This window comes from Podarcis bocagei (assembly GCF_964188305.1).
Source record: "Podarcis bocagei genome assembly, chromosome: 7".
Classification (NCBI taxonomy): Eukaryota; Metazoa; Chordata; class Lepidosauria; order Squamata; family Lacertidae; genus Podarcis; species Podarcis bocagei.
Genome location: NC_138132.1, coordinates 77,474,412 through 77,718,204, shown reverse-complemented (window position 1 = coordinate 77,718,204; position 243,793 = coordinate 77,474,412). Strand labels below are relative to the sequence as shown.

At 45.8% G+C, this 243,793-nt stretch overlaps 4 protein-coding genes and 4 long non-coding RNA genes across 14 annotated transcripts in view; 4 read left to right on the top strand and 4 right to left on the bottom strand.

Moving 5' to 3' along the window:
- Positions 1 to 249: 249 nt before the first annotated feature.
- On the top strand, positions 250 to 63,487 carry CLSTN1 (calsyntenin 1). 3 transcript variants are annotated; one of them, XM_081201465.1, is made up of 19 exons: positions 250 to 662; positions 23,225 to 23,347; positions 33,936 to 33,965; positions 35,586 to 35,781; positions 39,662 to 39,870; positions 41,180 to 41,329; positions 42,473 to 42,658; positions 44,548 to 44,796; positions 47,143 to 47,264; positions 47,535 to 47,697; positions 49,694 to 49,744; positions 51,353 to 51,510; positions 53,278 to 53,426; positions 55,315 to 55,541; positions 56,191 to 56,361; positions 57,851 to 57,996; positions 58,778 to 58,916; positions 59,981 to 60,165; positions 61,869 to 63,487. In XM_081201465.1, exons 1-19 carry the CDS (start codon positions 587 to 589, stop codon positions 62,064 to 62,066), a joined length of 2,928 nt encoding a protein of 975 aa, XP_081057591.1. In that variant the 5' UTR covers positions 250 to 586; the 3' UTR covers positions 62,067 to 63,487. The 3 variants fall into 3 exon arrangements, with proteins under 3 accessions (XP_081057591.1, XP_081057593.1, XP_081057592.1); XM_081201467.1 differs by lacking the exon at positions 49,694 to 49,744; XM_081201466.1 differs by lacking the exon at positions 33,936 to 33,965 and having other exon boundaries at positions 251 to 662.
- Positions 63,488 to 65,646: 2,159 nt separating this feature from the next.
- Positions 65,647 to 107,840, bottom strand: PIK3CD (phosphatidylinositol-4,5-bisphosphate 3-kinase catalytic subunit delta). Of its 2 annotated transcripts, none has more exons than XM_081201437.1 (23): positions 107,370 to 107,840; positions 101,317 to 101,480; positions 96,121 to 96,349; positions 94,527 to 94,759; positions 93,566 to 93,745; positions 90,404 to 90,553; positions 89,500 to 89,589; positions 87,731 to 87,952; positions 82,639 to 82,735; positions 81,781 to 81,911; positions 81,337 to 81,396; positions 79,543 to 79,710; positions 78,531 to 78,652; positions 76,376 to 76,519; positions 75,589 to 75,688; positions 74,573 to 74,751; positions 72,978 to 73,090; positions 71,665 to 71,743; positions 70,753 to 70,920; positions 69,275 to 69,398; positions 68,524 to 68,669; positions 67,341 to 67,473; positions 65,647 to 66,894 (listed from the first exon to the last, which is right to left on the bottom strand). In XM_081201437.1, exons 2-23 carry the CDS (start codon positions 101,455 to 101,457, stop codon positions 66,757 to 66,759), a joined length of 3,147 nt encoding a protein of 1,048 aa, XP_081057563.1. In that variant the 5' UTR covers positions 101,458 to 101,480; positions 107,370 to 107,840; the 3' UTR covers positions 65,647 to 66,756. The 2 variants fall into 2 exon arrangements, with proteins under 2 accessions (XP_081057563.1, XP_081057564.1); XM_081201438.1 differs by lacking the exon at positions 107,370 to 107,840 and adding an exon at positions 106,292 to 106,313.
- A 192-nt stretch (positions 107,841 to 108,032) lies between these two features.
- On the bottom strand, positions 108,033 to 108,936 carry LOC308591195. Its single transcript, XR_014010048.1, has 2 exons — positions 108,790 to 108,936; positions 108,033 to 108,316 (listed from the first exon to the last, which is right to left on the bottom strand). It is a non-coding gene; the product is annotated as an uncharacterized lncRNA (long non-coding RNA).
- LOC308591202 lies at positions 108,282 to 116,247 on the top strand. The gene is made up of 2 exons (XR_014010055.1): positions 108,282 to 108,366; positions 116,094 to 116,247. It is a non-coding gene; the product is annotated as an uncharacterized lncRNA (long non-coding RNA).
- Positions 116,248 to 118,734: 2,487 nt separating this feature from the next.
- LOC308591197 lies at positions 118,735 to 124,880 on the top strand. The gene is made up of 3 exons (XR_014010050.1): positions 118,735 to 118,889; positions 122,629 to 122,811; positions 124,715 to 124,880. It is a non-coding gene; the product is annotated as an uncharacterized lncRNA (long non-coding RNA).
- Positions 124,881 to 137,060: 12,180 nt separating this feature from the next.
- Positions 137,061 to 187,535, bottom strand: TMEM201 (transmembrane protein 201). 3 transcript variants are annotated; one of them, XM_081201532.1, is made up of 11 exons: positions 186,570 to 187,535; positions 175,423 to 175,543; positions 171,110 to 171,304; positions 165,128 to 165,304; positions 163,477 to 163,877; positions 161,500 to 161,703; positions 147,495 to 147,718; positions 144,589 to 144,660; positions 143,012 to 143,290; positions 140,839 to 140,970; positions 137,061 to 140,088 (listed from the first exon to the last, which is right to left on the bottom strand). In XM_081201532.1, exons 1-11 carry the CDS (start codon positions 186,683 to 186,685, stop codon positions 139,991 to 139,993), a joined length of 2,019 nt encoding a protein of 672 aa, XP_081057658.1. In that variant the 5' UTR covers positions 186,686 to 187,535; the 3' UTR covers positions 137,061 to 139,990. The 3 variants fall into 3 exon arrangements, with proteins under 3 accessions (XP_081057658.1, XP_081057659.1, XP_081057660.1); XM_081201533.1 differs by lacking the exon at positions 186,570 to 187,535 and adding an exon at positions 179,936 to 180,226; XM_081201534.1 differs by lacking the exons at positions 175,423 to 175,543; positions 186,570 to 187,535 and adding an exon at positions 173,991 to 174,126.
- A 3,096-nt stretch (positions 187,536 to 190,631) lies between these two features.
- Positions 190,632 to 216,859, bottom strand: SLC25A33 (solute carrier family 25 member 33). Of its 2 annotated transcripts, none has more exons than XM_081201651.1 (7): positions 216,605 to 216,859; positions 200,399 to 200,578; positions 200,151 to 200,228; positions 196,795 to 196,895; positions 193,150 to 193,216; positions 192,017 to 192,300; positions 190,632 to 191,016 (listed from the first exon to the last, which is right to left on the bottom strand). In XM_081201651.1, the coding sequence occupies exons 1-7, from the start codon at positions 216,655 to 216,657 to the stop codon at positions 190,814 to 190,816; spliced, it is 966 nt and encodes a 321-aa protein (XP_081057777.1). In that variant the 5' UTR covers positions 216,658 to 216,859; the 3' UTR covers positions 190,632 to 190,813. The 2 variants fall into 2 exon arrangements, with proteins under 2 accessions (XP_081057777.1, XP_081057776.1); XM_081201650.1 differs by lacking the exon at positions 216,605 to 216,859 and adding an exon at positions 205,792 to 205,928.
- A 25,284-nt stretch (positions 216,860 to 242,143) lies between these two features.
- LOC308591210 overlaps positions 242,144 to 243,793 on the top strand; it is a 1,879-nt gene continuing 229 nt past the window's right edge. The window contains exons 1-2 of the long non-coding RNA XR_014010063.1: positions 242,144 to 242,265; positions 242,808 to 243,793. The exon at positions 242,808 to 243,793 is cut by the window's right edge and continues 229 nt beyond it. This is a non-coding gene — a long non-coding RNA (uncharacterized lncRNA). The remainder of the gene's footprint in view (positions 242,266 to 242,807) is intronic.

Genomic DNA, 243,793 nt, shown 5'->3' with positions numbered 1-243,793 from the left:
CCAACGCTACAAACCCACGATTCTATTTTCCTCCTCCAGCGCGCGTGTGTGTGTTGAATCACGGTTTCTCCTACCATTCCCCTCTCCCCGGCTTAGGCTCCTTCGGCCTCTGCCTTTCCTCCCCCCCCCCACTCCGCCCGATGGTATCTCCTCCCCCTCCGCCTCACCACCCTCCTTTCCCCTCCCAGTTGGTTCCTTCCCCCGCTCCGTCGCCTGGCAACCGGTGCGGGAGGGAGCGGCGAAAGGGAGCGGAGCGGGCCGCCATCTTAGTTCGCAAGCCAGCGGAGCCAGCGCCGGGCTGAGGAGGAGGAAGAGAAGACGCGGCGGCTAGGCTGGGCTGAGAGGAACGGCTGCCTCTCCTCCCTTCCCTTTTATTTTCCGCCCCCGGACGCCCCCCTTTTTATTTATTACTACCGTTGCTATTATTTATTAATGTGTCGTTATTAGTATCGCTAATACCCGCCCGCCCCGTTTCCTTTAGCCCTTTTTTTTTGCCCTCCCCCTCAACAGGGGGTCGGTCGGGGGGCGCCGGGGAGGAGAAGGAGGAGGAGGCGAGGCGGAGAAGCGCCTTCCCGGCCTAGCAGAGATGCTGCCCTCCCGGCTGGTGCCCGCCTGCCTCCTCCTGGCTGCGCTGCTCTGCGGACGGGTCCGCGCTGCCCGAGGTGAGCCAGGAGGCGAAGGGGAGGGTGGGGGAGGAAAACAACAATTAATATTGTGTGTGTGTGTGTGTGTGTGTGTGTGTGTGAGATAAATTTTTAAAAAATAGGTTGGGGTGTCCAGGTCTCCAGCCACCCCACCCCACCCGGTTAGTGCAGTAGGAGGATAACCCCTTAGCGTTGCACTTAACTGATAGCACCTTAGGCACGCCAAGGAGACCTTCGTAACAGTGCTTGCGTTTTCCCTTTTTATTGCAGAAATGTCTATCCATACGCATATGTAGATAGACTCGTATGTGTGTTTGTGCGCGCGTTTTCTGTATACGGATAGATACAGGTATGCGTGCTTTTATGCACGCATGTATATGTGCATATAAAGATTTGCATTGCCCTAATATAGACAGCTGTGACATTGCAATGATGATGATGATGATAATAACGTAGCATTGGTATGGAAAGGATCAATAAGGACGACGAAGGTGATGCTGCTGCTTCGTTTGTTGTGCCTGCGCTGCGATTGCATTGCTCTTTAGAACCTACTGTGGGGTCACTTACCGCGCTGTGCAATATCGTGATTTGTTGGCTTGTTTGTTTTATTGGTGGTGGTGGTTTATTCACGTGTTGTGTTTTGCTGTATTTGCGTTAGGAGAGCCGCCTTGAAACAGTACTGGGCCCCTTTTTGTGCACATGCGATATTGTAATTATTTGTTAGCCTCATTTTGTATTCCTAATGGGAAGATGTCTGTTTAACCGTGTTGGGATGCTTATTGCAGCGCACAATATGATAATAGCGGGTGGCATTTCACATTAGTCCGACTTGGAGTAGACCCGTTGAAGTTAGTGAACATGGGCAATTTAGGTTCATTAATTTCTCCTAAGAGTGTACCCTCTGTGAATATCACCCAGTGTTCTTATTTATTAGTTCTTGCTGCATTTGTATTAGGAGATATTTTTTAAGGGTCCTTTTCTGTAAAGTGCAGTTGTCTGACAGTGCATAGTATAAATATTGCATGATTTGATAATGTTATATATTTTTATTATTGTAGTATGCTTTCATAGGTGTGTATGCGTTTAAGATGGATATTCATCCTAAGCCCCAAGGAAGTCAGTGCAATGTTCTTCTGAGTGGATATGTATAGGATTAGGTGTGTAATATATAATATCTGATGTAATACTGTATGTATAAATACAATGGTTGTATGTATGTATGTATGTATGTATATGAATGTACAAGTTAATATTGCAGCCATTAATATAAGGATATTTTAATATTGCTTTGTTTAGTAGTGATATAGGCACTATTGCATATTCATACTTTTATATGTAATCTTCCACAGCTGTTTAATAATAGAAATATATTAATAAAATGAATAATTTATAAAGTATATATTTAAAGTACTTAGGTTCCACTCTTCAGCCAGAAAACTATTAATACCTAATAGAGTATAGTGCTTAATATTGCATTGTTTGATAATGCAATATTTTATCCTTGTACTTATATTGTCCATTATAATACAGTGCATCATTAATAGTCCCTGATTAACAAGGATATTATAACATTCCATTATTTAATAAATGATGTAACCCTACTGTACTACATCCCTCCTTATATGAAGAATATAGCATTGTTGTTTCATAATACACCTAATACTCTCTTTTCCATACATGCACTCACTTTCTTGTATTTTTTGGGGGTGTGTGTGGATTTGATTCCCTTTCCACTTCATCCCATCTTCCCCACCTCATAGCAACACCTCCTCCCCTCTATGCAGAATACCTCCCCTCTTTTTAACATAGCACTTACATAGGAAACACCAACATGCCATTAGCAGTAAATCTCTCCACCCCAATATTTGTCTATTTCACTCCCTTAAGCACGCATAGATACACAAACTTCCTAAACCCACAAATACCTTTTTCATACAGACACTTGCCAGTTTCTTTTACTCTTCCCCTTTCTAAAGCACTCTCCCAGACCCCCAAACCAGCACCTTCCTACGCACAGGATACTTACCTTATACTGCCCACCCCACTTCAGGGATCTAAGTATGGCTTGGCAAACATGCATTTGTCAGCCTGTCCTTTTGAAGCTGTTTCCTGTAGCTTTCCTCTTAGGGGGCCTGTACTTCCTGCATCTCTGCCCCCCCAATGTTTGCCTCCCCACTGTGCTTATTAATTATTAGTATTCTGTCCACCACCCTACGCTCTTACATTCAAATGTACTTTCTGGACCACCATTGGCCTTTCCACATTCTGTATAAAAGCTATTCTCTGCCTTCTCTATTCTTCCTTCCTCTCCCTTGGTTTTAAACCATCTCAGAAAGGCACATGTGTTTGAAGGATTCAGATTCCGGACCCTGCCAAAGGAATTGTTTCCCTCCATATATCTGACTTTGGAGGTGTGGAGTCCTTCATGCAAGGGCATCTTTTGATAAGAGGTGGGGGGCTTAAGAAGATCGCTCCTCCTACCTTTTCACTCTTTTAAGAGGATACATCTTTCTAGTGTGTGGGGGCACTATTTCCCCCCTCAGGAAAGGGGATGATGGATAGCATTCCTCACTCTGTAGTTTTACAATTTAATCGCCTGTGCCCATGAATCTATCTCTGAGGTTAAGTCCATCTATCACTCTTTTCTCCAGTGATGCCTCTTTTATACCACCCTATGCCATTCCCCCTCCTGCATTCCTGTATGTTGAGCTCCTTTCCCCTATAGGGATTTAACAAGGCTTAATCACGTCCCCAAATCATATGCTCTGTGTATCTGGATCAGAGTGCAAATGGGGAAGGAAATAGCAGTGTCCTTGGTGGTGATGGGCTTCTTATCCCTTCAAGTCTATATGGTGCCGTATGGAACAGATGGAGGAAGCTTATGTATCGGTTCTAGAAGGTGACAGAAAGGTGCCCCCTATATATGCTGTCCTACAGGGTCGGGGAGAATGTTTACACATTGCCCGCAGTGCCCCCCTCCCTCTTGCTTTGTTTTGCTTTGGTATAATCCCCTCCCTCCTTTTTCCGGCAGTGAGGAAAAAATTCCATAGGGCAACCTGATCATGTTGGAGATGGAAAGAAAACCTGCTTACTCCCCAGATAGAGAGACTGCCAGTGTTTTTATCTGGCGGGTGATTCTGGCTGCCCAGGCTGTGTCCTCCGCTGCCCACTTTGGCTCATAATCTGGGTTAGCAGGGAGGAATGGAATGTGGGGGCTATAATGGCACTGCTTGTGAGTGGGGGGAGGGAGTCCGCAGCAGCTCTCTGCGGGCACACACTTTCTTTGTTTTTGTCATGCAAATCATTTCTCTCACACTCTGTAAATTATTTCCCAACTAGACTTCTGTTTGTCCCTTTGATGATAAGAGACAGCGTTGTTGCTTGTGGCAAGGCAAGGTTAAACTGGACCAATCTGATGAGATTAACAATGGTGTAAATACTGTCTGTCTCTAGGCTTGCAAAAAGCTCTTTTTCTGTTGAGAGTATGACCCCCCCCATTCCAAGCAGCGATGGTATTTTAGATGGTGGAATTGGTTTTTTGACCGTCAGCTGTGAATAGATGCAGAGAATTGGACACCTTACTGAATCTCTGGGAACCTTAAACCGCTGCAATTTCATTGAGAGTGCTTTCTGTCATTTACAGCAAACACAATCCCTTCTCACACCTTTCTAGCTGTTTAACCTTTTGCAGCTCTTCTGTTATCGCTGGGCCTTGAGCTGGGAAGTAAGGACGCATTGCAGATTGTGTTTCTGGGGTTGCAAATGTTTCTTTCCCTAAATGTGGAGCCGGAGCTCCCCCCAATCATATTGTGAGATGGCTTAATTGCTGTTTAAAACATGTGCCGTTTAAAATGTTTTTATAGACATCTATTTCACTAAGTCCTACTCAGAGTAGACCCATTGAAGTTTAACTTAGTCATGTCTAAATTTCAATGGGTCTACACTGAGTAGGACTAACATGGGACACAACCCATTTGACTTCAAACTGATTTATTTTTAAGGTGGTACAGGTGATGTTGGGGTATTTTGCTAATAAAAACTGAACCTTTCAATCATCTGTGGAAATGTTTAGTTTTCATCCCAATGGATTCACAACTGTGCTTGTCTCTTCAATTTCATTCACTGTAGCTATTTCCAGAGGGTTGGTGTGTTGCAACGTAACAACAACACAGTAAAGTCTTCCGACTTCTTGAAGACATAACATGTTTATTACCATGCAAGTTTTCTATTGGATCAGTGGACTCCAGTCCACAAAAGTTTATGGCACAATAAACATGTTGGTCTTTATGGTGCTTCCTGTTCTTCATATTTAAGAACATAGGAAGCTGACTAATACTGAACAGGACCACTGGTCCATCTAGCTCAGTCTCCTCTATTCCAGGCTTCCTCAAACTCGGCCCTCCAGATGTTTTGAGACTACAATTCCCATCATCCCTGACCACTGGTCCTTTTAACTAGGGAATTGTAGGCCAAAAACATCTGGAGGGCCAAGTTTGAGGAAGCCTGCTCTATTCTGACTGGCAGCAGCTTTTCACGGTTTCAGACAAGGGCACATTTCCAGCCCTACCTGAAGTTGCTGCAGATTGAACCTGAGGCCTTCTGCATGCAAAGAAGTTGCTACACTAGTGAGCTATGCCTCCTTCCTTAAAAAGCAAGATTTTAGTCCCCATAGTTTTGAATTAAAGGGCTTATTTTAAAAAGGCACGCAAGAAGCTGCCTAATACTGAGTCAGATCATTGGTCCTTCTAGCTCAGTAATGTCTACTCCGCACTGACTGGCAGCCACTCTCTGCAGTGTTTTTGGACAAGGGGAGTTTCCCAGTCCTGTCTGGAGATGCCATTGAGGAGCGAACCTGGGACTTTCTGCATGCAAAGCTCTGTCACTGAACTATGGTACTCTATTCAACGGGCAACACTTCCTCCTGTGACAGTCTTCTGAATGTTTAATTAATGATGCTTTGGAATTATGGTGCTGGAGGAGACTCTTGAGAGTCCCATGGACTGCAAGAAGATCAAACCTATCCATTCTGAAGGAAATCAGCCCTGAGTGCTCACTGGAAGGACAGATCCTGAAGCTGAGGCTCCAATACTTTGGCCACCTCATGAGAAGAGAAGACTCCCTGGAAAAGACCCTGATGTTGGGAAAGATTGAGGGCACAAGGAGAAGGGGACGACAGAGGATGAGATGATTGGACAGTGTTCTCGAAGCTACTAACATGAGTTTGACCAAACTGCAGGAGGCAGTGGAAGACAGGAGTGCCTGTCGTGCTCTGCTCTTTGGGGTCATGAAGAGTTGGACACAACTAAATGACTAAACAACAACATCATCTTTTGTGCAGCTGCACTAGAACCCTGTCTTGCTTTAAAGGTTATTGCTAGAATAAATATGAAGACAAATTCCAGAAAAGCAGTTATGTTAGAGTATGTGCACGTGCATGCGTGTATGTGACAGCGAGAAGACAAAAAAGCCTGGGACTGATGAGAAATGACCTTAGGTTGAGCATCCTTATGCCAGAAGGACTCTCTCTAATAATGTTATATGCGCATGATCACTCATACCGTGTTAATTTGGAATAACATGGACAAGTAAACAGCCACTGGAAATCACCAACAATTTCCTACTGATAACTAGGTGGGAAAGCTTTAGTAAGGGAGTGGGGAAGTTTAGTACTGCCCCATTGCATATTGATTTATGCAATGGGTTGCCAACACAGCGCTTAAAGGTAAAGGTACCCCTGCCCGTACGGGCCAGTCTCGACAGACTCTAGGGTTGTGCGCTCATCTCACTCTATAGGAGCGCACCCCGCCGCGGGGATTCGAACCGCCGACCATGCAATCGGCAAGTCCTAGGCGCTGAGGTTTTACCCACAGCACCACCCGCGTCCACAACACAGCGCTTATGGGTGCATAATTGCCCAGAAAGGCCTTCCTTGGCACCCATGGGCTCTTGTCCTCTCATACCTCCCCTCTCTGAAATTAAACTTGAAAGGAGCGTTCCATAGTAGCCAATGGAAAACTGCATCAAGCCTATTTTCTTTGCTAGTATGGGTTTATTGTGGACCAGTAAACTTCTTGGATTTATTTGCAACTCTGGGACAACCGCTGTCCCCTTGCTATATTCTTAAAACAATTTTACAGCTCAGTTCTGTGCAAGTTTTCACCCCTAGCAATATGCTTAGACAAATATGTAAAGATGAATGTCCTGTGATTTGCTATTAGTGTTGTATTCTGTATAGGAGAGTTGATTGAGATGAACAGTGTATCACAAATGACTAGCAATAGGTATATGTGGGCAACAGTGCTAGGATTGTGTGATCTTTTTGCCAGCCTTATTGCTCATCTGTAGATAATGTACCTTGAAGCTACATTGTCCTATATCTGGCTTTTTTTTGCTTGTTTGGTTCAAATTTCCAAAAATGTGATTTGGGAGTTATTTTGCTGTTAAAATGTAAATGTTTCTTTTCCTATGGCTGATTTTATATATACTTGAAATAGGGCACAGTTGCTGAGTTTTTATAGCCTGACTTTAAATGTGGCCAGATGGCAGTTGCCTTTCTCAATTGGCTGTGCTATTTATTGCGAACCCGGAAGTGATGGAAGCGCTATTGCTGCAAAGAGATTCAAGGCTGTGCAAGGATTTTCTTTGGTGACAGTCTCTGGTTTCCCATTTAGCATAGTGTGGTTTATCACTGTTTTCATATGGCTGCCATCATCTGGAAAGGCTCTTAATATTTCAGAAGGATATTTTGGAAGGGCTGTAGCTCAGTGGTAGAGCAGAAGATCCCACATTCAATCCTTGGCATCTCCCAAGTTGCGCAGGGAGAGAACACTGCCTGAAACCCTGGAGAGCCACTGCCTGTCAGTGTAGGCAATACTGAGCCAGATGGACCAAGGCTGTGACTCGGTAGAAGGCAGCTACTTATGCTTTTCCTAGATGTCTGGTTTTGGAGGTTTACTTGGCTTATTTAAAGCCGAACAGATTAATTCATATTCTTGTATGAATGCAGGCCTTTGTTTCTATGGTCAGAGGCAATGATGCTTCTGAATATCAGTTTCTGGTAACCACAAGAGGGGAGAGGGCTCTTGTGTTCAGGTCCTGCTTGCGGGTTTCCAAAAGGGCATCTTATTGGCCTCTGTAAGAACAGGCTGATGAACTAGATGGGCCCTTGGCCTGACCCAGCAGTGGTATCCACATATATTTATAGCTATGTCCAGGATGCAATGGAGAGCTGGAGGCTTGGAAATGTGTGTGTTGCTTTTCAATCCTAGGAACTAACTTACCGTATTTTTCGCACCATAGGACGCACTTTTTCCCTCCTAAAAAGCAAGGGAAAATGTGTGTGCGTCCTATGGAGCGAATGCAGGGGGGAGGCAGGCGGGAAAAGCCCTCAAGAGCCGCACGCAAGCTTCGTGCGCTCTTGCGGGCTTTTCTCTAGGAGGGAGAAGGGAGTGACTGGCTGCAGCAGTCCCTTCTCCCTCCTGGGGGAAAAGCCCCCAAGAGCGGCACCCTCTTTAAAGGCTGCGCGGCTCCTGCAGGCTTTTCTACGAGGTGGGGGAATCCCCCCACCTCCCAGAAAAGCCAGGAGAAGCCGCGCAGCCCCTTTAAAGCAGATTCCCTCCTCCCGGGCTCCCTTTGAAGCGGCAATGTGGGAGGGGAGCAGCTTACACTCGTGTAAGCAGCTCCTCTCCCACTTTCCTGCTTCAAAGCAACCACGGAGGAGGGAAAGAGGGGACCCATGGATCCTCTTCGCTGCTCGAGGCTGCAGCAGATTCCCTCCTCCCGGGCTCCCTTTGAAGCAGCAAAGTGGGAGGGGAGCAGCTTACACTCGTGTAAGCAGCTCCTCTCCCACTTTCGGATTCCTCCTCCGTAATTGCTTTGAAGCAGGAAAGTGGGAGGGGGGCAGTTTACACTCGTGTAAGCAGCTCCTCTCCCACTTTCCTGCTTCAAAACAACCACGGAGGAAGGAAAGAGGGGACCCATGGATCCTCTTCGCTGCTGGAGGCTGCAGCAGATTCCCTCCTCCCGGGCTCCCTTTGAAGGAGCAAAGTGGGAGGGGAGCAGCTTACACTCGTGTAAGCAGCTCCTCTCCCACTTTCCTGCTTCAAAGCAACCACGGAGGAGGGAAAGAGGGGACCCATGGATCCTCTTCGCTGCTCGAGGCTGCAGCAGATTCCCTCCTCCCGGGCTCCCTTTGAAGCAGCAAAGTGGGAGGGGAGCAGCTTACACTCGTGTAAGCAGCTCCTCTCCCACTTTCGGATTCCTCCTCCGTAATTGCTTTGAAGCAGGAAAGTGGGAGGGGGGCAGTTTACACTCGTGTAAGCAGCTCCTCTCCCACTTTCCTGCTTCAAAACAACCACGGAGGAAGGAAAGAGGGGACCCATGGATCCTCTTCGCTGCTGGAGGCTGCAGCAGATTCCCTCCTCCCGGGCTCCCTTTGAAGGAGCAAAGTGGGAGGGGAGCAGCTTACACTCGTGTAAGCAGCTCCTCTCCCACTTTCCTCCTTCAAAGCAACCACGGAGGAGGGAAGGAAGGGGACCATGGATCCTCCCCTGCTGGAGGCTTCAGCGGATTCCCTCCTCCGTGATTGCTTTGAAGCAGCAAAGTGGGAGGGGAGCAGCTTACACTCGTGTAAGCAGCTCCTCTCCCACTTTCCTCCTTCAGAGCAAACACGGAGGAGGGAAGGAAGGGGACCATGGATCCTCCCCTGCTGGAGGCTTCAGCGGATTCCCTCCTCCGTGATTGCTTTGAAGCAGCAAAGTGGGAGGGGAGCAGCTTACACTCGTGTAAGCAGCTCCTCTCCCACTTTCCTCCTTCAAAGCAACTACGGAGGAGAGAAGGAAGGGGACCATGGATCCTCCCCTGCTGGAGGCTTCAGCGGATTCCCTCCTCCGTGATTGCTTTGAAGCGGCAATGTGGGAGGGGAGCAGCTTACACTCGTGTAAGCAGCTCCTCTCCCACTTTCCTGCTTCAAAGCAACTACGGAGGAGAGAAGGAAGGGGACCATGGATCCTCCGCTGCTCACGGCTTCAGCGGATTCCTCCTCCTTGATTGCTGGGAGTTTCTCTGGGCAGGAATTCCCTCAGCTTAAGTGGGGTGGGGGAAGTGTGGCAGGTAGGGGGGTACTGAGAGACATGTCTCTCAGATGAAAATTGGGAGTGGGCATTGTGTGAAGTGGCTGTGGATCTCCTGCCGCAGAACTGTAGGACTGTATAGAGTTGGGAGGGCCACCCAAGGGTCATCTAGCCCAGCCCCCTCACAATGTAGGAATCACAGCTAAAGAACGCCAGACAGATGGTCCCCCAACCGCTGCTTAAAAGCCTCCAGTGGTGGAGACCCCAAACACCTTCCAAGGTCATAGAATTGCAGGGTTGGAAGGGAACCCCAGGAGTCATCTAGTCCAGCCCCGGTGGACAGCGGGCGCAATCCATCCCATTGCGCAAGACTAAAGATGCTGTGCAAGGCTAAAGAAGAAGCCAAGGCAATGAGCGGGATGGATCACGCTTGCTGCCTTGTCTTCTTTAGCTGCACTGGAGAGGTTTAGCTCCTGGCTGGAGAGGTTGCGCGGCCATGGATCCCGTGCGCTGTCTTGGCTTCTTTGCTCTTTGGGGCTGGGGGGGGGGAAACCCGGGCTTCCCCCGCAGCCCCGAGAAGCTCTGGGAGAAGTGGACAGGCTGCATGCAGCCTGTCCGTTGCTCTTTGGGGCTGGGGGGGGGATAATATTTTTTTCCTTGATTTCCCCCTCTAAAAACTAGGTGCGTCCTGTGGTCCGGTGCGTCCAATAGAGCGAAAAATACGGTACACAGAACTAGCAAAGAGTTCATGGCTTCCAATCCGACAAGGAGGGGTTTTTATATTACTTTTCTTTTTTACATTTTATATTAGCCTTCACTAACTCGGTGCCCTCTAGATGTTTTAGACTACCAGCCAGAAGCTGCTGAATTGTCGCCCAAAATATCTGGAGAGCACCAAGTTGGAGGAGGGCTGTACATCTACCTGAGAGCTTCCATTTTCAGAATCAGTAACACTTTCCCCCTGTCTGTTGCATTGTTGAAGAATGTTGCGAAGCTGCTGGATCTAAATTATTGGCAAGGCCCTTCGTGCTTTTAAAATGGACAATGCTTCTCACTGTTAGCTGCTTTGTGGTGATGAAAGCAGCTCTACTCAGGTTTGCTTCTTTTTGTTTCTGCTCTTTCAGTCCTCCATTTGTTAGCACAGCATGAATACGGTAGGAGAATGCTTTTGTTTGGCCTGGGAAACTTCTTTCAAACTGCACGTTAAAGGGGACAATCTGGAGGGATATATATGCGCAGAAATCTGTCCCCATGAGACATACAATAAAGCCAAAGCCGATGCAAAAATAATTTTTTCAACTCACTTGTGTCATATGGGGGTAGGAAAAATGAAGGAGACAACACTCCTCAAGCAATCACTGCCTGGTTGCCTGGCAGGGACTCTTTATTTGCTATGGGTGACTAAGCGAACAGGTCTTGGATTATTTCCATGGCTGTGTAATGAGCTTCATTTAATACCTTTGCATTAAATGATTTTTGTCTTTCAGTTACAGACATTGCAATATGAAGCATTATGGTGTGTAAAATTATAGAGTTGGAAGGGACCTTGAGGATCCTATAGTTCAGGGTTTCCCAAACTTGGGGGGTAGCTTTTTTTGGGCTACAATTCCCATCATCCCTGACCACTGGTCCTACTAGCTAGGGATGATGGGTGTTGTAGTCAGAAATCAACTGGAGACTCAAGATTCGGAGGACCTGATCTAGTCCAACCTCCTGCAGTGTAGGAACTTTTTGCCCAATGTGGCTGAGTATCCAATGCTAGTCCTGCTCTGAGTAGTCCAATTGAAATTAATATATAAAATTTAGATCCATTAATTTCCATGGACCTGCTCCAAGTAAAAACATAGTTGCATATAATCCCAAGCTTCACCGATAACATTCATACAAAAGCAGAAGAAAGAGGGATCAGATAGAGGTGCTTGGGATAGGATGCTTACCGGGAAAGAAGAAAATATATATCAAAATTACACCACAGGCTCATCTTACTTTCAATGGAAGGAAAATGCAGGCAAGAAAAGGAGATAAAAAGAAAAGTATTTCAAGGCCCTCAACAACATTCTTATGCAAATATTTCTGAATAGGCTGCAAGGGTGTAGCCAAGGGGAGGGCAGGTGCCCCTCCAATCAAGTAAATCAATAAAAATACTTAACTGAGATTCTGCCCCCCCCCCAGCATAAAGCCTGCACCACTGACATAAATCCTGGCTAAGCCCATGGTAGGCTGATCAAATGTTTCAAGTGTGTGTTTATTCATGTGTTGGGGGGGGGAGAACTTTGCACAGGGACCAATTTTATCCATACCGTTCCAATTTTAGAACTTAGGTGTTCAGCTGTGTTTTTCTTTAAACATTAAGTTTTTGAGATGCATTTTTTAGAAGTTTGTTGATGGGGTGGGAGCCCAGTTTCAACCTTCAGGTGCTTTAATGGACAGTGCAAAACTTTAAAAAGTGAGTGTCACTTTATAATTCACTTCATGTTGAAATGGCTCAGCAGTGATTTAATAGATTAGGTAGGGCACTGGAACTGTTTGCTGATTTAGCTGAATGGCCATCAGTTTCTACTTTTTAGGCTCTCTCCATCACAGACTGGGGCCAAAAGCTAGTCTGTTAGTCATGCCCAGGAAGTCATTGTGGACTATGAACAACTCATGTGGTTTCCGCTGGTGGCTGGTTTCTTAATCTTAATCACAAACACTTTTTACCACTTGTTTGACAGGATGGGGGGGGGTGAGTACAAAAGCCACTAAGGTGAGTACTGCATCCATTTGCCACACCCACTACTAGTATGTGGCTCTTGGAAAGTTGCCCTTGAAGGAAGGTTGCCCTTGAATTTGAAAAGATTCCCCACCACTGACCCATATGGGTCTTAGAAGAGCCCTTACTTTCAGCCAATAGACTAGCTTATATAATCTGCATAATTTTTGATTGCTCCCTAAGGCTGACAGACAATGGAGTTTAGAACCAGTGCCCCATCTATTCCAGCCCCCTGTTCTCACAGTGGCCAACTGGGTGTACATCATTGGAAGACAACAAACAGAACCTGCAAAGCTTGGAAAGGCATATGGGCACCCATTGTGATGAACTAGATCAGGCAGTGCTTCTGCCTGTCCAGTAACGTTGCATGGGATGCTCAGAATAGCTGCGACAGCAGAAGAAAATGCAGAGAGGTAATAATCAGTAACTCTTAGCCGGGTGGGTGTAAGCTGGTCTCTTATCCATGCCCTTGTTCTCAGAGCCAAGTGTTAATAGTAGTAGGAGTCGCTTTTTAACCCACTTGGGCAGTGGCCTAATCCTGTGTGCGTGGAGTCAGTGGTTTGATGGGTGAGTCCTTGTTCCCATAAAGCTGAAGTGTTTTTGCCCTGGCAGCTAACTGCATTAAGATGTTTTGGGGCAATTTTAAGCTGGTTGGGCAAAATTGGACTGTCCTTGCTTTCCTTGACTTGAGTTAGCTGCTTGTGCTAATCAAAATCTAAAATAAAAGGGTAAAGGTAAAGGTACCCCTGCCCGTACGGGCCAGTCGTAACCGACTTTAGGGTTGCACGCTCATCTCGCTCAAGAGGCCGGGAGCCGGCACCGTCTGAAGACACTTCCGGGTCACGTGGCCAGCGTGACGAAGCTGCTCTGGTGAATCGGCACCAGCGCAACACACGGAAACGCCGTTTACCTTCCCACTATAAAGCGGTACCTATTTATCTACTTGCACCCGGGGGTGCTTTTGAACTGCTAAGTGGGCAGGAGCTGGGACCGAAAGACGGGAGCTCACCCTGCTGCGGGGATTCGAACCGCCGACCATACGATTGGCAAGTCCTAGGCACTGAGGTTTTACCCACAGCGCCACCCGCGTCCCTAAAAATAAAAGGGTAGAATTGTGTTTAAGGGGAAAGCAAGTGGGCAGGATTTTTAAAAATGGGGCGGATTGTGTGTGTGTACCACACCCCACTTTTCAATTTAGACTGGTTCTCAGCTGATAACTAAAATCCATAATAAAAAGTTAAAATGCTAAACAAAAAGTTAAGTTATAACAGGGATACGTTGGGGTGGGGGCGGTATGTATAGCAGCCTCCCAGTCACCGAAGCAGGGGTAGCCAATGTGGAGTCTCCAATTGTTGTAGGACTCCAACATCTATTAGCCCCAGTCGGCATGGTCAGTTAGCCGGGATGAGGGGAGTTGTAGTCCTAGGGACACCTGGGGGATGCTGCATTGGAGGGCACCCTAGAAGATGATAAGACAGTTTGGCATAGTAGTTAGTATGCTGCTCTAGTACTGAGGTGGAGTCTCTAAGGTGGTTGGATGGCACCATGTACTCCTCCTTCCAGGAGCTCCTGCAGCCAAGCTGGTGTCAAATGTATTGCTATGCTTTCCTTTGGACCACATCAGCGAGGCCGTGGACAGCCCTGACCCTCCAGACATACTGCCCCAGGGAGGTCACGTGCTGCTAATGCACCCCTGGAGGCATACTACATTCAAGACAGAAGGATGCCAACAATAACTAAGGAGACCCATGTTCAAATCTCCCTTCTGTAATGAATCTCACTAGATGACATTGAGCCAGTTCCACGCACATAGCCTAACTCATCTCACTGTGTTACTGGTAAGAATAAAATGGTGGCTGGGAGAAGAGCCATGTATACTTTCCCCAGAGCCCCAGACTATTCTCCCCCTCCAACAAAATAGTGTGGGTGGGGGAGACTTCTCTCTCCTGGCCAGTGGTGGGAAAAGGCCAGCTTCCTTGGGAGCAAGGAGTGCAGGTAGCTGTGGAGCAGGGCTGGGTGGAAAGCTTGCCTCCTCAAGTGATGGTTTCCAGCTGCTTTTGCTTCCAAAAGAAAAAAAAAAATCAGACCTCCAGGAGGAGCTGCATGTGGATTTGGGTAGATGGGAAGGAAGGTTGACCAGCCAGTGGTAAAGGTTCTCCACAAAAAGCAGGTACCCTGCCTTTGATCTGCTAAGCAAAGTGTTAACCCAGGAATAAGGGTCCAGGAATATTTGACCTTCTAAAGGAGGCATTGGCGGAGGAAGAATGTGATAGCTTGACAGAGCAGGATCCAATTCCCGAAGCAGGATTTGCAAGCTGCTGGAGGATTATCCCTTGCATATTGACAAAAACAACCACAAGGGAGTGAAATAACATACCTTGATTGCCAGTAAAAACCAGAGAGCCATCCAGTATTTAACCTAATCAATAAGGGTTTCACCTTTCCAGAGGAGCTGCATTAACCTTTTAAAAGAAAAAAGGGGAATAGACAAAGGCTAGTGTTGTTTTCAGTGTGCTGAGAAAAAGTTGTCATTGGATCTTAATTACAGAACATTTCTGCCGGGCATGAGATGGCTTTTTTCCCCTTTTTTCTTTTTTCTTTTAATCTCAGGACTACTTTGCTAACAAAAGCTGCAGTATTTCAGCTGACATGTCATATTAAAGTTGTATTTTTTATCCCTCCTGAAAAGAAACCTGTGCTGGCTACTGGAGCTGATTACTCTAAAATGCTTTGTATCTGAAAACATTGCGGGGGGGGGGCATCATCATCAAGTCCTCTCAAAGTGTATAGAAATATTTCATCTTCTGTAACGTGGTGGTGTCTAAGTGCCCCATATTGAAAAACCTGTACCATCTTTTGACCTCTGCTAGAGCCTTTTCTTCACTGGTCCTGGTTGCTGTAGCATCATGTTACATTTCTTTGCAACAAGGAAAGCTCATTGGTAGAACACCTGTTTTGCATGTAGAAGGTTCCAGGTTCCATTCCTAGCATCTCCTGGTAAGGTTGGGAAAGACTGCTTCATTGAAATCTCAGAGAGCAATTGCCAGTCAGTGTATTGAACTGGCAGGGCCAAATTGTCTTTCTTTGCTTCCTGTGCCTTATAGGAAAGGCCATAGTTCAGTAGCTGAGCATTTGCTTTGTTTGTAGAAGACCCCCAGTTCAATCCCCAACCTCTCCAGGCATGGCAGAGAATGTCCCCTATTAGCAATTCTGGCAAGCTGCTGCCAGCCAATGTGGACGGTATGGAGTCAGGTGGACTAATGCCCTGATTTACTATTCTCTGCCATGGGAGTTTTTCAAGAGCTCAAGCCATTTCTGAAAATGTTCAAAGATGCTTGTATTAGTGGGGTTGAGAGTTTATGACCAGCTTCTGTGAATCCTGGCTTTATAGCCTTAATAGTTTCTTAATAATCATCATCTCTGCTCTTTACAGAGCACCCAGTAAAAATATAATTGTTCTTTTAAAAAATACCTGCAAACTAATATAAATATAATTTTGAGAATTAAAATTATAAATTATATTTCTTGTAGCTGCTAGACTTTCTATTACACAAAAAGGAGGAATTTAAATAATCTGTCTCTTGAGCTGTGATATAAAACCTTACGAAGCCTCACAATTGCTGGAAAGATAACCTGTAACATTTTCATGATGAAAGGCAAAGAACCAGTAGAGTAATTTTATGCAAGTTAGTGGGGCTTTTTATCTTACATTTCAAGTAACAGTCTGCATGACCATTACCTGCACCTAAAAAAGAACTATGGTGCACCTAAATTATGTGTAGGTTTAATATACCTATATAGAATTGTACATACCATTATTGTGTATAAGTATCTCTCTGATGACTTGCTGTGTTTTTGTATTGAAATTTTAGCAATCAAATTAAAACTAAATTTAGCTGGCAATCAACTTAAAAATAAATTTAGCTAGCAATCAAATTAAAAATAAATTTAAAAGATCAGTAGGAATTACATGTTAATAACCAGTTGAAGGGCACATTTTCAGCCTGACAAATCTTCAGCAAGAGTTGAGAAATTATAGTGATAAAAATTGTAGAAGGATCAAAAACTAGAAGGCATGTAAAACACAGGGTTATATCCAATCAAGTTATACTTAAGGTAGACGCATTGAAATTAATGAACCTATGTGATCCATTTCCATTCATTTCAGTGGATCTACTCTGAGTAGGACTGATATTGGATACAACCCCACTATTCCTTCCAAGCTTATCTAATGAGGCTGGTTCCGAAGATTCTCTGGCATTACAGTGGTGCCTTGCAAGACGAAAATAATCCGTTCCGCGAGTCTCTTCGTCTAGCGGTTTTTTCGTCTTGCGAAGCAACCCTATTAGCGGATTAGCACTATTAGCGGATTAGCGGCTATTAAAGGCTTAGTGGCTAAAAGGCTATTAGCGGTTTAGCGGATTAGCGGCTATTAAAGGCTTAGCGGATTAGCACCTAAAAGGCTATTAGCGGCTTAGCGGCTTAGAAAAAGGGGGGAGCGGGGGGGGAAACGGAACACTCGCAAGACGTTTTCGTCTTGCGAAGCAAGCCCATAGGGAAATTCGTCTTGCGAAGCAGCTCAAAAACGGAAAACCCTTTCGTCTAGTGGGTTTTTCGTCTTGCGAGGCATTCATCTTGCGGGGCACCACTGTAACATCTTTCTTAATATTTCTGTATTTCTTTCTCCACGAGTCATTTTGGTGGAACACCAGGTATTCTGTAAGACAGATCTGACACAAAATATAAGTAACTGTAAAACATTTTTTTAAAAGCAATAAAAATGGCAAGAACAGCCATTTTTAAATGACTTTGGCCCTGTATACCTGAAGGAGCATCTCTATCCCTATCATTCAGCCCAGACACTGAAGTTCAGCTCCAAGGGTCATCTTGTGGTTCCCTCACTAAGAGAAGTGAGGGAACTAGGCAGAGGGCCTTCTTGGCAGTAGTGCCCTCCCTGTGGAATGCCCTCCCATCTAAAAGAACCACACAACTTTTGGAAGATATCTGAAGGCAACCCTGTATTGGGAAGTTTTTTATGTCTTACTATGTTTTTATATGTACTTGTAGCTACTCAAAGGCCAGATGGGCAGGGTATAAATAATAAAATCATTACTATTATTATTGAGAACAACAAATCATGGCAACAAATGGATTAAACAACAACAACTAGGCAGTTGTCCCAAAGTTTCTACGTTTAAGGGCACTGTTTCCTGAACAGGGTTGATTGACTGGGCCACTGTGTAGTGAATTTTCAAGTTTGGCAAATGCCATGTGATCAAGAAACATCTCCCCCCCCCAAAAAAATTCACAAATATCTAGGCATGAGGAGCAGCCTGCAATGTAAAGTTTGTACATTGCATCTTGAATGTTAGTTGGTCCTAAATAAGAATCTGTGTCCAGCATAACTAGAAGAGCATCATCTCCCATACAAACTAACTTTGAACCTTGACCTCTGTGGGAAAGTCATTTCTCTGGATCCCCCATCTTTGGTGAATTAGATATTCTGTGAGGGCCTCTTTGATTTTGGAATGGGACGACTGATCTCTGCTGCTGCCTTTAATTGTCAATTTCTCCAAGTGTTTTTGCTGTTACATGCTTGTCAGACGCACTAGCCTACTTCTTCATCAGTATGTACCTTAGCCTTTATGTGACTCTGTTAGCCAGAACAGGGAAGAATGATCATCTACCAATTCACAAAAATCTTTGTTTCCTTGGTGCTTGATGGTGATCCTCACTCATCCCAGGAGGCTTTCTAAGTAGTTGGTTTGTCAGCCTGCTGTACACAGTCCTCATTCTTTTTTAAGAGGTGGTGAGTGCGTTTTAAAATAACCAGAACAAGGAAAGGGTACATTTTTATCTTGCTCTTTTCTTGAAGTCATGTGTTCTCCCCTTTCAAATACTTATTTAAGAAGAAAGCCAGGCTTTTCATCAATTAGGGTTTTGAATCTACTTTCAATATTGTCAGCTCCAATTGAAAAGTCAATTTCAGGCTGCAGGCAGCTCATGTGTCAAGGACAATTCTTTTCTTCAGATGGATTAAATGTGAGCTTGGGTGTAACGCTGTCATAGCTTATCAGGGCACATGCAGCAGATTCTGGCAGGTCTCACGTAGGTAGGGCAGAATATTGTATTTCAAGCAAACCAACACAACTTATCCTTGCTTATGTGACGGGAGATTAGCAGTGACTTGGCTAAGTGACTTGGTTGATGCCTTTTGAGAAAGAGATTGCTTTTAGCTCTACGTTCTTGTTAAATGTTTCAACAACCTTCGTATATGCCAGAGGACGCTTGGGGTGGAATCCGAACAGGGAAATTCTTAAGCATATTACCAATTCAAATTTCTGTTGGGTTGCATCCAACCAAATCCTGCTCATAGTAAACCTATTGAAAGTAATTGGTCTAAGTTACTCACGTCCATTAATTTAAATAGTTCTGTACCAAATAGCAACCTGCTGTCCTTATTTGGTTTTTCTTTCTAGATAGCCCAGTTATCGATACTCTTGGAATGATGTGTAGACATAAAAGCATTGAATTTTGGAAATTTGGTTAGTTTGTCTCATTTTCAATGACTCAGGGCACAACTTTTTCCCCCTTGCAGAAAGAGACCTGTGTAAGGCCTAGTAGAATCCTCTTACATTTCTGCTCATCCCTAGCTGGCCTTTGGAACCTGTATGCATTCATACAAATCCAGTGGATTCAAATTCTTTAGCTGTGGTTCCTGCATTGCAGGAGGTTGGACTAGTTGACGCTTGGGGTCCTTCCAACCCTTCATTTCTGTGATTCCTATGCTGTAGCAACCTGCTCATTGCAGGAATGAGGGTCCCCATGCATGCATGCTTCACTTACGCAGTCTTGCTAGTTACATGAACATGATGAAATGCAAGAAAATGTGTCAACATCCCGGGCTCTGAATTGGCCAGTGCACTGCATGCACCATGTGCCCATGCGCAGACCAAAGGCCAGCAAGGGAGAGAAATAAGAGGACTTCATTGGGCCCTTCCCACTCAGAATGTTTGACATTCAAATCAGCTAAGGACATCTAGTTTTAGTTTTAAGAATTTTGCAAAATTTTGTTACGGTCTGCCACAGCTGCTCTTGCAGAACCTCAGTCTGCTTAAAGGGCCTTTAAACATCCAGAAACAAGAGTTACTATTGTACTGTTAGATGGTTAGTTCCCACCCTGAACCCAGTGGGCAGATGGGATTAGAATTTAATAACCCTGACCTCCAGATGTAAAACTGCCCTCCTGCTAATTTCTTGTGCAAGAAGGTATGTTCATCTGAAGTTTGAAATTTGGCACCCTTACCCTTTTAAATACAGGAATAAGTTATAATTAACCTACTCTGTATTAATATCCAGATTGCATTTTAACAGGCTTTCTGTTGAAAACATCAAGAGATTAAATAATAATAATCCAATTCCAATAACACCAAAAAATCTGGTTCTTTTAAATACATTATCTGTCCTGAAAAGCACTTAATCATATTAACCTTTCTAAAAGATGATTTATTAATCAAATTGTAAGACCAAGATAAGAGTTTCTGCATAATAGAGAATTGTTCTAGTGTTCTCCTGTAGGTCACGTCAACTAGATAATCTGTTCTGTGGGGTGGGAGTGGGGAACCCTGCCACCTACAAATTTATGCAATAATGACAAAAATAATATAATTATTTACACATGAAAGACTTGACTCCTCTTAAATGCTTGGCTCCTGCTGTTCATGATGGGTGAAAGGGGAAATGGCATTTTTATTTCGCACTTTCAAGAGTGGCTGTTGCTGTGACTCATTTCATTCATTGTGTCAGACCTTGGCTTGAGCTGATTAGGGTTCAGATAAAACCCACTCTGTGGCTGGAGTTTTCAAAAGTACAATGAGGAAGCCACGGATTAGAGTTGCTTGCATGGTCGGTCCTTTCAGCTTCATAAATTAATCCCTTTCTCCATAGTACAGGGGCTTCTGTAATGATGCCTGTGACTGTTTGTTCAGACATTGTGCCAACTGTTTTTTAAATCCATGTCATACCACAGCATCTGATTCTTCCATAACCATGGTTAAGCAGGATGTCTGAATTGAGCCTAAGTTGCAAGTGGCAGCTTGGATGCCAGACATGATAGTGGTACAGTGCAGAGCTTGTAGACCACCTGACCTGTAGTCAGGCCTACAGTTTTGTATGGCACAACACCATAACTTTCATATAACTGGTAGGTGGGTGCGTATAGATTCCATATCTGTCACACTCCAAGAGCTCATTCAAATCCCAGAAATTTCAACTTCTCACCAAAATACTTACAAGCACCAACAGGGTTTCTGGTGCAGCACAGTCCAAACAAACCAAGGCCATACACAGGGAATTCAGAAGCAAGGCCAAGGAAAAAAGATCCAAGGTCAATATCAGTGCAATTCAGCCAGGAGGCATAACTAGAGTTGGGTACCAGGAGCCAGAGACTGGAAGGTTCAAGAAGGAAGCCTTATATACTTGGGTATCCTAAACCACACCCTAACCACAGCTGATGGCCCTGAAGGAGTATCATGGATTACTTATGCATGAGTAACCTGCAGATTCCTGTAGATGCTTGCTGTGCTGTTGTAGGGACCTAAACCTTGTGGTGCTGTTGTGGACTGGGGTGTGGCTCCACCGCCTCATTTGATGTCATGAGGCTCTTGTTCAGGTGTTAACCCAGAGGGCCCCTCAAGGGGATCTTCAGCATTGGAGTTACGGGTCCCTGCCTGTTTCTCAGTGGTGTCAAGTTCATCCTCTGAGGCCTTCATGCCTAGCACAATGTCATGGCTAGGCATGGCAGTATTCAACATAATGCAAATAAAACTTGTTTCAAAATTGCATTTAAATATTCTTTTTTGGTAACTCTATAGTAGGAGTTGAAGATGCTAAGATGTAGTAGAAGAGGCAGTATATGGCATGTTATTGGAGGTTTAAATGTAGAACGGTAGACTTCATGTTTGGTATATGGAGCATTGCATTGATGTTAAGCAGTGATAGGGAACTTTTGTGGACCTCCAATATTTGCTGGACTTCATTTCCCATCAGCTCCAGCCAGTGTGACCAGCTATCAAAGATGGTGGGAGTTGTGGTCCAATCACACATGGAAAGCCACAGCTTCCACAAGGCCTGCTTTTAAGGCTGTAAGGCCACACATACATGCTTTGGAAGAAATCTCACTGAGCTTCTCCTTAGTTTTTAGTCTTCACCTGCAAGTTTAGGAGTTTTTATATGCTGCAGTTAGATTAGAAGAAATACTGAAAGCACATCGCTGTGGAGTTTGGAGTCATTGTGCAGGGTTGCCTCTGTAGCATTAACATTCTGTTCATGTCCAAAAACAAGCCATATTAGGGACAGTTTGTGCATTACTTAACTTGATGAAATTCCTGGTTGGCTGCTGTAATCTACAGTGGTACCTCGCAAGACGAATGCCTCACAAGACAAAAAACTCGCAAGACGAAAGGGTTTTTGTTTTTTTGAGTTGCTTCACAAGACGATTTTCCCTATGGGTTTGCTTCGCAAGACGGAAACGTCTTGCAAGTTTGTTTCCTTTTTCTTAACACCGTTAATACAGTTGCGACTTGACTTCGAGGAGCAACTCATAGAACGCGGTGTGGTAGCCTTTTTTGAGGTTTTTAAAGACTTTGGTGATTTTTGAAGCTTTTCCAAAACTTTCCCGACACCGTGCTTCGCAAGACGAAAAAAATCGCAAGACAACAAAACTCGCGGAATGAATTAATTTTGTCTTGCGAGGCACCACTGTACATAAAAACTGAGCAATAGGACATATCTTGTCCTGCTATCTGTGACTGAGTGTCTAGGTTTACAGCAGCAACAGGGAACCAGGCCTCTCTCGTCAGTTGGAGCTATTCCCCAGTCCACATACCTCACTGGCCCTGCTTTGCATCCCGAGTGCTTTTGCCTGACTGGAATGTGTCCTTCAGCTCCAATAATAACCTCTTTCTTGGCAGGAAAGAGGACAGAGAGCTGGGTAAATGTGTGTAGAAAATAGTCCACGAGACAAAGGTAGCATTTGCATTCATTGTTAAGCCACTTTTGCCACTGGCCCCATCCACCACTGGCCACTAGCATGTGGCCCTCAGAAGGGATTGTGGCCTTGGTTTAAATGAATGATGTAGGACAGGGCTCAGCAAACATAACATGTAACAACATTCCACTAGGTGAGCAGATATTTGAGAGGGCATGTGAAGGGCCATCTTTCCCATGGGTTCCTGGGGGGCATTCCTGCAGCTGGAGGGATGTGAGGAGGGAGACCTACTGCATCTCCTTTTCTTGTGGCCAGAATCACAGGCCTGCTTCTTCCCTTGCCAAGCTTCAGGAATGCTCTCCATAGAGGTTTATGGTAAGAATTTCCATTTTTCTCACAAAGCTTGGGCCAGATTAGCTTTGATGCATGGCTTCACACTACCAGTGTGAAAATTACTGCTGTTGGCATAATCTGGTCATTCTTGAATGCTGGAAGAAGACACTCTGTAAACTACTGCAAAATGAATCATCTTTGTTGTCAAATTGCTGCTTCATGGGGGCCTTTTGGTGAACATGGTGTCCCCAAATGGACGTATAGCATCAAAACATTACATTGTATCTAACGTAGAGCCATTGAAATAATGGAAATGGCTAATTTGGGTTGAATCTGTGTAGGTAGGACTTAACTGGGTACAATCTGTTACACTTTTAAATAAATACAATTTTTTTCTTGATACATTCTTCACCTTGCTTTTCTCTCTCTGTCTTAGTTAACAAGCACAAACCGTGGATTGAAACAACTTACCATGGCATAGTTACAGAAAACGACAACACAGTACTGTTGGACCCCCCATTGATAGCACTGGATAAGGATGCACCTCTCCGTTTTGCAGGTACGGGCATCTTGGTATTTTATTACTAACTGTTGCGTGTCTTTTGAAAGTGTGAGAAATTTGGGCCAGAAATCACTCATGTAAGGTGGCAATGCACTCATGTGCTGTTATGCCAAACCAGTGATTCCAAATGATTAGACAGAGCTGGGGAGATAACCAATACAGTCTTTGACAGGGACAAGTACAAAAATCCACACCCAGGAATGAGGGAACACACAAGGTTGTATCTGACTTAAGTTGTACTCAGAGTAGACACACTGAAAGTAACAGACCCAAATTAGACTGTTAAATTCATTGGGGCTACTTTGAGTAGAACTAGCATTACCGTATTTTTCGCCCTATAAAACGCACTTTTCCCCCTCCAAAAATGAAGGGGAAATGTGGGTGCGTCTTATGGGGCGAATGCAGGCTTTCACTGAAGCCTGGAGAGCGAGAGGGGTTGGTGTGCACCGACCCCTCTCGCTCTCCAGGCTTCAGGAGAGCCCCAGCGCCAGCCCCACAAGGTCGGGGGACAGAGGGAGGCGGAACGCCGCCATCCCGCTGTCTCCCGAAGTGGTTTGGAGGCTGACGGCGGGGAGAAGAGCGCTTCTCCCCGCTGCCTGCCCCACCACTCCGGGGACAGCAGGGAGACGCAGCGCGTCTCCCTGCTGTCCCCGGACCTGATCGCAAGGCGGGCGGCGGGGAGAAGAGCGCTTCTCCCCGCTGCCTGCCCCACAAGCGCCTGGGGGGGGGAAATAAATTTTTTTTCTTTATTTCCCCCCAAAAAACTTGATGCGTCCTATGGGCCGGTGCGTCCTATGGGGCGAAAAATACGGTAGATACAAACCACAGTTTGCCTGTGCAAGGTAGGACAACCTGGTTAATAAGTAGCACTTCTGAGAAGAACATCTAAACTAGATTTGAGACAGTTATGTCTATGGTCTACTGCAGAAGTGTTGGATTTAATAGATTCAGGATTGCATTAATTGAAATGAAAGATTCTCTGGGTGCATATTTCAGAATAGTTCCACTTTATTTAAACAAGATTCAACATGTAGCTAAAATTACAAGAGGCGTCTGGCATTTTGAAGACCTAACAGGTCTATTATGGCATAAGCTTTTCTCAGTTTGAGTCCACATCCTAAAACAAGTCTGATGTTGCCTCTGTTCCATGACGGCATATGCCATAATAAAACCCTTCAATCTTTAAAGGTGCCACAGGGTTCTGTGCTGTTTTGGATGTGATATCCAGTGATTATTTGTTAACAAGTCAGGATCTGTGCCAGTGAAGTCTGTTGCAGCTAAAGCAGCAAATGTGGTTTCCCTTCTGGAACTGTGCAGCTACTTCCAGTGTGCTAATGCAAGAAGAAACACACCAATCATGCAGAGAGAAAGAGCTGACACTAATTGTGTAGAGGGGAGCAGTGCTAGAAATTAGCCAGACGTGTTTTATGACTGGAGTGGGTCCGATTGCAACCATGTGGAGATCTCTGGATGCCAGGTTGGCAACTGACATCTCCATCTGGCTGGCCCCTCTAGCTTCCTTTAAGCAGGTAAGCAAAAGAGTGTATTTATTGCATTTATATCCCACCTTTTCCTCCAAGGAGCACATGGCTTGCACCCTCCTCAATCCCTACAACGACCTTGTGAGGTAGGTTAAGGGGCTGTGACAGGCCCAAGGTCACCCAGTCAGCTTCATGACTGAGTGGAGATTTGAACCCTGATCTCCTAGGTCCTAGTCTGACATTCTTAACCATCTACCACACTGGCTTTCTAGAGTACTTCTGCTGTGGAGCAACTATGTAAATTAAGTAGGTAAATATATATGGGGAAAGCAAAATGGCACCTAGAGGAGGATCTGAAATATTTTCCTTGAAGCTTGAATTTGTTTTATTCTGTATTGTTTGATTTGATGTGTTGTAAACCACTGAGATTTTTTTCTTACAATATAAAGCCGTATAGAAATGAAATTAATAATAACAACAAACACCATACTCCGGGGAGGGGGGAATGATGCCAAATATACCATTGTGGTGACTGTAGCCCAGGCTTAAGGTGCCATTTGGCGATTAGCTTATATATCGGTGAGTTTCTAACACTGGAGAGGAGAAGAACATTCACCATAATTGTTGTGGGAACTTGAAGAGCATTTTGACAATGGATGAAGCAGCTGTTGGGAGTTCTTTTTGAAAAGAAAAGCTGGATATGCACCATTATGTACAGGGAAGGGGGCTGTACTGTGTTGGGGTTAAGCAGCTGGACTGGATAACTACCAAATATCTGCAGGACCTCCTTCTTCCCAACAGACCCTCTTGGTAATTCCACTGCAGGGGGGGGGGGGCTCTTGGTAATTCCACTGCCCTCAGAAAATTGTGGTGGATGCCCAGGAGAGGGCATTCCCTGTGGCAGATCCTAGGTTGTGGAATTCGCTCTCCATGGAGGGGCATCTAGCACCATTATATAGTTTTCATCAAATGCTGAAGACGCATCTCTTTACCCTGGACACCTGAGATATATACATTTACAAGACCCACCCTATTCCCTTGACTAATTTGTTTTAAACTGTTTTTAATACTGAATTTTAAATGGTTGTAGCCTGCCCTGGGACCTCATGGTGAAGGGCAACTTAGAAATCGAACAGTTCTAACCTGTGGACAATTTCTTCTGCTACTACTTTGTTTTGCTAGGTTGTTACCATCAGCAGCAACTTGCTTTAAAGTCTACTTTAGTCAATAAAGGGATTAAAAAACACATCCCACAGGTTGCCCCTTGATTGATCAGACATAAGGAGATTATGTGCAGGAGACCATTTGGTGTCAAGTCTATTCCTTGCTATTAACGTGAGCTTTTAATTAGTGGTTTGTCTGAATAAACCTTTTGCTAAGTAAAATCTTTTACAGGACCAAGTCCCTGATTGGGAAACCAGTCTGGCAATATTCACAACCAGCCAAAATGTTAAGATAGCAAGTTCATTGCATTTATTATGTCTATATTTCATTCTGACCCATACAAACCTGCCACACTTTGGTTTTCAAACACACACCAGTCTGTTCTATTGAGAGCATGGGCTTTATTGTAGAGATTAAAGGGGTGGGGGTGGGATTGTTTTGATTAGTTTGTTCAGCACCAGGAATAGTTTGCAGTCCAATTTTCCTTATTGTTTCAACGTTTTCTATGCTTCTTGCTTCAGAAGGAGAGCTAAGGGTTGGGCATAGCTGCCCTGTCCAAGACCCTTTTATCTGTAGTTACAAATAACTGAATCTGAGACTTAGGCAGACAAATCATGTCCTTATTGTAGCTTAGCAGTAGAGCACCTGCTTTGCATGTAGAAGGTCCTGGGTTCAATCTCTGGCATCTCCAGGTAGGGCTGGGAGAGAACCCAGTCTGAAACCCCAGAAAACCACTACCAGTTATTGTGTACCATACTGAGCTAGGTGAACCAGTGGGCCTGATTCAGTATAAGGCAGCTTCCTTTGTTCTTAGGACATGAGGGTGTAAGACAGGCCTGCTGGACCAGGCTAGTGGACCATCTAGTCCATCATCCTGTACTTATAGTGGCCAACAAGATGCCTGTGGGAAGCCTGCAAGCTGAATATGCATGCAGCAGCAGCACTCCTATCCACCTTTGATTCCCATCAACTGGTATTCTGGGGCATGATTCTCCTGTATAATGCACTGAACTACTGAGTACATAAGGGGTACAGTGATCTCTCAAGTAAACTTGGAAGTTGTTGGACTCCAACTCCCATCAGCCCCAGCCAGCATGGCCCAGTGATCAGGGATGATGGGAGTGGTAGTCAAGGAACATCTCGAAGCTCACATGTTCCTCTACCTATATCCCACAGTTAAAAAAAAAATGTTCCCATGGGTGCGGTGAACATAAGAACAGCCCTGTGGCTCTGGGTCAGACCAAAGTCGCATCTAGTCCAGCGTCCTGTTCTCACAGTGGCCATGCATAAGAAGTCCAAACAACAGCACTCTCCTCACTTCCGATTCTCAGCAACCGTAATGAGATAAGCTGTCTCAAATCTGAAAGAGAGATAAAAACTCTGGAGTTAAACAGAAGCTTTAATATAGTGTGTGTGCATAGCTTGCTTACTTCCAAGAAGAAGTAAATACTTTGGGTTGTGTCCCATTTAAATGAATGGATCTAAAGTTCACCATGTCCATTAAATACATTGGATCTGCTCTTGAGTAGGACTAGCATTGCCTGTAACCTTTTCCCCCAGCTATTTTTCCACACTGTCCTATATTAATAGTGGTGTGTTAAAAGTAGGAATTTGCCATTGTGCATGATTTTAGTCTCCATTTTAACGGACGTGCTTGCATACAGGATATAAAAGTCCGCATGCAGCATGTCTAAGCATTGTGGATTCGTCTTTTAAAAAATAACCCACAAAATTTAAGCCTTCTGTCAGTATTCCTTCCTCTCTCCCCACTTGCAGTTTATAGGAAGCTCATGTTCCGGTGAGTGATTGCTGATGTCTGCGTCTCTCCTGGCTGTGCTGCCAGCCCTTGTTTGTTTAGAGCAGTGAGCAGTGCTGCCATCCGGGCTGCAGCTGGCGAAATGTGTAGTATGGGAGTTTAATTGATAGGCAAAGAGGGGAAGCAAACAGCCCTGCTTGAGTCAGTGATCAGAGAGGGGCGTTGGCCTTGTCAGTTCCAATTAACAGATAGGAATGGATAATTTCCTGTAACTAGGTTTGCTGGCTAATTTGTAAATTGGTAATATTGGGCTTAGGGCAGGGCAGGGAGAGCTTTTGACATCACTCAAGCAGGAATGTTAGCAGGAATCTGCCTTAGTATAAAGGTTTGGTATACGTGTTTCTCATATATTGTGGCATTTTATGTATTGTAATTTTGCTGTTATTTTCATTGATTATAATAAATGATTCATTGCAATTGTTGAGAGTGAATTTCTGTTTAATACTATTTGCTGATATTTTGAGAGTTAATTTTAAAGTACAGTATACAGTAGTTATATTCTAATGGATTATTGAATATTACTTGGTAGAAGTCATTTATTTTAAGTCATATATTTTATTATGGCTTATTTCTACTGAATTGCAGTGTTATAAGATGTGTGATCTTTGTTGTATGTTTTGTTATTTCTTCAGCTGGTAAACCGCCTTGTAAACCTAGAAAGGTGGTACAGTATACAAATTAAAAGTGAAATGAAAATTAAATGAAACAAAAACTTGAATTATCGGGCCTGTGGCTTCAAATTGGGTTTTTCTTTCCAGCTGTCATTTGTTTTCATCTGTGTACAGATGAGGTTGGAGTGCAGATGGAACAGACTAGTTTTTGAAGACTAGACAGTTATTTGTGTCCATCCCAGAACCTTGGAACTGTCACGTTTAGGATAGATAGGTGTGGGGCTGTCCTCTGCCACTACTAAACAGTGGGGGGGTGGTCCATTAAGATGAATATGGCACTGCCCTCAGCCAGCCCCTGCCTGTCTTCTTGCTTACAATCAGCCTAGGGATTGGTCCTGCCTGTCAGCTTCCTCTACCTTGGCCTCAGTGTTGCTCTTTGGTAGAATTCAGCAGGGAGGAGGATGGGGGGAAATATAGAATTATTTGCCGTTGCCTGGCTGCTTTCTGGCCTACCAGTCCCGTGGGTGCCACTGTTGAGCAGACAAATAATGGTCAGCAAGCTTCCTTAAAGGGCATTTTCTCCATCTCTGAAGGTAGAAAGAACTATAGTGTAGAATGCCGCTACCATAGGAGGGTATCACTTACCTCTGAGAAGGGGAAGAAGGACCATAGCTCTGTGGTACATCACCCTGCTTTGCAAGAGAAGGTTCCAGGTCCAGCCTCCACAGCATCTCCAATTCATTGGATCAGGTCAATTAGAGTGGATAATTAGGGACCAGATTGGCCAGTAGTCTTATCTGGTATTAAGTACCTTTGTTTGAGTGGGAAGGCACTACAGAGGTGCAAAACTAGAGCACTCTGTGGAAGACCTTTGCTTGAGGTCACATCACTTCCAATTATGTGTACCTGCGAGGAATATACCTGCATGACTGCAGTTCATCAAAAGTGTAGCTGTTTCTAATGGAGGGCACTGTCCATTGGTTAGAGAACCCAGAATCTGCTCCAATCTTGACCTTCCAATTTTCTTGATTGTAGGTAAATCCAATGCTGACTGCTGTATTTCAGCATTGTTTTAAGAAGCTGTATTTTCTGGTTCCCTGCTTGTTGTTGTTTTTAAACAGTGTCTTGACTGTGCAACTCTGGCAGAAACATTATACCCATTAATTGTGCCCTGGAAATCTGGAGCACATATTGAAACTGTGACCTCTTGTCTGTTCAATTATTAGAATATGCAGAGCAGTCCCAAAAACACTCCTTTTGGCCAGATTATGGGTGTTGTTTTTTAAGACTCCCTAATGTGCTCAGAAATGTTTGTTTGGGTGAAATTCCTGGCCTTTCTGTAGAACAGCGAGTGGCCAAATGAGTGCCATACTTCAAAGCCCAATTAGTGACATGCTTGGAATTTGTCTGGCTAAATGCTTGTTTCTGTCCTCCCTCTCCCCAGGGTCGATGTAGAACAGGGTAACTGAGTTGAATTCAAAGAAATATTTCTATTTCAAATACTCCAGGCCGTAAATTTCAAATATTTGCCTGTTAATTTTGCTTTGCTCATGTGCTTCACATGAAAGTGAAGATTGGCCAGTGTGGAAAAAGGGGGGAAAAGAGTTTCTCAGTGCATCTTGAGCACCGCAGTCAATGTTTGGAGAATCAAGGAGTGTTCCTGGATAGATTAGTTCTGACAGAGGGATGCCAAGAAGGGTGATGCTCGCCTCGCCTCATGGCAAAGGTTGGCATTGACTGGCATTGACAAAGGAGTTTAAGAGACCAATTAAAGTGGCCAAGAGCTGTGCAGTCTTTTTATTTTCAAAAGCCAGCCCAGGCAACTGTGTCACATTAACACACTTCTTTCTTGTCTGTCTCTCCCCCCTCCTCCTCCCCACCCCGCTTCGCTGTTAGGCTTCTTGCCATCATGCCGTCCTGCAGCCATAGACTAGGCTCTTAATGTTTTCATGGGAATGTTTGCTTCAAGAAAGCATAGTGTTTTTGAAGCAAAAGCAACAGAGTGTATTGTGGCACCTTTTAAAAGGCGTAACAAAATTTTATTATGACATAATCTTTTCATTGGACCTATTACAGAAGAAAATCATTCAGGTAGGAGTTGAGCGGCAAGGAGATGTAAAAATTGCAAACAGCAATCAATAAGAACTTTAAATGTAAATTAAATAGTGAAATCCGTTACAGTAGCAGATTGGTGATAATACGATCCTCTCACCAGTGCTGAGTAAATTAACATTTTTAGTGGAACAGGAAACTATTCACAAGCAGTTATTGATAAAGAAGAATACAATGTGAAATAGCTGAACTGCAGTTCATCAAGAAGTTCAGTGCCATCCCCTGTGAGTTAAATTGAGATAACTGCTTGAGTTAATCAGCTTACCAGTGCCAAATATCTGTGCTGTCTAGTACTGTTTCTCGTTGATGGTGATAATGCAGTCATCTCTGCAATACTCAATAAAATGTCACCAGTCTGCCATTTCATGAGTAGTCATGAAAGTTTATGCCATAACACAGCTTGTCCTTAAGATAGCAAAAGACAGTTGATTTTTGCTGTAAGAAGCTAAGACAGCTACCATTCCCTCTGGAAATTGTTCTTGAAACTCATTCCTGTGCCAGAACTACCGTATTTTTCGCCCTGTAGGGCGCACCGGCCCATAGGGCACACCTAGTTTTTTTTGGGGGGGGGGAATAAAGAAAAAAATATTCTATTCCCCCCCCCAGGTGCAGGGCTGGGGCGGGGGGAGGCCGAGCTTCCCCCAGCCCCCAGAACAGGCTGCTATCCACAAGCCTTGGGAGCCTGGCGGGAGCTCCCGCGGGCTCCCAAGGCTTGCGGACATCTGCCCGAAGCCGGGGTGCACTGCGGAGCGCTCCCCGGGTTTTGGGCTGCAGGCTGCTATCCGCAAGCCTAGGGAGCCCGGCGGGAATTCCCGCCGGGCTCCCCAGGCTTGCGGATATCTCCCTGAAGCCCAGGGCACGCTGCTTAGCACACCCAGGCTTCGGGATGCAGGCTGCTATCCGCAAGCCTAGGGAGCCCGGCGGGAACTTTCACCGGGCTCCCCAGGCTTGCGGACAGCTTCCTGAAGCCTGGAGAGCGAGAGGGGTCGGTGCACACCGACCCCTCTCGCTCTCCAGGCTTCAGCGAAAGCCTGCATTCGCCCCATAGGATGCACACACATTTCTTCTTCATTTTTGGAGGGGGAAAAGTGTGTTCTGTAGGGCGAAAAATACAGTATTGGTACTCCAGCATTTTCATGAGCTTTTTGTATTCAGCCCTCTGGTTGGGGAACTTGTCTGAAGTCTACTTGCAGGGGTGCAACAAGAGGTTTTGTACCCTCAGTGACCCATTGACTTCCCAAATATACTGTCTTGAGTTCCTTTCCCAGGAGGGCAATATTTGCTGTGCCTGGCCGATGAGGGCCTTAATTGAAAATCAATACTTTTTTTAAAAAAAAAGTCATGTGTTTCGGCATTGATTTGGGTCCAGTTAATTTTAATAGGACATTCCTATTTCATGCATTTCTTTTGAGAGTCATTTTTATTGGAAGAGGTAGTTGTAGTGCCTCATGCAAGCATCCATTTAGAAGTAGCATGTGTCACCTTTCAAGTCTTTTCCACATTTAACAGAGACAGCATATAATGGCTGCCAGCCTGGATGGCTTTAAGATAGACTCATGGGACATCAGTGGTTGCTAGCCACAGCGATATGTTCTACCTCCACTGTCAGAGGCAGTGTGCCTCTTAATACTAGTTGCCGAGATTCACAAGTGAGGAAAGCTGCTCTTTTGCTCAGGTCCTGCTTGCAGGCTTCCCATTGGAGCATCTGTTGGTACCCACACAACCTTTAGATAACAGGCATGTATAACTTCTCAAATGAGCGAACGTTTTTAAAAGTGAAGTGCATTGCTACTTCTGCTGCACAGACTCACTTGCATTTGGAAAGCAGAAGGCTTAATGGGTTGGTGGAGCTGCGACAAGCGCATGGGTACCGCTCATCTTTCCACAACCCTTTCTGGCAGCAGCAGTTGCACAGCCTGGTGGCCAGCTGAGCTAGAGATGCAGGCTGCCATGGTTCAACATTCAGCAAACGCTTTGTCAGCCCACTTTGCACCCTGCTGAGCTTTCTCTGCAGCCGTGCCTTCCTAATGCTTGTTGGGCAAGACCTGACACATTTGTTCCCCATGGTGTGGTTTGCTGTCCTGTAGCATAACAGACAGCAAGAGATGACTGCATAGTGTGTCTGACTAGATAGACCAGGAGTACATAACTCACAAGGGTAGAGCATCTGCTTTGCATGCAAAAGACCCAGGTTAAATTCTTTGGCTGGGAGAGACCCCTTCTTAAAATCCGGGAAAGATGCTGCCTGTCTGCAGACAACAAAGAGCCACAATAGACAAACCAACTCAGTATAATAATAATAATTTATAATAACTTATTATTTATACCCTGCCCATCTGGCTGGACTTCCCTAGCCACTCTGGGCGGCATCCAACTAAATATTAAAATACAGTAATACATCAAACATTAAAAGCTTCCTTAAACAGGGCTGCCTTCAGATGTCTTCTAAAAGTTGGGTAGTTGTTGTTCTCTTTGACATCTGGTGGGACGGCGTTCCACAGGGCGGGCACCACTACCGAGAAAGCCCTCTGCCTGGTTCCCTGTAATTTGGTTGCTCGCAGTGAGGGAACTGCCAGAAGGCCCTCGGCACTGGACCTCAGTGTCTGGGTAGAACAATGGGGGTGGCAGCTCCCTTTGTTTCTATGAGGTTATGTTTCTAATCTCCAGCCTGTGGGCCAACCTTTACCTACCATGCTGTTCCTGGAAAATCACACCCATTTCCTCTGCCCTTCAAGCCTCATTCCCTACCTACACACCTCCAGTTTTTCTTTCTTAGTCTGCTGGTGTTGGATGCCCTGCCTTTGTACCTTCCCTGTGTCCCAGAATTGCTTTCAGAGTCCTCCATCTGCCCCCTTGTGGGATCCCCTCCCCTGTGGAATTCTTAATCCCAGGCAAACTGACAGCTTCACCTTCCCTCACAGAAGTCTAACTGCAGAATGTTTAGCACCTGGGCTGCTGCACATCCTGCACTGCCACATCAGCTCAACCAGTCAAGTATTGAAGGCTTCCCTGCTACAAGTAAATATGATATTGATACAATAGGCAATGTATTGGGGTGGCTGTGGGACTTGGTCCTAGGTAAGTTGGCATAGGATGGCAACCCAGATCTCTTTTAAATATAGATATAGTTCAGAACAAGTATGTAAACTGCAAAGTACTGGAAGAAGGAAATGAGTGATGTTGAAAATGTGTTAACGTGAAATGGCATCTTTGGTGTCTCTGTACTTGAAAGAAAGGAGTAAGGTGAAGACCTGGTTCTGACCATTTGATTGTGATTTTTTTAAAAGAGAAATGTTCGAAGGTTTTCTGTGTAAATGTCTACATCTTTGACCTTTTCCTTATTTGCTCCCTTTTCAGTCTTTCCTGTATTACTGACTTGGGTTTATCTTTTCTCCCTTTAGAGAGTTTTGAGGTGACAGTCACCAAAGAAGGTGATAAAGGGTTCTTTCTATCCCCCTTTTATGAATATTAACCCACTAACTTTGGTTATGAAATGGGGAATCAGCACTTAAACAGAAGATCCTGTCATGCTCTTTGACCCCATTTTATTATCCCAGTTTTTTCCTCCCCGACCCCACCACCCTCAAAATATATTGATAGAAAAATGTTATGTAACCAACCCTTGGCTAGAAATATCGGTAAATCAGACATCCATTTGAACTGTGCAGTTTAATACCTAGGCTGTGTATAGTTCTGGTAAATGTGTTTTCTGAGCGTTTTCTCTAATAGTTTCCCTTTCTGGGGGGTGTTCTAGTCATATATTGAAACAAAACTTTTGCCAACTGAAGCAATGAATTGTATACTGCATACCAGCAATTCATGGTATAGATTGTTGGTCACTTTGTATACAACTAAGCTGGATACAACTAAGCTGGACTTAGTTGTAGCCCATGCAGGTATAATAGTTGTAATCTTGGAGATGGAGATACCCACAAACATGTTTATTCTTTCAGCCTCCCTTGCCTTCCAGCTTTCCTTCCCTTTTCAGAGCTAACCATGGTGCTTGGTTACATCTGTACTGAAGCAACAATGGTTAGTTTCAAAGTGGTATAACCACTGTAGGCTTGCACACTCTAGTTTGAAACTTAACTGCGCTTGTAGTATTAGTGGAGATGTAACTCTGTGCTATGGTTAGCTCTGAAAAGGAGAGAGAGACGGCAATTATGTGCAAGAAGGAAGTCGAGGAGAAAGAGAGTGTGAGCAGGTGGGGGGTATCCTGAATCTCACAACCGTAGGCACAACAGTAGAAATAGTTTGTCCTTGCACTGGGCCTATATCACTCTCTCCTATTTATGTTATGGTTTAGGGCTGAACCACAAAGTAAGAGTATAGAGGACAGTTCTAAGTTAGTAGGTTGAAATGGATGCCTGAAAAAGTTGGTATTTCTACCTTTTCTCATTCAGTAGTTCATTCTGATTCCCTGACTTTTTTTTTTTTAAACACCAGGTACATTGCACAGGAAGACTTTGTCCTTTTGATCAATTGACAGAATTTATGTTAATTGTGGTGCTGAATCTTCTATATATCTTGAAGCTTTTCTTTCCATCTTTTCCCCCTGTTCCCTCTCCTGACTTTGTAACGGCGCATTATAACCTCTTGCTCTGGTCAATATCCAGCAAAGCTGCCCAGCTATTTCCCAGTAGCTTGGCATAGAAGATACCTCCCCCAACCTGTGGCCTTGGCTGTTCGCTCCCCTAAGATCTCTTACTCTTTTGCCCTAGAGTGCATCTCAAGTACTCCTGTGAAATGCCTGTCTACATCTCTCTTTCTCTCTCTTTTTGTATTCCTGCATGAATGGATGCAAAGTAAAAAAACCAGTTGCTTGGAAAGCAAAATGTATGCCTTTTTATTTTTATTTTAAAAACAAAGTTCCCGGAACTCACCCATCTTTAAAAGCACAGTTGCCTCTTTGCTTTGTCCACAGACCCTCACAAACCCCTGGCTGCACACACATACAATTGCATTTAAAAAGCAAAACAAAAAAAACCCACCCCGCTGTTTCATGCTTTGTTACCTGGAAATGCTAACTGGAGTTACTTTGAATCTCATAGGTGAGATTTGTGGGTTTAAAATCCATGGCCAAAATGTCCCTTTTGAAGCGGTGGTGGTGGATAAATCCACTGGGGAGGGGATGATCCGATCCAAAGAGAAACTGGACTGTGAGCTGCAGAAGGACTACACGTTCACCATCCAGGCCTATGATTGTGGGAAGGGCCCAGACGGAGCAAATATGAAGAAATCCCACAAGTAAGTACAGCGTGGGAGAGAGGGAGGTGGGAGGCTCTGATTTAGGGATCTTTTTTCCCTCCTGACAGGATGCGGTTACTTCTTCTTTGCAGTCTGCAAACACTGGCGACAGTGATAGATGCTCAATGGGTGGTCTTGGTACCAGAAGTGTTCCCAGCTGCACCCAGTCCCTAAATTGCATTGATCTGCCCATACATTACCTGCTTGATTAAAATCATTCTGCCACATTCATAAGCTGCCTGTTTGCCAGTGCATTCAAGGCCGTTTGCAGTCGTAAACAATGATTTGGGTTTTAATAATAAACGTGGGGTAGGAGGGAAAGAGGTAAATAAAGGTATGTTCAGTGGTAGAGTATCTGCTTTGCATGCAGAAGGTCCCGCCCCAGCATCTCCTGATAGGGCTTAGGTAGAGACACTCTGTCTGAAACCCTAGAGAGCTGCTGCCAGTCAGTATGGACTATACCAGGCTTCCTCAACCTCGGCCCTCCAGATGTTTTGAGACTACAATTCCCATCATCCCTGACCACTTGTCCTGCTAGCTGGGGATCATGGGAGTTGTAAGCCAAAAGCATCTGGAGATTGAGGAAGCCTGGACTATACTATACCCCCCAACATTCCTCAGATGAAAATAGGGACAGTCTATTCTGCATTGTTATCACTGCTTGAGCATTGACAAAAGTTATTAGAGATTCTCTTTTTCCCTCAGGCTTCCCTAAATGCAATGCATAAATTCTAAGATTTCTGTGCTTAAAATACAGCAGTTCTGTGTGTTTCCTCTAATAGATGAAACCAGTTGTTCCATCTAGCTCAGTATTGTCTACACTGACTGGCAGAGGCTCTCACGGGTTTCAGGCAAGGGAGTCTTTTCCAGCACTATCTGGAAATTCCAGGGATTGATCCTTCCTTCGGGCCTTCTGTATGCAAAGTGGGATCTCTATCACTAGGCTATGGCCCTTTCCCAAATGCCTTCCCATACCTTGGGTTGCGCGTTTTCCGGTTACGGACATGCCGAAACCCGGAAGTACCGAAACAGGTTATTTCTGGGTTTCGGCGCATGCGCAGAAGCACCGAGTTGCGTCACGCGCGTGCGCAGACGTGGCGCTACGGGTTGCGAACGTGCCTCCCGCACGGATCACGTTCGCAACCCGAGGTTCCACTGTATTTCATCACTTTGCTTTCATTTTTTAAAAATACAACTTTTATTGAGTTTCAGGACAAACACAGAAAATATACAGAATAAAAACTGTGCTGTATTCAGAACTCAAAAACATTGGTTCCCCTTCCCACCCAGGATCCACTGACTCTCTTCCCTAGAGAGCTTAATGTCATCAGCACACCCAAAGCCTCTTCATAGTACTTGGTTACAGCAGGACCAGACAGATTAAAGGGATTCAGTACATACACCTGTCATGCCTAAAAGAGCCAGATGCGTATTGGGTTGGAACAAGGTTTAGATCTCTAAATCCGTAGTCACATCCCATTCTCTAAGATGTACCTCTTGGATTTGCTCCTGTGCATATCTTGTACAGCTTGGGCAGGGTGCTGCTGCTGACACCCAGCTGCTCTCCAGCCTCTTAACATGGTCCAGAAGGCTTTGGTTGATGGGCAGCCTAAGAATGGAATGGATGAATGAAAGCATCAGTGCTCTTCTCCAATACACAGAAGTGGGCCATGATACTGTAGACCCTTTAATATGTTGTATGGAACAGGCCCGTCCTGGATGTGCAGTATACATAATCCATTTTTTCCCGGCATGCAAAAATTCCCCCCTCTCCAGCACACAGCAGTCTTTATACACACTGTTCTCTTTCACATGTCCGCAAAGCTGGCCAAAAGCATTTGTTCATTGATGGGAAACAAAACAGTGGGTTCAAGGAATCTAAAATATGTAGTGGACCTTTTTGTACACCTACTTAGGCTCCCGCTGAAAAGAAAACTCTTGTGTGAATGAGGCTGATGCTCTGTATATCATAACTTCAGTGGCTAGAATACTTTATGCAAAGGCGTGGGGTGGAAGCCTAATAAACTATATCTAATAAAGCATGGGAGCAGGTAAATATTGGTAAGCTAACAGATATGTTATGGGGGTAGAGAAGTTGAGAGAGAGAATAATCCATGGAACCAAGTAACTTAATATCTCAAAAGAGAGATGGGAATTTCAGGACAGGGAATTGATTACATGTGTTTATGAGGACATAAAATTAATACAAATGAGGAAAAGTCAAAAGCTTTAAACAAAATGAAGAACAAGTCAGACATCAGCCCCAAGTATCCTTTTTTAACTCTTATATTTATTCTAGCTCTGTAATAGTAAAATTATTTAATTCTATGCAAGTTTTGAAATTAAAGGCTTTAAATATTGCTGTTCGATTGTATGAAATAATAATGTTTATTTATTTTTTAAATGAAACTGGTGCTCCAGACAGCGTTTGCATTTCCAAAGCTCAATTCCCCATTGATTTATTCTGTGTTTTGCTTACTGATAAGGGTTACACGTTTTTGTAATAACTTTTGAGTACAAGAGGCAGTCTCAGGTATTCTTTATAGGTTTTCCTATTAAATATAAGCTATTGTAGTCATCTTTATGGTGGCAAATTTTCATGCCTTTAAGAAATGAGCTCACTTGGCCTTTACTTCAATAAATCTTGAGTTGTAATAAAAGCTATCAAATCTGGCTGACCAGGCCAATTGCCCTGTCTTTATTCAGTTCCCGTGATTCATTAGATGCCATTTATAGTAGGGAAAATAAATGACCGGCACCACATTTGCAAAGCCTGAGACATGAGAGTAGCTTTGGATGTTCCATGGAGGGACAGCGAGTGCCTTTCAAACCCTATTCTTCTTTATCTCTGTTTAATGTGCATTAGAGATGCAAGGCATTACTTGTTCCTTTGCCCCATTGTGCCTTCTTGAAACTGCTCCGTTGCTTGCTGCCAGGCATGTAACTCCTAGGTGCTTGAAGCTGAAAACTCCAGACAGCTGTGTTGCTCGTCCTCTGACGGGGAAACGATAGCACTCCCATCTGTGTCTTCCTCCCTAGTACAGAGGTAGTCCAACATTGTGTCCTCCAGATGTTGCATTGCAGCAAGACTCTTAGCAACTTGGCTCTGCAAGGAACCCACAGTGCATACTTATACTATGCAGCCCCCTGCCACAGGGGGCAGTGATGGCCACCAGCTTGAATGGAGGGCAGCATGTTGTCTGCCTTTGCCCAAGTAGATAGAAGAGCCCTGGGGAGTGTGGGATCAGTGGATGATTTCCTGTGGGTTGATCTAAAAAAACAAACAAGCTGCATTTTGATTACTCTCCCGTGTACTGGAACAGCTAGAAAGATAAAGTAGGCAGTTGGTTGAAATCACGTCTCGGACTTGGACTCCTTATCTACCCACACATTAGTAGCCTCCGTGTTTCAATAATAATAATAATAATAATAATAATAATAATAATAATAATAATAAACAGCTGTTGTTTTAATGTATTTATATTCTACCTTTCTCCTAGTTCAGAATTCAAGGTGGCTTATAACATTTAAAAACATCACTATAAAATACAGAGTAATAAAAGTGAGCTAGTTGAAAAGCAATAGTTAAAATACATTAAAGCACATTTAAAACCAGCATTGAAATACGGTTTGCCCTGACAGCGGCCCAGTGGTCAGCATCTTCTGCATCTTAGTTTTCTAAGGGCTATCTGAATAATGGGAATAATGGTGGTCTTGCAGGGGTGAAAGGCAAACATGCAGGTTCGGAGTTGCAGAATCTTTTTAGAACACTAATACTATTCTGTAAGCCATAACTGGTTGATTGCTAGAGAATGTAGTTGGCTCACTTTTTGTTTTGACTCTGCTGAATGCCAATAATTGGCTGCTACTCTGTCTCCAGAGCAACGGTGCATATCCAGGTGAATGATGTCAATGAGTATGCCCCGGTGTTTAAAGAGAAGTCCTACAAAGCCGCCGTTATTGAGGGCAAGAGGTACGACAACATCCTGAAAGTGGAAGCAGTGGATGCCGACTGCTCTCCCCAGTTCAGCCAGATTTGCAGCTATGAAATCGTCACACCAGATGTTCCCTTTGCTATTGACAAGGATGGTAAGTAGGACTATTGACTATGTGTGTGTTTATACAGGGGTAGTGTCCATTTCACCCTGCTCCATAAAAGCATTTAAATCTGGCATTTTTTATTTTTTGAGATTTTGGAAGGGGGGGAAAAAAGCTCAACAACTGTCTGGAAATGTGGCAACCCTATACTAGGACTAACATTAGATACAAACGAGAGATGAGGAATCTGTTGCCCTCTACGAGCTCCCATCAGACTCAGCCAGTGTGGCCAGTGATCAGGGATGATAGAAATTGTAGTCCAACATCTGGAGGACCCACACCTTCCTCATCCCTGATGCAACAGAACAAAATACCTCTTTTCATTGGTGCTTCAAATTTTCAGCCTACAAAACAGGAGTATTTCAAACTTTGTTCTCGAAAGCTTTGGAACTGGTCGTGTGCTTGTCATAGGCTACTATAGGAGATCAGGTGTGTGTCTAAGGAAAGTTGGAAAAAGACTTAATGTCTCTCTGCTGCCCATCCTGCCCTGTGATGAAAAGTCACAGGGGAGGGATGGACACATTCCACAGCAGAGGTTCTCAAACCGCTGAAGAGGCTAAAGAGGCCTAGTGCCCGCAATTTTCTCAGCGGTTTTATTGTGACACAGGAGCTGTAGACTGAAAAACATTGTTAAAACACACACATCCTTTGATTTATGGAACAAAAAAAGTGCATTAAGTTATCTATTGAGGTTCCCGGTGAGCGGTCTGCAGCAACTTTTGAGAACCGTCATTCTAGAGTACCCTGGACTCTTTAAGTTCACTTCATGCAAGAGGCACAACTGCTTGGTTAGTGTCTTGTTTATTTAGTGCATTTATATCCCACCTTTTCCTCCCAAAGAGCTCTAAGTGGTATACATGGTTCTCCCCCTCCTCATTTAATTCCCTCAACAATCCTGTGAGGCAAGTTAGGCTGAGATACACTGACACGCTCCAAGGGTCACCTGGTGAGCTTCATAGCTGAGCTGGGATTTGAACCCTGGTCTCCCAAGTCCTAGTCCAGCACTCTTAAGCACTACAGCACACTGTAGGCTGAGCACTGCAAAACACTCTTTAGCACAGAAGATTTGATGGCAAAATAAATACTGGATTATCTACGTGCATTTTTTGTTTGCTTTCTGTTGCTTCTCTACGCGTTCCCACTGCTTCTCGAACCCATTCACCAAGAAAATTCTCCTATAACTTGGCATAGGCATCCCAAGTAAATTTTTATTCACAACTTCTCCACCCCCTCAACCTTTTCAGTGCACCAGCTTGTTTGTTTTTGAAAAAAAACACAAACGCTTTCCTCCCGCTGTCAGGTTACATTAAGAACACAGAGAAGCTGAACTACGGCAAGGAGCACCAGTATAAGCTCACCGTGACAGCCTATGACTGCGGGAAGAAGAGAGCTGCTGAGGACGTGCTGGTGAAGATCACCATTAAACCTACATGCAAGCCAGGCTGGCAAGGTTAGTGCTGTTCCCCACCCACCCAATGCAGCGTTACAGCAGTGAAATGCTTTCCAGTGCATATTACCAGTACCCTTTTTTGGGAGAAAGGTGGTGTTGAGAGTGTTGGCAGAGCAGCTGTAGGTGTCCCTGGAAGACACTTCCTACTTGGATCCGCTTCAATCTGGGTTTAGGCCTGGTGGATCCAGGGTCTAGTCAACCCATGCAGAGGGGAGTGGGGTTCTGGCCATCCTGAATGAGGCAGTGATCTAACCCACTCCTGAAAATAGTAACGGTACCGCTCTGTTCTGTCTTGTTCAGTCCCCACCTGGAGTTTCATGTCCAGTTCTGGGCACCACAATTTAAGAGCAATATTGACAAGTTGGGACTGTGTGCACAGGAGGGCAACAAAGATGATAAAGGGTCTGGAAACCAAACCTTGTGAGGAACAACTGAGGGAGTTGGGTATGTTTAGTCTGGAGAGGAAGAGATTAAGAGGTGATATGATAGCCACCTTCAGATATCTGAAGGGCTGGCAGTGTCACATGGAAGACAGTGCAAGCTTGTTTTCTGCTGCTCCAGAGGGTGGGGCCCGAACCAAAGGATTCAAATGACAATGCAGGAGATTCCGACTAAACATTAGGAAGAACTTTTTGAGGGTAGGAGCTGTTAATCGGTGGAATGTATTTCCTGGGAAAGTGGTGGACTCTCCTTCATTGGAGGTTTTTAAACCGAGGTTGGATGGTCATCTGTCAGAGATTCTTTAGCTGTGATTCCTGCATTACAGGGGGTTGGACTTAGATGACCCTTAGGGTCCCTTCCTACTCTAGAAAAGCCTGTTGGTTTGTGACAACTACCACCCAGTTCCCAATACTACCCATCCCTCCCTTTAGGAAAGGTGTTTGAGAGGGTTGTGGCAAGTAATTGCAGTTACTCTTGGAAGAAAAAGATCATTTGGACCCATTTCAGTTCTCAGTTCAGGCCCGGTTGTAATAGGAAGTAAAATATTTTTAGTTCCTAACTCATCACCTTTGTCCTTCTGAGGCTGTGGTTTTGTACTTCTTTATATTCTCTGCTTTCTTTTAAAATTGGATTGATTGAGGTACGAGGGTTTGCTAATGGATCTTTACTGTTCTCCCCTACCCCCTCTATTTATGACTTCAGGCTGGAGCAAAAGAATGGAGTACGAACCTGGAACTGGCTCTCTCGCTCTCTTTCCCAACATCCATCTGGAGACATGTGATGAGCCCATCACCTCCGTGCAGGCCACAGTTGAGCTGGAGACCAACCATATCGGGAAGGGCTGTGACCGAGATACTTACTCTGAGAAATCCCTTCACAGGCTCTGTGGTAAGTTCCTTTGGTCTGACTTAGGCCTATCAAAAATCCATGCCTTCCTTTTATTTTTATCTCATTTCAAATAGTTAGTGCAAAATCTGCATAACCAAACCCCCACAAATCAGTATTTTTAAAATCTTAAAACTTTATAAAATTAAACTATTTTGCTGTTGTTGTTGTCATCTGTCTGTCTCGAGAGACAACAGAGTGCATTTCCAGGAGTAAAGTCAGACTGCTGAGTCAGCAGCACCAAAGGTGGTGCAAGCCTGGGAGACCTGGGATGCCCAGAAAACAAGACCCCCCTCTTGGTCTTGCTGGTGTGATCCAAAGGAAAGCAGAGCAATACATTTGGCACCAGCTTAGCTGCAGGACTTGCCAGAAGTACAAGGCGCTATTCAACCATCTTAGGGACTTCACTTCTGATTTCTGTAGAGTTTACTCCATAGTCTTTTCTTCTCCTGAAGATATTCCGCAAGGCAACAGAGGTATAGGATCAGAGTTTTATTTCTAAGGTTTATTTCTTCCCAGGTTGACGAGCCCCATCTGCCCCTATAATACAACTAGAATAAATATTATGGATGGAAGTAACTATTCTTAATAAAAGGAGCAGATACTTCATCTGGTGTCTGTAACTTCGTTTTGTTTGAAGCCCTCAGCTTTTCTTTTAAGTGCATTTATTTCATTTACTTTGTACAGTAGGCTATTTTCTAAACACACAAATGCATACTTCTCTGTCCTCCTTCCATGCAAGCAAAGAGTCAAAAGACACATTTCCAGCCAGGCAAAAACACTGAGTGAGTGTGTGAAGCAAAACCAGTGAGACAGATAGCCTGGAGAGGGTCCTATGGGTCAGATAGAGAACCCTGGAGGGCTGCATTTGGCCCCCCGGGTCTGAGGTTCCCCATCCCTGTTGTAAGCATTGACAGACCAGAGGTGGAGGAAGGTGGGCGCTTCCCTTTAGCATGTGGCCTTTAAAACAAAGAGGATAACTCATTTATTTGTGTTACTGGTTTATAACCCTCCCTTTTTTGTTGGTGTGCTGGAAGTGGCGAATGCACATCACCACTGGCACGAAATATCAGTGTGAAATTATAGTAGTCTTTATCTGTTGCGTGTGAGTTGGTCTTTTCATCATCAGCTAGCCCACAAGTCTTTATTCACAGCTTCTGCTGTCTGCCTCCTCTGGGAAAGACCAGAACTAGGCCATAAACAGTGCAGAAGGCCAGAAGAGGCAGGTGCAAACCTGCACCTATATCCCTAATAGTGTTGTATTATTCTCTCTTAACTGTAAGCTCCTTTGGGAGCCAATCTTGGCTGCATAGCATGGTGTCAGTATCTTTACAAACAATTCCCAGTGCAAGCTCTTGAGAGATGGCTTTGGTCTTCCTCCATGGCTCCTGTCAGCTGAACATTTCTCCAAGGGAACAAGCAACAATGGCAATTGTTAGGGCAGGGTTTGGTCCCTTCCCTTGCTCCTGAGAATTAAATAGCAGTGATGGCTCATGGAAGGCTGAGCTTGAGGAATTGGATGACAGAAGCCATATGAGAGGAGGGAGCTGTAAGTAGTGATGGAGCCTTCTTCAATTTGAAACAAGAACTCAACAAGAGAAGTGCCATTAGAGCGTAATGCAGTTCTCAACACAAAGTGCAGAGATGCTGAAGGCAGTGGAACCTGGTTATTTGCAAGTGGGTTAAATGGGGGGGGGGGCATTTTTAAAGCGGTGGGGGTCTGTCTAGCTCCACTACAGTGGACGTTCAGGAAACAATGCTGACTGAATTCTTGCTGCTAATTCTGTGAAAGCCTAGCATTTTTTCCTAACAACAGATATCACACACACAAAAATAAATGTGTTTCCTTTGTTGGCAGTCTGCTGTGACATAGTTGATGGTTTTAATTGCAGGTGCTTCCTCTGGAACAGCTGAGCTCCTTCCTCCTCCGAGCAGCACGGCAAACTGGACAATTGGCCTTCCGACTGACAACGGCCATGACAGCGACCAGGTCTTCGAGTTCAATGGCACCCAAGCCGTGAAGGTCCCAGACAACGTTGTCACCGTCAACATGAAAGAGCCTTTTGTGATTTCAGTGTGGATGAGGCATGGGCCTGGGGCCAGGGAGAAGGAGACCATCATCTGCAACTCAGACAAGACAGGTTGGAACGGATGGGGAAGGGAACCCTTGGGCTAAAAAATGGGGGCTTTTAGGACTGGCTGAACCATTGCAACGCCACAGAACATTAGCAAACATTCCAGGTTCTGTGAGTTGGAGGGAGGGAGAACCGGATTGCATCTGTGTAAGAATAGTTGCCCAGTGCTCACCATTGCTATTCCATTGTAATGTGGCAAAGGATGCTGCAGTCTGTTCTGATTTTGTGTGTTTGGTGTGGGTGAGGGGCAGGGTTGGTGGTGGTGGGTAAATGTATCTGATTCTTCATGTTAGTGGCAGTCAGAAGTGTGGAAGTTGCTGCATTCCAGTTTTCTCCAGCAGGTGTTGCAATATGATCCCTCAGTATGCTCATAAAAAATGAACTGTGTGCACAAAAGTCTTGATTGACATTTTCTGGGAAAACATGTTTTTCTCTTCTGTCCTGCGTTTCCCCTCCCTAATTTCTTTGTCGATAGCATCAGTCTTTGAATGATACCAACAGTACTCTGGAAGGTGGTATTGTGACGAAAGAGATGCGATCATTTGGGTTTTGTACATTGCACCTCAACAGTGCAGTAAGGAATTGCGTGTCTTGTCATCTTGAGGCTGAAGCAGCCATTTTGAGCACCTAAAACTTTGATCTCCCAAAACTTAACCTAGCCTTCCCTGAGACGTAGTTGAACTACAGCTCCCATCAGCCGCAGGCAGTCTAGCAAACAACATCTGGAGGACACCTTGGGAAAGGGCCTCTTCCTCCTTTTTGATCAGTCTCCACTTAATAAGAGGGAAAGATCAAGGCATATCAGTCAAAAGCTGGCTGTGTTCAAAAGTGCTCTCTTCAAGCAGAAGCTTCCATGCTTTCACTTAAAAGAATTGGGGTAAGGCCAACTTAAGACGCTTCCCTTAATTAAAAAGAGATCATCTGGGATCCTGAAAATAATTAGGTTGGAGATGAAGCTTTTAAAACATGGGTGAATTATTCCATTCATTCTTGGATGTGGTTCTGCAGAAGGATGCTCTCGGCCACAGAGAATTTGATTCCTGAGTACAGCAGATTTACATGACAGTTTTCTCTTATCTTGGTGGTAGTGGCTTAAAGATGGATTCATGTGAACGCATCCCTCAGTGTGTGTTGGTATTGGGGGCGTTGTGAATCTTTTCTGCCCCTTCCTCCCAGAGGGCTCCAAAAACCCCTGAACTCCGTGGCCAACTATTGTTGAGCAATCTGGATTTTTTTGCAGCTTGTCAAGCAAGTCTGTGCTCTTGAAATCCATTGTAATTCAGACCCTTTCCCAGAAACTAATTCCATGCTTTTCAGCACAGGGGAACTGTCATTAAATCCATGCACCCTTATCAGCAAAGTTGCTTTTCTGGGTCCCTTTCACACTGAATGGGGAAGCAGGGGTGCTCTTGTGTGAAAAGCCACCCCGGCTCCGAATTCCAGGCTGAAGGCTGTCACAAGACTAGCAAACCAGAATACTGCCATTTATTCTTTCACTTCAATGCTGGCCTATTTCTTCTTATTGCACCTCTGTGCAAAATTTGGCTGAGCCATTAGTTGAGAAGCGGACATTTTCCTGAAATGTCTTGGACTGTCAAAGAGCAATTACTATGGAACTGCCCTAAGGGGAGGCATTTCTGCCATGGAAATGGTCTCCCTTTGATTAGGCCTCCTGCTTCCTTTTTTGCTAAGCACCTCCCTTTACTGCAGGGGTAGGGAACCCTCGACCTGAAGGGTGCAGAGTTGGCCTGCCAGGCCATGGTATTTTGGGGCAAGCCACGCCTATCCATCCTACACCTTGCCGTCATACTGGACGTCAGGTGTGGGGCAGGTAAGGGCAAAGCGTCAAAGATAAACTTGAGAGCTTAAAGTGAGTTTCTGATTGTTCCTTTGCTGGAGTAAGGCAGCAGTGTTCTCCCTCCTGGCACTGCTGCTTAACCATCTGAAAAGCAGAGTGCAGGGCTGTTTAAAAGCCCTCATGCAAGCAACCCTGCCCCACTCTTGACCCTGCAGTTTTCTGTAATTTAAACAGCAGCATGGGGCTTCTTGCAAAAGGGTTTTCAGGCAGCTTTGAAGTCCTGACAATCGGCGCTTCAAAGCACAGCATTGCTGGATGTCTCTGTGACATCAGGTGATTGACAGATGGGGGCCCCACCCACCCATCAGATTTATCCCAGAAGGGGTGTGGAGCTGAGGATCTAGCCCACCTGCTGGAAAGGTTCCCCACCTCATGCTTATGCTGTGACAGGAATGTGCTGGATTGTAACATGTATAACAGGATCCAAACGTTCACTAGCTTTACAACTGGAGGAAAGGGAAATGGTAACACATGCCTGATCTTTCTTGGGACAGATATGAACCGGCACCACTATTCCCTGTATGTGCACAATTGTCGTCTCGGGTTCCTCTTTCGTCAAGATCCTTCGGAGGGGCAGAGTTACAAACCAGCAGAATTCCACTGGAAGCTGAACCAGGTGGGTCTATAAGAGGAGGCAAACCCTGGGTGTAATATTAGACGGATCAATAGCCAGTCTTTGTATGTCAGTTTGCAGTAGGAAAAGCCCAGCCCTCTGTGAAGTGTTCGTTATGGAAGCGTAATGGGGTAGCGATACAGTAACACTCCTGCTTTCGGTATCTTTGACAAAATTTAGTTTTTATTATCAAGAACTGGATGTGAAAGGAAGTTATCCGGTGCAAAGTGGAGGTTCCCTCCCTCCATTTAAAAACTCTTGTACCTTTTACAGGTGTGCGACAAGGAATGGCATCACTATGTCCTCAATGTCGAATTTCCAGCAGTAACCCTGTACGTGGATGGAGTTTCGTTTGACCCGCTATCAGTGACGGAAGACTACCCGCTCCATCCCTCCAAAATAGAATCCCAGCTGGTGGTCGGAGCCTGCTGGCAAGGTAGCTTACCTTTTTTTAGCTATAGGCTTCTCAAAGATGGCAGAATAGTTGTAGGTCATTTGTCCAGAACTCTTGTTGTTCTAGTTTGTGGGCAAACTCCACTGAGCTTGCATCTCTGCAGTGAGACTGTGCAAGAGAACAGATGGAGATTGAAAATAGCAATGCATTTTCAACGGGGAATGCATAGGAGCTAATTGTGCAGCCTGTTCTCTCTCTTCCTAATTATATTGGGATGTCTGTGAAGCCCAGGTGATTGGCATGCTCGCAGTCTGTTGGCAGAGTTAAATAAAAGCAAAACATTTGCTGCAAATCTTGAGAACATCAGTGGAGAAAACCTCACCTTGGAATGAAGAAGTGCTTTTGAACTTGGTTAGAATTTGCATGAATGCTAAATTTATTGTGTTTTCCTCCCTCTGGGGCCACACGCTTGGTTTTGAGGATTTTGACGGAGTAATTTACCCTCTGTGTCTGTGTGTTGGAGGATTTTGCTGCTTATGTCTATAAAAAGAAACACAGCAGTAGCTGTAGGTTTTAACATGCAAAGCAGGTTTAAACGGCCGTTCCCTCGAGGATGCATATTGCTGAATCACAGCCTTCAAGGCCACTGACGCTCTCCCTCGTCAGCATCTTGAGAAAATGGATTCCGGGATTCATCCCAAGAGCAGAGGAAGGGATGTAGATCACCAAATGAAGACACCTGCTGTATCTAGGCTAAAAGTGGGGCGGGGGGGGGGAGGGAGTTAGCACCATAAATGGCATATTTATTCGTAGGATTAGTATCCAGCTAAGTCCTACTCAGAGTAGGACCCATTAAAATAAATAAATCTAAGTTAGTCATGGCCATTAGTTTCAGTGGATTTACTCTGAACAGGGTAAGCTTCAGAATACAATCCCTAACTATATTGTATCCTGCAAGACTATTTCCTGGCATATATTTAAAGCTTTTGAAATGTAATTTTAAATGTGAAAATTATATAAAGAACAGAGGAATCTTCCTGAATGCCTAGAAGCACTCTCGCTGCAATGTCGGCATGTGCTGATGGTTTTCAGAATGGTTTCTCTGTGCTTCCTGATTTGGAAGGTCAAAATGGCACTTGGGTGTCCCTAAGAGGCAATTATTTGTTCCCCTTGGGTGTGTTAAGCGATTGCACTTTCATCTTATGCAGTGAGGCTTAGCAGGCCTGGCGGGTCATGCCCCAGCCAGCTGTGGCTCAGGCTTACGCCTGTAGTGGAATGAGGAAGGTAGTAAGATCAAATGCACCACCTTATACTGCGTTATGGGGGAGAACAGAGATTTGTATGCTTCCCTGTGTGTAAACTTCTGTTCAGCGGGAAAGAGCCGTAGCTCAGTGGTGGAACTGCTTTTCATGCAGAAGCTCCCAGGTTCATCAGTCCTTGGCATCTCTGTCATAGGGCTGGGAATGTCCCCGTCTGAAATCCTGGAGAGCTGCAGCTGGTCTGCATAGGCAATACAGAACTAGACTGTGTAAGACAGCTTGCTGTGTTCCTGTGTCTCAAGGGAAGAGTCCTAGTGCAGATGTAGAGCACCTGCCTTGCATGCAGGAGGTTCCCAAGTTCAGCCCCCTGCAGCATCTCCTGGTAGGTCTGGGAAAGGTTTCCACCTGAAACCTGCAGTCGAATTTGTCCCTTTCCTTTCTGTCCCCTTTGAGTTCCTTCACATCATCCCTGCTACACTCTGCCACACATGAAGATCCATCTCCAAGTGTGCTCTCTGGAAAGTGTCCTTCTGCAGTGTTCTTGGGGTTCCCTGATACAAGGCTAAGGGTTTCCTTGGCAGGAGGACCAATATAGGAAGGGGAGAGAATTTAAGAATATATATATATAGTACTGAATGCAGAGAGGGAGATGGGCATCTGGTAAACAAAGCACGTCCTCCAAGGCATGTGCACTGCGTCAGAGAAACCTCCAGGTCCTAACCACCCGGTTCCTTTTTCTCTTCTCCTTGTTCCTATCCTTTCGTCTTGCTTTTCTGCAGAATATACAGGAAATGAGAATGACACAGAAAAAGCGACCGAGACCCCTGCAGGTTGCTGGTGTTCTTACTTATTCCCCCTGTTTCACTTCTAAGCTGAGATATCGCTTCATCTCACACATAGCATGACATGCCAGCATTGCATTATGGCCATCGAAGCTACATTATTATTGTGTTGCTGGGCTTGTTTTCTTCCATTGTGCTTTTTTTTTCCTTTTTATTGCTTGGTTGTTTCTTGAATGTTCACTTCTTTTCTTTTTATCTCCCATTGGTGATAATTGCAAGATTAAAAGCAGTTTAAAAGGCTGCTTTGAAATGAGACAGTTTGTCAATTGCTTTGATGGTTCAGCCCTCGCTGCATGCAAAGTGAGGGCAGGTTGTTGCGGTCACTTGGAGTGCTCATTGGGCAGCAAATTGCTCCCTTGAATCAAATGGTCAATCAGAAGAGCTGCCTCTTCTATAAATTTCCATGTCCCATAACAAGAGGATGGAGGAAGCGCTGGAATGACTTGCCAGTCGATATGTTTGGGGAGGGTCTATTACATACACAGCTGTGACTTGCAGCTGATACTTCCAGGTCTGTTGGAAACGGTTCGGTGGATTTAACATCTCTGCTTGAGACAATTAAACCAAGACTTTCGTTAATTTTAAATGGCACCTTTTATATGAAGTGCTGTACAGGGTAGAAGAATACCTTCTAATTATTCTCATCTTGAACGGTGAAGTTAAAAACTAGCTTTTGAGAACTGTTAAATAATAGAACTAATACTTAATTTTGAAGAAGGCTGTCATCCAATTAAAGAAATCTTAGATTAATTTCTGTGGATCTTGATAGGTTAACTCTGTGTATGTGCATATGAAAGCAATAGTTCCAAAAGGTAAAAAGCGTCCTATTTTTATTTTATTTTTTAGACTGTAGAAGTGTGTCATGGTTAACATCATATTAGAAGAGGTGTGTTGGAATAGCCCATGCAAAGATTGGTCTTCCTAGCTTCATCTTCTCCTCATAGCTTCAGGAAAGGACAGTAGCTCAGTGGTAGAGTATTTACTTTGCATGGAGAAGGCCCCAGGTTCAATCTGTTGTATTGCCAAATGGGGTTGGAAAAGACCCCTGGAGAGTTGCTGCTAGTCAATGCAGAGCTGGAAGGTCCAGTTTTCCAAGCCAGTATGAGGCAGCTTCTCACGTTCAGTAGAAGGAAACTGCTTCCAAATGAGATAGCTTCCTGCATCTGGTGTCTAATTGAGTGGCAATTGTTACTTGGATGGACTGTTGTGTAAATATTTTATTTAAGTGCAGTTTCCATACTGCAGCTACGAAGGTAGCCTTGGCCTTTTGAAGAGACTGCTTCTAAGGGAGAAAATCCTGTTTGTGATGACCAAAGGATTGTACCCCTTTCCTTCAGCACTGAGTAGGGTCATTCCATCCTCGCCTCAAAAGCCATATTTATTGCATGAGTGGACGTCTTTCGTTCTTTTTGAGTTCTCTACCCCACCCCCCTTGTGCTTGAATATACCTGCAAGGTTAACACAAGAATGGGCACTAAACTAACCCGCATGCCAGTTTTAAGAACAAAAGCACAGTTGGCACTTTAAACAAACGCACGCGCACCCCCCCGAGCAAACTTGTATGATGCTCAAGATGTCTTCCTTTGCTCCATAAAGGTGGAGAGCTCCGCATGGCCCAGTTCTTCCGAGGCAACTTGGCCGGCTTAATGATCCGCTCTGGTAAACTGGAGAACAAGAAGGTGATTGACTGCCTTTACACCTGCAAGGAAGGACTGGATTTACAGACCTCAGACGGCGTCGGCAAAGGCCTGAAGGTAAACTTGTGCAGCAGAGGGACCCTTGATCCATTGGCAGAACAGAGAACAATTAGGATGACAGGTTATGTGTCTCTCTCTCACACACACACACCCCCTCTCCTTTCTCTAATGAGAGCAGGAATGACGTCTCTCCCGGCACCGCCTGGTGTCTCTAAAGCAGGGGTGCCTAAAAGGAGGAAATCAAGGCCAGGGAGCAGATAGCATGAGCTCCCAGCAGAGCTGATCTGCTAGGGCAACCACTCCTCCATCTTCCCTGGGGCTACTTAAAACTTGCATGCCCTGCAGGAAGCCAGGATCCAGGATGCTCAGAGTGGCATTGGGAGGGTGTGGGTGGGCTTTTGCCACCAATCAGCCTGAGAGGACCTGATTGCTCTGTATTGTAAACCGTCTATTTATTTTAGCATTTTAATTTGGCCTTGGATGCCTTGGCAGAAAGACAGTATACAAAAGCAATGACGTAAACTATTGGACCAGGAACTGCGTTCAAGCCTTGGGCATGGTTAGGAAGGATGTGTTCAGTGCATACATGGGTACACACTTGCCACTCACACACAGCACATGCACTGCACGCGTTTGTTTTTAACTTGTATTGTGTATTACTGTAAAGTTTGTTGCCGCTTCAGTTTTCTGTACACCACTTAGAGGCACTTCTTATATATTAAGCAGTGTAAAAATGTTCTAAATAAATATGGAAGATGCATTCGGATTATTTATGTTTTACCGTATTTTTCGCTCTATAACACGCACCCGACCATAACACGCACGTAGTTTTTAGAGGAGGAAAATCCGTAGGCATGCCACCCGTAGGCATTTCCTCCATAACACGCACAGACATTTCCCCTTACTTTCTAGGAGGAAAAAAGTGAGTTTAATGGTGCAAAAAATACGGTAATTGCCATAATATTGGGGAGCTGCTGCCAGTCAGTGTATACAGAGTTAGATGAAATGGCTCCCTACGTGCCTGGGATTAATAATCATCCCATAAATTTGCTTGGAATTCTCTTGTATTGGGAGAAGCAAATTGAGGGAGAAGAATTCTCCCCCGCCCCCATACACCTTCCTTCTCTTTACTTGCTGAGGCATGGAGAACTGCGACCTTGCAGTGATAAGGGGGTTGCGGCAGCATGGAAAATATGCATGCAGAAATAGATGGATTACTGCAGATTTAGGAACCTGCCCGGTCCTGAAGATGTTTTCTTGGATGGTGAAATACACCCACAGTTACTGTGTTGCTACCTTTTCAAGCTAATTGGGGGCAGGCAGGCAAATCCCAGTTAATAAATTACTCTTTAAGCAGTAACTGTTGAAGAAACATAGAGAGGAAGCTGCCTTATACAGAGTCTGACCATCAGTCCCATTTAGCTCAGTAATGTCCACACAGGTTGGCAGCAGCTCTCCAGGATTTCAGACGGGGACATTCCCAGTCCTACCTGGAGAATCAGGTTCTGTGATCCCTGACTTTTGGCCCTTCCCCTAAAGACCTAGGGACACAGTCAGTGTGGACCATACTGAGCTAGATGAACCAGCTCTCCAGGATTTCAGGCAGGAGTCTTTCCCAGCCCTACCTGGAGATGTTTAGGATTGAAACGGGACCATCTGCATTCAAAGCAGATGCTCTACTACTGAGCTACTGTCCTTCCCCTTCCTGTTTCTGCATAGGGGAGTCTTGGGCACAGAATTGCATTATTTTAGCACTTCCTGGGTCTGATCTCTTTCCTGCCCCTGCTGCCCCTTCTCACTTCTTCTCTCTGCCTGATCTTCCAGATCCACATGAACCCGAGCCAGTCAGTGTTGAGCTTGGAAGGAGACGACATTGACCGGTTTGACAAGGCCATGCAGCACATCGCCTACCTAAACTCCCGCCAGTTCCCCACACCTGGGATCCGGAGGATCAAGATCACAAGCACCGTGAAGTGAGTTTCCCTTTGGGAGCAAGGCATATGAGACTCGGGGTCGTGGGTTTGAGCCCCACATTGGGCAAAAGATTCCTGCATTGCAGGGGGTTGTTGTTGTTGTTATTTATTCAGCTTATACACTGCCCTATACCCGGAGGTCTCAGGGCATTTCACAACAAGACCACAACATCAAACCAAAAGCAGTAACCCAGTAACCTCTCCCCGCCCCCCGCCCCCCCGCCAGCCACATTCTAAAAGGGTGTTGGATGTCAATAAGATCAACCAAAGGCCTGGTTAAAAAGGAACGTTTTTGCCTGGCGCTTAAAGGTGTAGAATGAAGGCGCCAGGCGAACTTCCCTGGGGAGAGCATTCCATAGACGGGGTTGGACTAGATTACCCTCGTGGTCCCAACTCTACTCGGTTGTCTTGAAGATGCCTCCACATCTCAGGGGTAAGATTATTATGGTTATCAAAAGAAATGCCATGTTGCATCTGCAGCAGCACAACCAGATGCCTTCATCTGCCCTAGCTGCAACAAAACATGTCCCTCCCGTATCGGTCTCTACAGCCACAGCAGGCACTGCAACCTTCCAACAGTTTGACTTCTCCCCCAAAGGAACACTCTTCCATTGTCTTCCAAGACAGACGGATGCCAACCAGTTTTTCAGAAAAGTGACTCGAGGTGTCTTGTGGAAGCAAATAAAAACAACCCAAATTACTCGCTAGCAGCATGCATAAAAGGCAGACCCAACTCTGCCTGCCCTATTGAAAAGATGAGGCGAAGAAGAGGGTCCCCCAAACATACGCCACCCTCCTAAACTGAGGTCCGGGGCGGGGGGGATAAAAATATATTTGCCAAGCAACTGAAAGCACATAAGGGATGGTACCAGGCGTGTCTTCCTGGGGTCAGCGTTCCACAGGTGAGGAGCCACCACTGAGCAGAGAATGAAGGAGTTCCATAATGGAGGATGCTGTTGACTATATGGAACTGGCAGAAATGACTGGCAGAATCCGAGACCAGGGAGAAGAGTCGGTGGAAGAAGATTGGAAAAAGTTTAAAGATTATTTACAGAAACACTGTAAAATTAATGAATGTTAGAATGATATTGGATAGAAACTAAGTGGTCTTTTGCTGTAATGCTATAAGGGAATATGAGAAAATGGTTATTAATAGGTAAAAAAATAATGTTATAATATTTAAAATTTGAAGATTAAGATGAATGAAGAGGGGAGGGATTTGCTGAATTAACAATTGGAACTGGAATACAGAAAAGGAAGGCGTGAGGAGGTCCGGGAAATAAGCAAATGAAAAATATGTGATAGAAAGATTGAACTGTTTTTTAACTAATTTTATTTTGTATTTTTCTTTTTTCTTTTTTCTTTTTATTCTGTAATATTTTTTTTTAAATCTTAATAAATATCTTATTAAAAAAAAACATAATGGAGGATGCTGCACTCTTGTTCTTTGGGCCTGGCACACACACCCTGTCCTTAAGAGGAGAACCCTCTGAATGTGCCCACGTGTTTTATCTTTATTTAGAGCATTTGTGCCCCACTCTTTATCCAAACCGTGGCTTACCTACAATTAATTAAAACAAGATAGTCCTTGCCTGCAGGCTTCCAATCTGCAGAGCATGACACAAAAGGGACAGGGAGGGAGGAGAGGAAAAAGCCAACTCAGGCACCAATTCTTAAATAGTAGTTATAACCGCCATCTGGCATAGAGACAGCTCAGGGGCAGAGGCAGAGCTGATGTGTGGCTTCTAAGATGATCACTGCCCACATTTCAGACAGGCCCTCTTTCTTACAGTTAGTCCTGTGCTGTGTGTCTTGTCCTCCTGGGATACCTACCCCTCTGGCATTGATGGCAACCAGCTCCTGTCACCTTTCCCCCTTTTTTTGGCAGGTGTTCCAACGATGAAGCCTGCATCGCCATCCCCTTTGTGGATGGCTACATCATGGTCCTGCAGCCTGAAGAGCCCAAGATCAGCCTGAGTGGCATCAACCACTTTGCCCGCTCGGCTTCGGAGTTTGAGAGCCCCGAAGGGGTCTCCCTCTTCCCTGAGCTTCGCATCATCAGCACCATCACGCGGGAGGTTGAGCCGGAGGGGGAGGGAGATGAAGACCCCACAGGTAAAGCCCACTCACCTAGCTTGTGCAACACATACATGGGCTAGTGGCCTGGGGGCAGGGTCTGATACAGCCCCTGTTTCGAGGGATTATCAGAAAAACTTGGATTTGGGGGAGAGGCTGGGATGGGGGTGGGCAGAGAGTAGAAGAGACAGGGTGGGGAAAACAGTCAACGTTGGGGGGAAGGGGCAGTGGCTTTTCCAGGTAGGACTGGGAAAGATTCCTTGACTTTGAAACCCTGGGAAGCTGCTGCTGGTCAGTGCAGGCAGAACTGAGCTAGATGGACCAATGGTCTGATTAAGTGTAAGGCACCTCCTGTGTCTTAAAGGAAGGGCCGTGGCTCAGTGGTAGAGCATCTGCTTTGCATACGGAAGATCTTGTGTTCCTTTACTAGCATCTCCAGGAAGGGCTAGTAGAGACTGAAGTCCTAGAGAGCCAGTGTCAGTCATACAGGCAGTACTAAGCTTGATGGGGCCAATGGCTTGACTCAGTCTAAGGCAGCTTCCTAATGTAGAAAACATTCAAGAGTCTAGTCCTGAAGCAAACCCTTAGGCAAATGGGTGAGCCCTGTGTCAGCAAAAGCTTGGAAGCAAAGAAGACTCTCTTTGTCCTGCCTTCCTGATCTCCTCCTCCTCCCTTCTCTCCTTTGCAGTCCAAGAATCACTGGTGTCTGAGGAGATCATGCACAACTTGGATACCTGTGAGGTTACGGTGGTTGGTGATGAGCTCAGCCAGGAGCAAGAGAGCTTGGAGGTCGACATGGTCCGGCTGCAGCAGAAGGGGATGGAGATGAGCACTTCCAACTTGGGCATGATCATTACCGGTATTGCACTTTCTTCCTCTGTACCTGAATGTGCTTGAAGTCCTAACTGCATTAATAAGGCAAAGACCCCAGAGATACCAAGAGATGACTTAAAGTCTTAAATATATTTCAGTTTAGTCACAGTGAAAAACCATTTTCTGAGCTGGCTTGTATTTACAAAACTGAAAGCAAGCCTTTTTAAAATGTTACTTAAATTTCCCCGGAGGTCCCCTCAAAAATACATTATGAAAACCTGCATTCCTGTACATAAACGTTTAACAATATAGATCTGCAAAACACATTCTTATTAAGTGATACACAAGTTTGCATAAACCTTTGGAACTGGTCTTTGGTTTTCAGGAGAATTTGTAGGCAAAATTAAGCTCCTCCATTCTCTTACAAAGGTGTCTTTGTGCTTTGTTCGTCTTGTGTGAAAGCAAGAATAAGGCATCCATGCTTCCTCTTAAAGGTGGCTTGATCTCTCATCAGAGAAACAGTGGGCTGTATCCAGTGTCGGTGCTGCTTAGAGTGGACCCATTGAAATCAATGAACACAACTCACTTGGCTCCATTAATTTCAAGGGGTCTAGACTTAGTTGGAGATATAATGCATAGTGTCTCACTTGTTCATCAGCCAAGACTGCTCTGCCTTAATGGCAGCATTCAAGTGCCACAAGAATCGCCACAGAATAAGCGCAGGGGGCATTTTTGTTAAGCCAGACATGGACTGTCTGTCCCCTCTTCCTCTCTACTTAGCTGGGATGTTGAAAGCATTGGTACTGGTTAGATAGGCATATGATTCTGATATGTCAAAGGGCAGTTCTGTTGACCCCTTTCGCACCAGGGATGGAGAAGCCTGTGAACCTCCAGATGTTGTTGGACTCCCAGCTCCCATCAGCCCCTGCCAGCATGGCCGGGAATCAGGGTCCAAGTCCAGTAACATCTAGAGAGCCACAGGTTCCCCAACCCTGCTGCAAACAAGCCAGGAAGCATGCTATTCTCTGTAGTTCCCCTTTTCATTTGATCCGGAACACTGTGGTTCAACAGCTTTGGAACATGCAACGTCAAACCACAGCTTACTGTCTTGGCTTGTTTTCAACCTATTAACCATAATTTGCTATACTTTCCCAGTTCGGGTTAAACAGGAAACTATGCTTAATGGAATACTTCCTCGTTTATTCCATTAATTTATTAAAAATATTTCTTAAACCATAATTTATTAAAGACAATGATGTAAATCCTTCATCTCAATTAACATGCTATATGGAATGTTTAAGGCACCTTATGTAGCTGAAGGTTTTATATTGGCATTTTTACCTCCTCCGAATTTTGATATTTTTCATATTCTTGACAGATTTCTGCTGTAACCGGTATCGGGGGCTACATTTCAGGTGGGGTGGGGGTACTTAGGTAGCAGTTTGGATGTTTTGTATAAAAATGCAACTTTCATATATATGAGAGACAGCTCCCCCCCCCCCAGTGCCCTCACCAGCATTTTGTGTTACCTCTAGGGGTTGATACTATGGCCAGCTATGAGGAGGTTTTGCACTTGATTCGCTACCGCAATTGGCACGCAGTGTCTCTGTTTGACCGCAAGTTCAAGCTGGTATGTTCGGAGCTGAATGGGCGCTACGTCAGCAATGAATTTAAAGTGGAGGTACGTCAGCAAATGTTGGCTTCAGGAGGTCTACAGGGACTCCTAGGGGTGTTTTGAGGAACTGGGCCCATTAGCTGAAACACCAGCTAATGCCACACAGAGAGCTAATGTGCATCGCGAGTTGAAATATAAAGCTGCCTCACGCAGAGTCCAACTGCTAGTCCATCTGCAAGGAGAGGGTGTCCCTTAACATGGCATTTTGTCAGTCATGGTTTTTATCCTTTTTTAAAAAAAGAAGCTGCTAACTGATTCAGAAACACCTTTTTTAGTCAATTGAAACAGCAGTTGTCACAGTCCTGGTGATGCTCATTTTATGAAGCATCTAGCTGCCGTACAGAAAATTATAGTGGATCCTCTCTGTAGGATTACAGCAGAACATGAAAAGAGCCTTGCTGATGGGTCTGGTCAAAGGCCCACTCGCTCTACGATCCTGGTCCCATGGTAGCCTACCACAGGCCTATAATGGCAGTGCTTTCCCCACTTGCGATTTCCAAAAACTGGCCTTAAGGGGCATCCTCCTTCCAATAATGGGTCATGGTCATTGTGGCTCATAGCCATTGAAATCCTTCTTTGTGAGTTGGTCAGATCCACAAAGCCCTTCCTTTGGTCCTGAATTTTCCACCATTCTTCTTCATTGGGTGACCCTACTGGGTCCTACTATTATGAGTCGTGTGTATGTAGAAAATTGGGTGCGGAAATGAGGGGGCTAGTTCTCACTCAGCTAATCCCAAATTTAATTTTCCCTTTTCTCTTCCCACTTGCCTGTCTTTTGTTTCACCAGGTAAACGTGATCCACACCGCCAACCCTGTGGACCATGCCAGCCACATTGCAGCACAGCCTCAGTTTGTCCAGCCCGTCCACCATTCCTTTGTCGACCTCTCTGGCCACAACCTGGCTAGCCCTCACCCAGGATTTTCAGGTAAGGGCTCTTCCTGCCTTGGATGAACCTCCTTTGACGACTGCTCTGCCCCCTCTAACCCACTCAGATACAATCCTCTTCAGAGAGGCTCTTTTGCCACTTAGGAGAGGCAGATCTCTGGCTCTCTTCCCAGAGGTGGCTGATATATCAGTCTAATTGCATCCGAGCAGCACTTAATGTCTTGGGGGATATGAAATTCAAGTCTCCCTATGAGGCACAGATAGCCTGCTAGATTTCTTTAAAAGTAGCCTTCGTTTATTTTAAAAAAGCAAAAAGGAATTACAGCCTGTTTCTACTTGAGCTCTCGGGAAAGAGGGAGCTTTTCCTTTCCTTTTTTAAATGATTGCCAAGCCTGATGTTGGGATTTCACTGAAAGGTTACACTGTGTGGAGTTACTTATGGGCATTCCTTGGCCCCAACACACTTAGCACAGCCTTCATCAGCCCCAGGGGTGGGGGAAGCTGATGGGAATTGTAGTCCAAAAGATCCAGAGGGCATCAGATTAGCTGAACTAAGCTTTCTCTGCCATTTGTGAACAAGAGCACAATTTGTTTGGCAGTTTCAATAATGGAGAATCAGGAAGAGGCTGGCAGAATAATTCACAAACCAATGAAGGGAGCCCAGGATGGGCATTCATAACCAGAGACTGTGGGTTCCAGTCACTTTTTGACCTCTGCCCCTTAGCAGCCTTGTCATGAGGCTGGGCCTCAATGAGAACCATTAGCCTTCGAAGTTGGAGTGAAGCGGTTAGGAGCAGCTTATGCTTCAGAAATGTAGAGGAGCTGACTGTACAGTTGCTTGGGAACTAGTATACCTTTTTGTAACTACATGTGATAAACACGCAAACTGAGCAAGCATCATTTTTAGGGGGTGGTTTCCCGTATCACACACATAGTGTGATTCTCTAGTGCTTCCTTCTCAAAAAACCTGAGCAGTCCTAGAAAGATTCCCCTGATCTCCTCACCACTCTGGGTAAGGAAGCACATGGCATGTGCTGCCTGCTTCTTCCTCTTCTGTGACCATCTAACTGTGCAATCTGCCTCCGTCTTCCAACCCTCTCCTAGTGGTCCCCAGCACTGCCACTGTTGTGATTGTGGTCTGCGTCAGCTTCCTTGTATTCATGATCATCCTGGGCGTGTTCCGGATCAGAGCTGCCCACCAGCAGACAATGCGGGACCAGGATTCTGGGAAGGAGAACGAGATGGACTGGGACGACTCAGCCTTGACCATTACTGTCAACCCCATGGAGGTAAGGCTTGTGCGGTGTTGTGGGTTTCTCTGTGTGGGTTCCCTCCCCTCCTCTTCCCCCTCCTTTAGCTCTTGCACTTTATCCAAGAGGGCAGGGTACAGATTCCTCTGGGGCTTTGTTCTTCAATAGGTGGTCCAAAGTTTGCATCGTGCCTGCTGAGCTTCTACAGCCAGCCCTCCAAGGGGGCCCACCCTTATCTCACCATCATTGGCATTCCTCTGCCACCAGCGCTGTAGCATCTTCCTCTGGCTTTTCTTTAAAGGCCTTGTATGTGAGAGGCGGGCCTGATGCTATGAAGCATTTCACCCTTCACTAATTGATTTGAAAAAGGGTGGTGGTGGTAGGGACATCATTTGGACCTCCAGACCTCTCTGGCTGATCCTCAGGACTCTTCCCAAGCCACACCTCTCACTGGCTCTCCCTGAGTGCCTTTATCCCTGAATGGAATGCAATCTAAAGGGAGCCAGCTCTTGGAAGCTGTACAGGCAAACACACCAGCAATTGACGTCTCTCAAACACAAGACATCCATTAAACTGCTGTATCCTGAGCCAACTGAATTTTCCAAAAGTGCCCCTCAGCTCGTTCTCTCCCTGAACATTCCTGGCTTCTGGCCAGCATGAAACATCTACTTGGGCTGACCAGACTCTGGAACTCAACTGCTCTCTCCTTCCCCTGGACAAGAGATTGCCTGTTGCTGAACTCTGTAGGAGAGGTGCATCACCCTGCCTGCATTTGGAGCTGCGTTGGTCTTCGGCTGGAGTCATGGGCTTGTATTTTCTGCCTGTGTGGGGAAGAGCAAGCCAGAGGAGACTGGTAGAAGAAAGGACTTGGGTAGAAAGCCTCAGAAGTGAAAAAACAACAACATCACAATGGGTCATTGCTTGTGGGCTTCACATTTGTGAGAACAGCATGACCCTTCTTACCCATTTATAAAGTATTTACCACTCTTTCAGTAAAAAAAATATTTATCAAAGTGGTTTGCAACAAAAATGCGTGAAATCAGTAAAACAAAAGTTTAAAACAGGCATCAGTTAACTATTGTGGAAATATGGATTCTTCATTGCCTGCCTAAGCCTGGCAGAATAGAAAAGTTTTCAGTAGGCATTTAAAAGTTGCAACACAAGGTGCCTTGCATTATTATGTCGTATTCGACTAAACATCTACTCCGAATATACCCCTTGGATCTAATTGAACTAAGCACAGTGGTACCTCTGGATATAAACGGGATCCGTTCCAGAGCCCCGTTCGCATCCAGAAGCGAACGCAACCCGTGTCTGCGTGTGTGGTCGCGATTCACCATGCATGCGCGAGACGTCATTTTGACCGTCTGCACGTGCGCAAGCGGCGAAACCCGGAAGTAACACATTTTTTTATTATTACTGTACTTATTTATCTCCTGCCTTTCCTCCCTGACTGGGACTAAAGGCAGCATTCACAAACTGAAACAACTCAGATAAAATTCAAAAAGCTAGAATCATATAAAAGGCAGTAAGTTGAAAAGTAATCATTCTCTGATAGGATTCAAATGGTATAAAAGGTAAATCTGTTAAAATACAGATAGCAAACAAGCAGAGCACTGTTCCTTAAAAAACAACCCCTGCCCAGTGGCCTCTCTGAATGTCAGCGGGGGCTGCTCCAAGTAGAACTAGCATTGGTTGCAATGCCATTCATCCTTTTTTGTGTCTTTGTTTTCCTTGCACAGACATACGAGGACCAGCACAGCAGCGAGGAGGAGGAGGAAGAGGAGGAGGAGGAGAGCGAGGATGGGGAGGAGGAGGACGACATCACCAGCGCTGAGTCCGAGAGCAGTGACGAAGAGGAGGGGGAGCGGGAAGAGGACCAGCAGAACGTGAACAGGCAGCAGCAGCTAGAATGGGATGACTCCACGCTCACCTATTGATCCCAGCTCCCTCCGCTGTTGTATGTCTCTCTCTGTCTGTCTCTCTGTCTCTCTCCTTTGTTCTTCTGCCCTAGAAGACTCCGCGGCAAAACCACTCCATCGCTCCTGAGAATCCATGGCGTGAACAGAGTCGCTTAGGCCCCCAGAGCTGACCAACCCCCCCCCCCCGACCCCCTGTCCTGGTGTCCTGTCTCTTCTTTCCTGGCTAATCTTGCCAATCAAAATCTCACACCTCTAGAAATTTATTTAGTACCTATTTCTCCCTCGCCTCACAATGACTGGATTATTTTTATTTCTACTCTGCAAGGAACTGCCTTGTGCTATCTGTCTCTCTCGCTCACACACTCCTTGTGTCATCTCATTTAAGGGACGTGACCAGCCCTCTAGTCATTGCACACGCTAGACCATGATTTTGAGGTTTTTTTAATCTTATTTTTGGTCCGGCACTAGGCTTCTGGCGTCGTTTCTCATGCTTTCTTGTTGGGGTGGTTGAGTGTAAAATAATAATAATAATAATGCCAGGATCCTTCTCTCACAAAAAGATTAACTTTTTTAAAACTTTTGGGTCGGATTTATTATTATTTTTATTATTATTATTTTGTGGCTTGTTACATCCCTGTGATTCTTCTTCTTCTTTTTCTTTTTAAATGCATTTCTATTCCTCCTCCTGAACTCTAGTGCATGTGTAAAGTGGCAGAATGAGGTTAACTATGTTAGAAGATTTAACAGACTTTTTAATATTTTGTAAATAATCTTGGAATTATGTAATTACGTCATTTGTGGTAGTGAAAACGGGGAAAGGGGGGAGGGGGGGACACAAGCCATGCTAGGGTTTTAAAATCAAAAATCATGCCGCATGATGTAATAATAAGGTTTTGGGTTTTCCTCCCCCCAAAAAATTCCTGCAGCAGCAGCAGGGGGCAAGTTTAATTAGCGTAGAGGAAAAGCTAACGATGATCCAATGGCATTGGATTAGACTGCCATCTTCTCTCTGGCACAACTCTACTGATGGGTTTCTCCCCTTTTTATTTTATTTTTTTATATTTCATTGTGGGGGGGTGTGGCAAAAAAATGATTTGACCATGAAGGCATCTTCATGGACCCCCCCCCCTTTTCTTTCTGGGTCCAACTGTCCTGCCTCTTGCATTCTGGGTCCTGGTCTGTTTCAGTTTTAGGGACAGTAAGGTGGGCTGGCCAGATCACACCATTTCTTTTGCACAAAGGGAGACAGCCCAGTTGGACCACTTGGGCCTGATGCTCTCTCTGGGTTGCACACTACTAGTCACGCAGGTGGCTCGGTTGATTGTAAGGAAGGGTGCTTCTGTTTTGGCTGCCTGTCTTAAGTCGTGAACTTGAATATACATTTTGGAGAGGAGGAGGTCAGGTCGACTTTCCTTGCTGGCATCATTCCTGGTGTTTTTTTTTTAAACAAACAAACACTCCTGTCCATTCCCTGTAGCTCCTTTGGTACAATTAACGTGGGGATGTTGGGTCTCTTTTTATTAAGCTTCCGTTCTCTTCTTTTGGTCGTTGTTTACACTGAACATATGCGCTACCTTTCTGTCAAAACTAGGGCATAAGCTATTCCCAGTGGTGACCTTGTGAATACTCTTTAATTAAGCAGTTTAGTCCACAAGGTTTGGAGACGGGGCAGGGGGTTGTCGGTGGGAAGACCATGCCCAGTAAAATGTTTCGCCCCAATTTGGAAGGGACCGGAGTGGTTTTCCGAAAAGCAAGTTATGACCCCGATGGCAGTGGTGAGTGCTGGGCTTTTCATTAGGCGTGTGGTCCTCCCTCCTCTGGTTTAACTTTTTAGAAATCACTATTCCTTGAGAGAGCCTCGAGTTTATTGCTTTTACAGTTGATTTATTCCCCTGAAGGGGTGTTCTGCTGAAGCTTTTCTTTGTTGTGTGGGTTGCCTGCTGAGGTGAGCCAAGTTCTGACCGGCTGCTTTGCATGAGGGGAAAAAAATCTGGCTGCGTTGCAGTTTTAGGAGTTTGAGCATTGGATTCAGCAGGGCTGGGGGAGAATGTTGGCTGCTGGGATGTCCGTTTGTGGGGAGGTGGAGGGCTTGATCCAGGTGGTTGGAGACAGCAGTGAGGAAATAGAGTGAGACCTCCCCTCATTGGTAGAGTGTCTGCTTTGAATGCAGAAGGGCTGCAGCTTCAATCCCCTGTGGCATCTCCAGGTAGAGCTAGGGATGTCCCTCCTGAAAGTCCTGGGAAGGCACTGCCAGTCAGTGCAGATATTACTGAGCTAGATGGCTGGCTTGGTATAAGGCAGCTTCCTGCAAGATGCTTCTGGACCTGGCATTTTTAATCTCTTACTGCCTAGCAGCAGGGTTTGTTTTTGCATAGGGATGAGGACTTGGCAGCACTCCTGATGTTGCTGGGCTCCTGCCCCACAGCCAGCATGACCAGTGGTCAGGGATGATGGGAGCTGTGTCTGCAGGGGCAGAGTCCCCATCCCTCAGTTAGAGGAAAGTCTCTCTGGAGTGCCTTTTACAATAGGGTGGACCTGACGATAGGGAAAGAAAGGCTAAGCCCTGAACAACTTGGCTCATTCCTGCTCCCTTGGGGGGGGGGGATTGTTTAATTGCAAAATGTTAAGGGGCAAGGAAGCTGGTTTTGACCACTTGTTACAAGTGCTAGTTTGAAGTAAAACAAAACAAAACAAAACGGGAAAACTTTTAACTTATGTCCAAGTTGCCCTGTGCTTTAAATGTCACTGTGTAGAGAAGACTCCTTAACCCTCTTTTTCATGATACCATCACTGTAGCAGCTGTATTTTAGAGACTGTAAACCTGATCATGACTCTTTCTCTCTCTTTTAAATGCTAATGCTGAAAGGTTGTACACTTTTTCTGATGCAGTATGTAGCCATCATGGATCTAACATTTCAGATGTGTATATTGGTAAATAGGTCAAGTTTGGGGTGGGTGGGGAGTCTGAGCTACAATAAATTTCTGGTTCTAAATTTTTCTATTGTTATTGTCTAACTTTCTGCCTCTTTGTTAGGCCTCTAAGCTGATTTCTTTCTGCCTAGCAACTGAATACATTTTTTTTTATCCTATACTGTTTAGGAAACAAAATGTGGAAGCGTTTTTCTGACAGGGCTTATGGAGGCTATAAACATAGATTTGGAAGCAGGATCTGATGACGGTATCCTCTTAAGTTCTTTTGTGCTTGTACAGATAAGGGCCGTAGCTCAGTTGTAGAGCATCTGCCTTGCAAGCAGAAGGCATGGCCAGGTATGGTTGGGAGAGACACCTGCCTGAAACCCTGGAGAGCAGCTTCCAGACTGTGTTGACAATACTGAGCTAGATGGCCCCCTGCTCTGACTTATTATAAAGCAAGGTAGGTCTTTGAAAAGTTTTGGGCCCAGGAAAAGAAATTTAAGTATATAAAAAGTCTTCAGTTTTGCAAAAAGGCAGTTTGGAACCTGAGTGTTGAGGCATCCTTGCTCATTCTGCCTTTTGCAAATATCTGTAAGCTGGTCACATGATGAACATTATTATTAGTGGCCCTTGCAGCGTACCAACAAGACAGTCCAACTGCTAATAAGAAATGACAAGGACACACTTTAACAAAAACAGCTGTATTTCAGTCCCCAAACCAAGCACCTGAAATCACATGTAAACCTTTATAAATGCAAATCTTTGGCTTAAGCCCCACATAGGAACAAAAAACAGTTCAGAATCGGCTTGTACATAGTACCTCAAGGCTGTTTTCTTTACAGTTATTGGCTAAGTATAGGTGAAACAAAAAAATTACTTAGCACAGTGACTATCCACTACTCTTAAGTGTAAGAGTTTTGATCTTTACTACAACCATGCAAGTAAAGCATTGCAGGAGACACTGTCACCTGTAGCATTTCTTTCTTTTTTTATAGAGGTGAGGGCGCATGTGTTACACAAAAGAATCCAGAAAAGAAAGGCATCAAATCCTCCTCCTAGAGAGCCCAGCTCTTCTTCCGGTTTTGGAGGTTTTCACACTACAAATATCTCTGTTCAACCAGTGAACAAGTAAAGTATATCTAGCACACGCCTTATCAGTATAAAATACACAACACACAAAACCACACATACCCCTTTCAAAGCCATCCTTTTAAAATGCATGTGCTGGAAGGATGCTGCTAACTGCTTTGCCCAAAGGCCCAGTCCTCACTCTGCTGAGAGGCCAAAGCAATCTTGAAGTTACAGAATGCCTGTACAAGGACCTCTTGTAATCCATGAATGGAATCACAAACACACACATAAACAAAGATGTGCAGGAGGAGTAGCTTTCCAGCAAGAAAAGAAAAGACTCAAGCAGTCGCATAAATAGCCAAGAAGTGGGAAACCTTTTCTTGGAGGGTCCATTTCAAAGGATGGGCAGGTGCTGGGGGCTTCAGCCGCCCCCAAATAATATTGAGAGGGGGTGCCACTACTGGGCCCCAACTCCCTGCCCTACAGCGAGGGTGAACATCACAAGTTGCAGCCCAGTTGTGGAGAGGGGCAGCAGCTCTCTGCCGCCAACTCTTCACTCCAAGGAAGCTGCCTTGGCAGCTCCCTCACAGGCCGAAGCCAGGCTCAGATGGGAGCCTGTTGAGGGGAGGGGGCTGGTCACGTGTATGATGTGATGCCGCCCCCCCCCCCCAATGTTGGACACAACTCGGTGCGCCTGGCAGGTAGATAAAAGAGGCTTAGAGAACTATTGCCTGTTGTCCTTGGACACATTGTGAGCCAGCCAGTTGACTTTGGTTTTCCAGCTCTCCCGCAGGGCTTCGTTAAACTTGAGCTGGAAGTGTTTCCTCGCCTCTTCATCCGTCTTCCCTAATGCCAACGAGTCCTAAGGAAGGAGGAAAAAAGGAACTAAATTTATTGTTTTATTTTTAGTTCAGTTTCTTACCCGCCCTTCACCGTAAGGTCCCAGCAACTAAAAACACAGTATTAAAAACAATTTAAGACAGGGGTTCTCAAACTGGTCAAGTAGACCACAGCATTGTCCACGCTCCATATCCACATTGATTTTTAACTCTGTTTTTATTGCTGCTTTCATTTCTTACATATTATAGTTGTGTTCTGTGGAATTTTAAACGCAGGACAACGTGTAAGAAATGAAGCTACAAAAACATGATTGAAAATCGTGCAACACCTAACAATTGCTGTGACAGGCAGAAATATTCAGTGGTCTGTGGGGGCGGAATTTTGGGGGCAATGGGGTCAGCCTGCTGTAAAGGTGGGTCCTTGCCTGACCTTAAGGTTCCCTTGGAACCTGCATGATCTCTCTCTCACCTTGAGATACTGGATGTCTTTGGAGCAGCTTAGCTCCGGCAGCCCCGCTGCTTTCATCAGTGCAAACAGGTGTAGAAAGAGGAGGCCGTGGCATCGGAGGATCATGTAGGCTCTTTCGCAGTACTCTCTGAATCTGGAAGGACAAAGGTATGAAATGGAAGGGAGGACAATGCTTCCCTCCCAGATAAATAAATAAATCACACAACTTAATTTCACTAGGATTTGCACTAGATACAATTGTACACAGCAACATATACATAGAGCAACTCATGGGCTTTGTGGACTGCTTAGTACAGCCCATTGCCAGAACCCAACTCTACACACACTGTCTATAAAAACAAGCAAATGTATAATTAGTTAGATAATTTGTAATACCTCTTACACCACTGATTTATTAATTGCCTTCTAAGCCATAGTCTCAAGGTGTATTACATTCAAGATAATTAAAAGCATTTTAACACACAAAAACAATGAATAAATTTAAAACAAGACTAAAACCCTAGCAAGTGGCCTTAACACGCGTTACAGACCATTCATCAAGCGGGGGGGGGGGGGTGTCTTCAACTGTTTCCGAAAGTGCACATAGTGGGCTCCTGCCGTATCTCGAAATGCTATTCCACAGAAGGGGCATCCACAATAAATGCCCTGCTCTGAGTTACTGCAGAGTGCACTTCAGAAGTCTTTGAAACTTGCAAAAGAAACCCTCCCGCAGACTACAGCAATCTACTGGGTGTGTAAGGCACAAGGCGGCCTCTCGAGTATCCTGGTTCTGAGCTGTATACGGACTTACGTGTTAGCACCATATGTGGGTGTATTTTTGCCTTTTTTAATATACAGGTGGTGTACAATGTTAGGCCCATTAACTTCAGTGGGTCTGCTCTGAGTAGGACTCACATTGGGTGCAGCCCATAAATTTCCTCCCGTGTGCAGGTGTTAATACACAGAGAGATTTTACACACAGACACTCACTGTGCGTGCGCATATGCCTTTTACACACAACATCCATTGTATATAATCCATCTCTCTGCCTTTGTTTCTCAGTTACCAGCCGCTCCCAGCCCTGGACACAAAATAAAGCCCTTGATTCCACCCTAAGCCCCAGGCAAGTTGGGGAGGGGAGGGGAGAGCCCAGCCAGAGCAAATTGGGGGCAACTTTCAAAGCGACACAGAGCTCATCCTTTACCGTTCAAACTTCTCGCTGTTGCTGGTTTTGCCCTGCTGGATCACGTGGACAAAGTCGTAGGTCAAGATGAAAGGGACCCGCTCGCGATTGATCCCGAACTTGGTCTTGAAATTTCCCAGGAAGTGGCCAAAATCAATGTGAAACAGCTGGAAACAAATGGGGGGGGGGAGAGCAGGTTAGGGCTTCTAATTGCAAGCCTGGCAGCATCGTCCCAACGGCCTAGAATTTCCTAACACTGAAGACAGACCCTACTTGCACCATTCTAAAAACCAACAAATTCTGCACTAAGAAATTACACACTAGGTAGTGCAAACCTTAAGCAAATCTGCCGTTTACAGCAACTGGTATTCAGAAGCATTACTGCCTCCGACAGTGGAGGCAGAGAATAGCCTTCATGGCTAGTGGCCATTAGCAGCCCCCTCCATGAATTTGTCCAATCCTCTTTTAAAGCCATCCAAGTTGGTGGCCATCACTACCTACTGCGGAAGCAAATTCTATTGGGGGAGGGGATTTTATCTAGCCGCTGTCTTCATGCCATGCATAAATTTACAAGCTGCTAATGTGTAGCCTCTTCATTGCCTTTTTGATGTCCCTAATGCTGCAACCTCCTTCTGGGAGAGTTTGAAAGCCACTGCAGAAGCCTTCCTTATCGGTATAAAACTATTTCACTGGTGTTGAGAGGATTCAAAAAGAGGTGGGAAGAAATTAACCAGCTGCATCGCCCCTTGAAGGCGTATCAGATTGCCGATACCTGGCCGTTCTCTCGGATCATGATGTTGTCACTGTGGCGGTCTCCAATGCCAAGCACGTAGGTGGCCACGCAGTATCCAGCACAGGAGAGCGTGAATTCCTCAATGGCTCGGTCCAGCGTGTCGCTACACAAAAGGCAGGGAACAAAAACCCACTGAAGATAAGCTGGAGCTCATCCTTGCAAGGCAACGTAACCTTGCAGCCGGTGTGGTATAGTGGTTAAAGTGCTGGACTAGGACCTGGGAGACCAGGGTTCAAATCCCCGGTCCGTCATGAAGTTCGCTGGATGCATACCAAATCTACCTCTCAGGGTTGTTGGTGGGTAAAATGGGGAGGTGGTGAAACCGTGTATGCTGTCGCCTCGAGTTCCTTGGTGGGACGTAAATCAAATAATTGAAAATAATATTGGAGTGAGCTAGGTCAGAGAACATGGCCAACGTCTCCATGGCTTCACATACAACCATATGCATTTAAAGAGCACAACTTCCTCCAAAGAATCCCAGGAACTAGTTTGTTATGGGTACTGGGAATTATGGGGGTAAAAACTACAGTTCCTAGGATTCTTTGGGAGATGGAACCATGTGCTTTAAATGTATGGTGTGTATGCCCCATACATTTGTTACAACCACAAATAGGATGTAGGTGCTGGGGGGGGGGGTTGCCTTCTCCCATATATACCAGGTAAAACACCTTAACCCAGCCCCAAACAGCAAACATACTGTGTCAATGCGGGAAGGGATGTTCTCAGTTGCAGCACTCATTACACAACAGCCTCCCCTTCACAGATCTGGCAGGTGCCAACCCTAATGGGTTTAAGCCATCTTTTAAAAGACATTTCTATTTATCCAGGTATTTAGATGATCTGTTGCTGGGGCTGCTAGTGTGATGCGCACAACTTCCCACACTCACGAGGTGCTGAGGGTGGTTATTTTTTTCCCTTGGAAAGTAGATAGGACTGGAGGAGGAAGTTGGGTAAGTGACTTTCTTTCCCACTTCCTCTTTCAGCTTTATGTACTTTTTAAAGCTCCCAATGAACTCAAGGCACCAGCTTAAAAATTCTGCATGTGCCCAGTAAGCCTATCAAAGGTTGGTGACCCTTCATCTATTTGGGAAGTCGTGGGGTTTTTTTTTTAACCCTCACTGAACCATTTTGCAATTTGATTTATATTTGTGGGCTTGTATCCACAGCAGCACTAAGCTCCTCATTCCATTCATGCAAGCATATATGTCAGCACAACACAATCTCCCTTCCTATGGAGAAGATCTGGGGGTGGAGTGGAGTGGAGGGCGGAGAGAGAAGTTCCCATGTGTGAACTCAAATCCTTGCACTAATGGAACAAGAGGCCTTAGATACAACCTACTGTTCTTACTTGCTCTAACAATAATTAAAAAATAACAGTAGTCATAGTAAGGAAAAAGAATTGTAGAGTTAGAAGGGGGTCATCTATTCCAACCCCCTGCAATAATACAAAAACTTACCCTGGGTTCTTGGACTTCAGCCAGTTCAACAAGGCGTCCTTGTTGAAGGCGGCAGTGGCCGCCATATTGCTCTTGTTGAGCTGAATGTTGGCAATCGTGTCCGAGTCCATGACCACTTCTATCAGCCCTGTCTTGTCTCCCGTGGAAAGGCAGCCATAAGGAGTCATCCTTAAAGAAGGTAAGAGTGAGGGGAAGATGTCAGGACCCTTTTTAAAAAATTCTGGGTGTTTTGCAGGGAAGCCACTGCCAGCCCAAGTGGGCAAGAGGCAGGTACATGGCCTAAAAGACCCAAAACCAGACCCAGGCATGGGTCCCAAGTTCTTAAAAGGCCTGGAAGGAAGGTGTGTCGCCCAAGCCATGGTCACTGTTGGGGGAAGAGAGCAGGGACTCAAGGCTGCCCTGATGCCAGAGAGGTATTTTGAAGACTCTGGAGCAAGCCCTGAGGCAAGGGCTTTTATATACCCTGGAATACCGGGATTGGCTGTTGGGCAGTCAGCTGACAGAATGCTTGGACAGTGTAGAGTTTGTGCCTTAAAAGTGCCATTTTATGCTGGGCTACCAGTCTGCTCTGATTGCAGCAGCCGCAGAGGTAGCGCACCATTAACAGCCTAGTTTGAGACTTCCACTCCATTGCCCTACACACATAAACACACACCCCAACACCCAGGGTTAATTTGCAAATATCAAGAGAGACAGGAGTGAGAGACCCAAACCAGCCTCGATGGCTTGCTCTTTTGTGGACCAGTAGCTAAATGGATCTCTCAGCCCTAATCAACCTCAGAGGGTTGTTGTGAAGGTAAAATTTGTGGGCGGGGGGAGAGAAGAGAAGAAAGAACTATGTATGCAGCCTTAAGGACCTTGGATGAGAGGGGGGGGCGTATAAACATCATAATTATTTATTTTGGAACTCACCTGAGATCTAGCCCTTCTTTCTTCCACAGGATATCCATCAGCTGGATCATCTGCAGGGTCAACATATCCTGACGGAGATCTGAAAAATTAAGAAACATTTCTCTTTTTTTCTCTATTCATCCCATGATTTCTCCCATTTCATCAGTGGTTATGATGATGGGAACATTTGCCTTTGTGTGTTCTTCATTTGGCCACAATGGGGCACTAACAACATGCAGATTTGTGCATTCCCGTGTTTTAGGGTGCTCTGATGATTAAAACTGGGAAAGTTGGGGTAGCATTGTGACTAAGAGACTAAGGGTTGTAGCCAGCATTAGTCCTACTCAGAGTAGACTCTGTGCAACTGATTGGCACGGCTAACTTAGCAAAACATAGCCTGATGAGACCTAGGGAGGAGTCTCCTAAGTTGTACATCTTGCCTCTGTCAACACGAACTCACTTAGCAGTAGGAAAACTGATGCCTGTTCATTGGGCATCATAATATGGACCTACTTTACAAGGTTGTTGTAAAAAGATTACCAGCATAATGCACAATCTTTGTGCTAGGAAACTAGCATGCCAACTTAAGATATGTACCTTCTTTAGGAAAACGGTTTTTTGTATGTTAGCCGGCATGTTGTTTACTTAATCTACACCCTACAGTGTCAACAGTGGAAATAAAATTCCAGGGTTGCTTTAAAAAATCCACATTAAAAGCAAATACCCATATCAAGAGTTAAATATATAATACCCTGCAAACCGTCACAAATGTGGATGTAGATAGATATGTGCATGCCCCAGAACAGCCTCTATGCAACCACACCTCTTAATTCCCTTGTCAAAACTCATTAGTTTTAATCAATAAAAAGCCAGAGCAGGCACTCATGCAGAGACACTGCAGGCAGCCTCTTTCCTGAAAGGTGGTCCCAGGAGCCTTAAGTCCAGGAATGGGCAACCTGCAGCCTTCCAGATGTTGCTGGACAACAAACGCCTTATTCCTACTTTATTGTAACAAAGCCAGAGTAAACGTAGTTGAAATAATCACATACTCTTCTAATTTCCCACATCCTTTGCTCTTTCCCAGTGTCTATTTTAAACTGTAAGCTGCTTGGGGCAAGGACCTGCCATATCGTTTGTAAAAACACTACACACAGACGGCATCAAACAGAGAAGTGATAGCCAGCTGCATAGTTTAACTACGTGCTTCTTAGTTAACACGACCACTGTTACTGGCTACCTATCTACTACTGTTACTGGGAGAGGCATCTCCCTGGGACAAAGAGGCTCCTCCTATATCCCCAACCCAGCCAGAAGCTGTTGTGTGGCTTCCTTACCGTCTCCATTTTTGAAGATGATCCCCACATTGCTAGTGCCGCCTATCTCTTCATTGTTAAACACGATCCACAGAGGCTTCATCTTTGAGTCCATGAAAGTGCAAAGCTCCACACTAGAAAAATTGCGCGCACACACACACACACACACACACACACACACATATATATATATATATGAAAACCATCTGAAAACCTCCACCCACTTGCAGAAGCTTGGAGGTAAGAAGGGGTGAAAATAATAAAACTTTTAAATGGTGCAAGATAGACTCTTTCCACATAGCCATGCTGTGTTGTCAAGCTGCTCTGCTGGATCCCTGGCAGAAGGAGGGAGATCTTCCCCCCAACACCTGCTGCCAGGTCCTTCAAAATCAGGGTGTCCTAAACTTGGGTCACCAGTTGCTTTTGGACTACAACTCCCATCATCCCTAGCTAGCAGGACCAGTGATCAGGGATGATGGGAACTGTGGTCCAAAAGCAGCTGGGGACCGAAGTGTGGGAAGCCCTGCTTTAAAAGGAGAGGCTAGGGATCAAACCCAGGCCCTTCTACATGCAAGGCATGTGCTCTACTAGTGACCTACAGCCCTTCCCTTGAGGCGTTAAGAACAAAAGGAAGCTGTTTTATACAGGGTCAAACCATTAGGTCCATCTAGTTCAGTAATGCCTGCAATGACTGGCAGTGACTCTTCAGGGTTTCAGGCAGGGAATCTTTCCCAGCCCTGCCTGGAAACACCAATGGGTCATTCTGCTTGCAAAGAAGATGCTCTACAGCTGAGCTCAGAGCCCACCTGGATCCACACCATCCTAGGCCCAGATTGTGCAAAATGCTACAGCCAAACAGTTGGTGGGGGCAGATGACTGCCAGCACTTAACTCTGGTGCTTAAAAGCTTGCATTGGCTGCACGATTGCTCAAATTTGAGGTTCTTGTACTAATTTATAAGGCCCTTCACAACTTGGGTCCAAGGGGCTGCTTATACCCCTTGTATCCCTGCCTGATTACTGAGCCCTTCAGGGAAATCACTGTCAATGGTCCCCCGCAAGGCTCAAGATGAATGGCTCATATCTGTGTGTTTGGTTTTGGGGAAACACTTCTGAGGAGCAACCTCCCAGCAGAGAACACACAGACCCCCTCTCCCTGTTGAACTTCTGACTCCTGATAAAGAACCCTATTATTCCAACAGGCCTTGTGAGTTCCCTGACTTGATGTTTTAAAACAGCATCTTGGGCTGTTTAAAAAGGTGTTTTTCATCTTTGTCGGGTCCTGGGCAGTACAAACTGCTGAAATCGATAAGATGAAATCGGCCCACTCTGAGCGACCGCAAGCTCTGGTGTGATCCAAAGTACCCCCTTGTGTCAGCAACGGGAAATCCTTTTCAGCCCAGGGGCCAAGTGGGGCGGAGCCACATGTGGTAAATTTACTCTATCCTTGCTCCAGGCAAGCGATATCAGCATTTAGCAACACATTCTAGCTGGGAGGATGCAAGGCAGAGCTGCTGAGGGGTGTGGCCTGAGAAGGGGTGTGGCCTAGGGAGAGTTCCGAGGGGGTCTGGAGGGCCACATCCAGCCCCGTGCCTGAGCACCGCCAGCCCTGCCTTACCTGACTTTTGCCAGGATGACACTGGGGTTCAAGGGAGACTGAAGGTTGGAGAGAGCTTCCAGGTAGGTCTCTTGCCGCAAACAGGTGTGCATGAACTCCTTAGTTTGAGGCTTGGGGTTCTTTAGGGCACTTAATTTGACAATGCCATTCAAGGCCTTCATCTTGTTGAGGGCTTCACTCTGCATCAAGAAGCAGAATGAAAAATTACATAATGTAAAACACAACCAGAGCCAAGTCAGCTCATTTCGTTCTATTCAAAATATTTAAGGCGTCCAAATAAGATCCTGCTGACAGTCCATTTGGCCTCTGTACGTGAAGTAAACATGCTATTTAATCCCCCGGTGCTGTATTCAGACCTTTAGAGACCCTAAACACCTATAAGATTCTGGTGCCTCCATATATAATTCAAACTATAAACAACCCGTAAAATAAAATTTTATTTTTCAAAATGAAACAAAACCTACAGTAAGAAGGAAAATTATATTTGATTCCCCCCCCTACTTCTTCTAATCACAATGGAAAATTTCTGTGGTGCCCCTTTTCCCCTTGATGCCCTAAGCCATGGGTAGGCAAACTAAGGCCCGGGGGCCAGATCTGGCCCAATTGCCTTCTCAATTCGGTCCGTAGACAGTCCGGGAATCAGCGTGTTTATACATGAGTGGAATGTGTGCTTTTATTTAAAATGCATCTCTGGGTTATTTGTGGGGCATAGGAATTCATTCATTCCCCCCCCCCCAAAATATAGTTCGCCCCCCCCACAAGGTCTGAGAAACAGTGGACTGAAAAAGTTTGCTGACCCCTGCACCTAAGCACCATAACTGTCAACTTTTCCCTTTTCTTGCAAGGAATCCTATTCGGAATAAGGGAATTTCCCTTTTAAAAGGGGGAAAGTTGACAGCTATGCTAAGCACATGCTTATTTTGCTTAATGGTTAATCCAGCCCTGGGCCCTGCCCTGTACCAACCTGCTGGTTTGAAAAAGTGCAAGCATCCCCTTTGGACAAGCCAGCTGCTTACCTGCCTCATCAGAGATTTCATGTGGTGGGTGCTCCCTCGGCAATAAGCTTCCAGGATCAGGCCAAACCTTAAGGCCACAGATGGGACATGCATTTCAGATCTAAGCGGGGATGGTGAGAGGAGGAAATTGACATTTTAGGATGATGGTGATCTTTTTAAAAAATAATAATAATCCTTCACCCAAAATGAGTTTCAGGGCAAACTGTACAACAACAAAATATAATAAAAGCAAAATATCAGAAGACAATTAAAAAAACAACCTAAGAAAACAAACACAAAGCAAGCCACAGACAAAGGTAATCCCTTATTAACTTGTTGCCAAAAATGATAAGAATGTTGGTGCCAGTGATTATGGGGATGGATACATTCTAAAGACGGGTGGGAGCCACCACAGAAAAAGGCCCTGCCCATTTGTTCAAGCATATAAACACGCCTCAGCAAGTGAGAGCCCTCAGAGAAAGGCCTCTGTTGAAAATGCTGGTTAAAAGGCCCACAAAATTACTTCTTGGTTAATTACAATTTATTGATGATTTTATCCATCCTTCACCAGAAAGTCCCAAAGTGGGTTACAGCCACATTAAAAATACAATATTAAAATCAGTTGACACAGCTTGGGTCTTTAGCAACAGCAACAACAACAAGCAGGTGGGGAGGAGATTTTCATTGGGATCACAGCTGGCCGGGGAGGGGGGTGTGGAATAAGGAAATAATTAAACTCTGTATTCCTTCCCTGCCACAGCCCATGTCATGCAGTTAGCTTTTAACTGTACACAAAGTACTTCCTTACCTGAGGTGCCAGAACAGGAAGTGCCCTATTTTGCGATTGGATAAGGCCCTGTCCAACAGGAATGTGGTCAATTTGCAGTCTAAATAAGATTCATACTTCAGCACTTGAACCAGCTGGAGGAGGTACTGGAACAATTCAGCATCTCTGCAGAAGGAGAGGCGGCAGCAGAGGAGTCATTTCCACACCACAAGTGCAGAGGCATCAGTTGACACGCAGCACAGGGCTAATGTAAACCAGAAAACCCACCTCTTCCTCCCCATTGTTCTTATTCCCTTCATCTATTTATTTTTATTTCGGGGGGGGGGTGAGGGAGACAGACTGCTGGGGCAGAAGGCACGGAGCCCGACAGCAGGAGGAGCCAGAGCCAGTGACAGGAAAGGGTATAGCTGGCTGGTGTGCCTCGGACAGAATCGTTCCATGCTGCAACCTTCAGTTACAGCTCTCACAGGTTTCAACTTTCATTCCAGCAACTTTGTGGGCACGGCAGAGAGTTATGCAGACAGTTCCATAGCCACTCATGACTCCACCCTGGGGTAGGCGTGGGTTAGATTTCTGCCCTCTTGTTTGCTTGGCCCAACCCCTTTGCTGGTTCCCATTGGGACTGGTAGGGCAGAAAAATGAGGCAAAGCAAGAATGAGGGCCAGCAGGAACCCACTCATTCTAGTTTTATCCCCACACACCTCCCTGCTGAGTTCTACAAGGGCAACACTGAGATTGAGGAGGAGCAGGGAGATGAACTGGATGTAAGCAAGAAGGCAAGCAGGTGGGGGGCTGGCTGATGATACTGAGATTGATGGGGCAGCACCCCATTTGCCTTAACAGACCATGCTCTGATGTTTTCACACACACACACACCCTGACACCAGGCAACACGTTATTGCAAAAACGAAGGTGCAGAATGTAACAAATTGGTTTTACTGATATTACTCCTCATGCTTTTATCCTATCCTTCCACCAAGGAGTTCAAGGGGGTGCACAACGTTTCCTTGCCTGCCACCCCCAATTTTTTGTGGGTGTGGTTCAGAGACTTTCACTGTACTGTTTTTGACGCCTGCTAAAAGCTTCCTTGTTTAGGCAAGCCTACCTAGCCCTGTTAAGTTCATTATGTGCTTTTGTTTATAAATACCGTGGGAAGGGTGGAATTGCTGAATATTGATTACATACTGCATAACTGAATATTGAATAAATGAATATTAATTACATACTGTATAAATAAATATTGAATAAATGAATATTGATTACATACTGTATAAATAAATATTGAATAAATGAATACTGATTACACACTGCATGAATAAGTGGAAACAATAAAATGGTGTTCAGGGGGGAAATAAAAAAAATTAATTCAATTGATTTTATCTATATTTTGGTCATTTTATTGCATCCACTGTTTTTTAAAGTCTGTTGGTCTTTCTGCTATTTTTTTAAAAATGAGCACTTTGTACCATTTTTTGCAAAATAGGGTCTGTGGCTGCTGCTTGTGTTGCTCACCTGCCCCCACTTTCCAAACATCTATTGGCAGCTATGCAAACTGCAGCATGACGACACCTTAAGTTTTTATGTATATAAGAAGAAAGCCAGTACTAATGGGCCTAACTTAGTCATCCCGGTTAATTTTCAGCAGGTCTACTCCATTAGGCAAACTCTCCCCTCAACCATCATCTAGGGGAAGCCATTACAGAAATGGGAGAGGTGGAAAGCAGAACTCGCTCCATTGGCTCTGCTGTGGCAGGCCAGCCACTTAAAGCATCCCCTGTCATCTCAGGGCAGCCATTCCACCAAGCTGTCTCAGTGGGAGAGATAGGAAACAGAAGACTCATTTCATCCGCTTTGCTGGAGGCCTAGCTCCATCAGGCACCTCCTGTGCCCCCTCAACTGTGCCAACTGCTTAGAAACTGGTGCCTGAGTTTTGATTTTGATTTCGCCTCCCTCTCTCTTTTGCCTTGCGTGTCGCCTTTTTCCAGATTGTAAGCCTGAGGGTAGGAACTGTCTTGTTTTGATTGTACGTAAGCCACTGTAGGAGCATTTTTGGCTGAGGAGCAGGGTACAAATGCTGTCAATAAATAAATAAATATAAGTGGGCATTGGCTACATTCCACCTTTTGTGGTATCAAATGGCATATAAATCTAGCCAAATGAGTTTTGCTTTACTCACGTCAACTTTTTCAGTGAGTTGACTGTGAAGGAACCCACGTAGCGATCGGGGAAGTTGAAATCCAGCAGCTCTAAGGCGTTGAGAACGGGCAGCTCCGGCCAAGACTGTAACAAGTGGATCATCTGCAAAGTGGACATTTTTTTTTAAAGACAGACTGAAAACAATAAAATACTTGCGGTGGGAGGGAAAGAAGAAAGACTGACAAACTGGAACACGTCCAGAGGTTGTTGGAGGGTCCAGAACCTCTTTCTGCCCGAGGGCCGCATTCTATTTTGGGCAACCTCCCAGGGGCCACATGCCAGCAGTGGGCAGAGCCAGCGGAAGTGGGTGGAGCAAAAATCGAAACTTTTGCCTTTGTACGTTAGTTTGATTGCCACACCAGCTCACAAACCCCTCTTTCCTCTCTCTAGACAAGCAATAGGCATTGCTAGACACATTCCAGTCAGGCACAAAAAAAGTCCTGTGAGGACCATGTCTTACGAACAACGGTTGAAAGAGATGAGAAAGGAGTAAGGCCTTCTGGGCGGCTGAAAAGGCTTAAGCTGAAGTATCCTTCTAGCTACTGCAGTAGAGCATACCAGCTCAAGCACTCTGCTGGCTACCTTGTGCAGAAGGGATCACCTTTGTCCCTTTCTCAGAGCTTGGAGGAGGTTGTGGGGAGAGGAAGTTGGTGTCAAAAACTCCACTGCCACAAACAGGAAGGTGGGGGATGCAATGGGGGGGGGGAGGCAGCTGATCAAAGAGGATGGAGGGAGTAACAGAGTTGCCACCCACCCTTGTGCGAAGGATGGATTCTTTTTAACTTGTTGGCTTTGAAGAAAAAAAACTGTTTTTCCCAGCATGGTTTCACATATTCTGCCATTCTGTACAATTCTGCATTTAAAAAACATATACACGTGCATAGATAGATAGAGGTTCTAGAACCCGTGTTTGGCTTGAACATCTGCATGCAACACCTGAACGTTCACTCTCTGCCAACGGCTGCCCTGGCTCCCAAGCAAGAACTTCTCACCTGAGCAACATCTTCGTGCTTGTTCCATTTGGTTACAACCAGCAGCTTCGCCAGGGCACCTGGGTACTGGTCCCGCACCTGATGCCTCATCTTCCACACAAGGTCTTTCTCATGCTCGTAGAGTTCGGTGTGAGATCGGCGCTCCAGAATCTCTTTCAGCTGTTGCTTCTGAACCATGGGGATTGATACAATATCGACTTAGCACATTTATACCCTACTTTTCCCTCAGGGAGGCTCCTCCTCCCTCCCCGTCTTATCCTCGCGGCAACCCCATGAGGCAGGTTAGGCTGAGAGTGAATGGTCACACCCAGTGAGCTTTGTGGCTGATTGGGGGATTCGAACCCTGGTCTCCAGGGTCCTAGGCCGACACTCTCTAACCGCTACACCACACTGCCTTCACCTCCATGAATTTGACTAATCCTCTTTTAAAGCCATTTATAATAATAATAATAATAATAATAATTGGTTGATTCCCCCCCTACTTATCTATACTCCGCCCATCTGGCTGGGCTTCCCCAGCCACTCTGGGTGGGCGGCTTCCCAAAAAATATTAAAATACTGTGATACATGAAACATTAAAAGCTTCCCTAAACAGGGCTGCCTTCAGATGTCTTCTAAAAGTCTGGTAGTTGTTGTTCTCTTTGACATCTGGTGGGAGGGCATTCCACAGGGAGGGCACCACTACCGAGAAGGCCCATTTGTGAGGAGGTAGCACAGTGTTGCACAAGCTGGCAACTGAAAATGCACTGTTATTGAGACTGAGGTCTGGGCTCTATTAGTTGGGAACCTACCGTATTTTTCGCTCTATAGGACGCACTTTTTCCCTTCTAAAAAGTAAGGGGAAATGTGTGTGCGTCTTATGGAGCAAATGCAGGCTGCGCGGCTAAGCCTAAAGCCAGAACAGGAAGATGGAGTGCTGCGCAGCGCTCCGTCTCACTGCGCAGCACTCCATCTCAATGTTCTAGCTTGGGGATGGCTGCGCAAAGCCTCCACAAGGCAGTGGGGTGAAGGCACCCCGCTGCCCTGCGGAGGCTTCACAGGCTGTCCCCAAAGACAGAACAGCAAGAGGCTATCCCAGAAGCCAGATCCCTTTTGCTGTTCTGGCTTCTGGGGTTCAGATTTTTTTTTCTTCTTGTTTCCTCCCCCCCCCCAACTACTTATTGTCTTATCGTCCGGTGCGTCCTATAGAGTGAAAAATATGGTACTTGTTTTTTCACACTCCAACACCCTAACCGAGACACCATCCAGTTTTTAGAAATAATATTGAAGATAATGTCTATCTTCAGGTTTCTGGGGTGCATCCAAGCTAGTTCTACTCAGGGCAGACCCACAGAAATTAGTGGACCTAAGTTAGTCATGTCCATTCACTTCAATGGGTCTACTCTGAGTAAGACAAGCAGTGCCTACAAACTTTGTTTTGTCTTTTGATGGCATCGGGTCTAGCTGGGCCTCACTTGACGTGGCCTCACTCAGCCTCATTGGATAGCATTGAGCAAGTCTCCCTCTTTCACCCTAACCTACCTCACAGGGCTCTTGGGAAGATCAAACAGAATAATCCCAATGGACACACTTGCCACAACGGAGCTCATTGAAGGAAGGGGATGTGCTGACATCTCATTAATAAATCAGCAAAACACCAGCTAAACTGTATCCTGCACCCCAGATGATCCCAAGCGATTGAGATTCAAACTGGCTCCTATTTGCCTAGCCCCAGCTCCTGTTCCTTGGTCACGCTGGGGTGTGATGGAATGTTGAACTGGTTTTGAAAATGGATGCGTGGGAAGATGTCCTCACCTCTTCTGGGTCCTCCGACATGTACCGGGGGCACTGCCCATTCCTTCCATGCTCCATGATCTGAAACGCAAAGATAAAACAGAACGTGTTCGATGACATTTAAACACCGTCGTGATTAATTATTGCTGTAAAGGCTCCATCATCATCATTATTTGCACATATTGGTCCTTTTCTCCCTATGAAAAGTAAACGCAACATGATTTATAATAATGTATGGAACTGCTATGTGCAAAGGTTCATATGAATAATATATATATATATATGTGTGTGTGTGTGTGTGTGTGTGTGTGTGTGTGTGTGTATATATATTTGTACTGTTACATTCCACCCCAATCTCCAAGCGACGAGAGAATCCAGGGGTCCCAGATGCTTAAATTGGAATTTAGGTCAGCAGAGACTGTGCAAACTGGCCAGGAGCAGGGGTGCAAACCGCCACCTTCTTACCTGTTCAAAGGATGGATAGTTGACCGGGTACAGCGAAATGCCAGGGAAGCGGATGACCAAGGCCGCAGCACTTTCCGTATTGGGGTTGGTCCGGACGGTGCCCATTGGGTTCAGTAGCTCTCCTTTCTCATCTGGAAAGAAAGGATGAGGCTCCCTAAGAAACATGGCACCACCTAGCAGCCAATGATTTGGCAAGAACGGAACATGAATGCCATACATTGTGATATTTGGCTAAGTCACAGTCAGAGGAACATAGGAAGCTGCCTCATTTTATTTTTTTAAAGTGTGGCAGCACCTACACTTTGGAACTCCCTGCTTATTGATATCAGGCAGAAGTACCTCTTTTCAGAGTCAGCTAAAAACGTTTTTTTAATTCTGTTTTTAGCTTACTGTTATTTTAGCTTTTCAGAGATCTTAAAAGTATTGCTGTTAATTTTTCATATGAGCAATTTCGTCGCTTTATCCTTTTTCGTAAACCGCTTTCAGGTGGCAGTTGCCTTTTTACAATCATGCGGTGTGTAAGTTTTATGAAATAAAGTAAATAATTTTCAGCCCAACAGGTCCACTGAGCTAAGCACTGTCTGCACTGATTAGCAGCAGCTCTCCAGGGTTTCCCCCGCCCCTGCGCTCTCTCTCTCTCTCTGTCTCTCTCTCTCTCTCTCTCTCTCTCTCTCTCTCTCTCTCTCACACACACACACACACACAGAAAGAGAGAGGGAGAAAGAGCTGCCATTGGGGATTGAATTTGGGGGCTTCTGCATTCCAAGCTGATGTTCTATCTTTGAGTTACGTCCTTTCCCATATATTCTATCACCCAGGATGAAAACAACAGTAATATTAGGGAGCTGCCTTATGTACCTGGAAACGATGACCACATTGGCAGGCAGCACTCTCCAGTTTTCAACTGGTCTTGGTAGTCAAACAGCATGATGTTCACCCAGGCAATTGGGCAGTCCTGCAGGGAGGGTGATGAAGATTTAGCGGGTCAGGTCCACACAGCAGGAGTAACATTCAGTGACTGTGATCATCCATTGGCCATATACCCTTGCAGGGCACAGCATGACCATAGCTATTTGTAAAGGACCAAAGATCAGCTCATCTTCAGCGCTTGCAAAAATCTGTCTGCAGTGCTTTAGAGACATTAGGTGACCTGCTTTAAAGGTGGCGCTGTGGTCTAAACCACTGAGCCTCTTGGGCTTGCTGATCAGAAGGTTGGCGATTCAAATTTGTGCGATGGGGTGAGCTCCTGTTGCTCTGTCCCAGTTTCTGCAAACCTAGTAGTTCGAAAGCATACCAGTGCAAGTAGATAAATAAGTACCACTGCGGCGGAAAGGTGAGCGGCATTTCCATGCACTCTGGCACTCGTCACGGTGTCCCGTTGCGCCAGAAGCAGTCTAGTCATGCTAGCCACATGACCCAGAAGGCTGCCTGTGGGCAAATGCTGGCTCCCTTGACCTGAAGCGAGATGAGTGCCACACCCCATAGTCACCTTTTACTGGACTTAACTGTCCAGGGGTCCTTTACCTTTTACCTTTATTAGGCGACATATTTTCCCAGTGCAATGCTGCTTTGAAGGCCTGGCAATCAGCTGATAGTCGGGCCTTCAAAGCAGCGTGCACCAGGAAAACATGTCACCTGATGCCACCATGACATCAGGTGATGGACAGATGGGTGGTCCTGCCCACCCATCAAACATGGCCTGAAGAGGGGGAGAAAAGGATTGGGCCCACTGATCAGATCCAATTACCCACTCCACCCTTTTTTAAAGCTGCTTTTTTGGCTCTGGTATGCTACTGGGTCTTGAACTTGTCTGCTTTCTTTAAAAAAACACAGAGAAAAAATTCAAAACCCAGTAGCACACCAGAGCCCAAAGTGGCTTTTTAAAAAATGAAAACAAACAAGTTCAAGAGTCAGTAGGAGGCCAAAGCAGCTTTTAAAAACCCTGAAGGGCTAGGGACAAAGGTGAGAACTGTTTCCTAGTTCTGCTGGATCTCTCAGCAGTGTTTGATACCATCGACCACAACATCCTTCTGGACCATCTAGAGGGGCTGGGAGCTGGGGGCACTGTTATGCAGTGGTTCCGCTACTTCCTCCTGGGCCGTGTTCAGAAAGTGGTGGTGGGGGATGAGTGTTCAGACCCCTGGGCTCTCACTTGTGGGGTGCCTCAGGGTTCTGTCCTCTCCCCTATGCTTTTCAACATTTACATGCAGCTGCTGGGAGAGATCATCAGGGGGTTTGGGCTGGGTGTCCATCAATATGCGGATGATACCCAGCTCTACCTCTTTCAAATCAGAACCAGTGAAGGTGGTGAAGGTCCTGCGTGAGTGTCTGGAGACGGTTGGAGGATGGATGGCAGCTAACAGATTGAGGTTGAATCCTGACAAGACAGAAGTACTGTTTTGGGGGGACAGGAGATGGGCGGGTATGGAGGACTCCCTGGTCCTGAATGGGGTAACTGTGTCCCTGAAGGACCAGGTGTGCAGCCTGGGAGTCAATTTGGACTCACAGCTGTCCATGGAGGTGCAGGTCAATTCTGTGTCCAGGGCAGCTGTTTATCAGCTCTATCTGGTATGCAGGCTGAGACTCTATCTGGCCACGGACTGCCTCGCCATAGTGGTGCATGCTCTGGTTATCTCTCGCTTGGACTACTGCAATGCGCTCTATGTGGGGCTACCTTTGAAGGTGACCCGGAAACTACAACTAATCCAGAATGCGGCAGCTAGACTGGTGACTGGGAGCAGCCGAGACCACATAACACCGGTCTTGAAAGACCTACATTGGCTCCCAGTACATTTCCAAGCACAATTCAAAGTGTTGGTGCTGATCTTTAAAGCCCTAAACGGCCTCGGTCCAGTATATCTGAAGGAGCGTCTCCACCCCCATCGTTCAGTCCGGACACTGAGGTCCAGTGCCGAGGGCCTTCTGGCGGTTCCCTCACTGCGAGAAGCCAAGTTACAGGGAACCAGGCAGAGGGCCTTCTCGGTAGTGGCACCCACCCTGTGGAATGCCCTCCTACCAGATGTCAAAGAGAACGACAACTACCAGACTTTTAGAAGACATCTGAAGGCAGCCCTGTTTAGGGAAGCTTTTAATGTTTGATGCATTACTGTATTTTAATATTTTGTTGGAAGCCGCCCAGAGTGGCTGGGGAAGCCCAGCCAGATGGGCGGGGTACAAATAATAAATTACTATTATTATTATTATTATTATTATTATTATTATTATTATTATGAAGAAGAAGAAGAAGAAGAAGAAGAAGAAAAACAAAGGCACTTTACAGATAGGTAGCCGTGTTGGTCTGCCATAGTCAAAATAAAAAATTCCTTCTAGTAGCACCTTAAAGACCAACTAAGTTAGTTCTTGGTATGAGTTTTTGTGTGCATCTGAAGAAGTGTGCATGCACACGAAAGCTCATACCAAGAACTAACTTAGTTGGTCTTTAAGGTGCTACTAGAAGGAATTTTTTATTTTGACTATGGCAGACCAACACAGCTACCTATCTGTAACTGGAACTATGGAAGGCACCACATTGAGCCGCATGAAATGGAAGTCCATCAACCTCACCAAGAAACTGTGTATCTGAAGAAATGTGCATGCACACGAAAGCTCATACCAAGAACTAACTTAGTTGGTCTTTAAGGTGCTACTAGAAGGAATTTTTTATTTTGACAAAGGCACTTTAGCTACTGATTTATTTTATTAGTTGTAATGTGTTCTATATATTTTCCATATTTTATGCTCTAGAAGACTCACTTTTTCCCTTCTAAAAAGGGGAAATGTGTGTGCGTCTTATGGAGTGAATGCAGGCTGCGCAGCTATCACAGAAGCCAGAACAGCAAGAGGGATTGCTGCTTTCACTGCACAGCGATCCCACTTGCTGTTCTGGCTTCTGAAATTCATAATATTTTTTTTCTTGTTTTCCTCCTCCAAAAACTAGGTGCGTCTTGTGGTCTAGTGTGTCTTATAGAGCGAAAAATACGGTGCATTTTCTTCAAGGGTGGGGTTGGCTTTTGTAGGAGTTGGTAAGCTGCCCATACAAAGCATTCATTGAAAAGCAGGGCCCACATTTTCACATCCACTCAGAACTGCTACTGGGACTTCAACTTGTTTGTTTAGATTCCCTCTGACTCCTGTGTGCTTCTGTCATTAGAAATTTGCAGCTCAGTCCCTTAGCCTTGGAAGGGGGACAGTTAGAACTGGTTCAACTGGTCTTTTTAAAAAACAAAACAAGCAAGCAAACAAACATTTGCAGAGTAAACAGGGCCGAGGGATTAATCTGGCTGCAAACACCCTCCTCCGTTTTCTTTCACAATGCTCACTTCCAGCACATATCCAAGAAAAGAAATACCCAGAAAGAATGCCTCACCTCTCTACTTCTAACTGCCTCCCTTCTTCCAATTTCTAAACCTTCTGAAGAGTCACTCAGCGAAAACAGCAGAAGGCCTGGCTCCTGACCAAGCCCTAAATGATGAGATCTTTGGTGGAGATGGTCCAAGAAGTGAATGACTCAGCATCTTCCAAGGAAGCAACGGAGAATAGCTGCAGCATGACTCAGCAGAGCACGATGCAGTCCAAGGGCTCAAGCCGCCTGCCCAGTTCCTACAACCTTGTTCTTGCTGGATTTTTGTTTGTAAGGAATTTGCAACTCTCAAAAAACCTACACACCTTTTCATTTAAGGCTGTGTACACAGTTCTGCTCACTTTCCATCCAGCGTTGCTTCCGCTGGTTTGTAAATGCCCTGATCCACATCTGTCCTGTTAGTTACTGGACTTTGAAAATTGTTAGTTACTGGTCTTTGAAAATTGAAGTCATATGAAAACATCCACGCTCCCTCTCCAACCACTGGTGTGGATGGGAAGTGGCAACTTGGAAAGATATTCGCTGCACTGATGTGTATAACAGAATGAAAGTGTGATTTGAAGCAGTGGGGGCGAGGACTGATTTTGTTGCATTTTAAGCCTGTATTGTGAACCTAGATATCAAAAAGATCAGTGGCACCAATAAGGCTACCTATCTTATCTACCTTGCTAGCTAACATGCTAACTTTCTATCTATCTGCTAACTAGCTAGTTTTCCACCTAGGTAGTTAACTTTCTATATTGCTTCCTAGCTATATTGTTCTCTATCTTTCTTGCTACCTAACTATCCAACCTTCTAGCTATCTTGCTAGATAAGATAACTAACTTTCTATCTATTATCTAGCTAGCTATCTAACTTCCTAGCTATCTTGCTATCTAGCTAAGTATATATCTTGCTAACTACCTATGGGCAATCATTTAGATCAAGGATATAGAACCTATGATCCTACAAACGTTAGACCAGGATTTCAGACAAGGCTTGTAGGCCCATGTTTTAAAGATGGAGATAGAGGAGTGCAGAGAGAGAAGCAGGAGGGGGGGGACTCAGTGAAGGGCAACAACAAACATCCACTGAATCACCCCTTGCCCATCTACAGCTACTCAGCCCCACCCACCCACATCCTTTGGGGGATGCTATCACACTTTAAAGTGATCACTGTGTCCTAACATAGATAACAGACCCGGGTTGTAAACAACCCGAGCCACACTTTGGAGAAATTGACCTGCTTCACCCCCATCTTCCTCATCCACATGGTTTACGGCTCCCCAATTCTAAGACCTCCACAGGATGGAAGTGGAAAGAATCTTGAAGACTTAGAATTAACAGTTTCAGACAGTGCCTGAAGGAAGAAATACACCATTTTGGGAAGGTTCTTACATAGAAAAAAAAAATCTCTTGCAAGAAGAAAGCAAACGCATCAGGGAAACAGGTTTCAGCTCTCTCCCCTGCTGGTCTAGATTTCTATTTGCAGGGTGTTTTTAAGAGGAGGAAACTCTCTCACACACAACCAGCAGTGAAGTGGTACATTCCACCCTGCCACTGCAAGACTGCACCACCAGGCCAATGCAGTGAACCCTAGGAGGGACTTACAGCTTTCTTTGACTTCTTCTTGGTAGACCTTGCCTTCTTGGCTTTCTCCACCACGGCGTAGAGCGCCAGGCACAGCCGGGCCATGCGAGGTAGGTCGCAGACGTTAATCTCGAATTCAAGCCTCTGTCCCCACACGGGCTCAGAACAGACATTGACTTCAGAGCTGGACACCATCTTGCAGAGCATCTCATGGCCGTGGTACAGGCCCGCCTGAACCACCAGCTGAGAAAGGGAGATGCAGGACAAGGGTGAGCAAAGCCATCCAACCTCACAGCTCTGTGCATGCGTGCGCCATGTGCTCAACCCATGTGCACTTCAAAAGGTAACAGGTAGAGAAAAGAGGGGACAAAGGAAAACGACACAAATCGGTCTCTGTTGCTTAGTAAACAAGGCAGAGGGAGACACCTGCATTTCAGCTGAGCTGCTGCTGGCAAAACCCAACGAACATATTGCTCTATAGTGGTGCTGACTGCCTGTCAATGGCATGAGGTCGGGCTCCCAGAAGAAATACAAAGCACCCCAAGGGTCATGTAGTCCAACACGCTGAACGTAGGAATCACTGCTGTTATATGATTATGTTTTGGTTGTTAATAACTTCAATATGGGGACAGACCATGGTAGCTCAGTGGGTAGAGCATCTGCTTACATGCAGAAGGTCCCAGGTTCAATCCCCAGCATCTCCAAGTAGGGCTGGGAGAGACCTCCTGCCTGAAACCCTGGAGAGCTGCTGCCAGCCAGTGTAGACAGCACTGAGCTAGATGAACTAATGACCTGATTCCGGACAAGGCAGCTGCCTATGTTTTATAGAAATGGAAATAAATAAGTAACAACCGGTTGTGTCCAGTGCTCATCCTACTCAAAGAAGATCCAATGACGTTAATGGCCATGGCTAACTTCGGCACAGTCAATCCAATGGGTCTAATCTAACTTAAGCTGAACAAAACCCTACATAAATAAACAATAGTACTTGAGGTTGCAGGTTCCTATTCAGGCAGGCCTTTGTAAAGTAAGGTGCAGGCAATGCTAATCAATGGGCAAACAGGGTTTTAACTGCTGGTTTTAGATGTGTTCTGATGTATTTTAATTAATGCTTTCAGCTAGCTAGTTTGGTTTTATTCCTTTGTATTGTAGAATGTCGTTTTAAACGTTGGTAGCCACTTTGAATCCCAGCCTTGGAGGAAGATGGGATATAAATACATTATATCATCATCATCATCATAATGTCATTTCTGACTACTCTTCAAACCTAATAAAAAGAACTACAACCCTCCCAGCTAGCAGAAAGGTGGCACCTTCAAGAAGCAAAGTTCCAGCCTTGCCTACACTTTGCAGAGCCAATTTTCTACATCTATGAAGGTATCAGCTTTTGTGGGTTACTGTCTTTGGTCTTTCTTTCTTTTTCTTTCTTTCTTTCTTTTTTTTGGGGCTTTGTATCATGCAGGAGCACATTGTTTTTTATAAAAAACCCAAAAACCAGTGATCTCCCACGCAGCCAGAAATTTCTAAGAACTCTCCTTCTGCAGAATGCTGATCAACAACCCTCCCCTTTCCTGTAGTGTGAAGCCACTGACAGCGACTTAAGAGCTGAATGAAAACGTCTCATGTAGGCTGGTGGTGGTTGGGAGGAGAAGTCAGCACATGACTTCTGCCTTTTGATCTCAGCATTTTTTAAACAACAAGCAGTAAACAACAAGGCAGGAAGAGGAAAAGCAGCCACAGAAAGTCCAGCAGAAAGAAATAAAGAAAGGGGGTGGGGGTGGGGAGAGTACCTTCATCCGTTCATCAGCATTCACCTTACTGCCCTGCACCAAGTCGATATAGTAAGGCTGCTCAAGTGACCACAGAGAGATGGAGTTGGGCTAGCATGTGGGGTTGGGGTGCGGGGAGAAAAGGGAGAGAGGTAAATATCACCACTAAAGCATAGGAGGCAACCATCAGCCAATTTAGTTAGCTAAGCTAGAAAAACTTTACACCAAGCATTGAGATATATTTAATTTCTGTTATTCTGTCCAGACTTAATTATTATTCAGATCGCTACCCCAACCCTTCCATCCGAGCTATCACGGGAGGGCTTACAGGAGGCGGTGGGAAAACTTTTGTCGTCCAGGGGCCATTTTCTCCTGGGCAAGTTTCTGGGGGCCACACCCCAGTGGTGGGACAGGGCCAGAGGCAAAAGTGGGTCAAGCAACAACTGTGAATTTTACTTTTGTGGAGTCGGCTAGTTTCTGCCCACACCCCACTCTGGCCTCCCATCAAGGCAAGAAAGAGGCATTGTCAGAGTTCAAGAACTGACTCCAGGTATACCCAAGAGAGATGCGGGCAAGGAGGGAGGTGCGGCCTGGGAAGAGGTCTGAGGGCCACATGCTGAGGCATGGAGGGCCGCATTCAGTACCCAGGACTGAACTTCCGCCACTCCTAGCTTACAATGATTTTCTTTAACCTAATAACTACCCTGTGAGGCAGGTCGAAGCTTCAAAACTTCCTGCAAACGCTGTATCATTTCTACAAGTGAGGGTGGGAGGGAGACGTACACAAAAATTAAACCCAGGTACTCCAGGCCAGGGAAAACATCATATGGACTACAAACTTTGCACATTCCGTTTCAAAGACTGGGGAAAACCACAGTGTCTGGACATGCCTTTCTCATTTGTTTATTTATTTATCACAGCTTACCTTTTTCTTGGGGACAGGAGGAGGTTTGGGGGACGCTTTTGAGGGGTGAGTGATCCCATTGGTTTGTTCTTCCCACAGAGCCATGATGGAAGTGGAGTGCACCATTGTGAGATGTGGCAGGAGGCCGCGGTGCAAACAGTCACGGATGTACTGCGGGAATGGATCAAAGGACATTAGCACATATAGCAGGAGCTCAAAACGCGAAAGGTATGAGAGGAGAAAAGGAGTGCAAGGCTACAGGAATTGGGAACGGGGGCCAAGTCAGGGTGGGAGGCCCAGATTGCCGGTATGTTCTCAGAGAAAAGATATAGTAAGTATAAAATCCTGAGAATATATATATATATATATATATATATATATATATATATATGTAGGTTTTGGTGTCTTCGGGTGTCTTCCCGTGTAAGAGTTGGGGTGTCTAGGCGACGTTTCGACGAGGTCTCACTCGTCATCTTCAGGCTGGTGCTTTCGGCTTCTTGTTACTAGAACAGAGCAGGATCTCAGTGTTTGAGTTCCTATAAATACTGTTGAGGGGGTGTGGTGTATAGCCTCCAACGTTCTGGGCAGAGAGGAAGTTCCTAGGTTAATGTGCCTTTTCTTCTTTTGTTCATTAATTACTTGAGGGATATCTTGAGTGATTACTTGAGTGATATTCTGAGTACCACTTAGGAGGGTCATTAGGTGTGGATTAGTGGTAAAGCTTTCGTGTCTTGACCTCTTGACCTTGTGAAGAGTTTTTCTGAGAAGATGGCTGTACTGCACTTAGTTGTGCTCTGGCTTGGCTTCGTGTATAGGGGCGAGCTGTGGTTTTGTGCCCTGTGCCAGCCAGATCTGTGTAGGGATTGCAGGGGGGTGCAGCATCCGGAGGTGCCACTATGGTTTGGCTACTGGATGGTGTCTGTAATTTATCTGTGGAGAGGGTCTGGGTTTGGGTCTGGTGTGGTTGATTGGAGATGGCGTTCTGTGTGCCTCTGGTTCTGGTGTCGGTTTTTGTGGGGAGGGCTAATTTCCAGATGTCTGGCAGGCGGGACGTGTCGTCACGCTTGTTCATGTTGTGAGGGTGTTTCTCTATCTCGATGGCTTCCATGATTATTCTCTTGTGGTGATGTTCCATGTTAAAGAGCAATTTGGAATCTGCAAAATTAATTTCGTGTCCTGTTTCTTTCATGTGTTGGTAAAGAGAGGAAGTTTTTTCTTCTTTTTTGACGGCATTCTTGTGTTCTGCGATACGTGCATTTATTCGTCTGTTTGTTTGTCCAATGTACGTGGCTGGGCAGACTTTGCAGGGTATTTCATAGACCCCTTGGTTTTCTAACTGGATTTTATCTTTTGGGTTTCTGAGGATATTGGCTATTTTTTGGTTGGTGCAAAAGGCTGTTTTGATATTGTGTTTATGGAGGATTTTGCTAATTTTATCTGTAGTGCCCTTGATATAAGGAAGGAGGGCCATGCCATTGTTTTCTTCTGTGTCTTGGTTTTTGGGGGGTGTTTCTTTTTGGATTAGCTTCGTAACCCTGTTTTGCTGGCACAGGGCACAAAACCACAGCTCGCCCCTATACACGAAGCCAAGCCAGAGCACAACTAAGTGCAGTACAGCCATCTTCTCAGAAAAACTCTTCACAAGGTCAAGAGGTCAAGACACGAAAGCTTTACCACTAATCCACACCTAATGACCCTCCTAAGTGGTACTCAGAATATCACTCAAGTAATCACTCAAGATATCCCTCAAGTAATTAATGAACAAAAGAAGAAAAGGCACATTAACCTAGGAACTTCCTCTCTGCCCAGAACGTTGGAGGCTATACACCACACCCCCTCAACAGTATTTATAGGAACTCAAACACTGAGATCCTGCTCTGTTCTAGTAACAAGAAGCCGAAAGCACCAGCCTGAAGATGACGAGTGAGACCTCGTCGAAACGTCGCCTAGACACCCCAACTCTTACACGGGAAGACACCCGAAGACACCAAAACCTACATTCCTGTACCCGTGAAAATCTACGAAAGCATATATATATATATATACACACACACACACACACACACACACACACACAGTGGTGCCTCGCAAGACGAATCCATTCTGTGATTCTCTTCGTCTAGCAGTTTTTTCGTCTTGCGAAGCAAGCCCATTGACAGATTAGCGGATTAGCGCTATTAGCGGCTTTTAGCAGTTTATCAGCTTATCGGATCAGCTGATAAGCGGCTTAGAAAAAGGGGGGAGGGGGAAAAACCCACAGGAACTCGCAAGACATTTTTGTCTTGCGAAGCAAGCCCATAGGAGATTCGTTTTGCGAAGCACCTCCAAAATGGAAAACTCTTTCGTCTAGCGAGTTTTCCGTCTTGCGAGGCATTCGTCTTGCGGGGCACCACTGTATATGAGAGAATATATGAATATATATATATATATATACCACCACATTTCTAGCCCATATGAGAAAAACGCTGAATTCCAATCCACTACCCCACTCCTGAAATGACAGAATGATGGAGAATGATGGGTGCGTGTGCATTGGTATCCATAGCACAGAAAGAGCTTGCACTCCTCTCTATGGTCTCCTTCCTGGTGTCCCCCAGTGAACTAAATGGTTCTCCTTGTGATCACTTTGGCATGCAATTTTTAAGTTGTGCGAAGGGCAAAGCAGCATGTACATGTCAAAATAAATTTTAAAAATAAATAGACTATAGGAATAAATCGGAGGCTTGCCTTGCTATAAAAATAAAATAAACTGGACATGTATATTTTTAAAGGCAGGCCAAGTGGGGCTGGGAAAGTTTCCTATATTAAATCCTAGAGAGCTGCTGCCAGTCTGTGTAAACTGCACTGAGCTCAATGGACTAGTGGTCTGAGTCAGTAAAAGGCAGCTTCCTATGTTCCTAGGTCTTAAGGGAGGGGTTGTAGCTCAGTGATACAGCATCTGCCTTGTGGGCAAGATGTCCTCGGTTCGATCCCTGGCATTGCCAGATAGGGCTGGGAAAGTATGCGGAGTCTCTGTACACAGTACAGAGCTAAATAGACCACTGGTCTGGCCCAGTGGCTTCCCAAACAGGGTCCTCCCAGAAAGCGAAAAGCCCATTCTACTCAGGGAACGAATATCCTTTGCCTTCTCTGTCCTTTCCCAGCTAGTCAGTAAGACAAAAGGTAGGAGAGGGGAGCACACACCTGGAACTGGCACAGAGGGTAGTTCCCGTACAGATATTCACATTTCCCGTTAACCTGCAGGGCGTATTCCTCCGGGCTATTCATTCTTTGGTGCCGAAAAATTGTGGCTTGCTTCTTGACAGCATAGCTCATCAATGTCACGGGGAATTCCTTGGGAGAGATCTGGAAGGTGAAACTTTCCTGCAGGGAAGGAAATATAATGAGCAAAACACAGGGAGCTGCTCTCCCAGGGAATTATGGCCTATTCCCCTGCAAAAAAAATTTAAGACTCTAGTCCTCATGGTTTTCAGTAAAACGCCAGGGCTATATTAGTAGTAATATTAATTAATTTGTATACTGCCCTTCATCCATAGATCTCAAGGCAGTTCACAACATAAAATTACAATATTAAAAACACTAAACACATAATAAAAATAAGTACAAAATGAAAACAAGAATCTTATGATTATCTTATAGACAGCCCTATCTACCCATATTTTATACATTGTTTTATATTTTTTGATTTTAATTGTTATTTACTGTTGCTTTTTATCATGCTAAGTTGCTCTGAGAGGCTTTTCTTTCTTTGTAAAGCTACTAACAAATAAATATGATAATAATAAAACTGACTTATGCCATTATGCAAGACAGACTCCATCTAGGTCAGTGTTATCTATGCTAATCTATAGATTCCATACAGGGAGTCTCTCCCAGCCCAACCTGGAGATGCTAGGGATTGAACCTGGGACCTTCTGCATGCAAAAGCAGGTGCCTGACCACTTATGGCATAGGAAGCACATTTTCCTCACTGTTTATGCCCTGCTTCCCTCCTCTCTCTGTTTCCTCTTATGCCAAATCTTATACTGTAAGCTCTTTGAGGGCAGAGATCTGTCCTCGAGCAAACTGCAAAAGCTGCATGCATACGAGTATTTTTTTTTAAGTAAAAAAAAGTTGCTCAGATTGAAAAGGCTTGTGGATTTACCCCTCCAGACTCGAATTTGACATTGACAAAGATGTTCTTGTTGGGGACTTGGAGGGGGCTCTTTCTTCCGAGACTGCTGGACGAGGGTTCCAGTTGCACCGGGAAGCTGTACTCCATCCAGGCTTTCCAACTCAGCTGCTGCCGCCTGGCCACTCTCTCCTCACAGAACTGGTGCATTTTGGTGCGGAAGTCATTCACTTCCGGGTCAGACAAGGCGTCAAACTCGTGCAGGCCTGACAATAGTAAATCCCAAGATTTTTTTAAAAAAATAAAAACAATAATAATAGTTTTTTGAGTGTGGGGGGTGCCATCTGTGATGTAGAACCAGGCAACACCACCACTCTAATATAAGAATGGCATCTTTTAAATATTTCTCAACTTTAAGTTTCCAGTCCTTATGAAAGCATTGGGGGGGGGGGTTGCTTAAAAATGGATGGCCAGCACCCATAGAAGAGTCATAAACTGAAATGATTTTGGAATTGGAATTCTTAGAGTTCTAAGTTGTTGTTCTTGTAAATATTTTTTATTTCATTTCATAATGTATATAAAACGAAGACCAATTATAACAACAGATGAAAAATAAATGAGGAAAACAAACTACAAAGCAGGCATGCAGAATGAGTTAATATGTTGTTTTTAAGCTTTACAGGGGTTCTGCTTCCACTGCCCTAACCCCTGTTTTCAGACAAATCATAGAATTGGAAAAAAGGTTCAGAAAGGGGCAACCAAAACAACGGATGGGATTGAGCAACTTTTGAAAGTGCTCTCAAATCAGTGTCTCCTAACACTCAGTCATACAGCTCACTGGGGGGGGGGGGGTCACCTTCTCTTGGCCTGAACTCCCTCACAGGGTTGTTGTGAAGATTAAACTATATACAGTGATACCTCGGGTTACAGACGCTTTAGGCTACAGACTCCACTAACCCAGAAATAGTACCTCGGGTTAAGAACTTTGCTTCAGGATGAGAACAGAAATCACGCGGCAGCAACAGGAGGCCCCATTAGCTAAAGTGGTACTTCAGGTTAAGAACCGTTTCAGGTTAAGAACAGACCCCCAGAACGAATTAAATTCTTAACCCGAGGCACCACTGTACTGGAGTTCCTTAGAGGAAAGGTGGGATATAAGTACAGTGGTACCTCAGGTTAAGTACTTAATTCGTTCCGGAGGTCTGTACCTAACCTGAAACTGTTCTTAACCTGAAGCACCACTTTAGCTAATGGGGCTTCCTGCTGCTGCCACGCCACCTGCCCCCGATTTCTGTTCTTATCCTGAAGCAAAGTTCTTAACCTGAAGCACTATTTCTGGGTTAGCGGAGTCTGTAACCTGAAGCGTATGTAACCTGAAGCGTATGTAACCTGAGGTACCACTATATAACAACAATAATATAATTATTACTACTATCCAGCTGACGAGAGTCCAAAACACCAGGGGCTGATGGGATTTGAATGCCCTGGTACCAGGGGCTGATGGGATTTGAAGGCCCTGGCACCAGGGGCTGATGGGAGTCATTGTCCAAACCACCTGGAAGGCAGCAGGCAGAGCAAGGCTGGGTTAATCCAACCCCAGTTACCATCCCTCAAGGTTGCACCTCACCTTTGCCGATGAGGAGGCTGATCTGAGAGTTGATCAGCTTCTTAGCTCGGTCGCCTTCACGGGCCACAAGCCGCAGGACCGGCAGGAAGGGCTGGACATCACAGAGCCTCCGCTGCTCGTCCTCCAACTCCTGCTGCTCGGCTGTCTGGTTGACACAGGTGAAGACGTAGGACTCTGGGCCGCTGAGCATGTGGAAGAGGGGCTCAAACTGAGCATGGTGCCAGACCATCTGAAACACAGGGAGAGAAGGAGATGATGTTTTATTCTGGGATCAGAATATCTGGCCCTCTAGAGCCCACACCAACCTGCTGCCCTCAAGGGTTGTTTTGGGTTGCAACTCCCCACCAGCCACAGTCAGCACATGTTGTTGGAATCCAACAACATCTGGAGGGCAACAGATACTCTATTCCTGCTTTACAAACTTTTTTAAAAAAGAAAATAGTCCCCATTTCTTTGCACTGGGTTGTATTGAACATTAGTCCTACTCAGAGGAGTTAGCATGACTAACTTAATCTCAACAGGCTTGCTCTGAATAGGACAAACACTGGATCCAACCCTTTGTTTCCATTTTTTTTTCCTTTTTTAAAAAAATAAAAAAATAGCAATTGTTAGGCTGCCTCTGGCACACATAAACACACATAAAACGAATAATCAGCAGGTTTAATATTAATGCTAATCACAAAAAATAGATCATTTTTTTGTACCTCTAAGGAAGGAAATGCTTTTAAAATACTAATGTGACTGAACAATTAAACAACAAGTCTCTGGGTGAAAAGAAATCTGTTCTCAGCCGTTAAAATAGATCAAATCACTTCCAGCCTCACTTCTTTCTATCATGACCACAATCTAACCTAATTAGAGCTGTCATCCAATTTTTATTTTTATTTTTTAAAAAACTTAGTCACGTTTGTAGCATATTTGTGCGTCTCTGTATAAATCAGATGCTGTGTTTCATTGTTTGCTCTTCATTTTTGGATTGCAAAGACCTTTGGATCTGAGCCGTACAGTTTGTATGGTGAAGCAGCTGGCAATTTGTACTCAGATCCTTGGTATTCAAAGTCCACTGAAGTTAGTATTCTTTTGACATTACGGTGCTTTTTTCTGGGGGGACACAGGGGTACGCATACCCCTGTGAATCTTAGATTTTGTGAATCTAAGTTTGGCCTCATTGAAGGGCAGTATTTCAATATGAGTAGGAAAATGAGAGTACCCCTAAAAATATTTTAAGAAAAAAAGCACTGTATACACCTTATCCCCCCCCTCCCTTGCTCCCATCTGCTCTATACATTTAAAGCACTATGACACCACTTTAAACACTCATGGCTTCCCCAAAGAATACTGGGAGCTGTAGTTTGTTAAGGGTGCTGAGAGTTGGCCAGAGAGACCCCCCCCCATTCCCCTCAGAGTGGCTTAACAACCAATACCCCTTTCCCAGGGAACTCTGGGAACTGTAGTTCTATGAGGGGAATGGGACCTCCTAACAAATCTCAGCACCCTTAACAAACTACAGTTCCCAGGATTCTTTGTGGAGGAAGCCATGGCTGTTTGGAGTGGTATGATGCTGCTTCAAATGTATAGTGCAGATGAGGCCCTCGTTTGAGTTGCCCCATCAACATCTGAACAGGTGCCTTCCCTAAGACGGGAGTCCATTCAAGACAGCTAGCCGAGTTCAAGTTTGTTCACAGGGTGAATTCTGGGGAAAGGGATGGGAAACACTTAAATGCTGAACTAGGAATCCTCTGTGTTTAAAGCAAGTGTTTTACCGCTGAGACTTTCCCTTATGATATACGAAGTTGCCTTATATTGAGCCAACAGTTAAGACCCACAGATAGAAACATACTTGAAACGTGCTTCAAAAAACCCCCATAAAAATAAGGCAATGAAGAATTATACTACAGAACAACTACTTATACGTTGTTCGTATTCTGAAGTACATTACAGATCACAGAATCATAGGATTGTAAGGTTGGAAGAGATCCCCAAGGGTCATCTAGTGCACCCCCCTGCAATGCAAGAATCTTTTGCCCAGCGTGGGGTTCAAACCCACAACCCTGTGATTAAGAGTCTCATGCTCTACCAGCTCATTCATCTATCTATCATCTATCTATCTATCTATCATCTATCTATCTATCTATCTATCTATCTATCTATCTATCTCTATCACTATACATTATATACATTATAAATATATTGATATTTTTATATAATTTATATTTCTGTGGGTCTTATTCCTGGTTGTGTTTGTTACATAAGGAACATGACGACACATATTGTACATTATACCAAGTAGGACCATTTATCCGTCTAGTTCACTACCGTCTACACTGGCTGCTCTCTGGGGTTTCAGGTAGGAGACATTCCCAGATGCCAGGGATTGAACCTTCTATGTGCAAAGTAGATGCACTGACACTGAGCTGAAACCTTTCCCTTAAGACATAGAAAGCTGTCTTATACTGAGTTAGACAACTGGTCCCTTGAGCTCAATATTACCCACACTGGGTGGCAGCAGTTCTCCAGGATTTCAGGCACAAGGACCTTCCCAGCCCCACTTAGAGATGCTGGTGAATTTAACCTGGGGCCTTTTACGTACTACATACTCATCCAGACTGCTCCATCCCATTACTCTACATGCACACACACGGCAGTGTTTAAAACATCCTAGCATTTTCACTGTTGCAAAATAAATGCATTGCTTTCCATTTCTCTGGCGTGCCTGTAATCTGCTTTGATTGTGTGTGGTTGGGTCAGATATGCAGATGACACAACCTTGATGGCAAAAAGTGAGGAGGAATTAAAGAACCTTTTAATGAGGGTGAAAGAGGAGAGCGCAAAATATGGTCTGAAGCTCAGTATCAAAAAAACTAAGATCATGGCCACTGGTCCCATCACCTCCTGGCAAATACAAGGGGAAGAAACGGAGGCAGTGAGAGATTTTACTTTCTTGGGCTCCATGATCACTGCAGATGGTGACAGCAGTCACAAAATTAAAAGACGCCTGCTTCTTGGGAGAAAAGCGATGACAAACCTAGACAGCATCTTAAAAAGCAAAGACATCACCTTGCCGACAAAGGTTGGTATAGTTTAAAGCTATGGTTTTCCCAGTAGTGATGTATAGAAGTGAGAGCTGGACCATAAAGAAGGCTGATCACTGAAGAATTGATACTTTTGAATTATGGTGCTGAGGAGACTGTTGAGAGTCTCATGGACTGCAAGAAGATCAAACCTATCCATTCTGAAGGAAATCAGCCCTGAGTGCTCACTGGAAGAACAGATCGTGAAGCTGAGGCTCCAAGACTTTGGCCACGTCATGAGAAGAGAAGACTCCCAGGAAAAGACCCTGATGTTGGGAAAGATTGAGGGCACAAGGAGAAGGGGACGACAGAGGACGAGATGGTTTGACAGTGTTCTCGAAGCTACGAACATGAGTTTGACCAAGCTGCAGGAGGCAGTGGAAGACAGGAGTGCCTGGAGTGCTCTGGTCCATAGGGTCACGAAGAGTCGGACACGACTAAACAACAAAATTGCGTAAAACCGGTGGCACGAGGAAAGAAAGAATTCCTCTCCATTCAAACAATGCCAAGTGTTCTTTCTCCTGCACAGAACATTGTTCACGAAACATACCTTTGGACAATGCCCAGATTCTGGGAAAGAACTGCCTATGTTGTTTTGTTTGCAGGCGCTTCTGAAAACAACAGATGTATAAACATAGGAAGCCTTATGACTTCCAGAGCTTTGTGTCATGTGACAGTGGACCTTTGCTGTGGTTTTAATTTTGTTAGCTTAACCAATAATGTCGGGGGAACTTCAGGCCAGGGGGTGGGGAGCCAGCCCTCAAAGCCTCTCTTATCTGGCCCTCAGAACTCTCTCCAAACCACACCACCTCTCTTGAGGCCACACCTTCTCTGGTCCTTCTTTATTGCACTCTGAGCATCTTGCCTGCCTGGAATGTGTCCTTGGAATACGGTAAAGTTAAGCCAAATCGCCACCAAGTTGCTTTAATTTGTCCCCCGAGTAAGTTGTAGTTTTGTGGTAATTTTTCACCATGGCAACATGACACATTTCATGATAACAACGCTCAATGAATCCCACCCCATGAATCTTTCTGGTGCCTCGCCATAGCTAGCCAGGCCACTGGTACCCGAAATCAGGACCATACTCCTGAAATTTTTGCCCTGTCCTGTAAACTAATTCAAATGCACTAACTGAGGTATCACAGCAAGTTTTTGACATAAAAATCCTGGGGGTGAGGGAATCAAATAAACTGCTTGGATTTTTTTTTTTATCAGCAGAGAAACAGGTAGGTAAGTAAAACTAAATGTGGGCATTTCCTGGAATAGATGAGGTCTTAGACGCACCTGCCAAGATGCAATCTTGGATCTTTTAAGAAGGGGAAGTGCAACCTCACCTCGAACAGGTCAACTGCCACTTCCTTTATTTGATAAACAGAGAGTGACTTTCTGCTTTACCCAGGTTGCACTTCAGCTCCTGTAACAAAACGGCAGGCTGCTGAGCTCCAAGGCTAGGGAAATACAAGGATTTCTGCCTTTGATGCCGGCTGCTGGGAGGGTCTGAAAGGTGCATACAGTTCTCTGCAAGGGCCAGAAGGTGGACAGGGAACCATTCTCAAATAAGAGCACTGCATTCCCTTCTGGGCAGCTTTCCAGGGGCCGCATTCCAATGTTGGGAGGGGCCAGAGGGGAAAGTAGGTGGGGCAATGAATGCAAATTTCATGTCTGTATAGTAGACTGCACAGAGAGAGAGATCTGTCTCTGTCCTCCGTCCAGGAAAGCAAGCAAGAGGCATGCTCAGAGTTCAATGACCTATCCTAGCTGGGCATAATAATAATAATAATAATTGCAGTAGTAGTAGTAGTAGCAGCAGCAGCAGTAGTAGTACCCTGCCCATCTGACTAGGTGAGGAGGGAGCAGGGCAGGGCTGTTGAGAGGTGTGTCTTGGGAGAGAGTCCAGGGGGCCAAACGGAGAAGCTTGGAGGGCCACATTTGACCCTTGGGTGAATATGTTGTTAGTTCTTTTCACTAACAACATTTTAGCTTCATGGAATTTTTCCAGCCCTGGCTTGGGATGCATGAGAGAACCTTGGGACCTTGCACAATCTCTTGCTTACAGAAAACATGTGGAATGAGTTTGGCAACTCCGTCGTGATGGAGAAAGATAAAAAGAGTAAGAGCTGAGTACCTGTTTGATGGTGTTAAGACTTGCATTGCAGGAAATGGAGAGGGTCAAGTAAATGCCAGTGGGTAAGAGGAAGTCGACTTGAATGCTCTGGTTCGCTTCTTTGGACCAAAATTCTACGGGGCAAGCAATCCCAGGGGGCATCCTGCTCCGGTCTCAGCTACAGCCTGCCACCAAGGAGAAGCAGAGAGGACAAGTTAAACTTATGTATCTGTAAGGTCTCAAGACAGATAGATATGCAATGGTTTTCAGTTTTGCCCCCAAACAGGCTGAAACTAGCTAGGGGTTTATAAACAAAGAATTTAGCACCTGGATCGTCTTTCCTGAAAAGCAAGTTTGCTGTCCTTATGAGAAGGAACGCAATCCTAAGGACTAGAAACTTAACCAAAAAAAGAGAGAGCAAAATAATACCAAGAAGTTTGGGAGGCTGGATTCGCCACCTGATCATTAGCCGGAAATTAATGCTAATAAAAATATCACCAGGATTGTGGCAGTTGTCGGGAGATATCCTATTTTTTCTGGACCCATAAGTAGTAAAGGGAAGTCATTGGTTGCCTAGAACACACAAAAGCAAACTTCCACCTCCACCCCACCATAATTATTGGAAAGAGGTCTCCCTTTCAGTTGGAATGGGATGGATGCAATAATAGTTATGCCTCTCTGCAAGTTTCCAATGCTTAATTCTGAAAGGTAATAATATAAAGGTACCATGTCTCAAAAAGATTAGCCAACTTGCACCCTTTCCCAAGAGAGCTACACGAGAGGCAGAGATTCAACAGGTGAGGTTTCTTCCCAGTGCAGTACCTCCATGTAAATCCTGACGGTGCCAGGTGCTGACTTTCTTACCACAATACACCTGATAAAGGACTAGGAGGTGCCAGAACCTTCTGGGAAAGAGCAGGATGTGTGTGTGTGTGAAGCAACATCCCACCCCACCCCAAATAATGCAGCTTGCAGGACCCTCGGGTGCTATTTGTCAGTCTTCACCACTTTTGCATGCCAGCCCCTCAGAGCGTATGTGCCATTTCCTCATCTGTTGCTAAGCTGGGTGCAAAAATTCCCAGAAATGCAGACTGTGGTTCTTGCTTTTTTAAAAAAAATAAAAAAGTATTATCTGTTGAGTCCTTTTGGCCAAGATGCAGCCACCACAAACCACACATTCAACTTCCTAGGAAGGGAAGGAAATATAAGCATGGGGGGTGGGGGTCTGAGTGGTGGGGCGGGGTGGGGGGGCTCAGTAGAGGAAATAGAGAAGAGTCTTCACTGACACTCTCCCTGCCCTCTGCAGCCGGGACACACACACATCAAACCCCAGACATGTTTACAAGATGAGCTTTGGCATGCCAGAAGCATTTATGACTGTTGCTTGTTTTGAGTTACAGATGCATAAGCTCAGCCAGGGATGACTCGGCGGGGGTGAGCGGCCGGGGGGGGGGGGGAGGACAGGACAAAAACACATTTGATGCCACCCCAGGAGACTCCAGCTGTATTTGAAATACATTAGTGCAGGGTGAGAGGTGGGGTGAGAGTTAGCAGTTCCTGCTCACATCACATCACCTGAAATGACACATTTAAGGCACATGATACTCCCCCAACAAAGAAGAATCCTGGGAACTGTCGTTTACTCCCACACAGAGCTGCAATTCCCAGCCCTTTTAGTAAATTGTGGTTCCCAGGATTCTTTGGAAACTACTTTACCCCCCCCCCCACACACACAAAGCTACAATTCTGAGAGCCTTAAACAAACGAAGGTGGCCAGGATTCTTTGGGAGAACCGTTCTTGGGAACGGTAGCTTACTTCTATGGAACTACAATTCCCAGCACCCTTAGCAAACTGCAGTTCCCAGGATTATTTTGAGGGATGCCATGTGCTTTCAATGTGCATTGAATGTGTTTTTAAATGTGGATGCCAACTAAGCATGACCACTGATCTATCTACCCTGGATTCGCCTGCTCTGACTGGCAGCAAATTTCCAGAGTCTCAGACAGAGAGGATTTTTCCCCGTCACCTGTCAACAAAACAATGCTTTTATTTTTCACATTTTCTATCCCATTTTCTCAAGGCTCCCAGATGAAGTACCTGGTTCTTTTCCTCTCTTCCACCTCTACCCCGCCCATCCACTGCATTTCATAATTTTTACAACAGCCTTGTGAGGTAGGTAAGAAGCCCGAGAGACAGCCGAGCGGTAGATTTTGAACTTGGAAGTTCTCTTATCGTTCTTTCACCACTGCACTACACTTCTAAGCAGAGATGGCAGGCTGGGGAGGCTTTGCTGAACTCCAGCTCCCATCAGCCCTAGCAGGGCCAGTGGTCAGAGATGGTGGGATTGCAGTCCAGCAACATTTAGAGGAAGGCAGTGTTGAGGCTGGATAGCTCAGTCGGTAGAGCATGAGACTCAAACTCGGGATTGTGGGTTCGAGCCCCACATTGGGTGAAAGATTCCTGCATTGCAGGGGGTTGGAGTAGATGACCACTGTGCTCCTTTCCAACTCTCCGATTCTATGATTCAAACTCAGGGCAGTGAAGGCAAGTGATGAAGGCAGGTAGGGTTAGTAAGTGGCAGTCTAGTTCCAGGATGGGGAACCTGCGGCTCTCTAGGCATAGTTGGGCTCCCAACTCCCACCAGCCAATGGTTAGAGATGATTAGAGCAAACTGAAAACAGCTAGAGGACCACTGGGTCCTCACCCCTTTGATAAGGACTGAATTTAGGACTTCCCACATGCTCCCCAAACATGTCCATCACTGAACTCAGGTGGAACAACACTAGACGTAGGTGGAACAACGGGAAGGCAGCTTCCTATATTCCTAACTCAGAATATTATTTATCTTACAAATGTTACAGCTCGCCTTTCCAATGCTGACAAAACATCCAAAGGCAGCCAATGAAACTGAAAAGACACTGCTCAATGAAAATTGAAAATAGCTCTGCTTCGGAGCATGTCGTCCAAATGATGGGGCGGGGGGGCGGGGGGGTCAGACTGGTGCGGAATCAGATGTTCCTTCCTGAGAGTAGCGTTTGTGCCGAACACTGAGTAACAAGCAGAATGTAATGCTGTTTGGAGTCACTTGAGATTTTTTAAATAAAAAAAACAGACCAGGTCGTTTCCAAGCAGAGTCCACAGCCATCAATAAAATCAGTCCAGACAGTGCCTGTTCTCAGTTAAGTTCCAGTTTCCCAGCACAGGCAAGATTGCCAACAACAGTTGCTGAGAAACAGGAGTTCTTGACACAGCAAGCAAATACTTTCCTTGTCCTGCCCCCCCCCCCGCAGGGAGAGATGTTTTGTTCTGGCAGCGCATGGAGCTAAAGGCCAGTGCTGGTGACGTTGTAGCTGTGACATCATGAGCCCATGGCTGCTGACCTCCCATTCCATTTCTGGAATCTTATGCCACATTCCTGCATTTTTCTCTTCAATCTTCAGAGGGGGTGAATCCAGTTCCCCCCCCCCCCCACACACACACACCAGACCTCAGGAGCAAAGCTAGTTTACCAGCCAGCCCTGTCCATCTACAGGTCACAGAGGCAGAAATATTACTCTGCTAGCTAAGAGAGCAAATTATCATTCCCCTTGATAACACAGTAGCCCTACACTAAGTGCTTTGTTATTACAAATCTGACTTGCCAAGCACTTACAATGCCAGGCAAACTTGCACTTAGGATAGAAAACAACAACAACACATGAAACAAAAACCTCTACAGGCCACACTGGGGGGTGGGGGTGGGGGGAGACATCTGCAAAGATGAGGCATTTATTTGCCAGGGGTATTTTCAGAGCATAACAGGAAGAGGATGACTTAATAAAGCTGGGAGGAGACCAATATAATGCATGTTTGTATATACTGATACATAATTCAAAGGAAAATGAAACATTTTCCAACAGCCAAACACTGCCCATGTTTCACAAGCTTTCCCCAACCCCTGTAACAATGAGGACTTGAACGTTAGAAATGTAAGCCCTCTTATAAATAAATACATACAGTGGTACCTCAGGTTAGGAATTTAATTCATTCTGGAGGTTTGTTCTTAACCTGAAACTGTTCTTAATCTGAGCTCCCACTTTAGCTAATGGGGCCTCCCACCGCTGCGCGATTTCTGTTCTCACCCTGAAGCAAAGTTCTTAACCTGAGGTACTATTTCTGGGTTAGAGGAGTCTGTAACCTGAAGCATCTGTACCCCAAGGTACCACGGTACTGAAATTCTCAGAATACCGAATCTTGCACAGGAGTGCGGATTAGGTTTGTCAAGCTTCTCTCTATAGCAATGAGGACTAAAGTCTTATAAATGCATGCCCCCTTAAAATAAATGAGAAGATTCGCAGAATACCAGATCTTGCACCAAAATAGGGATTAGCTTCAAGGCTGAGATAAACAAACCAGTACGGACCCGACCCGTGGTGTTATTTATTTCTTGTCTGGGTTAAAACTGAATAGCATGGCATATAATACTTCTGCCCCCCCCCCTTGTAAAAATCAAAGTAAAACTATTTTCAGAACATATCATACTTCAAAAGGTTGAGGAGAAAGAAGCAAACAGTTGGCCCCACAATGAAGATTAACCACCCCATAGCTCTTGAGCTTCAGAGAGCTCAGCATCCTTAAAAAAATATCAGGTCTGCTCCATACAAAGACATACACACCCCGGCAGTAAGACCACTCCTCCCCTCTCCCCATAACACTAAAGCAACAATATCTACCACCCCAACTGCAAAACTGACATCCTTTATTTCAGACCTCTAAGCCCCAATTTTAACATTTTATATGCCGGTACTTTGCAACAGTCCTCCAGCTTTTCAGATCAAGGCTAAATGTTTAGCCAAACATGATTTCGGGGACCCACTTTTTAATCCGATAAGTGTGCCTGCTGAGGTGATCCACCTAAGGTCAGGATGCTGAGATGCAGGCAAATGTTATTATCATTATTTTAATTTGTTTTTATTGAAAGTTTTTCATGGATAACAAAGGTACCTATAACGTCACAACGTTCTGACACAGAGCCCTTGCATCTCTCATGGCCAAATCTGAAATGTTGAATGGCTCACAGAAACAGAAGGTCCCCCGGCATCTCCAGTTAAAATAAATCAGGCAGCAATATAAAACTGTATGAAAAAAACAACAGTATAAACAGTACAATGAGAATGATTGGAAGACTCAGTTTGTCAGAAGCCTTTTTAGTTAAGTGTTTATTTAAGTATTAATTAGGAAGATTAAGGTTTTTTATGCACGTAAATCTGCTTTTTCTTCTTTCTTCTTTCTGTATTTTCTTCTTTCCTTAATTGTTTTTTCTTTAATTTTCTTTTTGTAGTATGAGATTGTAAATTCTTTGTAAATTCTTTGTATATGTGTGTAATTTAAAATAAAATAAAATAAATCCAGCAGCATCTGCTGGGAAAATCCTCTACCAGAACACCAGGCTGAATAAACAGTTTGAGTTGGTAGAAGACAGTGTTCTAAGGGCACTCTGGACATGCTCAGAGGCATTGAGCTCAAGGTCCTATACGTGCACATAGCAACCGTTAGAAACTAATCTAGATTTCCATTCACCTCCATTTTATATTTACCCCTCTGGGTAACAGGACACACAATTCCCAAGGGCTGAAATTCAGTCCAGAAAAGTCTCCACCTCTTCAAAAAAGGAAAAGAAAGAGCATCACAGAGAAAAACAAGCATCATGTGCTTCTAAATTGGGAGGACTGGAATGGGGTGGAATTCAAAGTCAGGATAAAAGTCAGAGGGTTGCATCCCTGCTAGGTTTTACTTATGAGTACACCCATTCAAAAGTATTGCGCCTGGGCTAGCCTTGCCCATTAATCTCAAAGGGTCTACTCTGAGTAAGGGCTGGATACAACCCAGAATAAACCAAGCGTTGCCGCCTGCTACGATCCATCTCAGAGTATGGAAATTCATGAGCCTAAAACGAGCCGAGCCCATTAACTTCAATGGGTCTACTCCGAGTAGGACCAGCTGCTGGAGAAGACTCTGGATTCCTGGGAGGGCAGAGGCTGACATACAGTGTCAAATCTTTATTCATGATGCGCCCACCACCCCTTCTACTGACCTGAGGATAGCATCCATGATCCCTTCCCCGGCAGGAAAGCAAGCGGATCTCTTGACCGGCGCCGACCGAAAATATAAATAAAAATGAACTGAACTGAACTGAAAAAAATAAAATAAAATAAACCTTGCCAGAGAGAATCTGGAGAACGCCGGCCTAGGAAGTCTTCGGCACCCCCCTCCTTCCCGAAGGCTGGGCTTGGCGCTTTCCAAGGGACCGTTTGCAAAGTCTCTGCGGCAACAGGAAGCGTTTGCCGACAACTTTTTCTCGCAGGCAACACGCACAAAAGCAACAGGGTCAGCCTTCCTCAACCGGCTACCTTCCAGATGGTTCTGGACTACAACTCCCATCAGCCCTCAAGCCCAGGCAACCACCCCGGCCTGAACAGCCTCCAAGGGCAGCCCCACACAGGACGCCCTGCGGCATTGCCATCGCTTCTTGAATTTGCACCCTGCATTCCCTCCTCAAGGAGCGCAGGGCGGCAAAGAGATGCAACATCTGAAAACGGAAGCAAAGTCCTAAAGCGGTTAAAACATTAGGAAAACCATTACGTATTACACTTAAGAAACGTCTTTCACTTAAAAACATTCTTCCATATTACTGCTGCTGTTTTATCCAGAGTTCTGAGTGATTCAGGATTTCTGAAGAGTCGATTTAAACATATGGTTTTTCTCTGCCAATATTTTTTTTTTTAAAAAAAAAACCTTTATGCACAATTCTAGCTATTAAACATGTTCAATGCAGCACACTGAGCATCAGTGGCCTTTTAGATATATCTAGTAGGGCCTTTAACAAAATATTACAATGTGGAGTCCTCTTGTTGATGGTGCCAGCCGGACAACACCCCCTTTTTCAGAATACTCCATTCCATCCCCCTATACGAAGGGTTGCCAGTCCAGTGCCTGTTACCACCATGGAGCCCACAAGGTGTCCCGGACTCTCAGATTTAACTGGAAAACAAAAAAGATCCATAATCATGAGCAGTAGAACATACCCTCAGGTATCTCTAATTTTTTGTTATGCCATGCTTCCCATGTCCGCCATTATTATTATTATTTTAGTATTTTTTTTAATGTAATTATATATAAAACAGAGTGAACAATTATAACAGACGGAAAATAAAAGGTGAAAAGCCAAACTATGAAAACAGGCATGTAGAATCAGTGGTTGCAGACGTGTTAAAATTGAAGTCAAGACGATCACCTTTAACAAATCACGAAGTATTTAGTTCCAGATTTGCTAGGCTTCTGACGAAGGTTGTCCTAATAATGGTGGTTTCACTGTATGTCATACAGGATTGCCAAATCATATTTGAAAGTGTCTGGCGGTTGTAGTCCTTGTCGAAATCTCAAAATGTGCATAATTTTCTCTGTGGTGTCATCAGTATTATTATTTTTATTATTATTATCATTATCATCATTACCTGCCATTTACTAACCACCTCCTCCATGGCAGCCATTTTGTGACAGGCACTCCTAGAACTCTCACAAAATTCAAAATATGCCCACTAGGCCAGAAAAATTGGTGACCCCTGCCCTCCACACAAAGAGTTTTCAGCATTCCATGCCCAGGGAGCATGCTCAGTCTCAACGGACCTGTTTGGGGACCTCTCCCCTCCCACCTTTTGGGTCCCCCCCCCACTATTTTTGGTACTTCCACAAATCTTGTCCCCTGCCCCAGTTCTGCAGCAGTTTCTTAAAGTGATAAGCTATTCATTTTGAGGCCCTTGGGGCCCCACCCACACTACTGCAACTGCTGCACACCCTTCAACATTTCTCAGATGAAAATGGGGACACTTCTCACTCCCCTTCTCTACCACCCATTTTTGGTCAACCCCCCCCCCCCAAGCATTTGGGATCAAATCAGAAGCTGGGATGGCTTTTGTAGTTCCAGGACTGTCTCTGTAAAATAGGGACACTAGGAGGGTATTCTACTGATACCTCCCCACTCTCCTTGGCACAACATGGAAGAGTCCCACACTGAAAATGACCTCGCTGTAAGAATGCAGAACTGAAAAAAGGTGTAAGGCAGTGTTTAAGAAATGAAAGAATCTATTCCTTGTCAGGAGGAAATACCATTTCTGCTAGCAGGTTTCTCTTTCAGTTGGGGTGGCACTGCATATGTCTGAACGAAAATAACCTCCATTTTTATTTTTATTTCAAATGAAACACTGTGCAATTTCCGCATTTTTCGCTCCATAAGATGCACCTGACCATAAGGCGCACCTAGTTTTTAGAGGGGGAATGAAAGAAAAAAAAAATTTAAAGGGAGTGCTGAGCAGAGCCTGTATGCATCCCAGGCTCTGCTCAGCGCTCCCTTTCACGAGCTGCGTGGAGCATGTGTGCGGCGCTTTCAGGCTTTTCCCCGAGGAGGGAGAAGGGCAGCCCGTGCTGCCCTTCTCCCTCCTCAGGGAAAAGTCCCCAAGAGCCACACACACACTCCACACGGCTCTTTAAAGGGAGCTCGGCTCTTGGGGGCTTTTTTGGGAGGTGGGGGAAGGGACAGAGCCGTGCTCTGTCTCTTCCCCACCTCCCGCAAAAGCCAGGGATAGCCACGCAAAGCCTCCACAGGGCAGCGGGATGAAGGCTCCCCGTGCCCTGCGGAGGCTTCGCGCCACTAAGGCAGAAGCTGGAACAGCTAGAGGGAGCGCTGCGGATTCTGTGGTAGCCCGTGAGCTGCTCAGGAGCGCAGGACATCTGCACACAGCCTGCCCGCTGCTCCCAGGGCTGGAGGGGGAAGCCCAGGTTCCCCTTCCAGCCCCGGGGACCACACATTCGCTCCATAAGATGCACAGACATTTCCCCTTACTTTTTAAGAGGAAAAAAGTGTGTCTTATGGAGCGAAAAATACGGTAGCTCTTTGCCAACCAGTCCAACTTTTGCTGCCCCTCCAGGTGTTTTGGACTTGGTGAGGCTGACAGAAGTTCCATACACCTGGTGCACACTACATTGGCAGATGCCATGCTAATCTACAGCTATAGCTGATGCATCCACTGATTAGACCAACATAAGCTTTCAGCTCTAATTCGATCAACAGTGTACAGTGGTACCTCGGTTTTTTAACGTAATCCGTTCTGAAATGTTCAAAAACCGAAACCTCAATAGCCGACACCTACGCCTCCAGAGCATTTATTTCTGGGTTTTCGGCATTCAAAAACAGAAACGTTCAACTTCCAGGACATTTGAAAACCACTGTATAAAAATCTAACAAATCACTACATATGTATCCATGAAGAACACATTGGACTGTAAAAAATAATATGTAATTATATTCAAGGCAACAGGCTTTCCTTCAGGGTTCTCTGTGCCCCTCCTACAATCCCCTTTCATGGTTTTATTGTCTATGATGTTTTTAAGATTGCACTTGCAATCTGCTTTACTGCTCCATATTCCCTTCAATCTTTGGAAGCTGTAGACAAGCAGAAAATGCCTTTAATAAGGGAATAATTATTAGCCATCGCAAACCTCTCTACAGAGCTTCTCTGAGGTGGTGGTTGTGGTGGTGGTTGTTTAATCCTTCAACCCTGCCTTGCTATATGTGGAGATATTTCTGTAAGTCACTTTTTACCGGAAGACAACTTCTGCTTATTTGAAGAAGTGTCTTGGTTCAATTACTTTTGAACGTCTGACCAGGAAGTTGCTGTGCGCTAATTGTTAAATGTGTGGTTGCTAACTTTTCAGCTGCCCATTGTAGCTTTGGCACCTCAAATAATAATTTTATTATGATGCCCCCGCTATCTCTCCACGCGTACACACACACACACACACACACACACACACACATACATATACAGTGATTTCTGCATCTCACGCTGCCCATAAAGGCATAAGAACAGACCCAGCTTTCCCCCCTTGCTCAGTTGGCAACCTCACTTGGCAGCCTCAAATGAGGCACCTTCTGCTATCACACCCCACATTTTATTTGAGTAACATTTTGGCCTATCTCAGTCGGTCGAGCATGAGACTCTTCTCATTAATTACAGTAAATAAAATAAACCATGAGGACTAGAATATTCGCTTTACTTTTAAGAGGGAGTTTCCACACCTGAGTGGTAGAGCCTCTGCCTTATATGCAAAAGATCCCTGGTTCAATCACCAATGGCATCAATGGTAGGGTTGGGGAAATCCTGGCAAGCCATTGCCTCCTAGAGATATTTTAGAATACAACTTGCATCTGTCCCAGGGCAGCAGAGCTATAGCCCAAAGCATACTGAGGGCACCAGGCTGGTGAAGGATGGGATAGAGATGATACCAAGATCCCAAAGGCTGCCGCTTTTTCTTTTTTAGAAAAAGCTCTGTGACAATTATGGCCAATTAGGCAACTTAAAAAGCTCATTGTACATCACCCATTCCTCGCCTTTTCAACACCCTAATAGGCGAACGGGACAAAGTAAAATGTTTTTGAAGACTGCCTGCTTAATTGCCACCACAAGACAAACAGGAAGGCTGCTTAGTCTTTGGAGACTACCATCTTCCACAGCTGGACAGCTGTTTTCAGCACCACCTGCAACTCCTGCCTTTGTGCCACAGTTTATTAAAGGACCCAGTCAGGTGTACATGGGTGCATGGGTGCAGAACCAGGCTCAGTCCGCCTTTCTTAAATGCTCGGCCCCATGAACTATATATAACAAGCTTATATCCCATTAAAAAAGCAAAAGCAAAACGAACACGTTAAACTAATGAAAACAACACGCCCATCCATGCAAATAGCAAACAATTAGCAATGCATTTAACAACCCTCCAAAATTACTGAGTTTAATGAAAAATTCATGGAAAGCCATACAAATAGCAAACAATTAGCAATGCCCCCAATAGACCTGGGATTAAAATAAAATCTGCGTCCACGTCTTGTTAGCAGTGCCTGCCTTGATCACTCGTAATCTTAGGAACAGCTTCCCATTACACCAAAACACATCACTGTAATAAAGGCAGTGGTGGTGGCTGGTGACTATTGAGACTCAGCCAAATTAGGAAAGAAACGACAATTTGAATGCGCTATAAACATGCAACACCAATGACGCTAGAAAGCAGTTAAGTTCTTCTACGCATTTTTCCAAAGGGGTTTAAATTTTTTTGTTATAACAACCTAATTTCTGACTTATTTATAGCGTGTTTTTTCCGGTGTGTAGATCCACCTTTGCAGTTGGCAGGGCAGAAGGCAGCTAAGAAGATGTAGAATGGGGCACTACTAGGTGGCGCTAAAAGTAGAACACTTCAAGGCTGCACAGCGACATGAGCACACACTGGCTGTGTACACACCATCCATTTAAAACACATGGCTTAAAAAATTAACAATCCTGAGAACTGTAGCTTGTTAACAGTGCTGGGAATCATAGCTCTGTGAGAAGTAAACTACAGTTTCTAAGATTCTTTGTGCTTTAAACATGTTGGGATATGTTATGTAGTCTTTTTGCTAAGTAAAATGCATAGGATTGTTTCAGTAAAAGCACAGAGGAAATATTTATATGCTTAAGGACAAACTGGGCAATTCACTTCTCCTTGTAATTGAATTTTTATCTTCAGCGTTTTAATTAAATTTACTTCAAGCCTGATTAAAATGTTACCAGTCTTCAGCCACCACCTGGGCTGTGGAGGAGAGGAAACATTTAACTGCAGCTATTTTTTTCCTGCAATCTAACACATTTTATCTTTGCAGAGACACTCAAACCTCCTTCTAGAAGATGACTCATTTTATTCATTGCCCTTTCCCCCAGCTTAGCCTAAATGTCTTTTGCATGTTTCAGTGAAGCCACAGAAATTATCAGGGTTGTTGTTTTTTTTGCAACCAAGGTGTAATTTGTAGAGCCTTGTGCAGCGTAATCCAACCCTAGGAATGTCTACTCACATGGGATTTACTCCTGGGTTAGTGAGCATCCCTGGGAGCAATCATCAATCAATAAACTGGGATTTACTTCTGCATAAAGTTGTGCAGAATTCTGCTGTTAGATAATAGATAAAAATGCAATCCGAATTTTAACTAGTAGATTAAACAGCTGATCCCGGTACTGTGTTGATTAATCAACTAACTACTGTACTGGATTATTGCTCTTGAACTGGTAGAGGCTGGTAGACTCTTCCAGCTCTGCATTTAGGGCAGGGCAGGTGGTTCCCCAAGAGGGCGGAAAATTGAGAAGATCGGTTTGGGGGAGCCAAATTTTGGCCTCACAGAGGGCGTCGTATTATGAAAGATTACCAAAGTCTACCCCTGACTCTGCTCGCCATCCCCACTAAATAGCTTTCCTGGCCGCCACGCTCGCTTCAACTGGAGTTGATGTGGCCATCTGTTGGCAGCCATGCAAACTACAGCGTGACAACAGTCTTGCATTTTTATGTAAATAGAAATATTTTCCATTCTGTTTTTTTTTATATATAAAATTTTTATTGGTTTTACAACATTTTTTAAACAATACAAACAGATAAAAAGACAAACAAACATGTATAATTTCATGACCTTTTTTCCATAACCCTCATTTCTCGGACTTCCCCATACCTCCCCTTTCTGCATCCCAATTTACTAAATTTTTCAGCAACTTCTAAACAGTTTTTATCAAATGCGTGTTCTCTTAATCTTTTCCTTGACTTAATCTTATGTCACTGTATCCCTTTTTCTCTCAACACCTTGACATTTTAACATTCATCAATTTTATAATAGTTCTTAAGATAAACTTTAAATTTCTTCCAGTCCTCTTCCACCGTCTCTTTCCTCTGATCGCGGATTCTGCCAGTCATCTCAGCCAGTGTCATATAGTCCATCACTTTCATCTGCCACTCTTCCACGGTGGGTAGATCTTGTGTCTTCCAATACTTTGCGATGAGTATTCTTGCTGCTGTCGTCGCATACATAAAGAAAATTCTATCTTTCTTTGACACCAATTGGCCGACAATGCCCAAGAGAAAGGCCTCTGGTTTCTTAGGAAAAGTACATTTAAGTACCCTTTTCATTTCATTATATATCATTTCCCAGAAAGCCTTAATCTTCGGGCACGTCCACCAAAGGTGGTAAAAGGTACCTTCGGTTTCTTTACATTTCCAACACTTATTGTCAGGCACATGGTAAATTTTTGCTAGCTTGACTGGGGTCATGTACCACCTGTAGATCATTTTCATAATATTTTCCTTTAAGGCATTACATGCCGTAAATTTTATACCGGTGTTCCACAACCATTCCCAGTCAGCAAACATGATGTTATGACCAATGTCCTGTGCCCACTTAATCATAGCCGATTTAACTGTTTCATCTTGTGTATTCCACTTCAGCAGCAAATTATACATTCTTGATAGATTCTTAGTATTGGGTTCTAACAATTCAGTTTCTAATTTTGATTTCTCCACCTGGAAGCCGATTTTCCTGTCTTGTTTGAACACCTCCATTATTTGATAATACAGTGGTGCCTCGCAAGACGAAATTAATTCGTTCCGCAAGTCTCTTCGTCTTGCGAGTTTTTCGTCTTGCGATGCACAGTTTCCCATAGGAATGCATTGAAAATCAATTAATGCGTTCCTAGGGAAACCGCCTTCAGACCAGGTCCGGGGACAGTCTGTCCCCGGACCTCTTCTGAAGGCTGGGGGGGGGCAAGGGCTTTTCTTCCCACCCCCAGCATTTTAAAAAACCCCGGGACAGCGGAGGACTTCTCCGCTGTCCGGGGCAATTTAAAAGCCCCTGGGAAGGCAGGCAGGGGGGACAAAGACTTTCGCCCCCTGCCCGCCTTCAGAAGGTGTTCCCGCCCCCCCGCCCCGCTTCGGAACAGCGTTCCGAAGCGGGGCGGCTGGGGCAGGTGTCCCCGCCCCCCTCCCCGCTTCGGAACAGCGTTCCGAAGTGGGGCGGCTGGGGCAGGTGTTCCCGCCCCCCCGCTTTGGAACAGCGTTTTAAAATGCTGGGGGTCGGCAGCGAACGCTTCGCTCCCGACCCCCAGCATTTTAAAATCTCCCCGGGACAGGGGGAGATTTTAAAATGCTCCCGACCCCCAGCATTTTAAAATCTCCCCGGGACAGCAGAGACTTCTCTGCTGTCCCGGGGAGATTTTAAAATGCTGGGGGTCGGCAGCGAACGCTTCGCTCCCGCCCGCCAGCATTTTAAGATCGCCCGGGGCAGGCGGGGGGAAGGCAGGGGGGGAGCAAAGACTTTTGCCCCCCGCCGGCCTTCAGAAGAGGTCCTCTTCTGAAGGCCGGCTGTGGGCGAAAGTCTTTGCTCCCGACCGCCAGCATTTCCCTATGGGCTTTCGTCTTGCGATGCAAGCCCATAGGGAAATTGGTCTTGCGAAGCGCCTCCAAAACAGAAAACCCTTTCGTCTTGCGGGTTTTCCGTCTTGCGAGGCATTCGTCTTGCGGGGTACCACTGTAATGGAGCCAGTCTCGTACTTTAGGTTTCAATTTCTCATGACTCTGTAACTTCAATTTATCTCCTTCTTGTTCCAAGATTTCCCAATACTTTGGCCACTCGGCCTCCATATTGAGCTTTTTTAATGCCTTAGCCTCCAAGGGTGACAACCATCTAGGGGTTTTGTTTTCCAGCAAGTCTTTGTATCTTATCCAAACATTATACAATGCTTTTCTGACAATATGGTTTTTAAAGGCCCTATGCACTTTGATTTTGTCATACCATAGATATGCATGCCAACCAAACAATATTTTCCATTCTGATGCCGATGGCATTACTTGCATGCACTATAAGCAGTGTTACTTTTCAAGAAAAAGAGGTGCCAGAGCTCACCATGAACCTCTCTCTTAGAATGGCAATGGTGTCCACCTGAGAGGTGCTGGAGCTGAGCTCTGGTGAGTTCCAGCAGAAGAAAAGCCCTGGTTATAAGCTACTCTGAGGGCCTCATATGCATCAGAAAAATTGAATGCAATCACCATAAATAAATAAAATTAAGTTGTATTGATTTATTTTAAACCTTTCTACACTGCCCTCCAGTTAAAAACTTCCAGAGTGATTTACAATAACTCATAAAACAAAATAGCAATAATCAATAAAATAGTTAAAAGGTAGCACCAAAACCAACAAATCAGCAGCAGCAGCAGCATAATATAGGCTGCTGTTATGCAAAAGTAAGTCCAGTTTGGTTTCCCATCCCAATTAAAATGTGCATTGTAATGTGATGCTTTCTTATAAGAGTTTGAAAAATAAATAAGTAAATGAATAAATACACAGGAGTTGGCTGACTTAGCTCTATAGTCCTAAAAGTTATAACAACACTTGGTATTAGTGCATCCTGTGTTGATATGCTTTATAATTTATACTATGGGTCACAGGTCCAGGTTCTGACATTTCCCATTGGCTGGGGCACATAGCAGAGCTACCCATGGTATCTCCTGCTTGTTGCCCTGGCCATGGAACCTGGCCACGGAGCTTTGGCACTGAAAGCAGATGATGATAAAAGGTTTTGAATTATTTGGAAAAACCCATCTTATCAATATTTTGCAGACGATGCTGCGCTATTCCTTTCTGATCCTGAAACTTCATTACCTGCTGTTATGCACCAGCTTGCTATATATGGCACGATATATGGGTTAACAGTTAAATTCACCTAATCTGAGCTGGTGTGTACACACCCTGCCAGACCTACAACTGCATTGGCACAAAACAACTGTCCTGAAACTCTGTAATATACCTAAGAATCTATCTAAACTAAAACAACTGAAATTTACTCCCTTGCAAAAGATTTAACAACTAAGCTCAAAAATTGGTTAAAATTGGTTGGGGGCAGAGTTTCTATAACAAAAATGATGCTATTACCGTGCTTTCCTTTTACTTATTCTGAGTCTTATCAATAAACATACCTAATTTTCATGTTAATAGTTGGCAAAAAATATATATTAACAAGAGACCACGGCTACCTTTATAGGATCAAGAACAGAGATATAGCAATACCTATACTAAAATGATATAAAGACTCCGCTCACTTATACAATATCCTTTTGATTTTACAAGGCTCAGACCAGGTCACATGGTTAAAAATGGAGGATAATGGGGGCCGAGACTTCATGTGTTCACTCTCTTATTGGAAAATGGACAAGAAGACATTGTTAACCTCTTTCTAAAATCTGATTTGATTGAAACATTTATCTTTTGATTCCACTTTAGTCCCAATAACTCAACACTCCTCCTTTTGCGCAGCAGCCAAATCAGGCTCATTAATCAAATGATGGGACAATAATTACGACCAGACCCAAAATTAGCCCTACTCAGGAGTAGCATTTGTGGGTGCCAAGGGGCCAAAGCCCCCCCCCAATTTTCAAGGAGGGTGCTGGGCCCCCTCAATATTCTGCAGCCTGCCCTAGGGGGCCTTCTTGTGGCTGCAAAAGGTCCCATCAGGTATCGGTATGTTTTGTTACTTGAAATTAAAAACCAGTTTTAAAAAGTTACAACACCAGTGGCGTTCTGAAAAGCTAGAGTTTTGAAATAATCCACAGCAAAACAGATAACTAACAAACAAGAGGTTTGCTCCGGAAAACAAGAATGTAAATCTACAAAGGGGGGGGGGGACCACATTAGCTTTACAAAAATGCTGGATTTCCCTACAGGTCGAGAAACATTAACCTCAAACAATTTCCTTACCAAAAACCAGACGTCCAGACAGACTAGTCACAATATTGCAGCTCAGGTAGTTTAGATGCGGCTGCTGTTGCTGACTAAAAAGCAGAAGATTCTGCTACTATATTTCTACTACATTACTATGTATTTTGGAAAGTGGTTTGTCTGTTTCCTATGCATTTTGTCACCTCTTATCACAGCCCAATTTTGCACGATGGTTGCTGAGATGAAGGAGCCGGTTTTTGTCTATGTTTAGATCAGTTGGACGCCATTTTGAACAAAGATGGCGGACTACCCCCTTCAAACGCACTGATTTTTACCAAATTTTGGTAACATTTTTTACCAAACTTTTAATCAAATTTTGCAGAATGGTTCCTGAGATCAAGGATAAGCTTTTCACAGTGGACCAACATGTTAAAATTGCACTGATTTTAACCACTACAGTGGTATCTTGGGTTAAGTACTTAATTCGTTCCGGAGGTCCGTTCTTAACCTGAAACTGTTCTTAACCTGAAGCACCACTTTAGCTAATGGGGCCTCCCGCTGCTGCCGTGCCGCCGGAGCACGATTTCTGTTCTCATCCTGAAGCAAAGTTCTTAACCCAAGGTAATATTTTTGGGTTAGCGGAGTCTGTATCCTGAAGCGTATGTAACCTGAAGCGTATGTAACCCGAGGTACCATTGTATTTAAAAACTGCCTTTTGATTTTTGTTTGCTTCATTTTTTATAATAATCAATGCCTGGTGTGAGGTTAGTGCTTTACAAATGAATAAAGCTCTCAGTTACAAGTTTAGGGTGCAGCAATATCCCTACTTACCTGGGGCCGGAGTAAGCCTCACTGAATTCAGCAGCACTTGCTTCTGAGTAGACACAATCAGGAATGCACCATTAAGTGAGATTTCCAATGATCCAGAATTTTAACCAAACTCATTTTTTTCAGTTATATTTCCAATGGTTGTAAGGGATGACCAAGGAAAGAGGCTAATCCAAAGTGAGTATAGACTATGGTCAACAGGGCCGGCCTTCTCATTAGCCAGGGTGAGGCAGCCACCTCAGGCAGCTGATTTGGGATGTCGTGAGAGGGCAGCAAAAGATTTAGTTCATTATTATTGCACTTTTATAGCCAGGGAGAGATTCTTGTGGGGTTTTCTATGCACTTGTCAGGGTTTGTTGGCCTCAGGCAACAGAATATATTGACCTGCCAGTTGTTGAGCTATTCACACCTGCATGCTGGGATTCTTCTAAAGTGATTTTTAAAGCACACCCTTCTCTCTCTCTAAGAATTTTGGGCAATGTAGTTTGACCCAGTGTTATTTTTATAGAAAAAGAGGTGCCAGGGATCACTAGGAACACCTTCCTTGTTCTCTTAGAATGGCAATGGCGCCCACCTGAGAGGTTCCGGCAAGTTCCGTCTGAGAAAGAGTTCCAATTTCACGTTACCCATAAACTACAGTTCCCAGAATTCTTTGAGGGAAAGAATGTGCTCCAAATATCATCTAAAGTTAACAGTGTGCGTACAGCCTAAAAGTGGGCCGGGGGGGGGGACCTTTTTCTTCCATCCAAGAGCCACATTCCCTCACATTCAAAAGTGGCTGGTGCAAATGATGTGATCTTTAGGTCAGTGCAGTAGGGGTCAGACCTGCAACTATCAGAGGGTTGCATTTGTTTGTTTTTATGCACATCCACCTAGGAAAGCAAGAGGTGTTACTATTGTTCAAAAGGGCACCTGCCAGCCACTCAAAAGCATGCAAGCAAGGGTCCTGAGAGGAGAGGTGAGAGAACCACAGGAAGGTTTACCAGAGGCCTAGGGGGTCACAATTACACTCCCTCCAAGTGTCCCTATTTTCCAGGGACAGTCCCGTAATTATAGAAGCCATCGCAGTTTCTGATTTGACGCTGGAATGTCCCACTTTTCCTTAGGACGTCCCTATTTTCATCGGAAAAATATTAGACAGTATGGAGTTAGGTGACGCCGAAACCAAGCAAATAAATAACAATATAACCTTTAGAAGACATCTGAATGTAGCCCTGTATAGTTTTATTATGTTTTCATATGTGTTGGAAGCCACTCAGAGCGGCTGGGGGAACCCAGTCGGATGGGTGGGGTATAAATAAATAAATAAATAAATAAATAAATAATAATAATAATACAGTGGTACCTCGGGTTAAGTACTTAATTCGTTCCGGAGGTCTGTACTTAACCTGAAACTGTTCTTAACCTGAAGCATCACTTTAGCTAATGGGGCCTCCTGCTGCCGCCGCACCGCCAGAACACGATTTCTGTTCTCATCCTGAAGCAAAGTTCTTAACCTGAAGCAATATTTATGGGTTAGCGGAGTCTGTAACCTGAAGCGTATGTAACCTGAAGCGTATGTAACCCGAGGTACTATTGTAATAATAATAAATTTATTATTATGGAGTAGGACATCCCTATTTTCACTGGAGAAAAGTTGGAAGGTTTGGAATTAGGACCTGCCTGAGCTTCCTCACCAAAGGTCGCTGGAACCCCTGCCCACCCACCCCCCACCCCCACCACAGACAATTTTCTCAACCTGGTGCACAGCTGACCAGAGAAGAATCTGCCCCTTCCCACCCTCCATCCAGGCCAGCAAGAGACAATCTTGGACATATTCCAGCCAGGCAAAGAAAAGTCAGTGACGAGTGTGGCCTGAGGACAGCAGGTGTGTGGCTATCCCTATGGAGCAGACGCTTTACCAGGTGAACCTCTGCCTGCTACAAGGTAGTGGCACGCTTTTCTGTCAAGGAGGAAATTGAAGTTAAGAAGCGAAGAGGCAAATAAGGAACCTTGGCTAAGTGGATGCAAAATAACCAGTTGAGCCGGGGGGGGGGGGCACTTGAATCCTGATGCGCAAGGGGAAATGTTCAGACGCAAATTCTCCTGCAGGCCTGGTGAGAGGAAGACATCTTCGCCCACCCACTTCCTTTGCAACTGATCAGCCTGGGTATAGCGGAGAGAGCTGCCTTTATCTCTGCTTTGCTCTGCCTTCTTGTCGATTTGGAGAGACAGAGCTGATGAGTCCGCCCCCCCCTCCTTTTTAGAAGTATAAAATAAAACTAAAAGGAAGTCAGACAAGTGAGGAAGAGAGAGAAAAAATAGCATCTCCCCCTCCCCACATATTACCGCAAGCCTCTGGGGGCCGGTGGAGAGAGAAATTAACCAGCCCTGCTGGGAAACAGTCCGCCAAAGAAACCCCAAAAGAGAGGGAAACCAGCAGCTTGAGAGGAAACGAGGTTTCAGGGTTTTGTTCTGAGTTTTCAGCATGATAAACAAGTCAAAGCGGGTGCCACAGGGCCTTTGAGGTCAGGGCTACATGGTGTGCATGTACCTCCCCACACTCCTCATATCATGCTATGCAATCACCCAGCAATCGCAACGCTCTGAGAATCTCAGCCATTTCTTACAAAGAGAAAAGGTTGCTAGTCCTCAAGGCATTAAAAAAAAACATTAAAAAAATAAATTGCAAGTCCTCAGGGCTGAAAATGCACTACTTAAAGAAAGTAGTCCCCAACCTTTTTTTGTGGGCAGGGGACATATCTGGAATCATAGAATTGTAGAGTAGGCAAGGGACCACCCAGGTCATATAGTCCAACCCCCATCAATGCAGGAATCCTTTGCCGAACGTGCGGCTCAAACTCACAACCATGAGATTAAGAGACTCCTGCTCTACCAAATGAGCTACCCAGCAACTAACCTAATAAACTTTTGCTTCATGGGCTATTTTATTTCATTTTTTATTATCACACTTACCATATTTTTCGTCCCATAGGATGCACCAGCCCATAGGACGCACCTAGTTTTTTTGGGGGGAAATAAAGTAAAATTCCCCCCCCCTTTATTTCCCCCCCCCAAAAAAAAACCAAGTTGGGGGATCCAAACCAGGTCGGGGAACAGCGGGATGGCGGTGCTGCATCTCCCCGCTTTCCCCCGAGCATGTGGGGCTGCCCAATGTCTGCCCGAAGCACGGGACGCTCTGCTTCAGGGTGACAGGGCGCCGGGTGACAGGCTGCTATCCGCAGCCTAGGGAGCCCTGCGGGAACTCCCGCGGGCTCCCCAGGCTTGCTGATAGCTTCCTGAAGCCTGGAGAGCGAGAGGGGTGGGTGCGCACCGACCCCTCTCGCTCTCCAAGCTTCAGCGAAAGCCTGCATTCGCCCCATAGGACGCACCCAGATTTCCCCTTCATTTTGGGAGGGGGGAAAGTGCGTCCTATAGGGCGAAAAATATGGTATATCCCAACTTTCCCCCAAAGAATTCAAGGTGGCAAACACACTTCTCTCCCTCTCCAATTTATCCTGACAACAACCTTGTGAGGTAGGTTAGGCTGAGATACGGTGACTGGGACAAAGTCACCCAGCGAGTTTCATGGCTGAGTGGTGATTTGAACCCAGGACTCCCGAGGTCTTAGTCTACGACTCAAACCATTACTCCACACTGGCTCCCTATGTACGCATTAGCGGCTTGGAATGCAGTGAGGTGTTATGCTACTTATCAGCTGGCAATCACAATGGTGTGAGAATCTCAGCTTTTAAAAATATAAGAAACTTTTTTTTAAAAGGTTGCTAGTCCGCAAATTAAAAAAAAAATAATGAAAACAATTGCTAGACGTAAAGGCTGAAAACACACGGGAAATTGAGTGAAAATAAGGCATAGACCAGGAGTCCCCAACCTCTTGGGATTCATTTGCAAATCTAAGAAACTTTCATTTCTTAAGCTATGGACCACTTTGTGACTGTATGAGCAGTGAAGTCATTTCACGCCACACTGCGTTCCAAATCACATTTGTTCACCTGATGCGCATTTCCCTGGTGCTGAACAACCTATTGTGTGACAAACAGCAACATTTATCAAGATGCTGCAGGAGACCTACGGATTGTGACCAGCATCACATGTAAAGGTAAAAGGAAAGGTAAAGGGACCCCTGACCATTAGGTCCAGTTGTCGCCGACTCTGGAGTTGCGGTGCTCATCTCGCTTTATTGGCCGAGGGAGCTGGCGTACAGCTTCCGGGTCATGTGGTCAGCATGACTGAGCCGCTTCTGGCGAACCAGAGCAGAGCATGGAAACGCCGTTTACCTTCTCGCCAGAGTGGTACTTATTTATCTACTTGCACTTTGACGTGCTTTCGAACTGCTAGGTTGGCAGGAGCAGGGACTGAGCAACGGGAGCTCATCCCATCGCGGGGATTCGAACTGCTGACCTTCTGATCAGCAAGTCCTAGGCTCTGTGGTTTAACCCACAGCACCACTCGGCTTCAAACCTTCAAACCGGTGGGAGTGCAAAGGATGAGGAGTCAATGCAATTGTATACTTGATGCTATCCATGTCCCCAACATTAGTCCATTTTTCTTCCTCTAACACCATGCCTGATGAAGACTTTTGAAGAACGCCAAAACTTGCCCACTACTTGTAAAAATTGGGTTGGCCAATCAATGTATTTCTTTAATATAGAATTACAGTGGTACCTTGGGTTAAGTACTTAATTTGTTCCGGAGGTCCGTTCTTAACCTGAAACTGTTCTTAACCTGATGCACCACTTTAGCTAATGGGGCCTCCTGCTGCCGCCGCGCCACCGGAGCACAATTTCTGTTCTCATCCTGAAGCAAAGTTCTTAACCTGAGGTACTATTTCTGGGTTAGCAGAGTCTGTAACCTGTAGCATATGTAACCTGAAGTGTATGTAACCCGAGGTACCACTGTATAGAGTTGGAAGGGATCCAAGGGTCATCTAGTCCAACCCCCTGCAATGTAGGAATCTCTGCTAAAGAACTCCTGACAGATGGCCATCCAGAATCTCCTAAACTCTTATTCAAATCCTACCCTCTGGAGCAGCAGAAAACATCTTTGCACCATTTCCCATGTGACAGCCCTTCTTATATTTAATTTCCTTACATTTAATTTAACCTTGGTTAAATAAGTACATGCACATCATACATTTAAAGCACACGCACACCAGGATCTTGGGAACTGTAGTTTGCTAAGGATGCTGGGAACACAAATGCTTTGAAGGGCACGCTATATAGTTCCTATGACTCATTGGAGGAGGGGAAATGTGCTTTAATGCACAAGTTCTCTGGCACTGGAAGCAAATTGCACTTGGAATGGAGAGAATAATAGAACTGTAGATTTGGAAGGGACCCAAAGGGTCATCTATGCAATGAAAGAATATGTGGTGCAACTATTGTGATTTAAAGGCCTTTGCAAAAGTGTTCATGTGAGCTGATCCACACACGCACAAATTCATTGCCCAAGAACTACAACTTGAGTGTAGTGAAATAGCTTGATCTCAGATCAGACACACACTGGGATTTTTTCCCTCTCCAAAGGCGCATGCAAAGACAGGCTGCAATGGATTGAGTAGATGAGACCAATAGTGGGTCCAACGGTCAAGAAGGTGATTTCTGCAATTGAGGGGCAGGTGGGGCTTGTCAACCTAGGAAGGCAGCCAGGAGGGAAAACTCTTGATCCCAAAGTTCCGCTGCCTTGCAGGGTATAGCTTCCAGGAGCTATTGGGGGGGCCGGCGTGGCACGGATGTGACAATTTCCAAGTGGCCAATGTTTCACGGGAGACTGACCACAAGGAGGAATAAATGGCTTTGATTTAGGAATCCAACCCTGGGTGATTCGTTGGCGCCACCCGGTGGCGACAGAAGGCAAAATGAGCAAAGATACATTAATGTAGGGGTTCTCAAAGGGGGTAGCGTTCCTAACAGTGAACTGATATCTTTTTCAGAACCCACCCTAATCCGTGTGACAATGATTTGCTTTAAATATTTTAAATATTGAATTTTAATTCGTTGTAGAGTAGTCTCGGACTAGGACCTGGAATACCATGGCTCAGACCCCACTCACATCCAGAAAACTCACTAAATGACCTTGGGGGAGACACTGCCTCTCAGCTGAACCTACCTCCCAGGGTTGTTGTGAGGATTACATGAGGAGAACCATGTACGCTACCTTGAATACCTTGCAGAAATCAGTCAATGGGGAAGGGCAGGTAATTACTTGATTTATAATAATAATAATAATAATAATGTTGTTGTTTAGTCATGTCCGACTCTTCGTGATGCCATGGACCAGAGCACGCCAGGCACTTCTGTCTTCCACTGCCTCCCGCAGTTTGGTCAGACTCATGTTTGTAGCTTCGAGAACACTGTCCAACCATCTCGTCCTCTGTCGTCCCCTTCTCCTTGTGCCCTCCATCTTTCCCAACATCAGGGTCTTTTCCAGGGAGTCTTCTCTTCTCATGAGGTGGCCAAAGTGTTGGAGCCTCAGCTTCAGGATCTGTCCTTCCAGTGAGCACTCAGGGCTGATTTCCTACAGAATGGATAGGTTTGATCTTCTTGCAGTCCATGGGACTCTCAAGAGTCTCCTCCAACACCATAATTCAAAAGCATCAATTCTTTGGCAATCAGCCTTCTTTATGGTCCAGCTCTCACTTCCATACATCACTACTGGGAAAACCATAGCTTTAACTACATGGAGCTTTGTTGGCAAGGTGATGTCTCTGCTTTTTAAGATGCTTACAATTCCATGAATCTATGCTAAATGGGTAGAGAATGCTAACAGAGGGGAAGGACAAGGGGGAACTCAGGAATGGAATGGAGAATCCAGGAAGATGGTTCTACTTGCTATTCCCAGTTGCTCAGTACATGGGCTCTTTGATACCAGAAATGGGAACCAGTTTCAAAGCTGTCTCAATTAAGAGTAAGCCCATCAAAACCCAGTGCGGGAGTTCTGATCTGAGGTGGCAATGGTGAAAACTGAAGCAGCTTAATATTTGTTCCCGGTTGGTTAACTCAGTGCAATCAGGCTCCACCCCCCTACTGGCAAGTGGCCCTCAAGTAATTTCCTCCGATGGAATGTGGCCCTCAGACAGAAAAATAGCAGCCCAGCCCTGCATTAAAAGGACATCACTTGCTATAAAAAACATTTATTGTCCAGTAACCATTAAAAAACCAATAGTTCCAGTGAAACCAAACCAGAAAACTTAAACACAAAAGGGAGGTCCATTCACATCCCTACTCCAACAAACACTTAATTCTTCCCAGGAAAATATTATTTACAACACTTGTTGCATTTCAAATACTGTTTTAAACACAGGAAGTGACATAAAACAACTTTTTTAACTTTTGCACAATTTAGTTTTACAGGCAGAATTAATTCAACAATCTGAGCTGCAGAAATAAGCAAAGGGGGCCTTTTTATAACAGGATGGAGATTATCATGATCCCACCAAGACAATGTTTGCAGGTTCAACCTTTTGTTAAAGGTAGAGGAGCAGGAGCCAGCACAAGATGTTGGCAACCCCTTTTTCAAAAGCAAATTAGTCTCCCTTGCCTTGCAATTTTCAGACATGTCCAGACTGGAGAAATCAGTTCTTTAGGCTCTGTCCTTCACTTTCCAACATTGCAGCAAGGATCAGTAAGTCCTAAATGTAACCAGGTGAAATGCTTTCTACTCACCAATGACCCAGGAACCCCGGCACAAAATGGGGGAGGGGGAGAGAAGACACTTCAATCATCCCTCAAAGCCACAAATGACACATGCCTTATAATAAAATAATAATAATAATAATAATAATAATAATAATAATAATAATAATAATCCCTTTCAAACTAAGAATCTAAACTTCCAAATGCTGGTCCCCGCCACACCTAAAATAAGTGAATACTCTTGGCAGATTTTAGGTGCTACTCAGAGTAAACATATTGAAATTAATTTCAATGGCTCTACTCTGAGTAGATTAAACATTTGCTAGAAATCAGTTATTTTAGGGGGGAATGTGGTTACCATTCTTTGTGGAAGTAAAGAGAGCCAATGTTAGGATATAGGAACCACAGACACTTTTTAATCCAATTTTTTTTTTTTACTCTAAAGTAATTTTATTCAAGTTAACAGAACTTCCCTGGAGTGGGTGTGTGTAACGAACTAAATCTGGAGTATCCTACTTGAAAAGTGACCAAGGGAGGAGTTTCACTATTTCTCCTCCCAAACATTTCAAACACGTGCAATATCTTGTCAATTTCCACTGCCAGGCTATTTACGCTGCCTTTGGAAACAGCTAATTCGAACACTTGAAATCATTACACAACTCCCAACCAGAAACAAAAAAACAAGACCCCTCTTCTGTTTCACAGCTAAAAATCTCCACACTTTAGTCAAACTGGGTGGTACTTTGGCCCCGAGCACCGAGCAGTGCTTGACACCAATTTTAAATGCAACATTTCACCTGTAACAACTTCCAGCTGATTACCAATGACAATGACCATGTCTAGGTGAGCCACTTACTTAGGAAGCAAGTCCCAAAACGCTAAATGGAACTTACTTCCAAACTATACTTAATATAATGGCCATTTCTGCCTGCCTGCCACACTTGTAGCTCGCTTGCATCTAAGGAGCAATTAAAAAAGCTGTAAGTCAACAGGTGAACTTACAAAGTTGCAGCTCTGCAACAGGCACTTTACAGACCATCTATCTGTTGGGCAGCTTTTTTTTTTTAAAAGAAAACAATCACTGTAATGGAAACATCAATTTTGTTACTTTCAATTCGACAGGGGAGATTTTTAACCTCCTCTAGACAAGAGTTGCCAACTTTTCAGCCTGTCCCCAGTGCTGTGCCTTGAAGAGCAGCCTGATTGCCAGGTACTGGCAAATGAGTTTGTTCATAGAGGAGGAAAAAAGCACCCTGCATCTTCTAATCCCTGCAGATCAGACCATTCTTTGAGGCACAAGCAGCAGGGACTGGTTGAAAAGTTGGCAACTGCCTTGGGAACTCCTCCCAACCTCCCTCAAAACCCAGCCAATAAAATAAAAATAAAAATGGCTGGGTTTTCCCCGGGGGTGGTTGTGGAGGGGAAGGGACCTGATATTTCTCACCAAGGCTTTCTTCTAAAAGAAGATTGCCCAGTTCCTCATCAAAATATCCTTTCCAGGTTTGGCAAACTGAGTCCAAGCACAGTTGCCAGCTGACCAGTTACCTGCTCCTGCGCTTTCAACAAAACATTCAGCTGCAGAAATCAGTAACTACGTCCCCGCCCCGCATTACACCAGGTGTGGTTGAAAACCACTGAAGCAGACCTGGTGTAAATATGTCGGCAGCTCTCTTCTCAGATTTGAAATAATCGTGCCCCGTTGCTTCTCCACCCCTAATCCTGCCCGTCCCCCCCAAGAGCTGAGACCTTAAGAGGTAGCGAGTAGTTTCCTTAAGCAGGACTAGAACCTTGAGTCACAACCGAGGCTGTCCATTAGGTGCTGCTCCGAATCAAGTCGTCCTCTCTTTAGAAGTTCGTGCGGGCGCAGGAGATCCTCTCTTGCCAATTCCAACCGCGCAAAAGGGACAGATCCGGGGGCGACTGGAAAGGAGCGACGGGCCCCCCTGCAACCGGGCTCGGCGGCTGCTGGGCCGCCCCGCCGGGAAGCAGGAATCTGGGGTAGGGTCCGTAGCCGCCGACGGGCCCCATAGCCGGGAGGCAGCCGCTCACCGGGTAAGGCTGGGAGGGCTGCGCCACACCTGATCCGGCCAAAAGATAGGCAGGAGGTGGAAGCGGACTCTGAGGATATGGGTGATAAGAGCAGTAAGCGGGCGCAGGCGTCTCCGGGCAGGTGAAACAAGGCGCCGTCGGCGGAGGCGCAGGGGCGGGATCCCGCGAGCGCCTCCGGGTGCGCCTCCGGCGCAGGTAATTCCCCCGCTCGAACATGCCTTCGAAGGCCGGATCCAGCATCCAGTCGTTGCCCTTGCGCCCGGTTCCCTCCCGGGACACCTTCAGGAAACACTCGTTGAGGCTGAGGTTGTGCCGGATGCTGTTCTGCCAGCTCTTCTGGCTCAAATTGTAGTAAGGGAACCGCTGGGAGATGTACCGGTAAATGTCGCGCAGGGGCAAACGCTGTCCGGGGCTGTCTCGGATGGCCATGGTGATCAGAGCGATGTAGGAATACGGGGGCTTTTGGAGAGGCGCAGACGGCGCGGCAGCGTTACGCTCTCCGTCTGCAAGCTGCTCCTTCTTCGTCCCCGAGGTCGCCTCGACGGCTCCTGCGCTCGCAGCTTCCTCCATGGAGCTTTTGCCTGAAGGACAGAGGTTGTGGCGGTGGATTGAGCCCTTTCGAAAGTCCCATTCCCCCACCCCCGGTTGCCACCCCCAATCCACCAAGCGCTGAATGCGCTCCGCTCCTCCCTTTCTCCAGGTTGCCGGTGCGCTTTCTTTACCTCTCCAAAAGCGTGCCTGGAGCTCCGTGCGTAATTCTCTCCTTCTCCGTCTCCCTCGGAAAACCAAAATTGCGCCCAAGTTTAGCGGGCAAGAAACAAACCGGAGTTTCGCCAACAGTTTTGTAAGACCAAATGTTTGAGTTCATTCTCTTTTTGTTTTGATTGGAGACGGGAGTTGGATCTTTGAAATGTGCTACAATTTTTTGTGACCTGCGTGTGAACCCCGAAGAGGGAGGTCACCGCTGCCCTGAACTTGGGTGCACCTTGGCGCTGTGCCAGTTTTGGCGAACAGACCCATTTTCTTGCGCGGAGCCAAAAATCCAAGAGTCAAGAGGAGCGAGGGGGAGGAAATAATTCCAATACTGTACTCCCATGAATTGTGATTTGCTGATGAGAGACTGCGGAGAAGCAAGAATCGCTCTCCAATTAGGATCATTTCAATTAAACTCTTGCTTTTTTAAATGGATTTCTTCTTTTTATGACGTTGCTTTGCCCCAAAGTGCCAAGGATCCTGACTCTCCGTCCAAAAGAAGTTTTTACCCATTACTTCTATGGCTTGGATACTAATTTATTTCCCTGCTCCGCTGGCAATTCACTTTGTGGGAAAGCTTTTAAACTTTTGCCCCAGCGCACGCGAAACAAAGGCAAAACGGCAGAACTTGATTAGAACCCGGAGCTGAGCCTAGGGTTGTTTCCATCCAAGCTCTACTCAGAGTAGAGCCCTTGAAGTGAGTGGAGCTAAGTTAGCCATGCCCATTCATTTCAATGGGTCTGCTGCTGTTCTGAGTAGGATGAATGTTGGGCTGCAGCTATTTGCTTCAGGCTCTCTGCCCCCTGAGCAGCGGTTCCAGCCTGAGGCATGCAAAGCAATAACCAAGAGAACATGTGCAGAGAATGTGTTCCCTTTCACCTAGTCCAGCCCCCTGCATTTCAGGAATCTCAACTAGATCATACATGTCAGATGGCCAGCCAACCTCTGCTCAACAATCTTTGATTAATAATAATAGTAATAATTCTATTTATACCCCACCCTCCCTGGCAGCTAACAACAGTAAAAGATTACAGTAGAAACATAATGGGTGGGAGGGGGGGACCAATTTAAAATACAGGTTAAAATGCAATTTAAAATGCAGCCTCATCAAAACCATAAGGGGAGGGAAACATAAGGGTCAGACTGAGTCCAAACCAAAGGCCAGGCGGAACAGCTCTGTCTTGCAGGCCCTGCGGAAAGATGTCAAGTCCCACGGGGCCCTAGGCTCTTGTGACAGAGCGTTCCACCAAGTCGGGGCCAGTACTGAAAAGGCCCTGGTCCTAGTTGCGACCAATCTAACCACCTTGCGACCGGGGACCTCCAAAATGTTGTCATTTGCGGACCTTAAGGTCCTCCGTGGGGCATACCAGGAGAGGCGGTCCCATAGGTACGTGGGTCCTAGGCCGCATAGGGCTTTAAAGGAGAACCCACCACATTTCATAGGAGACCATTCCACAGTCAACGGCTCTTACTGTCAGAAAGTTATTCCTGATGTTAATTAGAATCTCCTTTCTTGTAACTTGAAGGCACTGGTTCAAATCCTACCCTCTGGAGTGGGAGAAAACAAGCTTGCTCCGTCTTCTGTGTGACAGCCCTTTCAGTGAACAGAACTGCCATTAATAAAAACATGGAACAAAAAAAAAATGCGGCTTCATCCTTTTCTGTTATAATTACTTGCGTTTAAAAATAAATAAATGCATCTCCATTTGTACAAAGAGGACCAACACACGGCATACAATTTGACCCAAGTAACTCAAAACAGGCAGGTGCATTCATTTGCAGTTGTGCTTGCAGCCTAGCAGTCAGGCTGAGCTGGCATCAGAAAATGCTATGGGGAAGGGCCATAGTTCAGTGGGAGAGCACCTGCTTGGCATGCAGAAGGTCCTAGGTTCAACCCCCAGAATCTCCAGGTAGGGCTGGGAGAGACTTCCTACCTGTTGTCTTGGAGAGCTGCTGCCAGTCAGTGCAGACAATACTAAGCTAGATGGACCAGTGGTCTGACTTAGCATAAGGCAGCAGCCTATGTCTCTATATCTGGCTGGGGGAGACAGAAGACAATGAAAGGGGCAAAGTTCAGATTAGAGGGAGTGCAAACTTTGGTCAAAATATTAAAGATTCACATTAATTCCCCTGCCCTAGGCTTGGGCAGGCTCTTCAGAACAGCAGGCTTTTTTTCATTGCCATTTTCATTACTATATTTTGTATGTGAATAATGCCTTTCTGTCATCTACCACTGAGGGCCAGAGATGGTTTCGTGTGTTGGAGGTAGTGGGGTGGGGGGGAGAAATTGCTCCCCCTGCCCCTGTATCCTGAAGGAATGTGATGCTAGGGGCATAAGGGAGCTTTGTGAACCTCTGCTTTTAAATTTGGAGATTTTAAAAAAAACCACCCTCCAATTTCTTAGCCCTTATGATTTCCACAATATGAGTAAATGCTCACCTTTAACATCAAAGAACCAGTGTAGAGCAGTGGTTAGAGTGCTGGACCTGGGAGACCCATATTTGAGTCCCCACTCAGCCGTGAAGCCCCCTGGGTGACTTTCGGCCAGTCACCATCTCTCAGCCTAAACTACCTCAAAGGGTTGTTGTGAGGATGCAAATGGAGAGATGTTTGCACGTGGCCACCTTGAGCGCTGGATAAAAGGATATACAGTGGTACCTTGGGTTACAGACGCTTCAGGTTACAGACTCCGCTTACCCAGAAATAGTACCGCAGGTTAAGAACTTTGCTTCAGGATGAGAACAGAAATCGTGCTCTGGCGGTGTGGCGGCAGCAGGAGGCCCCATTAGCTAAAGTGGTGCTTCAGGTTAAGAACGGACCTCCAGAACAAATTAAGTTCTTAACCCGAGGTACCACTGTAACCAAAACAATTGAATAAATCAGATAGCTATACCTGCGCCTAGCAGAATTAAACTAAAAAAAGTTATAAAGTATGTAAAACAAGCAAGCAAGCAGGATCACTTTACAAATGCAAGCTGCATGCAGATGACAATTCAGCTTTTATTTTTTTTGGCATAGATTACGGAGAGCTTTTATTTGTTGGGAGCACAGAGTACGTACAAGCTTTGCCTACCACACAAAATATCTCTTTCAAGCACTGGCAGGATTAGGCCACTAGCAAAATGGGTATTAGTTCAAATGGGTAATTAAGGGCACGTAGAACGGTGGGAGGAGGCTGTCCAACAAGTTTGCCTCTCCTAAGCACCTTTTCTGCTTGGTACATTTCTGGAGGCGATCTGAAAAGCCAAGAGTGCTGTTTGTTAGCAGATATTACAGCAGCGGGAATAGGGAACTTGTGCCCCTGCCTCCAAATACTGCTGGGACCACAAGCCCCATTATCCATGACCGAGGCTGATGGGAGGGTCAAAGGTTCTCCCACCCGTTTCCAATCTGTCTTAAGAAAAGCCAGAGCAGCCACTCATTCAGAGTTGCAACAGGGAGCCTCCTTCCTGGATGGGGCTTCTGGTTCCCAGGGTTGGGGAACATGTGTCATGCTCAGCATGGCCCTGACCGAAGGCATCTTATTTTGCTTCTATACTCTGTTCAAGCACTTGATATGTGGCCCTGCAGGTCACAGTTGAGAGTAAAGATTTTCTCGCTTCAGACTCTGGAGAACTGCTGCCGGTCAGAGTAGACAATATTGGCCTGTATACACAATTTGGTCTAAGGTAGCTTGTGTTCCAGCTCCATGCAGATTCCATTTTCACCCTTTGAGCCACATTTTTAAATTTTAAAAAATTACACAATAGGAGGGGTTAGAACAGCAATAAACATCAACAAACATCACCATGAGCTTACCTGGCAAGGATGATCAAAAGAGCTTGGGCAACTGCACTCTCAACACACCTTATGGAACATTAAACAAATTGTTATCTGTGGCATCTATCAAAAGAACGGAGGTCTGACACAACCACACAACCCAAGAAGCAGAACCTGTATGGATGTGTAGAAGTTGAAGGTGGATCTTGCAAAGCTTGCTTGCGTCACCCTGGCCGACACAAAATGAGACTAACGTGCCAGGCCAAAGGATTCTCGGCGCCAAAACCAGAGCTGGTTTAGTTCAGGCTGAACATCCACAAAGGTGGTAAATCTGTGACAAGGTGCAGGTAGGGTCCCATGACCTGTTAAAGCAATACTCTTCAACACAGTATGTCGAGAAATCTTTTTGCACAGATGCTAGTTGGAACATAACATCAAACCATGGTTTATTAAGCTAGGGATTTTTTGGCCAAGGCACAGCCTGACCCCCTTCTTCGGTAATCCTCACAGAACTCTAGCCCAATGGTTGCCATTAATTTGATTTTGAATTGATTTTAGAATGAATTGGTTTTAGAATGCATTTCAATCAATTGATTGTGATTTTATGCAAACGGTGTTACTTTTATTGTGGTTAGCCGCTCTGAGCCCGGCTTTGGCTGGGGAGGGCGGGATATAAATAAATTAATAATAATAATAATAATAATAATAATAATAATAATAATAATAATAATAATTATTATTATTATTATTATTATTATTATTAAAATTAAACCATAGTTCAGCATTCCAGTAGCTTAACAATGGACATATTAACAATGGTGAAAGGCTACTTGTTAACCAAGGTTTGTAGTTGGTTTACAAACCAACTTAACATTGACCGTAGCTTAGCATTGTGTGCAAACCAGGCCTACAATAAGTTTATGCAGAAAGAAGTATTTTGTCAAGGGAGTCCCCCAGATGCTGCTGGCTTAAATGGCACACAGCCTGGACACAGGTTTAAAGCCCCCTAAGTATGGACACCAGGTAGGCAGGTGCCTTGATTGTATTCTTTTTGACATCTACTGAAAACATTTTTATTTTAGGCAACCTAACCAGAAACATAGATGGCAATGTGTTTTAACCTCTTTCTAGGCTTAAGTTTTATTATTTTTAAATATATTTTTAATTACATGCCTTTACATGTTTTTTGTTGATACTTTTAATATTGCTTGTAAACAGTGAGGTGTGCCAGTCTTCCATCCTAATTAATCTTCAGGAGGAATTGGAAAACTTACCTGTTTACCCTGCCATTTGGTGGCGGAAGAATCCTGTTCCTGGCAACCCTGAGATCATTGGATGGAATGATTTTTTTTAATTGCAGCTGCTTTTGCAATGCTTTTTTTAAAAAAAAACTGAAACTGCTTTTGCAAAGTTTTCTTTCTTTTTTTAAAAATGATATTTATTAGAAGTTTAAGAATTACAGAAAAAAGAAAACAAAAAAATTGACAAAACATACACTACATAAAAGGAAAAGCATAAAAAACAATACAACAATACAGCAAAAAACAAACAAACAATAACATTAAAACACACATCTAATGTTCCATAACTTTATCTTTCATTTACTTGTTTCATCAACCTCCTCACACCTCCCTTTTTGTATTCTAATTTAATTAATTGTTTCGGCAAATTCTTTCCATCTTTCTCAATTTTTGTTATAGATAGGTAGCCGTGTTGGTCTGCCATAGTCAAAATAAAAAAATTCCTTCCAGTAGCACCTTAAAGACCAACTAAGTTAGTTCTTGGTATGAGCTTTCGTATGCATGCACACTTCTTCAGATTTATCTGAAGAAGTGTGCATGCACATGAAAGCTCATACCAAGAACTAACTTAGTTGGTCTTTAAGGTGCTACTGGAAGGAATTTTTTAAATTTTTGTTATATAATTTATCTTGACGATCTAGCCTATTAATTAACTCAGCAAATCCTTTCCTTCTTTCACTATATTCTGTCATTCAATTTACCTTAATTTATTTAACCTTATCTTACCATAAAAAAACCTTGAAACTTAATACTTATTTGTACATGACTCCTTATATAATTTCTACTAAAGCCCAATAGTTTCATTCCAACATTTTTCCTAATACTCATTAATTTTACACTAATTCTCAAAATAAATTTTTAAAATCTTTCTTCCAATCTTCATCCAACGTCTCTTCTTCCTGGTCTCGGGTTTTGTCAGTCCTTCTTATCCATTCCATCTAGTCCATCAACATGGTGATCTTATGTCCAAGGCTCTTAAGTCTTTTCCATGTCCCTTCTGCAGATCTTCTTCTTGTTTATACCTGCACTTTACTTTGTCTTTTGTTGATCTTTTTCTTAATTTCTTTCCTTTCTCATTGGGGGTAGGTCTCGGGAGGACTCCAATCCAAAAGTATCTCCATCTCCCCTCAGCAGATCAGCCCATTCCCCACAGTCCCATTCCCCACAGTCCACACTGTAATCCAGAAAGTATTTAAAAGCATGTTTCAAAGTCCTTCCAAAATTATGAGCCCTCACAACTCCAGACCCCCCCCCCCGGTCCACTCCAGATTCAAACTTCAAGAACAGTGGCTTATGCTCCTGCAAGGCCTCGAGTCTCTCCATTTGTGTTACTTGAGGTTCAACAGCAACCTCCTCCATTATCTTCTGCACTTGCACTTGCCCTGTCAAAACAGGTTCCTGGGTTGGTTCCTGAATGATTTCTATATGGGTATTCGCCGTTTGTCCAAAGTTTTTAACTGCAACAGTCATCAAATCCATCTTCTCATGCATCTGCTCCAGCAAAGCGCTTGTCTTGCAAAAAGCAAGCACCAAAACTTCTTCTAAACACATTTTTATTCAAGGTCAGAGTCTGGTCTCACGATCCTAATCTTCACAGCTGTGAAATCCCCAGCTCGACTCCAGCAACAATTTAACAAGCTCCCTCTAGAGGAGACAATTTCTATTTGTATCCATCTTTTCAAAGCAGGACCAACAAAAGAAAATTAGTTTCATTTTTCAAATGCAAAAGGCAACATTGGAATCAATTTGTTTCTCTTTTTTTAACTATCTGTCAAAAGACGTTTCATTCACAGTCAATGAACTTCCCCATAAATTTCTGACATCCTGTTCCCAGGTTTGAGACGGTGGAAATTTATCTTTCTTTACTCTCTCTCCTGCAGGCTTGAACAGTCAAAGATTCCCCTCCTTTTCTCCTGCTTCCAAGAGGGGTTTTGGTGGTAATAACTGAAGGAAATTTAGACCTTTATATACGACTTTCCAGACTTTAGCTTGCAGAATTTTTGCTTCAATCTATTTACAAAAACGGGAGGCGGACTTCCTGTTTAGAACCTTCCCGCTTCAGTGCCAAATTAAAATGTTTCTTAATCCAATTTTCCGTTCTACTCGCGGGTACTTGTTTAGAGTCCAATTGTCCACAGGAAAAAGTCAGCGCTCTCCGGCAACGGCTGTGCGGCTTCACTCCGTAAAAGTAGCGGTTGATTCAAAACACTGCGCCACTCATCCCACGTCGCTTCGGGTCCCCGAAAAAGGGTTTCCCTGCGAGTAGGGGAGGCGCTCCTGGTGTCAGCCGAATCCCACGTTCCCAGGCTTCCTCCGCCTGGGATTTTTAAAGGGCCTCGGCCTTCGCCGCGGCGGCAAGACCTGATTTTCACGGAGCGGGTTCCTTTCGGTCAGAGGAACTCCGCCATTACCGATGGCGCTAACCCGGAAGTTCCGCAAAGTTTTCAGTTGTAATTGTTTTTAGGCTTCAGTCTGTTTTAGAATGCTTTTGCTTTTAAATTGTACAGGTGTTTGTCGCCCTGTTTGCCTTGGGGGATAAAGGGTGGGATATAAATTCAATAAACAATAAATAAAATTATATCTCGAACTTGCATCAAACATTAGCCTGGGACAAGAAAGATCTGGGTTCAAATGTGAGGATTAAGTGTTGACCATGAGCTACTTGGACAGGATAGAATATAATTTCCTCCCTTGCCTACCTGTCTAAGTTATGAAAGGAATAGAAAGCCTTGTTTTGACCTATGCTGTCTGCAAAATGATCAGAGGGGTGAGTCGGTTTGAAATTGAACGTAAAAGCCACACTGCTTTTGCAATTTCCCCTCCCCATTTAGGAAAGTGATGGGACAAGATGCTCAAGATTCAATTTCATTTTTATTCTCCACTTTTATAATGAAAAATAATCTCTCAAACACAGAACATAAACTCCCTGGAGGAATGGCAGGGGTAGGGGGCAAGAAGAGGGAAAAGAACAAAACCCCTTGCGTCCAAACTAAAGACACAAATTTCTAACCAAACTGTACAAAGTTAACCCCACCCCACAGTCATATTAAGTACAAAATGTACAACTTTTCCCAGTGCAGGAACATCAAAACCAGGACTCTGCCATTTTTCTTCTCTTAAGACTCCCACCCACCAAATCCCCACCCAACCCCCAAAATTCAAGCCTCTCAGGAACACAGTGTATTTCGATAGTAAGAGTTAACTCCTGAAGGCAGTTGTTTTTACATTCGTCAGGGAACTAGTCCTCATGAGGCTTCTGGACAAGCTGCTCAAAGGATGCATTCTATATGTACAGAACAATCACCACGTGCCTGTAACCCCATCAGAAAAAGAGTGTCAGCAGCCAATCCCCCCTTTCTCTGTTGCGAACAGTGTACATGTGTGTTTTTAAATGTTTTCTTGGACACGGAAGGCTGATGGGCAAACAATTGGTATTCCCCACCCTTTGCTCCCATAAAGGAATTGGCCACTTAAACCCAGGTTCTTAGTTGAGAATTGATAGTTATTTAAACGCAGGTGGCTGTGCTGCATTCAAGTTCAAGAAGAGAGTAAAATGGTGGGTTGTTGTTGTTTGCTTCCAAATGACAGGGCAATATATATACATAAATAAATAAAAATTGGCATCATCAAGCTGTTTCCCCACACACTTTGTGCGAGGGGAAAGGACAATAGCAAGACAAAAGAAACACATCAATTGCATAAAGGCGGAAAGGAATTAAGACACAGACGTGGCGCTTTCAAGACACCTTTACCCCATTTTACTTGGGCGCGCTGTGATTTGAAGAATCTGCACCAGAGTGATTGCGACCGAGTGTGTTTTAGCACCATATGCAAAGGATTCTGTCTCCCTCCGCCCTTCTTGGGCAGAGAGAGCAGAGTGATCGCTCCCCACCTGCCCCACAGAGAGCCAAAGGTGGTTTGAAAAATGGAAATATATTTACAGTGTGGTGGGTAAGCTGTGGCCTTCCCTTCAGATGTTGCTGGAATAGAGGACTACAAAGGAATACCGCCTGCTTACAAACAAACCTCCCCACCAGGTAAGGTGTAAAATCACAGGCTTAATTTCACTGCTGGTGAGCAATCACGTCGCGGCACGGAATTACACACCTCAAGTCTGAAAAAATTTCTGTATGTGCAACAAAAAAAGCTGAGCTATTTGGCAATGGGCACATTTTCCTGGGCGGCAGCGGCAGCATTTAACTTTTGGGAATACCCCGAAGAAAGAGGAGCAATTTCTTGGGAGGAATTAAAATTTGAGTTTCTGCCCATGTTAACTGGCGCTGATTGGATGCCCACCAAAAAATACAGCATGTAGAATGTAGGACTGGAAGCCTGTGAAGCGAGACGTTTTGGAATTACTTTTAGGAGAGGGGTAAGTTTTTGGACCTAGCACCTGTGATCTGGTTCTCTAAAACAGAAGACGAGCAGGAGGTGGTTGACACGTGTCTAGACTCTACCACCAGATAGCAGGTGGCAACATAATACCTGATTGATTGATATATATAAAATAAAAATAAAATAAAATCCCTGCACACAGATAACTAGAGTGTCAGTTCAAACTCCCCCAACTTGCTAGCTTTTTAAGTGCAGGGATTTACTTATTTGTTGCTCAGAGTACAGTCACGTAACCCGTTCCACCTAACGGGTTGGATTGTATGCGTACAATCCAAACACAGTCCAAGTGATATAGCAAGCACCAATTTCATTTTTGAGTTTTGTAGCACAAGGCAGAATTTCTTAACCTGACCTACTTCAGAATTTGGCTATATATAGAAGTTTTGAAGGAAGATATCCACACGTCACAGATGCAGCGGGAGACAGACCTCTGAAGCTGCAAACAGTGGCCTGTTTCTACACCCCCTTGCCCCCCAATTCTGGCATTTGTAGTACACCACGTTGAGAGCAAATTTCTCAAAAATCCAACCCAGCGAACACCTTGGCTGTCGAGACCCAGAGTGTGTATCAGTGACATCAGAACGTCTTGTTACAGTAGAAGTGGTGCCTGTACGTGAGGCAAAAATGGAGTTACGATACTGGATACTGACTTTAAAAAAACAAACCCCCCACAATCCACCAATCCGCAAAACATTGCAAACAAGTACAAACAGATACGATGGCAGCACCATTAAACGAACTGCAGCAGAGTGGCAAGTGGTTAAGGAACCAGGGTGAAAAAGAACGCCACAGAGCAACTGAGTTTATGTGCTGGTCCTCCCTCTCCTTCTCTCACTAGAGAGAGGGGAAAACTGAGAGAAAGTCTTGTTAGGGATAACGAGGCCAACGAAGCAACGAAACGGCATGGAACTACCGGAGACCAAAACGGCATGTTTCTCGGTCCTTTTGCAAACAAGACGTCAGCAACGCTAACGTTTCATCATTAAACAAGGGGAGGAAGAAAGTCCCTTGGCCAGCATCTCTGAGCTCATCCCGATAAACCGGTTCAAAAAAAGGTTCAAAGTAAGTGGAGAAGCCCAGCACTGGCTGAAACAGCCCCACCATCGCCCAGCATGGGTCACAAAAGTTCCCTAAAAAGAGAAAGTGTTCTGTTTCTAGGCGAGGTCAGTGGCGATGGATGGGGGGTATGTGTGTTCTCTTGCGGTCAGCAGTTTGTGGCTGGCGAAGAGGCAGACATGACGAAGGAAGGGCTGCACAGTGGTTGGGTCCTTCTCGTCCTAGAATCACCCCCCCTTCTCTCTCTTTGGAAGGAGTGTGGCGACACTTTGGGAGAGGACAAAGAGGAAGCGGCGGTGGTGGTTTGGCCATCAGTCCCCAGCAACGTGGCTCAGCGCAGGTTTTGGTAGAGGTAGGCTGACGTGAAGATGGCGTTGACGGTCAGGCTCACGGCAAGGAGACCTCGGAGCGCCGAGTTGCCAAAACGGCCTGATTGGAAAAAGAAAGGAGACAGGAGAGGATTAGCAGCGTGAACCAACCAGTCTGCTCATAATTATCTGTGACAGGCCCTTCTTCCAGGTGCGCCCCCTCCACAGGAGAGCGGCAACAAAAGAGCGGGGATTTTTCGGTGGTGGCACCCTGCTTGTGGAATGTTTTCCCCAGGGATGCTCGCCTGGCACCATTGTTACATTAATGAGGTGCCAGGCAAAAAGGTTCCTTTCTAACCAGGTCTTGACTTTTAACGATGGCTTTTAATATATTTTTTTTGGGGGGGGGAGGGATGTCTTAATGTAGTTTATTTTTTAAAATAAAATATGTTTCTTTTTATGCTGGGTTTTTTGCATGTCTGTTTTTGTTTTTATCTATTATCTAGGTAATTTTTTTTTTGCCATTGTGTCTTTTATTAATGAAATTCATTAATGTCATTACAGATTTAACTTCACTCATACACATACATTATATATATATATATATATATATATATATATATATATATACATACATACACATATATATATATATATATATATATTCATATTCATATTCTTAAATTAGTTTAACTTAGAATGTAAATTTGACCTTCTGATATCTAAGCGGAATTAGAAGGTCAAATCTAGGTAATGTTTTTCAATTGCTTTCATTTTTTAATTATTATTAATTATATTTATTATTTCTTGCCATGGGGAACCATGTTTTAAGCAAAAATAACCCACAACCCAAACCCTGCGCAACACTCACCCCTCCAGCCTGTTAGTTCCTCCCCTTTCGTCGTGGTGTCCACCACACAGCTCGATGAGTGTGATGAGTTCTCCCCTTTCTTGACAGTGCCGTCGCTGCAGATGCTCCCGGCTTCCGTTATGGCTCTCATATCTTAAAAAAGGAGGACAAGACAGAGAGATAAGGGTTTGCAGAAAACGCTTCTTCTGGTCACTGTGTGGCCTTTGACTTTCCTCCCTCTCGCAGAACACTAGAAGTGAAAAGGCGTCAAGTGAAGGTGGTAGATTCAGGGCAGATAAACAGAATGGGCTTCTTTACATGGCACATGATTAGACAATGGAACTCACTCCCACAGGAGGCAGAGATGGTCACCAAGCTAGACGGCTTTAAAAAGAGGATTAAGATAATTCATGGAGGAGATGGCTCTCAAGGGCTACTAGTTGTGATGGCTATGCTCTAAATAATAATAATAATATTTATATGCATCCCATCTTGTTGCCCCAGCCACACTGGGCAGCTCCTAACAGAATATTAAAAAAACAATGAAACATCAAACATTAAAAACTTCCCTATACAGGGCTGCCTTCAGATGTCTTCTAAAAGAGAATTGTTTATTTCCTTGACGTCTGATGGGAGGGCGTTCCACAGGGTGGGCACCACTACCGAGAAGGCCCTCTGCCTGGTTTCTCTGTAACTTCACTTCCCGCAGTGAGGGAACCACCAGGAGGCCCTAGGATCTGGACCTCAGTGTCTGGGCTGAACGATGCGGGTGGAGACACTCCTTCAGGTATGCAGGGCCAAGGCTGTTTAGGACCTCTTTTTCTACATAAGAGTGGCCTGCTGGATCACACCAGATCAGAAACATTGTGGAGGCAGAGCCAGCAGCGGAGGAAGGCTCTTGGGTACCTGGGGCGACATGCCCAGGGGAGGGGAGGGGCGAAACACCCATAGGGGTGGGGCACACAGTGCCAAGAGGGATAGCACAGGGCATGCCATGGCACCCATAGGGACAGGCGTGCAGTGGGGCCTCAGCCACCCTACAGCTGGGGGGAGGAGGCAGTGGGCAGACAGCACAGAGCTTACGGGCGCTGGGACGTGTGGCTCATGCGTGCTGCAGGCCCCACGGTGATGAGTGCCGCCCGCCATTTTGTCACCTCCTGTCAGGATGAAACCCAGGGCGAATTGCACCCCCGCACCCCCCTTCGTACATCCTTGGGCAGAGCACAGCCACCCTGATAGCCTTTTCCTCCAGGCATTTGCCTAATCCTCTTTTAAAGCTGACCATGGGCTGAGGGATTAGCATTTCTGAATGCCAGTGGCTGGAAACCTCTTGTGCTCAGGGCCTGCTTGTGGGATCTGGGTGGCCGCTGTGAGCACAGGGTGCTGGACTTAGATGGAACCCCCCGGCCTGATCCAGCAGGCTCTTCCTCTGCTGAAAAACAGAGTTGGCTGGAACCAGCGGCACTTTGCCAATAGCTCCAGGGAGTTTTACTCTACGCTAGCTTGACCCAAGGCACTAGGGGACTGTTGTGCTCAGGCCCTGCCTGCACCTGGTTGGCCACTGAGTGGACAGGATGGTAGACTAGGCGGGACTTTGTCCTGATTTGGCACTGCCAGCCCCTCACAGCAGCCACTCTTGAACTCTAGCCCAATGGCTCCCATTACTTTGACTCTGAATTGATTTTAGAATCAATTGGTTTTATTTCAATTAAATGATTATGATTTTATGTAAACTGTGTTATTTTTACTGTTGTTAGCCATTCTGAGCCCAGCTTTGGCTGGGGAGGGCGGGATATAAATAAATTTACAGTGGTACCTCGGGTTACATATGCTTCAGGTTACATACGCTTCAGGTTACTCACTCTGCTAACCCAGAAATAGTGCTTCAGGTTAAGAACTTTGCTTCAGGATGAGAACAGAAATCGTGCTCCAGCGGTGCGGCGGTAGCAGGAGGCCCTATTAGCTAAAATGGTGCTTCAGGTTAAGAACAGTTTCAGGTTAAGAACAGACCTCCAGAACGAATTAAGTACTTAACCCGAGGTACCACAGTATTATTATTATTATTATTATTATTATTATTATTATTATTATTAGACTGCTCGGGTTTTCAGGCACAGCCACCGGAGCCTTAACTAGGATAAACTGCAACCTTGGCACAGACGATTCAAGTCCCACCTCCCGGATGGGTACGTACCATGCAGTCCCCGCTCACTTAGGTTCCTTTTCGGAAAGGAGGGCAGCTCCGTGGCGAAAACGTTGCTCTCTGAGTGGGCCAGGTCCTCCTGCTGCTGGGCCTCGCTGTGGGCCGAGAACAGCATCAGCCGCTGGCCCTTCAGGTTGAGCCGGGCAGGGCTGATGAGGGGCCGACGGTAACGCAGGGAGCCAGAGCTGGAAGCCACAGAGCCGGCCACGGATGGTGCCGGCGAAGGCACAGGGGAGGAGACGCAGCTCCCCGAGAGGAGGGAAAAATATTCTGAGAGGGAAAATGGGAGAGGGAGGGAGGAACAGCGTTTCAGTATACGTAGAAATCAGGAATTGGGGATTTTGGTGGGTATGCGCCAAACTGTTTTTTTAAAAAATATGTTTATATATAGTGAAGTCAAAAAAATATATATTGAAGTGGTTTACATTAAAAAGATGAAAACCATGCATGAAGCAATTAAAAGCAAATTCGAGAGCAAAGAAGTTAAGAGCAAGCAGCGATAAACCACTGTGGAAGGACACCTGAAGAAGGTTCCCTTCACCTGAAAAGAAAGAAACCCTGGGAACTGCAGTTTGTTAAACGGCGCTGGGAATTGTAGCTCTGCAAGGAGTAAACCACAGTTCCCAGGTTTCATTAGGTGAAGCTGTGTGCTTTGAATGTAATGGTGTGTATGCAGCCTTTATTTATGATATTATTATTATTATTAGTAGTAGTAGTAGTAGTAGTAGTAGTAGCAGTAGTAGTGGTAGTAGTAAATCTAGATAGATGCCCTTTAATTATTATTCCCTGTGTGGCTTACAACAAAATAGTATCAAGGGTAATGTAATATATCATAAATTGGAATCAGCAACAGACATAAAGGACAGATCAAAAAGGAACTTCTTTGTTGTAACCCACCCTGGGACCCTGCTGCTATAATTTTTAAAGAGTTTTTACTTCTTAATTTTAAAATGGTTGCAACCTGTGTTAGGATTTGCTAGTGAAACGGGGGTAATAAATTTAATCATAAATGATAATAATACATGATAAGCTGATGTAAAGCGCATTAAAGTGTAATTCTGGTCACATCTACACTGCACCTTGAAAGCACATGACTTCCCCCAAAGAATCTTGGGAACTGTAGTTTGTTAAGGGTGCTAACCCTGCAAGGGGGAAGTGTGGTTCCCAGGATTTTTCGGGGTGGGGTGGATATGGTGCTGCTAGTAATAGAAGTCTTGGCACCCTTCAGCCACGCTGCTCAGAATGTTTTTCTGTGTGTGTTATCTGAAGATGCGATTGCAAAACCGGTTTAGAACCAGTGCAGATCTGTTCCTTGGGTGACACCTGCATGGATTACTTTGTATCCAACGTGGTGAAGAGAACCAGACAGGGTTCAGAAGGGTGACAGACAGGTCACTGGTGTGAGCAAGCTACTGTGACCTGCCTAATTTGGAAACACTGGTGCAATTTAGGACCACAAAGGTGTTTCTCTCTCTTTTGTGCGTGTGATTTTTTCAAAAAAGAGGAGTTCTTTTTGGAACCTCCTGGCAAGTTCAAGCACCCCAGAACAATGCCTGGGCTCTTCTAACCTGATGTAGGAGACTCTTTGGAGTGAGAAGTCTGGGATGGTGGCCGGCTTCCGCTGAAGAGGTAGCCAGAATCTAAATAAATAAAAATAAAATGAAATTACATGCAGCTACAGCAACCACCAAAGACATAGGAGAATGCTAAATGAATGTTAAGTCTCAAATAATGCATTTCTGAGGGTCTGGAGGCCCAAGGCTGTCGTGAGAATTATGTTGTTGTTGTTTAGTCGTTTAGTCGTGTCCGACTCTTCGTGACCCCATGGACCAGAGCACGCCAGGCACTCCTGTCTTCCACTGCCTCCCGCAGTTTGGTCAGACTCATGTTTGTAGCTTCGAGAACACTGTCCAACCATCTCGTCCTCTGTCGTCCCCTTCTCCTTGTGCCCTCCATCTTTCCCAACATCAGGGTCTTTTCCAGGGAGTCTTCTCTTCTCATGAGGTGGGCAAAGTCTTGGAGCCTCAGCTTCAGGATCTGTCCTTCCAGTGAGCACTCAGGGCTGATTTCCTTCAGAATGGAAAGGTTTGATCTTCTTGCAGTCCATGGGACTCTCAAGAGTCTCCTCCAACACCATAATTCAAAAGCATCAATTCTTCGGCGATCAGCCTTCTTTATGGTCCAGCTCTCACTTGCATACATCACTACTGGGAAAACCTTAGCTTTAACTATACGGACCTTTGTTGGCAAGGTGATGTCTCTGCTTTTTAAGATGCTGTCTAGGTGAGAATTATACCCTATGCTAAAATAATAAGGAAGCTGCTTTGTAATTCAAGTTACTTCCATGGTCCACCTTGCTCAATATTGTCTACACCAACGGGCAGCAGCTCTCTGGGGTTTCACAAATGTTCTCTCCAGGTCCAAGTGCAGATGCCAGGGATTGAACCTGCAGCCTTTTGCAAGCAAAGCAGATGCCCTTCCCACTGGCCTATGCCCTTAGCTGTCAACTTTTCCCTTTTCTTGCGAGGAATCCTATTCGGAATAAGGGAATTTCCCTTTTAAAAAGGGAAACGTTGACAGCTATGCCATTGCCCCTTCCCACTATAGGAAAGTAAGAGTCCTGATAGGGCTGGCTCAAAAGCCCATCTAAGTCTAGGATCCCATCTCCCGCATGGCCAGAAAGCCCCAAATCAGGGTAGGAAGGCACCTGACACCTTTGTCTCCCCAGTTCCTAGTACTGAGGTAGACTGCGCCTGAAAACAGAAGTTCAACTTAGATGACATTGCTGTTCTGCAGACCCCACCCAAAGAAGTTGGGGCTTTCCAAACAGGGATGAGATGACCATATCCATTTTCTCCAGAGAAGGTGGTTGTGCAGTTTAAATATATATACATATTGAGAGATGTCGCGTCAAGCCAGGAGGAAGAAAGTTAAACAGAGCAGCCACGAAAAGGAATCCCATCAAGTCACCGTTTTCCAAAAAGCATTGGGAGCGCCTCTCATTCCGTATCCCTCTTGCATTTCTCCCTCGGTCCACCCCCAGCTCCCTCCTACCATCTTTCTCCTAAATCCCTTTTGCTCAAAGGATCCTTCTGTTTCCCTTCTCCAATTCGCAGCCCCGAAGCTTGTCCCAAGCTGCCAGGAAAATGTCACAGAATTATAGAATGTTAAAAGTTGGAAAGGACCATGTGGATCATCTTGGTCCAACCCCTTGCAAGGCAGGAACCGCAGCTAAAGAGCATGTCGAAGGTGCTCATCCCTTTATGGATCTGCATCTATACTGTCTTGCACCAAGCAGATGTCTTCTGACACATGTCTGCAGCTGGATCAGTCCTGTGGCAACAAGGCCTCTGTAGTCAGTGGCCTAACTGGCCTTACAAAGCCAGTTAGCTAGCAGGGCAAGTTCAAGGTGCTGGTGCACAAACCCCTTATACAGTGGTGCCTTGGAAGACGAAATTAATTCGTTCCGCGAGTTTTTTCGTCTAGCGATTCTTTTGTCTTGCGAAGCACGGTGTTGGAAAAGTTTTGGAAAAGCTTCAAAAATCACCAAAAACCTCAAAAAAGGCTACCACACCGCGTTCTATGAGTTGCTCCTCGAAGTCAAGTCGCAACTGTATTAACGGTGTTAAGAAAAAGGAAACAAACTTGAAAAAAACGCAAGACGTTTTCGTCTTGCGAAGCAAGCCCATAGGGAAATTCGTCTTGCGAAGCAGCTCAAAAACCGCAAAACCCTTTCGTCTAGCGAGTTTTTCGTCTTGTGAGGCATTCGTCTTGCGGGGCACCACTGTACAGCTCAGGACAAGGATACCCGAAAGATCCTCTCACTCCTTTACAGTGGTACCTTGGGTTAAGACCTTAATTCGTTCTGGAGGTCCATTCTTAACCTGAAACTGTTCTTAACCTGAAGCACCACTTTAGCTAATGGGGCCTCCTGCTGCCGCTGCGCCACTGGAGCATGATTTCTGTTCTCATCCTGAAGCAAAGTTCTTAACCTGAAGCACTATTTTTGGGTTAGCAGAGTTTGTAACCTGAAGCGTATGTAACCCGAGGTACTGCTGTATATGCCTAGCCGATGAGAGAACTCTGCAGGCGAGGGCGTCCTGAAGATACCACCTTATGAGGAGTCCTGTTCTGCACAAAGCAGGAAGCAGGCCTTTAGTGTGGAGGCTGCTGCCGTCTGGAATCCTCTCCCCTTGAATATTAGGCAGGTGCCTTCTCTTGGCCCCTATGAAAAACCTTCCTCTTCTTCCAGCAAGGTTTTTAAGGTGGAAGATCTTTCCCGGTTTGCATCTGTCTTGGAACTGCTTTCAAAGATTTTTTTTGCAATGTTTTACTCATTTTTGAAGCTGTTAATGATCTGCGAGGGCCGCCTTGGGCTCGACTTCCATCGCTGGAAAAGTGGGGTGCAAGTGCAAAATCAAATAAAAAAATGCTTTGGCTTGTGGCTATTGCCTTGCCTCTTTTATGATCTTACCGGTTCGGGCCAGAGAAGGGATCGTGCCCAGGGAGAGGGCCCGGTTCAGCCTTCCAGGGAGAGAGGAAGAGGAAGTCCGGCGCGGTGAGCGGAACAGTGTCTGGCTGGTCAGTGGAAGCATGCTGGGAGGAGTCGGGATGAAGATGGAGGGAGAAGAAGGAGGCGATGGAAAGCCAAGATCAACGCCGTACGGAAACGGAGAGAAACCATCCCCAGAGAGGTACCTGCGGACGAGAGACCCGAAAGGGCAATTCACTTGGTAGGCTCAGCCCACTGCAACACCATTTTCACAGAGCAGTTTATTTATTTTTCTTTTTTTTCTTTTTATATTAATATTTTATTAGGTTTTATCAATAGAAAAGTTCAGAAAAATACAAAAACAGAAAAATACAAAATTACAAAATACAAACATTAAACACAAAAAAGAAGAAAAAAACCACATATAAAAGAAAACAAAACTCCCTCTTTCTTGATTTCTCATCTGTAGTTAACTTATTTTCCTGACTTCCTCACGTCTCCCTTTTTTGTATCCCTTTTAAAAATTGGTTCAGCAAATTCATGTCCTATTAGTTTATCTATTGTCAATCCCATCTTACATTTTACCTTGTTGCTAGAACCCCTTCAATTCATTTCAATGTCATCAGCATTCAAAAATTTTACAATATTTCTGTAAATACTGTAAGTTTTAAATTTCCTCCAATCTTCTTCCACCAACTCTTCTCCCTGGTCTCGGATTCTGCCAGTCATTTCCGCCATTTCTATATAGCATTTTCACAGAGCAGTTTAGCACACAGTTGAAATTATTGCCATTTCAGTGCATTATCAGCCCACAGAGACAGTATTCTGAAGAACTAGGGCCATAATCCAACAAAGGTATCCTCGGCGCAGGTTCAATGAAACTGATGAACTGAAGTCAGCTATGCCTATTGACTTCATTGGGCCTACTCTTGAGTAGGGACACACTCACAGCATACTATTTAAAGCTGTGTGGCACCACTTTAAGCAGCAGTGGCTTCCCCCAAAAGAATCCTGGGAGCTGTAGTTTGTTATAGGTGCTGAGAGGTGTTAGGATATATTGCAATTCCCCACCCAGAGTTACAGTTCCCAGAGCTCCCTGGGATTAAGTGTGAAGCCACTCTGTGGTGGGGGAATAGGGGGTCTCACTTATCAACTCTCAGCACACATAACTAATGGTAGCTCCCAGAATTCTTTGGGAGAAGCCAGGACTCTTTAAAGTGGTAACATGATGCTTAAATGTATGGTTTGAACACAGTATAGGTGGAGCATAGCCTACAAGTCCGTCAGCGACAATGGAAGCTTCAGGATACAACCTTCGTTACTGTAGTTCTACAGAGTAATAGAAGTCAGATCAGACACTCATGCAGAGACACAACAGGGAGCCTCCTTTCTGAGTGGACCCTTTAATCCAAGGGTGGAGAGCCTGTGACGCTGGGGCTGATGTCCTTTAGATGGTTTTCACCACAATCATTAAGTCTTTTAATCGCAAAGGGTTTCAAAAGCTCGTCAGAGTGACCTTTCATAAATTGTTATGACAATGCTGGGTGGTAGGTCTGATGAGAAGCTGAGATGATTAACGGCTTGCCCAAGACCACCTTGTTAATTCTAACAAGAGATTTCCTGATTCACAACTCAAGCATTTAGAAACACCAGACCACAAAGAATCATGAGAGCTGGAAGGGACCATGAGCATCATCTAGGAATCTTTCACCAAACGTGGCTCAAACCCGCAACCCTGAGATTAGAGTCTCATTTTCTTACCAACAGCTATTCCGCTGTGCTGTCATACATTTATGAAAATGGTTTGTAAAGGTGTAGAAGACAATGTTCCCAATACTGGGATCTGGAAATTTCATTTAAAGAAACCAAATCAACACACTTAGAGGGTAAAACCTATTGGGATATTTACCTGTGTTGCACCATGCATGCCCTACTCCTATGTTAAGATCAACGCCCCTGTTAAGACCTGTCCCAGCTGCATTGAATGGTTTGGCAACAATTAGAGACTGGGAGAAAGAGGTCTAAATGTCAACACTCTCCACGCTGCTGAAAATATCAACAGAAAAGCTGCCTGATTCTAGTCTGAGATGACTCAAAAATCTCTATCTTGCATTCTTTCAAAAGAGAGGAACATGTTGCATGTTTTTCCTAATATAGATTTATTATAGAGGTCCTAACTTCCAGAAGGCTAAATTATTAAAATGCACATGCATTCTAGTCCTCGTTATTTTGCTTTTCAAAGCTTTTAAAGTTCTTGCCCCTACACACATACATCCCCACAGTGAACGCAAGGACACGTCGTCCTCCTCCTCCTGCCCTGATCAAAAAGTGGTTAAATAACTGGGAGAGCAGCTACTTGCAACCCTGGGGGTGGGGTGGGGTATAATGGTTGCTCCACAACAGGATTGGAAGAGAAAATGATCCCTATTGATTTCAAGAGGCCAACAGCACCTGAGACAAAGTTCTAGCTGGGGTGGAAAGGGAAAAGTTGCCATAGCGGGGTTGAAATTCAGCAAAACCACACTGAGGAGGCATTGTTGCAGGTGAGATTATTTGCCTATTAATATTTTGGGAACTGAGCCTGTGCCAACGAATCTAAGAATGTCCCCCCCCCCCCAATTCTACAGAGGACAGTCAACAAAAGTATAAAAAGTAGAAACAATGGCTACTGCCCTGCCTCCAATGTCAGTGTGCCCCTGGATATCAGTTGCTGGGAATCACAAGTGGGGAAGATATCCTGTTGCACTCAGGACCTGCTTTCAGGCTTCCTATTTGGGCCATTGGCCTGATCCAGCAACCAGGCTCCTCTTATCTTCTCAAAGTACCCTGTTATCTCTATATGGGGCTCTGCAAGTGCAGCACATGCAATGGGCTCCGGGTTCAATTTCTGGCAAACTTTGCCTGGGAGAGATGCTCTGCCTGAAACCCTGGAGAGCTACTTCCAGTCTGTGAGGACAATGTTGAGCTAGATGGTATCAAAATAAGGCGATTTCCTGTGTCCCTACACCTTCAGGGAAGGTCCACAGCTCAGTGGTAGAAAACCTGCTTTGCCTTCAGAAGGTACTAGGTTCAGTCTCCTGCACAAACTCCTGCCTAAAACCCTGGAGAGTAGATAGCGGTCCATGAAGACGTTACTGAGATAGCAATGGACTGATGCTCTGACTTAGTATAAGGCAGCTTCTTATGTTCTTATACATGTGCATGCAGTATAAAAACAAGCTACATCATTTGCAAAGGGTTGATACAGGTAACTGAAAGCCCTCCATCACCTACCTTGTCTTTGGGGATCTCAATCATCCATCCATCCATCTATCCAAATCCCAGAAGAGAACTACACCCATGTCCTGCAGTGTGTACATTTCTCATGCCACAGTTCCTCCTAAAATCCTGGTGGGTCGTGGCCACTCATCGTAAGATTCCCCCTTCCCATTAATTAAAGCTTTGTGGTTACAAGGCAAAATGGCTATGACGACAAGGCATTTTTCTTGTGCTCTTCAGCTGAAAAAGGCTCCCAAATACCCATGACAAGACAGCCCTTGTGCCCCTCAGGCTCACAATCTAAGAGACATGGCACAAAAGGAAAAGCGACCTAGGTGTGAAGCGGAAAAAAGGGAGCCTAGGCACTGATTTTGTCTCAGTTGTGTCAGCAGCAGCTAAAAATGTCTTGAAACCTAGTCAAAAATCCCAGAGCTGAACAAAGACATCGAGCAAAAGTTTTAGGACATAAAGAACTGCTCTGGATACTCTGCAGGAGAAGGTTATTGGCCAGAAACGTTGCAAACGTTGGAAGCCAAAAACCAGGAAAAACTCCACTTTGCCATGAAGCTCACTGGGTGATCTTAGGCTCGTTGCATCCTTCCCACTTCACAGAGTTGTTGGGAAGATAAAATAGAGAGGTGGGGCAGAAGAACCACCATTTATAGGGCTGAACCATGGGGAATTTCATCAGAATGGCTTCAAAAATAAAACCATTACCTGCTGCTACATATCAAAAGGATGTGTGCCAAAGAGGACTTAAAGTAATTTTACTTATTTCCCCCCCAAACCAAAACCCAAGGGTTCTTTTCATAAATGAAAATCATTTGACTTCACATACGTGGCTTATAGATGGGTGCACCTCTGCAAATAGACGGTGACAGTAAAGTTAACATACTGTTGAAAACTGCAAGCAAATGCCCATTTACTTTGAAGTAACGCTGAATTCAATAGGATTTGCTTACCAGAAAACCTAAACAGAACTGGGCTGCCTCTGTTTGTGCTTACTTGACATCAGCTCCAGTGCGGATGGTAGCTCGATCTTATCAGGACTTTAAAGAGAGAGGAGAGCTGCCTTGTGTATTTTGAACAAATGCACTTTTAAATGCTGCAAAATGCTCTCCTTCTCCCCCTCCCTTGCAAGACTCTTATGACCTGCTTTGCATTCCAATTCCGGCATCATGGATAGGCCAGTTATCAGGGCTCATCTGCATGCCTCGCAGCCATTGGCTAAGAAGAGCCTGGAAGGGAGGGTGGGGGGGGCGCCATTCAAAGCTTTAGAACACAGAAAGCAGTCCCAGACTGTCTCCTGCTGCTGGATGCAGAACAGAAACTTTTATGGCAATAATAGAGGTGGATTCCCCCCCCCCCTTCAGAAAGAATGCAGAAGAGACCTTATTAATCTTGAGGCATGGAGAACCATGGTTGTGGAATTTCACAGGAGAGAATTTGGATCATGGAGGCTGGGAAAAAGTAAATTAAGTGTGCAGAAGATTTTCTCTCTCTCTCTGGCCTTGAAAGAACTACAAAAAACACCCCAAGATTCTCAGATTCTGTGAGTCCCTCATTCAAAGAAGGCGAAAGTGAAGTGTTTGTTAATGCCAGCCATGGATATTGGGCTGTGGGAGGATGCTTTAGTTGGGATTCTTCCGGCATTGCAGGGGGTTGGACTAGATGACCCTTGGGGTCCCTTCCAACTCTTCAATTCTATGATTTGGTTGGAAGGATCATGGCCCTTCTCTTGGACACAAAAACACTCACCCTCTGCCAGACCTAGGTTTTGCAATGAGAGCTCCTATTTCTGTGTCTCATCCATGAGGCGCTGTGGAACAGCCTCTGCAATCCAGGGGTCCTCCAGATGTTTGGGTACTACAGCTCCCATCAGCCACAGGTGGCTGATGGGAGTTGTAGTCCAAAGCATCCAGAAGGCACCAGGTAGGCGAAGGATTGCAGCAGAACCACAGTCCTCCTTGTTTAGCATGCTGTGTGCAGGATGCTTTGAAGGGCAGAGAAGACAGTATACGAACATTTTTAAAGATGCAAGCATTGCCCTGAGTCAGCTCTTCCACCAGCCAGGAATCTGTAACAGCAACTGAGCTTGGGAGGGGTGCTTGAGAAGGCAGAATACCACAAGAAGGGCAAGGTGGGTGGAATAAGAGGCAAGGACTAGCCAAAGCACATGTTGCAGCGACCCACAGAAGGCCGTGGACTCAGCGACAGAGCTACAGACATTTGGTTGAAGCAGGTCTCAGATTCATTGCTAGGTAAACAGATCTCTCGGGGGAATCTTGAGCTTTTGGGCCTGGGAGGTTGTTTCTGGATACAACAGTTTGTTCTTTTAAAGGGTGGAATATCTAGTACCAAGAAAAGACTTTTAACAAAACGTTAAGTTTTAAGGAGCAAATTGAAGTATGCCACTAAAAAGGGGGGGAAAGTAAGTCAAATCATCAGTAATGCAGATGCTAATTCTTGTCTGAAGGATGGAGCTGGATAGCTCAGCTGGTTAGAGCATGGTGCTGATAATGCCAAGGTTGCAGTTTCGATTCCCGTATGGCACAACTGCATATTCCTACATTGCAGGGGGTTGGACAAGATAATCCTCAGGGTCCCTTAAAACTTCACAATTCTACGGCTCTATGAATATACAAAAAGGAGGTGGTCTTGGGCAGCCTCTGATGGGGTTGAGGGATCCCTCAGGCTTCTTGGTCAAAAAAGACTCCTTTCAAATTCCAACTTTGGAACAAGTTGGGGAGACATTCAAACCCGAGATCAGATGGAATGAGCAGAGATGGAAAGAGGCAGATCTTTGCCTTCACTGGCCTTAAGTCCTCTATCCTAGGACAGCTGGGGCAAATCCAAGAGACTGATGTTTTGTGGAAGTGGAAGTTGTACCCGTTCCAAACTCCCTTCAGCTCAGTCATGTGACCTAGCAACACAGAAGTTACACCAGGACAAAAAAGGTGGAAGTCGTCAAACTTTGTTTTAATAGCTTCCCCCCACCCTTCTGCTAGGCTTGGGCCAGCTTGGCTGCCAGTAGCTCCACTCCTGAACAGAATTTGGAACAGGCATAAAATAGACCAGCATAATTTACCTTGATGCAGATTACACTGGCTTCCTATTGTTTGGCTTGCTCTCTGTTACTAGTCCTCAAGGTGCACTTGGGGCCAGGTTTCAAGATTTATTGATTTTGTACTACAATTTCTCTGTTGGCGATTAGAACAAATTGCCCCACCTGCAGTACTGGCAGCCAAGAAAAATGGGGAAAAAACCCTTTAAAGCATGCTTGAATTCAGCAACGCAAAACTGCCAAGGAGTAGGAGCAGTGAAAGTAAGTCAACAAACAAAAAAAGAAGGATGTGGAGTCAAAAGCGCTTTTTGAAAAGGTGTATGGCTAAGGAGCCCTTTATTTTTCAAAACTTGGCAGTTCAAGTAGTGTTTACAACAATGATAAGTGTGTGACTAAACAACGAGGCACAGTTATGCTACATAAAATGAGATTTTTAAAAAGCTTAGTAGTAGTAATAATAATAATAATAATAATAATAATAATAATAATAATAATAATAATAAATAAAGACACATCAAGTTGATCATGGGACAGTGTACAGTGCAGAGGTATATGCTATGTGCTCACATATCTTCTGGGTTTGCAGAGGAAGGGGAGAAAAGGACAGCTAAACTCACACCGAAGCGGATGCATGCACCTTGAGGCACAAATCAGTGTGGGCAGCAGAATTGCACCTTTTTCGCCCAAAGGGAATCCGGACCAAATTGAGAAAAGGGAAGGAAGAAGAGAAAGACCACCCCCAGCACCTGACCGAGGTGTGGAAACTTTGGATGAATGTAAGTATTGTGAGTTTATCTCCCCATTCCAAATCATGCAAAAAATGTCTCTGGATCACAGGTGACGCAGGAACACTCCAATACCACTCATCCGGAGTCTTCATTAAGTCACTGGTGTAACACGGAGAGTGTCCATTTTACATTTTCTCATGTGCAAGCCTGCTCACTCTTCCCTTTGTGCAAGCCACAATTTGATCAGTCAGGTGTGCAGAACCTTTGGTCCTCCAAATATTGTTGTGACTATAGATGTAGTTAGGAACTACAACTCCCCATTCTTCAGGCCACTGACCATACTTGCTGGTCCAGCTGATGGGGAGTTGGGAGTCCAGCTACATCTGGAGGGCCTAAGGAGAAAACCCCACACCTGACCTTTGCCCATAGTTATCTGGGCGAGATAACTATGTACCTTTGAAGCAAACCGAGCTGTGAAAAACAACTTCAAGCCATGGCTTAAAATATCCTTGGCTTGTGTTGAAGTGGGTAACCATGGTTTCCCGGTTCAAAAGGAAAAAGAAAACTAGGAAACTATGGCTAGTAAGAGGCTTCCAACTGTGGTTTTGCAGCAAAAGAGAGGAGTGAAGGGGAAGAGAGCCTGGTCAAAAAGCTTTGGCATATCTTGACTTAATAAGCTGAGATATGGAGTGTTTGACCGCTGCCACCTTCTCGGTCAGGACCACCATGCAGCAGGTTGCCATGCCCTTCCCAGCAGCCACCAGGAAATCAGAACCTTCCAGTGCGATGGCTCAGGTCCACTTGGCGAGTATAACGCAAGGAAGCCTGTTTTTCAGTTGTTTTCCTGCAACATCCACAATATATTAAAGAGCAACTTTTAATGCGCGCGCACACGCACACGCACACACACACACACAGGTTTTAGGGATGGGGAACCTGTGGCCCTCTTGATGTTGTTAGACTCCAACTCCCATCAGCCCCAGCAAGCACAGCCAATGGTTGAAAGCGATGTGAGCTGAAGTCCAACAACATCTGGTAGGTCTACAGCTTTCCCATAACCTCTTTTAGGGTCAAACACCACATTGCAGCAGAGGTTCATGGATGCATTCTTATTTTTAAAAAGAGAATCTGATCACAGCAGTGAAGGGCTCCAATCCAGAATCATGTGGCACAGGAGGAGGAGAGTATTAATTCTTTCTCCTTGTGCTGTTCTCCTGATGAAACTGTCTGCTGCCCCCTCCCCAGCTGCTGCTTGCCCTGGTAACAAAGGCACATTTATGTCTTTGCTACTGCAGAATGTCTTTCTTTGGTGTGGGGTAAGGCTGAGGGACAGATAAATAGCTCCCTCACTCCGTGCCACAGTCCCAAGTCCATATCAGAACCCCACTCGCCTACCGGAAAGGAATTTCGAAAGAGGCTGAGATGCATTCACACATACAGTGGTGCCCCGCAAGACGAATGCCTTGCAAGACGGAAAACCCGCTAGACGAAAGGGTTTTCCATTTTTGAGCTGCTTCGCAAGACGATTTTCCCTATGGGCTTGCTTTGCAAGACGAAAACATCTTGCGAGTGTTCCGATTTTTTTCCGCTTCCCCCCCCTTTTTCTAAGCCGCTAATAGCCTTTTAGCCGCTAATAGCCTTTTAGCCACTAATCCGCTAAGCCTTTAATAGCCGCTAAACCGCTAATAGCGCTAATCCGCTAAGAGGGTTGCTTCGCAAGACGAAAAAACCGCTAGACGAAGAGACTCGCGGAACGGATTATTTTCGTCTTGCGAGGCACCACTGTATCCACCACAAGGTGTCATTTGGTATTGCTTTGATAGTGTTCCTAGTGATAGGGCTAGCACTCCTCCAAACCAGGCAGAGCCATTTTTCTGAATGCATACGCTCCTGTAAATATATCCTCAAAATACAAGGGTGACAGGTGCCTTCTGTCACTCAGCCTGCACTGGGGAGCCAGGCAGGAAGGAGCTGGAGTGATGTTGCTGTCCTACGTGAGGGGATGACACCTAATTTGCATAAGGACCTGCCCAGTGGAGCAAGTGGGAGAGGCAACCCATTCAAGGATCCCCTCCTCTCTTTAGGCAAAGTGACAGAATTGTAGAGTTGGGAGGAATCCCCAAGGGTCATCTAGTCCAACCCCCCGCAATGCATGTTCAGCAGCAAGAACACATTAAGACCACACAGAGCATGTGGCTAGCATGCCCTTTTCAGCCTTAGGTCTTCTCATCTTAGTGATGGATTGCAGGGTGCTCTTTGTAGGATCTGTTTGGGCACTGTGCCAGTCATAGGCCAGGGAGCTTGATGATGGTTTAGCGGGACTCTGAATAGACACTTTGCAATGTCCTGGCAGCCCAGAACTGAAAACCCATGATTTGCCATAGCTCAGTGGTAGAGAATCTGCTTTGCATGCAGAAGGTCCCATGTTCAATCCCTGGCATTCTCAGGCAGGGCTGGGAAGATTCTCTGTCTGAAACCCTGGAGAGCTGCTGCCAGTCAGTGTAGACAAAACCAAGCTAGATGGACTATGGGATTGCGTGCTCATCTTGCTTTACTGGCCGAGGGAGCCGGCATACAGCTTCTGGGTCATGTGGCCAGCATGACTAAGCCACTTCTGGCGAACCAGAGCAGTACACAGAAACACTGTTTACCTTCCTGCCAGAGCAGAACCTATTTATCTACTTGCACTTTGATGTGCTTTTGAACTGCTAGGTTGGCAGGAGCAGGGACCGAGCAACGGGAGCACACGTTGTGGGGATTCGAACCGCCAACCTTCTGATCAGCAAGTCCTAGGCTCTGTGGTTTAGACTATAGCACCACCCGCATCCATCATAGAACCTAGCAAATTTCACAGAAGACAGACTGATATTCACACATATACACCCTTCAGAACTAGACACTGTTCCTTCAAAGGAAGGTTTTATCAAACATTATTTTTTTCAGGGAGAACAAGGCAATAATGGCTACACTTTTCCTTACCGTAAGTAGTACGTACAGAAGGAAAAACTCTTTATATGACACGCCCCCCCATTCCCCTTTAACCTACTTTCTATTTTTGTGACTTTAAAAAAGAGCTTTTAAAAGGAAGGAAGCTATTTGCCTCTGTTAAATACGCTTTTAATATAATAATATTAGAGAATAAATAATCACGTTGGCTAATGAGGCTAAATTCAATCGCCAGCCTTCATGCAATGGCAAAAGAAATAAAAAAATGTTTAGTGTTTGCAAAAGCAGGCTATTAAAAAAAAACACCAACAACAACCAAAGTTAAAGCAGTTTTTAAAAAGCAAAAAGCAAAGGGAAGCACCATCAGTCCATTGAGCCACACACACACACTTTTGGAAAGAAGGGAGAGAAAGAGGGTAGAGATAGAGGATAACGTGTTTAGGGTAAAGTATAATAGCAGCCCCCTACCCCAACCACACACATGGAAAAAAAAGGAACATGCAAAGGTTTAGTGAACAGCAATAAAGAATAAAATTCATCATGCTAGGGATAATAGCTTGAGCTATTCAGGCTACCTGAAAGATCTATTTCCCTATACAAACCTGCCCAGTGCTAAGATACTCAGGTGAGCGCCTTCTCTCAGACCCATCAGCATCAGAAGGGGGGGGGGGGAGCCTTTTCTGTGGCTGCTTCCACAATGCGGAATTCCCTCCCAAGAGAGGTTAGCCTGGTTCCTTCTTTGTTATCCTTCTGCTGTCAGGCTAAGACCTTCCTGTTCAAACAGGCCTTTGGAAGCTAAGTGCAGAGGATGCTGACCTCTATGCTGCTGTCAGGGCAAACTAGATTTTAGTGCATGGTTCTAAGAGTGTTCTGATGTATTTTGATTAATGTTTTTCAATAGTGAAAGACAAGCTTCCCTCTAGGATGGCCACTCCAACCTATTACCCCTTCTTCCCTTGCAACATGAAGCCAAGGAGAATGGTGTTAGGTCTCATGCAATCACAGCACAGCTGGCGTGAAGAAGCCCTAACCGTCTCCTGCCTCAATGAATTGTGTGCGTATATCACAGAATATTTTCTATAATCCCCCGCAGCCAGCCACAGACAAACAAGATTGCTCAGAAGACAAATTTCAGATTCGGAACAAGTCTGGAAATCTCTGCCTTAAGCGTGTTCTTGTGGCAGGTAAACAACACAGCTGAGTTCTGTGGCAGATAAAAAGGGGAAAGCTGCGTGAGTGTTCCTTCAAGGGAGAAAGCTAAAATATTATAAACAGAAAGACTATAAAAGGTGTGCAGAGCCTTCCCACTCAAGCTGTGAACCAATCTGGTAATAAACAATCACGAATACGACATTAAAGGTCATCAGTCTATCGAGGGCGTGGGAAAAGGCAACAGCCGGTCCACAATTAAAAATAAGAACCCTGGAAGGTCTTCGGAACAAGCACTGCAGCAACTTCATACAGAGTTGCAATGGGCACCTTCCTAGCTTTCAACATAGGCTGACGATGCACCTCTTCACCCTGGCCTCTGACATCAGATACTATTTAGAAGAAATATAGCAATTGAAGCATCAAATGGGACTTCAGACAAGTTTGTCCTGGTGGGATGCAGCTGAAACTACGCATCTATTATAGTGACAGAGCAAACCAGAAACCTTGCATTCTAATAGCAAATGAAGGCCTTCTGAGCATTCTATCCTCAAAGCTCTGTAGCCACTACCTTTAGGAATAGCATCACTTATCAGAGCAACTGATGGGAAGGAGGAAGCTGAAGTAGTCTGCTGTAAGAATTTAAAACTTCTGTTCTGTAAGTTGCTGCAACAAATATATATTTAGGGTCCACACTATCTTTCCAACTGTAAATTATTTCAACCAACTTCAATCTCTTTTTTTTTTAAACTGTTTTAACTTCACCTGGGACCTTACGGTGAAGAAATCAAAAAACAATGATAATAAACAGTGATCCTTCTTCGTTGTCTTACAGGATTAGGAACATCACTACTTTAGCAGGAAAAGCTGCCAAGAGACAATTCAGAGGGTCACAGGAGTGCTTGATGATGTAGCTTTGCTAAAGGCAAACAGCAGAGGGCTGATCGAGCCCTTGGATTGGGTGGGTGCCACAGAGACTCTGCCCCGGGTGTTTGATGTGTGCTGCAAAGTATAGTTTTTTAAAAGCAAGGTTATGTTTAAAAATGCCAGTGCAGAACTGGCACTGCTCCAGGTCCCACATAATACCTGTTCTGTATTTGCAAGAAACTCATCTTTTAGTGTAGCAGCACCCACTTTGGAATTCCTTGCCTACTGACACCAAAGAAATGCCTTCGCTGCAGTCTTTTCGGCACCTGTTAAACACGTTTCTGTTTAGAGAAGCCTACCTAGACATGTAGATTGCTGACAGGTGTTTAATCTGTTTTTAGCTTATCACTGATTATTTCGTAGGAGGTTTTAAATAGTTTTAACTCTTTTTACCTTTTTGTAAACTGTTTTGAGCCTTTTTAATTTTTTTACAATCAAGGGGTGTATAAATGTTATGAAATAAAAATATATATATTTTAAAAAAGAATGACGTTCAACTCCATACCAGCAAATAAGGCAAAGATATGTTCAATAAAGAGACGCAGGGGGAGAGCTGAGACTGATAGGGCTTCCAGTGAATGGAAGAGACTCGGCCAGGCGCCCTATTGTTTGAGCACTGAATTCTTGGCAGACATCATTATAGACGGGACTGAGAAGCAGAAAGGAAGGGTTCTTGGCTCATTTTGGCTGGCTCAGTGTAGAGGAAGCTGCCAACATCACTGCGCCCTTTCCCCTTTTAAAAATCAGCATCAGAGTGTGGCTGATGCCACTATCTTTGACGGAACGACAATCATCCTGATCCACTTTGGATCCCAGGATGGCTGGAACTAAGGCTTAAGGGCGGGGATTGGGGGGGGGAGACCGGGGGGGGGGGGAAGGCTAAAGTGGCCATACATTAAACAAAGGTTAGCACAACACAACTTGAGCTGAAATCAAGTGAGGGTGTTTTTTGCTGTTGCTAATTAAGTCACCCCCCCCCCCATTATTTCAGAAATTTAAAAGACACAAGCAGCAACATGCTGTTAACAGAGGATAAACTGAGAATAAGGAAGTTAGGGGGAGTCCAGCTTAGAGCCACTTCAAGTCCACTCCACTATTTATGTAGTATTGTTATAAAAAAATGTACGTCAGTATAAAAATTAGAAACTCCAGAACACACACACACACACAAAATGTAAGCAGACCTAATCCCTTAAAGCACTCCTACACTATACATTTAAACTAGTTTCAATCAAGTTGGAACCATCACAGCTCCCAACTAAAGAAGGAATCCTGGGAAATACAGTTCAGTTCTAAAAGGTCGCCAACTACTGATTCTCAACACTCGCAAAATCTTTAAAAAGAAAATGCATGTGCACACAAAATTCTTGGGAGTACTGAGGGAAGAAGCGACAGCAAAACCCATTTCAAACTGGTTTAGAGTCTGCAGCATCGATGGCAAGTTGAGATAACACACGGGGATTCTCACTGTGAATAACTGGTGGTACACACACCACAAAAAAGGAAAAAAAGAAAGAGCCTTCCCATCGCCAAACGAAAACAAAAACCAAGATGGACGACATGTTATGGGACAATTCACAGAGAGCGGGGCAATTCACGGAGTGTGATTTGTTTTGGAAGATGCAGCTTTAGCGTCTGGGGTTTAGATGGAGGAGGATGAAGGAGTACTGGAGCAACTGGGAGAGGTCTGCAATTGTGCTACAGCCAGCTAGGAGAAGGAAGATGCTTCACAGTTTCTTAAAGGTATAATAAGAAAGGAGGGAAGAAAGTGTGTGGGGGAGGGGAGCAACCTAAAACAAAATTAAAAGGGGTCAGGGAGGAAGAGGGAGAGAAAAGAGAAGCGCCAGCGAATTTGAAGGCTTGGATTTTTCAGGGTATTTGTCCCACCCCCGACAGTCACTGTTCTGGCTCTGACCTTCGGGGCCGGGGTCTCCGCTGGCCCGTTGGTTTCCGGGTGGCCACAGCAGCCGCAAAGCCCACCAGGCAGCACAGCGAGGTGGTGCCGAACTTGGCTGTGTCGAGCCAGCTGGGGGTGTCTGCCTGCAGGTAGCGCTCCACCAAGTGGAAGCCCATCACCAGGAGCCACAGGACAGAGGCGAAGGCGTCAATCCGGCGAAGCCTGAAACATGGGGGGGGGGGGGGAGTTAAAAACCAGCCTCTGTTGGCTACACTGTGCAGTAAGAAGGAGGGGGAAGAGACCATTCAGGCCTGCTCCACAGCAACTCACAGCAGGACCTTCTGGGTGGCTGCCCCAATCTGTAGAACAGCACCTCTTTTGAGATACAGCAGGCACCCCCTTATTTGTACTTCCCAGAAACAATAACACTTCTGTTTCAACAAGCCTTTCCAGCTGCACGCAGTGTTCAAAATTAGCCAAGAGCCAAGCACATTTTGCACCTGGCTTTTGACCACTTGAAGATGATTGGGTGCCAGGATGGCACCTGAAATCTCCACTATCTGGAGGTGCATGTCTGGGGATCATTGGATCTGGACTGTTTTCACACATTAATGCCCCATCCGGTAGAATTCTATCAGTTACATTTTATCTGTACAATCAGAATGAATTTCTGGAACCAAAATGCATTTTCTGTGCAGCCTGAGCAGGAGCAGTCACCATTAAGAAAGAGGTTGGAACAGGCCAATATATACGTGGGCTGTCCCTGGATCAAGTGACTTCTATTTATGTTCTCAAAGCTCCTAATCTAGCTCAAGGTTGCCATCTGAACCAGCCAGATGTTTAACTGAGAAACAATCACAGTCAGTTCATTGTTTGAAAAATAAGACCTCAGAGCCGTCTTGCCCCAAAATGGAAATAGACATTCCGTTTTGGCGACTGTAACTATGGTTTAAAGAGCTATTTGGCGCCTAGCTTATATATCTTAGTTTCGTACCCAAGCTGTTTTTTTTAGCTGTTCCTTTAGCTGTTTTTGGTTTAAGTCAACTTGAAACATATGTGAAAGGCAGCACGTAAATTAATACATCCTATAATACATACATATATTGAACAGAAACACTCACAGGGAGGTGCTGGGATGTATCCAACACTAGTCCTACTCAAAGACCCACTGAAATCAACGGCTGTGGCTAAGTTCAATGGGTCCAAATGCAGTTCAATGGGTCCACTCTGAGTCGGTATAGTGCTGGCCACAATCCTAAGACTCCACCATCCTATTAGAAGTGGGGTGGGAAACCTGTGCCCCCTAGATGTTGCTGGTCTCCCAATTCCCACAGTGGGGGAAGGATGGGTGAAGGGTTCCTTTAACCAGCAGCCCCCTTTCTTTCGCTTTCTAAATCCCCAGTGTTTGATTTACAGATACGTTTCCTTTTTTGAACGTAAGTAACATGCCAACGGACTTTGCAAAAGTCAGTTTTGACTGCAGCTGCAAAGACACACAGCCAGGTAGAAAATCTAGTAAAAAAAAGACTGCACAAGCTGCAATGCAGAGAAGAAAACAAAACCTGTTTCCATTTTAAAAAGTTAACAAGGAACTTCAGGTATGTGACTGTCTGACTCCAGCAGGGATTTTAAAAGGTGAGCATTTTATGGTTTTACGGTGATTTTGTTATTGCTGCTTTCTTCTCTGTATGGCTTCTACATACAATGCTTAGAAACGTTAATAATTTATTTATTTCATAAAGTTTAAACACATGGCTTACAAAACCGTCAAAGTGGTTTACGAAGAGAATAAAGCAGTAAAATTATCAATAAAGACAACAATTTGAAAATATTAAATAGATAAAAACTGGCAATAAACTTTAAAAAAAGATTAAAACACACATCAACATTCTACATGTCTGGGAACCTTATTTCATAAAATGTATAATTTATAATTAAGTAGTACATAGATGCCATGAATAAAATAATTAACACCCACCCAAAAATCCCCCATACCTAATTCGTCCCGCCAGCAGCATGGCTAAGGAGCACGTCAGAAGACCAAGGACGACCACCGCAATCTGGTGGTTCTTCCCGTAAGACCAAGCCACTCTCAGAGTCTCCACGACTTGCTCTGGCAACAGCCGGATCACTTCCTGCCAGCTGAGGACTTCCAGGAGAGTGCCATTGCCTGGTGGTGGCACTGCTGGTGGCGATGAGCCTGTGTCGTTCCTCGCTGGCCCAGGGCTTGCCGGAGAAGGAGGAGTTGCATGCTCAGGGGAGAACGGGTTGCCCGACCCGTACAAGGCCATCGTGACGAGAACAACGCAGCTGAGGAAGGCCAGGAACCGGAGAGCAATCACTTGGGCTGGTGTGGTTGTGGCTGTGGTGGTGGACGAAGCCGCAGCATAAAAACTCTGCAGGGGAAGAGAAGAACCTTCAGAATCACAAGATTACAGCGCGGGCTGTGTGAGTCGTCTTTATACCTACATGGAAGGGAACACAACTGTGCGGGATCAAGCTGGTTCTCTTGGCAACTTCTGAGCCAACAGGCAAGAAATGCTTGCATTCTAGGTAGGCTTCTAAACCACTGGAAAGGTTACGTGGCCCACAAGTCGCATGTAATGCTAAACTGTGATGTAATAATAATAAATAATAATAAATTTTATTTATAACCCGCCCTCCCCAGCCAAGACCGGGCTCAGGGCGGCTAACACCAAGTATAAAAACAAATGATTAAAATACAACTTAAAAACAAGCTTAAAGTACAACATTAAAATGCAGCCTCATTTCAGTAGAAACTCAAATCAAAAACTTTTTGGGGATGAAAACATCAAATCTTCACCAAGGCCAACTATCCAGACTGTTCCTACGTGGGCCAGAAAAAAGCCAGGAAAGTCACCATCACAGAAGGAGAAAGGAAAAAGGAAAGGCCAGGCGGAACAACTCTGTCTTACAGGCCCTGCGGAAAGAAATCAGATCCTGCAGGGCCCTGGTCTCATGAAATAGAGCGTTCCACCAGGCCGGAGCCCGTGTTGAAAAGGTGCCGGCTCTGGTTGAGGCTAATCTGACTTCCTTAGGGCCCAGGACCTCTAGGGTGTTGCAATTTACGGATAAGGTTCTCTGCGGGGCATACCAGGAGAGGAGGTCCCATAGGTACGAGGGTCCTAGGCCATGAAGGGCTTATGTAGCATATGACCCAGATCCCATGTAACACTAAACTGTGGCATAGCATAGGAAACAGGTCACATATGGTACTAAACTGTGATGCAGCGTAATGGATGGCAACTTGCAGCCTCACACCTAATTTCATGCAGCCCTAGGTCCAATTTTCACATGGGTGGCAAAATAAGCACAAGAGAAAATTCAGTGGCAGAAAAACGGGGAGAAGAGAGAAGGCCTGGTGTAAAGAAACAGAGAATGAGAGAAGCGTGCTGGATGGGAAAGCCCTACTTAAGAGAAAATATATGGCAATTTAAAAATAAATGCATGATTCAGATTCCACCATCGCTGTGTGTCCATCCTCTTCTGGGTTCAGCACTTGTTGCTCCCACAGCCCATCCAAACATGATGCCCTGCCCAATGAACAGCTGTCACTTCCTGCCCAAGTGCTATGCCCCGCCCACCCCCAATCAACAGCCGTTCCTTCCTGTTCCTTCTCCCTCACCTGCATGTAGGTCTTGTCTGTCTTCCGGTGGCTGAAGTGGTGCCGAAGCAGCAGGGCACGGAGCTGCCGGTTCTGGTGCTTGATGTAGTACTCCACTGCGGCCTGGCAAGGGCGGCAGAGCTTGTAGGTCTGCTCCAGGTGATGCTTGTACACCTCAATCTCCTCGTCGTACTTGCCCTGCCCGGAAGAAGGAGCAGAAGTTTGGCCGGGAGAGGAGGAGTTCTGCATGCAGAGACACTTCTGGCTTCAATCCCCACCAGAAAAAGAGCACCAGACACATGCTCCCATTTCATGAGTATCTCTGCTACTTCATTGTTAGAGACAAAGCAGAAGAGAGGAACATCGGTACCAGGCAGAAAACATCCTCACCAGTGCTATTTTTCTAGAACAAGGTGCCAGAACTCACCATGAATGCATCCCTTGTTCTCTTATAATGGCAATGGCGCCCACCTGGGAGGTGCTGGAACTGAGTTCTGGTGAGTTCCGACTGGAAAATAAAGCCTTGATCCTCACCCTCTCAGGCTTTTTAAACTCCTAGGCCAGTGGTTCTCAAAAGGTGTGGCACACCACATTGGTGTGGCAGAGAGATTCAAAGACACTCAAGGAAACATTTGAATATTTCAGTGTAGTGAAGTATGGTATAGTATAAAAATATTATTTTCTTGCAGAAAAGGGACAGCTATCTTTTCAAGAAGAAAGCAAGAGTATCAAGTGAAACTTGAGGACATTCCTAGTTGTGATCCAGAACATGACTAAATAAGTATGAATTTCATGTATACATTATTATGATACATACGTGTCAGAGCTGCTCCAAGATCCTAGCTCACAGAGGATCACGCTAGCCAGCGGTCATTAAGTAAAAGTCTTTATTGAATTACAGTTTCCATTCTCACGCTGCTGTCTGCAACTCTACGTCTACTAGCTAGATCGGCGAGGCTCCGTCTGAGTCTCCGCCCCGTGCGCACCAACTTAATATCCTAGCCTTGCTCCACCTTTTCCTCCTGACTGTCCTCCTCTGGGTCCCTCTACCCCCCGGGGCTTCTTCCTTCCGGGATTCTTCTGACGCTGACCCGGACCCTTCTGCCTCCTTGCGCCGGGCTTTAGGACCTGGTTCCCTTTCGGGGCTGCTCACTGCGCCGCCTTCCTCGGCATTTGAACTTGGCGCGCGCGCCCAACCTTCCACTTTCCTCTTAACCGTTTCTTCGCTCTCCGATGGAGGTGTGGCCACTCCTGACTCCTGCCCTCCCTCCTGTGGTGAGCTGCCAGCGCTTCCCCCCTGGCTCCTTTCCTCTTCCCTGCTTCCTGGCGGTGACGCTGGTCCCGATTTCCAGCTGCTCCCCCCTGAGTCTCCTCTGGCTCTATCTTCCTGGGGTGCCTCCCTAGACTCCCCCCTTGCCCTGGCCACTGGTGCTCCTTTCTGTGAATCCTCTGATTCACTGGAAAGACTGGGAGATCTCGGGTCGTCGTCATCACTCATCCTTTCCTCTGTCTCCTCTCCTTCGCTCTCTGTTTCCTCCCTTGCCCGTGCCTCTGCACCTAAACCCCTGACAATACGTAAGAGGCTCGTTTATAATTATATTCTGGGAATAATCTATATTCTTATGTAGCTGCATTGATTTATATTTTCTGGATGTCCTATAGTCATTTTATGAAGTAGTTGTGTTCCATGTTATAAATCAATCAGGGCTAGGAGTTGTTTCTTTTTGTTTTCCAATGTATTTCTTATCAATAAAAAAATTCAGGGTGGTACGAGCAAATTTTTATTCTGAAAGTGTGGCCCAGAGAAAATGTTTGTGAACCACTGTCCTGGGCCATTTTAAATTTCACTGACGGATCAATATTCTTCTGCTGGGTCTTATTGTATACAACACAGGGAGCAACATTCTACCAAGTTACAAGCATGACCCCATTCAGACCACACATTTAAAGCACTATGATACCACTTGAAACAGCCATGGTTTCTCCCAAAGAATTATGGGAGCTGTTACTTGTTAAAGAGTTCTAAGTCCTGTTAAGAGGCTCCTATTCCCCTCCCAGAGGGACAATTCCCAGAATGGCTTAACCATAAAACCCTCTTCCCGAGGAACTCTGGGAATTTTTGCTCTGTGAGGGGAACGGGGGTCTCCTAACAACTCTCAACTCCCTTAACAAATAGATCCTTGGGGGGAAGCTACAGCTGTTTAAAGCAGTAGTGGCGCCTGCCCTGTGGAACGCCCTCCCAGCAGATGTCAAGGAAATAAACAACTATTTTACTTTTAAAATACAACTGAAGGCGGCCCTGTTTAGGGAAGTTTTTAATGTCTGATGCTGTACAGTGGTGCCTCGCAAGACGAAATTAATTTGTTCCGCAAGTCTCTTCGTCTTGCGGTTTTTTCGTCTTGCGATGCACGGTTTCCCATAGGAATGCATTGAAAATCAATTAATGCGTTCCTAGGGAAACCGACTTCAGACCAGGTCCGGGGACAGTCTGTCCCCCGACCTCTTCTGAAGGCTGGGGGGGGGGGGACACAAGGGCTTTTCTTCCCACCCCCAGCATTTTAAAAAACCCTGGGACAGCGGAGGACTTCTCCGCTGTCCGGGGCGATCTTAAAATGCTGGCGGGCGGCATTTTAAAATCGCCCCGGACAGCGGAGGACTTCTCCGCTGTCCGGGGCGATTTAAAAGCCCCTGGGAAGGCAGGCAGGGGGGACAAAGACTTTCGCCCCCTGCCCGCCTTCAGAAGGTGTTCCCGCCCCCCGCCCCGCTTCGGAACAGCTTTCCGAAGTGGGGCAGCTGGGGCAGGTGTCCCCGCCCCCCCTCCCCGCTTCGGAACAGCTTTCCGAAGTGGGGCGGCTGGGGCAGGTGTCCCCGCCCCCCCTCCCCGCTTCGGAACAGCTTTCCGAAGTGGGGCGGCTGGGGCAGGTGTCCCCGCCCCCCTCCCCCCTTCGGAACAGCTTTCCGAAGTGGGGCGGCTGGGGCAGGTGTCCCCGCCCCCCCTCCCCGCTTCGGAACAGCTTTCCGAAGTGGGGCGGCTGGGGCAGGTGTCCCCGCCCCCCCTCCCCGCTTCGGAACAGCTTTCCGAAGTGGGGCGGCTGGGGCAGGTGTCCCCGCCCCCCCTCCCCGCTTCGGAACAGCTTTCCGAAGTGGGGCGGCTGGGGCAGGTGTCCCCGCCCCCCCTCCCCGCTTCGGAACAACGTTCTGAAGTGGGGCGGCTGGGGAAGGTGTCCCCGCCCCCCCTCCCCGCTTCGGAACAGCTTTCCGAAGTGGGGCGGCTGGGGCAGGTGTCCCCGCCCCCCCGCCCCGCTTCGGAACAGCTTTCCGAAGTGGGGCGGCTGGGGCAGGTGTCCCCGCCCCCCCTCCCCACTTCGGAACAACGTTCTGAAGTGGGGCGGCTGGGGCAGGTGTCCCCGCCCCCCCTGCCCGCTTCGGAACAGCTTTCCGAAGTGGGGCGGCTGGGGAAGGTGTCCCCGCCCCCCCTCCCCACTTCGGAACAACGTTCTGAAGTGGGGCGGCTGGGGCAGGTGTCCCCGCCCCCCCTCGGAACAACGTTCTGAAGTGGGGCGGCTGGGGCAGGTGTCCCCGCCCCCTCCCCACTTCGGAACAGCTTTCCGAAGTGGGGCGGCTGGGGCAGGTGTCCCCGCCCCCCGCCCCACTTCGGAACAGCTTTCCGAAGTGGGGCGGCTGGGGCAGGTGTCCCCGCCCCCCCTCCCCACTTCGGAACAACGTTCCGAAGTGGGGCGGCTGGGGCAGGTGTCCCCTCCCCCCCTCCCCACTTCGGAACAACGTTCTGAAGTGGGGCGGCTGGGGCAGGTGTCCCCGCCCCCCCTCCCCACTTCGGAACAACGTTCTGAAGTGGGGCGGCTGGGGCAGGTGTCCCCGCCCCCCCTCCCCGCTTCGGAACAGCTTTCCGAAGTGGGGCGGCTGGGGCAGGTGTCCCCGCCCCCCCTCCCCGCTTCGGAACAGCTTTCCGAAGTGGGGCGGCTGGGGCAGGTGTCCCCGCCCCCCCCCGCCCCGCTTCGGAACAGCTTTCCGAAGTGGGGCGGCTGGGGCAGGTGTCCCCGCCCCCCCTCGCAACAGCGTTTTAAAATGCCGGGGGTCGGGAGCGAAGCGCTGCCGACCCCCAGCATTTTAAAATCTCCCCGTGTCCCGGGAAGATTTTAAAATGCTGGCGGTCGGGCTGCCGACCCCCAGCATTTTAAAACCTTCCCGGGACACGGGGAGATTTTAAAATGCTGGGGTTCGGCAGCGCTTCGCTCCCGACCCCCAGCATTTTAAAACCTTCCCGGGACACGGGGAGACTTTAAAATGCTGGGGGTCGGCAGCGAACGCTTCGCTCCCGACCCCCAGCATTTTAAAATCTCCCCGGGACAGAGACTTCTCTGCTGTCCCTTGGAGATTTCAAAATGCTGGGGGTCAGCAGCGAACGCTTCGCTCCCGCCCGCCAGCATTTTAAGATCGCCCGGGGCAGGGGGGAAAGGCAGGCGGGGGGGAGCAAAGACTTTTGCCCCCCGCCGGCCTTCAGAAGAGGTCCTCTTCTGAAGGCCGGCTGTGGGCGAAAGTCTTTGCTCCCGACCGCCAGCATTTCCCTATGGGCTTTCGTCTTGCGAAGCAAGCCCATAGGGAAATTCGTCTTGCGAAGCGCCTCCAAAACAGAAAACCCTTTCGTCTTGCGGGTTTTCCGTCTTGCGAGGCATTCGTCTTGCGGGGTACCACTGTATTGTTTTTATTATTCGGTTGGAAGCCGCCCAGAGTGGCTGGGGAAACCCAGCCAGATGGGCGGGGTATAAATAATATATTATATTATTATTATTATCATCATAGTGCTTTAAAATGTGTTGTGTGAACGTGGCCTAAGAACTACCAGCATTAGATTCAGTTCCCTCTCAATCATACGTCCCCCAGAAACTCAACTAAGGGGGAAAAGATTCCCCATGTGCTTAGCCATGCAAGCTCACTTTTCCCTCAAGGCACCCTCCAACCAGACAAAAAGCTTCTTGTGTTAAGTCATGGATGGGGAAAGCCGGCCTGTGTCTTGCCATTGCTATCCTGGTTGCCATGACACCTGAAATAAGTGGGGCAGGCATTTTCAAAGATGTCACCACCTGGAGTGGGGAAGGCAGTAACACATGAAAAAGCAGGGGGGGGGGGAGGTAATAGAGACCAAGGGGGTAGGACGACAAGGCAGCAGCAGAAGACACTTGCAGGGCATTGCAAATTCAGACTGTGGCTGTATACACATCATGCATTTAAAGAACATGGCTTTCTCCCTCCCCAAGAGTCCTGGGAACTGTAGTTCAAGTGTGCGGAGAATTGCAGCGCTGACAGGAAGAACACATTCCCTAAGATTTTTTTATTTTATTTTTTTGGTAGGGGGAGCTCAAAATGTATGGTGCAGATGTATGCAGTCAGAGTTTAGATTCATAAACTAAAATTCATTTTAGACAAAATGATAACAATATTCAAAAGCCTCCTGTGAAATGCGCTACTCTTTGTGGAGTTCTTAGAAACTTTTCAACTGTAAGACATTGAGGAAGAACTTCTTGATAAGTTATTAACAAAGCAAATATTTAGGAAAAAAAAAAAGCAAGGAAAGGTCATGTTGCTACCTCCACCCCAATATCAATAATAATTATTTTTCCGAGGGAGTGTGAATGCAGCAATGTAAAGCTGCACCCTTTTGTGTGTAATTTTAATGCAATTGTGTTGTTTCCTCTTTATTTTAATCGGTCTCTGAATTATAAGTTTTCCATGAAAGTAATCACACACAAACTACAGCTCCCACAATTTTTGGCGGGGACGTTAAATGTATACATTTAAAAGTATGGTGTGTACATGAAATAGAACGATGTAAACAACCACAAAAGGTTCGTTTCCTAAGATCCAGAGGGTCGCATTTGCCTCCTGGGTCGAGCTTCCCCTTCTGTGGGTTTATGGCCCTAGGGAAGGTTAAGTACCAGAACCTTAAAATGAAGGGCTGCTCTGAGTCCCGAGATCAGTTCATACCTCCTCCCGGGGAGTGAAGGACGCCAGCTGCTTAATCTTCGTGGTCTGATGGTTGTTGCACTTCCTACAGAGAAGGACCTGGCTGCTCACCCACTGCTGGGGCTTGGTGGGGTCGTAGAAGGCGCCGGCCCCAGAGACAACGTGGTTCAGATGCTCCATGTACTGAGCTGGGATTGGCTTGTTGTAATCTCCATTCTGCCAAGAGGGATCAAAAGGGGAGGCATTGGTTACTCCAGTCTCCTTCCTGCTGCTCTACATTTTAATTTTATTTATTCATAAAAATATCTATACACTGCTAATCATTTTTTTTTTAATTGGAGCAGTTCACAACAATTGTACACTGCTTAAATTTTTATTACCTGCAGCCTGTGGTCCCAGGGCAGGTTACATTAACACACAACATTAGAGCACAATATTACAAACACTTTAAAACTACAGTTACAGAAATAAGGACGGTCCTAAAAATTTACACCTCAAATGTCAAAAGCTGTATAATGAAGGTGACAGATGCACCTCTGTGGGGAGGGAGCTCCACAGTTTAGGGGCTGCCACAGAGAAGGCCCTTTTGTGGGCCACCATACAATAAAAAAACACATTAAAGAGTTAAAATCAGAAATCAGCTACCTAAAATGAAAAGATGGATTCTTAACTGCCTGCATAAGCCTAATAGAATATAAGTTTTCGGCAGGCATTTAAAAGTTGTGACAGAAGGCACCTGCTGAATCTCTACCGGCAGAGCATTCCACAATACTGAGATGAAGATACTGTTTCTTGCTGTTGTCAAATGGAACTCCAGCCCCAACAACATCTGGAGGGCCAGAGTTTTCCCCTGGTCCTATGGTTAGGGACCTTCCCATGGGCACCAAGCTCTTAAGAAGACCCAGAAATCTGTATAATTGGGTTAAAAATTGGAAAATCAATAAAAATAATTGGGGGGGGGGGATAAAAAAAATACAAAATATTATGAATGCAAAACAAAGCTGTATTTCATTGGGACTTGTCATTCCCGTGATTGGCCAGCCACGAAAGTAACAAATGGCGGCAAAATCCATAGATTTATCTGCACCCTGAGATACTCTTCATTTTTAATGGCCAACAAAAGCAACCTTGGGAAGTTATTTATTACCATTTCAAATTATTGTTTTAAGTTTATAACCCGCCCTTCTTCTTTGCTCCTCTTGCTATTGTGAGCCAAGAAACAGTTGGGTTTAGCATCACGGCCAAACCCAGGCTCGTGGTTTGGAAAACCCACAAGTGGTATGCCACAAAACAAACCTTAATTAAAGTCCTAGCAACTCTCACTGCTAGGGTTATTGGTGGTTACTTGCCATGACAGCTGTGTACTACCCTCCAGGGCTAGAGGCGGTAAACTTCTGAAAACCAGTTGCTGTGGTTCTCAAGTGGGGAGTGCACCACTGCACTGCTTATGGGCTTTCCATAGGCACCTGGTTGGCCACTTTGAGGATGCTGGACTAGATGGGCCTTCTGATCTGATGATCCAGTAGGGATCTTTCAAAGTCAATTCATAAGAGTAACTGGGGCATTTGGTTTCATGAGTCTCGCCAACCGGACGACCTACGGGAAAACTGGCGAGATCCAATTAAGGCAGAACCGAGTGAGAGGGCAACAGTCCGCTTCTCTTGTATGGAAGATGGATAAAAATTGTACCAGAGATTATTTGAGGAACCAATTCACAGTAATGTGTGAAGTACAGATGGATTTAACTTCATAAAATGTATACAGTATTATACCTCTTGATTGTAAAAAAACACCCAGAGAGATTCAAAGTGGTTTACAAAATGAATTAACACAATGAAATGATCCATCAAAAGCAACTATTTAAAATCTTCAAAAATAATTATCTTGTGCCTCCTCCTTGAGAGGTCCGGAGCGTGGCAACAAGAGAACGGGCCTTCTCTGCAGTGGCTCCCCGTCTGTGGAATGCTCTCCCCAGGGAAGTTTGCCTGGCGCCTTCATTATACACCTTTAGGCACCAGGCAAAAACATTCCTTTTTAACCAGGCCTTTGGTTGATCTGATTTACACCCTATGCCCTTTTAAAATGTGCTGTTGTTGTTTTGTGGGGAGGGGCTATTGGGTTGTTGTTTTTATTTTTATTATGTATTTTGTGGTTTTAGATCTTGATTTTGTTCTGCAAACCGCTCTGAGACCCCCAGGTATAAGGAGGTATGTAAATTAAATAAAGAATAATGATTAAAATCAATGATAACCTAAAATCCAGATTTTAGGAAGGTAAAATCATGTATGGGTAGGCTGGCCTAAACAAAAACAAAAAGAGTGCAGTGAAGGCGCCTCCCTGGTTTCAATAGGCAGGGAGTTCCAAAGTGTGGGTGTTGCCACGCTAAAGGATGGATTCCTTATAAATGCAGAATGACTATTACGTGGCGCCTTGTAACATTCTGCAGAATGAAGAGGCGGAGCGAGCATATACGGATGGGGTCAGGTGAACTCACAGGTAAACTGATCTGAAGCTGTTAAGTTACCTACTACGCCCACTGCCATCTGATTCTCATTCAATGCTCACTCCAAATGTACCCCACTTACCTTAACATTCCACACCCCAAAACTATCCCCTCCCTTCAATCCCAAAGGTGGTTCACTCGTTACACCAACTTTTGCTTTTAAGCTGCCACCCTCGACCTCTGCCAGTAAATTCTACCAACGGGGACATACACCCAAAAAATCAGAAGCCCACACCATAACAACTCGGAAGCAGGGCCTTTGTTGTGGTTGCCCCTGTTTCTGTGGAACAGCAGCCCTGCTGCAATACAGCAGGCACCCACAATCTGTACTTCCCAGAAACAACCCAATTACATTTTTGCTTTGACAAGCTTTTGCAGCTGGGTGAAAAGGTCTCTTGCCTTAAGGTGTTCAAACTGTACTGCGTATCTTCAGTGCCAGTCGCTACCCGCCAGCCTTGCCTATCTCACAGGGATGCTGTGAGGATGAAACGGAGATGGGGAGAAGTGTGTGTGCACTATCTTGAGCTCCTCTCGGGAGAAAAAAGGTGGGATATAAATGTAATGAAATTAATGGAAATGTAAAGAGACTGAAGGTACCTTCTATCACCTTTGGTGGACATGCCCGAAGATTAAGGCCTTCTGGGAAATGATTTATAATGAAATAAAAAAGGTACTTAAATGTACTTTCCTTAAAAAACCAGAGGCCTTTCTCTTGGGCATTGTCGGCCAATTGGTGCCAAAGAAGGACAGAACTTTCTTTATGTATGCTACAACAGCAGCAAGAATACTCATCGCAAAGTATTGGAAGACACAAGATCTACCCACTCTGGAAGAATGGCAGATGAAGGTGATGGACTATATGACATTGGCTGAGATGACAGGCAGAATCCGTGATCAGGGAAAAGAGATGGCGGAAGAAGAATGGAGAAAATTTAAAAGCTATCTTAAGGACTATTATAAACTTGATGAATGCTAGAATGTTGAGGTTTTCCGGAAAAAAGGGATACAGCGATATAAGACCAGATTATAGAAAAGATTAAGACGACAGAGGTTGGAAAGGAACATTTAGAAGTTGCTAAAAAATTATGGACATTGGGATGCAGAAAGGGGGGGTATGGGGGAGTCCCGGAAAAGAGGTTTATGAAAAAATGTTATGAAACTATACGTGTTTGTATGTCTTTTTAGGTGTTTGTCTTTAAAAAATTCTGTAAAACCAATAAAAATTAAAAAAAAAAGAAATTAAGATCGATAGATAGATAGATAGATAGATGTAAAAGGGGATTCATAAATTAATGCACACCAATATCGAACAGACAGACGCACATGAGTTGGCACCAGGTTTGTACCCAAGGCTAGCCCCACTCAAGAGCACACCCACTGAAAGCAATGACCATGACTAACTTACGGACATTAATTTCCATGGGTCTACTCTGGAGCAAAACTTAAGCCACATTCACACCATATATTTAAAGCGCTATTACTGCACTTTAACAGTCATGCCCCCCTAGGCAAAAAATCCTGGGAACTGTAGTTTGTTAAGGGTAAAGGGTGCTTAAGAGACCCTTTTTTCTCACAGTTATAATTCCCAGAATGCTGGGAATTGTAGCTCCATGAGGGGAACAGGAGACCTCCCAACAGCTCTCAGCACATTTAACAAACTATATAAAAAAATTGGGGGTGGGAAACCATGACGGTTTAAAGTGGTATCATAGCGCTTTGAACACATGATGTGAATGTGGCCTCAGTTGGAGGCAACCCAGCTGGCTTTGGCCCTTGACCGCCATTTCATCTCGTCATAGAGGCTTTACGAGGTGCCACTCTTGAAACATACCTCTTGGAAACCATTGTACTGCTCGCAGTTGGGGCAATCCCAGCAGTTCCGGTTCCCGTACGGAACCACGGTGTCCTGGTTGCAGAACCAGCAATTCACGGTCATGTGGGTGGGTTTCTTCCTGTGGGGAACAGCATAAAAAAAAAGTATACATCACACTGGGCCCTGGGAGGAGGAGGCCCAATGTGACACATTTCAGTCAGGCAAAAACATAGCAAGGAAGTTATGAAGCAGGGCCGGGGAAGGTTCTGGAGAGATTTCCGAGGGCCAGACAAGAGCAGCCTCGAGGGCCACATTAGTCTCATTTGCCTGAGATTCCCCACCCTTGGCTTAGAGAATCATATAATAATACCCACAGTTTGATATACTCTTTTTATACGCTTGTTTATATGCAAATTAGGCCAAACCCAACTACATTCTCCTCAAACGGACCTAATGTTACTCATGGCCATTAACCAAAAGCTAGTCCTCCTCAGAGTAGACCCATCTTAAAGTTAACAGGCATGACTAACTTGGGTTCCTTATTTTCAAATGGGCCTACTCTGAGTAGGACCTAGTTAAGATACAAACTTTTAATTCCTGCTCAAAGGTATGCTGTTGATGTTTTGCTTTTTTGACAGCGGGAATTGCTTTAGGCCCACCTAGTGGGGGAAGAAAATGAGATTAAAGATTTTATTATTAATAATAATAATAATAGTTGTTGTCTAGCAACCACAAGACACTGCCTTCTAATCACTTCCTGCAGGCTTTCAAAGGTCATGTCCTGTGGTTGCTAGGCAACCTCAATTTGCTTCAACCTCCACCGTGGTACACAGCAAACACAGGGCATCCCTTTGAGCATCAGCAAGCAGTTAGAAGACCTCAACTTCTAGGGTTACCGAAGCAAGCACCTTGCGGTTGCTTGGCATACCCCCAGAAACGCTTGCAGGTTGACCTGGAAGCAATTCGGGACAGTACTGCAACCACAAGATCCTCCCACCTCTCTTTACCAGGCAACAGACCAAATTTCCCCCTTTCCCGCCAAAAAAGAAAAGATGGAGACCCTGAAAATGGAAAAGCCGGAGATGTCCAATCCAGGGAGGCCTGGGCCCATGGCTGGGATTTCCCCATCATATTTTTCTGGGAAGGGAAGAATTTGCTGCCCAAAGCCAGAGAGCTTAACGGGGCAGCTGTAAACATTAAATGTGCAGAGCCACAAGTGAAAAGCAGAACTTCAATAGAAAAGGATTGCCTGTCTATGCACTGGAATGAAACACTTGCCATCAAAATGAGCAGCTGTTTGGGCTTAACCCTTTTGGACAGAGGGAGAGTCATTTGCTTTGTTTTTTTTTAAAAAAAGATAAGCAAAAGTCTAAGAACAGGCTTTTGAAGACAGACTTGTTCACACAGACATCCCCTTGCTCACTCAACCTGTTTTAATTGCTGTGTTGTTTCAAAATGACTTTTCTACTGCATAATTTTACCTTGGATTGTTATATATTATAATGGATTTTTTAAATTGCATATCTTAACTGTGAGTGTTTATATTTTCGATGGGACTGTTTTAGTGTTCGTTTTAATTAGGTGCATTTATATTTTCATGTTTTAATGGGATTTCTTTTATTAAACTTTGGGCCATGGTGCCATGGTGCTTGAAAAGTGCGCTTAGAAGCCTAGCTTGTGTGTGTATATAATAATGATAAAGGTCTTTTATTTCACAGCAGCTACAGAAGTGGGTGACTTGTTCATGTGAACAAGCCATCTCAGACAGGAGCACAAGAAATTGTATTACATTGAATTAGACAAGCTCTGTACTGTCTGCACTGACTGGCAGCAACTCCCAAGGATTTCACCATGCCTACCTGAAGACGCCAAGGTATGAACCTGGGGACTTTTTGCATGCAAAGGAGATACTCTACCACTGACGACCAACTAACCATCAAAGACCTGACCTGGAATGAAAGCTACCTCCCCCCCCCCATTTAAGTAGGGGGCATGTGTTTTGTATTTGGGTCTGTGCATATGCAGAGACAAGCTGTGCAAAATAAAAATAAAAATTATGGGTGACCCAAATGCCAGTTAAGTTATTCCATGAGCACAGCTTTCCTCTCTATAAACGCAAAGTGCTGCTCATGACTTATAAAGCCCAACACAGTTTAGGCCCAGTCTATTAGGACGGCCATATTCTCCCATATGAACCTGCCTGGGCTGTGTGATCTTCAGTGCCACCACCCTTATGTGCAGACTTGGTGTTGATGTGAAAAAGGGCCTTCTCGGTGGCTGCTCCCAGACTCTGGAACTCCCTTCCTAAAGAAGCTTGACTGGCTCCCTCCTTGTTGTCCTTCGACTGGCAGGTGAAGACTGTCTCATTCCGAAAGGCCTTTGGGAATTGACTGGTTTTTAAGGAAAGGGCTTTTAATAGTGCTGTGCTGTTTTAATTGTACTTTAATAGATTTGTTTTCTTTATATATTTTTAAAATTTTATTAGAGATCAATTACTTTTATCTTTTATATGCTTCTAGCTTTCTATTTTGACCTCTCATGAGGAGGAGCTTCAGATTATAATTGCAAGGTCCAGGTCAGTTCATAATCTTGTGTTTAAAGTGTATTACATTTTCTAAAAAGCTGCCATCTAGTTGCTCCCACCCAAAGTGTGTCAGCGGCCAAGGTATTCCCCAAGGCATCTTTGCTACGTTTCTTTAGCCGCCAGGCAAAAACATTCCTTTTTCTCCTAGGCCTTTGGCTAATTAAACAGTCTATGGCCTTTTAAACTGTGTGTGCAGGATGGGATGGTATTGTTTGTTACTACGTTATATATTTTTGTGTTTTTACATTGTAAAGCACCCTGTGATCCTCAGATGAAGGGCGGTGCAGAATTAATTAATTAATTAATTAATTAATTATTATTATTATTATCATCATCATCATCATCAGCTCCATGTTGTTTTATTCTGTGTTAGTCACCTTGAGTCCCGATCTGGGTGGAAAGCAGGATATAAATAAATACAACAACAGTAGTAGCAATAATATAGTGCCAGGTATTGCTCCAGGCAAAACAAGACTTCAAATTCCGCCATGCACAGCTGCCCAAGATGGGAATTCCGCTCCCCTTACCCAACACACCTCTCCACCATCTGTTTCCACATGACTTCAGCACAAGGGCTCCTTTGAACTACAGCTGTCGGAAGCACCACAGAGCACAAAGGCCCAGCTGATGCAAACAGGGGCCAAAGGAACGCTTGGGACATCCATCTGCTGCAATGCAAGCCAAGCATACCTCCTGCCTGGTCTCATGTCCTCAACCAGCAGGCTTGGAGGTCACACAGACCCTTCTTTCTTGGAATTAATTAACAAACTATTTTCATTAGGGCGCACAGAATTGTGGAGTTGGGAGGGATCCCAAGGGTCATCTAGTCCCAACTCCCAGCATTGCAGGAATCACAAATAACAGATCCCTTTTTGCCACAGGCGACATTGTTTTAGAAGAGGTATTCTTCCTCCTCTCCCTGAGACTCAAAGGAGAGAACACCTGTGTGTGTGGGGGGGGCACACTCGCTCTCTTAACTTTTCTTTAAAACCTGACAACCAATCTATCAGAAGGGGGCACATTTTAGCATCAGTAACAATAATCAACTTAATTTACTTGAACTATTTTAAAAACTTATTTTAAGAAGGGCTAAACAGTGTATGTATATGTGTATAAATTCACACCTCTTAACCCTGAGCTTTTGACACTCGTGATGTCCACTTTTAGGACCCACCTTATTTTTGCAATAGCAGGTTGTTTTTAACTGTTTTTAACACTGTGTTTAAATTGGGACCTTAGGGCACTTAATGAATATTATATATTCATGGTACCTCGGGTTATAGATGCTTCAGGTTACAGACTCCGCTAACTCAGAAACAGTACCTCGGGTTAAGAACTTTGCTTCAGGATGAGAACAGAAATCGTGCGGCGGCAGCAGGAGGTCCCATTAGCTAAAGTGGTACCTCAGGTTAAGAACAATTTCAGGTTAAGAACGGACCTCCAGAACGAATTAAGTTCTTAACCCGAGGTACCACTATATACTGCTGGACTCCAATGCTCATCAGCTCCAGCCAGAATGGATAATGGTCAGGGCCGGCAATCTAAATTCACCCAGCACACTTTGCACCTGGCTACCAGGTGCCCGGGTGCCAGGATGGAACTTGATGTCTCCCCCACCTGGAGGTACATGCCTGGGGATCCTTGCAGCATGACCATTTTCAGACACATCCTGTGGAATTCTAGCCATTATATTTTATCTGCACAGTCAGAATGAATTTCAGGAACCCCAAAGTCGCATGGGGAAAAAATGACCTTTGAGCAGTCTAGCCCAAAAAGGACAACTAGGTGTTCCATTTTGGTTGACTGTAACCCTGGTTTAAGAAGCCACTTGGTGCCTAGCTTATATATCTGAGTTTCTAACACTGCTCAGGGCTGATGCAAAGGAGTCTGACAACATCTAGAAGGCACCACAACAGCAAAATCCAGGACAGCGGTAGCCAATCTTACTGGATTCTACATGAAAGCTGTCCGGGAGATGGCTTTTCTTCCTCATAAATAGCAGAAAGCAACAAACAGGCCCAATCAAGAGTTTCCACGGAGGTCAAGCCTTATCAGCCATTCTGGCTCCAGATGCCCCTACTCAGCTCTCTTGTGCCTTCTGCTTCCTCAAATGAAGGGTGTATGGCAATCCTTTCATTTCAGGCAAACTGGGAGAAGCGTGGAGATTTCATCAGCTTGTGCCTTTCTCAGACGAAGAAGCGATAATCTCGTGGCACCATTTCCGTGATCCTACTCTATCTGGGGCCACAGACGCATTAAGAACAAAAACAATGCTGTTTTAGATCAAGAAAACGCAGAAGGGGGTGGCTGGTCTGAACAAGATGGAGATTATCAGGCAAATCACAGGCCCTGCAAATCTGTCTGCTCAAGCATGGTGTCCAGGAGAGGGCAAGAAATTCAGGAGCACTGCATAACGTTTGCTACGCTCCTGCATCTGTTACCAGCACATGGGGTTCTGAGGTATGCTGCCTTTGTATATGGAGGATCTGTTTCATCAATATAAGCAATAGCCATTGATAGACAGATGCCTCACATTATTATTCTTTGAAGCTGAAGTCAGCACCCCCTCCCCACGTGCAATGAACCCCCAGCGAACCACATATCTTAGAACAAGGAAGGGGGAACTTTTTTCCAGCCTGAGGGCCACATTCCCTTGTTAGTAACCTTCTGGGGGCCACATGCCAGAGGCAGAGGTGAGCAGTTAAGGGATGCGACTCTTCCCGTTGCAAAGTAAGCTTATATTCCAGTCATGCAAAAGCCAGAGAGCTACACCCATTTTTATAACCAGAAAAGCAATGAGTTTTATCACAATTCAAGGACACTCTGCAGAAAGGCAAAGGCGCTGATAAAAGACACATTAAACTCTTATCTGGGGAAAGCTGCTTGCCCCACAAACGGCATTCCAAAGTTACTCAAAACTACGAAGGTTGGGCCTGATTCCTGGGCCACAAAGCTCAAGCAGGGAGCCAAACTTTAAGGGCCAGAACACAGAAGCTCAACGAAAACCCTACTAACTTGCAGGCAGCGTAGATGATGAGTAACAAGGTCAGACATATCCTGGATAAGGGAAATACACTGCACAGCCATGAAGCTCAATGGGGGTCCTTGGACAAATCAGGCTGTCACTTAGCCTATCTGAAAAGGCTGTTAGGAGGGTAACCTTTCCTTGCCAGAATCAGCTACACTCAGCGGAGAGCATCCACTGCACCTCTGCGTGTCCAAAATAACGATTCATGGAGAAATACACGGAAACCTATTTTTCCAGATTTAATCCAAGACCAGGGAGAAGAGTCGGTGGAAGAAGACTGGAAGAAATTTAAAGACTATCTACAGAAATATTGTAAAATTAATGAATGTTAGAATGATGTTGGATAGAAATTAAGTGGTTTCCAGCTGTAATGCTTTAAGGGAATATGAAAAATGGGTTGTTAATAGGGAAAAATCTAATGTTATTATTTTTAAGACCAAAGATTAGGATAAACAAAGAGGGTAAGGATTTGCTGAGCCAACAAATTGAACTGGAATACAAAAAAGGGAGGTATGAGGAGGTCCGGGAAACAAGCTAAGGAAAATAAGTAACAGAAAAATGGAGTGGTTTTTAATCATTTTTATTTTGTATTTTTTTTTCATTTTGTAATGTAATATTTTTTTTAAAATCTTAATAAATATCTTATATAAAAAAAATATTTTCCCAGATTTAAGAGGCAACAGTAACATGATTCCAGAAGTGGTGTTTTTTTAAAAAAAAAAAACGGGGGTGGGGTGCATTTTAAGAATTAAAACTTTGGGGGCCACTGTTGCAGTGCAAGAAAGCAGTCATTAACTTGCCACAAAAAAGGGGCAGTGGACATTTTAAAATGTTCTTCCTAAATTCTGCTCAGGCCGTGTCCGGTCATCATGACCCCTGGAGGAAGATGGAGAAAAGCGGCTGTACAAGACCTCCTCCCCAAACGAAAGGCATTCCTCACATTCCACCAGAGAGACATTCTCAAGGCTGATCCTTTGCCTGCAATTGATGAAAAAAACCATTCACTTGTGTGTTTTTTGCCTGCCTCCTCTAATCATTCTCCTAGTCAACCAACAGGAATGTTAATGCTCACCTGCAGCATCTGCTTCAGACTGAAAACAAAATAAGCTCTGCTTTGCTAGAATTTTTTGAAATTTCCATTCTGAGCCCAGGTTGGTGGCTAGTCCAGCATCATGTTCTCACAGCGGCCTACCAGATGCCTGTGAGAAACCAGCAAAAGCAGGACCCTAGCACAAAAGCCCTCTCCCCTCCAGTTTCCAGCAGCTGGCATTCAAAAACATTATTACCCCGACTGTGGAGGCACAGCCCAGCCATCATGACTAACAATCAATGGACCTCCTTTTGAGTAGACAGAAGGGGAACCTCATTCAAAGTCACCGCTCTCCCTTTCAGCCTCCAACCTACCTATGCTACCATCCCACCTTACAGGGCTGTTGTAAAGCTTGTAATCTATCATGTATGCAAAGGGTGGCCCTCTAGGTGGCATGATCTGGTCCTCAGAACCCCCCTCTCCAAAGTCAAGAATCCTCATGAGCCTTGCTCTGCACCCTCCTTGAGCGTTCTTGCCTGGCTGGAATGTGGCCTTGAACTCTGATTTTGCCTGCCTGGATGGAGGATCGGGAAAGGTGTGTTTAGAGAAACAAGCCCACTGGATGAAACGGGAGGAAACTACATCAGCTGCCCTGCCCACTTTTGCCTCTAGCCCCACCCATACTAGGATGCGGCCCTCAGAAGGGAATATGGCCCTTGGGAACGTGAGGAAATAATTATTATCTTATGATTGACTAGCTTCCTCGAGTCCTGACACCTCCACCATGGGAAGCAATGACAGCTGAATTAGCACAGGACCAACACAGGTTCGCAACAATAAAATTTTTAAAATGCACAGACCCAAACTGTTCTCAGGGGGCACTTTATTCAATTAGAAATGAAGGGAGAGGGAAGGGTTGCTTTCTATACCTTGTACCTTGTACCTAAGAAGGATCTTCTATATTCTCTGTACCTTGAATCTAAGTCAATTTCTGAGCTAGAAATAGCCAGACCTGCAGAAAGGGCCCCTCGCTTTCCTACTTTAGGAATGCAAGGTAAGAAAGACACATATGAAGGAGACTGTAAGCTAGAAATAGCCAGACCTGCAGAAAGGGCCCCTCGCTTTCCTACTTTAGGAATGCAAGATAAGAAAGACACATACGAAGGAGACGGGAGGAGGGGATGCAGGACGCTAAGAAAGACACGTATAGGGAAAGTAGGGAGGGCTGCTTAGTAGCAATATAGACATGCCATGCTATTTTAAAAAATAAGTTGAAAACTTTCCAGTTGATTGGGGAAGTTTCTGGAGGGCGTTTGGGGGAGGAGGGAGAGAGCTTTCTCAAGGTATAAGAAAGTCTGCAGAGGCGTATTTCTGGGCAGCCAGTCTTCCAGAAATTATTCTGCTGGCTGTCTCTGAGCTCAGAGAATAAACTGCTTTTCTCCAAAGAAGGATCTTTCCTGGTGCTTTCTTTTGCTCTCTCTCTGGATCTGAGGACGCGGGCCAACGATTCCCTGGCATGGACTAGGCTCAGCCTACAGAAACATGCAACAGCAGAGGACGTAGCTTTCAATAATGTGTTTCCACACAGAGAGAGAAGGGACGCGGGTGGCACTGTGGGTTAAACCACAGAGCCTAGGACTTGCTGATCAGAAGGTTGGCGGTTCGAATCCCCGCAACGGGGTGAGCTCCCGTTGCTCGGTCCCTGCTCCTGCCAACCTAGCAGTTCAAAAGCACGTCAAAGTGCAAGTAGATAAATAGGTACCGCTCCGGCGGGAAGGTAAACGGCGTTTCCGTGCACTGTTCTGGTTCGCCAGAAGCGGCTCAGTCATGCTGGCCACATGACCCGGAAGCTGTACGCCGGCTCCCTCGGCCAATAAAGCAAGATGAGCACCGCAACCCCAGAGTCGGCCACGACTGGACCTAATGGTCAGGGGTCCCTTTGCCTTTACACAGAGAGAATGCAAACCAGTGGAAGAGACTCCCTTGGAACGTGGTGGACTCTCCTTCAATGGAGGCTTTTAAACAGGGGTTGGATAGATTCTTTAGCTGTGATTTTTGCATTGCTAGGGGCTGACCTAGATGAACCTTGGGGTACACCTTCCAACTCTACAATCTATAAAAACCAAACCTGACTTCCATTGAGAACATCTTACTCTTCCTAAACCTCTGGCAACAAAGGAACTATTATAACTGGAAAGCACATTTCAATCTTACACCACATCTTTATTACGGGTGTGTGTGAGAGAAAGTGTTCTACAGTGGTACCTCAGGTTAAGTACTTAATTCGTTCTGGAGGTCCGTACTTAACCTGAAACTGTTCTTAACCTGAAGCACCACTTTAGCTAATGGGGCCTCCTGCTGCTGCCGCGCCGTCGGAGCACAATTTCTGTTCTCATCCTGAAGCAAAGTTCTTAACCTGAAGCAGTATTTCTGGGTTAGCGGAGTCTGTAACCTGAAGCGTATGTAACCTGAGGTACCACTGTACTTTCCTCCTACCACCCCATGCTTCTGTATACATTGCTCACCTTGGGATTCTAGGACTGGAAGGAGGCAAGCCCAGAACAGCAACTCATACAGAAACACAACCCTTGACAGCAAGGTCACTTTGCCATGGCTCTGCAACTGGGAGTGACTGACTGACGCCTACCTAGTTCAGAAACAGCAGAATTACCAAGTCAGCTTTCACTGGAGTTCAAAGCAGGCCACTCTCTAGACTGTTTTATTTATTTACAACATTTGTATGTCACCCCATAACATGAAGTTCTTTAGGAAACTTTCAAGGGCATATTACTCATTTCAGACTCATCAACTTCTTTCTCAAGGCACACAGTTTGAGAATCAAAGTCCTTATGGGATAAGCAAGCTTGTGTCCACCTGGGTAGTCTTATGTCCACAGTGATCCACAGAAGCAAAATGTTACCCAAAGCATCCAATGGTTGGGCCGGGCTTTCGCCAACCCGACACCCTCCAGTGTTAGAAATCAACCCTGTGAGGTAGGTTAAGAGCCTATGACTGGCCCAAGGTCACCCAGCGAGCTTCATGACTGAGGAGGGATTTGAACCTGATCTCCCAGGTCCTAGTCTGACACTCTAACCACTACACCACACTGGCTTCCTAGAGTCCTGCTGCTATGCAACAGCTCTAAAAATTATGTAGGTAAGTAAATATGGGGAAAGCAAAATGTCACCTGGAGAAGGATCTGAAATATTTTCCTTAAAGCTTGAATTTGTTTTAGTTTGGATTGTTTGATTTGATGTTTTAATGTGTTGTAATCCACCTTGAGATTTTTTTAAAGATATAAAGTGGCATAGAAATGAAATTAATAAATAATAACAATTCACTTGAAAAAGATGCCCAGACATTCCATTGTGGTGACCACAACCCAAGTTTAAGGTGCTATTTGGCGATTAGCTTATATATCTGAGTTTCCACAACTGCCTCCAGCCTCAGCCAGCATTGCCAACAGGCTGGGATGATGTGAGTTGTAGTCCCAAGCATCGCAAGGACCACAGACGGCTGGATTAGACCCAACTTTTAAGCAGGCTTTCAAGATGCACATCCAAGCTTGTATATGAGAGTTTCTAACACTGTACTGGATATGGAACAAAGCTGAGAGAACAGGGATACTGTAAGGTCACTTCTTGTGCACAACCACCAATATTTGGGCAGGATTCCCTATATCACAACCTCAGTAACAAAACCGCTCCTTATATGCTTATCCGTTCATAACTCCGGTTCAAATCCACTGAGCAACACGGGTCCGTGTAAATTTTAATATACAGTACAATCAGTATGGCTAGGAAGGGCTGAAACCCTAGAAAGCTGCTCGGAATCACAGTAGAAGAATACTGAGCGAGACGGACAAAAGGTCTGACTCAAGGCAGCTTTTATGCAGCTCCATGAAGACTAGAATCTGCCTTGCACGCAGAAGATCCCACGTTAAATCCCCAACGGAGCCTCCAGGTAGGGCGTGGAGAAGCACCCGCCAGTCCGTGCTGACAACACTGAGATAGGTAGGTTGTCAGTTCCGCCTCAATTAAAAGACAGCTTTCGCCTTTCATCCCTGTAAAACTTTTGTCGTCGTTTTTTTAATAAAGCTAACTCGACATTCATTGAAACCCGTTCGGATGGCACGCTTCTCTACAAGCGGTTCCTGACTCCGGAAGGGGGCGGGACTTCACCCCCGCTCCCCGAAAAAAGCCCGGACATTTAAAAAAATATTCCTCTCTCCCAAAAAGAAACAAGAGAAGCAAAGAGGCGGGAGGAAAAACTCGCCCTCCCGCAGGAAGATCCCGGCAGTTCAAATCGAAGGGAGGCGAGTCTCAAGCATGGTCGCTCCCCTTCCGAAGGCTTAAGGCGGCAACCCCGCCCAGTTTGCCTGGCTGGGCCTCCCAAAGCATGCTCGCCTCCTGGAGGCAGCTTAATCCGCGCGGCGGATCTTTTATATTACATTATCATTTGTATTACTGCCTCGATCGCAATTCCATGGGATATGTAGGCATTTAAAATAAAGCACGGCTTACCTCCGGGCGATTTTGTACAGCAGGACTCCGCCGGCAGCGGCGCACACAGTCACCCCCAGGCCCCCGGCCAGGCCGGCGGTGGGGCAGCCGGCCAGCAGCGCGCCGACTCCCTCCATGGCCGCTGGGCTCTGCGGAAGAAAAGGCTCAGGGGGGGAGGAGGAGGAGGAGGGAAGGGGAACTGAAAAGGGAGCGGGGGGGGGGGAGTAAACGGAATTGCAACGACCGCTGCTCGGATTCCTCGTGCGAGGGGGCGGTGGCGAAAAGAGAAGGGGGAAAAAAATAATAAAAGGCTGTTTCCACCGCGCGCTCAGCAAAGAAAGAACGGCGCCTCCTCTTAGAACGCGTCGAGGTGGAGCGTTCTTAGAACGTTCAGTTGCAGCTTTCGGAGCGCGAGGAGGAGGAGAGAAGCGCCGGATGCGGATTGGAATGCTCGGCCGAGCCTTTCGGAACGCTGAGTAACGAGCAGCCTCTTTAGAACGCGGAGTGTCCAATCGCGCGCCCGGCTCCCTTTCTCACCTCCACGCCTCACTCCCCCGCCCCCCGCGGCGCCCTCTGCTCCAACGCTTTGAAGAATTAGAAGAAAGCGCGCCCGCGCGTGGCAGTGCAAATCCAGAAAAAGCGCCAAAGGCGGAACGGGTTGATCAAGAGCGTTACCCCCCGCCCGGTTCAGTAGAAACAGCGGGTAATTGGAGCGGTTCCTTTTCTCCTCCCCTCTTTCTATAAAGCGGTATGACCTTCCCTCCACTGCCGCACAGCTCCTCCTCTTCCAGGAGGCACCGATCCGCCCCCTTCTCGCATATACCCGCTGCTGGCTGCCTCGCCTTCCAATCACCGGCACGAGGCGTGGGTAAGCATGGCTGGAGGCGGCGCGGGGAAGGAAAAAAGAATCCGAGGCGGCGATCCTTTTACGCACGCTTTCCACCTTTGGGAGTAAGCGCTGCTGAACGCAGCACGTGGCTGTGGAAGTGGGAGCTTTGCACACGCGCACACCCAAACGATTCAGGGTACGGAGCGCCGTGCATACTGAAGCACTGTTCACCCCATTGTGGAATAATGACGAAAATAAGCGATCCTTTTATGTGTGTTCACGCAGAGTGGCGTCAAAAATCAAGCGGATCGCCCTTTATTTATCTTAAAAAAAGAAAAAAGCTTGAGCGGCTCAGTCTAATAAATTTTAAAAGGAAGCAAGAGACTTCCACGCCCCCGGCTGGCAAATCGAAAATATCCGTCACGACTCACGCCTTTGAAATGCTTGATCCGTGCTTGTGGCAGGACCTTGGAGGAAGCGAGACCCCGTTTTTAAAGCTGGCTTTTCGTGCTTGGAAAAACCCCTCCTCTCAAAAGCTGATTCACGCGCGCAGGCTGGCACGATGCTGGCCTTTCACGCGGCGGCGGCGAGCACGAACACCCCCCCCCCCAAGTCGCCCACCTTTTCAGTCCACGACTCCCTCGCTGTAACGCGGAGTGGAGGCAACCGGGAAGGAGAGAAAAAAGTAGATCGTGGGAATGACTCATAGGGGTTGTAGGCTCCCCGCACACTCAGAAGTTAGGAAGTGGTGTGGGCTGCATCCATCCAACTCCTACTCAGATGAGACCCATTGAAATGAACGGACCCAAGTTAGTCATGTGCATTAACTTTAGTGGGTCTACTTCCGAGTAGGACTAGCATTGGCTTATAAGGCTTCGCTGAAAGGTTCCTAGGACAAGACTAACCTGTCAAATTAACAAATTTCATTGGGTCTACTTTGAGAAAAAGTTAGCTGGGCCGTTTTGTATACATATTTACTTTATTTTCCCTGCTTATAATGAACTGAAACGGGGCTGGATTTCCACATGGGGAAGCTTTCAAGGGCTGGCACACCAGGCATGAGGTAGAGCAACTGCACAGAGGGAGGGAGGGTGGGTCAAGAAAAATTAGATGCCCTTGCCACAACCAGACCCCCACACAATTGACTAATTCATTCAGATTGTGTGTCTAGGACCTGGACTAGTGGATTCAAATAACAAGAAAAGAGATTCTGACTGGACATCACAGTAAGAGCTGTTTGACAGTGGAACAGACTCCCATAAGATGTGGTGGACTCTCCTTCCTTGGATGTTTTTAAGCAGAGATTGGATGGTCATCTGTCATGTATGATCTAGTTGAGATTTCTGCATTGAAGGGCGCTGGACTAGAATGATTCTTAGGATGTACACTTGTTCACCCACCCAGAGACCCATCTTGTCTAGCACCTTGTTCCCAATGGCACACATCTGGGTGGCCACTGGGAGAAGCCCCGCAAGCAGGACCTCACCCCATCTAGCAGCTCTTCCCACCTGTGGTTCTCAGCCACTGGTATTCAGAAGCATTTACTGCCTCTGGCAAAGGAGGTGAAACATAGCTACCAGGGTGAGTAGCCATTGAGATCTTCCCTGAATTCATTCAATCTTCTTTCAAAGCCGTCCAAGTGAGGCATCTAGAAAACCCATAAGAAGGGGATGGAGGCAACAATCTGCTGTATGCTCTTAGGCAAGGTTTTATGCATTCTCCCCAACCCCAAACAGAATATATACCGTATTTTTTGCTCCATAAGGCGCATCTAGTTTTTTTCTTGATTCCCCCCCCCCAGCCCCAAAGAGCAAAGAAGCCAAGACAGTGAGCGGGATCCATCCCGCTGGCTGTCTTGGCTTCCTCTTTAGCCACGCGCAACATCTCCAGCCGGGAGAGGCTGCGCGCGGTCTTGGCTTCGTTTTTAGCTGCGGGGCTGGGGAAGCCCAAGCTTCCCCAGACCCCAGAACAGGTCCAGGAGCGGCGGCAAGGTTGCGAAGCCTTTGGAGCGCAGCGCGAGGTCCCGCTGTACTCCAAAGGCTTCAGACGGCTATCCCTGAAGCCTGGAGAGCGAGAGGGGTCGGTGTGCACCGACCCCTCTCGCTCTCCAGGCTTCAGCGAAAGCAATGTGTAGCCTCCGGAGCGCCGAGGCTTCGCGTTGCTATCGCTGAAGCCAAGGACCCTGCATTTGCTCCATAGGACACACACACATTTCCCCTTAATTTTTGGAGGGTGGAAAAGTGTGTCCTATAGAGCGAAAAATACGGTATTCCATGCAGTTTGGAATAACTGAATAAAAACTTAGTTGCGGGGAACCTTTGGCTCTTCCAGAGTTGCTGAGCGACAACTCCCATCAACCCTGGCCAGCAAGGATGATGGGATTTTCAGTTCTGCGACACCCAGAGGGGTATATATTCTACCTGTTAAGTGATTGGTGGGCCACTGAGCTCGCTCAGTCGTCGGTGAGCCATTTCTCTACGCTTTTGAGTCCTCCACCTCCATTTTTTTTTTGGACTTTTGCAAACTAATGTCTTGTTTCCCAGCCAGCCCTGTTTTGACTATAATCCAGTCCAGCTGAATTTGCTATTAGATGGGAGTGATGATGAGAATAACCCTGAACATGGGAGGGTTCCATCTAGCCATTACAAACACTATGGTGTGATAAAACATTTCCTCCAGATGTTTCAAGGATTCCAGATCCCATCAATCCTCAGATAGCAAAGCCAATGGTCAGGGATGATGGGAATTGTATTCCAGCAACACTCACAGATTCCCCATCTCTGCTCAAAATGTTGGACTACAATGGCCAGAGATGACCTGGAGTTCCTGGTCTAGGCCAGCAATATCTGGAGGGCCCCAGGGTCCCCATATTGGCTTAAAGCTAATTTTATTAATCATCGGGTCTAGAGACTTGATTTTTGTTTTTAAAAAGCAAAACCAAGAATCACCGTGTGAAATCATACTAGGCACCAATTTCTATGTTTGTGAAGCCTCGTATCTTCTGAGATTACAAAATACTATTCTTCCAAACATCCCATCCAACGGTTTTTGCTTCATTGGGTTGGGGGTAATAGATGAAAGACCCAAGGTGTGTTATGTAAATTAAATAGTGATTTTAATTTAGTTTTGTCGTTTTTAATTTCTGAACCTCGTCTCTTTCAAGTTAAAAAAAGGTAATAATTAACTATTAACATTTAAACATCAACACCTTTCAGAAAGCATGAATCCCCTAAGGAAGTAAATAACGAAAAAGAGAGCAGAAAATAAACTTTTTAAAAGAGAGCGCGTTATCAAGCAAAATGATCCATGATTTTTCCAACTCTCCAGTCCTGTCCGACTGTTTGAAACGGCTCTTTGCGAAGAAACTGGCCTGTGGAAGTTTTAACAGTTTTTTGTTTGTTTGTCTGAGTGCGTTTTTGATTCAAGTCTTGGTTGGCTACTTAACTCGGTCTTCTAACAGGTACACTATTAACTCGTAGGTAGACAGGACAATAGCCGTGTTTGGGATCTGCCGCATGAGCTGGGCAAAGAGTCCTCTGTAGAAGGCCAAGTAGCCCTCTTCCCGAAACACCAGCCGCGCCGTCTGGACAAACGTCTTGTACTTGGTGCCTTCCTCCCGTAGTCTTGTCCGTATAACCTCTAGGGTAGGAAAAAGAGACAAATTAAAGGTGTTGGAATAATAGATCTGTAGAGTTGGAAGGGACCTCTAGGGTCATCTAGACCAAACCCCTGCAACACCCATTTTAAGTTTTCCTCAGCGAGTTAGCTGGCGGCATAGTGTAGTGGCAAACTGTTTTGCTTGCAAGAAAGAATTTTAGAACATGAAGTTTCTGTATTTGCATAGGCTGCTGTTTTGCTGAATTCTGGTTTGCAAGAGGGGACAAGGGCACACCTGCCAAACAACCAGGTACCACCCATCCTCTTTTCAAGCATACCTCCCAGCAGGGGCTGGGAACCATTTTAGCTCCACGGGCTAGATCCTTATCAAAACTGGCAATTCCACAATGACATCAGGTGCAAGGTGCTTTCAAGTCCTGAACACGGGTCTTCAAAGCACCTTTCAAGGCAATGCTAAAACCGAGTTGGCCCCCATTGCTTTTAGGAGGGGGTTCCATGCAAACCACTTCCCAAATCAGGAAGGGTTTGCAAGAAATTCAGCCGAACCAGAAAGGATTTAAGGCCCACCCCCCAATCAGTAAATAAGTGTGTGTGTGGGGGGGTGTTAAATCCCACTCCGTTTTGTCAGCATGTCCCTGTTCCCTGCTGCGGTTTAAATCCTGCTTAAATCGTAAGGTTAAATCCTGCTCAGTTGGATGCCAGCCCACCCACTCTCTGGGTGTTCACAGCAAATGCAGGATTCAACCCTGCCCGCCCTCCCACCCACCAGATGTCACGAGAAACATCAGATGACAGGCAGATGGGCGTGGTTTGGGGGAAATGGCCCTGCAGTCAGATTTGGACCCCCTGGCAGGCACCAGATTTCTCATCCCTGTTGTACAACCAACCATGAGGGCTAGCAACTTGATTATGAATGAATGAATGAGAATAAATAAATAGCTAAGGGAATCTCAGGAAGATGAACTGAAGGAGGTCAGTGCCTGGACGGAAGCCAGTCCAGCAAAGGGTGTAGCTCACGTACCATGTGGGTAAGCAATGCATGACGCACAGCCTTTAGAAATGGCAGCAGCGACCATCAATCCGAAGAAACTTGTGGAGTTCCGCTCTGTCCCGCCAGCGGGAGAAGGGGCCAACCGGACCTCGCTCACGTGCTTCTTCAGGCTCTCATAAATAGCAAAGCAGATAATGGTCTCAGAGATCCCAGCATAGGAGGCAGTCAGCCCCCGATAGAAGCCGCGGACTCCTTCTGTCTGGTAGACATAGCGAGCACATTGCAGCGCGTTCATCTGCTTCGAACCTCTGACTCTGGAATGCAAAAAGGCGGGTGGGGGTGGAGAGAGACAGCGATCAGTACCTTACTTGAATCAAGATACGTGACCGGTGGTCTATAGCTGTTCTAGTCCTACTCCAGGAGTAGATCTACTGAAGCCAGCCATGAATTTACTATTGTAGAACTAGCATTAGCTGCAACCCAGAATTTCTCCCACCACCCTCCATCCCCAAAAATGAATAACCATCCATTTATTCCAATTTTTAAAGGCACTTTATATTTCTTTATTTATTTAGAGGATTTGCACCCTACTCTTTGGTCAAAACGGTTCCCAGGGTGGCTGATGCACCGTTGAAACAAGACAGTCCCCTTACTTGCAGGTTTACAAACTTAAGAAACACACACACACACACAGCACACAAGGGAGAGTGGACAGGGAGGGAAGAGGAAAACCAAAATCAAAGCACACACCATTTTCTAAACCAGGCTTCCCCAAACTCGACCCTCCAGATGCTTTGGGACTACAACTCCCATCACCCCTGACCACTGGTCCTGCTAGCTAGGGATCATGGGAGTTGTAGGCCAAAAAACATCTGGAGGGCCAAGTTTGAGGAAGCCTGTTCTAAAGAGTTGTTCCCATAAAGACCAGCTGACACCGTTCAAAGGCAAGGAGGTAATGAAAGAAGCCATCTCCTGCCTATCTCTCCTGCTGAGGCAGCTTGGTGGAGGTGACACAGCTGAGGGAGACAGTGGCCCAGAATAGGATGCAGCCCCCAAGCGGAAGAGCTACCCCCCCCCCGTTACAGCCCCCTCTAGAGCATCCTTTGCAAATACACCTTCCTTTCCCTTAGGTGCTGTTTCACCAGCTCAGCCCCTGGGATTACCTCCTTTCCAGCTGCATCCTGGTTTTCACCATCCATATGGGGTTCATCAGCGAGTTTGTGATAAAGGCTGCGAAACAGATGAGGGAGAAGGAAATTGGTTAGCTTGTCAAAGCACTGAGAAAAGGAAAGGACAGCCGGGAAAAAGGCAGCCTGGTGACAGGGCACATTTGGGCGCTTGCAGAAGGTCCCGGGCACATTGTCAGTTAAAGCAGATTGGTTAGCAATGATTGGAAAGATCTCTCCCTGTCCTTTAGGTGCCCGTTGAAAATGTTCCTCTTTGATCTGATTGACATCCGATGCCCTTTTAAATGTGTCGTGGGAGGAGGGATTATTGGTTTGTTTTTGTTCTTAATTTTATTATGCATTTTGTGTGTTTTATCTACAAATAAAGGGAAGTATACAAATTTTAACAACACCACCTGCAAGAAGTTTGCAAATGGATAAGAAGCATCAAGGAAAAGAGATCCTTGTTTTGGTTTTCAAGATGTGTGCACCCCCCTCCTGTATTTCATGTATTTATTAAATATGGATACTGCCCTTCAAAGATCTCAGGGTGGTTCACAGCATAAAAATATAAGATAAAAACACAAAATACATAGTAAGAACAAAGCAAACCAATAAGCCCCACTCTCACAAAGATTTAGAAAGGTTTTTATTCTGCTTAATCACAAAGCACTCTATGCAGTGCCCGTAATAAAATTGTAGATAATATACAGCTATAAACTTGAGAAGAAGCATCTCTTGCACATCCCATGGAACATCACTTACAAGTAGCTCAGTGGCAGAGCCCTGACATCTCCAGGTAGGGCTCGGAAAGACTCCCTGCCTGAAGCCCTGGAGAGGTGCTGCAAGCCAGTGTAGACAGCACTGAGTTAGATGGAGCAAGAGCTTGACAGCAGCTTCCATTTTTCAAAGACAAAGAACCTCCGGCAGCCCTCATATGGAAAATAGTTTAATGTTTCTTTCATCTCTGCTGGGGACAGTTTGACTGAAAAGCTTTTTTGAAAACCAGTCTAAAAGTAGGTATCCAAATGTCTTTGTGCGTGTGTGCTCAGCACTAAACACAAATCTAAATCCACCCTTCCACTTTTTTAAAGAGCCCATTGGCATTTCCTGCAGTTGTGTCCAGGACAGGTGGAACATCTCAAGCTGCCCTTACAAATTCAGTAAACGTCTATGCATGAAAGTGTGTGTACCACCTATGCAGGAGCTCTAGGTGGCATTGTTGAGTCATCTGTCCACTTCTGGATATGATCAACAGAGGTGGCTTGGGGGCAGAGGAAAAAGGGTGGGCAATACTACCTTAGATCACCTCTGTCCATTGGCCCACCTGGTATAACATTATCAACATTGACTTTAGTGTTTTTCTACAGTCTTATACAAGTGATCTCTCCCATCACCTGTTACCTGAACTTTTTTTTGGGGGGGGGGAACAGATCCCAGGGATTGACAGGAAGGTGCCTTACACCAAATCAGGCCCTTAATTCCATCTAGCTCAGTACTGTTTACACGGGCTGGCAGCTGCTCTGTGGACTTGTACCCCAGCCTTTATCTGGAGATGCTGGGAGTTGGAAATGGGACCTTCTGCATGCAATGCAGGTGTTCCACAGCGGAGCTAAAGGCCCTCCTGCTAAAAAGTAAATAAGATTCTAGTCCTCATGGTTCTGCATAAAGGACTGATTTGAATGGGAAGCTGCCTTATACAGAGTCAGACCACTGGGTCCCTAAAGTTCAGTGTTGTCTACACTGACTGGCAGTGGCTCTCCAGGGTCGCAGGTAAAAAGTCCTTTCTGACCTGGAGATGCCAGGGATTGAACCTGGGACCTCCTGCATGTACAACAAGTGCTCCCCCTCTGAGCCGCAGCCCTCAGCTGTTAACAGGAAGGCAGGCAATTATTTGCATTAGCCACTGCAAATTTGCATACACATGGTAGAAACATGTAAAAACCAACTGAGCAGGTAAAATGGCCAGATCAAATTAATGGAGACGCATAGCCACATTTCCCGGTAGCTTTCTGCAGAAAGGCACACGTCTCCAAAGTTATGTAAGCGGCCCATGTAACACTTGGTTTATTTCAAGCTCTGCTCTGGCTCGAGCTGGATAGCAGCTTGTGTAACTGGAGAGCAGCTGCAATACACACACAGCTGCTCTGTGCCTGGAGATCGGCACTTCTGATCCAATGCAAAAAAAAAAGGGGAAGACAAAAAGAAAGGAAATGCACACAGGTGAGCTGGTCTCAGAAGGGAGGCAGCTCCCTTATTTGAGAGACGGAAGGAAACTGAGCAGTCCTCCTTGTTTGATTCTTGTTGCTCCCTTTGTCACACACTGTTGTTTTCGCAAAGAGGAAGTCAGTAGCTGGGAATCACATGTGGGGAGAACCCTGCTGTTGCACTCAGTTCCTGCTTCCTGGCTTCCCACAGACATCTAGTTGGGAACAGGATGCTGGAATAGATGGGCCACTGGACTGATCATGCAACGTTCAAACATACATACAATGTTCAAACAAGACTTCACTTGTTACATATAATGTTCAAACAAGACTTCACTTCTCTTAAGTCACTCTCACACCAGGCAAAATTAAGGAAATGTGGCTTCAATTAGGCAAAGACAAACGTGGTGCAATATTTAATGTACACTGCTTAGAGATTTATTTTTTTAAGCAGTTTGTTTAAAATCCTTAAATAAATAAACCTGGATGTGATAACTAGGGAAATTAACCTCATTCGTTTCAGCACGCCTTTCCTGTTTGGAAAGGCCGATCCAGACACATGACTTGGTTACATCTGTTCATAAATGTTTCAAAAGTTTTAACCCTTTTTTTAAATACACTTTTATTTTTAATTGCATTTTTTCATTACGCAAGTGTCTACCATCCTGGGCTCCTTTGGGAGGACGGGCGGGATATAAATTTAAGAAATGAAATACACAGCCACCAACACCAAGCATGATCTCATGGCTCCATGTGGCAGAGCGTGAGACTCGTGTTGATCTCAGGGTTGTGGGTTCGAGCCCCGTGTTAGGCAAAAGATTCCTGCATTGTAGTGGGATAGACTAGATGACCCTTGCGGTCCCTTCCAACTCTACAATTGTATCTTGAATTTGGCCTTGTGTTTATTCACTCCTGGTTTAAAGGTGTGCCTGGCTTCACTCCTGTACAGCGTCCAGCGAATGCTGAAGATCCACCTCTTTACCCTGGCTTTTGACACCCGAGACACGAGTTTTCAGAGCCCACCTTGTACCGGTGATTTGTCGTCTATTTTAACTGTTTTAAATGTTAAATCAGTGTAATCTGCCCTGGGATCTGCTGGTGAAGAGTGAGTAATAAATTTAATGATAACAATGGACTTGCAGCCAGGCTGCTTGCCAGTCAAGTCTACCTGCCTCGGCTAGCATTCTGACGTCAGATGATTGCAAGGTGGATGGTCCCACCCACTTGTCAAAGTTAGCCTGTTGCGGGGAGGGGGAGGAGATTAAGATCCAGCCTGTTGGGCCAAAAAAGGTCTTCCCACCCACACCGGAGGCTGCCAGGCTGCCAACCCCTTAGGCTTGTTGGCCCCAATAGAGGCACAGTTACTTTTGCTCAATGCATCTTCATAAAAAGCACTAGCTGGTAAACTACATTCCCTTCGATTAGGGTTACAAACCTGCAGAACCTGCTGAGCAGACATGGACGATGTTGCTGTTCGGCACAAAGATGTTATTGAACTGCTGCTTGGCCTTGGAGTAGCAGGCAAAATAGACGGCCCTGTGGGAGAGGTAAGAGGAGGGGTGGGGGAAAGGGCTCTGAGTTCTAATCATGAATTGAAGAGGCAAAGTCAGGTTGACTGAGAGTGGGTGTCCTTGTAAAGCGATGGCCTCTGACCTTTAAAACCCCATTAAAAACAAAAACCTTGTGCAGCCTCTTAATAATGATGATGATGATGATGATGATGATGATGCAAACAAAAATAGGCAGAATGTTAGAATGATCATTTTTATTCAAACACTTTCCACTTGTCTGATCATCTGAGCACAGACTTCGCTTTGTGGTTTGGGACTACAACTCCCAACAGCCCCACAGGATGCATTTTCCACAACAGCTCAGAAAAATAAAACAAGTCAGCTGTAGCTTCGAGAAACGCTGTACATTGTGGAGAAAAGAGGCTTTAAACCCACAGCCAGAGATGTTCTGGACTCGCCAGATCTGGAAGATGGCTTGCACTGCTCTGATTACTTGCTGTGCCCTTCTTAGTTAAAAAAAGTAGCAATATATGCCCCCCCCCCCGCTTTTTTCTTATACAGCACACACATGAAAAATCCAAACTAAGCTAATACTTTATGTATTTTATTAACATCTCATTTTTCCTTCAAGGAGCTCTAGGGCTCTTAGCATAGAGTTCTTAGCCTCCAATCCCATTTTGTGCTCACAACCACCCTGCAAAGTAGGCAGGGGTGGAATGTCTCATTTCACCACTTAGGGCAAAACAGGAAATTCCGCCTTACCCTGCGGCCCGTCCCGCTGGTGGTGGAGAAGTGGCGTTGGAACTGGTGCCGATTTCCGGCAAGATGTTGCAGAAATCTCGTGAGATCCCGCATGCATCTCAAGATCTTGCGAGATTTCAGTGTTGGCGCTGGAGGCAGCGGGGAGCCTGTGGGTACACCTTGGCCTTGAGGACTTCTGCCACCTGAGGCAATGGCTTCACCCCACCTCATGAGTGGGCTGGGCCTGGAAGTAGTTTAAAAACTAGACCATTAGGTCCAGTTGTGACCGACTCTGGGGTTGCAGCGCTCATCTCCCTTTATTGTCCGAGGGAGCCAGCGTACAGCTTCTAGGTCATGTGGCTAGCATGACTAAGCCGCTTCTGGCGAACCAGAGCAGCGCATGGAAACGATGTTTACCTTCCTGCTGGAGCGGTACCTATTTATCTACTTGCACTTTGACATGCTTTCGAACTGCTAGGTTGGCAGGAACAGGGACCGAGCAATGGGAGCTCACCCAGTCACAGGGATTCGAACCACCGACCTTCTGATCGGCAAGCCCTAGGCTCTATGGTTTAGACCACAGCGCCACCCGCGTCCCGGAGGTAGTTTAGGCCTAGATAAATAGTGACTGGATATCAATAGTGCCTTAGGGCCTTGCAAGCAAACAGAAGGTCAGCGTTTTATTTCTGCGGAGGGACAGACACCTCTCCTATCCTTTCTCCCCAGTTCTGGCCCCAAAGAAGGATCCCAGAGCCAGAGCCATTAGCAAAGCGCTCCAGCTTTAGAACAAGGCTGCTATTCTCGTCCGAAAGGCTTTTTTTAAAAAATGAAACAAAACCTACAAATGTATCTTTCAGCTGGGATCTCAGTATTGTTGTCAAGGAGAAAGGCTCCTTTGGCCAGGGCTAAGCCGTCGGCCTTTGCAGGAGAAGGGGAGAAATTCCCTTTCCCAATTAAATCATTACCCTAGACTGGAGAATAAAAGAGTGTGCAAGCTTGTCCAGCGAGCTGGAAGACAACAAGATGTTGCCAGAGTGGGGCATGTACAAGGAGGAGAAAAATGAGAAACTGGGAAGTCGTTTTTAAGACACTGAGAAGCCACTGCAAATGCACACATATTATGCAAAATCTCGCCTGCTTCAGGAGCTGTGAAGGATTCTAAAGCAGTACCTCAGCCAACCCTGACTGCTGATAATCCTGTTCAGGGCTCCCTTCCGGCTGAGATGTTAACCACACATTCCATGTACACTTTTCAAGCCTACCTTGGCAACCTTGAGGACTAGAAACCTTGCTTTTATTTTTTTAAAAAAGGAAAAGAGCTGAGACTATGCAGATACAGTGGTACCTCGGGTTACAGACACTTCAGGTTACAAACTCCGCTAACCCAGAAATAGTACCTCAGGTTAAGAACTTTGCTTCAGGATGAGAACAGAAATCGCGCGGCAGCAGCACAGCGGCAGCAGGAGGCCCCATTAGCTAAAGCGGTACCTCAGGCTAAGAATAGTTTCAGGTTAGGAACAGACCTCCGGAACGAATTAAGTTCTTAACCCGAGGTACCACTGTACTGAATTTCATATCTAGGATCAACACGATCTGGAGACATGTATATCACTGGTCTGGGTCTGGTTTGTGCCTGGGAACCCCACGAATGGTGGGGTTCCATGGTGGAATGAAGGCAGGATATACATCTAAGAAAATAAATATAAAACCCTGGGAAAGGGCATGGACTCAGAAGGTTTTTCCAAATTTATGCCTTCAATATGCACAGAACCTCTCCAAGATTCCCTGTGCACATATACCACTTCAGAGGTTGTGCCCGACATTAACCCTACTCACAGTAGACCCCTTAGAATTTACAGACCTAACTTTGTAATTTTCCTTAATTTCAATGGATCTCTCTGAGCAACGTGAATGTTGGTTACGTCTCTGTCTTGAATACGATTTCCAACACACACACCCCGCAAAGACTGAGCAGATGAAATAATCCACTGCATATTTTTTAAAGCCCTGGTTTTGGCTCCTGGCAACCTTGAGCAGGTGCCCTCTGTGCCCTGTCAGGGTCTACCAACACCTGTCCCAGAATCCTCAGCAGTAGATTTACCTGCTGGCAGGACTGTTGAGAAGCTGACTTCTCCCACAGTGCTCCTGGGCCAATGATGCTATGAAGGACTGTGGGAAATGGAAGCCGTTGCCTGTTGTCGCTACCAGGTAAGTCTCTGGTGAGTTATATAACCAAAGTTATAAGCCAAGTACATTAAATGCTTCTGAAAGATTAAAAAGCAAGATGAGAACCTGTATGGTGCTGTGGCTTGAGTGCCAGACTAGGACCTGGGAGAGCAGGGTTCAAATCCCTACTTAGCCATGAAGCTCCCTTGGGCCAGTCACTCACTCAGCCTACCCTAACTCACAGGGTTGTTGTTGTTGTTGTTGTTGTTGTTGTTGTTGTTGTGAGGATTAAAAAAAAGGAGAAGTATATGCGCCACTTTGAGCTCCTTGCAGGAAAGATGGCAGGATAGGAATGAAATAAATAGATTCGTACCTTGACGGCGCAACTCCAACCAGGTTGGGCCCCAGCCCACGAAACAGCGACCGTGGCCCCTCCTTTTCCAAAATGGATCTGCAGTTTGGGGGGGGGGGTGAGAGAAGGGAGAGAAGATGAAGCAAAACATATCTGGAAAGTCTGGGATTAAGAATAGAGAGCAAGGACACAGTGAACAGAGGGGGGCCCCATTTAGCACCGTGTGGAGCTGCTTAATATTTCTAGATGGCCAAGCCCGTTATACTCACTTCAGGACCCGGATGAGGCCCGGGGAGACAGACGTCTGACGGACCACTCCTTCGCCACTGATCGTGCCCAGCTGGACTTGCGGGTAGTAGACTGTGCGGAAAGCCAGTTTCGAAGACTGGAGCCTCGTCTTGATGACTTCCAGCGGACAGGTGAAGATGGCGCCCACTGTCCCACCACACCTGGGAGGAAAAAATGTAGAAGACATCAGATGAAAGGGAAGAAACCACACGGACCTCAGTCCTGAGCATGTGATCCACCACACTGGCATGCTTATATGTGCCGCATTTAATGGTCAGTCTTTCAGCGTGGCAGCAACTACTCTCTGGAACTGTTAGGTAGGCACTTTCACTGTACACTTTTTTGCACCTCCTAAGAACATTTTTTGTTTAGCCTCTCCAAACACCTAAAGTTTAATACACAGTTTTATTTTCTAAATGCATATTACCAACTGTCAATTCATTTTATATACTGATTTTTTTGGTAGGCCAACTTATTTTTAACTTCCGACTCCCATGAAATAATTACACTGCCAATTTTCAATTTTATAGAAACCAGTTAGAGGTTTTTACGATTAAGTGGTATACAGATTCAGTTAAATAAATAATAATGTGCCTCCAGAATTCTTGGCAATGCAGAAGAGGTTCCACAACAGATTTGAGGATGCGCTCTTGGCGAGGAAGAAAGGTCCCTTGAACTTTTGAAAACCCAGATTTTAAAATACCACATACATATAATACGCCTTTGAGGCTTACACTATCAAACAAAAGCTGCTTATCCATGGCCTTGACACAGAAAAAAAGAAACTGTCCCTTCTAAACTAACTCTTTAAGAGATAAGAGCAAGAATTTATTTAGTTGCACTTTATACAACTGAATACAAATCACAGCCACTTGCCCTAGGAAGCTGCCTTGTATACCAACCCAGACCACTGGTCCACCCAGCTCAGTGCTGTCCATGCCACAAGTGGGGACCCTGTGGCCCTCCAGATGTTGATGGACTGCAGCTCCCATCATCCCTGATCATTGACTGTGTTGGCTGGGGCTGCTGGGAGCTGGAGTTCAACAGGTTCCCCATTCCCAAACTAGAGCATCACTTGCTTTTCTTGCCCCTGTGACTCTGCTCTGAGCCATGGCACTCAACCACCACTGGCAAAGCAGCTTCAGAAATCACTCCACAATCAAAAGGGCCACTTTCCAGATAAACAAGACAGGAGCCATGAAGGTCAGGTCACAGGCGAGGGGCAGAACATTTTGCCCTTTGTGCTCCAAAAGGAACTTCTTGCATGTTCCCCGGAGCCAAGGCCACAAATGGGAAGCCCCATTTTGAACAAATCAACTACCTGATTTGGTTACCTCCAAAAAGCATGGAGAGGGCAAGGCCTGCATCTAAAGCAGGTGTGGGAAGCCTTTGGCCTTGCCTACAACTCCCACCATCCCTGGCCATTGGTCATGCTTGCTGGGGCTGATGGGAGTTGTAGTTCGGCAAAAGTGGACTACAGCGCACATCAGTCACAGACAGGATGGCCAATGGTGAAGGATAAAGGGACTCATAGTGAAACATCTGGAGAGCTGAAGGCTCCCAATCCCTGGCTACTGTGTCACACCTGTAACCTGGGCACCAGGTCTATGTGTGAGAGAGGGAGAGCAGAGTCCATTGAATGACAGACAGCAGGGCCTTTGAAGACCAGCTGTTATCTGAGCTTCTCTCTGCTCTGTGTACAGAACCAGAGGTTTGACATTGGCTTTCAAGCTCTGCAAATACAGCCACGGCCAACGCAATCAGGTTGCATTCCTTCCCCTCATGGTACACAAGCCCTGTGCTGTTCACATGTCCATGGAACCTAAAAGAGGATCAGAACGGGGAGATGAGGAGAGGGAGAGACAGTTCATTGCAACCAGCCTGAATGTGTTCTGACAGTCTAAAGATTTTAAAAACGGAGCACCTCAAAAATGCAAACAATGGTTGGCGGTCAACATGCACCCACCCCACTACCTTGCAAATACCCTACAGCAAGCAACTGATGGACACACATCTGGTTGAAGGAAGGAGGGACTAGGTGCAACAAACATGTCTACCTAGGAATGAACGCTGGTTACTGAAATAACACTATGCATGGCTTGCGTGTTCTAAAGCATCTCTGTGCATCAAAGAGACTAGAACCTTGGCTAAGCGGCAGGAAAAAAATCCAATTCTTGGGCTGCCAAGAATGACAATTAAAACCTTGTGTGCGTGACAGGAGTGGCCTGATCCCCTGGCCACTCCATTTAATCCAGTGATCACTGCGTGCTGGCATCCAATGGATGTCAGGCCATGGTATGGGGTCCTGGGTGGGCACAGGAGCACCTTCAAAAAAAGCAAGTAACATGAAGGCAGTGTATAAAATGGGCTACTCCCTCCAACGGTGCCGTCACTGTGCCCCAGTTATACAATTTTAGAAAAGGAACAAAGATGCTATCGGTGGCTAAGCTTTTTCTCCGCGGGCTTTTTATAGAGCTTCTTAGCAGCTACGCCTGCTGCCAAAGGAGGCCAAGAGAGGGTCATGTGAAAATTATACGGAAAAGCCAAGAGGGAGAGAAGGGGACTGACAGCCGGATGAACCCCCCCCCAAGTCACTGGCTGGCAGGTGAAGGATTTGAGACCCCTCTTTGCTCTTGTTCCTGCCCCCCCCAATCATTTATTGCAGGTCTGGGGAACATTTGGATCTCCATATGCTGCTGAATTTTAACTATGGAGAGGGATGATAGGAGCTGTAGTTCAGCAACAGTTTAATAATTGGTGCACAAGTTTGATTTCCCCACTTTTCCCTCCCTGTCTTTTTCCCCTTGTGTGTCATGGTTGTTTAAAAAAAAGATTGCAAGCCTGTGGACAGAGACGGTTTTGATGGTGTGTAAGCCCCTCTAGGAGCCTTTTTGGCTGAAGAGCAGGGTGCAAAAGGTCCAGATCAGCCTTTCTCAACCTTGGGTCCCCAGATGCTGGTGGGACTACAGCTCCCATCATTCCTGATCACTGGTCCCGGTAGCTATGGATGATGGGAGTTGTAGTCCAACAGCACCTGGGGGCCCAAGGTTGAGAAAGGCTGGTCTAAATAAATAATAAACACAAGATCCAGAGGGCCACATGTTCACCACACCTGGTTTACTGCATACAAAAGTTTCCAGTTAGGCAGGAAACATAAAGAGCCCTGCTGAATCAGGCCAAAGGCCTATCTTGTTCAACATCCTGTTCTCACAGTGGCCACCCAGATGCCCCATGGGAAGCTCAGAATCAGGACCTGTTTGCAACATTGCTCTCCCCATTAGCAATCCCAAGAAACTGGTATCCAGAAGCAGTGTTCAAAATTAGCCAGGTGCCAGGCGCATTTTGCACCTAGCTATCAGCTACTTGCGGCCAAGGGAAGATGCCCAGGTGCCAGGATGATGACACCTGTCGTCTCCACCATCTGGAGGTGCATGCCTGGGGATCCTTGGCTCTTGACTATTTTCACACACCAGCAAAACATCCTGTAGAATTCTATCCAGTATATTTTATCTGCACAATCAGAATAAATTTCAGGGACCAAACAGTTTTATTGAAAAACAATTTTAGAGCTGTCTGGCCCCAAAATGGCAGCTAGGTATTCTGTTTTGGCGACTAACTCTAGTTTAAGGAGCCATTTGGCATGTACCTTAAATATCTGAGTTTCTAGCATTGTCCACAAACATACAGTGCTGACCAGAGGATAGAGGCAGAACATAGTCATTGTGGCTAGTAGTCACTGAGAGCTTTTTCCATGAACTTGTCTAATCCTTTTGACAAAGCCATCCCAACTGGTGGCCCTCAGTGCCTCTTATAGGATTGGATTCCATTGTTTTGAACGGACGCTTTGCAGAAATGCTATAACTTTTGTCTGCCCTGAGCCTTCCCTTCCATTACAGTATTTATTAATGCAGTAGTAAATTGCAAAACAAACTGAGCCCAGCAGCAGGTTAGCAAATGACAGCAAGCCAGACGGCTCCACAAGACAGGGCATGAAAGCAACAGGTGTCTCCCCGTTATTTATCCTAAGCACCCTGAAAGATGGACTTCCTCTGTAAACTGGCTCCCAGTACTTTTCTGAGCACAATTCAAAGTGTTAGTGCTGACCTTTAAAGCCCTAAACAGCCTCGGTGCAATATACCTGAAGGAGCGTCTCCACCCCCATCGTTCTGCCCGGACACTGAGGTCCAGCAACGAGGGCCTTCTGGCGGTTCCCTCGCTGCGAGAAGCCAAGTTACAGGGAACCAGGCAGAGGGCCTTCTTGGTAGTGGCACCCGCCCTGTGGAACGCCCTCCCACCAGATGTCAAAGAGAAAAATAACTACCAAACTTTTAGAAGACTTCTGAAGGCAGCCCTGTTTAGGGAAGCTTTTAATGTTTAATAGGTTATTGTATTTTAGTGTTTTGTTGGAAGCCACCCAGAGTGGCTGGGGAAACCCAGCCAGATGGGCGGGTATAAATATTTTATTATTATTATTATTATTATTATTATTATTATTATTATTATTATTATTAACGGAGGCTCCATGAAGCTAAGCTGTTCAAATAAGCTCCTGCTGCTAAGCTTCCCACCTTCCACAAACTAGCTGAACTGCATCTTAATAGATATTTTAAAAAATCAGCATTCTGAAATTCCGCAATGTAGGATCTATAATGGCTTGTTTTTTTGTATATATGTATTATGTACACAGAAATATGACAGGACACAAGCGTATCAGATGACACTTAAAACAAAACAAACTGAAAACACCCACTGATTACTGTACAATTCAAGCCATCTACTGTAAACACCCACACTAATATTTTCAGGTATTGCATTACTCGTTTTCTTTCCTCTTTCCGCAGGAACACTGTCAATCAAAAGCACGGCACTCAGATACGGTAAATCCCAGTGCAGATGAGATCAGGCATATTAAACAAAAAGGAAGTGAGGGCTACCTTTGGCAGATGAAGCAACAGCAGATGACAAGTTCCATAACTCAACATGACCGGAGGAGGAGTACAATTGTGGCCTTATATTTGTATGCACCATACTAGGGTCTGTGCCCCAACTTGCTCCATTTGCCAACCCCACTGCCATTCCCCAACCTTCACTCCCTAGAGTGCCCCCTTCTCACCCCATGCAACCGCTAAGCTTTCTTTTCTTGACTTCTTGGATTGTTCTTCATGCAATTCCCAGTTTGTGATACGGCTCTGCAAATCCTCTGAGTGACGACAGCCTTACATTTTTATGTATAGAGGAAGAAATTCAAACCCTTCCCCAGCAAAAATCAGCAACGGATCATTCACACACGCTCACACAGAGACGGTATCATGGTGCGTCAACCAGTAAGTTGGCCTTCTGTGGGCTTCCTTCTAAAAGTAAGGCGCAAGGTTACCAGGCGCGATGGCATGCTCCTCCAGCCGCCCCGTTTAGTGCGAAGAATGTTTTGATTGCACGCACACCCACACGCCCTCCGACGAGCCCCCTGCGAGTGATATCACATGTTTTGCAAAACATTCCGACTTCTCTCCAAGACTTGGCAGACATCCTCAGAGCACCAGCTGTTTACCTCTTCTGCCAGGCTCAAACTCTTTTTAACCTTCTCCACAGAGACTGCTCCCCATGCCTAGCTTATATATCGAAAGGGAGCATTGCAGATGGATGGCCTCATAGTTCAATGGAAGCAGCATAAGCTGTACATTCAGCAGGTGCCAGGTTTGATCCCTGGCATCTACAAGTAGAGATGATAAAAGTGGTGGGGTTTGGGAGAGACTTAGTCCCCAAGCATCTCGGAGGTCTGCTCACATCCTGAGCAAAATTGGTCGCAGAATCATAGAATTGTAGAGTTGGAAGGGGTCCTAAGGGTAATCCAATCCCCTGTAGGTAAGTTCCAAGAAGCGTGGGTATAGTTCAATAAACCGTGCGTACCTTTTCGTGCACTCAAATCTGTTTCCATGCTGTGGGAGGTGGGGAGAAGGGTTGTGGCTCATTGTGGCTTTGGGCAAGCTGCTGGCTTTCAGTCTCAATTTACCCCATCTGTAAAATGGGGCAAGTGGACCTCAGTAACCACACAAAAGCTTTTCAAGTGCTTTGTGAAAGAGAAGTATAGACTACAAGACCAATTTGAAGCAGTCCTTGACAACCTGGTGCCCTCCAGATGTTTTGGACAAAGCCTCCCGTAGCCACAGCTCAGTGACAGAGTGTCAGCTCTGCACACCAAAGTTTCCAGCCTCAATCCCAAAATGCATCTCCAGGCAGTGATGGGAATACAGAGTTAGATGGACCCAATGGCTTGCCTCTCTATAAAGCACCTTACTATGCTTCTAGATTAAGCTAACAGTTACCCAATAGAACCATTTAAAAATAAAATAAACAAATTTGGCAACCAAGACTCACACCATTCACTCAACCAAGGAATAACCAATGTATTAAATCAAAGAGCTGTCCTGGGTGCGCAAGCCGTTCCCTCTGCTGTACACCTGCAACCCCATGCGCCGCCACATTAATAGCTGCACCGTCAGCATGAACGGTTCACAGATGTCACTGTGGATTTCAACAAAGCACATTGAGCAACTCTGGAGGCCTGGAACAGCCGGTGCAAACCGGCTCTGCAGAATAATTAATTATCCTTTGCAGCAACCAATTCTGCAGGCACTGGGGGTGGGGTTGTTCCTTTATCCACATTCATGCCCCCAAAACCAGGAAAGCTACTGAAAAGCAGCCTGCTGTGGATCCAAGGGAAACATTTTGCATCATTCCCAAGAAGAGCCAAACATCTCAGATGTGCAGAGGAACGAAGGAAAAGCAAAACAGTGAGGGGGGTGGGTTAAAAAAGAGGATTTGCAGCAGGTACGGGGAGACATCCATCACAAGCTGACATCTCGTGTCACTGACAATCACTGTAAGCAATACTGAGCTACATGGACCAATGGCGTAATCAGTATAAGGCAGCTTCCTTTGTTCATATATTTTAAGGGAACAGCTGTAGCTCAGTGGTAGAGCATCTGCTTTGCACACAGAACCCCCCAGGTTCCATTCCTAGGTACGGCTGGGAATTGTCCCCTACCTGAAACCCTGGAAAGCTGATGCCAACCGGTAGGCATCTAGGCTGAGCTAGATGGACCAATGGTCCAACTTGCTGTAAGGCAGTCTTCTATGTTCCTATTTGTCCCAGGTGTTGTTGGAGGGGATGGATGCCTTTACTACTGGGGTGGGCAGCCTGTGGGTCTCAGCCTCCTTTCAGAAGCCATCCACAAGCAATAAGTATTGAACTCTTGGTTTCGAGATCATCAAGGAAACCCAGCCTTATGAGGGATGGTTGAGGGAGCTGGGTATGTTTAACCTGGGAAAGAGGATGCAGAGATAAGATATGATAGCCATCTTAAAATATCTAAAGGGCTGTCAAATGGAGGATGGAGCAAGCTTGTTTTGTCCTGCTCCAGAGGGTAGGACCAGAACTAATGGATTCAAGTTACAAGAAAGGAGATTGCGACTAAACATCAGGAAGAGCTTTCTGACAGCAAGAGCTGTTTGACAGTGGAACAGTCTCCTAGGAGACGCAGTGGATTCTCCTTCATTGGAGACTTTTGAGAAGAGGTTGGATGGACATCTGTCATGGATGCACTAGTGGAGATTCCAACATTGCGGGGAGATAGGACTAGATGACCCTCACTGTGCCTTCCAGCTCTACAATTCTTTGATTCTACGATCTCCTGAGCATGGGATGGGAGAAAGAAAAAGGAAGTGGGGAGAGCCAGAGATAAAGAAAAGGGGGTGACCCAGAGAGAGGAGGGGGCAAAATTAAGGACGGCAGGACAGGGGGTGACCCAAGGAAATGAAAAAGGGGGCCACTGATTCTGGCCCCATCCATCACTCATGAAGGAATGTGGCTCTCAAGAAGATAAAAGAGGCTGCTGACACCCCCCCCCATTTTAAACATTCAATAAAACAATAAAGAGTAAAATAAAACAAACTCTTTGCCACTCAGGTTGATTAATGTTTAAGTTGGGCCAAGCGAGGCCCAGACAGGTCTCCCTCTTGCCCCACAAGCTCAAATTGAAGGGTGGGGGGGAGCTGACTTTTTTCCTGCTGCTTTGTTTCCTGCCAGATATATATTAAAGCAAAGGGAAACAGCTAACACCAGCTCCCTCCAGCACTACAATGCAGGCAACGCCAGGAACTTAGCAAAGACAATGGCCTGCAGTCAACGTTACTCCTACTCATGAGTAGTCCAACTGAAATTAGCGAGCCTAAGTTCACCCATGTGGGACTAACCCGTTCATTTCAGTGGGCCACCTCTGAGCAGAACCTAGCAGGACACAAGCCAGTGCTTTTTGCACAAATAATGCACAAGCAGCTCATGGAACTTGTTGCAAATGACTGCTGGCTTTTGACAGCATTTTGAGAGGGGAGAGGTCCCATAACAACCAGCAGTCATGCTAACTGAATGGATCACCCTGGCTCAGAGGCAGTCTACCTTTAAATGATAGGCACCAAGGACAAATGGCAGGGAAGAAGCATTTGCATCAGAAGGACCACTGCTGGGCAAGAGGGTGGTGGGCTGGAGAAAAGAGGAAGCCTGGCTTAGCCCAAGGGTCAGGTACAAGTGATGGTTGGTTTGTGTGTGTGTGTAAAGATTGGCGGAACAACAATACCCTCCATCCACCATTAATAGACCCTATCTTTAAGGCAATGTCAGAAATTAGCCAAGTGAGTTTTGTGACAGGTGTGGGTCCAATTGCAACCACACGGAGGTCTCTGGGTGCCAGGTTGGCAACTCACATCTCCATCTGGCTGTCCCCTCCAGCTTTCGTAAGCAGAACAGCTTATTTATTGAATGTATATATCACCTTTTCCTGCAAGGAGTACATGGTTCACCCCGCTTCCTCAGTTAATCCTTACAACAGCCCTGTGAGGTAGGTTAAGGGGCTGTGACTGGCCCAAGGTCACCCAGTGAGCTTCATGACCGAGTGGGGATTTGAACCCTGATCTCCCAGGTCCTAGTCTGACACTCTAACCGCTACACCACACTGGTTTCCTAGAGTCCTTTTGCTATGGGGCAGCTATATAAATAAGTAGATATATATGGGGAAAGCAAAATGTCACTTAGAGAAGGATCTGAAATGTTTTCCTTGAAGTCTGAATTTGTTTTATTCTGGATTGTTTGATCTGATGTTTTCGTGTGTTGTCAACTGCTTTGAGATTTTTTTCTTTAAAATATAAAGTGGTATAGAAATGAATAATAAGTCTTATTGTAAAAAATCATAATAATATGGTGCCTAGACATTCTATTGTGGCGCTTGTAACCTAGGTATAAGGTGCCATTTGGTGATTAGCTAATATATCTGAGTTCCTAACACTGCTTTAAGGAACTTTGCCCAAGGATCTTCTCTGCTTAAGTGAAGGAGAAACCATTTAGCTTGGAACAGCAATTATTGACTATACTGCAGAGCTAGAAAATCCCATGTGCCTGGTTGCCTAGACATCTTAAAATAATGTTGGCACCTAGAGAACTATTTTTTTATTTATTCCCTCAGCAGATTCCCATGGCTAAGGAAAGGAAGGAATCACTTCAGGGAAGGAGCACACTTTCCAGCATTTATTTAGAACAGGCATAGGCAAACTTGACCCTCCAGATGTTTTGGGACTACAACTCCCATCATCCCTAGCTAACAGGACCAGTGGTCAGGGATGATGGGAGTTGTAGTCCCAAAACATCTGGCGGGTTGAGTTTGCCTATGCCTGATTTAGAACATTAAAAGACTGCCTTTCAACATGAATGCATTATTATGATCGTCTGATTTTTTAAAACACTGCATGAAGCCCATAAAAAATAACTGAACAAACACAAAAGAAATAAAGATGGTGAGGATTTGCAAATGCTTTGATGGAACGGAACAGTTTTCACCCACAAATGAGAGGTGATGCAGTAAAGATGCAGACGTCCTCTGAGAGGAGGAGCCACCACAACAAAAGGCCCTGCACTGAGGCAATTACGACCAAGCCTACCCCAAAGGACAAAAATCAGGGTGACATTCATGCCATACACTTAAAGCACTATGTCACCACTTTAAACAGTCATGGCTTCCCCACAAAGAATTATGGGAACTGTAATTTGTTCAAGGTGCTGGGAGTTCCTTAGGAGACCCCTGCCTGCTCTCAGAGCTGCGACTCCCAGTGTTCCCTGTGAAGAGGGACCGATTGTCCAACCATTCTGAGAATTGTAGACCTGGAAGGATAGAGACACCATGTCTAGTAGCTGTCGATAGCCATATCCTCCACAGATTTGTTTAATCCTCTTTTATAGCCATCCAAGCTGGTGGTCATCATTGGCTTGTCCTGCAGGAGCGAGTTCCATAGTTTAACTATGTCCTGCATGAGCAAAGACTTTCTCTCACCTGACCTGAATCGTTCAACATTCAGCTTCATGGGATGCTCACGGGTCCCAGTGTTATGAGAGAGGGAGAAAACCTTTCCCTCTATCCACTTTCTCCAGACCATGTATCACTTTAGACACCTGTCACCTCTTGCCTTGCCTTTTCTCTAGCCTAAAAAGCCCCAAATGCTGCAACCTTTCCTCTCATAAGGGAGTTTCTCCACCCCCTCAATCATTCTGGTTACCCTTTTTCGAACCTTTCAAAACTCTGCAGCACCCTTGCTGAGGTGGGGCGATTCACTTCCAAAATCGATCTTGGCAACTCACGCCAGCCAGTGAGCCAAGCTGCATATTCAGGATCGAGCGCTTAATTTTGGGGGGCAGGGTCCAGACCCAATACAACTCCCTCAAATGCTGGCTCTGAAGATACATACAGAATACACACAGATCTATGAATATATGCAAGCAGAATAGCAAATGGGGGGGACCTAATTGTTTTAACAACCACACCCTATTAAGGGTTTCCACATGCAGGTCCAAATCTCAGGGCCACACCAGGGAGAAAGTGCTGCTATACTGGCATTCCGCCTTGAAGGGACAGCTTTATATAAAGGTAGGCAGGAAGCCCTTAAGCTAATTAAGTATCTTTCATCCTGGATTCCATCATCTTGCGGTGGAGAGAATCTAAGCCCTAAGTAATTATTTATACAGATTTGGAAAGGAGGGAGCGAGTGGGAAAATAAAAGCTTGCAAAGGAATGCAGATACAGTGGTGCCTTGCAAGACGAAAAGAATCCGTTCCGCGAGTCTCTTCGTCTTGCGGTTTTTTCGTCTTGCGAAGCAAGCCCATTAGCGGCTTAGCGCTATTAGCGGCTTAGCGGATCAGCTGTTAAGCGGCTTAGCGGATCAGCTGATAAGCGGCTTAGCGGATCAGCTGATAAGCGGCTTAGCGGATCAGCTGATAAGCGGCTTAGCGGCTTGGGAAAAAGGGGGGGGGAGAGGGAAAAACCCCCGCAGGAACTTGCAAGACATTTTGGTCTTGTGAAGCAAGCCCATAGGAAATTCGTTTTGCGAAGCACCTCCAAAACGGAAAACCCTTTCGTCTAGCGGGTTTTCCGTCTTGCGAGGCATTCGTCTTGCGGGGCACCACTGTACAGTACTGAGAAAACCGCCTCCTGTATTTCAAAAGTGTGATCCTAAGCACACTTCCCAGGAAGTAAGGTCTATTGAACTCACAGAATCATAGAACTGCACAGCTGGAACGGACCTCAGGGTCCTTGCAATGCAGCAATCTCAACTCAGTGGACCCTCCGTAGATGCAATGATGCCTTGGATTAAACTAAAATAAAAGAGTCTTTGTTACAAAGGCTTCGTCCCTGTGGGTCCCCTGAAACCAAATCCAAACCTCTGGGGGTTGCATCCAATGTCCGTCCTACACTGAGTAGACACAATGAAATTAAAGAACATGGCTAGCACAAGTCCATCAATTCAGTGGGTCTACTCTGAGTAATAGTATATTTTATTACATTTATATCCCACCTCAAGGGTAAGTACATAGTTCTCCTTCATATTTTATCCTCACAACAATCCTGTGAGGTAGGCTAGACTGAGAGGCAGAAGGTTACACCTAAGGCCAAGTGGGGATTTGAACCCTGGTCTCCCCCAGGTCTTAGTCTATAACACTCTCCAGGGTTTCTCAAACTTGGGTTTCCAAGTTGTTGGACTACAACTCCCATCATCCATAGCTAGCAGTGGCAAGGGAGGACAATGTTTGAGAAACTAAACACTATGCCGCACTAGCTCCACATTTTATAAAGCATCACACACATTATATGAAAGAATAACATGACTAAGGAATCACTTAGTTGTGATTCCTGCAATGCAAGGGGTTGGACTAGATGACCCTTGAGGTCCTGTACAAATCTATGCTTCTATGAATTTCAGAAGGCCATGTTCATTGATGTCACAGCTTTGAAGGCATGGTATGACTATGTATACTTGGTCAGGTGGGAGGAGCGTAAAAAGTGAAGTCAGAGGGAGATGAAACACAGGAAGTTACAGAAAGTGCTAATTACGGTATGTACTGAAAGCTGACAATTCACAAAACAGTTTCTGATGACACAGACAGATAACCTGTCATTAGAAAGCCAGTCAAGGCATACAATGCGGGGAAATAATCCTCTGTCTTGGTTCAGTCTGCAAGTAACAGCACTGAAACTCTTGAGGCACTGATGTAATAACGAAGAAAGTTACCATTTTAAGAAAACAGTCATTGCACACAAGAGAAAACAAGCATTTACACACACACACACACACAGAGAGAGAGAGAGAGAGAGAGAGAGAGAGAGAGAGTAGGGATTACAAGTCAGTCTGCAATTCCCTCCCCATATACAGTGGTACCTCGGGTTACATACGCTTCAGGTTACATACACTTCAGGTTACAGACTCCGCTAACCCAGAAATATTACCTCGGGTTAAGAACTTTGCTTCAGGATGAGAACAGAAATCGTGCTCCGGCGGCACAGCAGCAACGGGAGGCCCCATTAGCTAAAGTGGTGCTTCAGGTTAACAACGGACCTCCGGAACGAATTAAGTACTTAATCTGAGGTACCATTGTAGAGGGCACATTTTCTAAAAACACAGCACAGATCCATCCCCAAATGATATTGAGGCTGGCATGGAATCCTGTGTGCATCTATATGGGAGAAAGCACTAATGACCCCAGAGTAGACTTCCTTCTGTGTAGACACAGGAAAGTTCCCTTATTCAGAGTCAGACAATTGCCCCATCTAACGCAGTACAGTACTGCCTACACTGACAGGCAGCCACTCTCCAGTGTTTAAGGCAGGGTATCTCTGAGCCCTACCTGGAGATGCTGGGGATCAAACCAGGCACCTTCTGAGCTACATCCCTTCCTTATAAACATGCATGGGAATGTGCTCTGCTTACTTAGAAGTCGGTTCTATTTTTAAAAGCTGAGTTTACTTCCCATGTAAGAAGAGACCTAGATCTGAGATCCAGGGTCCTTCCTCCGTCACCATGGATCAAAACACCACACACACAGCGTGCTGCACAAAAAAGATACCCAGACAGCACTCTTGCTTACAAAACACAAAGCTGCCTCAGTTCTACTCTGGCCTGGTATGATGCAACGCTTGGACAGATATATCCGTATAACATCCCTCTTTGCCCAAGAACCAGCGCAGAGCAGACAAGGCAGCGTGAGACTTGCAGCCAGGAAGCAACAATTTATAATGCAGTATTTGCCTAAAGCATGACAAATGAAAAGGGGGAGCCGAAAGCCAAGAGTAAGCTAGCTAGCTAGCTGGGTTGGGTGTTTTTTTAGTAGTGATGGAGGGGAGAGCAGGATTTCCCTACACTTTGCTAACCACAAATAAGCAGATGCATGAAGCAGACTTTGGAGGGAGGGACGGATCACACACAATTTAGTGTCTCTGCACTCCCAGATTAGTTGTCTATAAAAAGCAAGCCGGGGAAACCCACATCCTCAGAACGTGGAAGTCCTTTCTGAATAGAACAAGGACTTAAAATAATAATAATAGAAATGCTTTTATTTTCACTTTCAAGACAATTAAAAAAGAGGCTATGGTACAGTACTTCCAAACAAACAAACAAACCACAGACACATTCTAAAGTCTCCCCAGATTCCTGCCTAAGATCTGGTCATGCCTGTTCAGGTATCCATTAGGCCCAGGATGGCAAGAGGAACGGGTCTGCCCCAACCTTTCAATGCATGCAATAAACCTGCCTTGGGATATAATAGAAACAGACTTCGCCAACCTGGCGCCCCCCAGAAGTCTTAGACTACAACTACATTGGGAGTTGTAGTCCATAGGAAGCTGCCTTATACAGAGTAATACAACTGTCCCATTTAGCTCTGAATTGTCTGCACTGACTGGCAGCAGCTCTCCAGGGCTTCAGGCACAAATTCTCTTCCAGTCCTACCTCCACTGGGGATTGAACCAGGAGGCTTCTGCATGCAAAGCAAGACACCCCACCAGTGAGCTGTGGCTGCAGGTGTAGCCCAAACCACTTTAGACCATTGCTCTTGTAATGTACACTTTTCATCTGTAAAGCACTTGAAAAGCTCTACTGTTCACTGAGATATGTTAGTCCCATTTTACAGACAGGGTGGTGTTGGCTGAGAGAGCCAGCAGCTTGCTCAAAGCCACACAATGAGTTCACGCCTGAGCACAGGTCTGATCTTGCTCTGCTGGGAAAGTAAAGGACCAAAAATAAAAGGGCCTAGTCCAGTGTCCAATCACAACCTTCTGGAAAGCTCACAAAAGGACAGAGTCCTGCATTTATACATGGATGCAATGAAATGGCACACCCTGCATAATTATTTCCAACCTTCTGAAAAGCCATTTAAGGCACTAGCCATGAGGGAATAAGTAAACTGGCCTACCTCACAGGGCTGCTGTAAGTGCATTATTATTTTTATTACATTTACAGCCTGTCTTTCCTTCAAGGAGCTCAACACAGTGCTGATTCTCACTGACACATGTGCATATTTTACCCTTACAATAATCCTGAGAGATAGATCAAGTTGATGGAGGGCAAACTGGCTCAAGGGCACCTGGTGAGGTTCATGGTTCAATTGGGGGATTTGAACCCAGATCTCCCTGTTTCCAGTCTGACACTCAAACCCAAGAAAGGGGAACCTGCAGGCTTCCAGATGCCCCGACTACTGGACCATGGGAGATGGAACCCAAACGCGCCTGGAGGGCTGCAGGCTCCTACACCCCTGGCCTAACCACTATGCCACATGTGTACAAACACAACAGACATTCTAAAGCACTAAATGAATGCCACAAGCTATCACCAGCAAGGGGTTATGAAGTGTGTGGGGAGCACATGTGTATGTTTGTGTTTCCTTATAAATAAACAAGGCCTACTAGGTTGGATGGAAGGTTCATTTATCCAAGCATTTTGCTTCCAATAGAATGTGCACTGCTGGGCACTCCTTAGCAGGTATTCTCAGGACCTCAGAGGTAGGCTGTGCCTGTATATGGATGTACCATTTTGAAGTCACGGAAGAGAAAAGCAAAGAAGAGGGAAGGTAGGAAGAAAGAAGAGGAGAATGTGGAAAGGGGTGAATGGAGGAAAACATAAGAAAAGCCTTGCTGGATTAGGCCAGTGGCCCATCTAGTCCATCATCCTATTTTCACAGTGGTCAATCAGGTGCCCGTTATGGGAAGCCTGCAAGCAGGAACACAAGAGCCCTCTACCCTTCTGTGGTTTCTGGCAAGTGATATTCAGAAGCATTAGCTTTTTACTGCCTCTGACCCTGGAAGCACAGCATAACCATCATGGGCAGTTGCCATTAACAGCGTTATTTTCTCCCCACCCCCTTGAAAGAGGAGGCTGAGAAAATGGGTAAGATGAGGATAATGACATAAAACAAAGCAGGGTGATATATAAAGAGAGACAGAATGAAGATTTGAGACAACAAATAAATGGAAATTCAGAGAGGGAGAGGAAGGGTAGTGGTCAAAAGGGAAGGCAAGAAAGAAGAGATGAATGGAGAGAAGGCGTTCATGTGAGAGAAAAATAAATAGAGGGAATAATTTATTTATTATATATTTCATAAAAATCAAAACACCGCTTGATTGTAAAAAACAAATAAATTCAAAGCGGTTTACAGAAGACTGATGAATGGAGGAAGAAGGGGATGGATGGGGGAGATTAATGAATAAAGTGTGGGAGGGGGGATAATGAATGAGGATGGGGGATAAGGATGAATGGGGAGAAAACCTAACGCTTTAAGGATGAGCCCAGAAGGATGAATGAAATGAGGGAGAAGGACTCACCCTCCAGCGAAGAGATGCAGCAGCGTGCTCTTCTCCTGCGTGGGTCCGGCCATGCCTGCTTAATTGCCTGCCTGCCGGCCCGGCCCCGTCCGGTCACCACAATCCCCGCAGTTTCTACTGCTGCTTCCAATGCCGAGGACGGCCAGGCAGAACTGGGCCTGCGCCAACACAGCCAGCCAGGTCACGCGACGCCGGCCGCCAGCTCCACGTGCATAACGAGCCAACCACGAGGCAGCCTGGCCGGCTGCGAGGTTAAAACTAAAAAAAAAAAAAGTAGGCGTGGCGCCGGCTCTGACGTCGTCCCGTTCCGGAGGCGGCGATAGGCTCCCCGCGACGCAGGCAAGGGGGCGCGGCGGCCGGCGCAATAGAGTTCAGCCCACGATGACTTAAGAAAGGGAGGTGGGGCCAGCGTACAGTTTCCTTCAATTTTAATTTTATGAATGGAGCGCGAAGGGAGGGGGCGCAGGGGATTGGCGCATTCTGAGAGGGGTGGGTGGGGCGATGAGGGGGTTTGTAAGTGGTTTGAAGGTTGTGGTCCATGGCGCGTTTACTTGCGAGTAAGAAGCCCCCTCCATCTCTCATGGTTAAGCACAGGATCTGTCTGCGACTCTGCAGAGTCCGATGCAGTAAAAAGACAACAAAGGGTTGTATCCAACTAAGTTTTACTCAAACGCAGGCCTATTGAGTGATATCCAATTGCCAATGGCTAGTTCGATTTAGAGTAGACCCACTGAAGTTAATGGTCATAACTCACTTAGGGTTCATTCTCTTCAATGGATGTACTCTAAGCAGGACTTGGCGGGGCATTACCGATTTTTAAAATTATTATTTATTTTCCACCTTTCTCCAAAGGCACCTCAAAACATAAATTAAAAACTGATACAGTTAAAAGCACAACAATCAGTTATAAACATATTTATAAAGCATATTAATAAGTTACCATATTGAAAAACAACACTGAATCAAAACAGTGTAATTTAAGAGCACAAGAGGAGAAGAAAATATACAACACTACGGCACTCGCTCCCACAAGATGCAGTGCTGGCTGGCTTTGGATGGCTTTAAGAGGGGATTAGACAAAAAGAGGCAGTGGTGAATGTGAATGTACATCTAGGGAGGGTTAAGGACATTGCAGTTGTTTTATTTCATTTTATTGTTGTTTGTTAGCCACTTTGAGTCTCTTAGGAGAAATGGGTGGGGTAGAATTCTATAAAACAAACAGCAACAACAACAACAACTGGGGCACATATTGCTTTGGATGCTATTCCGGGCCTCCTCCAAGCCTGTGGTGGAGCCAGTCTCCTTGTTCAGCACATGGCCCTAGCCAAGTCTGTTAAGCATCTCTCTGCATGACTAAAGACAAAATAAAAAAATTCCTTCCAGTAGCACCTTAAAGACCAACTAAGTTAGTTCTTGGTATGAGCTTTCGTGTGCATGCACACTTCTTCTGCATGCACACGAAAGCTCATACCAAGAACTAACTTAGTTGGTCTTTAAGGTGCTACTGGAAGGAATTTTTTTATTTTGACTATGGCAGACCAACACGGCTACCTATCTACTACATGACTAAAGAGTTAGTCTTTAGTACAGGTGCATTGCCATAGAAATGCCGCCCTCCCCAGACTGGGGGTAAGGATTGGTGGGTATGGGAGAGCAATAGCCCAGGGGTCAGTTTTATCTTGGCTTATGGCCAACTGGAGAGAGCTTTACTTGGGGGAAGTGCCATAGCTCAGCAGCAGAGCATCTCTTTCACATGCAGAAGCTCCCAGTTTCAGTCTCTGGCAACTCCAGGTAAGGCTTGGAAAAGATCCTGCCTATAACCAGAGAGCTGCTGCCAGCCAGTGTTGACAAGACTGAGCCAAGACTTGGGATATGGTAGCTTCCTATGTTTCTGTGATACCCTCCCCCCAAAAAAAATCTAATGGGAGAGCAAGGTCTGCTGGAGTGTTAATGCTCTGGCTGGAAGAGTTTCCCCACCCCTGCGCTGAACAAAGCCCTACTTTTTAAATTGTTGCTGCTGTCTGGGAAACTCCTTCAAAACCTCCCTCTGTGTATTTCCAGAAAGCGACAAGCGCATGGACTCTGATTCCAGAGGGCAGCCTTCTGAAGCCGGGTCTGTTTTGTGAAAAGCTGAGCAAACATGCCCCCCCCCTTGCACCCGTCTCATAGGAGCCTTGCAGAAGAGGCAGCTGTCAGTCCCAGGACACGCTGGGATAATTTTGGAAGGGGTTACATTTGAAAAGCGAGAGGCTGAGGGAGAAGGCTGTGGTCTGAGGGATTAGATGCATTAGATGCTTTGCATGCAGAAGGTCCTAGGTTCAATCCCCAGTGGACTGTCCAGGGAGGGCTTGGAGAGACAACCCCTGCTTGAGTCTGAGACCCTGGAGAGCTGCTGCCAGCCAGTGTAGACAATACTGAGCTAGATGGGCCTGCACTGACTGGCAGCAGCTCTACAGGATTTCAGGCTGCGGTTTCTTCCAAAACCGAGAGAGAAAGAGAGAGAGACCCCTTTCTGAAACCCTGGAGAGCTGCTGCTGGTCAGTGTAGTAGATAGTATTCACCTAGACAGACCAATGGCTTGACTCTGTTCTAAGGCAGCTTCCTATGTTCCTATTCGACAGTGGTATGGGGGGAAATCAATAGAAATGATTGATTCAAAGAAGAATGAGATGGTTTTTCAAGCCCAGGGGAGGCAATGAGAACTGTCTGAATCTAACCGCACCCCATAACACCCATCATTATATACACAGCCGCCTTCTTCTGCCTGCAGGAGGGAGGGAATGGCCCCTGCATGCTGCATGACTTTCCTGATTTGCTTTGTTTTATTTCATTTTCCGCATCCCTCCAGCCTTCCGCTCAACTTTACCCTCAAAGCAGCAGATGGAAAGAGACAGATCATAGACAAACAAGACCTGCAACCTTTTGCAATCCAAAGAAAAACCCGTGAGGCGATGCACTAGGAAATTGGTCGATAAGAAAACAGCAGCAGCCAGCAGCCTGCTTATAAAAAAACCATCTCTCAGAACTGGGACGAGGCTGCATTATTGATCCATCTAGCTGTTGTCAATGGCCTAGTGTTAGCAGCTCTCCAAGAAAGAGCACGTGTCTGGCATGCAGAAGGTCCCTGATTCAGTCCCTGATGGCATCTCCAGGTAGGGCTGAGAAAGACTCCCTGTCTCTGAAACCCTGGAGTTACTGCCAGTCAGTGTAGGGAATACTGAGTGAGATGGGTCAGTGGTCTGAGTTGGTAGAAAGCCGTTTGCTGTATATATCGCTTAAAATAATAGCTTCTGTTAATTATTCCATGTGTGTGTATGTGTGTTTGTGTGTAAACTGGTTGCTTCATGCAATTTCAGTATTGACCTTTTGCTCCTGGGAAGTTCATCAGAGTTTACACTTGATAAGACATTCCCTGTCTTGTTTGCAGACATAGTGGCCCAACAACCATGTGATTTATATGGGTTTTGAGGGCCCAGCAGCAGGTAAACAATCCTCTGTCCTGGTGATTAACCTTTACCTTTCTCCCTGTTGCAACATCTTTCCTTTATCATTTTCTTTATTAAATTTGTATACCACTGCCATCCAAAGATCACAGAACAGTTCACAACACAAAAATACAAAATGAGAACACAAAATGCACAAAACCCAAAGACAAGTCAATAACCCTGTTCCAACAAGCACATTTCCCCCAAACCTTGAGTTTAAAACTATCACAATACCAGGCCTTCGCACTCTACCCGCAAGGCAATGCATGCCCAACATTTTTTGCATTCCTAATTTGCAAATTTAGAAATTTCCCTGGACAGTCAGTTCTTGTTGTGTCTAGGGCAGGTAAAAGGCGGGGACCTGGTTCGTTTAGGTCAGGGCCAGGGCACCTGTGACCCTCCAGGTATCACTTAACCACAACTGCCACCATCCCTGACCATTGGGCATGCTGGCTGGAGCTGACAGGTGTCCAACAAAAGGTTCTATTTTCCTTGATCTAGAAATACCACTCACATGCTATGATGTCATTTTGCTCGCTAACCTTTACGCACCCACGTAAGAAGCAGCCCAATGAAGTGAAATGGGGGAACTCAGTGACATTACAGCCTGTAATACCTGTTTAACTGTATAAATTAAAACTGTACAGATCATTGTATGAAACTGCAATGTTCTTCATCGCAAGACATTCTGAGTGGTGTTTTTATGCTTAGAATAGCAGGATACTGTATAAGTAAGTTAAAAAGATCAGATTGTGGGATCAATGCTGAACTGAAGGCAAAAAAACAAAAACAAAAAACCAAAAAGCACCAACAGGTCTATGAAGTGACAGTCAATAACAACTGTGGAACTTGATTTGTATAATCAGATGGTATTATACTCCAGCAACAATCCTTTTGAATTATTGAATTATTGAATTATTGAATTGTCCTGGAGCAAATTAAAAAGCCCAGAATTCCACTACCTGAGAATCCCCATTGAAAACAAAACTTAACAAATTTCTAGTCTTTACAACTGAGAAAGATTTCTTGAAAGTAGATTGGTAGTGCCTGTTGAAATTTCAGAAGCCAGAGAGAATTGATTTGGAGAGGGAGGGGGAACAATGGCATTATCAATAAACAAAACGTTTATATTAATCATTCCGAAAACAATTAAAATTGATGATGGGCTAAAAACCATATTACAACACATGCCATGTTAACAGTTACGGCTTCCCCCAGAGACTTCTGGGAACTGTAGTTTGTTTCAGGTGCTGAAAGTTGGGCTAGAATTCCCAGCACCCTTGATGAAATAGAGTTTCCAGGATTCCTCAGGGGTAGAGTGGTACAAAGTGGTTCAAGAGTGCTTTCTGTGTCTCCCTCCTTTCACCTACAGGCCTCCCACATCATCTCAGGGGACGGGGACGTCGTATCAGGAGCAAATGCTAAGCCTTAAGCAACTGGCACGTCACATTGCCAAAGGATTATTTATAGCCGACGTGCAGCTCTGGGGACAGAACTGGTTTGCTCAGCCCGCAGGCCTGCCAAATAACCTTTTAACAAGTTGGAGAAGGGAAATTGGATCTGCTGCAGCTCAGTCTGAGAAGGTGACTTGGTGGAGGAGGCCAAGTGGGGGGCCTGTAAGATGCCCCAGGGAACATCATATCGATGGGCGGTCTTAGAATTCACAAAAGGCATGTAATGGAGAAAAGGGGATGTGGGCGTAGGGGGGGGGAGACGGGAGGAACCCCAGGAGGATAATTCTGCATGTTTGCGCATTGTCAGGAATTGATTAGGAACGCAGGAAGTGCAAGTCAAATAATTGATCCTCCTAGCTCAGCATTGTCAATACAGACTGGCAGCAGCTGTCCAGGATCTCAGACAGGAAGCCTTTTCCCTGTCCCTTCCGGGAGATGTTTAGGATTGAACCTGGGAACTCCTGCATATTCTCTTAAAGCACAGGAATATAGGAGGGTACTGCATATCGAGTCAGACCATTGACGCATCTAGCACATGACAGGGGTGGACTTTTGTAATCTTTCGTAATATGACACCCTGTGCGAGGCCAATTATTTGGAACCCCCAAATGGATCTCCTTGACCCACTTTAAAGCCTGCTTCTGATTTGGTATTGCAGTCACGATGGTCTGAATGTGAGAATCTTCTTGACATGGTCTGGCGCACAGTAACCAGGCAACACTCATCCTACCGTGCAGGCAAGCAGCCAGAGGACCAAAGAAGAATGAGGACAAATGGATGATGACCCATCTCAGGCTGCTGGAGGGGAGGGGGAAACGGGAGCCAGGGCAGGCAGCAAGTGGCTCCAAGTGACCAAGAAACCAGATCGCCTCCAGGTGCATCTGCAGCCAACGCACCCTGTTCAATACATTATATATAACGGAAACAGATTGCTGCCTTATACTGAGTCAGACCGTTGGCCCCTCTAGCTCAGTATTGTTTACACGGACTGGCAGCTGCCCTCCAGGCTTTCAAGCAGGGTACATTCCCAACCTTTCCAGGATGCCACTGCGGATCAAACCTGGCTTCTACCTGCAAAGCAAATGCTTTACCAATGAGCTACGACCCTTCCTGTAAAGAAGGGGAAAAGCCCTGAGGTGCATTTAATCATTCCCCTTCCTCTTTCAGAGGCTGCATTGCAGAGGACAGCTAAAGTGTGTGCATGTGTTGTGGGACTGAGCCTTGGACCTTCGCATGCAAAGCAGACGCCCTGGCACTGACCTGCAGCTACAGGAGGTCCAGTCCAAAACACCCAGAGGACCATGGCCCTTCCAAAATGTATGCAAGGAACGATTCCACTTGACGAAGTTTGTGGAGTTTGGGGATCTAGAGAAAATGATCCAACAGCCAGGCTCATCATCATTTTATCGGTGTTGTTTTAATTTGTGTGAGCCACACTGAATTATAGAATTGTAGAGTTAGAAGAGACGCTCAAGGGTCATCTAGTTCAACCCCCTGGAATCCTGACCCATTTGTGCCACAGAGAGCATCTATTTAGCCTTGGTCGGGGGGAAAGGAAGCATATAAATCAGTAGAATAACATCATCATCATCATCATCATCGTCATCATTATTATTATTTACCACTTACATGTCCAAATGGCTTCTAAGAGGTCACAGCTATAAAATCCATTACAAAAACCATACATAATTAAAAAGCGCAACAAAACAGTTCCATGTCTTATCAGGATTAGCCACCTCTAATATTCTCCAAGAATCTAACTAATCCCTTTTTAAAGATATCTGTGTTGGTGGCCATCTTGTGGCTGTGAGTTCCACATGTTAAGCACAACAGATCTTTGCAGCTGTGGGGGCAGCTGGATACACTTGCCCTGGGCATCTCAGAGAGCTAAGCTATTGTTTGAGTTTATAACTTTATTCTTACAAGACTTTATTCTATCCTGCCCCAGGCCTCAGACAAGCTCCGCACAGGCCTGAATGGTTATAACAGCTGCGGCACTCTTACAAACCAAGGAATGGGGAAGATTCTCCCTTCACATGAGCAGACCAGCTTCAGATTGGGAACAATTTATAGCAGCTGCCTGGAACGCACGTATGTTTGGAGAAGGCAGGCTGGATTTATATGCGGCAAATGTGCATGTTTTGGTGTTCAGCGAAACAAGAGCAGCAGTCGGTCAGGAAGTAGAGGTTGAAAGGTTGGCAAAAAATTGCTCACACTTCAGCAGCCACCAGGGGGCAGCGAAAGCCTACAATCTGCCGCCCAGATTTCACATCCTTGGAGAGATAGTACAGGATCTACTGTTGCTGTCCACAACACAAACTTTTCAGGGCCAAAGAGGGGCTTGGTGGTCAAGGGGGGGGGAGGCAGGTCTTTGGAAAGCTCGGGTTGCTGGTCCCACCCTTGCATGCACACCCATCTGTGAGGCTGATGCGTATTTTCCCCTCAGCAACATGGTGTGATGTAGAGTTACTCCATGAGCCAGCGATATGGCACTCATTCAGGAATGTGCTGCTCTGGATGAAGTATTTTGCAAACGGGGAGCGAAAAAGGGAGGGGATCGGGGTGTGCATGTCAAGGGGCCGAGAGGGCTGGAGTACACCCTTCTGGGGCAGCAGGACTGTTGAGCTGGCCCAGATTGGGAGGGACAGTTTTCTGAAATCCATTTTAACAGCAATAAACTCCAGTATTTTGCAGATAGACTGTGGGGATATTCAGCGATGCAGCTATTATTCTCACTGCCTGCCCCACGGAGCAAAAAAAACAACAGTACCTAGCTCTTACTTTTCCACCTCCTGTATATGGTGCCCTGGACTGGAGTCAGCAATCAAAACTGTTTTGGGCAATTAATGGGATTAGCCTGCCTGCTTCTGGAAAAAAGGGGGAGAAGGAAAATGCACCACACACAAAAAGGACACAGATTTGCATAAAATTGGCATATGCTAATTTATATGCATAGGCTCAGATTTGGAAATACAGTGGTACCTTGGATTACATACGCTTCAGGTTACAGACTCCGCTAACCCAGAAATAGTACCCCGGGTTAAGAACTTTGCTTCAGGATGAGAACAGAAATCATGCTTCAGCGGTGCGGCTGCAGCAGGAGGCCCCATTAGCTAAAGTGGTGCTTCAGGTTAAGAACAGACCTCTGGAACGAATTAAGTTCTTAACCCGAGGTACCACTGTAATTACTATCCAGTCTTCATTCATCCTGATTTGCTTGCAGGGTTGTCATATATCTGGGGGTTAGCTGATGCAGAAATACATTGAAAAGTGTGGGGTGAATGAACGAGAATACGTATAAACACCTTACAAGTAAACCAGGGTGAATGCTCATAGTTGCATAACTACCCCGTAAAATATTCTGATTAACAATCGATAAAGACATGGCATAGTCAAATGCCCATGTCAGCTTTGTGTGAGGAAATCAGGATGAATGCTCAACAAACAGGGTGTCTAGGGCAGCAGCTAGGTAGCAAGTTGATGAGGGAAAGCCTCCGCCCCAGACCATCGGGAGCACAGAAGTAGGCAGTACTGGATGAGATGGAGAAGTGGATGAGGTTCAATGTAAGGCAGCATCACACATTGAGAGTTTGAGTCTGCTTATTCCAGAATTAAGGCTGATGCAGACAGATGGTGGGTGATAGAGTTGACAGAGGAGGCTCCTTCCAGATAGAGTGGTACCTCGGGTTACAGACGCTTCAGGTTACAGACTCCGCTAACCCAGAAATAGTGCTTCAGGTTAAGAACTCTGCTTCAGGATAAGAACAGAAATTGTGCTCCGGTGGCGTGGCGGCAGTGGGAGGCCCCATTAGCTAAAGTGGTACCTCAGGTTAAGAACAGTTTCAGGTTAAGAACAGACCTCTGGAACAAATTAAGTTCTTAACCTGAGGTACCACTGTACAGTTTGGCCCCCTCCTTGACTGATTGTTTGAAGGCAGCCTATATTTACAAAACCTTGCATTCTGAAACAGTTTCCGCAGCCACAATGCAGGGCCAGCACCAGACTTTAGTGTGTCCGCAACACACATGCCCAACAGCCAGGACCTTACAGCATTTCCCCTCTTTTTCTGCTGCCACAACAGCTCAGTAGTCTCTACACTGACTGGCAGCAGCTGAAGGCCCAAGGCTTCAGGCATAGTTTAAAGGCCGGCCCCTGGATAGATTGAAGGGATAAAAGATGCTTTAAACCCAGGACTTTGAGGCTCGATGGGCAACTGTCGGCCATCACTCCCCCCTGCTCTCAGCGCAAAGTTATCCCACCATTTATGCTATGCAGGGAGTGTTTGGCTGTTGCCCAGGCAACCACTCAAACACACCTTGCCTCCTGGGCCTCATGAAGGCTTCACGCGACTGCTGGGACCAGGCCGGGGAGGCCCAAGCGCTGAGGAAACAGATTCCTGTCAGCTTGCCGCTAACACCCCGAGATGCCTGAGCAGGGGCCATGAAAGGGGCTGCGGGCTGCGGGGAAGCAGGGTGGCATGTTTCACTCATGGCCTGCAAAAAAGCGAGAGTTGTGTTTGGGCCTTAGGCTTGGCGTGAGGCATCAGAGGATTTGAAGTGCACAAAGGAGCCATGGGCCACCCTGCTACCGTGCCACTGCCCCACCAGCCTCCGCTTACCTGCCTTCTTATTTACAAGCAGTCTAGGGGGTGCCACAACCTGTCAGCTTCCTCCTTCCTCAGTCTCAGTGTTGCGCCTTGTAGAAGTCCGCTGGGAGGAGGAAGATGGAGATGAAACCAGAACCAGCTGCTGCCACCTACTGGTGATCTCCCTGCCTTCTGCCCTACCAGTCCCAATTGGCACCTGCCACCTCTAGGGTGTATGGAGGAGACTCCAGGGTTGAGTTGCCCTCAGGCGCCTCTGATGTTAGGGACTGGCAAGACTCCAAAGGGGGGCAAGAGGAGGCAAGGGGGCAGGAGGGTGATCCAGGGGAAGGGGGCCATGATTTGTGGGAGTCTGTGCCGCCCATGAGAGAGGGGGAAGAGCAAGAGTCCGGGCAATCAGAGGTGGGGGAAAAGGTTCAGGAAGGTGCAGAGGCGGAAGAGACAGTCCCAGAGAGAGAGAGTCTGGCCCTCCTCCACTGTCTCCAAGGACAAAGAATGGCTTAAAGCGACAGAAGCAGCTGGAGACGCAGTTCAGGAGAAGTTGCCAGTTGCTTGAGAGCACCATGTTGCAAGAGGTGGCTCAAATGCACTGAGGCTTGGCACACTGTTGCTCCAACATTTGGGGCAGAGCGCAAATCTGAAGGAGGAGATGCTCAGCTAGCTATTTAGCAGGAGTGGTGCAAGTGATTCTTGCACCTTAGGAGCCGATGCATCTGAGTGCTTTGCCAATAAAGAACTAAACTTTCGTTTCATGTGTCCTCCTTGTGGAGGCTGGGTGTGTTTGGGGATTCGCCAGCAGGGGTGAGCGGCGATGGAGACAGCTGGAGTGTAAGGGGCAGAATGTGAGTGTCAGGCATCAGGGGGGTGGGCTCCTTCTCTAACAGCCCACTGTGCCCCTCCCTGCTGGGCCCTTTCCCTGGACCTGACTCAGCACCTTTGGCATCATCGCCAGACAACTCAGAGACCTCTCTGTCTCTCCTTTCTGGTAACACTAGAACTCATAGCCACCCAATGAAGCTGAATGTTGGACGATGCATGTCCTATAAAAGAAAGTCCTTCGTGCAGCGCATTGTTAAACTATGGAACTCACTCCCACAGGAAGCAATGATGCCCACCAACCTGGATGGCTTTAAATGAGAATGGGGCAGATTCATGGGCTATCAATGGCTACTAGCTGGAGGCAGTAACGCCTCTGAATGCGAGTTGCTGGAAACTGCAGAAGGGGAGTTTGCTCTTATGCTCATGTCCTGCTTGCAGGTTTCCCATTGGGGCATCTGGTTGGCCAATACAAGACCAGGATGCTGGACAGGATGTGCCATTGATCTGATCCAGCAGGACTAGTCAGATGTTCCTTAAGCCCAGACACCATTTGACACAGCCTGCTAGTCCCTCACTGGAGTCATCAGACGCCAGCTCCTCCCTCCTCTCCAACCAGCTCCTCCAAGATGTCTCCATGAGGCTCGTGACCAGGGGCAGTACATCCCATTTTGCCACCTGTGGCAAAATGCGAAGGTGTCACCCCTCTCTGCTGTCACCGCACTGCCCCACCAACAGAAACCTCTTTTACCCGGGTTGTGTGGTGGTGACTGTGAAGTGGCAGCAATTACGGCGGGTTCCAGCGAGGTCTGATAGAGTGTTGCCAGAAACCACTGGCTGCTTCTCCATGGGTAATGGAGGCAGCGGGGCAGATGGGATGTCTGAAGTTATTTTGCGGGCAGGCAAGCCCAGCTCATGGCAGGCAGCAAAATATCTAAAGAGCTCCTGCACAGAAGCTGGCACAGAGGCGGTAATTTGACAGTGGAACTGTCTGCCTCTAGAGGGGCTGTGCTCTCCTCCACCAAGGGCATTTGGAAGCAGAGACTGGGCAGTCATCTGTCAGGGCAGAGGCAGATATAGGGCAGCGGATATGGGGGCACTGGGCATGGTGCCAAGGATGGCACCTTCCCAAAGCTTGGAAATGCTTATCGTGTGCTTAAGCCAGCATCACAAGGGGCTGGAAAGAGGGCATCAAATGTTGGCCTCAGACAGGGTGGAATATTGCCAAGGTCAACCCTTGCTCAGGGGTGCCATAGCTGCAGGTCCCTGCAATGAGCAGGGATTGACTAGATGATCATCAAGGTCAACTTTAAGTCTCAACTTAAAACGCTTTGTCTGAGCCAGGGCCTCCCCCCATCACCGTGTGGCTTCCCCCAATGAATCCTGGAAACTGTAGGTTACCCCTCCCAGAGCAACAATTTCTAGCATGCTTAGCAAACCACAGTTCCCTGGATTCTTTGGGAAAGCCATGGCTTTAAATGAATGGTGTGCATGTAGCCTTTCTCTGTCTTGGATTTCTTATGAGATGGAGTAGGGTGGTTGTTGTTGCTTTGTGTACCCAAAAAACCCGTAAATATTTTCCTAGAAACTCAAATGTTCTGTACACAAGGAGCCTGATCCTGGCAGCAAGAAAATGCATCCCACATTCTCAACTTACGGTAGTTACAACCTCCCAAGTCAATGTGCCATTTTATAAAAGGTGGGGGTCATAGTTACCGACAGCCTTGCAACAGCTCTATTTATCAACCTGACTCCCTTTGCAAGGATGTCCAAAATTGCAAAATGCAAGCCTTTTGTCGGGGAAACAAAGGTGGTGGTTTTGTGTTGCTTTTTCATCAGGCTATGACTAATACTCCAGAGTCCAAGAGAATGTCAACAGGAGATAGAGAGTAAGGGCAGATTGTTCAGTGGCCGAGTTGGTTATGCGTTTGGCTTTGAACAACTGGAGCAAAGGGTGGATTCTTAAAACTCCTTGCTAGCTTGCGTTGGCTTAAAAGACCAGAGGAATACACAAAAGACTCGCCAGTGGGGCACAGTTTACATCACACTCACAGTGAGAACTGGTGTGGTACAGAGGCCTGGGACCAGGGTTCAAATCCCTAATCAGTCATAAAGCTCTCTAGATGACTTTGGGCCAGCCACTGGTAATACTAACCCAAACCATGCTGGCTTAGCGTGAAAGAGCAAAAGTACAGGCTCCCAGAGAGGAGATTGAGGCCACTTTGTTCCTTCTCAGTCATTTGGCTGAGCCTTGGGACTCAGCTATACAGCTGCAAATAGAACGTTTTAAGTGTGTTGTAAAGTGCAATATACAAACCTGCCACTAGATGGCGATGGTGAGCTATGGAAAATTAAATATATTTTTCAAAATGTTTTTATATGTGTGCAGAGTCCACCTTGGTTTGGCATAGCATGCTGTCCAAACCCATGCTGCAGAAAAGTTCAGCTGTCTCCAGAAAAGCCATGAGCTGTAAGCAATGCGTGTCCTACATTTGAAAATAATCAAGCAAAGATTGGATGCATCTGAACGTAAGACCATAATGAGCCTCTTGAATCAAGCTGTTGGCCCCTCTAGTCCAGCATCCTCTTTTCACGGTGGCCAAGCAGATGCCTGTGGGAAGTCCACAAGCAGGACCCGAGCCCAAGAGCCTTCTCCTCTCCTGTGGTTTCCAGCTACCGGCATTCATAAGCATTGCTGCCTCCAGCTGCGGAGGCAGAGAATAGTCATCACACTAATGGCTAATAGCCCTCTCCTCCATGAATGTGAGTAATCCCCTTTTAATCCTCTGTCCTCTGAAGGGGTCCCTGCTAGCAGTTTAAACCTTTGCAAGGTGACTTACATTTCTAAATAAAAAGCTTTCAGGTTGCATTGCAGTTGCCTCGAGGCTGTTTGTAAAAAGCTCTGCATGTTTCTATAAGCTGAACCATTGCAGCGGGAAGTATGAGCAGCAAGTTTGATAGAGCTTACTGCCAGGAAGCAATGTACAGGATTGCAGTTATAAATTGGGTTTTATGGGTATGTATGTCTATGAACTAAAACCTGGGAGGCCAAGGTTATATAATCTCTACTCAGCCGTGAATCTCACTGGGTAATACAGAGGTCAGTCACTGCCTCTCAGGCTAAGCTACCTCACAGGGTTGTTGTAAGGACCGAGGAGGGGGAGAACCATGTATACCACCTTGAGCAAATTGCAGAAAAAGGTGGGATAGAAATGGAAGAAATAAATTTTGTCCTAGATGTAATTTGAGTCCACTTTCAAAGGCAGCCCCATGGATAATGCCCTGCAGTAGTCCAACTAGGAGGCCATTAGATAACATCGATAATAACTGCTAGCCAGACTTCCCCTAGATGTGTACGTTCTGCACTAAGACAACCTCTGTTTTTGTGATAACAGGCCATTCCTGGACAACAGCGGACTCCTTTCACTTCCCGCTGGCTCCCGAGATTCCCAGTGGAGTCAGCAGACTCTGAGCGAGACCCTTTAAGTTCACCACCCCAAAGCTAAAAAAAGCTCCTTTTCTGAATGCTGGCCATTCACCTCCCGTATCACACCCCCTCCTTGCACCAAGGTTATAAATACACTGAATGTGTCTAGACTGCATCTAAACTTGGCCATGGTCACACCTTTTGATATTAGGAAGCTAAAAAAAAGGGGGGGGTTCTTTATGGACACGTGTGAGATGGAGAGAGAGAATTGACCTAGCCCCTGTTCTGCCCCCTCCATGTCTCTTTTTCCTTCGAAACAGAGACTGACAACCTTTGCTAAGGGGACCCTGGAGATCCTCTGCCCCTCAAAAGGCAGCCAGGCACCTTGCCCAGGAGGAAATGCCTTACCCCAAATCCCTTCCTGTAGTGTGTTCAATGCTCCATTGAAGGAGAGACCCTGTTCATGCTAGCTCTCTGGTTAGTGGTCTCCAGTTTTGCTTTGCACATCAGAGGATCCTTGCCACCAGCTGCTTTGCGGTCTCCAGGGCGAGCTTTCTTTTGAGATGCACAATGGCTTTGCACAGGTACATAGGAACATGACTTATACTGAATAAGACCACTGGTCCACCTGGCTCAGTGTTGTCTACACTGACTGGTAGAAGCTCTCCAGTGCTTCAGAGACAAGAAGACTACCTAATGCTGGGACTGAACCTGGGACCTTCTGCCTGAAAAGCTGGTGCTCTGCATCTGAGCTACAGCTCCCCTCTATCCCTGATCCAGGTCAAGCAGATATGGCAGGGGATGCTGAAGCAAGCACCATGTTCCTAGCAGCATCAGCCCAGAGCCACAAAATCTGAATCCTAAAATGTCTCTCTCCCGGTCCCACAACTCCAGCTCTCCTTCAACCCATTTCAAGGAAGTGTCACAGTTCAGTGGTAAAGCACATGTTTTGCATGTAAATTCCGGGTGGCAAACCTGTGCCCAACCCCAGGTGTTGTGGTAATAACAACTCCCATATTCCCTGACCACTGGCTATGTTGGGTGGAGTTGATGAGAGTCCAACATCATCAGAAAGGGCACATTCCCCATCTAAGACAACTGTGGCCCTCCAGATACAGCTGAACTACAACTCCCATTGTGCCAGATCATTCGCAATGCTGGCTGGGGCTGATGGGAGCCTGAGAGTCAAGAGAGATGCTGCTGGGGAGAGGAGATAGCGCTGTCGGCTCAGAAGGACCAATGGCCTGACTCAGCATATGACAGCTTTGGATGCTCAGTATCATGTGCCCTCTGTTGGCAGCTACTAGAATGGCACTCTGATCAATGACTTGTGGAAAACTCCTCATGAGATAAGAGTTTACAATGTGCTTCACAAATTTTGAATTTCTACAATGTGCTGATAAGCAACCTTTTAGGCAAGGGAGGCTGGTCCAGTTAGGGCAAAAGCACCACTGCCCCACCAACCTCATTTAGTGCCCTCAGCCAGCCCTCCAGCTGCCCTGCCATCTCATCGATAACCAGTCCAGAGAGTGGCCATATCAGATTCCTCCTCCTCTTCCTTAGTCTCAGTGTTGCTGCACTAAAGAACTCAGCAGAGAGGAGGATGGGGACAAAACTAGAACTAGTTGGCTTTGGCTAATATTGGCTCTGGCTCAGCCACTCATTGGCTTTGGGCTCTCTGCCTTCTGCCCCAACAGTCTCAATGGGCACCAGTCACCACTGCTTTTAGGTGCCTGGTAGAGATCAGATGCAGGAAGCAACTCTCAGTGTATTTTTTTTAATGATGGGAACAAGCGCCATGGGAGGGAAATTGGACACCAGGTTTCATGGCTCTGCTGCCCATTTGGGGTTTGTTCCAGAGCACTTCCACTCTCACCCATATACAGTGGTACCTCGGGTTAAGAACTTAATTCATTCTGGAGGTCCATTCTTAACCTGAAACTGTTCTTAACCTGAGGTACCACTTTAGCTAATGGGGCCTCCCGCTGCCACCGCGCCACCGCTGCACAATTTCTGTTCTCATCCTGAAGCAAAGTTCTTAACCCCAGGTACTATTTCTGGGTTAGCAGAGTCTGCAACCTGAAGCGTCTGTCACCTGAAGCATCTGTAACCCGAGGTACCACTGTATCAGGTTGTATATATGTGTAAATCAATGGCTACCGGGTGCCACAATCGCTCAGTGGAGCCTGCATGTGCAAAAGCAGTCTAGCTTCAAAACACAAACGCTGGAAAACAGCAAGGCTGGAAACATTCCCAGGGGATTGTGGCCCAACTTTGCCACTCCTAATAGAACCCCGCACCTGCCACTTCACTTTGCTTTGACGGACTGTTAAATACAAAGCATGAGACTAGGTTGCATCCAGCATTGATTGTAATCAGAGTATACCAACTAAAATGAATGGACATGATTAAGTTAGATCTGTTCATTTCAAGGGCTGTCCTCCAAGCAGGGCTTAGCTGAATACAACTTACTGTGTCCAGCACCTAATACTAACATTCAATAAATGTTAAAGTTCAGAGAGGCATAGGAAGTTGCCTTATAGCAAGTCAGACCATTGGCAATTTAGCTCAGTATTGTCTACAAGGACTGGCAGCAGCTCTCCAGAGTTTCAGAAAGGAATCTCTCACAGTCCTACCCGGAGATGCTGAGAGGGGAACCTGGAGCCTTCTGCATGCCAACCAGGTGCTTTACCACTGAGCTACAGCCTTTCCTTTAAGACATAGACCACGAGTTATACCACTGGTCCATCTAGCTCAGTATTGTCTACACTAACTGGCAGCAGTTCTCCAGATTTTCAGAAAGTGGTCTCTCCCAGCCCTACTTGGAGATTCCACAATCTTCTGCATGCAAAGTGCAGATGTTCTGCCGCTGAGCTAGGACCCTTCCCTCATATTCATGGGCCTGGGACGAGACAGAAGATACTGCAACATTCCCAGGCACCCTCCTCTGTCTTTCTTTTTTCTTTTTACTGCCTTCTTCACACAGCTGTAGGAGTTTATTAGTGAGAGGAGAAGCCGTCAGTTCCAGACACAAGAAGCGTTATTTAGTCTAGAGACTCTCAAAGGAAGTATCCGTTTGCACGTGAAAAATCTCTGGAATTTCTCCCTTGCTGGCCTGTGTCTTCGACACAGAAGTGCTGCTTTCTGTTCAGCCTCCCTTTGCACCCTGGATTGGACTGGTATCTCCGCAAATCGTCCCACTTGATCCTGCTCAGTGTGTGTAAGAACATAAGAAGAGCCTGCTGGATCAGGCCCATGGCCGATCTTACCCAGCATCCTGTTCTCACAGGGGCCAACCATCAAGAGGAGCAGTGGGCAGAGAGAGCTAGGGATGCAGACAAAATTTGATTCAGTTTGCATTGAAAGGCAAACCTAATTTTTACCTTTTTTAAAAAATACACAAGGTGAAACACAGCCATCATTTGAAATACATACTTCTCTTAATTTTGCATTTTGGTTCTCCAACCAAGAGATGTGTATAAAAATGCATTATATTAAGGTGTGCATAAATCCGAATATACTTGTGAAAATATCCTACAAAAATACATTATTATTAGAGGAATATATTGCATACAGAAATGAGTATATTTGGAGATGCTGATGAGGATGTTTTAATTTTTTTTAAAAAAATAAAACACCTGATGTGATAATGTGGAGAACTGAACTTAAAGTTGGAAAAATGACTAATATTGACAGATTCATCATTCCCTGGCATTGTCCTATATTACTTGATCTTGCTTTCACTGATTCCCAAATACATGACACTCAAAGAAAGAACGGAAAAGAAATAACTTTGCCTCCCCCCGCCGGCAAAAAAAGGTTTGTTTCTTTTCCTGATGAATTCCTAGGAAGCATCTCCAAGCAATTTAACAATATAAATGTCAATGATAAAACCATGCATAAAACAAAGCCTGTTTGGTGCAGTGATTAGAGTGTTGACTAAGACCTGGGAGACCAGGGTTCAAATCCCCATTCAGTCAAGAGAAGCTTACTGGGTGACATTGGGCCAGTTGCTTACTCTCAGCTGAACCTGCCTTCACAGGGTTGCTGAGAGGATACAATGCGAAGGAAGAAGAAACATGTGTAACACTTTGAGCAACTTTGTGGGAAGATGGGATATTAATGTAAAGAATTAACAATATTTTAGCTAGGTCTGTTTGAAGACGGGTACACACCCATTTCCTTCATGCACACCTGGTTTTGACACAAAACTTTCGCCCGCCTACTCCACCCAAATTCTTTGTGTGTGCTCTCCTTTCCTCCTCCTCAGTTGAATATATAAGGCACAGCTTTCCAAACTTTTCATGTTGGCGACACACTTTTTAGACACGCATCATTTTGCGGCACAGTAATTCAGTTTTACTAGCAAACCAGAGGTTCAACTAACGCCTTTCCAGCCCCGGGAGGAGAGCAGGGAGTCCTACGCACTGCAGCCGGCACACTAACATGTCGTGACACACACTTTGGGAAGCTCTGACATAAGGGATGAAATGATCTTTTAGATATCGTTAGACATCTAAGTTTGACCAAACTGCGGGAGGCAGTGGAGGACAGGAGTGCCTGGCGTGCTCTGGTCCATGGGGTCACGAAGAGTCGGACACGAATAAACGACTAAACAACAACAGACATCTAAAGTTAACTAAACAGGAACATTGAATATAGCAGCTTCCTATACAGTGGCACCTTGGGTTTACAAACTTAATCTGTTCCGGAAGTCCATTCTTAAACCAAAACTGTTCCTAAACCAAGGCGCGCTTTTCCTAATGAGACCTCCCGCCGCCGGTGCCCTTCCACCGTTCAGATTCCATTCTTAGACTGAGGTAAAGTTATCAAACCGGAACACTATTTCTGGTTTTGTGGAGTTTGTGAAGCGAGCCGTTCTTAAACCGGACTGTTCTTAAACCGAGGTACCCCTGTACTCTGAGGCAGACAGTTGGTCTGCCTAGTTATGTAAACTATCCACTGACTGGCAGCTGCTCTCATGTGAACATATGAAGTGCCTGCTGCAACAGGCCAATGGCCCATCTGATCCCGTATCCTGTTCTCACAGTGGCTAACCAGATGCCTGAGGGAAACCCATAAGCAGGACCCAAGCACAAAAGCACTCTCCTATCCTGTGGCTTAAAGAAACTGGTACAGGGGTACCTCAGGTTACATACGCTTCAGGTTACAGACTCCACTAACCCAGAAATAGGGCTTCAGGTTAAGAACTTTGCTTCGGGATGAGAACAGAAATCGTGCTCTGGCGGCCCGGCAGCAGCAGGAGGCCCCATTAGCTAAAGTGGTGCTTCAGGTTAAGAACAGTTTCAGTTTAAGAACAGACCTCTGGAACAAATTAAGTTCTTAACCTGAGGTACCACTGTATTCAGTGGAGGCAGAGCAGTGTCATTATAGCTGGTACCCATTGATAGCTTTGTCCTCCATGAATTTGTCCAGTCCTCTTTGAAAGCCATCCAAGTTGGTGGCCATCACTGACCTCCTGTTACTTGTGAGTTTGTTTGTTTTTTTTTTTTTTTAAAAAATCAGATTCTTCTATTGTGGCATAGCCTGACCTTTGTATTATAGCAGGAAGACATCTGAAGGAAGGAGTTGGCCTGCACAGGGTTAAGGAACGCAGACAGAAGAGGATGGGAAAAGCTGAACTAGCCAAACTCCAGGTGCTGATTATTCAAAAATTTCCATCCAGACAGTTGGCTCCAGTCTATCCTCTTTCCCCTATGACTTGGGCATTCAAGTCCACAAGCTTTTATCCGGAAACCCTGAGTAACAGACACCTGCTTGGATGCTTCATTTTCCATCCTTAGTCAACCTGGTGCCATCCAGATATTTTGGACCACAATTCCCACCAGTCCCAGCCAGCATAGTTAGGGGAGCTGATGGGAGCTATAGTCCAAAACAACTGGAGGGCCCCAGGTTGGGGAAGGCTGCTCAGTTGCCACTCTCTGACATCCTTGCCAGTTGAGCAAGTCCTTAGGAAAGGATTGGGCATTGCAGAAAATCTGACTTTCTGGATTCACTTCCTAAGCATGAGGACATAAGAAGAGTCAGCTGGACCAGACCCAGTCCAGCAGCCTGTTCTCACAGGGGCCAGCCAGACCCCCCAATGGGGAATCAGCAAGCAAGGCCTGAGAACAAGAGCACGCTCGGCTCTTGAAGTTTCGAGCAACTGGTATTCAGGAGAATACCGCCTCTGTCTGTGGAGTTAGAGCACCGCCATCCCTTGTGGAAGTGAAGTTTAGCTAGGCAGCTGTGTGAAAAACTCCTTCCTTTCGTCTGTCCTGAAACACCCAACCATGGAGGTTCATTCGTCAGCCCCAAGTTTAGTGTTATATGAGAGAGGGAGTGGGGGGAAACTTTTATCTTTCCACTTTCTCTAGGCCATGCATAATTTTATGCATCTCTTTTCATGTTGCCTGTAACTCACTTTGCAAGTCACCATGACCTGCTGATTGTCAGGGTTTCGTTAATAGTGCTGTTTTGTTTTGTTTTTAAAAAGGGTGGCATTGCGAAATCAAGTGAATGATAGGGAGTCTACCACAATATCATTCATTACTGGAACCAGGGTGCAGAATAGTAAAACTCTGCAGAATAATGCATACTACCTCAGTTCAATTTTGCAAAAATTTATACAGGTTGCAGAATTTTGATTGCCTGGGTGCAGAATTAATATACTTGTTCTGAGGCATAACCTTCCCAACAGATGTCTGAGTCCATCTCAGCAGGAAGAATGAGCTGGGGAATACCTCTGAGATGTGCAGAGAGCCTTTCCTTCATACCTAGATCAACCCCAGCCTAAATGGCAAGCCGGAGAACAATGGCACACCTCCTATTTTACATATGGGGCACTGCTAGTGCCTCTGAGCATGTGCAAAGGGCATTTCCCCATATTACCAACTCTCTTTTAATAGCTCCTGTACACTGCAGGAGAAATAGGAATGAGAGATGATCCTTCAACAGCATTTCAGTATGTCTCAATTGGAGAACAACCCAAAGTCTATTATTCTACAAATGAAGACCTTGTGTCTCTGGTCATGTGCAAAAAACATTTCCCATATCACCAAGGTACCTGTGAGCTGCTCTTGTGCATTGGGGGGGGGGATAGAAGTAAGAGACGACCTTTCAAGGGCATCCTAGCTTGGAGAACAATTCAACCCCTCTCATTCTACAAAGGTGCCATTGGTACCTCTGAGCACGTGCAAAGAACATTTCGCATCTCACCAAGCTTTCGTTCATTGAGGGGTGGGGATAAGAGACAAGGTTGATCTTTCAAGGGCATCTGGCATGTCTCATTTTACAAATCAGGTGCTCTTCACCCGCTGAGGACCACCCCCACTCTAACAAGGATCCTGGTCAGATGGCCTTGCCTTAAGCGAACAGCTTCTTGGAGGGCCTTCTTTTCCTGTCTGCTCCAGCGACATTGACCATAGCCTTGCTCGCTAGGCGATTAAACAGGGGGATCATTTGCCGGCAAGCTATAAATAGGCCACCAGGCCGGTGTCACTGAGTCTGTGTGTGTTACTCACAGCTGGTGTGTCAGCCAAAGTTCTCCAGTCAGGAAACGAAAGTCCCTCCCGGCTCTCGTCTCTTCCGCGGCCCTCTTCCCCTTCCCGCCTCCTTCCTCAGCAACCCTTTTCCTCTGTACCTTGAGTCCAGAAATGCAAACATCTGCCAGGTGATGGCCTAGGCCAGACCGCTTCTTCTCTTGCAGTGGGCTGGCAGGATTCCATAGGAAGCACATGAGGAGACTAGATGGTGCTTGTGACTGAAGGGACAACCCTGAGAAAAAGGGGAGACAGAACATCATGAAGAGTCCTGCAGGATCAAGCCAAAGGTCTGTCTAATCAAGTATCCTGTTTCCCACAGTGGTCAGTCAGGTGTCCAACAGGCAGGGTATGAAGGCAACAGTCCTCCCTTACTGCTACATAGGAAACGGCATTGGTCCATCTAGCTCAATATTTTCTACACTGACTGGCAGCAGCTCCCTGGGTAATCAGACAGGGGCCACAGCAAGCCCAACCTGGAGATGCCGGAAATGGAACCTGGGACCTTCTACATGTAAAGCAGGGGGAGGAGGTAGCGACATTGCTCAGTGATGGTCATTGTTGTGCCACACCAAAACCACTGGTGTGAATGAAATTTAGGGTGACATGCCAACATATTGGTAAAAAAGCCACAGTTCCATAATTCCACCGTGAAAGGAACAGAAGGGCTAGCATTTGTTAATCCATTGCTCCAATCAACATGGTCAGCGCAAACTGTGGCAAATCCTGGCCAATTCATTGGACCGCAGTCAAGGTTCAATTTTGCTGAGGTTCAATGAATGCTGGTTCACTGGCCAAGATTTGCCATGGTGTGCACTGATGTTAACTGAACCAACAGCATTATAATCAGGAAAACTGATGCCATATTCCCCATATACACCCTTAGTTGCCTCTGCCTGTCACTGTCTTTGCCTGTCTTTGGGCTCTCTGCCTTACGCCCTACCATTCCCAACAAGCACCAACCACTACTGCATGAGGTGAATTGTAGGCCAAAACATCTGGAGGGCACCAGGTTATGGGAGAGAAGCTGAGGTAGATCTCTGGTAATCTGACCCAAGATCATGTGCTTGTAATGTCATCAGTCAGTCTAAAGGATGACATTGTCAGAGTCAGGTTGTGTTGACCTTGGCAGCCAGCCATCTTCCTCATCACTTTGTGGGCAGGCGGCTTCCAGCCCCATCTGCCTGCACCGTTCTGCTGAAACCACATGCACACACATGCGGAAAAAAGCCAGGAGAAACACACACACACACACACACACACACACACACACACAACCACCCCAAAGAAAACCAAGGGCAGATGTTCTTTCTTCCCTTTCAGAGCCTGCCACACAGCTGCTGCAGCTTGTGGTTGGGGTGGGTTAGTCAGTCTGTCTGTCTCGGAGTCAACGTGTGAGACGCTGAGGTTGCATTTACTGGAAATGATGGCCAATTTGTGGCTGATTGACTCGGCTGATACTTAAGTGTTTTGCAGGAAGGATTCACAACTCAGTGGCAGAGAATATCCTTTCTGTACAGGAAGTGTCCTAGGTTTGATCCCCAGCATTTCCAGGGTCTGAGTTTTTTAAAGGATTTTGGGGTGCATCCTGGTTGGCATCCATCTGTCTCAGGGGACAATGGAGGAGTAGACCTAGAGGGGGTGAAGTCAAACCATTGGAGAGTTACAGCGCCTGCTGTGGCTGTAGACACTGATACAGGGGAGATATGTTTTGTTGCAGGTAGGGCAGATGAAGGTGTCAGGTTGTGCTGATGCAGGTGTACTATGCCGTTTCTTATTTCTGTGGTCCTTCTTCCTCTGATCACTGTTATGGTTAAACGTCCTGTCTGTCTGTCTCCAGGCAAGGGATTCCCACAGAGTGGGGGTTAATGTTGTCAGCTTTCATGTCACATTTGCAGACATATTTGTATCGCAGAGTTGGTCTGCCAATGGGCCTGGTGCCTGAAGCCAGTTCCTCATAAAGCAGGGTGCATCCACACTGCAACTATTTTGTGGGAGGGTTTAAAGCAGATACTGGAAATTAAAGTTTGCACAGTTAAAAGGCTCAGTTTCCTTTCTCCTCCTGTGATGAAGCTGCATTTGAATGTTTTAATGTTGTGTTTTTAAGTTGTATTCATTCAACTTGTTTTTATTATTGGTTGTTAGCCGCCCTGAGCCCGGCCTTGGCTGGGGAGGGCGGGGTATAAATAAAATTTATACTTTATTATTATTATTAGGGTGCTTAAGAGCATAAGAACATAAGAATGACTCACCTAGTCCAGCATCCTGTTCTCACAGTGGACAATCAGATGCCTCAGTGGGAATCCCTCATGCAGAATCCAAACACAATAGCACTCTCCCCTCCCATGTTTTCTGCACCTGGTATTCAGAAGCACCAGTTGTGGAGCCAGAGCACACACACATATGCCCTACAGTCATGACCACACACTATTTTCTTTTCTTTTCCTGTTGCCACAATTGTTCAGTACTATCTGCACTGCCTGGCAGCAGCTCTCCAGAGATTCAGACAGGGGACACTGCCAGTAGTGCCTGGAGATGCTGGGCATTGAAGCTGAGACCTTCAGCAGGCAAAGAAGATGCCCTTGCAATGAGATACAGCCCTTACCTTCAGATAGACAAATGTAGGAAACTGCCCTATACCAAGCCAGGCTCTTGGCCCATCTAGTTCAGTATTGTCTACACCGACTGGCAGAGGCTCATCAGACTTTCAGAGATAGCAAGTGTTTCCCAGCTCTGCCTGGAGATGCCACAGATTGATCCTGCAACCTTCAAACCAGAGACTGAACTGAAACACAGCCATCCTTAGAAATGCGTGCTTCTCTGAATTCTGCAGTGCAGTTCTGCAGCCAAGTAATGTGCATGTGGGGAACGGAACTTAGGCATGAAGAAGTGGATCAATTTGCTCGTCCGTAAAGGTAAAGGGACCCCTGACCATTAGGTCCAGTCGTGACCGACTCTGGGGTTGCGGCGCTCATCTCGCTTTATTGGCTGAGGGAGCCGGCGCACAGCTTCCAGGTCATGTGGCCAGCATGACTAAGCCGCTTCTGGGAAACCAGAGCAGTACACGGAAACGCCGTTTACCTTCCCGCCGGAGTGGTACTTATTTATGTACTTGCACTCCTGCTAGGTTGGCAGGAGCAGGAACCAAGCAACGGGAGCTCACCCTGTCGCCGGGATTTGAACCGCCGACCTTCTGATCGGCAAGCCCTAGGCTCTGTGGTTTAACCCACAGAGTCCCTTACTCGTCCCTACATTCCACCAAATATAATTTTTGTTATAGTACAGCTTAGATTAGAATCATTAGATAGAAATACAGCACCCTGCCCAAGGTCTTACAGCAAGCCAGTGGCAGAGTTCAAAGGAAGGGGGAGGAAAGCACTCAGACACTTCAGGCTCCAAAAAATTCCTTCCTTGTCTGAAGCACTCCTTCCTTGTCCTACAAACCAGGCCGTGAGATCAACCACGGGGAAAGCGCCAGACCAGTAGGCTGCAATGAGTACAGTGTGATCGCTATCAGTGCCTGTAGCAATTAACAAGTCCCTTTGCCCTTGTCGGGAAGCAGCAAATCCAGAGACGCCTGAGGGAAGTGCCAGGAATGGACACCGGCCCCTCAGCACCGAGCCTCCTCCCCACCCCGCTTCATGCCAGGATTGTACAAGCTCTTTGCAAAGGTGTCATAAATCTGGCAAACGACTCTGGCTGGCTCGGGCAGCTCCCATTCCCATGCACAGAGAGCCCTGCTTCAACAACACAGGTCAGGGCCTTGTCCTGTGCCAAGAAGCCAGAGCACATGGGGGTTGCATAGCAACTCCTAGGCACATTGGGCCTAGCGGCTTCTAAGTCAAGTGGGAAGAGACCAGTGGCAATTTTAGATGGGTGGAAGGAAGGGAGGCAAAGTAGAACATTATAGGAGATGGGGAACTTTTTTCCTCTTGAGGAATTGTGTGTGTGTGTGTGTGTGTGTGTGTGTGTGTGTGTGTGTGTGTATTTTAGTGTGGGGAAATAGAAGGGAAGTGAGAAAAAGCTTTCCCTCCTTAGGAACATATGAAGTTATCCTATATTGAGTGAGTCAGTCAGTTTGTACACCTAGGCCAGTATTGTCCACTCATAGCTGTCAACTTAGAGATTTGAAAATAAGGGACCAGCAGCCTCGAAAATAAGGGATCAGCAGCCAAAATAAGGGATTTTCAGAGCACACGTATGTTCAAGGCAGAAAGCCCAGCCAGCAGCCAAATGAAGCCTCAAGTGGTAGTTCCCACAGCGCAGCAACCCAGCAAAGGGGATGCAGCAAGGAAAACCACTGTCACCTCTCCCCTGGGAAGCGCTGAGCAAAGGCGAGTCCCCAGGCAATGCAGCCGATTTGATTGGCACAAGGCATGCAAGCTCCACCCCCCAGTCATTCTTAGATTCCTTATTGGGTGAGCAACGCAGCCAAGCAACACAGTTGGAGCCTCCCTCCTCCCTGGCCGGCAGGGAGGGAGAGGAGCTGCTTCCTTTGAAACCCGGGAAATTTAAGGGACATCATCAATAAGGGACAGCAGCGGGACACGGCGCTGGGATAAGGGACTTTCCCGCCAAATAAGGGACGGTTGACAGCTATGTGTCCACTCCAGGGATGGGGAATGTCAAGTCCGAGGGCCAGACGTAGGCCTCTCTATGTGGCTTTCACTACTCTCCTCAGGTCACACCCTCTCCATTAGCCAAACCCCTCACTGCCATCCTTTGCAGCTCCTTTAAGTGTTTTTGCCAGACTCCTCCCGGGGTCCTAGATCATCATACTTCAACCCACTAGGACCTTCCCCTATGTCAGAATTCTCCAGCTCCCGTGTTTCTTCCAACTCCTCTTCCAAACACACTCTCCACAATGTCTCCGCAGGACTCGTGACAGAGCCGAGCCTGACAAAGCTTCCTCTGGTTTTCATCTACCTGCAGTGTGGTCCTGATTAACTGCGGCCAGCTCTGCCGTCTCCACAAAACCATCTGGGCAACACTGCTGGCAAAGCCACCGTCTGCCTCGGCTTTGTGACAATGGGCCACAAAGACGTCTGTCCGTGCCTCTGACAGGAAGCCTGCAAAGCTTGCTCCGTGGTGTCTGCGAAATGACGCCTCTGTGGTCTCTCAACACGGGGAGGCTGTTGGAGGAGGAGGAGGAGGCAGAGATCTGCAAAATGGAGGAAGTTGGTTAGGTTGGAGGAAGGAAAGAAGAGGCCAGGAAAGCAAGGAAGCAGAGAAGGTGGAGGCAGGAAGTAGGGGAGGCAGAAAACCTCTCTCTCTGCTAGGGACCGTTGGCTGATAGGATTATATGGCCACCAACCTAGATGGCTTGGACAAACTCAGAAGGATAAGGCTATCAATGATGGCTCTGCTCTGCTTCCGTGCTTCTAAATACCAGCTGCTGGAAGCCACAGGACGAGAGAGTGCTCTTGTGTTTGGGTCCTGCTTGCGGGTCTGCCACAGGCATCTGTGAGGAAAAGGATGCTGGTCTAGGTGGGCCATTGGCCTGATCCTGCAATACTTCTCCCATCATCAATGACCATCCGCCATGTTCGGCAGAGATTATGGGGACTTTTAGATCACTGACATCTGGAGGGCCACACACTTCCCACCCTTGCTTCAGAATAGCCCAGTGGAGAGTGAAGACCCTCCAAGTGTCCCTAGTTCCCAGGGATTTGATTTTCCCGATTTCTGATTTGATCCTGGAATGTTCCACTTTTCCTTAGGATGTCCCTATTCTCGTTGGAAAAATGTTGGAGGGTATGGAGTTATCTGACCCTCCGAGCCGTCTGAAGGGAATCCTGTATAGGGAAGTTTTTAAAAAATGTTTATGTTTTTATTATGTTGGAAGCTGGCCAGTAAAATTAT

Excerpts from the sequence above, each read along its gene's own strand:
- PIK3CD (XM_081201437.1), bottom strand. The coding sequence starts at position 101,457 with ATGCCCCCTGGGATTGCTTGCCCCGTAGAATTTTGGTCCAAAGAAGCG. Across the intron at positions 67,474-68,523 it reads AACAGCGAGAAGTTTGAACG|ATTCAGAGAGTACTGCGAAA; the intron begins GTAAAGGATGAG and ends TTGTCCTTCCAG. Across the intron at positions 66,895-67,340 it reads AAGACATCCAGTATCTCAAG|GACTCGTTGGCATTAGGGAA; the intron begins GTGAGAGAGAGA and ends CTCCTTCCTTAG.
- CLSTN1 (XM_081201465.1), top strand. The coding sequence starts at position 587 with ATGCTGCCCTCCCGGCTGGTGCCCGCCTGCCTCCTCCTGGCTGCGCTG. Across the intron at positions 47,698-49,693 it reads GGTCGGAGCCTGCTGGCAAG|AATATACAGGAAATGAGAAT; the intron begins GTAGCTTACCTT and ends GCTTTTCTGCAG. Across the intron at positions 60,166-61,868 it reads TTACTGTCAACCCCATGGAG|ACATACGAGGACCAGCACAG; the intron begins GTAAGGCTTGTG and ends TTCCTTGCACAG.
- TMEM201 (XM_081201532.1), bottom strand. The coding sequence starts at position 186,685 with ATGGAGGGAGTCGGCGCGCTGCTGGCCGGCTGCCCCACCGCCGGCCTG. Across the intron at positions 161,704-163,476 it reads CTGCTGGCGGGACGAATTAG|GCTTCGCCGGATTGACGCCT; the intron begins GTATGGGGGATT and ends CCCATGTTTCAG. Across the intron at positions 144,661-147,494 it reads CCCTTCTCTGGCCCGAACCG|ATTCTGGCTACCTCTTCAGC; the intron begins GTAAGATCATAA and ends TTATTTATTTAG.
- SLC25A33 (XM_081201650.1), bottom strand. The coding sequence starts at position 205,913 with ATGTTTTGCAAAACATGTGATATCACTCGCAGGGGGCTCGTCGGAGGG. Across the intron at positions 200,579-205,791 it reads GGAGCATGCCATCGCGCCTG|GTGTGGTGGGACAGTGGGCG; the intron begins GTAACCTTGCGC and ends TTTTCCTCCCAG. Across the intron at positions 193,217-196,794 it reads CTGCTCAGCAGGTTCTGCAG|CCTTTATCACAAACTCGCTG; the intron begins GTTTGTAACCCT and ends TCTGTTTCGCAG.